Source organism: Papio anubis, chromosome 16, assembly GCF_008728515.1.
Source record: "Papio anubis isolate 15944 chromosome 16, Panubis1.0, whole genome shotgun sequence".
Taxonomy (NCBI): domain Eukaryota; kingdom Metazoa; phylum Chordata; class Mammalia; order Primates; family Cercopithecidae; genus Papio; species Papio anubis.
The window spans coordinates 74393853-74600841 of record NC_044991.1 but is presented as its reverse complement, the minus strand read 5'-3'; the positions used below and the strand labels follow the sequence as shown (position 1 = coordinate 74600841).

General features: G+C 47.0%; 1 protein-coding gene across 35 annotated transcripts; it reads left to right on the top strand.

The window, feature by feature from the left end:
* Positions 1-57181: 57181 nt before the first annotated feature.
* ZMYND8 (zinc finger MYND-type containing 8) lies at positions 57182-206012 on the top strand. 35 transcript variants are annotated; one of them, XM_021920969.2, is made up of 24 exons: positions 57182-57225; positions 57861-58093; positions 66839-66909; positions 104492-104640; positions 115946-116089; positions 120376-120489; positions 123135-123227; positions 125028-125115; positions 128023-128078; positions 131996-132073; positions 133421-133536; positions 138615-139096; positions 153613-153753; positions 166030-166182; positions 168928-169437; positions 176358-176738; positions 179030-179220; positions 185990-186070; positions 188510-188588; positions 191216-191455; positions 193942-194102; positions 195079-195145; positions 202657-202740; positions 204470-206012. In XM_021920969.2, exons 2-24 carry the CDS (start codon positions 58080-58082, stop codon positions 204604-204606), a joined length of 3630 nt encoding a protein of 1209 aa, XP_021776661.1. In that variant the 5' UTR covers positions 57182-57225; positions 57861-58079; the 3' UTR covers positions 204607-206012. The 35 variants fall into 35 exon arrangements, with proteins under 35 accessions (XP_021776661.1, XP_017800241.1, XP_017800229.1 ...); XM_017944752.3 differs by lacking the exon at positions 57182-57225 and adding an exon at positions 129492-129622 and having other exon boundaries at positions 57597-58093; positions 115871-116089; positions 176358-176600; XM_017944740.3 differs by lacking the exon at positions 57182-57225 and adding an exon at positions 59241-59311 and having other exon boundaries at positions 57597-58093.
* Positions 206013-206989: the final 977 nt, after the last annotated feature.

The window sequence follows — 206989 nt, the reverse complement described above, 5'->3', positions numbered from 1 at the left end:
AGTAGCTGGGACCACAGGCGCCCGCCACCTCGCCCAGCTAGTTTTTTTTGTGTGTGTGTTTTATTTATTTTTTATTTATTTTTTTTTTTTTGAGACGGAGTCTCGCTCTGTCGCCCAGGCTGGAGTGCAGTGGCGCGATCTCGGCTCAATGCAAGCTCCGCCTCCCGGGCTTACGCCATTCTCCTGCCTCAGCCTCCCGAGTAGCTGGGACCACAGGCGCCCGCCACCTCGCCCGGCTAGTTTTTTGTATTTTTTAGTAGAGACGGGGTTTCACCGTGTTCGCCAGGATGGTCTCGATCTCCTGACCTCGTGATCCGCCCGTCTCGGCCTCCCAAAGTGCTGGGATTACAGGCTTGAGCCACCGCGCCCGGCCTGTGTGTGTGTTTTAATAGAGACGGGGTTTCACCGTGTTAGCCAGGATGGTCTCGATCTCCTGACCTCGTGATCCACCCGTCTCGGCCTCCCAAAGTGCTGGGATTACAGGCTTGAGCCACCGCGCCTTTCTTTTTTTTTTTTTTTTTTTTTTTTTTTGAGACAGAATCTCACTCTGTCACCCAGGCTGGAGTGAGTGGCACGATCTCCGCTCACTGCAACCTCCACCTCCCGGGTTCAAGGGTTTCTCCCTGCCTCAGCCTCCCGAGTAGCTAGAACTACAGGCACATACCACCATGCCTGGCTAATTTTTGTATTTTTAGTAGAGATGGGGTTTTGCCATGTTGGCCAGGCTGGTCTCGAACTCCTAAGCTCAGGTGATCCGCTTGCCTCGGCCTCCCAAAGCGCTGCGGTGTGAGCCATTGCACCCAGCCTTATCTTTTTACTTAACACCATTTGAGTTGAGCCTACTTGCCCTCTGCTCCATAGAAAAGAGTTAATGCAGGCAAAAAGGACAAAGGCTGGGTCAACATAGACATCTTGGGGCAATTCCTTGGCCAACTTTTGAGGCAATGGTTATGAATTCCCTCCTTTGGAGGCCTCTGTCTAGCCCCTCTATCTAATCAAATAACAAGTCCCTAGAGAACAGTATTTTTCACACTGAAGATTATGACCCACTAGTGAATCATGAAATGAATTTATTGGGTTATAGCCAGCACTTTTTAAACCATGAAATAGAAAAGAATACAAAAAAATAGAAAATATCAGAGGGCATTCCATGTTGCAAGCCTAAGTATTATTAATAAAAATTTTTCTGTTGTGTGCATGTGTGTACTGAGTCACCATGTAAAATGTATTTGTTACTGTGGGATACGGTTGAATAAGCTGGAAAACCTCCACCGAAGAGCAATCTGTGGCAGACCCTGTGGGCTGCCCACCCAATGCCCCTCCCTGCCTTTCTCCTTGCCGAGAGAATTATTATTTTGTTCAGGAATGGAAGCAGCCATGTGTTTAGAGGGAGGTTGAGCTGTGTGGAATTATGGGTGGGGGCTAAGCCTCTTTATAGCCCAGGGAGTGTTGTTGATGATGTTGTTGTTGTTGTTGTTGTTGTTGTTGTTGTTGTTGTTTTGAGACAGGGTCTTGCTCTGTCTCCCAGGCTGGAGTGCAGTGGCGTGATCGTAGATCACTGCAGCCTCCACCTCCTAGGCTCAAATGATCCTCTCACCTCAGCCTCCCAAGCAGCTAGGACTACAGGTACACACCAACATATCCAGGTAATTTTTTTTATTTTTATTTATTTTATTTTTTATTTTTTTGAGAAGGAGTCTCGCACTGTCACCCAGGCTGGAGTGCAGTGGCACAATCTTGGCTCACTGCAACCTCCACCTCCAGGTTCAAGCAATTCTCACGTCTCAGCTCCCAAGTAGCTAGGATTACAGGTGCGTGCCAACACGCCCAGCTAATATTTGTATTTTTAGTAGAGACAGGGTTTCACCATGTTGGCCCGGCTGGTCTCAAACTCCCGACCTCAGGTGATCCACCCGCCTCGGCCTCCCAAAGTGCTGGGATTACAGGCATGAGCCACTGTGCCTGGTCCTGAGACAACCGTTTGCGAACACTGACCTAAGCCACTCATGCTTGCTTCCTTCTACTTGCCAGTGGAAGGAATTAGGAATGTGATGCAATTCTAGTAAATAAGATTTACTAGATGCAATTCTAGTAAATGCAATTCTAGATGCAATTCTAGTAAATTGCATCTAGATTTCTAGATGCAATTCTAGTAAATTGCATCTAGAATTTACTAGATGCAATTCTAGTAAATAAGATTTAAAGTTAGCTGAAGACTTCCGAGGAAGTTTTCCTGCTAGAAAATTTTTAAAAAGAGCAGCATGGGAGAAAATAAGTTCTCTTCTACTCCACTGGGTTAATGTGTGTGTGATGTGCCTCCTGGAGCAGTGGCAGCCATATTACAGCTATGAGGTTACAAGGTTGAGAAAAAAGCCGACACACTGAGGATGGCAGAGTGAAGAGATGGAAAGAATAAGCTTCCTTGAAGACAGTGTTGAGCCTCTGTATCCACCAGTCCAGGACCACCTATCTCTGGATTTCCTGTTCTGTAAGATAATGAATCTCTCCCCGCAGATCGTAAAATCTATAAAGCCAGAGTTTTGCTTGGATTTTCGAGGACGGTGGCGTTGGTCTGTTTTATTCATTGCCATATCCCCAGCACCTAGAACTGTGCCTGGAACATAGTAAGTGATAGGAAAATGTTTGTAGAATGAATGAATGACTCCTTGAAGATATTCCGTGTTGTATTTTGTTATCCTTGTCACTTATAGCCAAAACACCGCGCGCGTGTGTGTGTGTGTGTGTGTGTGTGTGTGTGTGTCAGGATCTTGCTATTTCACCCAGGCTGCAGTGCAGTGGCATGATCATGGCTCACTGCAGCCTTGACCTGCTGGACTCAAGCAATCCTCCTGACTCTGCCTCCCAAAGTGCTGGGATTACAGATGTGAGCCACCACTCACAGCTCAAAACATCTTTAATTGATTCAAACGTCCAACCCTACTCCAATTTCTGCTTGTAAGAATTCTTTTCGGCCATCTTCCTCAGTACGCCTTTCATCAAACAGTGTCTCAGCCCAAGTTGAGCATGGCCTAACTTTTTTTTTTTTTTTTGAGACAGAGTTTCGTTTTTGTTGCCCAGGCTGGAGTGCAATGGCGCGATCTCAGTTCACCACAACCCCTGCCTCCTAGGTTCAAGCGATTCTCCTGCTTCAGTGGAGTAGCTGGGATTACAGGCATGCGTCAACACGCCCAGCTAATTTTGTATTTTTCGTAGAGACTGGGTTTCTCCATGTTGGTCAGGCTGGTCTCGAACTCCTGACCTCAGGTGATCTGCCCGCCTCAGCCTCCCAAAGTGCGTGAGCCACCGCGCCCAGCCAAGCATGCCCTAATTTATAGCCTTACAACACCATGGGGTTATCTCTATTTCAGAACTTGTCACTGTTTTGGGGGAGCGGGGGGCGGAGAGTAGCTGTCTCTTTGGTCTACTTCACTAGAAGTGGAGGTCAGAGGCTTATTAGTTTGAGTAAAATCTAGGCTGCTATAACAAAGAGACCTTAAGTTTAGTGGCTTAAACAAAATCAAGTATACATTTCTCTCACTAACAACCCAAGTTAGGAGGTCCTAGGGTAGCAGGGAGGCAATGACCAGCCTCAACACACAGCTTCAATCTCTGGGTCCGAGGTACCTGCTCTAGGTCCTGCCATCACACCTGCATCCTGGCCAGGGGAAAATGGCAGAAAAAAGGGCAAAGGGAGAACATATCCATTCCTTTTAATAGCATGACCCATTAAGTGATGATAAAGTGTGTCTGAGGAAAAAAATAGCATGACCTGGAAGGAGCATTGATCATTGTTGCTTACATCTCACTGATCAGAACTCGGTCACATGAACACTTAGATCCAAAGCAGGCTCAGAAATGTAGTCATCGGGCCAGGCACAGTGGCTCACGCCTGTAACCCCAGCACTTTGGGAGGCCAAGGCGGGCAGATCACCTGAGGTCAGGAGTTCAAGACCAACCTGGCCAACATGGTGAAAGCCTGTCTCTAGTAAAAACACAAAAATTAGCCGGGCATGGTGGTGCGTGCCTGTAATCCCAGCTACTCAGGAGGCTAAGACAAGAGAATTGCTTGAACCCAGGAGTTGCAGTGAGCCGAGATTACACTGCTGCACTCCAGCCTGGGTGGCAGACCTAGACTCTGTCTCTTAAAAAAAAAAGAAAAAGAAAAAAGAAACGTAGTCATCAGGGGCCGGGCATGGTGGCTGACCCGTGTAATCCCAGCACTTTGGGAGGCCAAGGTGGGCAGATCACCTGAGGTCAGGAGCTGGAGACCCACCTGGCCTACACGGTGAAACCCATCTCTTAAAAATACAAAACTTAGCCGGGCACAGTGGCTGGCACCTGTAGTCCCAGCTACTGGGGAGGCTGAGGCAGGAGAATCACTGACCCGAGGTGGAGGTTGCAGTGAGCCGAGATTGTGCCACTGTACTCCAGCCTGGACAACAGAGTGAGACTCCGTCTCAAAACAAAACAAAAAGAAATATCATCATCAACTGGATAAACATGCACCCAGCTAAAACTAGTAAGTTCTGTTATTAAAGAAAGAAGGGGAAAAAAAGAGACAGTAGTGCTGAAACAGCTATATCTGCATAATACTCAGTTTGATTCATCCTTGTATCCTCAGAGCCTCAGACAGGCTTGGCACATAGCTTTGAGGAAATGTTTAATACAAGAAGAACAAATGAGAAAGAACGGAACCCAAGAATCTTGCTGTTTTTGGAGGGGGCGGGGGGATAAGGTCTTATTCTGTCACCCAGCCTGGAGTGCAGTGGTGCAATCACAGCTTACTGCAGCCTCGACCTCCTGGGCCCAAGCTATCCTCCCACTTCAGTCTTCTGAGTAGCTGGAACCACAGGCATGCACCACCATACCTGACGAATTTTTTTTTTTTTTTGAGACGGAGTCTGGCTGTCGCCCAAGCTGGAGTGCAAAGCCGCGATCTCGGCTCACTGCAACCTCCGCCTCTCGGGTTCAAGCGATTCTCCTGCCTCAGCCTCCCGAGTAGCTGGGATTACAGGCACCTGCCACCACACCCGGCAAATTTTTGTATTTTCAGTAGAGATGGGGTTTTACCATATTGGCCAGGCTGTTCTCGAACTCCTGACCTCAAGTGATCCACCCACCTCAGCCTCCCAAAGTGCTGTGATTACAGGTGTGGGCCACTGCACCTGGCATTTCTTTTTTCTTTTTTCTTTTTTCTTTTTTTGGTGGAGATGGGGTCTCTCTATGTTGCCCAGGACCGTCTCAAACTCCTGGGCTCAAGTGATTCTCCCAATTAGGCTTCCCAAAGTGTTGGGATTACAGGTGTGAGCCACGGCCCCAGGCAAGAATACTACTCTTGATGGATATACCATTAATCTGGAGATCAAACAGAAACCAGATGAGACAACATTATCTCATGAACACAGCCAGTCGTGTTGGCTCACACCTGCAGTCCTAGCACTTCGGGAAGCAGAGAGAGGAAGACCACTTGACCCCAGTAGTTCAAGACCAGCCTGGGCAACATGAGAAAAACTCGTCTCTACAAAAAAATACTAAAATTAGCCGGACGTGGTGGCATGCACCTTTAATCTTAGACACTCAGGAGGCTGAGGCAGGAGAATCTCTTGAAACCAGGTGGCGGAGGTTTCAGTGAGCCAAGATCGCACCATTGCACTCCAGCCTGGGCAACAGAGAGAGACTGTCTCAAAAAAAAAAAATGACATTGTGCGCTTTAAATATATCCAGATCCTAAGATCCTAGCACAGTTGGAGCCAGGTGCTCAAAGATGCCATCAGAATCTTCTAGTCCTTCACACTCTCAGCGTCCTCTGTGAGCCTTCACTCTCAATGTGGTGGGAGCGGCCAGCAGTCTCAAGAAAGGTGTGTCTCTGACAGTTTCAGCAGGAAGTGGTAGAAATTAATCCTCTGATTGGTCCAGTTTGGGTCATGTGCCCAGACTTGACCAATCACATTGGCCAGATGAATGAAGTCCTCCGCCTGGCTAGGTCTGGGTCACATGTTCACACCAAGAGCTGAGAAACCCAGATCTGGAGTAGAAGAACGAAAGTGATTGGCAAGGGCCTGCTCAACAGGAAAAGCTCTACTGATCTACTCCACAGCTCCCTCTGTGCTGTTTCATTCTCCCCATTACAAAAATCCAGGGAAACTATTGGGCAAAGGTAGAGTCTCTTCCAAGGGCCTCGGTTGCTGGGCAGGCAAAGACCGAATGCTCTTTTCTTTAAGGGAGTGGGGTGCTATAAGCACTTATATTAATTATTCAGCCACATAACTTCCGGGACTCTGGATATATTTCGGGGGGAAGATTCTAAATAATTCATATTTGACTCATAATACATAAATATTCTAATACCAGATAATTGGAAAATTATACACCAGAAATACTGTTCATGCAAATATGCGTTGTTACCCTCTGCATAAAGGAGGCATCACAGGCATAATTAATAATGATGATGCCACAGTAAGTTTAATTCTATGTTAAATTCTGTTTGATTATAATGCATTAAAAGTAAGTGTATGATTTAACGGTTTTATACATGTACATGCCTATGCATATAATTTTAAATAAAATCACAAAGGTGATCATATATATATTGGAGGAAAGAACGTTTCTTTTTTTTTTTTTTTTTTTTTGTGAAACGGAGTTTTGCTCTTATCTCCCAGGCTGGAGTGCAATGGCACAATCTCGGCTCACTGCAACCTCTGCCTCCTAGGTTCAAGTGATTCTTCTGCCTCAACCTCCCCAGTAGCTGGGATTACAGGTGCCCACCACCACGCCAGGCTAATTTTTACATTTTTAGTAGAGATGGGGTTTCACCATGTTAGCCAGTCTAGTCTTGAACTCCTGACCTCAGGTGATCCACCCCACCTTGGCCTCCCAAAGTGCTGGGATTACAGGCTTGAGCCAACATGCCCAGCCAGGAAGTTTCTTCTACAGAAATCTTTTTGGTTTTCTCTTTCTTTTTCTCTTGGCTTCTCCTTCCATATTTCTCCTTTTTCTCTCTCGTTCTCACCTCGGATTTGTATACTCCCTTCTTTTTCTCCGTGCCTAGGTAATTTTATACAAATACACATATACGGCCAGGCTCAGGGGCTCATACCTTTAATCCCAGCACCTTGGGAGGCCGAGGCAGGCAGATCACTTGAGGTCAGGAGTTTGAGACCAGTCTGGCCAACGTGGTGAAACCCATCTCTACCAAAAATACAAAAATTAGCCAAGCGTGGTGGTGGGCTCCTGTAATCCCAGCTACTCAGGAGGCTGAGGCAGGAGAATTGCTTGAACCAGGAGGTGGAGTTGCAGTGAGCTGAGATTGAGCCACTGCACTCCAGCCTGGGTGACACAGCAAGACTCTATCTGGGGGGAAAAAAAAGGGGGGCCAGGTGTGGTGGCTCACGCCTGTAATCCCAGCACTTTGGGAGGCCGAGGCGGGCAGATCATGAGGTCAGGAGATCGAAACCATCCTGGCTAACACGGTGAAACCCCGTCTCTACTAAAAAAATACCAAAAAAAAAAAACAAAAAACAAAAAAAACCCACCTCTACTAAAAATACAAAAAATTAGCTGGGCATGGTGGTGGGCGCCTGTAGTCCCAGCTACTCAGGAGGCTGAGCTTGCAGTGAGCCAAGATCGCACCACTACACTCCAGCCAGGGCAACAGAGCGAGACTCCGTCTCAAAAAAAAAAAAAAAAAAAGTACACATATACATACATATTTGGATACACATACCTGTATATGTAAATATAGACATGCAAACATACATATATACGAATTGAATATACGGGGGTTTATATAAATAGCTTCATGTTATACTCATTTTTCTGTATCCTGCTTTTCTCATTTAACACATCACATTGACATCCCTCCAGGCCACCTGGCAAAGAACATTTCAGTGGCTGTGCAATATTCTGTGACGTGGCTATACTGTGATCTCTTCAGAAACTCTGTACGGATGGATATTTACTTTGTTTGCCATTTTTGCCAAGATGAACAATATTGCACAAATCTTCTTGCACACATATTCTTACACATTAGTTCCCAAGAGTGGAACTTACCCCATGGAAATGTTAAAAGGCCTTGCCCAAAGGCTGTAACAATAATGTATTAGGGTTGCCAGGGGCGGTGGCTCACGCCTGTAATCCCAGCACTTTGGGAGGCCAAGGCGGGTGGATCACATGAGGTCAGGAGTTTGAGACCAGCCTGGCCAACATGTTGAAGCCCACTCCGTACTAAAAATACAAAAAATTAGCCGCGTGCGGTGACACATGCCTGTACTCCCAGCTACTCAGGAGTCTGAGGCAGGAGAATCTCTTGAACCTGGAAGGCAGAGGTTACAGTGAGCCGAGATGGCACCATTGCACTCTAGCCTGGGCAACAAGAGCAAAACAATCTCTCAAAACAAAAAAAAAACCACAATAATGTGGAGGCAGGCACAGTGGCTCACACCTGTAATTCCACCACTTTGGGAGGCTGAGGTGAATGGTTTGCCTGAGGTCAGGAGTTCGAGACCAGCCTGGACAACATGGTGAAACCTCACCTCTAGTAAAAATACAAAACATTAGCTGGGCATGGTGGTGGGCGCCTGTAATCCCAGCTACTTGGGAAATTGAGGCAGGAGAATCGCTTGAACGCGGGAGATGGAGGTTGCAATGAATGGAGATGGCGCTATTGCACTCCAGCTTGGGCGACAAGAGCAAAACTCCATCAAAAAAAAAAAGTATTAGGGTTTTTTTTCCATATGGCCACCAGCAATAACTGTTACAGTTCTTTGATTTTCTTTCTCTCCTTCCCTTCCTCTGCCTTCTGCGTCTCCTGTCCCTTTCCCTCTTCCTTTTCCTTCTCCTTCATTTAAATTAAGGTGAAGTTCACATAAGGAAAAATTAACCAAAGTGGTATTTACCACATTCACAATGCTGTGTAACCACCACCTCTATCTAGTTCTAAAACATTTTTAGCACCTCAAAAGGAAACTCCATACCCAATTCAGCTATTTGTGCAAAGGCAAGGTCATTAAGCATTGAATGGCAGCCAGAAGGACTTGGCAGAATACAGGCATGGATAAATTGGCTAATTTTAGTTCACGAATGCTGCATTTTAATAACCCTTAATAACTCACATAGTGAATTACTATTAAGTCGGCTGTGGATGCATATAGACCTGAAATGAGTTCTGGCGGTGTCTGTCATTCAGGGGCAAGAACTGAAAGGAGGACAAGAGATTTCAATATTCTAGAACACTGTGGCTTCTATGATCTTTCTTGTGACAGATACAGCCTCCTAGCTAAGCCAACTACCATCCCTAACCTGTGACTCTTTTCTTCTTCCTATTTTATTTATTTTATTTATTTTTTGAGACGAAGTTTCGTTCTTGTTGCCCAGGCTGGAGTGCAATGGCATGATCTCAGCTCACTGCAACCTCCACCTCCCGGGTTCAAGTGATTCTCCTGCCTCAACTTCCCGAGTAACTGGGATTACAGGCATGCACCACCACGCCTGGCTAATTTTGTATTTTTAGTAGAGACGGGGTTTCACCATGTTGGCCAGGCTGGTCTCAAACTCCTGACCTCAGGTAATCAGCCTGCCTCAGCCTCCCAAAGTGCTGGGATTACAGGCATGAGCCACCATGCCTGGCCATGCTTCTTCCTATTTTAGAAGATGGAAAGCTTCACATTTGTTCTCCCAGGTTCCTTTGCAACTGCAGTTGCCAACTATGCTGTTGGATTTCCAAGAAATGTTTGCTTTCCTGAAAAAAGGGAGAGACACAACTGGCTCCAGCCCTTTTCCTGCCTCTTCCTGCTTTAAATACTCACGTGATGCCTGGAGCTGTAGCAGCCATCTTGTTTACCAAGAGGGAAAGCCAAGATGATCACAGAGTAGCCATTACTGGTATTGTTCCGCCAGCAACAGCAGATACTTACCTCCAGATTTTGGGGGGGAAAAATGTAAGCCACTCTTTTTCTCCTTTCTTCTGTTTTTTGTTTGTTTTGTTTTTGTTTTTGTTTTTATGAGACAAAAGTGAATCACAGATGCAAAGGACGCTAGCCTGTCAAAAATGTCCTGTGTTGGGCTTGAATTGTGTTACTCAGGCTGGAATGCAGTGGTGTGAACATGGCTCACTGTAGCCTCGACCTCCTGGGCTCAAGTGATCCTTCCCACTCAGCCTCTCGATTAGCTAAGACTGCAGGCATGCACCACCACACCCAGCTAATTTATTTTTTGTAGAGTGTGGTCTTGCCATGTTGCCCAGGCTCATCTCAAATTCCTGGGCTCAAGCAGTTCTCCTACCTCAGCTTCCCAAAGTGCTGGGATTACAGGCATGAGCCACTGTGCCTGGCCATGTAAGCCATTCTAAATCATGGTTTCTGCTATTTAAAGCCCGAAGCCCCAAAAGTTCCTAACTGGGCCGGGCGCGGTGGCTCAAGCCTGTAATCCCAGCACTTTGGGAGGCCGAGACGGGCGGATCACGAGGTCAGGAGATCGAGACCATCCTGGCTAACACAATGAAACCCCGTCTCTACTAAAAAATACAAAAAAAAAAAAACTAGCCGGGCGAGGTGGCGGGCGCCTGTAGTCCCAGCTACTCGGGAGGCTGAGGCAGGAGAATGGCGGGAACCCGGGAGGCGGAGCTTGCAGTGAGCTGAGATCCGGCCACTGCACTCCAGCCTGGGTGACAGAGCGAGACTCAGCCTCAAAAAAAAAAAAAAAAAAAAAAAAAAGTTCCTAACTGCTTGAACCTGGGAGGCAGAGGTTGCAGTGAGCCAAGATCGCACCATTGCACTCCAGCCTAAGTGACAAGAGCAAAACTCCATCTCAAAAAAAAAGCAAATCACAGGTAAGAGATGCAAAGGACACAGGCCTGTCACACATGTCCTGTGTTGTGCTTGAACTCTGGTAATTTTATTTACTTTATTTATTTATTTATTTATTTATTTATTTATTTATTTATTTTGAGACAGAGTCTTACTGTGTTGCTTAGGCTGGAGTGCAGTGGTGTGCTCTCCAGCCTGGCCAACATGATGAAACCTCGGCTCTACTAAAATACAATAAGCCAGGTGTGGCCAGGCGTGATGGCGCATGCCTGTAAACCCAGAACTTTGGGAGGCCGAGGCAGGCAGATCACCTGAGGTCGGGAGTTCAAGACCAGCCTGACCAACATGGAGAAACCCCATCTCTACTAAAAATACAAAATTAGCTGGGCATGGTGGTGCATGCCTGTAATCCCAGCTACTCGGGAGGCTGAGGCAGGAGAATCGTTTGAACCCAGGAGGCAGAGGTTGCAGTGAGCTGAGATCACATCATTGTACTCCAGCCTGGGCAACAAGAGTGAAACTCCATCTCAAAAAAACAAAAAAGAAAGGAAGGAAGGAAGGAAGGAAGGAAAGAAGGAGAGAAAGAGAAGAAAGAAAGAAAGGAAGGAAGGAAGAAAGGAAGAAAGGAAAAAAGGAAGGAAGGAAGGGAGAGAAAGAAAAGCCAGCCAGGCATGGTGGCAGGCACCTGTCATGATCTGATTGTCTGAAAGCAAAAGGAACAAAACTGAAGTGCAATGAATGAGCTCACATGTGTCTTGTTTAGCCTTAGAATTTATATTTAGCAAAATAAGCCTGTGTTCCTCACCTGAACTCCTGGATAATTCACTGTCGGTATTTACACATCACTGGGTAGCTGTCTCTCATGTCTCATTTATTCCCACACATGAACTCATTCATTCATGCAACAAACATTTGCAGACAGCCCCTTCTCTGCTGTGCCGCCCATTGCTTTTGTGCAGCGTATCTTCATACTTTCTCTAACAAATATGCCTTTCTTTACCAAAAAAAAATGAAAAACATTTGTCCTGTGACCTACGGTATGCCTAGCACTGGGATGGGTGGGGTTAGTCTGACCTCTTTTGCCTCTGAGTGACCTAAGCCCAACTCAAATTGGTTTATGTAAAAAAGAATTTGGCTGGGCACGGTGGCTCACACCTGTGATCCAGCACTTTGGGAGGCCGAGGCAGGTGGATCACTTGAGGCCAGGAGTTTGAGACCAGCCTGGCCAACATGACAAAACCCCATCTCTACTAAAAATACAAAAATTAGCTGGACCTGGTGGCACGCACCTATAATCCCAGCTACTCGGGAGGCTGAGGTAGGAGAATCACTTGAATCTGGGAGGCAGAGGTTGCAATGAGCTGAGATTGCACCACTGCACTCCAGTGTAAGCGACAGAACGAGACTCTGTCTCAATAAATAAATAAGGAATTTATTGGCTTATGTAACTGAAAGCTCTAGTGCAAGTCACCTTCAGGCATGGTTGGTTCCGGGGCACAAATCACAGTATGAGAATTAGCCTCTCTCTTTGTCTCTCAGCTATGCTTTCTTCTGCAGAGGCCTGCTTCACCATCAAGTAGCTTCTCCTCTGAGATCGTAGCAGTCCTGGCCTCCACCCGCTCCAGCTTAACCACCCACAGAGAAAGGGAAAGCCTTTTTCCCAACAGTTCCAGTAAAAGTCCTGAATTGGCTCTAATTTGATTCAGTTTGAGTCACATGCTTTCACTGGATTGATTGGGAGGTGCTAGATGGTGGTTGGCCAGTGTGTCGTCACACGGTCGCACCAGGAAGTAAGAGATTCAGTCCCATCTGAATCACGTGGATTGAGAATGAGGGAACAGGTAGTTTCCCAAAATAATGCTAGGCCACAGTGACCAAAAAAAGGAAGAATGGATGCTGGCCATGCAAAAAACAACAGATGTCCAACTACAGACATGACAAAAATGAATAAAATACCTTTCATGGGACTATAGAACCCCCACATGCACCTGGCAGGAGTGTGGGCTGGCAGCTGCTATGTGGGAGAGCAACCTGGCAGTGTTTTGCACCCACATAGCCTATGTCCCAGCATCTCTTTCCTGGGGAGAAGAGGCAGTGATGTGTGTGGAGGCGGCCATATGGGGGCCATTGCTAGGAGAGTACTTTGATAAAATATGGTACTGCACAGAAGATGGGGAAGCCGAAGAAATGGACTAGATATTTACAGAGACCTGTGTTGAGATCTTCAAAATAGAGTGAAAAGAGAAACCAAAGGAACTCTGTAACAGGAGGCTATTTGTGTAAATGTAAAACGCATGTCACGGTGAGTAATCAAAATAGCATTGCCCTTGGAGGATGTGACTAAAAGGAAGCACAGAGCTACCCAATTAAATATTACATTTCCCAGCTTTCTTTGCAACTAGGCGTGGCCACATGACAAGGTTCTGGCCAATGGGATGGGAACAGAAGTAATGTAGGCAACTTCCTGGACCAAGACCATGAGTGGAAAAGAGAATGCCCTCCCTCTGTCTTCCTTTCTTTCCTGCAGGAGCTGGAGTGACTCTCTTGGTCCCTAAGGTGGAAGCCATGTGTTGAGGACACTGAGCAACAAGATAGGAGGAGCCTGGGGCCCAACCAAAGAACAGGAAGTCACCCAAATAGCTCTCAATCCCTTATAGATGGACTACTAAATGGGAAATAAAGTAGATTGTTCTCTCTTGATCTTTGTACAGAATCTATGTGCTAACTAATATAGTGTTCATTGGGAGGCCAAGACAGGAGGATAGCTTGAGCCCAGCTTGAGCCCAGGAGTTTGACACCAGCCTGGGCAACATAGCAAGATCTCGTCTCTACTTAAAAAAAAAACAAAAAAAAATTAGCAGGGCTACTCGGGAGGCTGAGGCAAAATGATGGCTTGAGCTCAGGAGCCAGAGGTTGCAGTGAGCTGATGTCACGCCACTGTACTCTAGTCTGGGTGACAGGGACCCCATCTCAACAAAACAAAAAAACCATAGTGCTCAATAGGTTGATATTATCATGACTTTCTCTTCAGTTGTCATTATGATGATGATTATTTTATTGACCTAAAGCATTATGTACAGTTCAGCAAAGTCTTGTGGTGCCTTAACAAACAATGGAGGCAGTAACCCTTAGAGTTCTTGAGTTGCAGGCGTAGGAAATCACTGCTGACTCAAGGAAAAATATTGGTAGAATATGGTGTAGTTTATTGACTCAAAAAAAAGGCTGGAAGCCAGGTGTGGTGGCTCACGCCTGTAATCCCAGCACTTTGGGAGGCCAACATGGGCAGATCACCTGAGGTCAGGAGTTCGAGACCAGCCTGGCCAATATGGCGAAACCCCGTCTCTACTAAAAATACAAAAATTAGCTGGGCATAGCGGCGCACACCTGTAATCCCAGCTACTCGGGAGGCTGAGGCAGGAGGATGGCTTAAACCCAGGAGGCAGAGGCTGCAGAGAGCCGTGATCATGCCCTTGCATTCCAGCCTGGGCAACAGAGTAAAAAAAAAAAAAAGAAAAAGAAAAGGCTGAAACTAGGCTTCTGGAAGGCTCGGATCTGGGGCAAGTTCTGGAATCCAGGTGACAGGAACTCATCAGCATTGGAGTAGTAGAGATCTTCAAAACAGAGGGAAAAGTAAGTATAAATAACAGGAGACTATTTGTGTAAATGTAAAACGCATGTTGTGGTGAGTAATCAAGATAGTACTGCCCTTGGGGAATGTGACTAAAAGGAAGCACAGAGCCGCCCAATTAAATATTACATTTCCCAGCTTTCTTTGCAACTAGGCGTGGCCACATGACAAGGCCACATGTGGATGTGGGGCAGAGCGGGCAGGGAGGTTGTGTTTGCACAAAAGCATCCACCTGTGACGTTTAAGTTGCGATGGATTAAAAGAAAACTGGCCACGTGCAGGTATCGGAAGAGAGAATCCCAAGCAATACGCCGTTGGAAGGGAATCTTAGTTTGAGAAACTCAAGGGTTGCCAGTGGTGGGGGTGGTGTGGGCGTGGCAGGGGATAGAATGTTGGAGAACAAAATGATGAAGAAGGCAGAGAATGTCTGAGATGAAATCAGAGGCCAGGAAAAGATCATGGAGTAACTTGGAGGCCACTGCAAAGAGTTTGTGGCCGGACACAGTGACTCACACCTGTAATCCCAACTCTTTGGGAGGCTGAGGCCAGAGGATTGCTGGAGCTCAGGAGTTCAGGACCAGCGTGGGCAACATGGGGAGAGCCCCATCTCTACAAACAAATTTAAAAATTAAAAAATTGTCCAGGCGCAGTGGCTCACACCTGTAATCCCAGCACTTTGGGAGGCCAAGGAAGATAGATCACGAGGTCAGGAGTTCAAGACCAGCCTGGCCAACATGGTGAAACCCCATCTCTACTAAAAATACAAAAATTAGCCAGGCATGGTGGCAGGTGCCTGTAATCCCAGCTACTCAGGAGGCTGAGGCAGATAATTGCTTAAACCCGGGAGGCAGAGGTTGCAGTGAGCCGAGATCATGCCACTGCACTCCAGCCTGGACGACAGAGCAAGACTCCGTCTCAAAAATAATAATAATGGGCCAGGCGCGGTGGCTCACGGAGCACCAGGACGGGTGGGGTTAGTCTGACTTCTTTTGCCTCTGAGTGACCTAAGCCCAACTCAAATTGGCTATGTAAAAAAGAATTTGGCTGGGTATGGTGGCTCACGCCTATAATCACAGCACTTTGGGAGGCCGAGACGGGCAGATCACCAGGTCAGGAGATTGATACCATCCAGGTTAACATGGTGAAACCTCATCTCTACTAAAAATACAAAAAAATTAGCCGCGCATGGTGGCAGGCGCCTGTAGTCCCAGCTACTTGGGAGGCTGAGGTGGGAGAATGGTGTGAACCTGGGAGGCGGAGCTTTCAGTGAGCCAAGATCACGCCACTGCACTCCAGCCTGGGCAACGGAGCAAGATTCCGTCTCAAAAAAAAAAAAAAATTAGCCATCATGGTGGCACGCACCTGTAATCCCAGCTACTCGGGAGGCTGAGGCAGGAGAACTGCTTAAACCTGGGAGGCGGAGGTTGCAGTGAGCCGCGATCGTGGCATTGCACTCCAGCTCAGCCTGGGCGACAAGCGCAACACTCCCTCTCAAAAAAAAAAAAAAACATCAGGCGTGGTGGCAGACACCTGTGGTCCCAGCTACTTGGGAGGCTGACGCAGGAGGATCCAGGCTGCAGTGAGCTGTGATCACACCACTGCACCTCAGCCTGACTGACAGAGCAAGACCCTATCTAAAAAAAAAAAAAAAAAAAAAAAAAAGAATTTGGTTTTTCATTCTGGTTGTCCTGGATAACAATGTTGAATTTTAAGTAGAAAACTGGCGTGACTTGATTTACTTTTTCAGATCTGCCTGACTGCCGAGTGGAAAAGTGATTCGTGGGCCAAGGGTGGAGACAGAGAGACTAAAAGATGGGAGCAGTAGAGATGGGGGTGAGGGTGGGAGCCCACAATGCTTGCTAATAGCCTGGAAGCCAAGTGGGAGGAAAAAGAGAACAAGGGCCACTCATTACTCTCATGCTTATGAAAGCCATATGGAAGGCAAGCAGGCGAACAAGAGGCAAGTCGGTTCTGCTCTGGACAATTGATGGCTGAATACACCAGCCAGTCTGTAGATTTGGATGTGTGTAGGAGACAGGAGACATGAATGTGTCACCGCATGCAGGAGGCTTAAACCTTTGCACTGGTCAATGCCGGGTGGCTCAAGCCTGTAACCCAGCACTTTGGGAATGGTGCGTGACGCCGGTCAGAGATCGAGACTATCCTGCTGTCATGGTGAAACCCCGCCTCTCTACTAAAATAATAAAATCACTGGCTGGCATGTAGTTTCAAACTCCAGCTACTGAGGCTGAGCTGGCGAATGGCGTGTCCTGGGCGGGAGGCCGCGAGTCGAGATCAAGGCCACTGCACTCCAGCCTGGGAGATACAGGAGACTCCGGCCTCAAACAAAATAAACAAGCACGGGTGCTGTGGCCTGCCCGCAACCTAGAGGCCGACGGGCGATCACTTCAGGTCAGGAGATCGAGACCATCCTGGCTAACACAGTGAAACCCCGCCTCTACTAAAAAATACAAAAAAAAAAAAATAGCCGGCTAGGTATGGGCCTGTAGTCCCGAGGTTGAGGCAGGAGGAATGAAGGTGAAACCTTGGGAGGCGAGCCAGGAAGCTGATCTGGCCACTGCACTCCAGCCTGGGCTTACAGTGCGAGACTCCCTCTCAAAAACAAATAAATAAATAAATAAAAAAATAAAAATAAAAACAACAAAATAAAATAAAATGCACCCTTGGCACTGAACCAGATTATCTAGGAACAAGGTAGGGCACCAGCCCTGCAAATCCTGGGACCACACAAGGTGTCAACATGCACTTAAATTTTTTTTTTTTTTTTTTCCCAAGATCTGAGTCTTGCTCTGGTCACCTGGTGGCTAGGAGTAAAACAGTGGTGCTACTTCTGCCCATCACAACCTCCTGCCTCAAAGCAAATTCTCCTAAGCTTGGGGATTACAAACGTTCCTACCACACCAGCTAATTTGTATTTCAGTAGAGATACTTCACTATAAGTTGCCAGGTTGGTCTTGAACTCCTGACCCCAAGTTATCCACCCACCCTCGCCCCTGTGCCATCACACTTCACCACGCCTCGCAATCTTACTGTCTCATCTAGCTAGATACCTCTAGAGATGTCATCCACCAGAGGTCCATTTCACCTGTTAGTGTAACTTCAGTTGCATGTTTATCACTACCCTCCTCTCCTATTCTCTCCTCAAGGGACTCTATCATGCTGAAATAAGTATTTGAGGTTTTTCTTTTCTTTTCCTTTTTTTTTTTTTTGAGACAGGGTCTGACTCTTCCTCTTAGGCTGGAATGCAGTGGTGCTATCACGGCTGTCTGCAGCCTCCACCTTCCAGACTCAAGCGATCCTCCCGCCTTAGCCTCCCTAGTAGCTGGGACTACAGACGTGTGTTACCACACTGGGCTAATTTTTTAAATTTTTAGTAGAGATGGAAGGTCTCACTTTGTTTCCTAGGCTGGTCTTGAACTCCTGGGCTCAAGTGACCTTCCCATCTCAGCATCCCAAAGTGCTGGGATTTCAGGTGTGAGTCACTGTGCCTGGCCTATTTAGTTTGTCTTTTTTTTTTTTTTTTTTTTTGAGACGCAGTTCCGCTCTTGTTGCCCAGGCTGGAGTGCAATGGCACAGTCTCGGTTCACTGCAACTTCCGCCTCCCAGGTTCAACCAATTTTCCTGCCTCAGCATCCTGTGTAGCTGGGATTACAGGCACTGGCCACCACTCCTGGCTAATTTTTATATTTTTAGTAGAGAGAGGGTTTCACCATGTTGGCCAAGCTGGTCTTGAACTTCTGACCTTAGGAGATCCCCCTGCCTCGGCCTCCCAAAGTGTTGGGATTATAGGCATGAGCCACTGGGGGGATCTCCTGAGGTCAGAAGTTCAAGACCAGCTTGGCCAACATGGTGAAACTCTGTCTCTACTAAAAATACAAAAATTAGTTGGGCATAGTGGTGCACTCCTGTAATCCCAGAGCTACTGGGGAGGCTGAGACAGGAGAATTGCTTGAACCTGGGAAGCAGAGGTTGCAGTGAGCCAAGACCACACCACTGCACTCCAGCCTGGGTGACAGAGCAAAACTCTGTCTCCAAAAAAAGGAAAAAAGTGTGTTTATTTCAGGCCAGGCGTGGGGACTCACACCTGTAATCGTAGCACTTTGGGAGGCCCAGGCAAGAGGATTGCTTGAGCTGGAGAATTCAAGACCAGCCTGGGCAACATAGCAAGACACTGTCTCTATAAATAAAAAAATAAAACAAAATGAGTTGATTTAATAAAAACTGTTGAATTAATAACAGGGTAAGTGGTTCTTGGATATGAAGAGATACATCCCACTCTATCATCAAGAGTCTAGTCTGGGTCAGGTGTGGTGGCTCACACCTGTAATCCTAGCACTTTGGGAGGCAGAGATGGGAGGATCCCTTGAGCCCAGGAGGTCAAGACCAGCCTGGGGAACGTAGAGAGACCCCATCTCTCTCTCTTTTTAGTGGGGAGGGGAATGGAGTCTTGCTCTGTCACCCAGGCTGGGGTGCAGTGGTGTGATCTCGGCTCACTGTAACCTTCCCTTCCTAGGTTGAAGCAATTCTCATGCCTCAGCCTCCCAAGTAGCTGGGATTACAGGCCACCATGCCCCACTAATTTTTGTATTTTTAGTAGAGGGGGGTTTTCACCATGTTGGCCAGGCTGGTCTCCAACTCCTGACCTCTACCTCCCAAAGTGGTGGGATTACAGCATGAGCCACCACGCCCAGCACCATATTTTTTTTTATTTTTTTTCTTTTTTTGAGACAAGAGTTTCATTCTTGTCACCCAGGCTGGAGTGCAATGGCACAGTCTCGGCTTGCTGGAACCTCTGCCTCCCAGGTTCAAGTGATTCTCCTGCCTCAGCCTCCCAAGGAGCTGGGACTACAGGCGCCCACCACCATGCCCAGCAAATTAGTAGAGATGAGGTTTCACCATGTTGGCCAGGCTGGTCTCAAACTCCTGACTTCAGGTAATACACCCCACTAGGCTTCCCAAAGTGATGGGATTACAGGTGTGAGCCACCACGTCTGGCCCTTATTTTTTTAATTTAAAAAAAAAAAAAAAAAAAAAGGCTGGGCTCAGTGGCTCACGCCTGTAATCCCAGCACTTTGGGAGGCCAAGGCGGGCGGATCACAACGTCAGGAGATCGAGACCATCCTGGCTAACACGGTGAAACCCCGTCTCTACTAAAAATACAAAACATTAGCCAGGTGTGGTGGTGGGCGCCTGTAGTCCCAGCTACTCCGGAGGCTGAGGAAGGAGAATGGCGTGCAAACCGGAGCTTGCAGTGAGCCGAGATCGCACCACTGCACTCCAGCCGAGGCCACAGAGCAAAACTACCTCTCAAAAAAAAAAAAAAGAACTCAAACATGTTAGACAAACACACCCACGCCCCGGGGCCTTTGCTCTTACCATTCTCTTTGCCTGGAACACTTCTTCACCAGATATCTGTTCTTTCTCCTCATTCCAGGTTTTTGCTTAAGTGTCATCTCAATGACATCTCTTTATTAAGTGTCATCTATTTTTCTCCATGTGTTCTACCTATTGATTTATTCATACATTCACTGTTCTAGGGCAGGAGGGCATCCGTGAAGGCAGAGATTCTGTCTGTTCTGCTGATTTCTGTGGTCCCAGCACCCAGAATAGTACTGCACGCAAAAGCGTATCTGTTGAATGAATAATGTGTGAACGAATGCACCAGATTATGAATCGGCACCGGCATTCAGGGAGCACAGCGGCCTCTCATCACAACACTATAGCTTTAGTCCTGAAAATTCTTCCGCCAGGAGCGCCAGCTCACGCCTATGTAATCCCAGCACTTTGGGAGGCCGAGGCGGGTGAATCACCCCAGGTCAGGAGTTTGAGACCAGCCTGGCCAACATGGCGAAACCCCGTCTCTACTAAAAATACAAAAATTAACTGGTGCACGCCCGTAATCCCAGCTACTCAGGAGGCTGAGGCAGGACAATCACTTGAACCGGGAGGCAGAGGTTACAGTGAGCCGACATCACGGCATTGCACTCCAGCCTCGGCGACAAAAGCCAAACACCGTCTGAAAGAAAAAAAAAAAAAAAAGAAAATTCCTCAGCAGAAGTCTTTGGGAAGGTCAAAGATGAAAGTCCGGATTGTTCTCAGCTGTGCTTTAGCCATTCCAGCCCCCTGAGGGCCCCAAGGCCCTGTCCGCCGCCCTTCCTTTACATTCCTGAGCTCTGAAGTCCCCACCTCCTTTCAGCACCCTGAGTTCTTTCCTAGGATGGAATGGACTGAATAATATTTTCCATGTTAGTGATGGGCTCCAAGAATGCCCATGACGCATGAGACAAGAGCTCCCAGCCCGGGGAATGGAACGCTGCTCTCTCTGGAGCCACCAGGGGGCGCCATTTCTCCACGGAGTTTCGCAAAGGCCGCGCCGCAAGAAACTGCTTTCCCAGCAGGAGGCGAGGCTCTTTGCTTGCTGCAGAGTTGGGTGGGTCGGAAGGATTTGGATGTGCTCAAGCAGGTGGTGGGAGAGCTTGCTTTGATGCTCCCAGAGAAATTGCCCAGGTTCTTTCCTGCTTGTAATTAGACCAGTGTTCCAACCCAGACTTTGGCTGCAGCTGCGTGACCCTGGACAGTTCACTGTGAATGTTGCAGCCTTGGTAACCTCATCCATAAGAACACTGGGACCCCATGGGATTGTGTGAGGACCCAATGAGATGAAACCTTGCAGGCACCAACCATTGCTCTGAAATGGGAGCCAGTGATGGGATCAGAGATTGTTAATTATACTAGTAATCAACTGAGTCCTGGTTCTCAAAGCCTGTTCCCTGGATCAGCAGCAGCACCTGCTGAGTTCTGATGGAATTTGATAGAAATGCAAATTCTCAGCCCCACTTCCCCCAAGCTCCTTGATTAAGTTTCTTAATCTGACGGGTGTGGTGGCTCACGCCTGTAATCCCAGCACTTTGGGAGGCTGAGGCGGGTGGATCACCTGAGATTAGGAGTTCAAGACTAACCTGGCCCACATAGTGAAACCCTGTCTCTACTAAAAATACAAAAATCAGCTAGGCATGGTGGCAGGCACCTGTAATCTCAGCTACTCAGGAGGCTGAGGCAGAAGAATTACTTGAGCCCGGGAGGTGGAGGCTACCGTGAGCCAAGATGGAGCCACTGCACTCCAGCCTGGGAGACAGAGTGAGACTACGTCTCAAAAAAAAAAAGTTTCGGCAAGGCATGGTGGTTCATGCCTGTAATCCTAGCACTTTGGGAGGCCGAGGTGGGCAGACCACCTGAGGTTGGGAGTTTGAGACCAGCCTGACCAACATGGTGAGACCCTGTCTCTACTAAAAATACAAAAATTAGCTGGGCATGGTGGCAGGCCCCTGTAATCTCAGCTAGTCAGGAGGCTGAGGCAGGAGAATCGCTTGAACCAGGGAGGCGAAAGTTGCAGTGAGCCGAGATCACGGCATTGCACTCCAGTCTGGGCAACAAGAGTGAAACTCCATCTCAAAAAAAAAAAAAAAAGAGAGAGAGTTTCTTAATCAAAAGGCCTGAGAATTTCAAGAAATGCAGATTCTCAAATCTTTCGATTAAGAAACTTGGGGTGGGCCGGGCGCGGTGGCTCAAGCCTGTAATCCCAGCACTTTGGGAGGCCGAGACGGGTGGATCACGAGGTCAGAAGATCGAGACCATCCTGGCGAACACGGTGAAACCCCGTCTCTACTAAAAAAATACAAAAGACTAGCCAGGCGAGATGGCGGGCGCCTGTAGTCCCAGTTACTTGGGAGGCTGAGGCAGAAGAATGGCGTAAACCCGGGAGGCAGAGCTTGCAGTGAGCTGAGATCCAGCCACTGCACTCCAGCCCGGGCGACAGAGTGAGACTCCGTCTCAAAAAAAAAAAAAAAAAAAAAAGAAACTTGGGGTGGGGGTGAGTCATTCAATCAGTGTTTAGCAAGCTCCCCCACGTGCTTCTGATGCCTGCTCAAGTCTGCTTAGAGAAGTAGGGACTTCTCCTGTAGGCGTTCGGAACACAATACCCCAAAATGCGGCACTTTGGCAAACTGAGCATTTGAAGCTGAAGGAATTTGAGGACGCCATAGAAGCAGGAAGGTCACTCTGACTTTCTCCTGCCTTCCTCTTCCGCAGTGGGCCACTCAAGTTTTCTCTGACCTGCCTGTCCTGAAAGTTGGCCCCAGGCCCCTCATTCCAGAGGGAACCAGTCCTGTCCCGAGAGACCATGAAGACTACACACACGGACCTTGCTGAGTTGCCACCGTGTACTACATCACAGGATGAAACCCTTCTGTCCTCCTGTGACGCTGCTGCATGACTGTCCATAAAAACACAGGTGCCCTGGGTCACGGTTCTTCACTTTGGAAGACTCCTGAATCACTCAAAACTTTGGTTAAAGAAATTTGTTATGCTCATCTCTTGTTAATCTGTCTTCAGGGGTGTGTCAGCCATGAAACTTGTGATGGATGAGGAAAAGATACTTTTTCTTCCCTACAACCCTAAATAATAGTTAGGAGAGGAGCTGAAATTGAAAAAAACAAAAAAATTAGACTTACTGCCTGCAAAGCTGCAACCCAGGATATGGTGTGCGTATATATACCATTAGTGATGGATATGCCAAAATGCCACCCCTCCCCCAGCCTTTTTTTTTTTTTTTTTTTTTTGAGATGGAGTCTCGCTCTGTCTCCCAGCTGGAGTACAGTTGTGCGATCTCGGCTCACTGCAACCTCCTCCTCCCGAGTTCAAGCGATTCTGCTGCCTCAGCCTCCCAAGTAGCTGGGATGACAGGCGTTTGCCACTGCGCCCGGCCAAAATGCCTCTTTTTGTTTTAGTTTAAAGCTTGTAGTTTTCTAGAACAGTGGCTCTCAACCGTGGCTAAACATTACAATCAGCTGGGGCTCTTTAAAAACTATATCAAGCAGGGCGTGGTGATCACGCCTATAATCCCAGCATTTTGGGAGGCCGAGGCAGGCGCCTATAATCCCAGCTACTTGGGAAGCTGAGGGAGGAGAATTGCTTGAACCTTCAAGGCGGAGGTTATACTGGGCGGAGATCGCACCATTGCACCCCAGCCCGGGCGACAGAGCGAGACTCCAACTCAAAGAAACAAAACAACAACAACAAAAAAAATCAAATGCTTAGTCCTCTCCCCAGACCAATTAATCCACAATTTCTGGAAGACCCGGTGCTTTTATAAATTCTTTTTTTTTTTTTTTTTTTGAGACGGAGTCTTGCTCTGTCGCCCAGGCTGGAGTGCAGTGGTATGATCTCAGGTCACTGCAACCTCAGCCTCCCAGGTTCAAGTGATTCTTGTGCTTCAGCCTCCTGAGTAGCTGGGATTACAGGCGCTTGAGAGCCAGTGCCTCCTTAAGTGCCTTCCAAGTTACTTGGGTAGTTCTCATTCGCTGAAGGAGGACCAGAAACAGGCAGGCTTGTTAAAAAACCAAAATTGGCCGGGCGGGTGCAGTGACTCACACCTGTAATCCCAGCACTTTGGGAGGCAGAGGCAGGTGGATCACCTGAGGTGAGGAGTTCGAGACCAACCTGGGCAATGTGGTAAAACCTCGTTTCTACTAAAAGTACGAAAATTAGCCAGGCATGATGGAAGGCACCTGTACTCCCAGCTATTTGGGAGACTGAGGCAAGAGAATTGCTTGAACCCGGGAGGCGGAGGTTGCCATGAGCCAAGATCACAGCAATGTATTCCAGCCTGGGCGACAAGAGCAAAACTCCGTCTCAAAAAAAAAAAAAAGCCAATATTGTGTTACAGCAACAGAATTTTCTTTTCTAAGCAGAGAACAAATTAATATATGAAAATAAAAATGCATACCAGGAAGTTAACGATTCATGAACAATTACAGAGGGCTGGTAGTGTGGCCACAGAAAGAAGTTTACATATTGGGGCTTCAAGGCAAACTGTTCAAAGTCTACACCTTGGCTGGCCCGAAGGCAGTTATCTCAATTGATTGTTCACAGCCAGTTACAGATGGACCTTTTTTTTTTGAGACAGAGTCTTGCTCTATTGCCCAGGTTGGAGTGCAGTGGCGCAATTTCGGCTCACTGCAACCTCCACCTCCTTGGTTCAAGCGATTCTCCTGCCCCAGCCTCCCAAGTAGCTGGGATTACAGGTGCCACCATGCCCGTCTAATTTTTGTATTTTTAGTAGAGATGGGGTTTTGCCATATTGGCCAGGCCGGTCTCCAACTCCTGACCACAAGTGATCCACCTGCCTAGGCCTTCCAAAGTGCTGGGATTACAGGCATGAGCCACCACACCTGGCCTGGAGGAGCTATTTTAAACAGAGTAGGCAGGGAGGAAACACTTGAGTGGAGACTTAAATAAAATGAGGGGAAGGGTGCCAAGAAACACAGAAGGAAGTGCATTCCAGGGAGAGCAAATGGCAAGTGTAAAGGCCCTGGGGCCCCGAGTGCTTTGCTGAGAGAACAGAACAGAAGGAAGTGCCTCAAGGTAGTAGTACTGGAGTGAGCTAGGGGAGAATGGAAAGCAAATGAAGTCAGGGGAAAGTGGTTTGGGGGACAGATGTTTGGACCTGGTGGATCACAGTGAAGGGGGTGTCTGTGTCTATTTATTTGTTTTGAAACAGCATCTCCCTCTGTTGCCTAGGCTAGAGTTCAGTAGTGCAATCACAGCTTACTGCAGCCTCAACCTCCTGGGCTCAAGTGATCCTCCTGCCTCAGCCTCCCTACCAGCTTGGGCTACAGGTGTGCCCCACTATGCCTAGCTAATGTTTTTTATTTTGTAGAGATAGGGTCTCCCTATGTTGCCCGGGGTGGTCTGGTACTCCTGGACTCAAGAGATTCTCCTGCCTCAGCCTCCCAAAGTGCTAGGATTACAGGTGGTAACCACTGCGCCTGGCCTAGGATTACGACGAGCCTGAGGCAGAGTTTCATTGCCCAGGCTAAGTGCATGGCACCATCTCAGCCATTGCAACTGCCTCCTGTTCCATACTCAGCTCTCAAGTAGCTGGGATTACAGGTGTGCACCACCATGCCTGGCTACTAGAAGTTTTAGTAGAGATGGGTTTCACCATGTTGGTCAGTCTGGTCTGAACTCTGACCTCAGGTGATCTGCCCGCTTGGCCTCCCAAAGTGCTGGGGATTAGGCGTGAGCCACCGCACCTGGGCCTGTAGGATGCTTTTAAAACAGCAGCAGGCCAGGTGCAGTGGCTCACACAGGAAGCTGAGGCACAGGAATTTCTTGAACCTGGGAGGCAGAGGTGGCAGGATGAGATCGCTAGCCACTCACTCCAGCCTGGCCTCAAATTTAAAAAAAAAATTGTTTTAACAGAGCCCATCATGACCACAGGTCAGGAGATCGGGAGACCATCCTATTAACACGCAGAAATCCCCTGTCTCTATAATTAAAAAATATAAAAAAAAAAAATCCAGTCAAGGATGCAGTCCCAGCTACCTGGAGGCTGAGGAGAATGATGAACTGGGAGGCGGAAAGCCAGGAGCTGAGATCCGCCTGCACCCAGCCCACCACAAAGCTGACCCTGTCCCCAAAATAAAATAAAATAAACGTGGTAATATGTTTGTTGTCCCAGCCACTTGGGAGGCTGAGGTGAAGGATGGCCTGAGCCCAGGAGGCTGGCTGCAATGGAACTGTAGGGATGAACACAAAGAAGCAGGGCAGGGCGCAGTGAAGAGAGAGAGAGACCGAGACTCTGTCTCTAAAAATTAAAAAAACAGTTGTGGTAAAATATACATAGGATGGAATTTTCCATTGTAACCTAAAGTTTACCGTTCAGTGGCATTAAGTACATTTATGTTGTTGTGCCACCCTCACCACCATCCATCTCCAGAATTTTTCATCTTCTCAAACTAAAACTCTGTAGTTTCATCTTCCCAAACTAAAACTTGTACCCATGAAACAGTAACTTCCCGTTATCCGTCACTCCCGCCTCCCAGCAGCCTCCATTTACTTTGTCTCTGCGTTTGCCTATTCAAGGGACCTCATAGGAGTAAAATCATACAGTATTTGTCCTTTTGTGTCTGGCTTATTTCACTTAGCATAATGTTTTCCATTTAATCTGTGTTGTCGCCCGTAGACTCTCAGGCATTTGGCTGAAAAATATGTCCACCCCCTGGAGTCTGAGCACTTGAGTGTTCCCTTCCTGGCAGTGACCTCCTTGTACCTCTGATTTTCTAAGTCTGTTCTGTCCTTCCCAGCTGGAGTCTCACCAGTTCCAGGAACATTTCAGGTGGGCTTTGATATCAGAAGGAACACCACTCACATCCTGATTTGGCTGGGTTTTTTTTGTTTTTTGTTGTTGTTGTTGTTTTCTGAGATGGAATCTCGCTCTGTCGCCCAGGCTGGAGTGCAGGGGTGCGATCTCGGCTCACTGCAAGCTCCGCCTACCGGGTTCACGCCATTCTCCTGCCTCAGCCTCCCGAGTAGCTGGGAGTACAGGCGCCCGCCACCTCGCCCGGCTAATTTTTTGTATTTTTTAGTAGAGAGGGGGTTTCACCGTGTTAGCCAGGATGGTCTCGATCTCCTGACCTCGTGATCCGCCCACCTCGGCCTCCCAAAGTACTGGGATTACAGGCGTGAGCCACTGCCCCCGGCCCTGATTTGGCTGTTTCCTTGCGGGGGACACTGGATGAGCCCCCGTGAGCTTAGGTTTCCTCACCTGTGGATGGAGACAACAATTACTCCAGTCTTGGGGGTTGTTCTGACATTTACATGAGATGACACTACTTTGCTCAGTGCCTGTTACTACCAGAGAGAACAAATGCTACCTATTACTGTTAGCTTGGACATCCAAGCTTATCCACTATCTTGTAAAAAACAAACAAACAAAAAACCCAGGGCCAGGCACGGTGGCTCACGCCTGTAACCCCAGCACTTTGGAAGGCTGAGGCAGGCAGATCATTTGCAGTCAGGAGTTTGAGACCAACCTGGACAACATGGCAAAACCCCATTCCTACTAAAAATACAAAAATAATTTCCAAGGTCAAGTGGCTCATGCCTGTAATCCCAGCACTTGGAGGCCGAGGCGCAGATCACGAGGCCAGGGAGATCACACCATCCGCCAACACGGTGAAACACTGTCTCTCTACTACACAAAACAATTAGCTGGGCGCTGATGGGCGGGCCTGTAGTCCCAGCTACTCGAGGCTGGACGAGGAGAATGGCTGCGAACCCGGGAGGCGAGCTGCGCCAGCCAGACTGCCACTGCACTCCAGCCTGGGCTTACAGAGCGAGGCTGTGTCTCAGAAAAAAAAGAAGAAAATACCTGGGCATGGTGGCAGGTGCCTGTAGTCCCAGCTACTTGGGAGGCTGAGGCAGGAGAATTGCTTGAACCCAGGAGGCGGAGCTTGCAGTGAGCCCAGATCATGCCACTGCACTCCAGCCTGAGCAACAGAATGAGACTTCATCTCAAAACAAACAAACAAATAAATAGTGTTTGGCCAGACATGATGCCTCACTCCTGTAATCCCAGCACTTTGGGAGGCCAAGGTGGGAGGATCATGTGAGTCCACGAGTTTAGGACCAGCCTGGGAAACATAGTGAGACCCTGTCTCTACAAAATAAAAATAAAAATATTGCTAGGCGCAGTGGCTCATGCCTGTAATCCCAACAGTTTAGGAGGCCGAGGTGGGCAGATCATGAGGTCAGGAGTTCGATGCCAGCCTGGCCAACATGGTGAAACCCCATCTCTACTAAAAATACAAAAATTACCTGGGCGTGGTGGCACGAACCTGTAATCCCAGCTACTCAGGAGGCTGAAGCAGGACAATCTCTTGAATATGGAAGGCAGAGGTTGCAGTGAGCCAAGATCACCTCACTGCACTGCACTCCAGCCTGGGCAACAGAGTGAGACTCTGTCTCAATAAATAAATAAATAAATAAATAAAAATACGAGGCTGGGCATGGTGGCTCACACCTGTAATCCCAGCACTTTGGGAGGCCAAGGCGGGTGGCTCACGAGGTCAGGAGATTGAGACCATCCTGGCTAACATGGTGAAACCCCGTCTCTACTAAAAATACAAAAAAAATTAGCTGGGCATGGTGGTGCACGTCTGTAATCGCAGCTACTTGGGAGGCTGAGGCAGGAGAATTGCTGGAACCCGGGAGGCAGAGGTTGCAGTGAGCGAGACTGTGCCGTTGCACTCCAGCCTGGCCAACAGAGTAAAACTCTGTCTCAAAAAAAAAAAAAAAAAATTAAATTAATAAATAAAAATATTAGCTAGGCATGGTAGTGTGTGCCTGTAGGCTCAGTAACTTCGGAGGCTGAATAGGGAGGATGGCTTGATCCCTGGAGGTTGAGGCTAGAGCAAGCTGTGTTTGCACCACTGCACTCCAGCCTGGGTGTGGGAGTGAGACCCTGTTTCAAAAAAACAAAAACAAACAGTATTCTATATCTGTTACCTGTTATTAGTTAGCATAGGGACATTTTTACTGTTCTCTGGCTTGGAATTTTATCTCTCTCTCGCTGTTTTTTTTTTTCTTATTTTTTGAGACGAAGTCTCGCTCTTGTCCCCCATGCTGCAGTGCAATGGCGTGATCTAGGCTCACTGCAACCTCCACCTCCTGGGTTCAAGTGATTCTCCTGCCTCAGCCTCCCGAGTAGCTGAGATTACAGCCACCACGCCTGGCTAATTTTTGTATTTTTTTAGAGACAGGGTTTCACCATGTTGGACCAGGCTGGCTTTTTTTTTTTGTTGAGACAGAGTTCAGCCTATCACCCAGGCTGGAGTGCAGTGGCTGATTCGGCTCACACTGCGGCCCGCCTCCGGAGCCAGCCATTCTCCTGCCTCAGCCTCCAGGTGGTAGTTGAACGAGATGCTCACCACGCCTCGCTGTTTTTTAGATTTTTAGAGGTAGACGGGTTTCCACTGCAGTTAGCCAGGATGGTCTCATCTCTCCCACCTCGGATCCTGGCCCCAAAGTGCTGGGATTACAGGCTTGGAGTTCAATCAAGACCGCCTGCCTGTGGCTGTCTTAACCTGACCAGCATCCACCCTACTTCCCAAAGCTGGATTACAGGTATTTCACCAATGCCCTCAAACGCCTGAGACTGAGATGTGGCTTTGCTCAGGCTGGCCCAGCTGGTCTTGAACTCTTGGATCCTGTTCCTCTGCATTCTCCTGCTGGATTCCAGGTGTGGCTTCACCACGCCCGGCCTGCTGTAATTTTATTTATTTATTTATTTATTTATTTATTTAAGTTGGAGTTTTCGCTCTTGTTGCCCACTCTGGAGTGCTGTGGTGAAATCTCTGCTCACTGCAACCTCCATCTCCCAGGTTCAAGTGATTCTCCTGCTTCATCCTCCAGAGTAGCTGGGATTACAGGCGTGCACCACCACACCCAGCTAAGTTTTTTGTATTTTTAGCAGAGATGGGGTTTCACCATGTTGGTTAGGCTGATCTTGAACTGCTTATCTCAGGTGATCCACCCTCACTGGCCTCCCAAAGTGCTGGGATTACCGGTGTGAACCACCACCCCCGGCCAAATTTAATTCTTTGTAGAGATTTAACTTCATCTCCAGCTTGAGTTTTCTTCTTCCACTGGGCTCTAGGTTTTGTTTTTTTGTGTGTTTGCTTGTTTGTTTTTTTCCCTGTTCTCAGACCTCTCAGGAATGAATGGGCTCTAGGTTTTTGAGGATTATCCTTTTGCATGCTCTAAGGGCTGAGCCCTGAGCCAGAACCGTATGAATGTGATAAATATCTTTTCTGCTAATGAATGATTAAATCCTGTCCTTCCTCCCATCTTCACAGCAGGCTGACCCCAATTCTATCACAGGGAGGGGCACCTATTCCTTGGAATGCCCAGTCCCAGGCTGGAGACTTCCTCCCCAAAGTCTCCCTGAGACGTCAGGTCTGAGGCATTGTTACCCAAAATGTCCCACCTAATACACACGAAATGGAGCTCCTAAAAAATTACATTCACAGCCACGCACAGTGGCTCACACCTGTAATCCCAGCAGTTTGGGAGGCCGAGACAGGCAGATCACTTGAGGTCAGGAGTTCAAGACTAGCCTGGCCAACATGGTGAAACCCTGTCTCTACTAAAAATAGGAAAATTAGCTGGGCGCGGTGGCACATGCCTGTAGTCCCAGCTACTCGGGAGGCAGAGGTGAGAGAATTGCTTGAACCTGGAAGACGGACGTTGCAGGGAGCCAAGATCAGGCCACTGCACTCCATCCTGCGCTACAGAGAGAGACTCCATCTCAGAGAGAAAAAAAAAAAAGTTGCCTTCACATACTTTGTCTCATCCATACATAGTCAAGAAGCCTGCACATGTCATGTGGCCATTCTATAATACTTTAAACACAGAGATACCCTTACATATACTTACAGCAATGCTTTAATATACAGAGACCTATTGACCCAGCAATTCCACTTCTAGGAATTTTTCCTATAGATAATCCTTGCCCAAGACAGATGAATTAGGAGATGTATTGTTGCATTGCTCATAATAGCCAAAGACTGGAAGCAATCCAAATGTCCATCAATAGGAGATGGTTAAATAAATGATGATGCAGCTGCTTGGTGGATAGGACTCTACAGCCACTTAAAAACAATAAAACAGCTCGATGTGAATTGATACCAAGCAGTTCTCCAAGATATACTGACGACTGCAAAAAAGCAAGGAGCAGAACAGTGAGCACGGCATGCCAGTATTTGTGTCAACAAAACCAGGAAAGGCAGGGTACTGTGCTTCTGCATGCACAGGCCATTTCTGCTACCTGGTAATAGTCATTGCTTCTGGGGAAGAGTATCAGAGGATCATGGTGGGAGGCAGATTTTGTTTTTCCATGGATAAATTTCTTTTCTTTTCTTTTCTTTTTTTTTTTTTGAGACGGAGTCTCGCTTTGTTCCCCAGGCTGAATTGCAGTGGCGTGATCTCGGCTCAGTGCAAGCTCTGCCTCCCGGGTTCAAGCCATTCTCCTGCCTCAACCTTCCGAGTAGCTGGGACTACAGGTGCCCGCCACCACGCCCGGCTAATTTTTTTTGTATTTTTAGTAGAGACGGGGTTTCACTGTGTTAGCCAGAATGGTCTCTATCTCCTGACCTCGTGATCCGCCTGCTTCGGCCTCCCAAAGTGCTGGAATTACAGGCTTGAGCCACCGTGGCTGGCCCTTTTTTTTTTTTTTTTTTTTTTCTCTGAGACAGAGTCTCATTCTTGTTGCCCAGGCTAGAGTGCAGTGGCGCGATCTCGGCTCACTGCAACCTCCGCCTCTCAGGTTCAAGTGATTCTCCTGCCTCAGTCTCCCAAGTAGCTGGGATTACAGGTGACCACCACCATGCCCGGCTATTTTTTTTTTTTCCTCGAGACAGAGTCTTGCTCTGTCACCCGGAGTGCAATGGCTTGATCTCAGCTCACTGCAACCTCCACCTCCCAGCTTCAAAAAGTCCTCCTGTCTCAGCCTCCCAATTAGCTGGGATTACAGGTGCCTGCCATCATGCCCGGCTAATTTTTTGTATTTTTAGCAGAGACAGGATTTACCATGTTGGCCGGCTGGTCTTGACCTCCTGACCTCGTGATCTGCCTGCCTCAGCCTCCCAAAGTTCTGGGATTACAGGTGTGAGCCACCGCGCCCAGCCATTTTTTTGTATTTTTAGTAGAGACGGGATTTCACCGTGTTGGCCAGGCTGGTCTCGAACTCCTAACCTCAAGTAATCCACCTGCCTCAGCCTCCCAAAGCACTGGGATTACAGGTGTGAGTCACCACGCCCAGCCCCATGGATATGTTTCTATGCCATTTTAATTCTTTAGTACATGCATGTTTTTTCTTTTTCCTATAATTTTTTTTTCAGATGAATATGCTATACGCATTATGTCTTGGTCAGGAAGTGGTAAGGTCTTGGCCCTCAATCTAACAGGGTGCACAGCTCTTGAAAGGTTGGAAATTCTGCATCTACTCTCTGCTGAATGATGTCAGCAGAAGCTGTGCGACCTTGAGCTTTTATTTCAGTGGTGGTGTTCTTATAGAATTGCTCAGTCGGCAATCACCCCTGATCCTTAGAAGTCACTTCACAGTTTACAAAGCTGAGAGGCTCTTCACTTGTCGTGACCTCATCTATCCTTGACGACAGTGTCATGGGGTAACTGGGGAAGGCAGGAACTTGTCCAAGGTCACACAACTGGAAAATGCCCAAGCTGGGCTTCAACCCACATTTCCTTCTCTGCTCCTGTTATGTGGCTTGAAGGAGCAATTTTCTTTTTTTTCCCTTATTTTATTGTTTGAAACAAAGTCTGGCTCTTTCACCCAGGCTGGAGTGCAGTGGCAAGATCTCAGCTGACTGCAAGCTCCACCTCCCGGATTCAAGCAATTCTCCCTGCCTCAGCATCCCAAGTAGCTGGGATTACAGGTGCCTGCGACCACGCCCAGCTAATTTTTGTATTTTTTAGCAGAGATGGGTTTTTGCCATGTTGGCCAGGCTGGTCTTGAACTCCTGACCTCAGGTGAGCCTCCCACCTCGGCCTCCCAAAGTGCTGGGATTACAGGAGTGAGCCACCGTGGCCGGCTGTCATCTTTGTTGGTTCATTCTCACAGCCAAATGTACAAGCTGTGGAGAGCATCAGGGACTGGCCCTTGGACCCGATTCTTTCCCATCACCCAGAGTTCTAGGTGATCTCAGCCCATATGCGTCATGGCTTTAAATTCCGTCTAGATGTTGCTGCCTCCCACATTTATACTTCCAGCCCAAACTTCCCCTGCACTCCATCATCCAACTGCCTCCGTGATATCTCCACTTGGATGACTAATAGCTCACCCCCGCATTCATCCTCCCAGAGCCTGTTCCTCCCACTGCTGTCCCCATCTCAGCCCACACCAACTCCAGCCCCCCAGCAGCTCAGGTCAGAAGATATTGAAGTCCCAGCACTTTGGAAGGCTAAGGTTGGGGGGAATCACTTGAGCCCAGGAGCTTGAGACCAGCCTAGGAAACATAGAAATAACCCTGTCTCTACAAAAAATTCAAAATATTAGCTGGGCCTAGCGGTGTGTGCTTGTGGTCCTGGCTACTCAGGAGACTGAGATGGGAAGATCACCTGAGCTCAGGTAGAGGCTGCAGTGAGCCGTGATGGCACCATTGCACTCCAGCCTGGAAATAAAACAATCAAGGCCAGTCGCAATGGCTCACGTCTGTAATCCCAACACTTTGGGAGGCAGGTGGATCACTGGAGGTCAGGAGTTTGAGACCAGCCTGGTCAATATGGTGAAATCTCGTCTCCATTAAAAATACAAAGATTAGCCGGGCATGGTGGCACGCACCTGTAATCTCAGCTACTCAGGAGGCTGAGGCAGGGGAATCACTGGAAACCGGGAGGTGGAGGTTGCAGTGAGCTGTGATTGCGCCACTGCACTCCAGCCTGGGCGACAGAGCGAGACCCTGTCTCAAAAGCAAAGAAACAAACAAAACAATAGCAACAACAAAGATCTTGAAGTCATCCATGCCTCCTCTTCCTCCCTCCCACACTCCACAAACCCTGCATACTGGATTTCCCAAGTTGATCCAGAATCCTGCCCTTCTGTCCTCCTTCACCCTGCTCTGAGCCACCTGCATCTCAGGCCTGGAACATTCCAACCATCCCCACTGGTCTCCCTACGTCTGCCATGGCCCCCTTCAGTCGATTTGCAGCCCCACGGCCAGAGTGATCTTTGTGGAACTTGTCAGCCTGTGTCTCTTCTCTACAGAAAGTCTCCAGAAAGTGAAACATCCCAGCAATGATCGCCTTGCTATTCCTCCAACTCTCTTCTCCTCCTCCTCCTCCTTCTTTTTCTTCTTCCTCCTGTTCTTCTTCCTTTTTTTTTTTTTTTTTTTTTTTAGACAGAGTCTTGCTCTGACCAGGCTGGAGTCCAGTGGCACAATCTTGGCTCACTGCAACCACCGCCTCCCAGGTTCAAGCAATTCTCCTGCCTCAGCCTCTTGAGTAGCTGCCGAAACAAAGCAGCACAACTGGGTGGCTTAAAACTATAGAAATATATTATTTCACAGTTCTGGAGGCTGCAAGTCTCAAATCAAGGTGTGGGCAGGGACATGCTTCCTCTGAAACTTGTAGGGGACAGTCCTCCTTACCTCTTCCTATTAGCTTCAGGTGGTTGCTGGCAATTTCCAGCATGTCTTGGCTTGTAGGTGCATTGCTCCAATCCTGTCTTTACATCATCTTCCCTCTGTGTCTGTCTCTGTGTCCAGATTTCCTTTCCCTTCTCCTCCCCTCCTTCTGCCCTGCCCTGCCCTGCCTTGCCCTCCCCTTCCCTTCTTTTTCTTTCATTTTTCATTTTTGAAACAGGATCTTGCCCTTTTACCCAGTCTGGAGTGCAGTGGTGCAACCTCTGCCTCCCGTGTTCAAGCGATTCTTCTACTTCAGCCTCCTAAGTAGCTGGGATTACAGGCACACGCCACCACAGCCTGGCTAATTTTTGTATTTGTAGTAGAGATGGGGTTTTACCATATTGGTCAGGCTGGTCTCAAACTCCCGGCCTCAGGTGATCTGCCCGCCTTGGCCTCCCAAAGTGCTGGGATTACAGGCGTGAGCTACCAATGCCTGGCCATGTGTCCAGATCTTCTTTTTTGTTTTGAAACAAGGTTTCACTCTGTCACCAAGGCTGGATTGCAGCCTCAACTTGCTGGCTCAAGTGGTCCTCCTGCCTCAGCCTCCCAGGTACATAGAACTACAGGCACACACCACCAACCTCTGCCAATTAAAAAAAATTTTTTTCAAGCAGGCAGAGTCCTGCTATGTTGCCCAGGCTAGTCTTGAACTTCTGGGCTGGAGATATCCTCCTACCTCAGCCTCTCAAAGTGCTGGGATTACAGGCATGAACTGCTGTGCCTAGCCCAGATTTCTTCTTCTTTTTTGGCAGCAGGATCTTACTCTGTCACCTAGGCGGGAATGCAATGACACCATCACAGCTCACTGCGGCCTCGACCTCCTGTGCTTAAGTGATCCTCCCGCTTCAGCTCCTGAGGAGCTGTGTGCCACCACACCCGGCTAATTTTTGTAATTTTTGTATTTTTTGTAGAGACAGGATTTCACCATGTTGGCCAGGCTAATCTCAGACTCCAGGGCTCAAGTGATCCACCCACCTCAGTCTCCCAAGTGCTGGGATTACAGGCGTGAGCCACCGCACCCAGCCTCAGATTTCTACTTTTTATAGGAACTTCGGTCATACTGGATTAGGGCCCACCCTAATGGCCCCATTTTAACTTGATTACTTCTGTTAAGATCCTTTTTTTTTTTTTTTTGAGGCAGAGTCTCACTCTGTGACCCAGGCTGGAGTGTGGTGGTGTGATCTCAGTTCACTATAACTTCTGCCTCCCAGATACAAGTGATTCTTGTGCCTCAGCCTCTCAAATAGCTGGGATTACAGGTGTGTACCACCACACTCGGCTAATTTTTGTATTTTTAGTAGAGATGGGGTTTCGCTATGTTGGCCAGGCTGGTCTCAAACTCATGACCTCAGGTGATCCACCTGCTTTGGCCTCCCAAAGTGGTGGGATTACAGGTGTGAACCACCGTACCTGGCCTCAGATTTATTCGTTTTATAAGGACATCAGTCACATTGGATTAGGGCCCACCTTAAGGACCCCACTTTAACTTGATTACTTCTATAAAGATCCTATTTCAGGCCAGACACGGTGGCTCACGCCTGTAATCCCAGCACTTTGGGAGGCCGAGGTGGGTGGATCATGAGGTCAGGAGATCAAGACCATGCTGGCTAACACGGTGAAACCCCATCTTTATTAAAAATACACAAAATTAGCTGGGCGTGGTGGCACATGCTTATAGTCCCAGCTACTCGGGAGGCTAGGCAGGAGAATCCTTCGAACCAGGGAGGTGGAGGTTGCAGTGAGCCAAGATCGCACCACTGCACTCCAGCTTGGGTGACAGAGTGAGACTCCACCTCAAAAAAAAAAAAAAAAAAATCCCATTTCTACATAAAGTCACATCCTGGGGTACTGGGGGGTAAGACTTTAACATATAATTTTAGAAGGGACACAGTGCAATCCTTTTTTTTTTTTTTTGAGACGTGAGTCTCACTGTGTCTCCCAGGCTGGAGTGCAGTGGCGTGATCTCGCTCACTGCAAGCCCAGCCCGGTTCACGCTTCATTCTCCTGCCTCAGCCTCCCAAGTAGCTGGGACTACAGGCGCTCACCACTGCCTCGCTAATTTTTGTATTTTTAGTAGAGATCGGGTTTCACCATGTTAGCCAGGATAGTCTCATCTCCTGACCTCGGATCCACCCGGGCCGCCTCCCAAAGTGCTGGGATTACAGGCTTGGAGCCACCGCCTGCCCACAGTGCAATCCTTAACTGCAGGATATGGATTAGGGAGGATGCTGGGCACTCCCTAGGGAGGGGTCAGGAAAGGCCTCTGGAGTTGGTGATATATTTTTTTTTTTTTTTTTTTTGAGATGGAGTCTGGCTCTGTCACCCAGGTTGGAGGCAGGCTTGATCTCGCTCACTGCAAGTCTGCCTCCGGGTCCACACCATTCTCCTGCCTCAGTCTCCTGCGAAGGCTGGGACTACAGGCGCCTCACACCTCGGGCCTCGGGCTAGTTTTTTTGTATTTTTTATAGAGACGGGGTTTCACTGTGTCAGCGCCAGGATGTCTCATCTCCTGACTCCTGATCCGCCTGCCCTTTGCCTCCCAAAGTGCTGGGATTACAGGCTTGAACCACCGCTACCGCCAGTTGGTGATATTTGAGCAGAGACCTGCATGTAGAGAAAAGTCCTGCAAATACCGGGAAGGAAAATGGAACAGGCAAAGTGAGCAAAAAATCAATGTACCTATGTCACAGTGCTATAAGCATTCAATTACCAAACAGTTAATATAAACCATTATTATTATTCTTGTTCTTCTTCTTTATCCTTTTTGTTGAAGGCTCTGTCTGACTCAGTGGCTCCACGTGGGCCTGGTTGCCTTCTTTAGGCTGGGAATCCACAGTGAAGAAGCCAGACAAGGCCCTGTTGTCATGCTGCTGACAGTCGGATGACATCTGTCATCTTGGTTGCAGAGATCAAGAGACCAACAAGTTAAATATAAAGCAACAGGCCAGGTGTGGTGGCTCACACCTGTGATCCCAGCATTCTGAGAGGCTGAGGCGGGCGGATCACTTGAGGCCAGGAGTTTGAGACCAGCCTGGGCCATCATGGGGAAACCCTGTCTCTACTAAAAATACAAAAATCAGCTGGGCGCAGTGCCACAGGTCTGTAATCCCAGCTATTCAGGAGGCTCAGGCAGAGAACTTGACGGAGGTGGCGGACAGCCAGCTGACATCGTGGCTAATTGCACACCAGCAAGCATCAAATTGAGGCCTCTGCCCCCAAAATGACTGAATGATGGCTCATCCCTGCAGTCCCAGCACTTTTAGAATGAGGTCATGGAACACTGGAGGCCTGTGAGTTCAAGACTGACTACCAAATATGCAGGTCTCACTTTTGTTTGTTAGACAGAGTTCCCACTTGCCTGTGATCGGAGGTGTAGGGTCGGATCTCAAGCCATCAAAGCCCAGCCTCTGGTTTCCTAGTCCCCCTGCCCACCGCCCCTCCTGCCTAGCTCAGGCTTTGCCCACCCCACCAGGATGGTCTCTGACATCTCCTGACCCTGTGATCCGCCTGTCTCAGCCTCCCAAAGTGTTGTATCACAGTTGAGCCACTCCAAGGCTTCAGCCCTGGAAACCCGCATTCCTCACAAAAAGAAAACAGGCACAGGCCTGTGGTCCCAGCTGGTGCAGAGGCTGAGGCAGGAGAATTGAAGGACCCTGGGAGTGGAGGCTGCAGGATTAAGATCACCGCACCTGCTCATGATAGAGTGGCATCACAAACAAAATACATTTAAAATAATAATAATAATAATAAAGTAACAGGGTGTGATAGTTGATAGTCAGGAATCCTCATAGGACAATACAACAGGTAACCTCATAGAAGGTGACTGCTGGGCAGGGCTGGGTGTGAGTGTCCTCTAGATAAGGCAATCAAGGAAGGCCTCTTTGAGGAGGTGACATTGCAGCTGAAGTATCTCTTCAGGCGTTAAGGGAAATTTATGGAGAAAAGTCCGCTGGATCAGGTTGAGATCCATGACTGGGCTGGCATTGACCGTGGGGGAGATGCATCAAAGGTGAGAACCTGATGAGCCTATTAATTCCCAAAATCACTTCCCATTTATAAAGAGTATAGGCCCTGATCAAAATGGTCTCGAAGTCCAAACTTCTCTCACCATCCCCACGGCCACCCTGTTCCTATAACTGAATAAAGAAAACATAAGTAAGAAATGGAAAATAACTCCTCAGTCAGATCCCAGTGTTCATTTCTGACCGTGGGTTCAGGCAGAAGCAATTAAAAACAGATACTGGTGGGCCGGGCGCGGTGGCTCAAGCCTGTAATCCCAGCACTTTGGGAGGCCGAGACGGGCGGATCACGGGGTCAGGAGATCTAGACCATCCTGGCGAACACGGTGAAACCCCGTCTCTACTAAAAAATACAAAAAACTAGCCGGGCGAGGTGGTGGGCGCCTGTGGTCCCAGCTACTCGGGAGGCTGAGGCAGGAGAATGGCGTAAACCCGGGAGGCGGAGCTTGCAGTGAGCCGAGATCGCGCCACTGCACTCCAGCCTGGGTGACAGAGCGAGACTGCGTCTCAAAAAAAACAAAAAACAAAAAACAAAAAACAGATACTGGTGGACGCCCCTGCTCTACCCGCTGGACAACCCTCAAAGAGAGTTAACCAAGTGGCTCCATGTTCTCCGAGGGTTGTTTGGGTTAGAGTCAGCACATCTCTTCAAAGGCCTAGAAAATCCTTTTCTTCGGGGAATTCCTTTATGTCGTAGTTGTTTCGGGGCGATTTGCCAGTAAATGGGAGCTTACGTTAGGTGTTTAAGGAACGCCGAATGCAACTGTGTTGAGTCAGATTCTATGAAGTCTCCTCTGCCTGGCTAGAAAAAAACGTGGCTGTTTTGACATTTCCATGATCATGCTGCTTTCCTTTTGAAGATACATTTGTTATTTTGCTTCATTTGGGGAGAAAAGCCAGAAATCTGCCTTAAGCGTCATCCTCTCCTTCTCCCCACCATGTAGCCATGTAGTTGGGGCTATGGAGACAGCACAGAAAGACAGACCTGGGTTCAAGACCCAGAACATGGGACAGGGTAGACGGGTGCAGGGCAGAGAGATACGGAGAGAGAGAGAGAGAGAGAGAGAGAGAGAGAGAGAGAGAGAGAAAGGGCCTGACCACAAGTGTGTGCTCTATTATCAGGTCGTCGTGGAGACTCTGGTGGATTTGTATTCGTTCTGCAATTATTTCTTTCTTTCTTTCTTTTTTCTTTTTTTGAGACAGAGTTTCACTCTGTCGCCCAGGCTAGAGTGCAGTGGTGTGATCTCGGCTCACAGCAACCTCCGCCTCCCAGGTTCAAGCGATTCTCCTGCCTCAGCCTCCTGAGTAGCTGGGATTACAGGCACCCACCATCACGCACGGCTAACTTTTGTGTTTTTTTTTTTTTTAAATTTGAGATGGAGTCTCACTCTGTCACCCCAGCTGGAGTGCAGTGGCATGATCTTGGCTCACTTCAAGCTCCGCCTCTCAGGTTCACACCATTCTCCTGCCTCAGCCTCCCGAGTAGCTGGGACTACAGGCACCTGCCACCATGCCCATTAATTTTTAAATTTTTTTATTTTTAGTAGAGACGGGATTTCACCACATTAGCCAGGATTGTCTCAATCTCCTGACCTTGTGATCCACCTGCCTCAGCCTCCCAAAGTGATAGAATTATAGGCGTGAGCCACTGCGCCCGGCCAACTTTTGTGTTTTTAGTGGAGACGAGGTTTTGCCATGTTGGCTGGGCTGATCTCGAACTCCTGACCTCAAGTGATCCACTTGTCTCGGCCTCCCAAAGTGCTGGGATTGCAGGTGTGAGCCACCACCCTCAGCTCCTCTGAAATTATTTCCGGAGCACCTAGTAAGCACTAGAGCACTGTGCTGGGATCCAGGAGTCCATCGGTGAAGCCACAATTAACCTGCCCTCATGTGGCTTATAGTTTCCTGCACATTCACATCTGACAGACTCAAGAAGAGCTTTAGCAGCAGAATCCCAAAGAGCAGGACTTTTCTTCTTGGCCCTTCCACCAACTAGCAGGCCCTCAGTTTTCCGCCTCTCTGAAAAGCGTTCAGACATCCATATGTATCCTACAAGACTTCAAGGAGGCCCCCTAGGTGACCATAGAGTAGAAGATGCCAGCCGGGCTGGGTGTCAAGCCTGTAAACTGTTAGAGGCCGGTAGACGGGTGGGATCTCACGAGGTCAGGAGAGATCGAGACCCATCCTGCCAACACAGGGAGACCTCCGCCTCTACTAAAAAATACAAAAAAAAAACTAGCCGGGCGAGGTGGCGTGGCCTGTAGTCCCAGCTACCGGGAGGCTTGAGCAGGAGAATGGCTGTGATACCCGGGAGTAAGCGGAGCTTGCAGGAGCTGAGACCTGGGCCACTGCACTCCAGCCCTTGGCAGCTTTATTCCCAAAAAAAAAAAAAAAAAAAAAAAAAGATACAAAATTAAGTTGTTTTTATGAGAGTAGCCTAGCAAGACCAGAAGTTGCCAGGCGCGGTGGCTCTCAACAGCACTTTGAGAGGCTTGCATGAGATCACAAGGTCAGGAGTTCAAGACCAGCCTGGCCAATACATGGTGAAACCCCATCTCTACTAAAATAATAAAATTAGCTGGCGCTCGGGCGTGGGTTCGCCTGTAATCCCAGCACTTTGGGAGGCCGAGACGGGCGGATCAACAGGTCAGAGATCGAGACCATCCTGGCTAACACGGTGAAACCCGCCTCTACTAAAATACAAAACTAGCCGGGTAGCGGGTGGCTTTTGTAGTCCCAGCTGGAGACAGGAGCGGCGGCAAACCCGGAGGCAGGCGGAGTTTTGCAGTGAGCTGAGACGGGCCACTGCACTCCAGCCCGCAGCAGCGACTGGCTCCAAAAGGGCCGGGCGTGGTTTGGCCTGGTAATCCCAGTGACTTCTTAGAGGTCGACGGTGGATCACGAGGTCAGAAGATCGAGACCATCCCTGGCGGTCACCGTGAAACCCCCGGTTCTACTAAAAATACAAAAACTAGCCGCTGCAGGATGGCGGGCGCTTGTAGTCCCAGTTATTGGGAGGCTGGAGGCGGAGACGGCGAAACCCGGAGGCGAGTTTGCAGTGAGATCCGCCACCGCACTCCAGCAGCCCGGGGCGGCGGAGCAGACTGGCCCCAAAAAAAAACGAATGGGCATGGCGGCACACCGTAACCAGCCACCTGGAAATGAGCAGGAGAATCATTCTTGAACCCAGGAGTCGTGAGGTGCCGCAGGCTTCTAAGACCATGCCACTGTACTCCAGCCTGGCGACAGAGCAAGACTTCTGCCTAAAAAAAAAAAGAAAAGAAAAGAAAGAAAAAGAAAAAATAACTGGGTAGATCATTTATTTTTCCTTTTTTTCTCAGATGGGGTTTTGCTCTGTCACCCAGGCTGGAGTGTAGTGCCATGACCATAGCTTACTGCAGCCTTGAACTCCTGGGCTCAAGCAATCCTCTTTCCTCTGCCTCCTGAGTAGCTGGGACTACAGGTGTGCACCACCAAGCCCAGCCACTCTTAAAATTTTTCGTAGAGAAGACATCGTGCTGTGTTGCTCAGGCTGGTCTGAAACTCCTAGCCTCAAGGATCCTCCCAAGTCAGCCTCCCAAAGCACTGGGATTATGGGCTTTGGCCACTGTACCTGCATTTTTTGTGGGGGTGGCGGTCCTTACCCCACCCCGTTTGGCTGGTGTTGGTTTCTCCCTTACCCAGAGGTCAGAGGGGGCCAGTTTATCTTCCCAGGAGGCTCAAGACTCTGAGCAGCAGAAAGGTAACTGTGAAAGGACATTGCTGGGGAGAGTATGAGGGGACCAGACAGGCAGAGGTGCCAGATTGATACAGGATATACTTACACTAAAAATGATTCCTTGTTTATCTGAAATTCAAACAGAACTGGGCATCCTGTATTTGTATTTGTTAGACTTGGCCACCCTACAGAGTTTCCGACATCAGGCTGGTGGTGGCTTGGGCTGTAGCTGGGACGAGAGGCATTGGAGTGAGTCACTCTGTTCCCAAGGCTGGTGAGCCGAAGGGTTGGGGGCAGGCAATTTGGGTAAGAGAGCAGTGAGCAGGGGCAAGGGTGGGATGGATTCCTAGAATCTGGGCGATTTCTATAGCTGGAAGCCTCCCGCCCCCAGGGTAATCCACCACTTCTGCCTCCAGCTTCGGGCCTTTGGCCTTCAGCTCCCCGTGGAATTCGTCCCTCTCCTCTCTTTGTTTGAGCTGCTTGCTCTGAATACCAAGTAGTCAGCTCTTAGGCTAACCCAGCCCCTGCACTGCAGCTCTCTGGGCCACGCTCCCAGTTTTGCTCTACATTGGAATCACTGCAGCTTCCTTTTGTAACCCAGTTACCCCCAGCGGGCTTCAGTTTTTCTGCACCCTCATTAAAAGCCAATTTTTCTAATTCTTTAACTTGAAAATTGGGGATTTGGGCTTCTCTGCAGCTGATTCATTCAGCTACTCTCTTGTCCAATATTCACCAAATTATTTTTGACCACCTACTATGTGCCAGAGTGACACAGAATTGAACAAAACAGACAGCAAGAACTCGACCATAGGAATTTATATCCGCCCGGCGCGGTGGCTCACATCTGTAATCCCAGCACTTTGAGATAGTTCAAGGCAGGTGGATTGCTTGAGTCCAGGACTTCGAGACCAGCCTGGGCAAGTGGCAAAACCCCATCGCTACAAAAAATACAAAAATTAGTTGGGTATGGTGGCGTGCACCTGCAGTGCCATCCCAGCTACTCAGGAGGCTGAGATGGGAGAATCGCTTGAACCTGGGACGGAGGTTGCAGTGAGCCGAGACGACGCCACTGCACTCCAGCCTGGGAGACCTACCCAAAAAGGAAACAGCTGGGAAGCTCAGCTTGCAACTGTTACCTGGAGGTCATACGAAGCGACCAACAGGTCGGGAGACCACCTGCCGGGCACGTGAAACTCAGCCTCTACTAAAAATACAAAAAAATCCAGCCGGCGAGGGCGGGCTTGTAGTCCCAGCTACTTAAGGCCGAGCGTGAGAAATGGCGGAACCCGGGAGGCGGCGGAGCCAGCGATGAGATCCGCCACCACTCCAGCCTACACATAGAGCTGACCGCCGCATGGCGCCAGAATAGCCATCCGATGGATTTGCGCGGGCGATCAGAGGTTCGATCGAGACCATCTGGAACTGGCCTCGGCCAGCAGTAACGAGCTGGCGTAGGGCGGCCGGTTCGATACCGGAGGGCGAGGCGAGGAATGGTCGAACTGAGGTGAGCTTGGCAGTGAGCTGAACGCGGCGATTGCACCGGTGCCCGGGTGACAGACTGCCTCAAAAAAAAAAAAATTAAATAATAAATAAATAAATAATAGAAACTGTACTGAAAATCAAAGATTAAACATATATTAAATGGACACATGCACCATGGAGGACCAGTTATAACTGAGGACTTTGATTTTTTGTTTGAGTTTTGCCTGTCGCCCAGGCCGAGGCAGCGACCTCCCTCACTGCAACCTCTGCCTCCCTGGTGTAAGCAATTCTCCTGTCTCAGCCTCCAGAGTAGCTGGAATTACAGGCGCCCACCACCACACCCGACTAATTTTTGTATTTTTTAGTAGAGATAGGGTTTCACCATGTTGGCCAGGCTGGTCCCGAACTCCTGACCTCAGTTGATCCACCCACCTCAGCCTCCCAAAGTGCTGGGATTACTGGCGTGAGCCAGCGTGCCCAGACTAGGATCTGATTTTTTTGGGAAATGAGTCTGAGAAGGTTGTCCTGAAGAAATGAATTTTATGTTGGGTTTTGAAGGATGAGCAGGAGTTACCTGATAGCAATAACAATAGCAATAGCTAACTGGGTGCCAGATGCTGTGCTAAGTGAGCACTTTTTACTACATGAATTAATTTAATCCTGACAACACTCTAGGAGGTGCTATTGTCCCCACTTTAGAGGCCCAGAGAGGTTAAGTTATTTATGTGCGGTGGCACAGTGAGTGAAAGGCAGAGACAAGATTTGAACCCAGGCAAACTCGCTTAGTCTTCGAAGCTGGCTGGAGCTCAGACCTGAGCAAAAGCTGGAGAAGAGAAGCCTACAGGCCCCCTAGGGCTCGGTGAAGAATTTGAGACTTTGGCCTGAGAACAATGGGAAACCTGTGAAGGGTTTTAGAGGTGGGGGTTGGGGGATGGGGGTGTGATTTGGTCCAAATTGAAATTTCAAAAGATCCTACCAGCTGCTGAGGGTGGAGGATGGGAGCAGAGTCAGGGTGAGGAGGCTGTTCCCTTCCAGCCCAGATAGCAGATAATGGTGGCTCTGGAGCCGAGCACCTCTGCAGAATGGAGCTACGCCGCCGCAGTCGGCAGTGGAAGGCGCTCAGAAGGTGAAGCCACAGGGCTTGGGATGGGAGATGGGGAAGCGGCGGTCAAGGGTGATGTCCAGATCTGGGGCTTGAGGAACCAGGTGGATGGGAAACACAGGGAGGTTTGGGGGGGCCTCAGAACACGAGATGAGCTGTGATTGAATCGCCCTTTCTGGAATTTCTGTTTGTGTTTGGTCTATTTTTTGCTGCTGTTGTTGGTAAATTGGTTCCTGATCGCCTGTAAGTGTTGGTTCCCTTTCTCCATAGTTTTAGCTTCTTGAAATTTTTGAGGCCAAGTGGGCTGAAGTTTCATTTTTCTTAGGAATGTTTTCCTTTTTTCAGATGTGTAAATTACTTGATCTCTCTGCACCTCAGGTTTCTCACCTGTAAAATGAGGGTTATCCTTGTACCTGCCTCATAGGGTTGTTGGAGAGATTAAATTAATTAATACGTAAACTGTGTTTGGAACAGTGCCTGGCACATGGCACCCCAATAAGTGCAAGCCACTCTTCCAAGGTAAAGATGAGGCAGAGGAAATGTCGTCATGACAACGAGGAGGGCGATGGAGGCAGTGGTGGCAGCAGGAGGAGCTAAAGCCCATAGAAGTCACTCCAGGAACTTAGCAAGGCCACATTAAGCCTATTGTACCCAGTATTAAGCAAATTGTTTTAAAGCATTTGTACTGAGTCCCCAGGAATTGACGTTCCTTCACTCAAATCAACATACTCCCCTGTGCGGGACCTCCTCTAGGCTCTGGAGATGAACAGTCTTATCAAGTGCTTATAAGATTGCTGCCCTGAAAAGCAAATACAACGCATAATTTTTTTAATTTTTATTTTTATTTGTTGAGACGGAGTCTTGCTCTGTCGCCCAGGCTGGAGTGCAGTGGCGCCATCTCGGCTCACTGCAACCTCTGCCTCCCGGGTTCAAGGGTTTCTCTTGCCCCCCTGCCTCAGCCTCCCGAGTAGCTGGGGTTACAGGCATCCGCCACTACGTCCGGCCAATTTTTTGTATTTTTAGTAGAGATGAGGTTTCGCCACGTTGGCCAGGCTGGTCTCAGACTCCTGATCTCAGGTGATTCACCCGCCTCAGCCTCCCCAAATGCTGTGATTACTTGTGTGAGTCACTGCTCACGGCCAAAATATGTTATTTTATTTTATCTTATTGTATTTTATGTCTTCTTTTTTTTTTTTGAGTCTCCCTCTGTCACCCAAGCTGGAGTGCAGTGGCGCGATCTCAGCTTACTGCAACCTCCGCCTCCCGGGTTCAAGTGATTTTCCTGCTTTCCTACCTCAGCCTTCTGAGTAGCTGGAACTACAGGCGCGTCTCACCACGCTCGGCTAATTTTTTTTCTTTTTTTTTTTTTTGAGACGGAGTCTCGCTCTGTCGCCCAGGCTGGAGTGCAGTGGCGCCATCTTGGTTCACTGCAAGCTCTACCTGGGTTCATGACATTCTCTTGCCTCAGCCTCCAGAGTAGCTGGGACTACAGGAGTCTGCCACCACGCCCGGCTAATTTTTTGTAGTTTGTTTAGTAGAGACGGGGTTTCACCGTCTTAGCTAGGACGGCCTCGATCTCCTGACCTTGTGATCCACCCGCCTCGGCCTCCCAAAGTGCTGGGATTACAGGCGTGAGCCACTGCGCCAGGCCCCGGCTAATTTTTGTATTTTTTGTAATGATGGGGTTTTCACCATGTTGGCCAGGCTGGTCTCAAACTCCTGATCTCAAGTGATCCCCCCGCCTTGGCGTGAGCCAACGCGCCTGGCTTTTCCTTTTTTTTTTTTTTTTTTGAGAGGGAGTCTCGCTGTGTCGCCCAGGCTGGAGTGCAGTGGCCGGATCTCAGCTCACTGCAAGTTCCGCCTCCCGGGTTTTTACGCCATTCTCCTGCCTCAGCCTCCCGAGTAGCCGGGACTACAGGCGCCCGCCACCTTGCCCGGCTAGTTTTTTGTATTTTTTAGTAGAGACGGGGTTTCACCGTGTTAGCCAGGATGGTCTCGAACTCCTGACCTCGTGATCCGCCCATCTTGGCTTCCCAAAGTGCTGGGATTACAGGCTTGAGCCACTGCGCCCGGCCTCCTTTTTTTTTTTGAGACGGAATCTCGATGTGTGGCCCAGGCTGGAGTGCAGTGGCGCAATCTCGGCTCACTGCAAGCTCTGCCTCCCGGGTTCACGCCATTCTCCTGCGTCAGCCTCCGGAGTAGCTGGGATTACAGGTGCCCACCACCACGCCTGGCTAATTTTTGTATTTTTAGTAAAGACGGGGTTTTGCCATATTGGCCAGGCTGGTCTTGAACTCCCGACCTCAGGTGATCGCGAGGTATTTTCATATCTATTAATTCATTTACTCTATTTACTATACAACCCTATGAGATAGAGAGTAGTATTCCTATTTCATACGTGGAGGATCAGGTGTAGAGAGTTATGGAAATTATTTGGGGTTCTGGAGCTACACAGTGCAGAGTCACAGTCCATCTTAAGCTTGTGTGTACATGTCTAGCTACCCTTTTATAGGGCTGTCATTTGGGGTGGGTTCAGGGATGGTGTGGATTAGATGTGGAGGAGAGTGGGGATGGGAAGGTAAAGAACGTTGTGGAATATTTTGAGTCTTAGTAATGGAAAGATGGTAGAGGAAATGGTGACCTTGTCTCTGACCTTATCTCCATACTTAGGTCCTCTCGATCTTTTTCTTTTTTTTTCTGAGACGGATAGAGTCTCTGTCGCCCAGGCTGGAATGCAATGGCGGGATCTCAGCTCACTGCAACCTCTGCCTCCTGGGCTCAAGCAATTCTCCTGCCTCAGCCTCCTGAGTAGCTGAGATTACAAGAGCCCACCACGCCTGGCTAATTTTTGATTTTTTTTTTTTTTTATTTGAGAAGGAGACTCGCACTGTTGCCCCGGTTGGAATGCAATGGCGTGATCTTGGCTCACTGCAGCCTCCTCCTCCTGGATTCAATCGATTCTTCTGCCTCAGCCTCCAGAGTAGCTGGGATTATAGGCACTCGCCACCAGGCCCAGCTAATTTTTTGTAGTTTTTTTTTTTTTTTTTTTTTTTTGGAGACGGAGTCTCACTGTGTCGCCCAGGCTGGAGTGCAGTGGCCGGATCTCAGCTCACTGCAAGCTCCGCCTCCCGGGTTCACGCCATTCTCCTGCCTCAGCCTCCCGAGTAGCTGGGACTACAGGCGCCCGCCGCCTCGCCCGGCTAGTTTTTTGTATTTTTTAGTAGAGACGGGGTTTCACCGTGTTAGCCAGGATGGTCTCGATCTCCTGACCTCGTGATCCGCCCGTCTCGGCCTCCCAAAGTGCTGGGATTACAGGCTTGAGCCACCGCGCCCGGCCATTTTTTGTAGTTTTTACTAAAGACGAGGATTCACCATATTGGCCAGGCTGGTCTCCTGATCCACCCGCCTCGGCCTCCCAAAGTGCTGGGATTACAGGTGTGAGCCACAGGGCCCGGCCAATTTTTGTACTTTTAGTAGAGATGGGGTTTCACCATGTTCACCAGGCTGGTCTCTAACTCCTGACCTCACGTGATCTGCCCGCCTCAGCCTCACCTCCTAAAGTGCTGAGATTACAGATGTGAGCCACCGTACCCGGCCTGGTCCTCTGCGTCTTATTATTATTATTATTATTATTATTTTATTATTTATTTATTCTTTTGAGACGGAGTCTTGTTGTGTCGCCCAGGCTGGAGTGCAGTGGTGCAATCTTGGCTCACTGCAACCCCCGCCTCCTGGGCTCAAGAGATTCTCCTGCCTCAGCCTCCCGAGTAGCTGGGACTACAGGTGTATGCCACCACACCCAGCTAATTTTTTGTATTCATATTTGTATTTATTTATTATTATTTTTTATTTTTTAGACTGAGTTTCACTTGTTGCCCAGGCTGGAGTGCAGTGGCACGATCTCGACTCACCACAACCTCTGCCTCCTGGGTTCAAGCGATTCTCCTGCTTCAGCCTTCGTGAGTAGCTGGGATTACAGGCATGTACCACCATGCCTGGCTAATTTTGTATTTTTAGTAGAGACAGGGTTTCTCCATGTTGGTCAGGCTGGTCTTGAACTCCCGACCTCAGATGATCTGCCCGCCTCGGCCTCCCAAAGTGTTGGGATTACAGGCGTGCACCACCGCGCCCGGCCAAACACAACCACCCTTTTGTATTTTTAGTAGAGACGGCGTTTCACTGTATTAGCCAGGATGGTTTTGATCTCCTGACCTCATGATTTGCCCGCCTCAGCCTCCCAAAGTGCTGAGATTACAGGCATGAGCCACCATGCCCGGCCACTTTATTTTATTTTATTTTATTTTTATTATTTTTTTTTGAGACAGAGACTCACTCTGTCGCCCAGGCTGGAGTGCAGTGGCGCGATCTCAGCTCACTGCAAACTCTACCTCCCGGGTTCACGCCATTCTCCAGCCTCAGCCTCCCGAGTAGTTGGGACTATAGGCGCCCGCCACCACGCCCAGTTAATTTTTTGTATTTTTAGTAGAGACGGGGTTTCACCGTGTTAGCCAGGATGGTCTCGATCTCCTGACCTTGTGATCCGCCCTCCTCGGCCTCCCAAAGTGCTGGGATTACAGGCGTGAGCCACCGCGCCCGGCCTATTTTATGTTTTGAGACAGAGTCTCACTCTGTTGCCCAGGCTGGAGTGCAGTGATATGATCACCATTCACTGTAGCCTTGAGTTCCTTGACTCAAGTGATCTTCCTACCTCAACCTGTTGAGTAGCTAGGACTACAAGTTTGCACTACCATGCCTGGCTAATTTCTTCTATTTTTTGTAGAGACGTGGTCTTGCTTTGTTGCCCAGGCTGGTCTCGAACTCCCGGGCTCAAGCAGTCTGCTCACCTCAGCCTCCCAAAGCACTGGGATTACAGGATTGAGCCATGGGACCCAGCCTCTTTGCACCTTATTTGGCGTAGCCATACCTGGCCTTTTTATATTCCTCTGAAACATCAAGCTGCCAAACTCAGCCCAACTTAGAGCCTTCCTACTTCCTGTTCCCTCCACCAGGAAGGTTCTATGTTCTTCAGCTCCAATGTCACAGCCTCCTTGAAGGGTCTCCCCACCTCCTGCCCACACTATCTAAAGCAGATACCTGCAGGCACTGTGGCTCATACCTGTAATTCCAGCACTGTGGGAGGCTGAGGTGGGAGGATCATTTGAGCCCAGGAGTTTGAGACCTGCCCAGACCACATAGCAAGACCCCTGTCTCTTACAAATAAAAAATTAAGTCCGGTGCGGTGGCTCATGCCTATAATCCCAGCACTTTGGGGGGCTGAGGCGGGCGGATCACAGGGTCAAGAGATTGAGACCATCCTGGCCAACACAGTGAAATCCTGTCTCTACTAAAAATACAAAAATTAGCCAGGCGTGGTGGCGTGCGCCTGTAATCCCAGCTTGGGAGGCTGAGGCCGAGGCAGGAAAATTGTTTGAACCCGGGAAGCAGAGGTTGTAATGAGCTGAGATCTCGCCACCACACTCCAGCCTGGCGACAGAGCGAGACTCTGTCTCAAAAACAAACAAGCAAAAAACTAGTAAAAAAAAAAAAAAAAAAAAAAATTAGCTGCGTGTGGTGGCACACACTTGTGACTCCAGATACTCAGGAGGCTGAAGTGGGAGGATTGCTTGAGTCAAGGTGGTTGAGGCTGCAGTAAGCTGTCATCTTGCCATCACACTGCAGTCTGGAAAACAGAGTGAGGACCCCCTCTCTTAAAAAAAAAAAAAAAAAAAAAGCCAGGCTTGATGACTCATACCTGTAATCCAGCACATTGGGAGGCCGAGGAGGGCAGATCACGAGGTCAGGAGTTCGGGTCCAGCCTGACCAACATGGTGAAACTGTCTTTACTAAAAATACAAAAATTAGCCGGGCATGGTGCCATGTGCCTATAATCCTAGCTACTCAGGAGGCTGAGGCAGGAGAATCGCTTGAACCCGGGAGGCAGAGGTTGCAGTGAGCCGAGATCATGCCACTACCCTGGGAGCTAGGGGGTGACTCCATCCTCAATCTCAAAAAAAAAAAAGAAAAAAAGAAAAAAAGAATGGGACTGTTAGTCCCGACCTCAGTTTACTCATCTAGGAGTGGGGTTGATAAGTATAATGGCTCCTGCTTTATAGTTCTGAGGATAAATGGGTTAGTTCATGTAAAGTGTTTAAAAATCATATCTGGGCCGGGCGCGGTGGCTCAAGCCTGTAATCCCAGCACTTTGGGAGGCCGAGACGGGCGGATCACGAGGTCAGGAGATCGAGACCATCTTGGCTAACACGGTGAAACCCAGTCTCTACTAAAAAATACAAAAAAAACTACCCGGTCGAGGTGGCGGGCGCCTGTAGTCCCAGCTACTCGGGAGGCTGAGGCAGGAGAATGGCGTAAACCCGGGAGGCGGAGCTTGCAGTGAGCTGAGATCCGGCCACTGCACTTTGGGAGGCTGAGGCAGGCGGATCACTTGAGGTCAGGAGTTCCAGACCAGCCAGGCCAACATGGTGAAACCCCGCCTCTACTATAAATACAAAAATTAGCACGGCATGGTGGCACGCACCTGTAATCTCAGCTACTCTGGAGGCTGAGGCAGGAGAATCTTTTGAACACAGGAGGTGAAGGTTGCAGTGAACTGAAGTTGTGCTGCTATACTCCAGCCTAGGCGACACAGCGAGACTCCATCTCCAGAAAAAAATAAAATTAAAAAAAAAAAAAAAGAATTAGCCAAGAGTGAAATAGTAACAGCAACTAAATGAGTGCTGACTCTGTGCAGTGTTGCTGCAAGCTCTTGGTAGAGATGATTTATTCAATGATTCCAGGTACTTATTATTATTGTTCCCATTGTACTGATGAGAAAATCAAGGCACAGAGAATTTAGTACTTCAAGCAAGGCTGCACAGCTGGCAAGTGGGGTGGCTGGGATCCACACCCATAGAGTGTGGCAGCAGCAGCCACACACTCAATCACTGCACAGTTGTGCTTCTTGATGTGGGGAAGAGAAAGGAAAAAGGTTACAGGTGCAAGAGAAATGGGGCTAGTTGTTAAGCCAGGGCTCAAATGGGAAGACATCCGATGGAGGGTGCAGCAGGGGAGACGCCTTGTTGGCAGTGGGGAATCCTTTCAGAAGCAGGAGGGAAGATGCAGACATGTTGAGGCCCCGCAGAGGAAATGGCTTGCTGCTGGGTGGTTTGGGGAAGTGGGCAGATCTGTTGATTGTAGGAAGGATCAGAGTAGAAGATCAAGTACCACGGCTCCAAGGAGAAGAGAACAAGTTAGAGAATGGAAGGAACAGGTGGATGATCTGAGTGGCCGGAGCAGAGCGAGCCGCAGGAGGGTGGAGGGAGATGGTCGGAGATCAGAAGGGCACAGCGCCATCCGGGAGGCTGGCGGGTCATTTTCCGGACTTGGGCTGTTACTGAGAAATAGGAGTCATTGATGGATTTTGAGCAGAGGAAGGACAGGAGCTGACTTGTGTTTTGAAAGGATCACTGGCAGGCTGGGCACGGTGGCTTACGCTTGTAATCCCAGCACTTTGAGAGGCCAAGGTGGGCGCGTCGCTTGAGCTCAGGAGTTCCTGACTAGCCTGGCCAATATGGTGAAATTTGAAACCCCATCTCTACTAAAAATACAAAAAAAAAATTAGCCGGGTGTGGTGGTTCGCACCTGTAATCCCAGCTATTCGGGAGGCTGAGGCAGCAGAATCACTTGAACGGAGGAGGTGGATGTTGCAGTGAGCTAAGATGACACCACTGCACTCCAGCCTGGGCGACAGAGTGAGGCTGTGTCTCAGAAAATAAATAAATAAATAAATAAATAAATAAATAAATAAATAAATAAAGTAAGTAAGTAAGTGGCTGGGCACAATGGTTCATGCCTGTAATCCCAGCACTTTGGGAGGCCAAGGCAGGCGGATCATGAGGTCAGGAGATCGAGACCATCCTGGCCAACATGGTGAAACCCCTGTCTCTACTAAAGACACAAAAAAACTAGCTGGTGTGGTGGCATGTGCCTGTAATCCCAGCTACTTAGGAGGCTGAGGCCGGAGAATTGCATAATCATGGGATACGGAGGTTGCAGTGAGCTGAGATTGTGCCACTGCACTCTAGCCTGGGCGACAGAGTAAGACTTTGTCTCAAAAAAAAAAAAAAAGGAGCGAAAAATAAAATAAAATAAAAGGATCATTGGCAGCCTGGGTGGTATGGTGCGCATATGTGTGTGTGAGTGCATGTGTACAAGTGTTTGCAAGGGCAGAAGCAGAGAGCTCAGGTAAGATTCTTGCAACCATCCGGATGAGAGATGGCGTTCTACTGAGCTCTAATATATGTCAAGTGCTGTGTTCGACTCTTGAGGGCATGATGGTGAAGAATTCAGACAAGGTCCTTCCTTGCCTTGTGAAGCGCTCAGCCTGGTGCACAGCTTCTCAGCCTCTGTACTATTGACATTTGAGGCTGGTTAATTCTCTGCTGTGGGGTCTTGTCCTGTGCATTGTAGGATGTTTAGCAGTACTAGATGCCAGTAGCGCTCCCCACTTGCCTGAAAGATCTTATAACCCAAAATGTCCCTAGACATTGCTAAATGTCCCCTTGCAGGGGCAAAACCACTGGTCTAGTGGGAGGGAGAAACACAGCGAATAAATCTATAGTCTTCTGCCCATAAAAGTAATTGCTAGGAAGAAAAAAGAGCAGGGCCTGAATTTTCCTGCTTTTATTTTCCTTGTGCTCCTGCATCCCTTGCTGGGCGCCTCACCCGCGCTGTGGCCATCTGCCTGATGAGGCGCGATCATTCACCGCCTGCCCTTTCCACCAGCCCTTTTTGTTTTCCCTCCCGCCATTTGCCTAATCCTGCCAGTCCCTCCTAGAAAGAGGTAAAAAAACAAAACAAAACAAAACCCCACACCCCTCTCCTCGTAGGCATCTTCAGCAAGGGAGGGAGGCTCCTATCTGCCTCTTTGTGGCTGTAACATGTGTGGCTGTAACATGATGCAATCAGCTCCGGGCTCTGAAGGTGAGCCCTTCTGACATCGTGCCCGAAGTTGGCCTCAGTTCTAATTGGCCAAAAAGGAACAAAATAAAACAAGATATTTAAAACACGTCCCTGCCTCAATCCTGTCCATTTCGTGTAACGGTCAGAGAGGCCTGCTGTAGCTGGAGGCTGATAACTGCAAGTGTGCTTATTTTCGGAGACAGCCGAACAGGCTATCTCGGGATGCAGCTTGTGGGGCCGCTCCTGCCGCTGCTCGCCTGGCTGGAGGCCAGCGGAACGGGCGAGCCATTTCAGGGAGGCCAGGCCTCAGCTCATAAGGTGCTGGGGGAAGGGAGCTGGGGCCAGCCCTTCCTCTCCCTCGAGACCAGCGTTGTTACTGTGACACTCTGCCTGGCTCCCTACAGCCTGATTCTGTACCCCGATCCTCTCTGTACCCTGGGAACATTAAGAGAGACATGTTTTAATCTATTTTTATTAGCTCATTGCTTATTAATATCACCAAGGAACCTGCTTGTTTAGGCCTGTGCTGGCTTTTCTAGCCAGAGGCAGAATGACTGGACTTTTGTCTTCACTTTCCTTAAAGGGCTGAAAGCCAGGGTTTCCCAACCTTGGACATTTTGGATCAGATACTTCCTTGTTGTGGGGGGCTGGTCCTGTGTACCATAGATGTTTTGCATCATCCCCGGCCTCTACCCACTAGATACCAGTAATACAACCTCCCTAGCTGTGACAACCCACATGTCTCCAGGCACTGCCAAATGTCCCCTGGAGGGCAAAACCCCCCATGGTTGAGAACCACTGGTTTCATGGAACATAAAAGCCTAATTTTAGAGATGGCAAAGTGTTCTCCCTTGACATCTTGCATCTTGCTGGAGGTTGGGAGGGCGAGGGTCGCTTCCTCTGGGCCTCAGTCTGTAATGAGGGGCATTTGAATGAGTCTAATCTAAAAGTTCCCTTCAGCGCCATCATTCAGTACTGAAAACCCGCCTCAATAGGGTTGGTCTTCTTCAGGTTGCAGCACTGAGTTGTGATCACGCCACTGCACTCCAGCCTGGGCAATAGAGCGAGACACTGTATCGAAAAACAAACAAAACTGGTCTACCTCCTAAAATAAAACACAGATTATGCAGTTGCTGTTGGTAGATTTTAGCCTCATTGTTTCTGCTGTGCTCGGTTCAGCTTTGCTTTTGCTTCTTTCTTTAGAGGCAGGTGAAAGTACAGAGTTTAGGGATGTGAAGTGCTAACGGGGATGGACGTCTGATCTCTGGCACTTCCCAGCTGTGTGACCTTGGGCAGCTCACTTCACCTCTCTGGGCTTAGTTCCAGGTTTCTAACAATGTCACCTACTTCAGGAATCAGTCTATGTAAAGCACTAATTTAGAAGTAGCTGCTGGGATACTCACTGCAGTGGGGCTTTAAGAGGAGCTGCTGAATGGATTTCTAGATTGAGACCTGCAACATTTGGTTTTATTTCCTGCTTATCAGCCACATTCCATCAAGCCCAGGACCAGCCCTTCATAGGCCTCTGCCCCAGGCTTTCTTTTCAATCTGTGTTCCTCCCAGGATTCCATCTGCCACCATACTTTTGTGTCTGTCCCCAGTCGAATTGCTGTTTTCCAGATAACCTCAGACCTACCCGAATGCCAACAGCATTCCTCAAACAGAGCAGAGCTGCCAGAATAAGCCAGCAGCTTCCTGCTCTTTGCCCCAGAAAACATTTCAAGTGATCAAGTGATCAGAGAGAGGGAGGGAGGCGGGGAGGATGCTGTAGCTGCTTATGCAACAAGCTTTAATCCCAGGTTAAAATCCACCACGCACACCAGCGGCATATTTTATTTCCTCATTGGTTCGTGGAATTAGCCGCATGCCAGATCTGCCACCAACCCCACAGTCCTGTTTGTTCCCCTCAAAGCAGCACCCGCAGAAACAAACAGCATTCCATATGGGATGGTGGTGGAGGGCCGCTGCCCACACAGCTAGGAGGGCGAGCACTGAGCACGCACTGCTTCACTGTGGCCTCCACCTCTCGCCTCCTCCCATTTGGTCTCCCCATGCAGCTTTCTACCTCCAGGAAGAGCAGGCCCCTCCCTTCTGGTGAGGCCCAGGCCTGCTGTCCTGAGCGCTGGAGCTTTGTCAGGTTGGGTGGCCATGGAACTGTCCCTCCCTGCAGCTTGGCCTCAGCAGTCTAAAACAGTAACAACAGCAACATCCTGTCCGTTTTCATAAAGCCTGGGTCCTGCCCTGCAGTAGAGCGAGTTTCAATTCCCAGCTCATTCCTGAGCCTGTTTGATATGAGATTCCCGGCCAGGAAGAATTTATGTACAAGCAGTGGGCATCTGTTGTCCGTGTGGGGGTTGGAAGGGCAGGGAAAGCAAGCCATCAGCTCTTCGTTTTCTTTGTGGGAACCGTGTGGGACAAGAAAGCCCACAAGTCCTAATTTTAGGAGGAGAGGGGAGACTTTATTGCTCCAGAGTTATGCCTCCTGGCATATGGCTGCGTTAACTCTGGAAGCTTTCTCCAGCCTCTAAAGAATGGTGTTTATTTAGCTTCTGTGGTTCCAGCTTGCTGTTTTAAAAAATCCTGTTAATTAAGCACCTTGTCATTTAAAATGCTGAAGAAGGAAAGCAAGCAAGAAAACTTGGACATTTTAAGGTCCTTTTCGATCTCTGGGTACAGACCAACTGCAAAGGCAGCTTTAGGGAGGAGACCGGCAAAGACCTCCTAACGCAATTGAAGTGGGTAGAATGATAAGCAGCTCTGAACAACCAGTTAATATTTTACTGGGGAGTGGTGCCAGAGATGGGGGTGGGGGGGCTGCCAAATGGAGGGCTGTGTGTGAAATCGCTGTTCCATCTGCCTTGGGGGACGAAAAGAAGCCGTTCTCTGTGCAAATAAATGGAAGCAAGAATCCTCAGGAAGCCCAGGGGATTTGTCTGCCCACCGAGGAGGGCCCAACTCCCCCAGGCGCACACATACAGGGATGATTGTGGCAGGAAGGGCTGACCTACGGGGGTAGGCCTGACGCATAATGGGGGCTCTTGTTTCCGGGCTGAGCGTGCCATCTTTCTGTCTCCCTCTGGATTGAAATGGCTTCTCAGCCCGAGAGGCACTGCCTGTGCCCTGGATTCACAAGGTACACGCCTCCCTGGGAAGCAAAGGCTGAGAGACAGCGGCTCTCTCTCTCTCTCTGCATCTGCCGGGAGAGCTGCAGCTGGTATTTTTCCACAGGCCTTTGCTGCGATCTCAAGGCCTAGTTTTTCCCAGCCAGGCCCGGAGTCCGAGAGAGGGTTAACAGGCAGGAAGCCGAAGGCATCGCAGGCTAATACGGAAGTCAGATTTGTGTTTAACTGACAGGTTTAGCAGGCCTCGGCCGTGGGGGAGGGGCCGGGAGGCAAGGGAAGTTTGTAGATCCAGGCATGTGGCCTGCGAGGAGGGCTTTGGGTTTTTCTTAGGGTAAGGACGGAGAGGGGTCCCCCTTGGCATCGTGGCAGGGAGGCAGGAACCCACGTTGATTTTGCACGCAGGACTGGCTAAGCAGGGCGAGAGGCCCACGGCTCTCTGGCCTGCCTTGCAAGGAGGCATGGGGACAATGACTATGCAAACTTGACCACTCTGCTCCCCTCCTCCCCTCAGCAGCTACTTCTCCTCTGAGAAGCCAGGGCTGCTCTCTGCCGATTTTTCGTGGCTCCCCCGGTCTGCCTGCTTCCCCAGCTCCTCAGAGGCCTGCCTCAAGCCCCTTTTTCTGGCCCCCTTGGCTGTTTCCGTGGGACTCCCCACTCCCCAGCTTCCCCTTCCCCTTGGAGAGCCACCCTGCTGGACTGTTCTAGAAAACGGCTGGCCTTCCTCCCTGGACAAGGGCCGTTTCTCTGGGGGCAGGTGAGGGTGAGCCGTTCCAGCCCACTCCAAGAAACTCCCTTCCCAGGGGCCTCCAGTCCTCAGGCTTCCCTGGAGCAGGTCAGGCTGGCTGCCCTGGCCGGCCCGTGCCGGGAAATCTAGCCAGGGTGCACGAGAAGTGCGTGTGGGGGCCCCTTTCCCAAGTTTTTCTTGCTGCAAAAGGCCTAGCTTAGCCTGTCTTTTTCTATGCACAGGATGGCTCTTGCTCACCCGAGCCTCACAAAGATAATCGCTCAGGAAGTGTTTCAGCCAATCCGGGGCGGCTTTACACTCCGATTTGCCAGGGCAGCCAATCGGGGATGAGCTTTTATTAGGCGGCCAGATCATCAGCCGAAGTGCCAAACCCTTTTTCTGTGAGAACTAGGAGCCTGTCCTCCATGTTTTATAAGTATTGACATTACACAGTGTTAACAATGCATCCACAGAGGTAAGCTCGACTTTTTAACCATCTTTTTTCCCCCTCCCTCTGAGACATCCGAATTGTGGGCGAGCAGTGTGATTTCTCTGTGGCTGGCCGTGCCACACTCACCCCCAGAGCACTTATGTTAACTTGGAACTGTTTAGAGAGAATTTTTTTGCTTTCTTGGGTCACATGGCTCAGTAGCCATTAGCCATAGCTTGATTTTGCAAACTGGCAAGGGCCTGGCACACCTTTCCTTCCACCAGGGCATGGTGTTTCTGGAAGAGTTTGAAGCTAGATCCTGGTATGCCAAAAAAGAAGCTTTTTTTTTTTTTTTCTTCTTCTTCTTCTTTTTTCTTTCCCTCTTCCCTCTCTCTTCCCCTCTCTCTCTCTCTCTCTGAGCAGTTCCCCCCCCCCCACCCCTGCACTATTGTCTTCTCTTTTGCCACATGCCCTGCTGGGGGAAGAAAATGGAAGGTAAGCAAACAGGCTCCTCTCCAAGGAGAGCTCATGGCAGACAGCAGAGCAGGCAAGTTTGCCTCTCCAAAGAGGTTCTGGGAAGGCTGGATAAGTTTTGACAAGAGAGGAGCGTGTTTGCAAAAGAATTGAACCCTCAGCAGAGCAGTGCTAAGGAGAGTCTAGCTCCTGGGGCCTAGGTGGGTGGTGGTGTCTGTACACGGTCTTCTCTTATTCTACAGAGCTTCTGCACTTGAAACTACATTGTTCAGCCTGTTTTCCTGACTTAGGTTGCTGCAAGCCAGCCTACAGCCAGCAAATGTTTCTGAAAGTGTTTTCTAGGTTTTGGAGGAAGTTTTTGGAGTAGGGATGGGGACTGGGGGGTGTGGGGAGAGAGATCTTGGACAACATCCTGCAAAAAAAAAAAAAAAAAAAAAAAAAGAAAAAATCTGCAAGGATTCTGAATCCCTTAGTTTTCTACTCTTGCATGATTTTCAAGGAACTAATGTTACCTTTTATCCTTGTTTTCATTTTCCTGTCCCTTTTATACATTGTATCCTCCTCTCTTCTCCTGTGTGATGGAGTGTAGAGGAAATAAAATCATGTCTGTGGCTCATGACAGCATTCCATATTCAGTTGTTGGGTTGTGGTGTTGTTGTTGTTGTGTGTTTTTAATAATACCATGTAACTGTTTAAAAAAATTTCCTTTTTGATCAAGTCCCAAATCTGCCAGCCTGTTCTCTCTTCCTAACTGTGGAAAAATGAGACGGTTGCTTGAACATTTGTTGGGTAAGTAAAGCAATCCATTTCCTCTGTGACCATGTTTGAAGAGTTTTGCGAACATTTGGGGTCTGTTTGTAATAGGGGGTCTTGGCTGCAGGAGTTGGGGGCTTCATTAGCAGGAACAAAATAAGGGCTTTTTAAAGAGTGTCTTGATTTTAGGTGACTGTTTGAATCCACTGTTTTCCCTGATAACCTGCAGCTAGGATTGAAGATTATACTTCCTGTTTACCCTGAGTCAGGGGAGAAGTGTTTAGTTCATTGTGACTTGACTCTAGACCTTTAATGGGGTTTGTTTGGATATTCAAACTGTGAGTAGGTGATGTGCTTGTGAAATGTAATGAAACTGCTTGTTCTTAGAGTTGCAGAGCCCTAAAAACATTGGTGGGGCAGAAGCTGGTGGTGGTGGCGGTGGTGGTGGTATGTGTGTGCTGGGGGGTGGTGGTGTCAGTGTGCTCATGCTTTAGGACTTATGTATAGTGCAAAATCTCATCTGCCACCAGACTGGGTTTGATTCAGGACTCACTGACCAACACATTTTGGCCTTTTTTCAGGTCTCATCCACACATCTGTATGCATGCTGACCCCACATAAGATTTGTCACTTTTTACATTTCCCTTGACCTCTTAAGGCTGCAGCTAGAAGTTAAGTGGGAAAAGTAGAGTCTTGTTTAACATTACCTTTAGAATTTCCCTAGAAGTTCAGTACGTAAATTTTCAGCTTGGAGACCAATCTGACGTGACTGTAAATGCAGGAAATATATTCAATTGCTGTGTTATGTCAACTTTATGGAGTCAGTAATCTTTTTTCTTTCAAATGAGTGTGCAGTAGCCCACTTTCTGACACCAAATTGGAAAAAGGCTCATTTAATCAGGAGAAACGTTTCGTACCACATTCTAAGTTGAAAAAAGTCTGTGCAAGGCAGGCCAGCTTAGCTTCTTAGAGTAAAACTGCAGGCAGTTAATGATGTTACATACTTAAAACTGAACAGTGCCACTGCCCCAAACAAGTAAGTTTAGACACTCAGCTATTTTCTTTGTTCTTATCTCCTTGCTGTAAATGGAAATTACATATTGAGGTTCTTGTGGCCTCCCTAGAAGCAGTGTCTAATCATAAGACTCCTGGTTTGGTGCCTTCAACGTTTGCATAATACTGTGTTTGTTGGGCTGGAAGGGAACTTAAGGGCAAGGCGTTTGTCCTCTAAAAGCTTGCATTAAAATGGCTCCCACAGGTTTGGAGAGCCAAGATCTGTTTTCAGATGTACAGCCCCCAGCAAGTTGCCAACACTGGACCAAGCTAGCCACTTTTCCTCTGGTACTGTGACCCCTACCAAGCATGAGTCTGTAAAAAGTTAATTGCTTTCAAAGTAGCATTATTTTCCAGTTTCAGGAAAGGGGAAAAAAATGTCTGCATTGCAGCAGGACTAGGTAGGGACGGCAGTACTGGCTCCCAGAACAGCCCAATGGGGTTCTTCTCCTCTAGCTTTTAAACCAATAGACTTGGAGGAAAGGTTAAAGATTGACAATTACAGTGGCCGAACTAAGAACAGGCCTTCTGGAAATTTCTACCATCTTTGTTCCTTTTAGGAAAAGCGGATCTGCCAAACAGAAGAGTCTCCTACCTTCCATTCCTAGGTCATCTCCCTTCCCTTCTTCCCCCCCAACCCCCCTTCTTTTTCTCATCAAGGTAGAATGTTCTCTCTGCCACGTTTGTAAATTGCAGAGGGAGGAACAGAATGTTGGGCTGTTTTCCTTTTTCCTTCTGCCTCCTCAGTCCCCAAAGAGGATACACAGCTGCAAGGAGCAAACACAGACACACTGAAGCTTTTGATTCCTCTTCTTTTTTTTCCTTCAAGACCCTCCAGGATGGATTCACTTTCTGCTTTGGGAAATTAAGTGGCATTCACGTGGGGGAGGGGGAGTAACTGCTTTTATTAGCTCCAGAAAATGGTCAGTGTTCAGTCTGTAACTAGGAATTAATTATATATAATCACTCAGTAAACTTTCTACAGAGTTTTTCTAATTGCTGAGCCTGATCATAGTTAGCCCGTTGGCGCCCAGTCCAGTTACTTTTATAATTAACAGCTCAAAGATTTGAGTCAGAAAGAAACAATTGGGGGCCTCTTGGATTATAAATTAGGGATGAAAACAATAGCTTTTTTTCCTTTCTTTCTTGTAACCTCTTTTATTTTAAACAAAACATTCCCCCTTTTCTTTCCCTGGGAGAACCAGTGGGGAGACTGCATCAGGTCTTAAATATGAGGACGGGAGACACTTTTTAGGAAGTGGGGTGACAGTAACCTAGAAAACCCTGAGGCAAAGGTAGGTTTTTAAAAGTCCAGCCACTTCCAATGTGTGATGTCTTTGTTTCTTTTGCCCTCTTTTCCCTTCTCTCTCCTGTGGCAGAGGCAGCAGACATTTGTCAGCCTGGGAACCCTCAATCTGGCTTTGCCTCTGGTTGACTCTGGAAAGAAAGATACATTCAAAGGGGCCTTCGCTACTGAACAGCAGAGATTTAAAAAGGGAATATGTTTCGAAGCCCTTTGGTTACTCTTAAAATGCAAAATCTGAGCAAGGGTTCACCCTTGGCTCAGGTTGCTAAGATTATGGTTGCCCTCCCCCCTACTTCCCACTCTCCTTGCAGACAAACAAGCAGGCAGTGGCCATGCCAGCTCTGCAGCCAGTGTGCTGCCAGCCTGCCCCCCCCATCCCGATTACCTACCTACCGGCCGACGGGGGCCAATGGCCTGTCCTTGCCCTGGCATGGCCTTGGGCACTGTGCCCTCCTTTCTCCCCTGGAGCTAAAAAGCAGTCACCTTGAAACTCCTCACTCCCAGCACCAGAGGAGTTCTGAGGCCAATGCTCAGACCTGTAACAGTAAATGACGTTATCCACTCAGGCTGTTAGTTCGGCCTCTGAAAGCGGGTTTTGCAAAACCCATTGTTAATTCTCAGGCTCTGTTGGGGGTGGTCAGAAATCTAATTTGTGAGTATCCTGTGCATTGGATAAGGGAATGTTTTCCTTGTGTTTCTCCTCTGCAGACTCGGATTGTCTTTCCTTGATGTTAACTGTCTTAGGACTGGCTGCTTCAGAGGGCTGGGTATTTGGTGGCTGTTTGCAAGCTTATAAACAGCCTTTTTATTTTACCTTGGCTGTAGACTGAGGTGCAGCCCTTTAGCTTGGCTTTTCAGATGCCTGCTGTCCTTGAAGCACTTTCATTTTACCTAGCACCTTTTTGGTATGGATGCAAAGCTGGTTTCTAATAGACTGAGAAGAGAAGGGGGACCAGGCTTCCTCCTCGCCTCCCCCCAGCCTGCTTCCTGGGAACATTTTTGTGTTTGCACAGACACCTGTCCGTCTGCAGTCTGTGCCACGGGGCTGCACAATTCCTAACCTTCTACCCACCTAATTCGAGGGCAAGGGGGCCTCATCACAGAGCCTCATGTTGAAAGCTCAGGATCTACAAGAGAAGGCTTTTCCTTAGGAACCTGTGACTTCACAAACTCTCCCTGTCATTGCAGAGTTTTTTTTAAGCTTCTAAACGTTGGGTTGTTGGTGTCCTTTGGTTCAGCTTTTCCTAGTTCTGGTATTTAGGAAGGTGGCTTTGAAACTAGCAGGGCTGCTTAAACAAGAGCTACAGCTATTGAACAAACTGCTACCATTTTAGCTTCAACACAGGAATGAGGCAGTGTTGCCAGACGCCATTTTAAGAATCCTGCATAAATAGCTTAGCTACCGATGACTCTGCCTGTTTTAGGTGAGTGCTTATATAAAGCTGCTCTGCTAACCATTCCCCCCCACCCCAATTTCTTAAAAAATTAATTGCAGATTTATGGAAGCATGGTTTTTAATTTTGATGTTCACTATTTTATAATCTAGAAGAGGAAGATGTTATGCCTTGGGGATTAAATATTTCTTACAGCCTGGACCATTTTGGTATTTTGAATGAAAGTAAAAACCTGGAAAAGTCCTTTCGAATGATGCATGATTCTTGAATTGCTGTGCGATGATCCTCATCTGTAGAACCAGAGTCTTGTGCATGTTGGTTATATATTCTAGATGGCTTAGATATTCTTCTTTAAAAGTCAAATAGTAGGGGCACTTGGGGAAAAGAAATATGTGGGCATTGTGTATCCAGGCATTTTTCTGTCAAAACTAGATGCTTGCTTTTTTCTCTCTCTTGGAAGTGTTGAGGAGATGAGATTCCTGGGAATTACGGACCATCCCTGAGTTCTCAGAATTAATAATCAGAAGGCTTAAAGCATCCTGGAGGTGCAGTAGTTCATCTGCAACTTTTAATTGCTCTTTTTTCAGTGCATGCAGGTTAAGAAGTAAGCATAGGTTTTCTTACTCAGGCATTGGGAAAGAAATCTTTTATTCTTTTTGGGATGGGATGGGGTGGTCTTGGTTATCTTTGCAGGTACTGTTATTTCTTTGAATTGCCTGAAATGTATCAGTTTGTGAAATCTACAGGCAAATGACTTGGGTAAATGTGAGTGTAAGAGGTGGTGGTGTATACAATGTATCTAACTAGTTGATGGTGTGTTTTCCTATTGGAGTGAGAAATTGTTTTTCAGCTAATTTTACCCTTTTTCTTTAGCCGGCCCCCAGTTTCCTCAACAGACCTTTAAAGGGAGAAAAGTAATGTCAGTTTGAAACAAGAGCTTGTTGTCCCATTGTTTTTGATTTAAATCATCAGGGTTGCTGGAAGCTAGCAGATATGGAAGGAAATAAGCTGTCTATGTTCTAAGACTTTAATGTATTAATGACAGAAGTTCAAAGTATTTTCTCCAGATGCAGCTGCCTTTTCTTTTTAACAATTATTTGACTGTTTTTCTTCCCCCAAATGACTGAACAGTTCTTAACCGAAATTGACCAACATCAGTGGGGCAATTCAGACAGGTACAGATCTTTTCTTGCCACTACTTTTGATGTAATATTCATGTTTTTTTTTTTTTTCCTAATAACATACTAGTTCTTAACACTAAACCAAAAAAAAAAAAAAAAAACAACAAAAAACACACACACAAAAACCGAAATCAGTGGCATAGGAAAAAGGAAGTCCCTTTAGATGTGGCTATTCAAAATGACTAATTTTGCATTCTGGTCTTTGCTTTTGTAAATGAAGTTTTTTTTTTTTTTCCTCCCTCCTTTTAATGCATAGACACTGCAGTTTCCTTTAGCCAAATACAAGTTATTGTGTGCGTGCATGTGTGTGCATGGGTTCCTTTTGAAAGGATGGTTTGCTGATCTGTGAAAAAGATGGTTTTCTTAAATTGTTGTGCTTGAAATCTTGTGCTAAAGCTGGTGGTGCTATTGCTAAAGTTGGGTGATTATGGTGCCCACTTGTAATGCTTGGAAAGATAAAACAACTTAACTTTTTTTTCCCTCTCTCTTCTGCTCCAGCATTGATTATCTTAAAACTCAGAAGCAAATACCCACCACATAACTAGTTTGCATTTTCCTTGTCTCTCAGCAGCATTCCTGCCTGAAGTATTCAGCTCCTCTAGGCTGTTACAAGCCAAATAATTGTTCCCTTGAATGCAGCCTTCCTCCATGATCAATACACCTTTGAATGTTTTCATCGCTGCAGAAATCCTTCGAGTGGGTTTTTTGGGCTCAGTTCTGCATAATTGTTTCCCTCACCACTGTGGATTTCAGTTGGATCACAGATTAGCGTTTTCTCTATTACTCAAAATATGGGATCAGTTTCAAGAAGTTTAGAATTTCACATACTTCATGCTAGAGAGGGAAACAGAATTCTAGTTGCTAGAAAAGATCAAGGTTGCTATTTGTTCCTTTGAAGTGAACTGTCTACCCATCTCCGAGGGCTGCATGGGGCTTTTTGTTAAGATGTATTTCCAGTCACCCCAAGCTAGAACCCATCAGCAGCATCCAGTTGGACCACCTGTGTATGTTTCAGGCGGAGTGTGTTTCTGAGTTGAGAATGTTTTCTCCTTAAGTTGGGATAGAAAGCATTAGTGCTGAAATCACCTTCAATAAATCACCGTTGTATTATTGCATATAAGTGATGTGTTTAAATTTAGCAGGCTGCTTTCTCCTGATGAAAACCATTTGTGGCAACATGTCGGTTGTTTCTTTGGTGATTTGTGTCGCAGGCTTTCTTTACAGATGCTGTGTAAATGAAATTGTTAACGGGGCTCAGCATCAGAGTGCTAAATGTGTGAATATTCTCATTTAAAACCAACTACCTTTCTTCATCTCCAAGCTCCTATAATTTAACTCTGAACTATAATCGTTTCCTTTCTATCTAGCTCCCATCCCAAATCCTCTCCTCCTAACATGGAACTCTCCTAAAATCTTCCCCTTATACTAGGGTTCGAGACATGAGGCTGTCTTTTTGGGCCTTTTGCGTTGTCACAGTCCCAGACCACGGAACACAAGCAGGACATTCTCTCTTCCCCAGCCTCCTTCCTGTCCTGGCTTTGAGTCTTCCAAATGGAAAATTCCAGCCATATCAGTTGGTGATGCACCCATTTCTTCCTGTGGAACCACAGTCTGATGGAATTGCTTCTGGAGTAAATCCCTGGCTTCAGTGTCAGCCTGAATGTTTGGAAAGTTCTAGCACCTCAAACCATTTGCATCTATGAAAAGCATAACTCTATTTTTTTTCCTTTGGTTTAGCTTGTGAGTTCTCTGTAGGAGGAAGATCTCATATGGCCGGCTCTCTTTCAACTCCAGTTCCAGCAGAGAGAGAGAGAATGTTCTGGGTGACAGACCCTCCCAGCAAAGGGGCTTGCTTTATTTGCTTCTCTCCCCAACCCTCCACTCTTAGCCTTTGTCTTTTGAATAATCCTTCCTCATTCCACTTTTGTAGTGGGGGATAATTAGTCACAACTCAGTAGTAAGCCGTGCCTGCTGTAGAGAGGAAGCATTCAGGGTGTTGGAAGTGTGGAGACCCCGGTCTGATTCTTGGAATCAGTGCTCCTCGGTTCAGTGTTTTGAGACCAGGTCTTTAGCTTCTAGCTGGGCATATTCTTCTGCTTTGTAATTTAACCTATATCTTTTTTTTTTTTTTTTTTTTCATATTCCTGCCTCATCAGGGAATTGTAAGATTTAGGGGGAGGTGTGGGAAATCTTAATCTTTGCCCTAAAGTATTCAGAGATCAGAATTCTGGATACCCTGCAGAACACCTCCAACCTCCCTGCCTTTGAACCCTGTGTTAACAATGAGAAGCTTGTTTATTTGAAGGCTGGGTTCTCATTGGCCCACAGGGGTAGGTTGTAATTGTGTGTCTAAAAAATTGCCTTTTGCATTCCCCAATAGCATGACAACTGGAATAGTAATTTGACTTAAAAAAAAAAAAAAAACAAACAACCAACCTAGTGTCTTAAAAAACTCCTTTAGGACTCTTCACACTTTGTTGAAATCAGGTGTGGGTTTCCTTCCCCGAGCCCTGGATAAGGATGAGGGAATGTCTTTAAGGTGGGTTTGTCGCTAGAACTTCCCAATAGCTGCCCCCATGGGGCCAGTTCTCAGCCTTCCTAAACATGAACATAATTTGCTCTGTTTCAGCTTGGCTGAAGAGGAAATAAAAACAGAACAGGAGGTGGTAGAGGGCATGGATATCTCTACTCGCTCCAAAGGTGAGTAAAAATCTTGGTTTATCTATTCTAGAGCTAAGGAGGAAATTGGAATTTCTTTTTGTTGTTGTAGAGCAATGAAGTGTGGCTCTCTGAGCCGACGTTGTAACTCTTCTTGGATTTTCAGATATAAGATTTTTTGATGGATGAACCTAATTTATGGAGAACTCTCCTCCTTTTGGTTTTCTTTCCCTGGTGTCTGTGTCAGTGTCCTGACAGTGAATTTTACCTGTGTGTCGTGACGGAGGGTGGCTGGCTACCTCTTCGCAGGGTGACTTTCAGAAGCCATGGTTTAAATAAAGCATGTTCTGGAAGCCACCAGAGCCTCTAGCTGCCGCTTGTTTTCTTTTTTTTTTTTTTTTTTTTTTTTGAGACGGAGTCTCGCTCTGTCACCCAGGCTGGAGTGCAGTGGCCGGATCTCAGCTCACTGCAAGCTCCGCCTCCCGGGTTCACGCCATTCTCCTGCCTCAGCCTCCTGAGTAGCTGGGACTACAGGCGCCCGCCACCTTGCCCGGCTAGTTTTTTGTATTTTTTTAGTGGAGGCGGGGTTTCACCGTGTTAGCCAGGATGGTCTCGATCTCCCGACCTCGTGATCCGCCCGTCTCGGCCTCCCAAAGTGCTGGGATTACAGGCTTGAGCCACCGCGCCCGGCCTATGCCGCTTGTTTTCTGATTTTAACAACAGGCCTCTTTGGAATCCCAGAAGTGGGATGAAGTCAGCCTGCTTCATTGGAAAGTGGTGGTCTTGGGTTAGAGATAAAAAGCAAATGTAGAGCTTGCTGGGATGCCGGGGCCAGTGTTTGCATTTAGTTCAAAATTTAGCAAATTAGGGCAAACACAATTTATGCGTTTATTCACAAGCCTAGAGTAGAGTCCTGAATATCTTCTAATTGAGGGATTGGTGCTTTTCATTTGGTCTGTGTGAAAGAGGTTTTATGAGGCTTCCCAAAAGGAAGCAGTTATTCACTTTTACCTTCAGGGTGCTTTTACAAATGAGCTACTGGAGTGTTTTTTGTATCTTTGGTTGATGAAAAGGCTTATCTCCAAACTTAATGGTTGTACCAAGGTGTTTTCATTCCTTCAACAAGTCACTGTATGCTTGCTTGGAACACACAGCCTTGCACTGGGGGTTATGGGGAGGGAGGAAGAGGCTGGACAGGGTTACTGCAGACTACCGGAAGGAGGTTCTCATATGGCTGCAGAGTGTTGCACAAAGGGACTCCCTAAAGGCGTCTGAAACCAAAAGCATTTTGAGGATTGTTTTAAGACAGCGTGTCGCCGGGCATGGTGGCTCATGCCTGTAATCCCAGCACTTTGGGAGGCCAAGGCGGGCGATCACGAGGTCACGCGTTCGAGACCAGCCTGGCCAACATGGTGAAACCCCCGTCTCTACTAAAATACAAAAATTAGCCGGGCATGGTGGCACACACCTGTAATCCTAGCTACTTAGGAGGTTGAGGCAGGAGAATCACTTGAGCCCGGGAGGCGGAGGTTGCAGTGAGCTGAGATAGTGCCACTGTGCTCCAGCCTGGGCGACAGAGCAAGATGCCATCTCAAAAAAAAAAAAAAAAAAAAAGAAAGCATGTCATTTTGGGGCAAAGTTGGGGGTCCAGTAGTCAAGGCTGGGACCCGGGAAGTGAGAGCTGGCTTCTGGTCTCTGGCAGTGGTCACAGGAGGGGAGGCACCCCAGGTGGGAAGGCCTGGCTTACTGGGTGGGTGCTTTATGCTGGGGAGCAGCAGGAGGAGGCTGGGTGGAGGCAGAGGGCTGCTGCCCCCTCATCACAGCGCGACCCAGCCTGTGCGGGGTGGCAGGAGGTGTCAGATCCATCAATGGTGAAGAGAGCTGAGCCACCAGGGACTTCAGAGCAAGGAAGGTACCTTCTCGCAGAGGTGTTTTTGATGTTGCAGGAGCACGTGCCTCTCAGCCACTTCTCAGCCCCCTTGTTGTGGTCAGAATCAAATGTGGTCCAGCAGGAGACAGGGACTGAAGAGAGGGGGCCAGGAGGTGGAGGTCTTGTCCCTGTTCTGCTGCTTACCTTCCCCAGGGGGCTTGGACACTGGCTCTGTCCCTTCATTTTTGTACTTGTGATGTGGGGTGTTGGATTAGATTCTATCCAAGCATGACCAAGCTGAGTGACCATTGTCTCTTTCTCTCTTCTTTCCTACTCCTATCCTCTCCCCTTAGCAGCCAGAACACGCTTCAAAAACGTGAATTGGGGTCAGGCACAGTGGCACATTCCAATCATCCCATCTACTTCAGAGACTGAGGTGGGAGGATCAGTTGAGGCCAGGAGTTCCAAACCAGCCTGGGCAACTTCATGAGACCCCCCCCCCACAACCCCATCTCTGTTAAAAAAAAAAAAAAAAAAAAAAGTGGGCTGAGTGCGGTGGCTCACACCTGTAATCCTAGCACTTTGGGAGGCTGAGGCGGGTGGATTGCCGGATCTCAGGAGTTCGAGACCAGCCTGGGCAACACGGTGAAACCCTGTCTCTACTAAAATATGAAAAAATTAGCTGGGCGTGGTGGCGTGTGCCTATAATTCCAGTTACTTGGGAGGCTGAAGCAGGAGAATTGCTTGAACCTAGGAGGCGGAGGTTGCAGTGAGCCAAGATCACGCCTGTGCATTCCAGCCTGGGGGACAGAGCGAGACTCCGGCTCAAAAAAAAAAAAAGTGGATCGGGTTCTGTCTTGTTTTGCTAACTCCTTCCGATGACTTTCCAGTACCCTTCCACTCAGGTCTGAAGTCACCGTGACCTGCCTACCTGGGCCAGCCCTGTTTACCTTTGTTTCCTTTGTGACGTTCTGTTCTCTTTGTGCCATTTCTTCACTTGAGCTCCTTAGCCTCCTTCCTCTTGGTTCCTTCCTTGGGGCCCCTGTGTGTCTTTTGCCGGGAGCAGGCTGCCCATTTCTCATTGTGATCTCAGACTTATCTCAGATGGTGGCTCCTCAAGGAGGCTTTTGGTGGCCACCTAGTCTGAAGGAGTCATTTTGTCATTTTCTGTTTTTTATATATACATATATATATATATATATATATTTTTTTTTTCTCTTTAAAGACAACGTCTTATTCCATTGTCCTGGCTAGAGTGCACTGGTATGATCATAGCTCACTGTATCCTTGATCTCCTGGGCTCATAGCTCACTGTAGCCTCAATCTCCTGGGCTCAAGCTATCTTCCCACCTCCGCCTCCTGAGTATCTGGGACTACAGGTGCACGCCACCTCACCTGGCTAATTAAAAAAAATTTTTTTTTGTACAGATGAGGTCGCGGTGGGTTGCCCAGGCTGGTCTGAAACTCTTGGCCTCAAGTGATCCTCTCTCTTTGACTTCCCAAAGTGCTGGGATTATAGGCACGTGCCACCATGTCTGGCCAATTTTCTATGTTTTTAAAATGAACTTTTAATGTGAGAGTAGTATTAGATTTCCAGAGAAATTTTGAGGATAGTGCCAAGAGTTCCCATGTTAGCCCCTGGCTCCACACACACAATTTCTTCTACTATTAACATCATACACTAGTGTGGTGTAATTGTCACAAATAATGCATCAATTTTGATATGTTATTACCAACTAAAGGCTATCCCTTATTCAGATTTCCTTCGGTTTTCCACGAAAGTCCATTTTCTGTTCTAGAATCCCACTCAGGATTCCTTGTTACATTTAGTTGTCTGCCTGGGCTCCTGTTGGCTGTGACAGTTTCTTAGACTTTTCTTGTTTTTGTTGAACTTACCGGTTTTCAGGAATACTGGTCAGGCATTTTGTAGATGTCCTCTCAGTTGGGATTTTTATGATGTGCTTCTCGTGATTAGACTGGTAAACAGTGATTATGGGTTTTGGGGAGGAAGAAGACTACATAGGGTAAAATGCCATTTTCATCATATCACATCAAGGGTATGTGTTATTAATAAGAGCTATCACTGTTGGCCCAGCGCAGTGGCTCACACCTGTAATCCCAGGACTTTGAGAGGCCAAGGCGGGAGGATCATCTGAGGTCAAGAGTTTGAGACCAGCCTGGCCAACATGGTGAAACCCCGCCTCTACTAAAAATGTAAAAATTAGCTGGGTGTGGTGGCAGGCACCTCTCGTCCTAACTACTTGGGAGGCGGAGGCAGGATAATCACTTGAACCCAGGGTGGAGGGTGTGGAGGTGGAGGTTGAAGTGAGCCAAGACCGTGCCACTGCACTCCAGTCTGGGAAATAGAATGAGACTGTCTCAAAAAGAAAGAAAGAAAAAAAAGATTTATCATTGTTGATGTTGACCATGACCATCTGGCTGTGGCAGAGCTTTCTTCTCTTTCCATCCTTTGCTCTTTGGAAGGAAGTCACACGGTGTCACCCACACTTAAAGAGTGAAGAGCTATGCTCCACCTCCTCGAAAGCAGAGGCTTGACATAAATTATTTCGGGGCCGGGCGTGGTGGCTCATGCCTGTAATCCCAGCACTTTGGGAGGCCGAGGTGGGCAGATCACTTGAGGCCAGGAGTTGGAGACCAGCCTGGCCAACATGGCAAAATTCCATCTCTACTAAAAATACAAACATCGTATGCCTATATAATCCCAGCTACTTGGGAGACTGATGCAGAAAAATCACTTGAACCCAAGAGGCGGAGGTTGCAGTGAGCCGAGATTCCACTACTGCACTCCAGCCTGGGTGACAGTGAGACTCTGTCTCAAAAAAAATAAATAAATAAAAAATAAAATAAAATAAAAAAATAAAAATTTAGAATTCTTCTGTATGGGGTATTGGTCTCTTCTCCCTTATGTATTTATTCAGTCATTTATCTCTATCAGTGTGGACTCTGGGATGGTTACTTTATACTGTGGATTGTAATCCAGTACTACTTATTTATTTTATTGCTCAAATAATTCCAGCTTTGGCAGTTGGGAGCTCTTTCTGTTGGCTCTTGTGTCCCCTTGACAGACTCCATCGTTGTGGGGTTTATTTGTTCGTTTGAGACAGCCTCGTTCTGCTGCCCAGGCTAGAGTGCAGTGGTGCAATCACAGCTTATTGCAGCCTTGACCTGCTGGGCTTAAGCAGTCCTCTTGCCTCAGCCTCCCCAGTAGCTGGAACCACAGGCATGCATCACCACAGTTGGCTTTTTTTTGTTCTTTTTATTTGTAGAGATGGAGTCTCGCTGTGTTGCCCAGGCTGGTTTTGAATTTCCCAGGCTCAAGTGATCCTATCACTTTGGCCTCCTATAGGGTTATAGGTGTGAACCACCATGCCAGGCCAGCCTATTTATTTATTGAGCACTTGCTTTTTTCTTTTCTTTTTTTTTTTTGAGACGGAGTCTTGCTCTGTCACCCAGGCTGGAGTGCAATGGCACAATCTCAGCTCACTGCAAGCTCCGCCTCCCAGGTTCACGCCATTCTCCTGCCTAGCCTCCCGAGTAGCTGAGACTACAGGCGCCCGCCACCACGCCCGGCTAATTTTTTGTATTTGTAGTAGAGATGGAGTTTCACCGTGTTAGCCAGGATGGTCTCAATCGCCTGACGTTGTGATCCGCCAGCCTCGGCCTCCCAAAGTGCTGGGATTACAGGCTTGAGCCACCGAGCCCAGCCATTATTGAGCACTTTCTTGCCTTCTGGCACTATAAGATGCTCCAGGCTGGTTTTGTATGTCTTTGCCTCAGCCCTAAAATCATCCATTTCTCTATGGATCCTGCTTTCTTTCTTTCTCTTTACTTCTCTCTTTCTTTCTTGCTTGCTTGCTTGCTTTCTTTCCTTTTTTTTTTTTTTTTTTGAGATGTAGTCTTGCTCTGTCGCGGAGCCTGGAGTACAGTGGTATGATCTCACCTCACTGGAACCTCCACATCCCAGGTTCAAGCAATTCCTCTGCCCCAGCCTCCCGAGTACCTGGGGTTACAGGCGCGTGCCACCATGCCTGGCTAATTTTTTTGTATTTTTAGCACAGAAGGGGTTTCCCCACGTTGGCTAGACTGGTCTCGAACTCCTGACCTCAGGCAATCCACCTGCCTCGGCTTCCCAGAGTGCTGGGATTACAGGTGTGAGCCACCGCACCCGGTGGATCCTGGTTTCTTTTATTGGAGAATAATATTAGAAGCCAGGCCGGGTGCGGTGGCTCAAGCCTGTAATCCCAGCACTTTGGGAGGCCGAGGCGGGTGGATCATGAGGTCAGGAGATCGAGACCATCCTGGCTAACATGGTGAAACCCCGTCTCTACTAAAAATACAAAAAACTAGCCGGGCGTGGTGGCGGGCGACTGTAGTCCCAGCTACTCGGAGGCTGAGGCAGGAGAATGGCGTGAACCTGGGAGGCGGAGCTTGCAGTGAGCCGAGATCGCGCCACTGCACTCCAGCCTGGGTGACACAGCGCGAGACTCCGTCTCAAAAAAAAAAAAAAAAAAAAAAAAAATAATATTAGAAGCCAAGATCTGGGCACTAAGTGTGCTCATTTTTTATTTTGTTTGTTTGTCTTTGAGATGGAGTTTCCCTCTGTTGCCCAGGCTGGAGTGCAGTGGCACACGATCTTGGCTCATTGCAACCTCTGCCTCCTGGTTTCAAATGATTCTCCTGCCTCAGCCTCCTGAGTAGCTGGGACTACAGGTGTGCACCACCACACCTGGCTAATTTTTGTATTTTTAGTAGAGATGGGGTTTCACTCTGTTGGCCAGGCTGGTCTCGAACTCCTGACCTTCTGATTCTCCTGCCTTGGCCTCCCAAAGTGCTGGGATTACAGGCATGAACCACTGCACCTGGCCAGTTGTGCTCATTGCTACTGGAATGTCTTTGTTCTAGATTCTCTCTCTCTCTTTTTTTTTTTTGAGATGGAGTCTCACTGTGTCGCCCAGGCTGGAGTGCAGTGGCATACTCTCAGCTCACTGCAACCCCTGCCTCCCAGGTTCAAGCAATTCTCCTGCCCCAGCCTTCCAAGTAGCTGGGACTATAGGTGTGCACCACCATGCCTGGTTAATTTTTTAATTTTTAGTAGAGATGGGGTTTTGCCATGTTAGCCAGGCTGGTCTCGAACTCCTGACCTTGAGTGATCTGCCTGCCTCGGCCTCCTCCCAAAGTGTTGGGATTATAGCTGTGAGCCACCTTGCTTCTAGATTCTCTCAGTGGACAACAAAGAAGGATATATACACATACTGTGTAAACATTTTTACATGTGTCCATCTGTGTCTATATCAGCTAAACATGAGTTCATTCTCTAGTTCGACCTTTTCCCATTACCGCATGGATCATTCTAGCCTTCTTCCCTGGTTCTCTGTAACGTCCTAATCCAACAGTGAGAAGGCTGGCTTCTACTGTCCACCGTTCGTTTACTATTTTGTGGTACATTTTAACCTGATCTACAGTGTACAGTCTGATGAACTTTAACACACGTTCACGCTCGTGGGACCATGACCCAGATCAAGATAATTAAACATTTCCAGCATCCAGAGGGTTCCTCCGTCACTCTGATTTTGTTTATAGCCTTTGTCCTCACTTTGTATTTTCTTATTTGTTACTCTGCTAGAATGCCGGCCGCTGTATTTTTTTTTTTTACATTAAAAAAATATTTTTTGAGACAGAGTCTTGCTCTGTTGCCTAGGCTGGGGTGCAGTGGCTCGACCTTGGCTCGCTGCAGCCTTCATTTCCTGGGTTCAAGTGATTCTCCTGCCTCAGCCTCCTGAGTAACTGGGGCATGCGCTGCCACGCTCGGCTAATTTTTGTATTTTTAGTAGTGATGGGGTTTCACCATGTTGGCCAGACCGATCTCAAACTCCTGATCTCAGGTGATCCACTCGCCTCAGCCTCCCAAAGTGCTGGGATTACAGATGTGAGCCACCGCGCCCCTGGCCTTTGTTTTTTTTTTTTTTTCCCCAAAATACGTGCAATCTCATTGAGTTGCCCCGGCTGCAGTGCAGTGCTCTTGTCATCATAGTACACTACAGCCTCTAAATCCTGGGCTTGAGCGATTCTGCTGCCTCAGCCTCCCGAGTAGCTGGGACTGTAAGTGCGCACCATGGTTTCAAGTTCCCTCTTTAAGCACACCTGGACCACCTGGACCACCATGCCTTTGATTTGAGAGGCCGGTGCCATTGACATTTAAAACACCTGTCTTCTGACTGGGTGACTTACGCCTGTAATCCCAGCACTTTAGGAGGCCAATGCGGGCGGATCATGAGGTCAGGAGTTTGAGACCAGCCTGGCTGATATGGCGAAACCCCATCTCCACAAAAAATAGAAAATTAGCCGGGCATAGTGGTGGGCACCTGTAATCTCAGCTACTCAGGACGCTGAGGCAGGGGAATCGCTGGAAACCAGGAGGCAGAAGTTGCAGTGAGCTGAGATCATGCCACTGCACTCCAGCCTAGGTGACAGAGTGAGACTCCATCTCACAAAAAAAACAACAAAAAACACCTGGCTTCTAGAGCCAGATTTCCTGGTTCTGTCTTGCCCCCTTTCTAGCTGAGTTATTACTTGTGGCTAAGTTTCCTTTTGTAAATGGAGATGATAAAGATAGAAGGTTATGGCTAAGATGAACTTTTCTTACACAGATAGAGTACTCAGAATGGTTCCTGGGACAGGGTGGCTGCTCAAAAATGTTAGCTGATTTGCATCAACTTAGAGACAGTGAATTTTTATTGCTAGGTCTGTCAGGTGGTGAGAATGACTGTGTTCTGCCGTTTCCCCCACTTGCAGCCTCTAGGAAGAAGGTCTGGAGGCAGATGAGGAAACCATGCCCGGAAGACCCCCTGCTCAGAGGGGGCACAGTGAAGAATTGTGGGCCGGGCGCGGTGGCTCACGCCTGTAATCCCAGCACTTTGGGAGGCCGAGGCGGGCGGATCATGAGGTCAGGAGATCGAGACCATCTTGGCCAACATGGTGAAACCCCGTCTCTACTAAAAATACAAAAAATTAGCCGGGCGTGGTGATGGGCACCTGTAGTCCCAGCTACTCAGGAGGCTGGGGCAGGAGAATAACGTGAACCCGGGAGATGGAACTTGCAGTGAGCCGAGATCGCACCACTGCACTCCAGCCTGGGCGACAGAGCGAGACTCTGTCCCAGAAAAAAAAAAAAAAGGAAAGAATTGTGTAGGGTTGCCCAGCAGGCAGGCTCGGGACCAGATAGGAATTAGCTTCTTTCCATCTAGTCCGGTGCTTTGCACTTCCCTGCAAGCTTCCTGTCCTGTTGGCCTCTGCAACATTTGAAGAAGCTATTCTGCAGGTATTTGGAAGAATTTTCTCAGGTGCTTGGGAATTCTTGCTTTGGTAGGGAATCATTGAGGGGAAGGGGTCACCCTGTTTTGAGGGAGAACTTTCCCCAAAGATTCCCTGGGGTGATTGTCAGTATGTGAAACCGAGCTCTTGTGGCATTTGGTGGTGGTAGCTTCTGTTTCTGGCGCACCTTTGTGTGGAGCCACTTGGCTTAATATGCAAAGGCCTGGGGTTATGATTGGGGTTGCTGAGGTTCCCAGAGCTGAAGTCTACATGGTGAAAATACGATTCTGTGAAGCTGACCGGGATGAAGCCTTATCTTTTGTTCAGTCTCAGTGATCTCATCGTCCACAGTGGGATGATCTCCAGGCTCAGTGAACATGTTTTTTTTCCCCTCCAGCCTGCTTTTCTTGGGAAGTTGAGGGACTCTGTTCCCCCATGACATAGCCCGGGTCAGGGTCCTTCGGTTCTGAGCAGGAAAGGGATGGACTGCAGGTGGTCTGTTGGTGTGAAGCTGCTCCCACGGCATTGGTGGGAAGGCTGGAGGTCCAGGCCGCTCTCAGGAGTAGAGCCAGCCCGGAGCCTCCTCAGGGACAATAGCGCAAAGTCCACGTGCACGTCTCTGCCCTCTGGCCAGGGAAGGGCTAATATCCTGGACCCCTGGACCCACCAACGCTGTCCCCACTGGGAAAGAGTTGGCTCCTCAAAAGGAGATAAGGTGACCCCTCTACCATCTTATGAACCTGGCAACGTGTTTTTCTCTACTTGCAGTTAGAAAACAGGCGCTGAGCCGTCCTCTCCTTGGGAAACTTAGAAACTGACAGTAGGCCGGGCGCGGTGGCTCAAGCCTGTAATCCCAGCACTTTGGGAGGCCGAGACGGGCGGATCACGAGGTCAGGAGATCGAGACCATCCTGGCTAACACGGTGAAACCCCGTCTCTATTAAGAAATACAAAAAAAAACTAGCCGGGCGAGGTGGCGGGCGCCTGTAGTCCCAGCTACTCGGGAGGCTGAGGCCGGAGAATGGCGTGAACCTGGGAGGCGGAGCTTGCAGTGAGCTGAGATCCGGCCACTGCAGTCCAGCCTGGGTGACAGAGCGAGACTCCGTCTCAAAAAAAAAAAAAAAGAAACTGACAGTAATTGGTGCGCAATTCCTCAGTCCTATTCCTACATCTAGTCCCTGTGACCTTTCAGTTTCTCTAACTGAATTTCAATTTTTACGCCCCTCTCCCCTTGACATGTACTCACTTATTAACTGAGTAATTCCCAAGCCAGTCATTGCCATTATGCCAGCCTTGGCATTTAGTAGAGCGTTTTAGCTCTCAGGAGACGAAGTTTTGGAGCTTTCAGGATGTCAGGTTGACATTTGTGTCCGAGGGTAATGATCCTGCTGAAAGATGCTCCTACATGAATGGGAAGTGCCATCTCGATGCCAGGTGTGTTTGCGTGGCTGATATTTTCTGAGTACTTCATGGCATGATATGCAAATTACTTCATTTAATTCTCATACTAATTCCATGATGTGGGTGTGTCATTCCCATTTTACAGTTAAGGAAACTGAGGCTCATATGAATTAAGGAAGTGTCAAAGTAGGGATGGAACTAGGGTCAGGTTTTATCTTTATTTATTAATTATATAGATGGGTTATTGCTGTGTTGCCCAGGCTGGTCTTGAACTCATGGGCTCGAGGGATCTACCTACCTCGGCCTTCCAAAATGCTAGGGTTACAAGCGTGAGCCACCACACCCTGCCCTTTGGTTTTTAAACCTTTTTTTTTTTTTTGATAAGAGTGTTTACGGTCTCTAGATTTTAAACCTTTTTTTTTTTTTGGTAAGAGTGTTTAAGGTCCCTAGATTTCAAACCTTTGTACTTAACCATGACCTGTATTCCAAGGGTTGCAAGTCAAATGCCTGAAGGGGCCCAACAGGTAGATCAGTGATTGTGGCTGGCATCTGGGGATGCAGGGGGAAGGGAAGCTTTGGTGAATGGGAGAGTGTGCCAAAGTGGGGAGGGTGCCTCCATCTGATTGCTGACCAGCAGGAATATCACCCGCTGTGGCTAGCTGGGATTTTCTTTTCCCCTGTAAAACTGCCTGATTTAGAAATGTGGTGTATGTAGACTGGCTTCTCTAAAGATCATGTGTGAACCCAACAAAACACATTTCTGGGTCAGAAGAAGCCGAGGGCTGTCATTTTGCATTCCCTGTGCGACACTGGCCATGGCACAATTCATTGCAGAATTTGGCCTCACCATGTGTGAGTCAGAACAAGCGCCTTGAAGACCAGGGATTTGCAGCCTGAGAAATGATGTACTCTGCGGGTTGAATTCACGTCTCCATACAAAGGCTCCCCTGTTTGGGCTGCTTGCGTCTTGATCCTGCCATGTGTGCGTTTTGTGGTAATGCTTGTGGTGTGTGGATGCCAGCCTGCCAAAGCTGAAACCATTTTTAAAAATGTCTGTGTAATGTCACCGGCACAAGGGAATGAAAGACTTGGAAACACGCACAGATGCAGCGGAAGGAAGCCCAAGATATTAAAATCTTGAACAGTATCATTCTTGCTGAGATTTGCCGGGGTATGGATGTGTTTTCAGAGACAGGATGCTAGAGAATATACAATTATAGCAATTTGCTAACCAGCCCCAGACCTTAATTAGCACAGGATCCTTGTTCTCACTGTTGTATGTAAATTAAGATTTTCACAAAGGGATTGTTTATGAGGACGGCTGTGAGATAGAGACCTTCTGTCATTTTTCAAGGAAACTCTTTCAGAAAATATAACCACAAACACTTTTAAATCACAGCGCGATGCAGAAGTGCTGAGAATTTTTCTTTCAAAAAATGAGCATCAGTATTTTTAACTGTATTTTGGCTCCTCTCTATCTCCGACAGCCCAAGAAGTGCCATCCATGTACTGTGCAGTGGAAAGAATTTATTTGTGAGTTAGATGACTACCAGATTGTTCCTCTCCTAACAAGGTCTAAAATATCCCAGAACTCTGAAGATGTCTGATGATGGTTTTGCAAATGAGAAATCATCTACCTTCTCTTGGCCAGCATCGTCTCTACTGTGCATCTGTTCAAGGAATCCTGTCGGCAGTGTCTGTGCAATTTAGCTTTGTGGTTCACTCATGCAAACCTTGTGTTGGCCCCATTTTTGAAGCATGACCCACGTTATATGTTTATGTGGCTATTATTATTCTAGAAGACTGTGATCTAAAATCGACCGTTTCAAGCTTAGTTTAAAAAGAACCATCTCTTCTTTTTCTTCTCTAAATGCCTGTAGAGTAAGAGTATCAGGGCTGAGGCCTTTGAGAGATCTGGGTACTTTTTATTGCCTGAGAGTTTAAAATAGTCATTCCTTCATTGTTCTCCATTGGTAATGGATCCTTTACCAATGACTTGAGGTTATCAGTTTGGAAAGACCAGGTGTCATGGCGGTGGGGGGGGTGAGTGGAATGATAATAAGCCCCCTTCAGCTTCCTGTGACTTCCCTCACCTATCCTGGGCTTTCCTGGGAACCTAAAGATCCAGCACTTTACAGACTTAAAAAAAAAAACCAAAACCTTTATTGACATATAATTCACATACCATACAATTCTCCTTAATTTTGTTTGTTTGAGACAGGGTCTCTCTCTGTCGCCCAAGCTGGAGTGCAGTGGGGTGATCTTGGCTCACTGCAGCTTTGATTTCCTGGGCTTAAGCGATCCTCCCACCGCAGCCTCCCGAGTAGCTGGGACTACAGGCGTGTACTATCACCCCTGGCTAATTTTTGTTTTTTTGTAGAGATGAGGTTTCACCATGTTGCCCACGCTGGTCTTGAACTCCTGGGCTCAAGCGATCCTCCTGTATTGGCCTCCCAAAGTGCTGGGATTATCATTGTGAGCCACCACCCCTGGCCCAGTTATCCATTTAAAGTGAATAGTTTTATGGTTTTTAATATATTTTCACGGAGGCCGGGTGTGGTGGCTGACGCCTGTAATCCCAGCACTTTTGGAGGCCGAGGCGGGTGGATCACCTGAGGTCAGGACTTCGGATCAGCCTGACCGACATGGTGAAACCCTGTCTCTACTAAAAATACAAAAAATTAGCTGGGTGTGGTGGCGCGCCTGTAATCCCAGCTACTCATGAGGCTGAGGCGGGAGAATTGCTTGAATGCGAACGCGGGAGGTGGAGGTTGCAGTGAGCCAAGATTGCGCCACGGCACTCCAGCCTGGATGACAGAACAAGACTCTGTCTAAAATATATATATGTATGTATTTTTTTTTTGGTTGTTTTTTTCACAGAGTTGTGCAGCCAACATCACAATCAGTTGTAGATTTTCATCACCCCCAGTAAGAAACTTCATACTCATTAGCAGTCACTTCCCATTCCCCGCTTACCCCAGTGCCTGGCAAGTACCAGTCTACTTTCTGTGCCTGTGGATTTGCTTATGCTAGACATTTCATATAAATGGAATCATACAGTATGTGACCTTTTGGTCTGAGTTCTTTCACTTTGAATAATGTTGTCAAGGCTCATCCACATTCTTGTAGCATAGATCATCAGTACAGACTGTCCCTGACTTACAATGGTGCAGAAGTGATACTTTCAGTACAAACAGTACTTGGCATTTTGGATTTTTGATCTTTTCTCTGGCTAGCATCAGTATGAGACTCTTGGGGTGCCAGGCACCTCCCAGTCAGCCACATGATCACAAGGATAAACAAACAATCTATACGACTATTCTGTTTTCACTTTCATTATGGTATTCCATAAATTACATGAGTCAATACTATTATACAGTAGGCTTTGCATTAGATGATTTTGCCCAACTCTTTTTTTTTTTTTTTTTTTTTTGAGACGGAGTCTCGCGCTGTGTCACCCAGGCTGGAGTGCAGTGGCGCGATCTCGGCTCACTGCAAGCTCCGCCTCCCAGGTTCAGGCCATTCTCCTGCCTCAGCCTCCGAGTAGCTGGGACTACAGGCGCCCGCCACCACGCCCGGCTAGTTTTTTGTATTTTTAGTAGAGACGGGGTTTCACCATGTTAGCCAGGATGGTCTCGATCTCCTGACCTCGTGATCCGCCCGCCTCGGCCTCCCAAAGTGCTGGGATTACAGGCTTGAGCCACCACGCCCGGCAGATTTTGCCCAACTCTTAACTGTTCTGAGCACATTTAAAGTAGGCTAGGCTAAGCTATGGTGTTCCCTAGATTAGGTATATTAGATACCTATTTATTTATTTATTCATTCCTCCCTCCCTCCTTCCCATCCTTAATTTCCTTTTTTTTTCTCTTTTTTTTTTTGAGATGGGGGTCTCACTTTTATACCCACACTGGAGTGCAGTGGTGCAATCTCAGCTCACTGCACCCCTCTGCCTCCTGGTTCAAGCGATTCTCCTGCCTCAGCCTCCCGAGTAGCTGGGACTACAGGTGAGCACCATCACGCCCAGCTAATTTTTGTATTTTTCTTTTTTTTGAAACGGAGTCTCACTCTGTCACCAGGCTGGAGTGCAGTGGCACTATCTCGGGTCACTGCGACCTTTGCCTCCCAGGTTCAAGCGATTTCAGTCTCCCGAGGAGCTGGGACTATAGGCACGTGCCACCATGCCCAGCTAATTTTTATATTTTTTTAGTAGAGACGAGGTTTCACCATGTTGGCCTGGATGGTCTCAATCTCTTGATGTGATGCACCCACCTCGGCCTCCCAAAGTGTTGGGGTTACTGGCATAAGCCACCATGCCCTGCCATGTATTTTTAATAGAGACGGAGTTTCACCATGTTGGCCAGGCTGGTCTCAAACTCCTGACCTCAAGTGATCTGCCTCCCTCAGCCTCCCAAAGTGCTGCCCGCCTTACTTTCTGATGGGGTCTCACAGTGTTGCCCAGGCTGGAGTGCAATGGTGGGCTCAAGTGATCCTCCTGCCTTGGCCTGCCAACGTACTGGGATTATAGGTGTGAGCCACCATGCTTGGACTCACAGACTTTTAAAGGCACTTGTCTCCCCTCTCTGCCGTCTTGACCCCCACATCTTTCTTACTATGGCAACTGCCGTATTTCTGTACTCTTTCTTCAAAACCAAACTTTTTTTTTTTGAGATGGAGTCTCACTCTGTTGCTCAGGCTGGAGTGCAGTGGTGCAATCTCAGCTCACTGCAACCTCTGCCTCCTGGGTTCAAGCGATTCTCCTGCCTCAGCCTCCTGAGTAGCTGGGATTATAGGTGCGCGTCACCATGCCCGGCTAGTTTTTGTATTTTTAATAGAGACGGGGTTTCACCATGTTGATCAGGCTGGTCTTGAACTCCTGACCTCATGATCCGCCTGCCTCAGCCTCCCAAAGTGCTGGGATTATAGGTGTGAGCCACTGTGTCCAGCAAGCCAAACTTCTTAGAAGCGTCTGTATTTATGTCTTTGTTCTGCCGGCTCCAATGTGGCTTCCACCCTGACCTTCCACATTCACATCCCCACTGAGCTTCCTGGAGACTCTGTGTTGCCTTTTCCAGGGGAGGTTTTCCATCCTCATCTGCCGCACTGTCTCTGCAGTACCGGAGATGCTGATTATTCTTGTGGACACTCTCTTCCTTTGCCTTCTTTGCCACCACAGTTCTGATTTTCCTTCTATTTCCCTGGCACCTTCTCCTCCTCTCTCCGGCCATTAAATGCTGGAGTCGCTGAAAGCTTGGCACTGTCCTTGTCTCCCCTAGCATATTCCTTCTCTGGGTGATCTTGCCCACATCTGGAGTTTTATGACTCAGACATTTATGTTTCCAACCTAGATTGCTTCTGAGTCATGGTGCAGAGGGCCAGCTGCCTACCTGACCGCCTTGCCTGTTCATGGGCGTCTGTTACTCAAGACGTCCATGAGATATTTCACATCTTCACCCCCAGAGATACGGACTCATTCCCCATTTTTCTGTTCTTTGCCCTTTTGTGTCATTTTCTAAGAATATCGTATCCTACATGTCACTCCACTTCAACCAACCTATCACCATTGAACTACGGTGGCCTTGTAGTTGTTCTCAGTGTCTCCATCTGTCCCACCCTCCCAGTCTTTTGAAAAGAACATCTTCCTGGCTATCCCTTCCTACTTTAAACTCTTAAGTGTTTTCTCCTTGGCTTTTAGATTCACAATCCCAAAACCCTCCTATGCTGGCCTCTGCCCATCTTGCTAGTCTGCGTTCTCTCCGTGTTCCATTCTCTCGGTGTTCCCCTTCTCTCTACTCCAACCACACTGTGCAGATCCATCAGAGAGCCATTTATGGCCTCAGGGCCTTTGCTCATACTTTGAAGGTCCCCTTCTCGCCTTCCTCTCCTTACTCCCCATCAGTTTTAAGGCTCAAAATGAGCTAGAGTTCTGCCTTTCGTTTTTGTTCATCCTGTTTTACTGCCACCTTGCCTGCTGCTGGTAAGCGTATAATAAATATTTTTTTGAATGAACGAATGACTTGGCTCTGTCTATCAGATGGGTAGAACTTCTATCCTAGAGACTGAAGTAAAAGCAGCCTTTCGACTAGAGAGGATGGCTTTGTTTTCCGCATTAATCCAGTGCCTGGAAATAATTACCCAGCTCAAGTGTCTGTTCTCTGCAAAGCCACTGGTGGCCTTTCTATTCCCTCTAGGGATATAGTACTCTTTGAAATGGCCTCTTCCCCCGGTTTCTTTCCTTTCTGAAATATTAGTATAACTTCTAATGGGCGCCTTCTAAAACACAAGTCAGATTGTCCCACTCTCCTTTACATTTGCAGTGGCTCCTTAAGAACACAGCCTTAGGGGCATGGTGTCTCACGCCTGTAATCCCAGCACTTTGGGAGGCCGAGGCAGGAGGATAGCTTAAGCCCAGGAGTTCGAGACCAACCTGGGCAAAGTGGCAAGACCCTGTTCCTAAAAAAAAAAAAAAAAAAAAAAAGCCAGGCACGATGGCTTGTCTCTGCAGACCCAGCTCCTTGGGAGGCTGAGATGGGAGGATAGCTTGAACCCAGAAGGTGGAGGCTGCAGTGAGCTATGATCTTGCCACTGCACTGCAGGGGCCCTGCAGCATCTGTCTCTCCTGGACAGCCTGCCCGGCCCTGTGAGAGTCCTGTGATGTGCACCTTGCTGAGACACACTTGGCACTGCCTTCCAGACTGACCTTCGTGAGGACCAGGACAGCCAGGCCCTCTCTTGGCCTGACCCCTTTATTTACAGTCTCCCACGGAGAAGTTCTTTTAGGTTACAAAGTCAAAAATCACTCTTCAAAGTACCTTGAATTGCCCGTGAAAGTATTCAGCTTTGATCAGAAATTTGTATGCATACTGAAGGGTTAACAACTGCCAAGCTAGACTAAAGGAGGAATGAAAGGCAAATCCATAGTCACATTTCTGTGCATCAGGTGCCTTGAATTCAGCTGCTCAGTCCCTAGAGGCAAATTGGGATGAGTGGATGATTCCGCAGTGTCCTGCTCGCCTGCCAGGCGTGCTTCTTTGTCTTAATATTAAGCTTCTGCAGCTGTGCCAGCCAACACAGTAGCCACTAGCTGTACGTGGCTCTTTAAATTTACGTTAACAAGCCAGGCTCATACCTGTAAACCCCAGCACTTTGGGAGGGCAAGGCGGGTGGATCACCTGAGGTCGGAGTTTGAGACCAGCCTGACCGACATGGAGAAACTCCGTCTCTACTAAAAATACAAAATTAGTTAGGCATGGTGGTGCATGCCTGTAATCCTAGCTACTCAGGAGGATGAGGCTGGAGAATCACTTGAACTCGGGAGGAGAAGGTTGCGGTGAGCCGAGATCATGCCATTGCACTCCAGCCTGGGCATAAGAGTGAAACTCCGTCTCCAAAAAAAAAAAAAATTACATTAACAAAATACAGTTCATTCCTCAGCTGCCCTGGCCACGCGTCAAGTGCCTGACAGCCACAGGTGGTTAGAGGCTGCTGTTATTAGACAGCACTGATAGAGAACAGATCAAGAACATTGCCATCATTTGAGCAAGCTTGATTGGATCACACTGTTCCATAGCCTTAGTAGATTAATGGATTTGTTGTGCGTGCTGTGCTGAATGCTGCAGGTGAAGCTACGTCGCCAGGGGACACAGCACTGAACATGTTCCACGCATGATTATTGAGTTTAAGTTTTGCTTGGTCATTGCCTCCTGAGCTTGCGTATTCTTTGAAAAGTTTTGCAGAGAACGCAGTCCTCTTTCTATCTTTGCAAGTTAGTGTTTTTTATCCAGGCCCTGCTGAACTCCCTTTTTGCCAGGCCCCCTTGGCACCTAGACCTGACGGGGGTAAAGTTCCTCAGGATATGTCAGGGAGCTGGGCAGTCCTCCCTCCACCCTTCAACATGCTTTACCGTAATTCTTCATTTACCTGTGTGTCTCTTCTAGACTGATAGACCAAATAACTCTCACCTCTTTAGACTAACAAGGGACTGGCATTTCATGGTAGTGCCCATTAAATGCTTTGTGAATGAAGGATCTCTTCCAGTAACTGGAAACAAACTTGTCTAGGCGCGGTGGCTCACGCCTGGAATCCCAGCACTTTGGGAGGCCGAGGTGGGTGCATTACCTGAGGTCAGGAGTTCAAGACCAGCCTGGCCAACATGGTGAAAATACAAAAATTAGCTGGGTGTGGTGGCACACGCCTGTAATCCCAGCTACTTGGGAGGCTGAGGCAGGAGAATCGCTTGCACCTGGGAGACAGAGATCCCAGAGAACCTGGGAGACATTGAGCTTAGATCATGCCACTGCACTCCAGCTTGGGCAACAGAGTGAGACTCTGTCTCAAAAAAAAGAAACGAATTAAGTTTTTGCGGGGTGGCAGGGGGCGGGTAGGGGTTAAGGTTTATTGGATTTTCCTTTTAAATGATAAAAATCAGTGTATCTCCTTGACAACAAGCCAAAGTGTACAAAGAAAAAGCTAAAAGTCTTCTCCTGCCCAGGTAACCAGTGATAACAGTTTGATATGTTTTTGTCTATACTACCCTCCCCATGCTTATAAAAATGTCAAAAAACTTATGCAATACCTGTATAACAGGGTTGAACTTTCTAGAACCTGGCCATCCTAGCAAAACATCCCTTGTCTCTGACCCCTCTCTTTACCTTATTATTTTTCTCTGCTTCCCCTGTCCTGTTAGACCCTTTAAGGGCCTTTCAAGGTTAGATTTATTGATCTGGGGTAGGCATGGTAGCTCACGCCTGTAGTCGCAGCATTTTGGGAGGCCAAGGCAGGAGAATCACTTGAGCCCAGGAGTTCAAGACCAGCCTGGGCAACATAGTGAGACCCCATCTCTAAAATAAAAAAAAATTGCTGAGCTTGGTGGCACCCACTTGTAGCCTCAGCTACGTGGGAGGCTGAGGCTGGAGCATCACTTGAGCCCAGGAGGTCAAGGGTGCAGTGAGCCGTGATTGCATCACTGCACTCCAGCCTGGGTGACAGAGCAAGACCTTGTTTCCGGAAAAACAAACAAACAAAAAATCAATAAGTTATAGATTTAATTATCTGAAAGTTAAGAATAATGGAGACCTTGGCAAACAGGGATTCTAGAGTTCTACCCAAAGTGGGCAGGCAGGAGGATTGTTCCATGTGGAAACAGGGGGTCCTATGTGGAGGGATCTTGTGATTTTTCTTTTCTTTCTTTTTTGAGTCTTACTCTGCTACCCAGGCTGGAGTGCAGTGGCACAATCTCCGCTCAATGCAACCTCTGCCTCCTGGATTCTAGCAATTCTCCTGCCTCAGCCGCCCGAGTAGCTGGGACTACAGCTGTGTGCCAACACACCTGGCTAATATTTTTGTATTTTTAGTAGAGACGGGGTTTCCCCATGCTGACCAGGCTGGTCTCAAACCCCTGACTTCAAATGATCTGCCTGCCTTGGCCTCCCAAAGTACTGGGATTACAGGTATGAGCCACTGTGCCCGGCTTATTTTTTCTGTAACCCCTTGTTTCATCTGTGAATGACCTTATTCTAAAGGCAGTGGCTTACGTCTGTAATCCCAGCATTTTGGGAGGCTGAGGCAGGTGGTCAGGAGTTCGAGACCAGCCTGGCCAACATGGTGAAACCCCATCTGTACTAAAAATACAAAATTAGCCAGGCGTGGTGGTACATGCCTGTAATTCCAGCTACTAGGGAGACTGACTGGTTTCCTGGCCACTGATCGCTTCTTTTCCAGATCACCGGTTCATTGCATCAGCTATAAGTAGTGCTGTCTTCTAATAAGGCTGACCTGGGTTTGTGCCCTACCTCCTTAATGACCCTCCCATAACTCCCCATCCTCAGACTTCAAGTTTGGGTACGGTCATTTCAAACCAGGTTGCTGTTTCTTGACTTGGGACCAGATACAGTAGCAGTTGGTAAGAGCCGAGGGACTGTATTGTAAGACAAATATGTATCCTTGAAAATCTAGACCCATCTTATGCCTGGTGAGATGCTAACACTCCAAGAAGCCCGAGGGAACTAGATGGAGACAGGAAGGAGCAGATTGAATTTCTCTTGACTCATGTCCATGGGATGCAGGGAAGATGAACTTGAAAAATAATTTTTTGCTTTTCCCAGTCGAGGCTGAGCCTGTCTGCACATAGATTAGTACCTGTATCTGATCCTTGCTTTTCGTAGCAGGGGCAGGCTTGGAGAACCCAGAGGGAGACTGAGGATCTGTGTAGGTTTTGGAAAAAGAGATCCTCAGACTCAGACGTATAAGAAAAAAGGCCCAGAACCAAGACTGAAGGTTTGGTTAAATGGCCATCTCAGTGGTGGGTCTCCTAGAAGGGAATATGTTTTCCCTGGAGAAAGTCATGCCTCTTTTATTTTTATTTTTTGAACTGTTAAATAATTCTGAAACAATAGCCCTCCTCAAGAGTAACTGGGAGGCTGGGCATGGTGGCTCATGCCTGTAATCCCAGCTGTTTGGGAGGCCAAGGCAGGCGGATCACCTGAGGTGCGGAGTTCGAGACCAGCCTGGGCAACGTGGCGAAACCCCATCTCTACTGAAAAATACAAAAATTAGCCGGGCATGGTAGCGGGCACCCGTAATCCCAGCTACTCAAGAGGCTGAGGCAGGAGAATCGCTTGAACTTGGGAGGCAGAGGTTTCAGTGAGCCGAGACTGCGCCATTACACTCTAGCCTGGGCCACATGCAAGACTTCGTCTCAAATAAATAAATAAATAAATAAATAAAATAAAATACAATTAGCTGGGTGTGGTGGCATGTGCCTGTAATCCCGTACTCAGGAGGCTGAGGCAGGAGAATTGCTTGAACCAGGAGGTGGAGATTGTGCCATTGCACTCCAGCCTGAGCAACAAGAACGAAACTCCGTCTCAGAAAAAAAGCAAAACATAACGAAAAAAGAATTATTGGGAGAACGAGGAAACTGGTTGTCTTAGAAAACCTCCTGAGATATCCCCCTTTGATTTTTTCAGTAATTGCATTTAGCTGAATGGCCCCATCCCATTCAAGTTATACATATTTACTTGCTCCCCTACTTTTCGGGGAAATGGGTTCTTTAGGCAAGAGAATGACTGAGTACCTGTTGAAAGGGGAATGTCCTGTTCTGGGGTCCCTTTCAGAGGCTGACATGACCAGGCTCCCATTTGTGTAATCTTGCCTGTTGACTTTGCCACCCTGCTGCCTTCCTGATTTGCTGGAAGAAATTCTGAGACTGGGGAAGAAAAACTGGAATTTGCTGTGAGTCAGGTTGACTGGCCCACCTTAGGGCTTTGTTAACCCTGTACAGTCACTCAGTTAGTCGGTCCAATATGTACTTTGGGGCACTTCTGAGCCAGGCCATGGGCCTGGCGCTGGGATACAGCAAAGAAGGATGGATAAGCTGAGATTGAGTTTGTCAAGCTGAGACTGGGTTCACACTCTGGAGGAGAGACACAACAGAGCAGTGAACCAGCAAAAGAGGAAAATAATTTTTGATAATTTTCAGCTATGGGCCAGGTGTGGTGGTGGCTCATGCTTTAATCCCAGTACTTTGGGAGGCCGAGGTGGGTGAATCACCTGAGGTGAGGAGTTTGAGACCAGCCTGGCAAACACGGTGAAACCCCATCTCTACCAAAAATACAAAAATTAGCTGGGTGTGGTGGCGCACGCCTGTAGTCCTAGCTACTCGAGACGCTGAGGCAGGAGAATGGCTTGAACCCGGGAGGCAGAGGTTGCAGTGAGCCGAGAACGCACCATTGTACTCCAGCCTGGGCAACAGAGCGAGACTCCTTCTTAAAAAAAAAAAAAAAAAAGTAATTTTCAGCTATGTATGAGTGTAATAAAGGGAAAAAAAACAACTTCAGGATTATATAATAAGGAGCCTGGAGGCTGGAGGCTGGGGTGGTCAGAGAAGGCCTCTCTAGGGCAGTGAGCCAAAAGATGAAGTGGCAACTATGGAGAGGACTGGGCACAGAACATTATAGATGAAGGGACCAGCCACATGCGAAGGAGCTTGGCTTGTCTGAGGAGCGGAAAGGAGGCCATTGGGGTTGGAGCTGAGTGAATGAAGGAGAGAAGGTGGGCAGCACCAGGTCACCAGGGGCACTGTAGGTCTTCAGAAGACATTAGTTGCCTACAGTAAGCTCCTTGGAGGGTTTTAAGCAGGGAGTGCACTGTCTTATTTAGGTTTTATTTATTTTTGTATTTTTTGAGACAGAGTTTCGCTCTTGTTGCCCAGGCTGGAGTGCAGTGGCTCGATTTTGGCTCACTGCAGCCTCCGCCTTCCAGGTTCAAGCGATTCTCCTGCCTCAGCCTCCTGAGTAGCTGGGATTACAGGCACCCACCACCATGCCTGGCTAATTTTTTGTATTTTTTAGTAGAGACGGGGGTTTCACCATGTTGGCCTGTCTGGTCTCGAACTCCTGACTTCAGGTGATCCGCCTGTCTTGGCCTCCCAAAGTGCTGGGATTACAGACGTGAGACACTGCGCCTGGTCAAGGTTTGGCATTCTTTTTTTTTTTTTTTGAGATGGAGTCTTGCTCTGGCGCCCAGGTTGGAGTCCAATGGCTCTATCTCGGCTCATGGCAACCTCCGCCTCCTGGGTTCAAGTGATTCTCCTGCCTCAGCCTCCCGAGTAGCTGGGATTACAGGCGTCCACCACCACGCCCAGCTAATTTTTGTATTTTTAATAGAGACGGGGTTTCACCATGTTGGCCAGGATGGTCTCGATCTCTTGACTTCGTGATCCACCAGCCTCGGTCCCCCAAAGTGTCGGGATTACAGGTGTGAGCCACCATGCCCGGCCAGGTTTGGCATTCTTAATAACACTTGTCAGATGACTAGGAATCTGAGGCTCAGAGAGGTGAAGTAACCTGTTGAAAGACACACAGCCATGTGAGTCCGGACCAGCTCTCTCCCTGGCTTGATGAGCCTCATTTGAGTGGAGAGGGGAGTGCAGTTGGAGGAGCCCTGGGGGAAGGTCAGTGGGGGTGGGTGGGGCTGGGATTGTGGGCCACCTGGAGAATTCTGCGTTGATTTTTAAGGAAGTTCTAAGCCCTAGAGGGATTTTGAGCCTGGCTTCCTTGAATTCCTGACAGCCTGAGGGGGTTTATTGTAAACGTTTGTGTTTCTTATCAGCGAACCCTTTTTGAAAACAGGCTTGGAAGAGGTAGTCTGAAGGTACAGAAAGATTTGGGGGCCAGGTGCAATGGCTCATGCCTGTAATGCTAGCACTTTGAGAGGCTGAGGTGGAAGGATCACTGGAGGCCAGAAGTTTGAGACTAGGAGATCCCATCTCTACAAAAAAAAAAAAAAGAAAAAAAAAAGAAAGAAAAACAAATAGCTGGGTGTGGTATTGCATACCTGTGGTCTTAGCTACTTGGGAGGCTGAGTTGGGAGGATCACTGGAATCTGGGAGGTCGAGGCTGCAGTGAGCCATGATTGTGCCACTGTACTCCAGCCTGGCTGACAGATTGAGACCCTGCCCCCCCGCCACCAAAAAAAAAGAAAAATTGGGGGAAATGAGTTTGAAATTTCTCGGTTATTGCCTTTTTCTGTGCCCTAGCTTCTCCTTTCCCCCAGGAGAATAATGGTAATAAAGTATGGTGCTTTGATGTGCCAGATGCCTTTCACTTTGTATGCATTATTTCATTTAATCCTCACAATCCTTTTGGGAAGAGCCTAATAGTTCCAACTGAATGACTGAGTCACAGAGAGGCTAAGAAACTTGCCCAAAGTCACACAGCTGGCAGGTGCCAGCACTTGGATTCAGACCTAGTAGTCTGACTCCAGAGCCCACACACTGAACGACAATGCTGTGTTGAAATTGGCCAATGCCAAGCATGCCCTTTATGATGGAGAATTACCAGGTGGCACTTACAAGCCTAGGAGAGACAGTTGACCTGTATAGTGAAGGGCTTTGGAGTGATGGCGGTGGGGTGTGCTGCATCGATCTACTTGCCTTGGAGCACATAAATGACTGCCTCTCTGAGCCTCACTGATAAAATGGGTACAGAAATGCCATCCTCGTTGGATGTGGTGGCTCACGCCTGTAATCCCAGCACTTTGGAAGGCCGAGGCAGGGGAATCATGAGGTTAGGAGATAGAGACCATCCTGGCCGACATGGTGAAACAGGTATGGTGGCATGCACCTGTAGTCCCAGCTACTTTGGAGACTGAGGCAGGGGAATCGTTTGAACCTGGGAGGTAGAGGTCACAGTGAGCCAAGATCGCCCCACTGCACTCCAGCCTGGAGACAGAGCGAGACTCTGCCAAAAAAAAGAAAGAAAAAAAAAAAAGAAATGCCATCCCAACCTCTTGGGATTCTTGGGACAGTTCGTAGCTTCTCCATAAACAATAGCTGTGAACTACATGAAACCCTTCTGCAAAGGAAATAGAGGAATATTTCCCTGTCTACCCTCACACCTGCTAGGTGTATTCACAGACTCCTGATATTTTTCCTGTTCAGCGGTTTGTCCATCTGTAATCAGTTTCTCAATCATTCTGTACTTAATAGCCGCTTTACCATGAGCCTGTTTTTCTCTGGGATTTAGTTACCTTATCAATGAAATGGGGAGGCTGGGCGAGGTGGGTTGGTCACACCTGTAATCCCAGCACTTTGGGAGGCTGAGGCAGAAGGATTGCTTGAGCTCTGGAGTTTGAGACCAGTCTGGGCAACATGGCGAGACCCTGTCTCTACAAAAAATACAAAAATTGGCCGGGCATGGTGACCTGTGCCTGTAGTCCTAGCTACTTGGGAGGCTGAGACAGGAGGATCTCCTGAGCCTGGGAGGCTGAGGTTGCAAATGAGCCGAGATTGTGCCGCTGCACTCCAGCCTGGGTGACAGAGTGAGACTCTGTTTCAAAAAGTGCTGGTGAGTTTTTAAATAAATTGATGATATTTGTTTTGTTTTTGGCGGGGCGAGTGCTGCGTCTGTGCGCCAAACTGAAATACGATATTAAATCTCCTTCATGCAGCTCTGCTACTTCGCGCCGCCTCTCCGACCTCAGCCTCACGGTAGCTGAGACCTGGCGCCGCCTCTCGCCCGGCTAGTTTACTGTGTATTCTTAATAGGGCGGGGTTTTCGCGTCGACCCAACCAGGATAGTCTCGATCTGACCTCGTGATCCGCCGATCTCGGCCTCCCAAAAAGTGTAGCAGTTACAGGCTTGAGCCGCCCGGCCTTGATATTTGTATTTATAACAGTGCCTCCCAGATAATAAGTGCTCAATAAAAGGTAGCTGTCACGACTGTATTTCTAGCTGTCCTTCCATCAGGGCAGAGGCCTTCCTGGAACAGTTTTGCTGGTAGCCCAGATGTCTAGTTGTTGCCTAGTGACTATTTGTTAACTGGCTGGTCCCATTGTTTTCTTCTCTTTGAAATCTGAAGTCAGGGCCACCAGGTTAGGAATCATTTTCCTTCTTAAAGAATACATGCGCCTCTGTGGGTGGTGTGTTTACATAAGGTGAGACCTGCCTGGTAGCTCACTGAAGTTTCTTTCTACCAGGATTTCTCAGCCTTGGCACTGTCGACTTTGGGCCTGATCATCCTTTGTCTTGGAGCTGTCCTGTGCATTGTAGGATGTTTGGCAGTATCCCTCACCTCTACCCACTAGATGCCTGTCACAACTCCTCTTCCTGCCCAGTTGTGACAACCAAAAATGTCCCCAGACATTGCCAGATGTCCCCTGGGTGTGCTGATTACTGCTTTCCACTCTTCTAAACACCTGAGCCCTGTAAAAGTGTTTGTTTGATAGTGGGAGCGTGTACTGAGCTCCTGCTGTATGCTGGGTACAAGGGATACAGACGTGATCCCTGGCTGGGCAGTGCCTAGAATGCAGTGAGTGTTCCATAAATATTGTCATTATCACCCAGTTTCCCCAAAGCCATTAATAAATACCTTCGTTAAATACATAAACATGATCAGAAATAATTCAGAGGAGTCCAGCGTTTACTGGGTTTCGTGGTTGTTCCTCCATGTCTCTGCAAACCCAGAAGCCTCAGAGACCAAACTTTTACCCTGGTCCTATTTCTGGTCTCCTTTCACTTGGATTTTGGACCATGCCCGTCTATGCAGACGGGATTCCGTCTTCATTCCATTTTATGGCTGCATCACGATGTTTCGCATATGGGCATCAATGTTGCTTCCTGTCTGGTTTTTCTACAAAACCCTGTTGCAGTGGCTACCCCTGTCTGTCCTTCTGTGCACCCATGAGCCCTGCAGACAATAGGACATGTTCTTAGAATCATCCCACTACTATCTGAGTGATGTTAAGCATCTGTCTTTATTTATTTATTTATTTATTTTTGAGGTGGCATCTCGCTCTGTCGCCTAGGCTGGAGTACAGTGGCGCAATCTCGGCTCACTGCACTTCAGCCTCCTAGGGTCAAGCGATTTTCCTGCCTCAGCCTCCCCAGTAGGAGTAGCTGGTACCAAAGGTGTGTACCACCACACCCGGCTAATTTTTGTATTTTTAATAGAGACAGGATTTCGTCATGTTGGCCAGGCTAGTCTCGAACTCTTGACCTCAGGTGATCCGCCCGCCTTGGCCTCCCAACGTGTTGGGATTCCAGATGTAAGCCACCATGCACAGCCACAGCTTCTTTACGTGATGGTTGGCCAGGGTAATTTGGGTGACATATTGGGTCTGAACTCTTTGCTTCCTCAAAGGAATGTGACAAGGTGACTGTGGAGGGCCTGTTCCTTTATCCCTGGCATTTCAGCAGAGAATTTTGCCTTCTTTTTTTTTTTTTTTTGAGATGGAGTTTCGCTCTGTCACCCAGGCTGGAGTGCAGTGGTGCAATCTCGGCTCACTGCAAGCTCTGCCTCCCGGGTTCCTGCCTTTCTCCTGCCTCAGCCTCCCAAGTAGCTGGGACTACAGGCACCTGCCACCACGCCCGGCTAATTTTTGTATTTGTAGTAGAGATGGGGTTTCACTGTGTTGGCCAGGATGGTCTTGATCTCCTGATCTTGTGATCTGCCCACCTCGGCATCCCAAAGTGCTGGGATTACAGGCATGAGCCACCGCGCCTGGCCGAATTTTCCCCCTTCTTTAGGTGACTTTTAGAGATAGCACCCAGGGCAGGTGGGGACCTTGGTTGGTTTGCAGTGGCGTCTCTTCCTTTATCTGCCCCCCTTTCTGAAGCTAATTTCCCTTTGCTTCTCCCAACCCACTTCTGTGGTTCAACTGCTGCCAGCACAGAACTGTCTTTTTGTTTCTGAATTGCCCTCTGATGCCGTGATTCCCCGTTGCAGTTTGGAAGCCACCATCACTGGAGATTTCTAGAACCCAAGCCAGGCAGGGGCTGGATAAATAGTGCCAATGGGTGCCAGCCACCAGAACCAGCTCCTCAGCCAGCCACAATGTAAAGGCCAAAGGCAACCGGTTTCTCCACATTCTTTGTGGTGTTCTGGTCGAGTTTGAAGGGCCTCATGTACACATGTTGGAGGGAGCCTTTGGGGCCTGGGCCTGCTGAGGGGGTGGGTGGTGGGCAGTGCGTTCTCATAGGGAGTCAGGCCCTGCCTCAGTCTCAGTAAATTGGAAAGAACTTGGCATTCTTGATCCAGGAAATTCCTGTTGCGATGTTGTCGTTTTTCCAGAGGGCCTCATCCCAGCTGGGGAGGAGAAAGGGCCGCGGTTGCAATTGCCTCTAGTTGTTGAGGGCTAAACACTGAATTCATTTGTAAATCAGCCTCTTTTCTGTAGATTGAAGCAATTTCTGTCCTGCCAGGCGAGTTTGGAAGTTCGCCTTTTACATATGAATGTGCCCTTTAATCACCACTTCTGCATTATTGAGAGAGGGTGGAGGAGGCTGTGTCTAGTGGGAAAGGATTATACCTCGAGTATAAAAGATGGGTTTTCTCATTTCTAGGAGAGGGGCATCAGAACTAAAGAGAATCTGAAACAATTACTAAAAATATTAAAAACACCTTCAAAATGCAAACCACAGCTGTTTCCCTCCCCCCAGGCTCCTTTCTGATATTGTCACTTCGGCCAGCAGAACAACTCCAGTTCCTCGTATTTATTCACAATCCCAGGAAATAAATGGCTCTTCGGTGCCCTGCACCGAAGACTTTCAGCTCAGCCGAGCTGCTGTCGAGGGTGATAAATTATAGGCGAAAGCCCGGGGACATGAAGGCAAGTCGCTGGGCTTCAGACTGCCTGATTGCAAAGAGGTGACAGTGTCCTTGCCCCGCCGGGCGACCTAATGTGTACAAGACCGGGGCTGGCCTGGTAAGTGGTGACTCTTAGCCTGTTCTCTTTGCTTCTTCCTCCTCCCCCTGGGAGAGGCCGCTGAGGATCCGGAAGCAGGAATGTCTGCTGTGGGTGAGCCTCTGTTCTCTTTTGAACAAGAGAGGCTAGGCCCTCTGAGCAGCCACACTTTCTCAATGGCAGGTAAGTGCCTCCTCTCGGCGTTCCCTGCCCCTCGCATGTTCTGCCTCCGAGGTGAAATGCCATTTTCCCCAAGTTGAGAGTGACCTTTCATTCCACGGCCTCATTTCCATTCCAGCCCTCCCTGTCCCGGCTCTGGATAAGAAGTTCCTGTTGATTTGGAGAGATTCTTTAGAAGCACAGTTCAGGCCAGTGCAGTCCTCCGGAGAAGCAGGCTCAGCCCGGCAGCTCTGGCAGGGCCAAGTCAGCCAGGGTGCATACCGGTCCTCAAGTTTCTGTGGGTCTAAGAGATGGTCAGTGTTGGAGGAAATAATCATTTGCTTATGCAAGCAGTTTTCATTTACAAGTTCCTCCTGGCTTAGGCATTATCTGCTGCAAGGACAATTTTGCCTCCTCCCCACCCCCCAACCTTTGCTCCTGATTTTTTACTTTTGTTCTCCGCCAGGAGGAAATTCCAGACTTTTGTCTCTTTATGATGTAATTACTGGTTGGGGAGGGCCCCAAAGATTCCTGGGGAAGGGAGGCCTGTTTGGGTACCTGCTCTGTGTCTTTGGGAAACGCTTTGAAGTGATTAACCGTGCTCTGCTTTGCTGCTTCTGGGAGAGCAGCAGTGTGTGGTCATGTTTGAAGTAGGCCAGGGGGAGAGGACTGGTGATTACGAAAAGTGTTGCAGAGCAGGCCTCTGCTTCTGACCCTGCCTTCACAGTTCCTGGAGGAAACCTGGCATTTTCAGTCTGATTGAAATGCAGAAATCATGGCCTGGGCTGATTCTGGTCTCCAGTCGACACAGGCCGGCATTTTCCATAGCTTTGAACTTGTGGAATTGATTTAACATGCTTCTTCCAGAAAGCAAGCTGTGTTTTTGGAGTGGGGTTGGTAGTCGGGGAGGAGGTGGAAGAGAAGCAAGAAAAGGAGGAAGAGTGATTGGTTAAAAAATAGAGTTACCTATTAGTTACCATTGAATGGGTGCTTACTATTTGCCAGGTATTATACTAAGAGCTTTACATGAATTAACTCATTGACTTATTCGCTGACTTTACAAGGTACCATTATTTCCATCTCAAAGAACAGAGCACAGAGAGGTTAAGTCGCCTTTTTAAGGTCACACTGCAGGGGAGAGCACAGCCAGGTTCTGCATGCATTTTGACACCAGAGAGCTGATTCCCCACCACTGTGGCATCCTGCCTCTCTGTCGTTTGCAACCTGGCCCATCAGAGCATATGCCCTTGACCTATGGGTCCTGGTCTGCCCGGGACACAGCTAAGCACATGGTTGGTTGCCCTACTCCTGTGGCCTGTCATGCCTGTCTGGGCCTGTGGACCAAGCTTCTCTTTCTGTTCAGGCCCCAGCAGGCTTGCTGTCGACATCATTAAGGAAATTAAACACCCACAAAAACACAAGAAGCTCCCGGCCTTTCAGCTGTGGCCCTTTCCCTTGAGGGAGGAGACAATTCCTTGTAATGGTGTGTCATTTCCTAGCCCCTGGAGAACAGCATGTGCTGTGACTCAGGCGCCGGATGTGGGGGCAGGAGTGGGGTGGGGGGCGGGTGCCTGACGTGGCCTGCTGGGGAGGCCTAGCCTTGATAGAGGCTGGAGAAGGGGAGGTAAGATGGCCCTGGAGCCTCCAGACTATTTCAGGGACTGATGCCACCATTTGGAAATTGGGAGGTGAATATGCTTTCTGGGGACTGCCTTTGAGAGAACGGTGTCATCAGTGAATGACATGATTTTCCACCTTCTCCCAGTTCCTGGAACTCTTTGTTGGACCTTCCCAACCCCCATACCTCCATCTGCAGTTCAGGGGAAAAAAGGCAAAATGAGAGTGTACTCTTAAATCATAGACCCACCAGGAAGTCTCATACAGAGTTGGAGGATGAGGCCCTCCTGGTGCGAAAGCCTGCAGAGGCAAAGCCATTCCTTTGAGTCCCATTGCCTAGGTTCAAATCCCAGCACTGCTCCTTGGTAGTTTTGTGATCTCAGTCTAGTGACTTAGTGGGAACTACAGGAAGTGCATTTTGAACAGTGCCTAAATGAATGGATAGCAATCAAAGAAACTCTTAGCCCTCTTTGTTTGTTTGTTTTTTTTTTTTTTTTTTGAGACTGAGCTCTGTCACCCAGGCTGAGTGCAGTGGCCGGATCTCAGCTCACTGCAGGGCCTCAGCCCCAGGTTCACGCCTAGTATTCTCCGCCTCAGCCTCTCCCAAGTAGCTGGGACTACAGGTGCCCCACCACCCTCGCCCGCTAGTTTTTTTGTATTTAATAGGAGATCGGGTTTCACCCTGTTGCCAGGAGGTCCTCGGATCTCCTGACTCGATCCTACCGCCTCGCCTCCTCCCAAAGTGCTACAGGCTTGAGCCCACTGCGCTCGCCTTTTGAGACCGAGTCTTGCCTGTCGCCCAGGCTGGAGTGCAGTGGTGTGATCTCGCTCACTGCAACCTTTACCTCCCTGGTTCAAGCAATTTTCCTGCCTCAGCCTCCTGAGTAGCTGGGATTACAGGTGCATGCCACCATGCCCGGCTAATTTTTTTTGTATTTTTAGTAGAAATGGGATTTCACCACGTTGGCCAGACTGGTCTTGAACTCCTGAACTCAGGCAGTCTCCCGGCCTCCCAAAGTGCTGGGATTGCAGGTGTGAGCCACCACGCCCGGCCAAAACTCTTAGCTCATTATACTCTTGGCTCAGAAAAGCTATAAGCCTGAGTTATCTTGAAGGAAGATGCCCCTTAAATCAAAGACATCCAGGAAATGCTGAGCTCCGGGATGATTTCTGGTGGATCACAAGACATAGGCCTGGGAAGGATCTCCTCACATGCTTGGTTCCTTTTTTTTTTTTTTTTTGAGACAAAGTCTCGTTCTGTTGTTCAGGGTGGAGTGCAATGGCATGATCTTGACTCACTGCAACCTCCGCCTCCTGGGTTCAAACAATTTTCCTGCCTCAGCCTCCTGAGTAGCTGGGATTATAGGCTCCCACCATCACACTCAGTTAATTTTTGTATTTTTAGTAGAGATGGGGTTTCACCATGTTGGTCAGGCTGGTTTCGAACTCCTGACCTCGTGATCTGCCCACCTTGGCCTCCCAAAGTGCTGGAATTAGAGGCGTGAGCCACCGTGCCCGGCCTCGTGCCTGGTTCTTAATACCCAGTAGACCTTCCCATATTGTTACAATTTCAGCAAAATGTCACAAGGAGGGGAAAATTCTGCTGCTTTCTGCTCCATGCCAAGCTGTTTTCCTGAGTCACTGCTCTGTCCTCTCCACAAGGCTGCACTCCTCCCTCACCCACATTAACTCATTCAGAACCACTCATTTTTGTTAGAGGATAGGTGGGAGGCAGAGGGTTGTGAGTGAGCCAGCCCAGTGGGGTCGCAGGTCCTATTCCCTCAGAAAGCAGCAGAAAAGTCTTTCAGATCCAGGGTGAACCAGTGATTCAGTCGACAGTGGCTGTTTGTCATTGTTCCAAGTTTATAGATGAAATGTGCTGAGCAATACATCTTGTCAGAATTAAATCATTAAAGAAGAAAAAATTGACTCAGCTTTCTGGAAAGGGTCCTTATGGAGCCTGGTTACCATGGCTACAGTCGGGCGTACACCTACCAGTCCATCATCACCAGAGGCCCAGCCCCCACTGGAGTGGGGGGCAGTTAAGTCATAATGCCACCCTGCTGTCTCATCCCTCCGAAGGATACTGAATCCAGCAGTCATTTCCTAATTCTTCTCCCTATGAGCCTTCATTGAAATCCCCTGCTGTTGACTGATGTGTCTGTTGTTTGGAACCTATCAAATTTCGACCCCTTGGATACAGCCACTGAACTCTCATCAACTCCAGGGGGAATTGGTGTGTTTGTAACAGCGAACAGAATTGGGGTTTTTATGTTTTGCTGAAGCTAGAAGGTTTGGAATACTCTCAGATGTGGGCATCCTTGGGCTAGGACCCACCTCCCCCTACCTCTTGCTGAGCAGAACCTCAGTTTCCCCCTTTGTTTCCTGGTGGGTTTGGGTGATATTCCCTTGCCAACTCTAAATTGCTTACAAGTATATTAATTTCTAGTGATTTTTTTCCTCTTTCTCATTAAATTAAATAATTTTAATGTTCAAGAGGGACTTTTACATCCTATGGGGGCCCTGAAGTTTTTATTCATTGGAGCTGAGGACACCTTTGCAAAGGTGAAGTAAGCTATGGCTCCATGTACCTAGAAGCTGCACTCCTGTATACAATGATGGCCTATTCAAGGGTCCCTGGAGCACTGTCTGGCCAATTAATGAGAACTTCCAGTCTAGTCCCTTTCTCCCCCTCTCTTCCCATTTTGCAGGTGAGGCCCTGAGGCCCTGAGAGGTGGAGACTTGCCTGGGGTTGTTTGCTGTTTAGCCTTATTCTCCAGCCTGGCCCCCTTGCTTGACCTCTATTCCCTGAGTCCTGGACCAACCCCTCACATTGTGTCTGGAAGGTAGAGGCCATTGGCTCTGGCTTGCCAGTGTGGAACAGGATTGTGTAGAGTTGAGAACTCAGACCCAGTCTCCTAAACACATACACATACTCTAGCATTTCTCAAACTAGTGTACCTCCCAGTCTTTGGGAGGACTTGTTAAAACACAGATTGCTGGGCCCTACCCCAGAGTTTCTGATTCTGTAGATCTGGGGTGGGGCCTGAGAATTTGCATTCTTTTTGTTTTGTTTTGTTTTTAAAGATAGAGTCTCTCTCTTTCGCCCAGGCTGGAGTGCAGTGGTGCACTCTCGGCTCACTGCAATCTCTGCCTCTTAGCTTCAAGTGATTCTCCCACTTCAGCCTCCCCAGTAGTTGGGACTACAGGCGTGCACCACCACACCTGGCTGATTTTTGTATTTTTAGTAGAGACAGGGTTTCACCATCTTGGCCAGTCTGATCTCGAACTCCTGACCTCAAGCGATCTGCCTGCCTGAGCCTCCCAAGGTGCTGGGATTACAGGCGTGAGCCACACCGCCTGACCAATTTTCTTTATTTTCCTAACGTCATCCAGGCACATGATAAATACAGTACAAAAGGGTATAGAGTGAAAAATCATCCTTCCCTGGACTCCCTGCTGGCAGTCCTCCCAAGGCAACTAGTAGTCCCCAAGTCGAGCTTTGTTGTAGTTTTGTGTTCATCCGGGAATATTCTAGGTTTGTGCAAACATTGATGTGTATATTAAATCTTTTTTGGGGAGGAATATTGGTCCGTTAATGGTGCTAGATACAGTTTATTTATTATTTATTTTTTTGAGACGGAGTCTTGCTCTGTCGCCCAGACTGGAGTGCAGTCATGCAATCTCGGCTCACTGAAACATCCGCCTCCTGGGCTCAGTCGATTCTCCTGCCTCAGCCTCCCAAGTAACTGGGACTACAGGCAAGTGCCACCACACTCAGCTAGTTTTTTGTATTTTTAATAGAGATGGGGTGTCACCATGTTGGCCAGTCTGGTTTTGAACTCCTGACCTCAGGTGATTCGCTTGCCTCAGCCTTCCAAAGTGCTGGGATTATAGGTGTGAGTCACCACCCCCAGCCTAATTTTTATATTTTTTGTAGATACAGGGTTTCACCATGTTGCCCAGGTGTTTTTTAATCTTTTTAAATAAGTTTTACATTTTTTTAATTAAAAATTTTTTTTTCAGAGACAGTGTCCCTCTTTTTCACCCAGGCTGGAGTGCTCCGACATGATCATAGTTCACAATACCCTCGAACTCCTGGGCTCAAGCAGTCCTTCCTCCTCGGCCTCCCAAAGTGCCGGGATTACAGGTGTGAGCGCCGTGTCCGACCATGTAACTGTAATCTATTCTTAGAGCAGTCCTCTGTTTGCAGACGTTTGTTTCAAGTGCTTTGGGTACAGCCCACAGTGCTGCAGTGCAGTCATCTTGCCTTTGCTCCTTTTCTACTATTTTGTAGAATGTGTTTCTAGAGGAGATTGTTGGGTCAAAGGCCAAGTGGAGAAAAAGTTTTCAGGAACAGTGGTGGAAGTCGGGTGAGGACCCATGTGGGAGGGAGAGGAGGTTTCTCTGGGGGAATGTGCTCACCCTCACCCCGGGCTGCACCTTTCTCTCTCTCTCTTTTTTTTTTTTTTTTTTGAGATGGAGACTCGCTCTGTTGCCCAACTGGAGTGCAGCGACGTGATCTTGGCTCACAGCAACCTCTGACTCCAGGGTTCAAGTGATTATCCTGCCCCGGCCTCCCAAGTAGCTGGGATTATGGGCATGCGCTACCACGCCTTGCTAATTTTTGTATTTTCAGTACAAAAGTACGGGGTTTCGCCATGTTGGCTAGGCTGACCTCTGTGTCTCTTTTTGTGAGTTTTCCCACTAACTAGCTGCTGTGTGCCTTTGGTCCAGTGCTTTGGGCTCTCTGGGCCTCCCTTTTGATGTCTGTGGTTTGATCTCTGGACTCTCAGGTCTGTTCACTCTCAAGGTACCTGTTGTTGGCATTTAATTTCTACTCATGACTGGGTCTCCACACAGCACCCTGAATATTTGTTCAGGATTGTCCAGAAGCTTTCACGGTGAGGCTGGAGAGTTCCATCCCGTGGATTGGGTTTTGGAAAAGAGTTCTCTGTCTTCCTTTGTGAATCTGCTGGAAGATGCTTTGCCTTTTCACCAAAATCAACCACTAGGAGGCCTTGCGTGAACCACATTGGATGCTGTCAGTCTGCCGTCCGCGACTCTGCTGCAGGCAGGGAGACAGGTGCACCATGCAGCCTACATGCTGAGTGATAAAACTGGGGCAGGAGCATCTTTGGTAATTGACATCTTTCCGGATTTCACATCCCATCCCACCCCATCCTCCTGTGGTCTTGGCACAGCTCACCCCTCTTGTGGTATTCGTAGCTTTCGTTCCTCAGGATGTCAGCTGCACCAGGCTGTGTCATTATGTCGTCCCTAAGTTACCAAGACCACCATGCGGCATGGTGGATTCAAGTCCTTGGAGGTGAAGATTGAGTGGATGGTAGTAGAAGTGTACATGTGTTTTTTTTTTTTATTATCATTTTTGAGACAGAGTCTCACTTTTGTCGCCCAGGCTTGAGTTGCAATGGCATGATCTCAGCTCATTGCAACCTCTGCCTCCCGAGTTCAAGGGATTCTCCTGCCTCAATCTCCCAAGTAGCTGGGATTACATGCGTTTGCCACCACACCCAGCTAATTTTTTTTGTAGTTTTAGTAGAGACGGGGTTTTACCATGTTGGCCAGGCCGGTCTTGATCTCCTGACCTCCCGCCATTGTTCATGAAAACTTTTTCTCCACTTGGCCTTTGATCCAACAGTCTCCTCTAGAAACACTTTCTACAAATACAGTGGAAAAGGAGCAAAGGCAAGATGACCGCACTGTGGGCTGTACCCAAAGCACTTGAAACAAACATCTGCAAACAAAGGACTAGTTTTACTATGTTGGCCCAGCTGGTCTTGATCTTGTTACCATGGTTTTACCATGTTGGCCAGGCTGGTCTTGATCTTGTGACCTCAGATGATCCGCCTGCCTCGGCCTCCAAAGGTGCTGGGGTTTACAGGTGTGAGCCAGTGTGCTTGACTGCAGTGTACATGTGTTTAAATGAAATGCTGAAAGATGAAAACAAGGGGTGCATGAACAAGAGTGGGGCTGGCATTTTCCAGGTGAGAATCCACAAGGATGTAATTTGTATTGATCTTTTTGGAGGAGGGTCTCAAACACAAGGCCCAGTGGTGGTGGGGCCACGGAAACTTCCCAGTGGGTGGGGTGTGTTCTTTTCACACAGTTACAGTACATAGCCTATTAAACACAAATAAATGATGTTGTTTTCCACAAAGGAGAATGTGTGCCTTCATTTCCTTGAAGTATGTAGCCTTCCTGATCTATCTTCTTTGGTTTCCTGTTTTTGCAATCAGGCGTGGGCATGGAGAAGTCATGTTTATCTGGGGTAAGAACAACACTGGTGCCTGTGTGACTCTTGGCAGGTTGGCGTCGGTCTCATCAGCAGGGACATAGTGGGGAAGAGTGGTGATTGCGCATGTTTCCATCTAAAAGTGGGGTACTCATCTCTATCTGGTGCTTTGGGGGCCTGCAGGTCCTAATTTGTTTGTTTGTTTGTTTGTTTTCAAGTCGGAGGCTTGCCCTGTTGCCCAGGCTGGAGTGCAGTGGTGTAATCTCGGCTCACTGAAACCTCAGCCTCCCGGGTTCAAGCAGTTCTCCTGCCTCAGCCTCTCGAGTAGCTGGGATTAAAGGCATGTGCCACTACACCCGGCTAATTTTTGTACTCTTGGTAGAGATGGGGGTTTCACCATGTTTGGCCAGGCTGGTCTTGAACTCTTGACCTTGTGATCTGCCCACTTTGGCCTCCCAAAGTGCTGTGATTACAGGCATGAGCCGCTGTGCCCAGCCCTCCTAATCTGCTTTTTTAAGAAAAGCGAAAAATCTAGGTTATTACACGAAGTTTCCTGATTTTTGCATCTTGGCAACAAATTAAGATTTTTACAAAAATGTTATATAGGTTGAAGAAATGCTTGTCTGACTGTTGAGGCAGACAGCCAAGAAGGGGGCACGTATATTCTGGGAGGAGGAACACTGAAGTGGCTTCGGGAGTTGGGGGACAGAATGCACTCTGTTCCCACACTCTGTTCCTCCACACCTCCTCCCTGTGGGGCCCAGGCCTCCCTGACTGCTTTAAAACGTGTGGTCCTATGTCTCTTTCAGATCCTGGCTCTGCAGAGAGAACAGCCCAGAAAAGAAAGTTCCCCAGCCCTCCACATTCTTCCAATGGCCACTCGCCGCAGGACACATCAACAAGCCCCATTAAAAAGAAAAAGAAACCTGGCTTACTGAACAGTAACAATAAGGAGCAGGTAAAGCAGCTGCCTGGAACAGAGTCCTCACTGCCGGGACAGAGGCCAGCCAGTAGCGCTGAACCTCTCTGGGTCCTTGTAAACGCCAGCTTTCTTGGCATTGAGCTAGCTGCCTTGCACTGGCTGTCATTTGCCTTGGATAAAAAAAGGTGGCTCAAAATGGGCCTGTGTAGAAATTTCCAGTGGGTTTTCAGATCTGTTTTGGGGACGGAGCAGGGACCCAGATGTGATGAGGGTATATAATTCTTTAGGGTTTGGGGCATTTCCTTGTATTAGGTTTTTTTTTTTTTTTTTTTTCATGCTTTTAGGACTGTTTCTCCCATGTGGTCTGAGGAGTTTTCCCTTCCTGGGCCATGTCCATAGGACTAGTTCTCAGCTCTATCTGGAAGTGGTTGCTTGGCTGAGGCAAGTTCCCTTCTGGCCTCAGTTTTCTCATCTGTAAAATGAAGGGTTTAGAGGCCGGGCGTGGTGACTCACGCCTGTAACCCCAGCACTTTGGGAGGCTGAGGTGGGTGGATCACGAGGTCAAGAGATGGAGACCATCCTAGCCAACATGGTGAAACCCCGTCTGTACTAAAAATACAAAAAAATTAGCTGGGTGTGGTTGCACGCGCCTATAGTCCCAGCTACTCAGGAGGCTGAGGCAGGAGAATCGCTTGAACCTGGGAGACGGAGGTTGCAGTGAGCCAAGATCGCGCTACTGCACTCCAGCCTGGTGACAGAGCGAGACTCCATCTCAGAAAAAAAAAAAAAAAAAAAAAAAGAAGGGTTTAGGTCTCCGTTAAGAGGCATTGCCAGGGGCAGACTTAGGTAATTGGTCACAGTTCCTTTTCATGGAAGCACACGGGATTCTTTCCAGAACCCACCCTCCCTTGGCAGCTAGCACCAGTCAGCTAGATAGGAAAAATCCGTTCACTGTTTGGATCTTTTCTAAGGGACCTCCTGGCTTTAGAATTCTCTGGGGCAGGCTAGATACTCTTCCGATTACAAAAATGGAGAGGCATTTTAGTGGACTTACTGGTGGATTGTATCTATCCCCCTGGACTATGAAGTCAGATCTCATAGCACTGAAGGAAACAGTGTCCCACTGGTTCTGATGCCACTTGTTCTTCAGCAGTGATTCCTAGGGATGCATTCATCCATTTTGTGCATTATTGAGTAGAGGAGTGGGCCCTGGGGATGGAAAGTTGAATTAAACAAGATTGTTGCTTCCATGGAAGGAGACGTAGCAATGGTTAAATACCCAGGCCTGTGAGAGGTGTGTGTTTCTGAGCATGAATCTATTTTCACTCTCAAAATTACATAGTGAAATGCCAGCCCTGCTTTTGCTGTGTGGCTGTGGGCAAGTTAACCTCTTTTGTGCCTAGTTTTCTCATCTACTGAAATGGGGATAATGATACTACTACCATGAATTTCACAGGGTTGTGAATATTGAGCTAAATGCCATAAATAGCAATATTAAACATGAAACATAAAGTCAGTTTCTCTGCTAAGTAGAATAATCATACAATCTATATATGAAATAAACAATTCCTGTAAAAATGCTCATGTCCAGCCGGGCGCGGTGGCTCATGCCTGTAATTCCAGCACTTTGGGAGGCCGAGGCGAATGGATCGCCTGAGGTCAGGAGTTCGAGACGAGCCTGGCCAATGTGGCAAGAACCTTGTCCCTACTAAAAATACAAAAAATTAGCCAGGCGTGGTAGCGTGCACCTGTAAATTGCTTGAACCTGGGAGGTGGAGCTTGCAGTGAGCTGAGATGGCGCCACTGCACTCCAGCGTGGGTGACAGCGAGACTCCATCTCAAACAAACAAACAAACAAACAAAAAAAACCTCATGTCCAAGATGGTAGCCACAGGTCACATGTGGCTTTTCAGTACTTGAAAATGGCAAGTGACTAAGGAACTGAGTTTTCCAATTTTTTTTTTTTGAGATGGAGTCTTGTTCTGTCACCCAGGCTGGAGTGCAGTGGTATGATCTTGGCTCACTGCAACCTCCACCTCCCAGGTTCAAGCAATTCTCCTCCCTCAACCTCCTGAATAGCTGGGATTATAGGCATCTGCCACTGCACCCAGTTAAATTTTTTATTTTTAGTAGAGATGGGTTTTCTCCATCTTGGCCAGGCTGCTCTCGAACTCCTGACCTTGTGATCCACCTGCCTTAGCCTCCCAAAGTGATGGAATTACAGGCGTGAGCCACCGCGCCTGGCCTTATTTTTTTTTTGAGACGGAGTTTCACTCTTGTTGCTGAGGTTGGAGTGCAATGGCGCGATCTTGGCTTTCTGCAACCTCTGCCTCCCAGGTTCAAGCGATTCTTGTGTCTCAGCCTCTGCGTAGCTGGGATTACAGGCGCCTGCCACCATGCCCAGCTAATTTTTGTATTTTCAGTAGAGATGGGGTTTCACCATGCTGGCCAGGCTGGTCTTGAATTCCTGACCTTAGGCGTAAGCCACTGTGCCTGGCCTACCCTCTTTTAAGAGATGGGGTCTTGCAATATTGCTCAAGTTAGACACTCAAGTTATCCTCCTGCCTCAGCCTCCTGAGTACCTGGGCTCTCCGGGGTTCCTTTATTTATTTGTTTATTTTTTGAGACGGAGTTTCTCTCTCATTGCCCAGGCTGGAGTACAATGGTGCAATCTCAGCTCACTGCAACCTGCGCCTCCTGGGTTCAAGCGATTCTCCTGCCTCAGCCTCCTGAGTAGCTGGGATTACAGGCATGCGCCACCACACCTGGCTAATTTTTTTTTTTTTGTATGTTTAGTAGAGATGGGGTTTCACCATGTTGGCCAGGCTGGTCTCGAACTCCTGACCCTAGGTAATCCACCCTCCTCGGCCTCCCAAAGTGCTGGGATTACAGGCGTGAGCTACTGCGCCTGACCAAGTTCCGAGGTCCCTTTTTTTTTTTTTTTTTTTTTTGAGGCGGAGTCTGGCTCTGTCACCCGGGCTGGAGTGCAGTGGCGGATCTGGCTCACTGGCTCCGCCTCTCCGAGGTTTCGCCCATTCTCTGCCTCCCAGCCTCCCGAGTAGCTGGGACTGCAGAAGCCGCGCCTGCCCGGCTAGTTTTGTATTTTTAGTAGAGGCGGGGGTTTCACTGTGTTCGCCAGGATGGTCTCGATCTCCTGACCTCGTGATCCGCCCGTCTCGGCCTCCCAAAGTGCTGGGATTACAGGCTTGAGCCACCGCGCCCGGCCCCGAGGTCCCTTTTTATAAGGGCACTAATCCCATTCATGAGGGCAGGGCCCTGATCACCTCTCAAGGCCCCACTTCTCTAATGCCATCACCTTGGGGTTAGAATGTCAACATAGAAATTTGGGAGGCACACAAGCATTCAGACCATAGCACTCAGCAAAATCTAGCAACAGCTGGAGCTAAGTCAAGCCTGCCCCTTTAGACACAGGCCTGTGGTTGGTTGATTGCCACACTCCCCACCCTTCCCTGTCGTCTCTGAATTTCTTGCCATGTCCACGTTCTTTTGACTTTGGCATATGTGAAGATTCTCCACTGTCTTCCTCTCTCTCTTCACTTTAGTTTCTCTTCTTCGTTCCATTGTTCTAGAAAGAAAGCCATTCGCACCTTATAAAGAGCAAATAGGCTGGGCGTGGTGGCTCAGGACTATAATCCCAGCTACTTGGGAGGCTGAGGCAGGAGAATCCCTTGAACCTGGAAGGCAGAGGTTGCAGTGAGCTGAGACTGTGTCACTGCACTGCAGCCTGGGCGACAGAGTGAGACTCTGTCTCAAAAAAAAAGAAAAAAAAAAGACAAATAATTCATATTCCATTTGGATAGAGATGTTTTATTACCATGTGGAAATATGGGATGAGTTTTAAGTTTGGTCCCTATTCCACCCATTTATCATATATTAGGAATTCATTTTAGGGAAGTTTATTTTTATTTTTTGAGACAGGTTCTCACTCTGCTGCCCAGGCTGGAGTGCAGTGACATGATCACGGCTCGCTGCAACCTCAACCTCCCCGGCTCTGCAGCCTCGACCTCCCCAGCTCAAGCAGTTCTCTCTTCCCTCAGCCTCCCAAGTAGCTGGGACTTTCAGCCCATTTTGGCACACCGGGTTGGTTTTTTGATTTTGTTATAGAGATGGGGTCTCACTTTCTTGCCCAGGCTGGTCTCGAACTCCTGGGCTGAAGTGATTCTCCTGCTTCAACTTCCCAAAGTGTTGGGATTACAGGCGTGAACCACTGCACCGGGCCAGAAGTTTAAAGAAGAGCTTTAAAACACATTTTATTTTCAGGGTTTAAAAGCATCCTAAGGTTTACCATGCATTTTCTGAAGACCTTTGGTCCAGTGTTTTCACCCTTTGGAGGGTTTGAGAATGTATGGGAAGATGCTCCCGGCGTTTTGTGGAGGAGGGTCAGGTTGCTAAATGGATGTCCTGTAGTATATGGGGCAAGAAATACCTTGCCCAAAATGACGTCAGGGTCTTTACAGATAAATACCACTCTGCTCTTTAGTTCTGACACATTTGAGTTCAAACGTCCTTTTGGGAGGTGTTTTGGTTTTTTCCCCTTGCATTAAAGGATTGAGAAATAACGTGCCAGCAGATTTGTACAGAATGGCCTTAGGTGTGTCTTTGATCAAATACAGCAAAGAAATGAATGATGGGGCACTGCTTCACCTTCTCTGAGTATAGGGTGTCTACATATCATGAATGAGTGGCTAGTACTTATTTTCTTGGGCCCACACATTGTCCTAAAAACTAGGACATTTCACAGAAGTCTTTCTTTTCTTTCTTTCTTTCTTTCTTTTTTTTTTTTAAAGAGACAAGGCTTTGCAGGGCCAGGCTTGGTGGCTCATGCCTGTAATCCCAGCACTTTGGGAGGCTAAGGTAGGCGGATCACCTGAGGCCAGGAGTTCGAGACCAGCCTGAATAACATGGTGAAACCTTGTCTCTACTAAAAATACAAAAATTAGCCAAGCGTGGTGGTGCACACCTGTAATCCCGGCTGCTCGGGAGGCTGAGACACGAGAATCGCTTGAACCTCGGAGGTTGTAGTGAACCAATATCACACCACTGCACTCCAGCCTGGCTGACAGAGTGAGACTCTGTATCGGCGAAAAAAAAAAAAGAGAGACAGGGCTTTGCTCTATTGCCGAGGCTGCTGGAGTACAGTGGTGTCATTGTGGCTCACTGCAGCCTTGACCTCCTGGGCTCAAGCAGTCCTCCCACCTCCGCCTCCCAAGTAGCTGGGTCTACAGGTGTGCCCCACCATGCCTGGCTAATTTTTTTTGTTTTTTTTAACTTTTTGTAGATACAGGGTCTTGTTGCCCAGGCTGGTCTCAAACTCCTGGGCTCAAGCTGTTCTCCCACTTCATTCTCCCAGATTGGTGGGATTACAGGCGTGAACCACTGCACCAAGGCCCACAGAAGTTTTTTGTTTGGCAGAGACAGTGTATTAACAGTTGAGACAGTTCAGGGGAGTGCAGGGATTGCCAGTTTCTCCCCAAGGTCAGGCAACACTAGGAGTGTGTGTGTCTGCCCAACTCGCTGGATCACTGGAGCTGAGTGGGTGCTGCCTCTGTAAGTTGGGTCTGAGCTCTGCCCAGCCCTGCTGTCTTCCCCACTTTGAGGTTGAATGCCAGTGCATCCTCACACTCCAGGGCTAGGTGGTTTTTTCTTACATACTTCACAGTATTCGTGCTTTTACCAGATGTAGGAGAATGAGAGGTGAAGCTATGGTTTTTTTCACTCAGGTATGGCCTCTGTGTGGCCTCTGTAGGAACTGGAGTCTATGGTTCTCATACTCCACACATGGACCTTGTGTTCACACACAGCTAGAGAACCCATACTCTGGTTTATGTAGACCAGGTGTCTGCAACTACAGCCTGTGGGCCAGATGCTGCCTGAAGCCTGTGTTTGTAAAGTTTTATTGGCATACAGCTACAGTCATTCACTTATGTACTATCTGTGCGTGCTTTTGCGCTACAGTGGCCAAATTGAGTATTCGCAATAGAGACCTAATGGCCTGCAAAGCCTCAAGTATTTACTATCCTTATAGAAGCTTTTATAGGAAAAGTTTGCCGTTTCCTGGTATCATTGAAGGTATTCCAGAAGCAAATAGACAGGGCCTTTTCTATTTTCTTGTTAGCCAGCCTGTGGAAGGAGTAGGGAAATAAGAAGATTTTCTCTTCTGCAGTATCCCATAATAACCTGCAAATATTCCACGATAACACAGGTTGCAACCTGTTTCCCTAGTTATCAGACTGGCAACACATACTATACATGTAGGGGAAAAAAATAATAACTCAGAAATGATTTGCTTTCCCTTTATAAAATGTTCCATATTTGTTATCAGATTATTTTTATGGAACAGGAAACACTTATAAGCGGCAGATAAGGAAAATATCTGATTGATAAGGAGATTAACCAGGCATCTAGCTCTCAGCAACTGCTGCTGCTTTGGGAAAGGAGAAAATCTTCTGAAAAGAGTATGGAGCAGCCAGGCTGTCCTCAGGATCCTCCTAGGGGCACCCAGCCCCAGCCAGAGGGTAGTGGGGTTGGGAGGGGAGCACCAGGAGAAACTTAATTCTGAAGGATCAGTACCTCGGCTAATATCAGACAGAGAGGACTTGAGTTGCTGGTTAGGGAGATGAGCAGTCATATTTGATTCTTCCAGCTTCTCTTTTTTTGTAACAGAGTCTCGCTCTGTTGCCCAGGCTAGAGTGCGATGGTGCGATCTTGGCTCACCACAACCTCTGCCTCCCGGGTTCAAGCACTTCTTCCTGCCTCAGCCTCCTGAGTAGCTGGGACCACAGGCGCCCACCTATAGTTTTAGTAGAGATGGGGTTTCACCATGTTGGCCAGGCTGGTCTTGAGCTCCTGACCTCAGGTGATCCACCCGCCTTGGCTTCCCAAAGTGCTGGGATTACAGGCGTAAGCCACTGCGCCTGGCCGATTCTTCTAGCTTCTTAACAACTCTTCCTATCCTATTATTAACTTACTGAAAAGAAGTCAGATACTGAAAATACGGCTTAGTGTTATCTTACAAAAACCACAGTAGCATCCTTGAAGACCCCACTGAGGTTAGAAATAGTTCTGAAAAAAAGAAAAAGAAAAAAAAAGAAAGAAAAAAGGGAAATAGTTCTGCATGCTTGGTATGTATAGTTTATCTTTCAACAGGAATTCCCCGCCCTCTCTTCCCCTTCCTGCTGCTCCTCCCCCATCTCCTCTTCAGCACCCGCATACCCCTACAATAAATTCAAAGCAACCGTTTTCCTAGGCAGATAGCAGACCCTCTACATTAGTGGTTCTCAGCTAGGGACAGTTTTGCCCTCCAAGGGACATTGGGCAAAGTCTGGAGACATTTTTGGTTGTCCTAATTTTATGTGTGTGACAGTGTTAGAGTGTTACTGGAATCTAGCCAGGTATGCTACCTGCCCTGCAATGCATAGGACGTCTCCCACAACAAAGACTTTTCTGGCGTCCAGTGTCACCAGTACCAAGGTTGAGAGCCCGTGCTCTGGATGCTGTTCATGTCCCCTTCTGTCAGGTTTTTAGTAGTCATCTTATATTTCAGATGTTTTTTCCCTCTAGGTTTGTGCATTAAGCTGAACTTAGTTTGCATTACAGATAATGTTCCTGAGGGGGTCTCTAAGTCAACGCAGGCTCTCCTGGGTTCAGCATTGTCTTGTGAGGGCTATAGGGAAGAGAGGGTGTGCTGGGAGACCCAGGTTTGAGTCTTTGCTCTGGGCTCCAAGGTCAGATAAATCTCTTTAACCAAGTAACCAAGTTTTTCTACATGTCAAGTAAGACTAGTACGGGCTGGGTATCCCCTATTCATGCTTGGGACCAGAAGTGTTTTTTAGTTTTTATTTGTTTATTTTTTAATTTGGAATATTTGCATATACATAGTGAGATATCTCAAGATGGGACCCAAGCCTAAACACATAGATATATATTTTTTTGAGATGATGATGTCTCGCCCTGTCACCCAGGCTGGAGTGCAGTGGCATAATCTTGACTCACTGCAACCTCTGCCTCCTGGGTTGAAGCGATTCTCCTGCCTCAGCCTCCTGAGTAGCTGGGATTACAGGCATGTGCCACCATGCCTTAATGCACAGGTTTGTGCATTAATTTTTATATTTTTTGTAGAGATAGAGTTTCACCATGTTGCCTAGGCTGTTCTAGAACTCCTGACCTCAGGTGATCCACCCGTCTCGGCCTCCCAAAGTGCTGATGTTACAGGCGTGAGCCACTGTGCCTGGTCTAAACTTAAAATTCATTTATGTTTCATACATACTATATTAGTTTGTTTGTTCTCATGCTGCTAATAAAGACATACCCGAGACTGGGTAATGTGTATAAAGGAGGGCAGTTTGACTCACAGTTCAGCATGGCTGGGGAGGCCTCAAGAAACTTAAAATCAAGGTGGGGAAGGGAAGCAAACACGTCCTTCACATGGCTGCTTCAAGGAGAAATGCAGAGAGAAGAGGGGGAAAAGCTCCTTATAAAACCATCAGATCCTGTGAGAACTATCACCAGAACATCATGGAGGTAACCACTTCCATGATTCAATTACCTCCCACCGGGTGCCTCCCATGACGTGGGGATTATGGGAATTACAATTCAAGATAAGATTTGGGTGGGGATGCAGCCAAACCATATCACATACCTTATACATATAGCCTGAAGATAAATTTATACAATATTTTAAATAATATATGTGACTCATCACAAGAGGTCAGATGTGGAATTTTCCACTTGTGGCTTCATGTTAGTGCTCAAAAACTTAAGGATTTTGGAGCATTTTTGATTTCTGATTTTCTCATTAGGGAGTACTCTTAGTACCTTTTTGGGTGATTGTCAGGATAAAATGAAGATGGTGTACAACAGCATGCTGAAAATGTAACATGAAAAAATATTGTAGCAGTGATATTGGTATTCCCTGGAAACCAAGTAGAGCTCTATCTTAAAAGTTGATATGACACAGGGAAATAACTGGGCTAAAGAATTATGCGATCTGGAGCAGCGGCTAACGCCTATAATCCCAGCACTCTGGGAGGTAGAGGTGGGCAGATCACCTGAGGCCAGGAGTTGGAGACCATCCTGGCCAACATGGTGAAACCCCGTCTCTACTAAAAATACAAAAAATTACCTGGGTGTGGTGGTGGGTGCCTGTTATCCCAGCTACTCAGGAGGCTGAGGCGGGAGAATCACTTGAACCTGGGAGGCAGAGGTTGCAGTGAGCCGAGATTGCGCCATTGCACATCAGCCTGGGCAACAAGAGCGAAACACCATCTCAAAAAAAAAAAAAGGGCCGGGCGCGGTGGCTCAAGCCTGTAATCCCAGCACTTTGGGAGGCCGAGACGGGCAGATCACGAGGTCAGGAGATCGAGACCATCCTGACTAACACGGTGAAACCCCGTCTCTACTAAAAAATACGAAAAACTAGCCTGGCGAGGTGGTGGGCACCTATAGTCCCAGCTACTCGGGAGGCTGAGGCAGGAGAATGGTGTGAACCCGGGAGGCGGAGCTTGCAGTGAGCCGAGATCGCACCACTGCACTCCAGCCTGGGCGACAGAGCGAGACTCTGTCTCAAAAAAAAAAAAAAGTAACGTTCTAGTTTTAGACAGGAAAAGACAAAACCGGTGTTACTTAGAGTTATATGATTTTCAGTCAATAAACTATTGGAACTGTCTATATATGAGGTCGGTATTAGAAATCTGACAACATTTCTATGTATCAATGATAACCGTTTAGTAAATCCCCATTCATAGTATCATCAAAAAGTATGCAGTATCTCAACAACATAGAAGATATTTATGGAGGACACCATCATGTTTTACTGAAGGACAGAAAAGAAACGTGTTATACAGTGAGAGTTATTTGAGGGTAGGGAATATGGTTGTGGCTAAACTGTTCTCCATGGTTTTATTGCCAGGGAATTGAGGCTCAAAGTGGGTTGAGTTGCTTTCCTAAGACCACACAGCTAGTTACCATGTCGTTTTGACCCTTCCCACTGGACTTACACATGTACTTCCTAAATAGGATTTCGTATTCGTTTCTGATAGACATTTTCATTATGAGTTTCTCCTGAGTGACTTTTTGTGTTCAAGTGTGGCTTTGCTGGATTCCATAATATAACATAATATTCCATAATATACCATAATATACCAGGAAGAGGTCGAGCTCCCATGAGTTGGCCACCCATCTCATCTTTCTGCCATTGCTGATGTCAAATAAGAGATATGGCTCCCTAGCAAAAACAAGGACCTACCATGTTCAAGGATTATGGCTTTAGGAAGCCTCTTGTTGGCTCATAAACACTTTATGTATTGGGGGTAAACTTAAAAATTAGATAACTGGCCGGATGCAGTGACTCACGCCTGTGATCCCAGCACTTTGGGAGGCTGAGGCGGGTGGATCATGAGGTCAGGAGATGGAGACCAGCCTAGCTAACATGGTGAAACCCCATCTCTACTAAAATTATGAAAATTAGCCGGGCGTGGTAGCCACACACCTGTAGTCCCAGCTACTCGGGAGGCTGAGACAGGAGAATGGCTTGAATCTGGGAGGTGGAGGTTGCAGTGAGCTGAGATCACTCCACTGCACTCCAGCCTGGGCGACAGAGCGAGACTCCATCTCTGAAGAAAGAAAAAAAAAAAGATAACCATTTTTTGGTGACTCAAACCCTATTGATCTGTTCTCTAAATGTCTGCCATTTAAAGAATCCCAGGGCAAACTACTGCGCTTTTATTGGCTTTGTAAACTGGGACTTCTGTAAGCTGGGCTTCCAACCACATCAGCACTGTTAGTATGGTGGCATTTTGATCAGTAGGCATAGATTATGTCACCCCATTTAACAGCAACACAGTACCATGAAGTGTTAGGTATTATCATCTCCATTTTACAGATGAGAAAATTGAAGCTGAGAGGTTAAGAGACTTGTCCAGGGTCATGCACCTGGTTAATGGTAGAGTTAAAATCTGAATCTAGGTAGATCTGGGTTGTAGGCAGTGTGCCGTTCTGCTAGGGCTGCCTTGTGACTCTTAGATACCAGCTTTTAATCGTGGCCTCTTAAAATAGAAAAAAGAAAAATCTGCATAATTTTAACAACTTGCTAATGCAGTATTTAGTAACGTAAGATAAGTTAGGCTTTTTAATGAATTTGTGAAATACTGTAATTTTCTTTTGTTGTTATTGATGTACTTGTTCAAATTCCTTTTGAGAATGCACATTTGTTTTGAAACCAAACCTGTCTTTCTTGCCTACATTTCAGTCAGAACTAAGACATGGTCCGTTTTACTATATGAAGCAGCCACTCACCACAGACCCTGTTGATGTTGTACCGCAGGATGGACGAAATGATTTCTACTGCTGGGTTTGTCACCGGGAAGGCCAAGTCCTTTGCTGTGAGCTCTGTCCCCGGGTTTATCACGCTAAGTGTCTGAGACTGACATCGGAACCAGAGGGGGACTGGTTTTGTCCTGAATGTGAGGTTAGTTCCTGATGAATGAATGCATTACCTGCCTCGTTTCCTCTCCTTTCTCTTTCTTCCTTTTATTTTTAAATTTACAAATAATCCAGATAGATGGAAAAGAGAAATTTCTTGCTTTCCACCTGTTCTATCCGGGTCACCCGCTTCTCGACCACCACCGGCAGTGGCTGCAGTACTGCAGCTCTTGGAAAGACAATTGCACGGAATATTATTTCTGGTTTCTCATGAGTCCTTGGATTCCTTGGAGATCTGTAGTCATCATCTCTGCATCTTCTATGAGGAACTTTTTGAACGTTAACTCCTAAATCATGAATGGCTCACACATTTTGAAAAGATCTCGTGCTGTTCTTCTCCATCTTGGATGTTGTTGCCTGCCTCATCATCGAATCATCAGCAGTAACTAAGCTGAGAAGACCACGTTTGGTTGCATGTTCCCTGTGGTGGCCGTCTGATGCTTTCTTTTGTGCAACAAGTATTTCTTGAGTGCCTGTTAGGTGCTGGGGATTCGACAGTGCACAAAAACAGGCATGAATCCTTTTTTTTTTCCCCCAGCAGAAAAGGACAAAAACCAAAATAAATAATGTTTCATATAATGAGTTAAAAGAAAAGTGCTGTGAAGAAAACAAATTCAGGATGGGAATAGGAAGTCCAAAGGGGTGCGAAGTGTTTTCATTTTGAATGTGGTGGTCTGGGAAAGTCTCACTAAAGTTTGAGAAAGACTTGATGAAGGAGAGGAGTGAGCCATGCAGCCATTTGGGGGACACCTTCTAGGCAGACGGCCGGAGGCAGCAGTGCACGGGTGTAGTCGGGCACTGTGTACGCCTCCTATGTAGCAAAGCCCAGGCACCCTTTATTAAGCCAACTATTAGGGTTTCCACCGTTCTGAGGTGGCTCCTGTTCTTGGAGACCCCCAACTCTGATGTTTGTTTTGAATTGCTGAAAATAAAAATGTTGTCTCCACAATTATTTAATGTGGAATGTCTCTTGGATTCAAAGATGCATCGGAGGCTGAGTGTGGTGGCTCATGACTGTAATCCCAGCACTTTGGGAGGCCGAGGCAAGAAGATTGCTTGATCCCAGGAGTTGAAGACCTGTGTGGGCAACATAGGGAGACCCCCGTCTCTACAGAAAGTTTTAAAAAATTAGCCAGGCATGGTGGTATGTGTCTGTAGTCCTGGCTACTTGGGAGGGTGAACTTGGAGGATCACTTAAGCCCAGATGGTTGAGGCTGCAGTGAGCTGTAATCATGCCACTGCATTCTAGCCTGGGCAATAAAGCAAGACCATGTCTCAAAAAAAAAAAGAAAAAAAAGGTACATTGGAGTTTGATCTCAAATGAGGAAGCTTTCTTTTTTTTTTTTTTGAGACGGAGTCTCGCTCTGTCGCCCAGGCTGGAGTGCAGTGGTCGGATCTCAGCTCACTGCAAGCTCCGCCTCCTGGGTTTATGCCACTCTCCTGCCTCAGCCTCCTGAGTAGCTGGGACTACAGGTGCCCGCCACCTCGCCCGGCTAGTTTTTTGTATTTTTTAGTAGAGACGGGGTTTCACCGTGTTAGCCACTAGGATGGTCTCGATCTCCTGACCTCGTGATCCGCCCGTCTTGGCCTCCCAAAGTGCTGGGATTACAGGCTTGAGCCACTGCGTCCGGCCATGAGGAAGCTTTCTATGTGTGAAATGGAAAGATCATCCAGATGCCTTTAGTAGGGAAAAAAGCAAGCTATAGGACAGTGTCTGTCATGTTTTTGTGTAGGGAGAGGGGAAAAATAAGAAATATACAAAAAAAAAAGTAGACATCAAATCAATATGATGACGATGATGCTGTAATGGTGTCCTCTCTAATATGGCAAAAGGTGGCTGCTATTCTCTTTGGGTTACTCTAGATGGAGAAATATGTAGGGTTTGCATCGTACAGCGGCGTTGTCCTCTGCACTCAGAGGCTGACTCCATTCTACTACATTGTCATGGGATCTGGAACCTTCACCGATTTTCTTTGGTCTTGGCCAGCTTTTTCCAGTTGTTTAATGATATTGCAAAGATGACAGCAGCTCTGATAGGATGCTTTTGCTGCAAATAATAGTTCTTTTATTTTTATTTGAGACATGATCTTGTTCTGTTGCCCAGGCTGGAGTGCAGTAATTAGATCATGCTCACTGCAGCCCTGACCACCTGGGCTCAAGTGATCCTCCCACCTGAGCCTCCTGAGTACCTGGGACCATAGGTACACACCACCACACCTAGCTACTTACTAAGTCTTTTGTAGAGACAGAGTCTTGCTGTGTTACCTAGGCTGGTCTTGAACTCCTAGGCTTAAGCGATCCTCCCACCTCGACCTCCCAAATTGTTGGGATTACAGGTGTGAGCCACTGTGCCCCACCAACAAAAAATAGTTATTAATGCAAGCACTAGTTCCTGATGGAAGGGGGCTGAAACAATATGGATTTATTATCGTCAGAACCCAGAGGCAGGGCCAGGCCAGAGTTTATTTAGAGCCAGACGCTTTCCATCTCATTGTTGAGGTGACACGTTCTCTAAGCCATAAGTTGGCTGCTGGGGTTCAGGTATTATGTGTGGATAGACAGAAATTCTCCCAAAAGGAGAGTGTCTCTCCTTACATCTCTTTTTATCCAGCAGAAAGATTTGTCCATCATCCCCCAGCTGATTTGCCCCTGGGCTCATTGGTCAGTATTGCATCACGAGTCCTTGTACAAAAAAGCCTTGAAAATTGCTTATGTGGTGCTTTTTGTGTTGTGGGAACCAGGCACTGCCAGCCAGGAAGAAGGAGTGCGGGGCGAGAGGGAATGAATGATAGTTCGGCAGGCAGCCCAAGTGTTTGCCATGGATAGGTTACCTGGAAACAAACCAGATTCAAACAAACAGGTGCTCTGTGTTTGAGATTCAGGGCCCTGAATTTCTTCCGGGAAGAGTTGTTATGGCAGTCAACTGGGAAGACTGAATGTTGCAGGCTCTGGTAGCTGAGCAAATAGATGCGTGCGTCATGCACTGTTTTCAGCTTCTGAGTGACTCTTGTGTTGGCCTTTTCCTCGACAACCAACGAGACACATCTGAGAGTTCCTTTTGGAGGCCCCAGAGATGTGAAAAATGGAAACTGAATCCAAATTAATTGGAGAAAACTTTTCTCAGCTCTCCCTACACAGATGGTTAAAGAGTGTTTCCTGACATGATCAGAATTTGCTATTTTTGTTGTTGCTGCTACATAAGGATTCTGAAGCCTTAAGATATAGTACCAGATTTACATAGCAGAATCTGGTTTCAGACGTTCCTCTAGGTCTCTTCTTTGATGGGAGTTTCCCTTATGAGCTGATATCTATTGCCCATGGAGATAGACAGTTAGGTTAGGTTGTGCTTCTTTTGTAGATTGACACAGCGCCTTAGGTGGGTTCAAAGTAAGGGAGATGGACAATGAAGTCATAGGTATTATTAGTCTACTGCTTTCCCTTGTAATCTTTCCACAGGGAAGTCTGTCCCTTTCCATCAGTGATGCTATTGAATTAATGCCTTGTCAGTTTCCTGAATGACAGCCCAGAACCTTAAGAGGATCAGGATAAATGGTTGATAAGTGTTAATCCTGTGAAGTAATCACCCTGAAATCATCCATGACCTTTACTTTCTTTTTTTACGCATATATATTTTTGAGACAGGATCTTACTCTGTCACCCAGGCTAGAATGCAGTGGTGCAATCATGGCTCACTGCAGCCTCTGCCTCCCAGGCTCAAGCCATCCTCCCACCTCAGCATCCCAAGTAGTTGGGACTATGGACGCGTGCCACCATGCCTGGCTAATTTTTGTACTTTTTGTAGAGATGGAGTTTCACCATGTTGCCAGGCTGGTCTCCAACACCTGGGCTCCAGCAATCCACCCACCTCAGCCTCCCCAAGTGCTGGGATTACAGGTGTGAGCCACCATGCCCACCTGGCCTTTGCTTTCATATCCCATTCTTGAAACCTAAAGGTTATAATAATGATGATTTTTCAGGCCCCTGTCTACCCCACATCTTTTCTCAGATCATGTCATCTTCCTGAGCTAAAAATGCTTCCTGATAAGGAAATAGATTGATAGGTTTTTTAATAGTTACCCACTGATATGGTACATTTTGTTCCAGTAGATCTGTTACATTTTGTTCCAGGAGGTCTTTGCTAAGTGAAACAACAAGTCTCATTTGGATGAGAATTGCTTTTTGTCTGTGAGTTTGCTGAAAAAATAGAAATCAGTACATGGATGGTAATTTCTTTTTTCTAACCGGACATTTGTGTATGACTTTGACTTGTAGAAAATTACAGTAGCAGAATGCATCGAGACCCAGAGTAAAGCCATGACAATGCTCACCATTGAACAGTTATCCTACCTGCTCAAGTTTGCCATTCAGAAAATGAAACAGCCAGGGGTAAGAAGAAAGTTCCTCTTGGTATAAGCGTAAATGAATGTAATGACATATGTTTTGTTCTGTTAATAGCTTAGCTTTTTAGGCACCTGACATATTCTTTGGGCCTCCTTGTGTCCCCAAATTCAAGTATGTGTAAATCACACATGAGGTATGATGCTATTCAGTTAATTCTCTGTAGTAGTAAGCACTGTATGTCTCAAAGGAGTTTAATTGGTACATTAGTCTCTTTCCACACTATTGTAAAGATATTACCTGAGACTGAGTAATTTATGAAGAAAAAAGGTTTTTTGTTTTTTTGTTGTTTTTGAGACAGAGACTTGCTCTGTCACCCAGGCTGGAGTGCAGTGGTGTGATTGATCTCGGCTCACTGCAACCTCCACCTCCCAGGTTCAAGTGATTCTCAAGTGATTCTCATGCCTCTGCCTCCCCAGGAGCTGGGATTACAGGCTCCCGCCACCACATGGGCTAATTTTTTTTTTGTATTTTTAGTAGAAACGGGGTTTTATCATGTTGGCCAGGCTGGTCTCAAACTCCTGACCTCAGGAGATCCTCCAGCCTCGGCCTCCCAAAGTGCTGGGATTACAGGCATGAGCCCCTGCACCTGGCCAGAAAAGAGGTTTATTTGACTCACAGTTCTGCATGGCTAGGGAGGCCTTAGCAAACTTACAGTGATGGTGGAAGGTGAAGGGGAAGCAAGGCACATCTTACATGGCAGCAAGAGAAGTGGGGTGGGAAGTGCCAGACACTTTTAAACTACAAGATCTTGTGAGAACTCACTCACTATCACGAGAACAGAATGGGAGAAACCACCCCCGTGATCCAGTCACCTCCCACCAGGTTCCTCCCTTGACATGTAGGGATTAAAATTCGAGATGAGGTTGGGTGGGGACACAGAACCAAACCGTATCATTTGGGCAATGACGTAGTAAAACATTGAGGGGGATTGAAAATTCTGATTGGTTGCAAAGTGAAACCTCGTACAGCACCCAGCAAGGGGAGCTTTGTGCTCCTTCCCATGGGAGTTAGGAAAATCCATTTCAGTGAGGAAGCTGAGCACAACACAGTTTATGTATGTCCCAGATCTGATGATGGAACTTTCAAGGAAAACTCAATCAGTGACTTTTCCGTACAGGGTGAGATTTTGGTTAGTTCCTTCAATTTTGAGATGGGATTTGATATACAGCCTTTGCCCCTTGAGGAAAATCTGCATGTGGGGCAGGGCTGGCCAGTTGTGTACCTCACATAGGTGCCCCACCTGTTTTGAATCCCAGGTTATACCATAGCCACTGTGGTTTGTAGATGTATCATAATACTTTTCAGGAAAATGGCAGAAAAATAACTTGTTTTTGAAGATAATATTATTTTGACAATATAATAAGCGTATTATGACATTTTTTCTATAGATGAATATTTTCCCTCCTTCCCTCCCTCCCTTCTTCCTTCTTTTCTTTTTTTGGAAGCAGACTGTTGCTTTGTTGCCTAGGCTGGAGCGCAATCATAGCTTATTGCAGCATCAACCTCCTGGGCTCAGGCAATGCTCCCACCTCAGCCTCTCAAGTAGCTGGAACTATAGATGCACACACCGCCACACCCAGCTAACTTTTTTATTATTGGTTTTTTGTAATGACAGGGTCTCGCTATGTTGCCAGGCTAGTCTTAAACTTCTGGCCTTAAATGATCCTCCTGCCTCAGCCTCCCAAAGTGCTGGGATCACAGGCGTGAGTCACTGCGCCTGGCCCCTACAGACGAATCTAGAGAAACTTGCGGATGTGGCGCCCCGTACCTGATTTGCACAAAGGCACCATAGGGGCTAGTGGTGACCCTTTGTAGAACTCCTGAGAATTTGCTGTCTAAATCCATTACTGTACAAAAGTGTAGATTCTTGGGGCTAAATTTAGATTCTTGGGGCTAGTCACTGTGGTTTTATTTCTTTAATAAAAAAGAAGCTTTTGCTTTGAGATTATATTCTGAAATTTTGATGAGATGATAAAAAAAAATTTAGAGCATGCCAATTGGATACCCTTCAATTGAGAACCTTTAACAAATTAGGCTCTTTTAAATACAATCTCAATCAGTGGAAGCACTAGTTTGCTTAGTTTGGTTTGCACAATTTTTTTTTTTTTTTGCTATGGTATAATTTTTATGTTGAGTGTGGCAAGGAATTACTTTCGATTTTTCATAGGCTAAATTATATGTGCTAATGACTGTTTACAAAAAGAATGAGTCATGTAGACTTGTCAATCCATAGAATTAAAGACCAAGAAGAAAAATTGAAGAAGGCATTAATTTCTCAAATAAATCGTTGAACGTCAAATCAGTCAGGAGAAAGTTGCTGATTTCGTTAAAGCATCTTTTTAACTTACAGTGCATATTGTAATTGTCAATCTTAATGTAAGAAGACAGGATCTGTTTCTTGAGTGTGTATTGAAAACCAAGAATAAAATCGGATCACAGTTGGGCTCATAATTATCAATAACCAGGCAGAATTAGAAGGTAGACAATTTGGAGCTCCCCAAGGTCATCCTTTATGGAAACCTTCAGAACTTTATTATCTGAAAAGTTGTCTCCGTTTTTCAAGCCGTTTGTTAGCATTAATGCTTGGTTCTCCATAGTAATGATGGGTGTGCATATCTTCTCTTTTGTAGACAGATGCATTCCAGAAGCCCGTTCCATTGGAACAGCACCCTGACTATGCGGAATACATCTTCCATCCAATGGACCTTTGTACATTGGAAAAGGTTGGCCTCCATCAAAGAACCTCACCATTGTAGCCCACAGCTGAGACGCCTAAGGCTCTTCCCTCATTGCCCATGCTCTATCTCAAGTTGGACATAACAATCTTAAATTGTTTCTCTGCATTTTCATTGCTCCTTTATTTGGATAGAAGAACTCTTGATTCTCTGATGTCTTTCTTTTGTAACATTCTTCCAAGATTGCAGTGGAATGTTGAAATTCTTTGGTAATACTTTCACGAGTGATTCTAGCTTTTTACCTGCAAAAGCTGTAGCTTCTAAGAGTTAGTGATTTGATTGAGTTGAACGTTACGTCCTCTTTCTTTCGGAGGTGCTAATGAGAGCAGCAGGAAGGAAGAAGAGAAAATTAAGTGTCTGGGAAGCCTCCAGATTAGCAATAAAGATGTGGCTTCTTAGAATTTGACTTACTCTACTGATTAGGATATTTCTTGAATGCCTGAAGGTTTTTTTTTTGAGACGAAGTCTCTCTGTCGCCCAGGCTGGAGTGCAGTGGCCGGATCTCAGCTCACTGCAAGCTCCGCCTCCCGGGTTTACGCCATTCTCCTGCCTCAGCCTCCCAAGTAGCTGGGACTACAGGCGCCCGCCACCTCGCCCGGCTAGTTTTTTGTATTTTTTTGAGTAGGGACAGGGTTTCACCGTGTTAGTCAGGATGGTCTCGATCTCCTGACCTCGTGATCCGCCCATCTTGGCCTCCCAAAGTGCTGGGATTACAGGCTTGAGCCACCGTGCCCGGCCAAATGCCTGAAGGTTTTAAAAGTTGATGCTGAAATTCCACGCTGAAAATTATACTTGGAACACTTTAGATTGTCCACATCAAACTGATGCTGATTTTCAAACTGTTTGCAGCAAAATATGGGCAGTGAAATGCATCCATGAGGAAGAAACATTACTTCATATTGTCTTCCCTGATAACTCCCAAACCATAAATCTAGTCTGTTTTTAGGAAATTGCACATACCTTCATGGTGTGGTGGAAAAAGGAGGCATTCAAAAGAGATGGAGTTGGAAACCTAACTTTATAAGTTCAGAGCTGTGGAATTTTAGATAACGTTCCTTAACATTACTGTACCTCAGTTTGCCTTTCTGTAAAATGGGTATGATAATAAGTACTTCATTAAATTATTGTGAGGTTTGTGTGAGACCATAAGACTAATAATAAATAATGTATAAATATATGAAATGTCCTGTTTGGCCAGGCACGGTGGCTCACGCCTGTAATCCCAGCAGTTTGGGAGGCCAAGGCGGGCAGATCACCTGAGGTCAGGAGTTCAAGACCAGCCTGACCGACGTGGAGAAACCCAGTCTCTACTTAAAATTAGCTGGGCATAGTGGCACATGCCTCTAATCCCAGCTACTCGGGAGGCGGAGGCAAGGGAATCGCCTGAACCCAGGAGGCGGAGGTTGCAGTGAGCCGAGATTGCGCCACTGCACTCCTGCCTGGGCGATAAGAGCAAAACTCCACCTCCAAAAAAAAAAAAAGTAAATAAATAAACTACCCTGTTTATTGGAAGAAGCTACATGATAAATGACAGCTACTATAAGATGAGAAAATTCCAGTTATTGTGATAAATTCAAAGAGTGCATTTTTATAGGGTTATAGATCTAAAAATTAAAAGCATTCTTTAGTCGGTGTGTGGTAGGTTAAAAAGAAGCATCTTGGGAAATGAGTGGAAGAACACTAATTGATTTGGCAAATGACTGCTACAAAAATTATGTGGGGACACAAGAGTCACTGACTGTGGCTTGTCTAGACTCACTGATTATGCTCTATCGCTTTTCTTCCCAGAATGCGAAAAAGAAAATGTATGGCTGCACAGAAGCCTTCCTGGCTGATGCAAAGTGGATTTTGCACAACTGCATCATTTATAATGGGGGTGAGTGGCTTAGATGACTCCTAAGAAAGAGAGTGTGCTGTATATGTGTTGCACAAATTCCTGCCCTTCATCAAAAATCAGGCTCGTAATTCATACTGAGAATACTTGTGTATCGATTGTGCTAATATGTGTGAATAGGAGGCAGTGACCAAGTTCATTTTAAGGTATGAGCTGACATCTAAAGTGGCTCGCGGCTGCATGGTGCTGCTACCTTTTAGTGTTGTTTCTACAAACCTTGTTTTAATGGAAGTATAATTGCATAAAATAAAACACAGATTTTATGTTTATGTTCGTTGAATTTGACAAATGTGTAACCACAAGATCCAGAACATTCCTATCAGCCTGTTGGATTCTCATACATGCCCTTTTCTAGGAAACCCACTCTCAAGGGGAACCCCTCTCAACAGTTCTGCTTTGTGTTAGGATAGATTAGCTTTGCTTCTTGTAGAATTTCATATAATTGGAGTCCAAGGTAGTGCTCTTGTGTGTCTGGCTGCTGTCGTACAGTGTAATATTTTGAGGAGTCACCTGTGTTATGTGTTATTAGTGGTTCCTTTTTTTTTGTTGCTGACTGATTTTTCTTTTCATTCGATCAATATGCCACCATTCATCCATTTACCTAGTTGATGCTGATGGATGTTTGGGTTGTTTTCAGCTTTGGGCTGTTAGGAATAAGCTGCTGTGAACCTGCTTGTGCAAGTCTTTGCATGGACATAGGTTTTTCTTTCTCTTGGGCAAATTCCTAGGAGTGGTGTTGCCATCTCAGGGAGTAGGTTTTTATTTAACTTAATACGTTTCACCAAACTGTTTTTGCAAAGTGGTTCTATCATTTTACATTCTGCCAGCAGGGTACATTAGATTTTTCTTTAGCTCCACACAATATAAGGCAGACACTTGATATTGTCTGCCTTTTAAATTTTACCTGTTCTTGAAGGTGTAAAGTATTATGTCATGATGGTTTTACTTTGCCTTTTCCTAATGATCAGTGTCTTTTCCTGTGCTTACTAGTAACTTGTATGTCTTTGTTTGTAAACATCTATTCAGATATTTTGTTCATTGCAAAAAGAGGATTATTTATTTATTTATTTATTTATTTATTTATTTTGAGACAGAGTCGCACTTAGTCGCCCAGGCTGGAGTGCCGTGGTGTGATCTTGGCTCGCTGAAACCTCCATCTCCTGGGTTGAAGTGATTCTCGTTCCTCAGCCTCCTGAGTAGCTGGGATTACAGGCATGTGCCACCACACCCGGCTAATTTTTTGTATTTTTAGTAGAGATGGGGTTTCACCATGTTGGCCAGGCTGGTGTCGAACTCCTGACCTCAAGTGATTTGCCTGCCTTGACCTCCCAAAGTGTTGGGATTACAGGTGTGAGAGACCATGCCAGCCTGTTTGCTAGTGTTTAAGGAAAGATATATGTATATCTGCTTTACGCACATATACTGCATTATTAACTATAGCAGGGCTGAGAGTGAAAGGAGGGGAAAAAGGTGAGGCACTAAGCATTAAGAATGTGTGGGCCGGGGCAGTGGCTCACGCCTATAATCACAGCACTTTGGGAGTCTGAGGCGGGCGGATCACTTGAGTCGGGTTCAAGACCAGCTTGGCCAACATGGTGAAACCCTGTCTCTACTAAAAATACCAAAATTAGTTGAGTGTGGTGGTGCATGCCTATAATCCCAGCTACTCTGGAGGCTGAGGTGCAAGAATCACTTCAACCTAGGAGGCAGAGGTTGCAGTGAGCTGAGATCTGCGCCCCTGCACTCCAACCTGGGTGACAGAACGAGACTCCATCTCAAGAAAAAAAAAAAATTTATGTAAATATTATATACTCAAATATATAGAAAGGCCCAGCCTATCAGATTATATAAACAAGTGGATGAGGTCAGGTAGAAGAACAAAAACATTAGCACAAGCCAAGAAGGCTGCAGGTCAAGTGATGTGCTGTGGATCATGGAGAACAGAGAACTCCTACCTGGACTGGAAAGGTTGCTGTTGGCAGCTCCAGTGCTCCATTGATTATAGTTATCGGATCTTCTGAGTTTTCAAGGCAAACCAGAAATGTAGGTATATTGTGTGTTTGTGTGTGTGAAATCTTGATGTCAACAAATTTACAACTTCTAAAAATACCATAACGTTGAAAGAAGACATGACTTTTGGACCATCTTGTCCTCTGGTTTAGTGTAGAGTTAGACCTGGGGCTAGATGGTTACTTTTTTAGCTAAGTAATGTAAATTATGACTCCTGAACCTTGGCTTACTCATTCATTAAGTGGGCACATTTTATTCCTGCTTCCTAATTGGCTTCTTGAGAGGAGCTGAGAAGAAAATGTGTGTGTGTGTGTGTGTGGCTTTTTTCTAGAGATGGGGTCTTGCTAAAAAGTTGCCCAGGCTGGTCTTCAACTCCTGGGCTCAAGTGACCTCTCTGCCTTGGCCTCCCAAGGTGTTGGGATTACAGGCATGAGCCACCACATCTGGCCCAAGAAGAAAATGTGTTTTGAAGCACTAGCCACACCAGAGCTATGCAAGAAAATGTCTCTTCTTCTTTCTTTTGGATTCTTCTTGGACTGGCGTCTGGGACAATGGGTAGAATAAGGCCTTTTTTCATTAATTCGAGCCTTTAGAGTGTCAAAGCATTTGAAAAGTATTAATCTATGATCTCTAGGGAAACCCACATAAATTGCTCAGTTGCAGAGAAGATGACATCGAGGTGCCAAAGAGTCATCGACATTGATGGGAAGAATCACATAATGTGAATCACTATTAGAAGCCAGGAACCTCTGGTTTTAGCCTTTAAAAGCTTAATCCTGGGGGAAAAGCAAGTAAACACGTTGTTAGTGCAAGTAAAATCCCCAGGCCTGGTGTTGCAGCATTTCCATTAGAATTAATCCTGTTTTCTTATTCCCTTAGGAAATCACAAATTGACGCAAATAGCGAAAGTAGTCATCAAAATCTGTGAACATGAGGTATGTGTTTCCCACTGTCCTGTTTTAGATGCACCCAGAGGGAGGGGATGGGGCACTGAGGTTTCCATTTGCAGAATCTCCTATTAGGTAGCCAAAGTGATTTTGGAGTTTGTTGAGGCCGTACCCCTACTCTTCAAGGAAAGTAAAAAGAACAAAGAGCGGCCCCAATGTATTATAAAACACCCTTACTGTAGCAGTGATCTAAGGGAGATGGAAAGGATTTTTTGTTTTTTACCCTTGAGTCACCAGGAAGCACTGGGCCTCCTGTCTTTTCCTGATTGCCTAGATAGAACTCGTAATTTCTGACCTTGGCCTCACAGCCTGGTATTGTGTCAGGTCCCTTTTGGTCCTCTTGCAGAAGAGGATTTGATATCTGGGGGCATGGCCTTGACTGCTTCTGGGAGAGTGGCCCAGGTGTCCAGGAGACCCTGTTTTCTTACAAATGCCCATAATTGTGATAGTGTGGATGGAACAGACATCTTAGGCATGTGAGCTGTGAGGCTGTCTGGTGGTTGTGGGACAGGCTCACAGCCAAAGTGGTATGAGGGAGGCTTTCTTTATCAGATCTCATTGTGAGAATAAAAAACTGAGATAGGATGACCTTCAACGTGTCAGTGTGCTCTCATTCATTCATAAAGAAAAACTGTTCAGATAGCATTGGGACCCATCCATGTCTTTTTATATAAGGATATATAGATCTAGATCTAGATATATCCAGATAGATAGATAGATACCTGGCCAGGTGCAGTGGCTCACACCTGTAATCCCAGCACTTTGGGAGGCTGAGGCAGGCAGATCACTTGAGTGTTAGGCAGGCAGATCACTTGAGGAGTTCGAGACCAGCCTGGCCAACATGGCAAAACCCCGTCTCCACTAAAAATACAAAAATTGGCTGGGTGTGGTGGAACATGCCTGTAATCCTAGCTAAACTGGGAGGCTGAGGCAGAAGAATCACTTGAACCTGGGAGGCAGAGGTTGCAGTGAGCTAAGATAGCACCACTACACTCCAGACTGGGTGACAGAGTGAGACTCTGTCTTCGAGAAAAAAAGAAAACAAGTTATCTATCCATATAAATTTATATATAGATATAGTTATCTATGTATTTTTTGAGGCAGGGTCTCAAATTGTACTGAGTACACCATCACACTCAGCTAATTAAAGCCTGGGTAATTTTTTTAAATTTTTAATAATTTTTTTTTTTTTTTTTTTTTGTAGAAATGGGGTTTTGCCATGTTGCCCAGGCTGGTCTCAAACTCCTGGGCTCAAGCAATCCTTCTGCCTCAGCCGCCCAAGACTCTGGGAATATAGGCCTCAGCCACCAAGCCCAGCTTATGTCTGTGTATTTATATATAGAGAGTTTTATAAACTGCTTTTTCACTTAGTTTATTTTATGTATTTTCTCTGTTTCCTAGGTAATTAAACTCGTAGGAAGAACAGAATTTTTCATGGCTGTATAGTATTACGTACAACTCATGGACATTCATTTAATTACTCCTCTTGTCATTAAGTAGTACCCAGTTTTATCAGCATTTTAAGTAACAAGGTGATGAATATCATTGTGCGTTTGATGATTTCCTTAGTTTAATTTTTAGAAATAAAATTACTATGAGGCTATGAACATGTCAGATGTTCCAATTACAATGAGGGTATGTCCTTTCCAATATTGGGAATTGTAATTACAAAACTGTATGTATACATGTGCCCCCTTGCCCCAACGATGTAATTTGTAAAAACAGTAGGCATCTGGCTGGGTGTGGTGGCTCATGCCTGTAATCCTAGCACTTTGGGAGGCCGAGGTGGGCGGATCACGAGGTCAGGAGATCGAGACCATCCTCGCTAACACGGTGAAACTCCGTCTCTACTAAAAATACAAAAAATTAGCCAAGCGTGGTAGCGGGTGCCTGTAGTCCCAGCTACTCGGGAGGCTGAGGCAGGAGAATGGCATCAGCCTGGGAGGTGGAGGTTGCAGTGAGCTGAGATCGTGCCACTGCACTCCAGCCTCGGCGACAGAGTGAGACTCTTATCTCCAAAAAAAAAAAAACAGAAAACAAACAAAAATAGTAGGCATCTTACTGTGATTTTAGTTTTCATTTCCTTGACGACAAGTCATACGGGCTATTTTGGATATGTTCCTTTGGAACAGCCCAGAAGTAAACTAGGCTAGAAGCAGGAGGTATACTTTGCCATCCATGCATTTGTTCGCACATTCATTCACTTACTTATTCACTGACCTGTGAAGTCCGTTAGTCTTATAATTATTGAGCACCTATTACATATATGGCACCTTGCATGATGATAAGAGTTAAAGAGAAGAATAAGGCTGATAATGGTAGAAAGGAATAACAAATATCAGTGCAGTGGTGACCTGCATGGATATTGGAGCCCGACTGCCTGGGTTCAAATTTTGACCGTGCCACTTTGTTGCTGTAAGACCTTGGGCGGGTTACTTAACTTTTTGGGGCCTCATTTTTTTTTTTATCTCATGGGGTGTATGGGATAAATGAGTTAATACTTACAGAATTCTTAGAATGCTGCCAGCACAGTCTTCAATAAGTCTTCAATAAATGTTAATGGGCGAAATTGATTACTCTGTCACTTGAAGCACTTTACATTTATGTCATTTAATTTCTTATAACAGCCCTTTGTGGTGGGTGCTGCTTTTTTTTTCTCTTCAATACATCAACAAGTTGGGGCTCCGAGAAGAGAAGCAGCTTACCCTAAAGTCACAGAGCTAGTAAATGGTGGAGTCTGACTTGAGATCCAAGAAGGGAGCTTCTGGGGTCTTTGGCTCTAAGCCACAATGTTACTCTAGGGGAATGTACTTTCTTATGAGAGAAAAGGACAATAAGTTAATTGAATTTTCAGATTGTTGTCAGTGAAGATGAAATAGGGCAACGTGGTATTAATTAGCTACTGTGGACATAGAATTGAGCTTGGCAAGCAGAGCAGGCCACAGTGGCTGGAAGGGGTTGGGGAACGGAGCTGCTGCAAGGTGAGCCCAGACAGGTGGGCTAAGGCCCGATCACATGTGGCTTTGAAGGAACCTGTCAGGTCATTAGACTTCACTGTTAGTTTCTCAGCTTTGTACTGCTGACACTTAGGGCTAGAGAATTCTTAGTTGCAGGGACTATCGTGTACCTCTTAGATTCCAGTAGTCCCTGCTCCCTCCTTTGGCCCACTTGTGACAATCAAAAATGTCTCCAGACATTGCTGTGTGATCCCTGTGGGTGGGGGGAATGGTTCAAGTGCTCTGACAGAGAACTACTGGGTATAATGGGAAGTCACTGGGGGCTTTTAAGCAGGGGAAGGACAAGATCAGTTTTATTCTATAAAAGGTGGCTCTGGGTTGGGCCCGGTGGCTCACACCTGTAATCCCAGCACTTTGGGAGGCTGAGGTGGGTGGATCACTTGAGGCCAGGCGTTTGAGACTAGCCTGGCCAACATAGTGAAACGCTGTCTCTACTAAAAAATACAAAAATTAGCTGGGCGTGGTGGTGTACACCTGTAATCTCTGCTACTTGGGAGGCTGAGGCACGAGAATCACTTGGACCCGGGAGGCGAAAGTTGCAGTGTGCCCAGATTGGGCCACTGCACTCCAGCCTGGGCAACAGAGTGAAACTCAGGAGGAAAAAAAAAAGATGGCTGTGGCTGCTCTGCAGAGAATGTCTATAATGGGGGTAAAAGTGGAAGCAGGTGACATGGGGAGTTAGCTGTTGCACTGGTCCAGAGAGAAAGGACTATGGTTTGGAGTGGGTGGAAGCACTGGGAGTGATGCATAGCGGTTGGATTCATCTCCAAGGTGTTCCCTCTGTGGAACTTTAAAACATCTTAACCTTCAAAATCATCAAGCATTGATTGAGGTCCACAAAGTATCCACCTCTGGGGTGACACATTCTAATGTATTTTTGCTTTACAGATGAATGAAATCGAAGTATGTCCAGAATGTTATCTAGCTGCTTGCCAAAAACGAGATAACTGGTTTTGTGAGCCTTGTGTAAGTTGGATTTACTTTGCTTGTTTCATTTACGGAACCCTGTGGCTTGGATGACTACCCCGAGACAGCTTTTTCCAGGTGGCTTATTAGATGAAACTTTGGATGGAGTTTTAAGATAATTTTTTGCTGATAAAGATATGGCAGAGGGAAAGCAATCCAGGTAGGATAAACCTCTTAGGCTGAAAGTTCATGTGCCAGAGATAGCATCATGGTTTCCTGGTTTGATTAGCCTGGGCAGACTGCAAGATGCAGCATAAAAGGGAGCTCATCAGAGATGTGGGATGCAGCAAAGCTGTTCAGATAATAAGATGAGCTTAAATCAGTGTGTGATTTACAAATCATGTTGGTTCTATTTTAAGAGGTTTGAAAATACTTCCCTGGATTAACTCCATAGTTCCTCCAAAACATGGTTCCTTGGGGAAATAAAGTCACCCTAGTTTCCCCATGTATCTGCCTTTTCCAGACTAGGGTACTGCAGAGAGAAGTACATTGTTGGGATGCACTGGTGTGTGTGTTAGTGGGGGTGGCGGGTTGGTATGGGTTCGGAGGCAAGATTAGGCAAGGAAAGTTGAGAAAATACACTTTGCATCTCTTCGTGTCTTTGGAGATTAACATGGGAATAGCAAAGGCTCTGCATAGCCTTCAATAAAGAATAAAGGTAGCAAAATACTGCCCCTTATCAGACGCTAGGTATGATGCACATTTAATCCAAATGTAACAGAAGGTACTGGCGTCATTGTCTCTGTGTGTATGTTGCACAGAAAGGTGAAATGTCTTGCTCGTGCCTGCCCAGGTAATAATGGTACAGCTAGGATCCAACCCTGGTTTAGTCATCGTTCTTTTTTTTTTTTTTTTTTGAAGTGGAGTCTCGATCTGTTGCCCTGGCTGGAGTGCAGTGGCGTGATCTTGGCTCACTGCAACCTCCGCCTCCTGGGTTCAAGTGATTCTCCTGCCTCAGCCTCTTGAGTAACTGGAACTAACAGTGCTACCACGTCCGGCTAATGTTTCTGTTTTTAGTAGAGATGGGATTTCACCATGTTGGCCAGGCTGGTCTCGAACTCCTGACCTCAGTGATCCACCGCCTTGGCCTTCCAGAGTGCTGGGATTACAGGCGTGAGCCACCGTGCCTGGACTTCATTCAGCTTTTAATTTCACCATTTAACTCCGTTTGCAGTTTTGTCCAGGTGTCTTGGCCACACACCTTTTAGGGAATACCACATGGGCCGACCCTGCTCGAAACTCTTTTTCCACTTATGGCCTATGTCCCACAATCCTGCTTCATCCTCTTTGGTGGGTATCTTGCTGTCAGATATGTACAAACTCTGGATCTTGTTTTTCTTTTCCTAGAGCAATCCACATCCTTTGGTCTGGGCCAAACTGAAGGGGTTTCCATTCTGGCCTGCAAAAGCTCTGAGGGATAAAGATGGGCAGGTCGATGCCCGATTCTTTGGACAACATGACAGGTGGGAGTTAATAACAGGCTTGGAACATGTAGCTTTCACTGAACTTTGATACTCTTATTAGGTAAGAAAAGAATTGGAGGCTGTAGCTATTATTCTGATTATTGTCATGATACCAACCATTGATCTTGTTGTTGAAATAAATTTCCTGTGGTATGTTAAGCTTGGTAATGGTGTGGACTAGTTTTCTCAGGTGTGTTAGAAAGTCATCTTACTTTACTGGGTCTGTTGATGAAACCAAAATTGGAATGGGTTCTGTGGCTGTTTGAAGTGCTGCTCTTCTTTTTTGTTTTGTTTTGGTTTTTGGGAGGGGGTTTCTGAAGTAAATTAAACCTCCATGGAAACTGCTTTCCAAATCATTTTTTCAAAGATTAGAAGTAGTTTCCTAGATTGCCAGTAAATGAATCTCTTATGATCATGCTGAGTAGTTCTCTCCTGTTCCCTTTTCTCTGAAGCTACAATGGGAAATTATAAGGGGTTGCTGTTTTGACAGGTGTGAGCCCTCCCTCCCAGCCTTCCTGCCCTCCCCTTCCCCTCGGCACGCGGCAGAGTGAATTATTCCAGCTAATAGCAGTTCCCTGTAGAGCAGAGCCCGCTGCGTGCTTGAGAACAACAGGTAGGCAGAGATGAGCAGTGGTTAATATCTTAGTTCTTTTTTATCAAGTTATGATTAAGTAAGGCAAAGACCCTTTTGAAGCCCTACCGATTGGTTTGAGAAAACGTGTTAGTGTGTAGGGGAGACTACTTAAGATACATATACTACAAATTACGTACACACACAGAGTGTCCAGAAGCTGAAATTTGTTTCCCCTGCTAAATTTTGCTAGTCGTCTTGCAGACCAAAAGAGTGAATTCCCAAAGCAAACTCATGTACTAGGAATCCCAACAGTCTACTGTCAGAAGACAAAATGGAAATTATTGAGATGGTGCTGGATTTGGTAGGAAGTATTGCACCTTGACTTTAATTCCTTTATTCTTTCTTTCAAAGAAATACATATTTGATGCCTGCTGCATGCCAGGCTGTGTAGTGGAGGTTGGTGATTCAATATTGCTGCCCATGTGAAGGCTGACATCCTAGCGGGGAAGAAGGATGATACACAAGTGAACTAATAGGCAAGATAATCTCAGATCAGGAGGTAGTGGTGGGGGCCTGGTACGAAGATCTGGGATGAGGGACCAGGAAGAGCAGAGGCTTGGGAGGGGAAGGGCTGAGGCTGAGAGGGTTCAGGAAATGCTGGGAGGATAGTGGAATTTAAACAGGGTCAGGGGAGGAGAGGATGCTTGGAGCTGCAGTTAGAGGGCTAGGCAGGAGTTTCTTTTTTATTTGAAGAGCAGGAGGAATTGGTGACAGGCTGTACATCCCTCCTCTTCATCAGAGCATAACAAATGCGAACCATCTTGATGATGTGGGATTCTTACTCTATAGGTTGATACAGTATGAGTAGATATACTTAGGACACAGGCAGGATGGGAGAAAATAATACCTACCCCCTTGTACCCAGTATTCCCAGACTCTTAGGGTTGATGGCTTTAGTCTCTCAGCTGTGACTGCTCTGCAGGGACCTCTCTCTCTCACCCGTCAGACAGCCACTGAAGGTGGCTTACAGAGCATGAAGAACAGTGTGTGAGTGGGTCAGCTCTGTGTGCAGAAGCTGTTTCCCAAAAGCTTTTGTGTGTTTAGGTCCTGGTTCTGGATGAGAGCTGTCGTGGAAGCTGACCCCCTTCTGTTTGTGAAAAAGAAAGCAGCATGGGTCTGATGGTCGCCAGTTTCCTAGCCCCTCTTAGCACCTGCTTTAAGGGAGTATACCGCATTGTTCGGCTTGTTTTGGGTGAGGGGATCCCCTGTAGGGAGTTGTTCAGGACCTTCCACAGTGGTAGAGAAACAACTTTGGAGGTCTTGGGATGTTTTAGTAGGCTTTGGGCCGGGAGTCTCTGACCACCATTCTTTTTTTTTTGGAACAGAGTCTTGGTTTGTCACCTAGGCTGGTGTATGCAGTGGCGAGATCTCGGCTCACTGCAGCCTCCCCCTCGTGGGTTCAAGCCATTCTCCTGCCTCAGCCTCCTAAGTAGCTGGGTCTACAGGCATGTGCCACTATGCCCAGCTAATTTTTTGTGTTTTCAGTAGAGACGGGGTTGCCATGTTGCCCAGGCTGGTCTTGAACTCCTGGATTCAACCGATCCATTCTGCCTTGGCCTCCCAGAGTGCTGGGATTACAGGTGTAAGCCACTGTGCCTGGCCTAGTTTTGTATTATAGGTGCACAGTTATATAAAAATATAGGAAATATTTTATTAAATGCCTGCAGAGTATAAAAAAAAAAAAAAAAGCGGACACCAACCAATTGCCTACTATGTACTGGGCAGTGTTTTAAGAGCTTTTTTGTGGAAGCTGCTTTTATGTCTGTTTTATCAATAAGAAAACTTAAGGTCAGAGAGTGCCTAGGGTCACATAGCTAGGGAGAATCCATCATGGGGTTAGAACTGAGATAATGTGAAGCTGGATATTGTCCCTTGCAGAGACTCATTTTGTCAAGCAAATCTAATTTCCCTTGAAATACTTCCTGGGCTTGTTTTTATTTATTTATTTATTTGAGAAGGGGGTTTTGCTCTGTCACCAGGCTTGTTTTATTTATTTATTTATTTATTTATTTATTTATTTATTTATTTATTTGAGGCGGGGGCTCGCTTTGTCGCCCAGCATGGAGTGCAGTGACTTGTTCAAGCAGTTCTTCCAGCTCAGCCTCCAGAGTAGTTGGGATTACAGGGGCGTGCCGACACATCCGGCTAATTTTTCCATTTTTAGTAGAGACGGGGTTTCACTGTGTTGGCCAGGCTGGTCTTGAACTCCTGACTTCCACCTCTGCTTCCCAAAGTGCTGGGATTACAGGTGTGAGCCACCATGCCCCCTGGGCTTGTTTTAAAGAAAAGAGACTCTTTTTTCTTCCCTGCCAAGCAATTTCATGGAAAATACTTGCAGGGAGGGAACAGTGAGGGCCTTGGATAGTGGGCAGAAGTGTGTGGGTGAGGTGGGTGTGGAGCAGGTGGGGGGTTCGAGGTTATGATACCAGGACCATCTGGTGATAAGCTCCTGGTGGCCCTGCCTCTTGATTCTCCAGTTAAGGACTCACTCTCCTTTTTCTCAGTGACAGAGCTGAGACTAGCTCAGGAAGGGGGAGTCATTTGCCCTGGGACAGCCCTGGAGACCCCGATGCCTTCTCAGATCTGTCCTGTCTAGTAGTCCTGATATGTGCCCGCTCACTTTGAATGCAGAATCTCACCGTGAGGCAAACTCTTACCTTGAGGGCATCTGGCTTCTGTTCTGCTCTGTCCCTCTTGCTGGAGGTACGGTTTTTCAGGTTTCAGCAGAAAGACAGCAGTCAGAATGGATGAGAAGCTGGTGATTTCCAGCACTCTGATAGAGCAGATCGATATTTTCGGGGTGTTTAGTTTTAGTTTGTGTTGTGATCTGGTATCCCCAAACCTTGCGAACAATCCGCCTGTATTCTGAATTCTGTCCCAGGGATATGCTTTATCTCTCCTGGGTTGTTTTCTCTTAGATGCCAGCTGTTGAAATGGGGGTAAAATGTAACATAAGAAGTCTCTTTTTCCTTCTTCTCTTTAAAATGTTGGAGGACGTGACAGTGTTGGGTCCAGATTCCTATATGGTTGCTTTGGACAGCAGCTGAGTAGTTACCGCTTTCTCCCTTTCCACCAGACGTGAGTTTTCTGCTTCTGTAAAGTCCCCTTTGTTCCCTACTGCTTTCTACCGGGCTTGAGTTCGTGGTCTGTGAAATCTAAAAGGCCACCTTGGAGGTTGGGTGCGGTGGCTCACACCTATGATCCCAGCTCTTGGGGGGGCCAAGGTGGGAGGATTGCTTGAGTTCAGGAGTTCAAGACCATCCTGGGTAATGTAGCAAGACCCCATCTCTACAAAAGTATACAAAAATTAAAAATGATCTGGGTGTGTTGTGGTGTGTGCCTGTACCCCAAGCTACTTGAGAGGCTGATCTGGGAGGATTCCTTGAGTCCAGGAGTTCGAGGCTGTAGTGAGCCTTGATCATGTTTCTGCTTTCCAGCTTGGGTGACAGAGGGAAACCTAGTCTCTTAAAAAAACAAACCAAAAAGGCCAGGCGCGGTGGCTCACACCTGTAATCCCAGCACTTTGGGAGGCTGAGGTGGGTGGATCACGAGGTCAGGAGTTCAAGACCAGCCTGGCTAACATATAGTGAAACACCATCTCTACTAAAAATACAAAGATTAGCTGGGCATGGTGGCACACACCTGTAGTTCCAGCTACTTGGGAAGCTGAGGCAGGAGAATTGCTTGAACCCCAGGAGGCGGAGGTTGTGGTGAGCTGAGATAGTGCCACTGCACTCCAGCCTGGGCGACAGAGCGGGTCTCCGTCTCAAATAAATAAATAAATAATAAACCAAAAAATCCCCCATGAAAGCCCTCCTTGGAAAGCTTATTCTCACCAGTTTTCCCAGCCAGGAACTGTGTTGAGGCCAGTGGGGTATGGACGTTAGGAAGATGGAACTGGCCTGGGATGGGGGGTGGAAAGTATACGCCTGGAGGCTAATGGGCTCCTTTTTCAGTGATTTTCTATGTGAACTATCTCACATTCAAAAACATGTGCCTTCTTTTAGGAACGCAGTATTCCAAAGTTTCCTTCTGGTCCTATTTAGAATGGCAGTGGGAAAAGGAAACTCTTTATGTCTGAGTGCGACCTGAAGAATAAGTCTCTTTTCAGAAGTGTTGTTGGATGCAGTGGCTGATTTATTTTTCTCTACCAAGAGAAAACGAAAGACGATTGTTTCTTTAATGGCTCACAATGACTAAGTCTATTGCACCTTTAAATGTTTTAGCTGAAGTTTTGTTGTTCATGTTCTGTTATGGTAGAACTTGCTTGTTAAATGGATCAGTAATTAATCCTTCAAACCAAGTTTTTTTTTTTTTTTTTTTTTTTTAAATAGAATAAGAATCTTGGCAAACATGCTTGGCTAATTTGGTTCACATCAAGAAAAAAGCAGTCTTCGAAATTACTGAAGTTGACTTAAACTCTCTCTATCTTTTGCCCTCCTAGGGCCTGGGTTCCAATAAATAATTGCTACCTCATGTCTAAAGAAATTCCTTTTTCTGTGAAAAAGACTAAGAGCATCTTCAACAGTGCCATGCAAGAGATGGAGGTTTACGTGGAGAACATCCGCAGGAAGTTTGGGGTTTTTAATTACTCTCCGTTCAGGACACCCTACACACCCAACAGCCAGTACCAAATGCTGCTCGATCCCACCAACCCCAGTGCTGGCACTGCCAAGATAGACAAGCAGGAGAAGGTCAAGCTCAACTTTGACATGACGGCGTCCCCCAAGATCCTGATGAGCAAGCCCGTGCTGAGTGGGGGCACAGGCCGCCGGATTTCCTTGTCGGATATGCCGCGCTCCCCCATGAGCACAAACTCTTCCGTGCACACAGGCTCTGATGTGGAGCAGGATGCCGAGAAGAAGGCCACATCCAGCCACTTCAGCGCGAGTGAGGAGTCCATGGACTTCCTGGATAAGAGCACAGGTCAGCTCCGTGCAGGGAAGTGGGGAGGAGGCCCCTTGGACACGGGGGTTTCCCATGGGTACACACCTGTTGGGCCCAAGCAGGTGAGCATCGAGCAATCGTGGGGAACTGTAGGGGACCACAGAGCAGATTTTCAAGAAGTCACCAGATGGAATTCTTCCTGCTAGGGACCCAGAAATGAGAAAAGTGTCTCCAAAAGGCCACCTGGAGGTTATACCTAGAAGTAGATGGAGATGGCCAGAAATCTTTTGGCGTTCTGTTCAAATGTCACTGCATTTTGGATTATTGACTTTCCATAACACAAATAATTTTTAGTTGAAATTGCATTTTTCTGTCAAAACCCTACAGTCATACTAAATGGCACAAATGTGAGAGAAACACATATTATAAAAAATAATACTTGACCAGGCGCTGTGACTCATGCCTTGTAGTCCCAGCACTTTGGGAGGGCGAGGCAGTCAGATTGCTTTAGCTCGGGAGTTCCAGACCATGCAACAACATGGGCAACATGGCAAAAACCTTGTCTCTACCAAAAATACAAAAATTAGCTGGTCGTGGTGGCGTGTGTCTGTAGTCCTAGCTACTCTGGGACTATAGTTGAGGTGGGAGGATTGCCTGAGCCCGAGAGGTTGAGGCTGCAGTGAGCCATGATTGCGCTACTATATTCCAGCCTGAAGGTGAAGTGTGACCCCTTGTGAGACCCTGTCTCAAAAAACAAACAAACAAAAAAAGGTAAAAAATAATAGTGCTCTGTCTTCCTAGCGTGATCCCATTCCCTTAAAGGTCATATCCTTTAGTAGTTGTGTCATTGTTTTGTTGGTTTTTTTTTGAGACGGAGTCTCGCTCTGTCACCCAGGCTGGAGTACAGTGGCTGGATCTCAGCTCACTGCAAACTCTGTCTCCCAGGTTTATGCCATTCTCCTGCCTCAGCCTCCCGAGTAGCTGGGACTACAGGCGCCCGCCACCTCACCCGGCTAGTTTTTTTGTATTTTTAGTAGAGACGGGGTTTCACCGTGTTAGCCAGGATGGTCTCGATCTCCTGACCTCGTGATCCGCCCGTCTCGGCCTCCCAAAGTGCTGGGATTACAGGCTTGAGCCACCGCGCCCGGCCTTTTTTTTTTGAGATATAGTCTCGTTCTGTTACCCAGACTGGAGTGCAGTGGCACCATGTCAGGTCACTGCAACCTCCACCTCCTGAGTTCAAGTGATTATTGTTCCTCAGCCTCCCGAGTAGCTGGGATTACAGGTGTGCACCATTGAGTCCAGCTAATTTTTGTATTTTTAGTGGAGATGGGGTTTCACCATGTTGGCCTGGCTGGTCTCGAACTCTTGACTTCGAGTAATCCACCCGCCTTGGGCTTCCAAAGTGCTGGGATTACAGGTGTGAGTCACTGTGCTTGGCCCAAAGTCTGAGTTTTTAAGTAAAACCTCTAATTCTTAAATGTCAGGTTTTTAAGTAGAATCTCCAGTTATTAAGTGTCAGGCTAAAATGTCTCAGAAGATTTTCTAGAATGAATAAAGCAGGTTGGAGTACCAGGTTTAGGCTTCTGGCCAAAGACTTAACCTTGGACAGCCTTTCACACTCAACTTCCTTCCTTAGTCTCTCTCTCTCCCTCCCTTTCTCCTTCCCTTCCTTCACACAGGAATTCTTTAAGGAGCAAACATCAGTTCTTTAAGATACCATGAATGTCCCCAAAAGTTAAAATAATAAGGACGGCCGGGCGCGGTGGCTCACGCCTGTAATCCCAGCACTTTGGGAGGCCGAGGCGGGCGGATCACAAGGTCAGGAGATCGAGACCACAGTGAAACCCCGTCTCTACTAAAAATACAAAAAATTAGCCGGGCGCGGTGGTGGGCGCCTGTAGTCCCAGCTACTCAGGAGGCTGAGGCAGGAGAATGGCGTGAACCCGGGAGGCGGAGCTTGCAGTGAGCCGAGATCGCGCCACTGCACTCCAGCCTGGGCGACAGCGCGAGACTCCGTCTCAAAAAAAAAAAAAAAAAAAAAAAAAAAAAAATAATAAGGACTTAGTCAGTTGTGAACTCAAATAATTCTTCTGACTTTGCTTGTGTTGTTTCTTGGGACATTTTTTTTCTTTTTTCTTTTCCTTGGTTTATTTTCAAGAACTGCTTCTAGCTGCTCCCCAGATGGTAGTAGGAGGGGTAGAGAGCCTGTGGCTTTTGGTTCTGTAGAATAAAGGCTGCAGTCTGTCTTTCGCTGATTCATAGCCGTGTGGTCCTAGATACTCATGGTTGAGTCGTAGAGTTTTGTTTTGGAATTGACATAATTTGTGTTGACACAGTTTCAGAAAAGTCTTCCTTTTTACCCCCTTGTTTCTGACCAGAGTCCTTAAAAGCTTACTTTGTTCCATGACACGGTTCCATTTAAGCCAAGTTCACAAAACATGGTAGTTAATTACACAAACCCTTGGGCACATTAGTTCCCATAAAGAGCATGCTTTTCAGGAAATGTTTTAAATTTTAACCTTGGCAGCGACTTTGTGAATTAGTGTTGCCTAAACTTTCATTGCCATGGTTTTCTGCCATATTTTATTACATACTTAAATATTAAAATTGTAATGCAGCTTTGTCCTAAGCTAAACACAATGTATAGGCTCATGTGTTTAAATTGCTTGTTGTGGTTTTTCCTAATGTATGTGAAATTAATACATAACTAGTAAAATGAAATGTGGCATATATACGACCATTGGTTCTCCTGCACCACATTTCAAAAAATTCAGTTTTATAGGAATATAAGAACAGGGATAATGTGTTTAATTTTGCTTTTCTCTTCGCTTGGGAGGTACAAAAGGAGAAAGATAATGACATCAGACTTCCTGGAAAAATACCTCATTCTTTGAGTGGCTTTTTAGGTGAGAAGTTAGTGGAATCCCCCATTTGAGTAGACTTTAAAGTCCCTTTCCTAAAATATAATCTCCTTGCTGGTATGTGCTTAGGTCATTTTAGTAATCATGAATTAGCCAATGTGTAGTGTAGGAAGAGACAGTGATACTGAAAATTATTTTACTCTTACAAATTGCCCCCTTTTCTGTCAGGGGCCAGATAGTATGTATTTTAGGCTTTTTGGGTCTTTTTTCCAACTCTGCAACTATTCAGTCATTGTTGCACTAAAGTAGTCACAAGCTGCTGTAGTCCCAGCTACTAAGGAGGCTGAGCTGGGAGGATCAGTTGAGCCTAGGAGCTTGAGGCCACAATGACCTATGATTGTGCCACTGCACTCCAGCCTGGACAATAGAGTGAGACCCCAGCTCAATAAACAGATAGCTAGCTGGATAGAAGAAAATAGAGCAGCCATAGACAGTGTGTGGCTGAGTTCCATTAAAACTTTTTTAATGGATACTGGAATTTATTTATTTATTTAAATTTTTGTATTTTTTGAGATGAAGTCTTGCTCTGTTGCCCAGGCTGGAGTGCAGTACCATGATCTCGGCTCACTGCAGCCTTCACCTCCTGGGTTCAAGTAATCCTCCCACCTCAGCCTCCCGAGTAGCTGGAATTACAGGCGTGTGCTACCATGCCCAGCTGTTCTTTGTATTTTTAGTAGTGACAGGGTTTCACCATGTTGGCCAGGCTGGTCTCAAATTCCTGACCTCAGGTAATCCGCCTGCCTCGGTCTCCCAAGGTGTCCAGACACTGGAATTTAAATTTCATATAAGTTGCATGTTTCATGAGCTATTAATTCTTTTCCCCCCCAACCATTAAAAAAATGTTAAAATACCTTTCTTCGCTTGCAGGCCAGGCAGGAACAGGTGGTATGCCCAGTTTCACCCCTGAGCTGTAGTTTGCCAACCACTATTACAGACTAAGAGGATTGGAAGAAACTGAGTCAGTCTCCCCATTTTACAGAAGGCAAATTGAGAGCCATGCAGAGTGTAAGGGAGGTGTGAAAGTCCCCACAGCCAGATTCTGTATCCAGACTGGTTTCCTTTCTCTGCACCCTACTGCCCTCTGCTGTTAGCAGTGATAATAGTATTTAGTGGAGGGAGATGGGAAATTTGTATTTAAATGCTTCCACAGTCAGGATAATATAATTGAGATAAAGCAGTAGTTCATCCAAAATCGTGTAAAAAAATTGCAGTGTCATAGAATAGAAAATAATAGAAGTAGCCTCACCAGTGAAAGTTTTGTAACCAGCAACATAAAACTACAAATTGAAATGTTATTACGTAAAACTTTTACAACAGTGTAGAAATCTTGGTTTTGTTTAGAAGATTGGAGAACTCAGAGCTGTGTGCCTATAATCCTTAGAACTGGATATTTAGCTTTCTAAGGAGCACTTTGCTCAGCCAGAAGCCTTTAACTCACAGTGTCTTATAATCTTGCTAGCTAGATGACCTAAGTGGTTAATATTTTCAGTGATTTTTGTAGTTCCCCCTTTATGTAGACCTCCTGGCCAGAATGGTTACCTTCAGTGGTGTTTGCTTGCACGATCTCAATGTAAGTTATTAGTATCTATTACAGTCAGAGTCGGGGGGCCTGACATTCACCACCCTCTGGGCTAATGGTCCTTTGGTCTCGTAGCTACACTGCGGGTTACCATTTAAGAAAGGAAAGAGGGTCTGGGTGCGGTGGCTCACACCTGCAATCCCAGCACTTTGGGAGGCCGAGGCGGGGCGGATCACTTGAGGTCAGGAGATCAAGACCATCCTGGCTAACACATCTCTGCTAAACCCCATCTCTACTAAAAATACAGAAAATTAGCTAGGCATGGTGGCATGCGCCTGTAATCCCAGCTACTCGGGAGGCTGAGGCAGGAGAATTGCTTGAATCCGGGAGGCAGAGCTTGCAGTGAGCTGAGATTGCACCACTGTACTCCAGCCTGGGCAATAGAGTAAAACTCTGTCTTAAAAAAAAAAAAAAAAAAAAAAAAAAAAGGAAAGGTTTCATAAACTCCCTTTTTAAAATAATTATGAAATCAATATGTTTTTCTCGTAAAATAGTTCTTAATTACAGAATTTAAAGTCACTGATGGCCAGGTGCAGTGGCTCATGCCTGTAATTCCAGCACTTTGGGAGGCCAAGGTGGGCGGATCACTTGAGGTCAGGAGTTTGAGACCAGCCTGGCCAACATGGTGAAACCCCATCTCTACTAAAAATACAAAAAATTGGCCAGGTGTGGTGGCACACACCTTTAGTCCCAACTATATACGACACTGAGGCAGGAGAATCACTTGAACCCGGGAGGCGGAGGTTGCAGTGAGCTTGACATGGCGCCACTGCACTCCAGCCTGGGCGACAGAGCAAGACTCCATCTCAATCAATCAATCAGTCAATAAAATAAAGTCACTGATAATCCCACCTCCCACAGCCAGCCCCTAGCTTGTGTTTCCAGAGCTGCTTCTATGTTGGTTTATAAGTCCTACTGTTAAACTGAAAGCTCAAATACAGGGATCAGGCAGATACGGCAGTGAGTGAGGTTGGGGAGTGCTAGGTAGAGACTGGGATGAATGAAAGCAGACATACATTTCTCACCATACCTGGTACACATCCTGTGCTTGTGTGTGCACATGGGTGTATAGCACTTAACTCAAGGGGTAGGGACTCTTCTGATACATAGTGCATGCTAGAGGTACTACAGCAGCTTGTGGCTACTTTAGTGGTACAGTGAGCTCTTTCATAAGGAAATACAGTAGTGCAAATGCTAGCACGCACCATGCATCAGAAGAGTCAGTAGCTCTTGGGTAAGTTTTACACACCCATGTTACCTGTAAGTGTTATACACGGCTAATAGGTCACGAGCTCCCAAGACGTTGAGCTAGAGAGTTGTGCCTTTCTGAAAGGGACCAGAGACCTTTTCCTCCTGCTGGTTCTTGCCACATAGGAGTGTGGGCTCCGTATTGAGAGATTTCTGGTTTTTCTTTTTTTTCTTTTTTTTTTTTTTTAGATAGAGTCTCACTCTGTTGCCCAGATCTCGACTCACTACAAGCTCCACCTCCCAGGTTCATGCCATTCTCCTACCTCAGCCTCCTGAGTAGCTGAGACTAAAGGCGCCCGCCACCATGCCCGGCTAATTTTTTGTATTTTTAATAGAGACAGGGTTTCACCATGTTAGCCCGGATGGTTTCGATCTCCTGACCTCGTGATCCTCCCACCTCCGCCTCCCAAAGTGCTGGGATTACAGGCGTGAGCCACTGTGCCCGGCCGATTTCTGGTTTTTCAAGAGAAGCCTCAAATTAAAAAAAATGGGAACTACTCCAGCTTTTTTTTTTTTTTTTTTTTTAAAGAGACAGGGTCCTCACTATGTTGCCCAGGCTGGCCTCAGACTCTTGGGGTTTAAGCAGTCCTCCTGCCTTAGCCTCCTGAGTAGCTGGGGCTACAGGCACATACCACCACACCCAGCTATCAACTTTTAGGTACTGGCTCACATTTTTAAATAAATAAAAGCTACGTCACATTAAATGCACCTGTGAACTGCTTGGTTCATGGATCACCTGTTTGCAATGTCTGGTGTAGACTGTAGAATTTATTTTTTTAAAGCTTAACCTTGTATTCTTTTTTATTTTTTATTTTTATACATTAAAAAAGCTTTTTTTTTTTTTTTTTTTTTGAGATCGAGTTTCACTCTTGTCTTCCAGGCTGGAGAAAATGGCACTATCTCGACTCACTGTAACCTCCACCACCTGAGTTCAAGCGATTCTCTTGCCTCAGCCTCCCAAGTAACTGGGATTTTTTTTTTTTAAGAGACAGGATCACAGTCTCACTCAGGCTGGAGTTCAGTGGTGTGATCATGGCTCACTGTAGCCTTCAACTCTTGGGCTCAAGCAGTTCCCGCTGCCTCAGCCTCCTACGTAGCTAGGAGTACAAGTGTGCACCACAACACCTTGAGGTCTCCATTTCTCCTCACTACTATGGTTATGATAAGCAATAAACAATGACGAGGCTGGTCGCGGTGAGTCACTACTGGTCCAGCACTTTGGGAGGCGGAGGCAGACGCATCACTTGGGGTCAGGAGTTTGAGACCAGCCTGGCCAACATGGTGAAACCCCATCTCTATTAAAAGTACAAAAATTAGTCGGGCGTGGTGGTGCCCATTGATTTAAAAATCTGGCCAGCGCAGATCCTGCTTTTTCAGGGCAGGGGAAAGGGGAAAAAATTTTTTTTCCCTTGTAGAGATGACGTCTTGCTGTGTTACCCAGGCTAGTCTCAAACTCCTGGGCTCAAATGATGTGCCTGCCTCAGCCTCCCAAAATGTTGGGATAATAGGCATGAGGCACCATGTCTGGTCCATATCCTTGTGTTCTGAATATGTTTCTGTGTTAGTGAATAACCCTTCAAAACAGCATTTTTACCAACACCTCCTGACCCATCCTAGACCATCTGGCCATGCTCTGCTCATCTGTGCATGGCACCATAGGAGTTGTGCAAGGTGCGGCACTTTGAACGTACAGGTTGTTTCTGAGGTTTTATAAGTGGAGGACGTTTAGCAGGAATCATTCACTCCACCTCTCCACCCTGCCCAGAGTGCTGGGGTGCATGGGAGGGAATGGACATTTTTTTCCTAATTCAATTTCAAGGCTCATGTTTCCTACTGTAGTCAGAAAAGCCCTTCACGCAGGCTAGGATTTTATAAATGTAGATAATAAATGATGTGTTTTAGCCCACACTTGTGAATTGTACATCAAAGTATGAAATCTGGTTAAATTATTTGTGACTTCAAAGGCAATTAGTTCTTCCTTTGGGCAAGATGTATGGCTTTATAAAAGGATTGGCATCTGTTTCAAAGTTTAATTGAAAGAAGCATTTCCAAGTCTTTTTGCTTTTGAAATGTCTGGAGTGATTCGAATCAGGTTTTTCTCAACCTCAGGACCATCGACATTTAGGGCCAGGTAATTCTCAATTGTGAGGCTGTTCTGTGCACCTAGGATGCTGAGCACCATCTCTGACCTCCATGCCAGTACCACCCACACCCTCATGTATAATGACTTGGATTTTTTTGTAATCTGCTTAGTCATACCTGTTTTTTTTCCCCCCCGCGAGATGGAATCTCGCTCTGTTGCCCAGGCTGGAGTGCAGTGGCGTGATCTCGGCTCACTGCAACCTCCACCTCCCAGGTTTAAGCAGTCTCTTGCCTCTGCCACCCAAGTAGCTGGGATTACAGGCATGTGCCACCACACCTGGCTGATTTTTGTATATTTAGTAGAGATGGGGTTTTGCCATGTTGGCCAGGCTGGTCTCGAACTCCTGACCTCAGGTGATCTGTCCTCCTTGGCCTCCCAAAGTGCTGGGATTACAGGTGTGAGCCACTGCACCAGCCCTTGTCATATCTCTTCTTCGGATTGTTAATCACTCTTTTAGCAAGCATTTTGTTTTTAGTTGATGTATAACATTGGGGAGCTTGTTTAATTTGATATTTTTGTATGAAAAAGGTTTTATCTGGTTGTCATTGTTTCTGTTTTTTTTTTGTTTTTTTTTTTTTTGAGACGGAGTCTCTGTCACTCAGACTGGAGTGCAGTGGTGCAGTCTCGGCTCAGTGCCACCTCCGCATCCCAGGTTCAGGCGATTCTCCTGTCTCAGCCTCTTGAACAGCTGGGGTTACAGCTGTGCACCACCACGCCCGACTAGTTTTTGTATTTTTAATAGAGATGGGGTTTCACCATGTTGGCTAGGCTGGTCTCAAACTCCTGACCCCAAGTGATGCGTCTGCCTCCGCCTCCCAAAGTGCTGGACCAGTAGTGACTCACCGCGACCGGCCTCGTCATTGTTTGTTTATTGCTTATCATGACCATAGTAGTGAAAAGAGAAATGGACACCTCCTTCTTCAACTATTTTATGCACTGCTCATTCAATAAATGTATTAGGCACCTGATAAGCATCCAGAGGTATCCTGGACACCTGCTGGCCAGCGCAGATCCTGCTCTTTCAGGGCCATTTTATTCTGGGGAATGAGGTGCCTCTGGATGGTTTTAGGTGATGGAGCAATATGCCGTCATTTCAGGGGTTCTGCCCTGGCTGCTGTGTGGAGAGTGCCCTGGGAGAAGGGTGCCATGCACGTGGTGGGGAGACCTGTGGGAAGTGCTTACGGGGTCTCTGTGGGAAATGATGGGCAGGGCAGTGTTGCCTAGTGTTTAAATTGCCGCGCCGGCCCCCCCTCCCCCGCCCCAAACCATTTTAGACATTTTCTTCGTAATTACTCCCCTTGAGATCTTTTAAAAAATTGAGGTCAAATTCACATAACATAAAATTTACCATTTTAAACAGATCAGTGGCATTTAGTGCATTCACAGTGCTGTGCAGCCACCACCTCTATCTAGTTCTAAAACATTTCTGACACTCCAAAATAAAACCCTGTACCCACTAAACAGCCACTCCCCGTCCCCCACAAAATTCCACCGCTACCTCTCACCCCACAGCCTGCCCCTGACAACCACCAATTTTTGTTCTGTTTGAATTAACTTACCTATTCTGGGTATTTTGTTTCAGTGAAATGAAAGAATATGGGCCTTTTGTGTCTGGTTTCCTTGACTTAGCATCATGTTTTTAAGTCAGCCACACTGCAGCACATATCAGAACTTCATTCCTTTTGTGACTCAGTAACATTCAATTGTGTGGCTACCTCAGTTTGTCCATTGATGGACAGTCGGTTGTTTCTGCCTCTTGCCTATTGTGAATAGTGCTCCTGTGCACATTCGTATCCAAGGATTTGTTTGGGTACCTATTTTCAATTTTGGGCAGATACTTACCTAAGAATGGACTCTCATGAAATTTGAAAATATTGTAGATCTGTTTATGTACTGTCTATGCACACACACACACACACACACACACACACACACACACACACACGTGCTTTGTACATAAAAGGAATAGTAAGATTTTTTCACCCCCCCACGAATTATTTTTGCCCCATTGGGGGCCACACGGTCCCTGTTGAGACTGCATGGACTAGGGTGATAGCAGTGGAAGTGGAGAAGAGCGCAGAGATGTAGGATATGTTTAGGAAGAGGAGTGCAAAGACCTTGCTGAAGAGTTGGGTAGTTCAGGCATGAGAGCAAAGGAGGAATTAAGAATGGGCTGGATGTAGTGGCTCACACCTGTAATCCCAAGCACTTTGGGAGGCCGAAGTGGGTAGATCACCTGAGGTCACCAGTTCGAGATCAGCCTGGCCAACATGGTGAAACCCCCATCTCTACTAAAAATACAAAAATTAGCCGGGCATGGTGGCGGGCGCCTGTAATCCCAGCTACTTGTGAGGTTGAGGCAGGAGAATCGTTTGAACCCGGGAGGTGGAGGTTGCTGTGAGCTGAGATCGCAGCATCGCACTGCAGCTTGGGCAACAAGAGTGAAACTCCATCTCTCCCCCCGCCACCCTTCCCGTCCCCCAAAAAAAGAATGATCCAGGTATGCTTGGCCTTGAGCCCCTGGGTGGGTGGCCATGGCATTCATGATATTGGGAGGACAAGGAAGGTGCAGGGTGTTTCACAGACTAGGGAGGTAGGTTTGGTAGCACTAGGAGGTAGACATAGGACACCTGTTTCTCAGGGAGATGCAGAGGAGGGTTGTGCGGTGTGAGGCTTGTGGGTTGCTAGTGATTGTCATGTATGTCCTTTTCCTGACTCCATGAAGCTTTGCAGTTCCAGATGCCTTAGGAGAATGGGCCCTGCCCTTTACTTGCTAGGGAGCATGAACCAGACCCATCTCCATGGGAAGCCAGTGTTTTCCCGCCATGCTTGTTCTTGCCATATCCAAGTGCTATGCTTAAAACCATTTTTTAATATTTAGAACATCCCTCTTAAATCTCAACACTTGTTTATTAACAAAGGAAATATATCTCAAACTAAAGGCTTATTCTAGTTATTATTTTTTTAGCACACATGAATGTATATACAGAATTATAAAAATAGGCTGGGTATGGTGGCTCACACCTGTAATCCTAGCACTTTGGGAGGTCGAGGCAGGTGGATCACCTGAGGTCAGGAGTTTGAGATCAGCTTGGCCAACGTGGCAAAACCCCGTCTCTACTAAAAATACAAAAAGATTAGCTGGGCATGGTGGCACACACCTGTAGCGTCAGCTACTCGGGAGGCTGAGGCAGGAGAATTGCTTGAACCTGGCAGGCAGAGGTTGCAGTGAGCTGAGATCGCCCCACTGCATTCCAGCTTTGGCAACAGAGCAAGACTTGTCTCAAAACAAACAAACAAACAATCAAACTTGACCTGTCGAGCAGGAAAATGTGGATTCACTTGGCTGTGTTCTATGCGCAACGGCATCTTTGCTTGCTTTTGTTTGTTTGTTTGTTCCTGCTACCCTTTAGAGTTTGGCGTCCTTGTCAAAGTTCTCTGCAGTCCCAAGCAGGGTACTCGATAGTATAGGAAGGCCCTTCCTGTTAGACCTTGCTAGTTTGCTTACGGGAATACAATTAGAGAAGCCACGATCTTGAATCCTCAAGGGAAATGTATTACACAGATACTTGAACAGCTGCAAATTGCTTTTGGAATGAGGTAGAACATAAATGAATTGATAATGTTAAAAATTCGAATGCTAAAGATTTTATTGATAATACTTCTCTTAAAATGCCTTTATTTTCATATATTCTCTTTTTTTTTTTTTTTTTGGAGACAGGATCTCCCTCTCTGTCCCAGGCTGGAGTGCAGTGGCATGATCACAGCTCACTGCGGTCTTGACCTCCCAGGCTCAATGGATCCTCCCATCTCAGTCTCCCAAGTAGCTGGGTCTCCCAAGTAGCTGGGACTACAGGCATGTGCCACCATGCCCGGCTAAATTTTTTGTATTTTTAGTAGAGACGAGGTTTCGCCATGTTACCCAGGCTGGTTTCGAACTTCCGAGCTCAAGTGATCCTCCCACCTCAGCCTCCCAAGGTGCTGGGATTACAGGGGTGAACCACCACAGCTGGCCTTTTCTTGTTTCTTTGTGTAACAAACACTTCAGTTCTACTTCTTACAGTACCAGTGATAGGACTAGTAATAATAATAGCAACCCCCCAGTGAAGGAATGTGGCATGCCATGTGCTAGGCCAATTCTATTAATTCTTGCAGTAAAACAGATTTATTGTTTTAAAAACTTAATTCTAGGCTGGGCACAGTGGCTCATGCCTGTAATCCCTGCACTTTGGGAGGCTGAGGTGGGCGCATGGTTTGAGGCCAGGAATTCCAGACCAGCCTGGCCAACATGGTGAAACCCTGTCACTACTAAAAATACAAAAAATAGCTGGGTGTGGTAGCAGGAGCCTGAAATTCTAGCTATTCAGGAGGCTGAGGCAGAAGAATCACTTGAATCCAGGAGGCAGAGGTTTCAGTGAGCCGAGCTGGCACAACTGCACTCCAGTCTGGGTGACAGAGTGAGACTCCATCTCAAAAAAAACAAAAACAAAGAAAACCTATTTCTTAAAACAATTTCTCATATTTCTTGAGCACTTGCTGGGCACCAATTGACATAGATTGAAGACATTGATCCTCACTCCCTTCTCATTTCCGGATGAGGAAGAGGATTCCCAGCTGCATGCCTACTTCATCCCTATGTGGTGTGTCAGTTTCAGCACTGTTGATGTTCGGGGCCAGATAACTCTTTCTTGTGGGGGGCCGCTCTGTGCATTGTAGAAGATTTAGCACCTTTTTAGTCTCTAGCTCCTAGATGCCAGTAGCAACCCCCCACTCTCTTAAAATGTCTGGATGCAATGCCCAGTGTGCCCTGGAGAGAAGAACTGCTCATAGCTGAGAATCAGTAGTTCAGAGGATGACCCCAAAGCCCTGGAGGTTAATGGGGAAATAGAAAATAAAACCACTTTAATAGCAAGTAACAGAGTACTTACTGGATGCCAGGCACTGTTCAGATGATTGATTTAATCCTCACAGCAGCCTGATGAGATGTAGCTACTGTTATTGTCCCTTTGTATCATATTATTAGTGTCTCTCTTTGCTGTTGCCAGGAAGAGAGAGGCAGAGGTGCCAGTAACTGGCCCAGGGTTACACAGCAGGGCAACAGCTGAGCCAGGGCTTGAATCCACGGTGTCTGGCTTCTGATCCGTGCTTGAATCCAGGCCTCTTTACGTCTGGAGTCTTTCCCACTATATTACATTAACAGTAATGCAGGCAGGTCCTGGCACCAGAGCTGCCTAGCTCACTTGGATTCACCAGCCGAGTGGTGTGTGAGTTTTAACACACTGAAGCCTTGTTCTTCTAATTTGTCAGGTGAGGAAGCTGAGGCAAGTGCCCACACAAGTGTCCCAGCATTTTCGAAGCCCCTGGGAGGTCTCAGTTCCTAGCTCCAATTTGCCATCCAGAAATTTCTTTCAAGCACCAGATCACTTCAGAATGTTTCTTGCTCTTCTTGGAAGAGTTGGCTGTCATTGTTGTCAGTGATGCCTTTAGTCCCAGCTGTTTTTATTTATTTATTTATTTATTATTATTATTTTTTTTTGAGACGGAGTCTCGCTCTGTCGCCCAGGCTGGAGTGTAGTGGCCTGATCTCAGCTCACTGCAAGCTCCGCCTCCCGGGTTTGCGCCATTCTCCTGCCTCAGCCTCCTGAGTAGCTGGGACTACAGGCGCCCGCCACCTCGCCCGGCTATTTTTTTGTATTTTTTTAGTAGAGACGGGGTTTCACTGTGTTAGCCAGGATGGTCTCGATCTCCTGACCTCGTGATCTGCCCGTCTCGGCCTCCCAAAGTGCTGGGATTACAGGCTTGAGCCACCGCGCCCGGCCAGTCCCAGCTGTTTTTAAATGGACCTAAGAGGCATTAACAGGACAGTCCCACTACCATGGAGGGGCAAGGGCAAAGGGGCAGGATTTGAAGGATCTTTGGGACGCTCGTTGGCCCCTATGAATGCTTGCTTTTTTAAACATAAGTGGTTTCTTGTCCTAGCCCTGTGACATAAGGCAGAGGAGAAGCAGGTTGTAGGTCATTTTAAGGTATTTTTAAAAGCCTTAGGCATAGGTACAGTTCTCTCTCCTCCTGTAAAAGTTTGAAATACGGTAAAGAAGGACATAATTTACCAACGTCTCCCTCACTCCATCTGGTACTGGGTTTGGCTTTACACAGCCTCAAGAACTTTTGAAATGGGAGCTGGAGATTTCCCAAGGGACCAAGTTGGTCCCTGGCAGGTGCAGCGGCTGCGTGCGAGCTGGCCATGGTTTCTTTCCACAAACGGATGACACGCATTTGTAAGGCTGGCTCCCGTTTTCTGCATCTGGACCATGTGGGGGTTGGTTTAATCGCTATTTATGTTGAGATTTATACCCGTGAATGGGCCAAACCAATTTCAGTGGCAGCTTAGCCGATTTGTCTTAGAGCTTTGTGCTTAATAGAGTAACTGAGGAGACCGTCTTCATTTGTGGCTTTAACGGTTTCACGTCGGGTTAAAGCCCTTTGCTGAAAATGAATGGCCAACCTGCCACGCCCCACCCCACCCCATCCTTGATGCTGTAGCGGCCTTGTTGAAATCAAACACAATTTCATAATCTCTCCATTCTCTCCTTACGCCACACCTACGCGTTTTACTTGCTTATTTGTAAACCTGTCTTTTAACAATGCCATACTTTTTCAGCTTCACCAGCCTCCACCAAGACGGGACAAGCAGGGAGTTTATCCGGCAGCCCAAAGCCCTTCTCTCCTCAACTGTCAACTCCTATCACGACGAAAACGGACAAAACCTCCACCACTGGCAGCATCCTGAATCTGAACCTGGGTCAGTTGGAATTTTTGCCAGTATCTTTCTGTGGATATTTTTGCAAATGACGTATCCTCTTTTGTATGTGGTTCTTGAACCTTCAACTCTTTTCTGTATGCAAAAAATGCAAAAGTTTCAGTGGATGAAGGTGATAAAAGATCTGTGAAAAGAACAAGGACGGACTTTCCTGGGGCTTATTGACATACAAATTACTTTTGTTTTTTGAGAAGGAGTTTCGCTCTTGTTGCCCAGGCTAGAGTGCAATGGTGCGTGCGATCTCTGCTCCCTGCAATGTATGCCTCCTGGGTTGAAGCAATTCTCCTGCCTCAGCCTCCTGAGTAGCTAAGATTACAGGAATGTGCCACCCCACCTGCCTAAGTTTTGTATTTTTAGCGGAGACAGAGTTTTACCATGTTGGCCAGGCTGGTCTCAAACCCCTGACCTCAGGTGATCCACCCACCTCTGCCTCCAAAAGTAATGGGATGACGGGCGTAAACCACCATGCCCGGCCCAAAGTGCTTTTATCCAGGCCAGTGTTTCCACCTCATTTGCCCTTGACCACATTAACCCTGTTCTATTTGTAAATTATACCTATGGCACAGAAGCAAGTAGGAGGAATCAGTACTTACCTTTCCTACGTGCAGCATACTCTGATATTCCTTAATTCTCTTCTTCTAATTCTTACACTCTGGTCTTTATTCCCTGGATGATGATGATGATGATGATGATGATGGTGATAATAATAACTCTTTTTTTAGAGATGGAATCTCACTCTGTCACCCAGGCTGGAGTGCAGTGGTGTAATCATAGTTCAGTGCAACCTTGAACTCCTGGGCTCAAGCTATTTCCTGCCTCACCCTCCCTGAGTAGCTAGGACTACAGGCCTAGCTAGGTTTTAGCTACATACTCAGCTAATGTTTTCTAGTGGTTGGGTCTTGCTGTGTTGCCTAGGCTGGTCTTGAACTCTTGGCCTCAAGCAGTCCTCCCACCTTAGCCTCCCAAAGTGCTGAGATGACAGGCATGAGTCACGGCACCTGGCCCATTATTGATTCCTCCTTCTTCTTCTTATTTTTTTGGAGATGGAATTTCGCTCTTGTTGCCCAGGCTGGAGTGCAATGGTGTGATCTCAGCTCACCACAGCTTCCACCTCCCAGGTTTAAGCGATTCTCCTGCCTGAGCCTTCCGAGTAGCTGGGATTACAGGCATGCGCCACCATGCCAGGCTAATTTTGTATTTTTAGTAGAGACGGGGTTTCTCCATGTTGGTCAGGCTGGCCTCGAACTCCTGACCTCAGGTGATCCACATGCCTCAGCCTCCCAAAGTGCTGGGATTACAGGCATGAGCCACTGTACCCAGCTGCTATTGATTCGTTATTGATTGATTCATTGCATCCTCAGTGCTGATTTTTCTTGAACATCTATTATGTGCTGTGCACTATTCTAGGCATGGAGATAGAGTGGAAAGCAAGTCAGCTAAGGACCTGCTCTTATAGAGGTTGGGTTTTTAGAAAGATAGAGAAAATAATAAAGACAAATAACAAGGCAGTTCACAGCATGAGAGACAGTTCACACCAAGATAGACAGTTCACACCATGATGGATGTCTGGAAGGTAATGTGGTGAGGTGAGAGATGGGCAAGTTGCGAGGCAGATGTCACAGTTCCTTAGGTGGAGGGGTTAAACAGGGCCTCTTTGAGAGGTGATATTTGAGCTGAAGTTTACATGACAAGAAAAATCAGCCATGCCAGTATCAGCAGGAAAAAGATTGTAGAAGGCATAAGAGATTTTAAAGACTCTAGGGTAAGGATTAAGTTGGTGTGCTTATAGGAGTAACTGGGTGTGTTGTAGGATTAGCAAGGAGGCCAGGGTGGCTGCATCGCAGTGAGTGAGGGTGAGGCCAGTCCATGGAGTCAGAGACAGTACAGACCTTACAGACCCTGGTGTGGAGGGTTCAGCACAGGAGGGATGTGAATGGACTTCACATCTCAGAGGAAGCCGTCGGAGCTGTGTTTCAAATAGTCCACATCAGTCAGCCATTCTCATCTGGGGATAATTCTGTAATACTTCCCCACCCCCTGGCAATGTTTGGAGACATTTTTGGTTGTCACATCTGGGGTTGGGGTGCTCCTGGCACCTAGTGGAGAGAGGCCAGGGATACCACCGAACATCCTACAACATGTAGAACAGGCCCCACAACAGAGAATTTCTAGATTGTGTCAGTAATTGTGCTGACAGATCTGGGTATGGCAGGATAAGTCAAGGATCCAGTTTAGATTCTGTAAATTTGAGCTGCTGTTACACCCCTAGGTGGAGAGGTCAGTAGGGCAGCTGGAGGCAGGAATTAGGGTGCCCTGTGGCCGGGTTCAGGCAGGAGGTATAATTCTGGGAATCTCGATGTGTACGTGGGATTGGGTTAGAGTGGTAGTTCTCATGACTTTGAGGGGGTGATGGGGACGCTGCTGGCATCTAATGATTGGTGGCCAGAGTTTCTGCTAATTATCCCCCAGTGCATAGGACAGCCTCACTCAGCAAAGACTCCAGCCCCATTGGCTTACTGAGGTTGCGAGTCAGGAGTAGAGCAATGAGCAGCAGTGAGGCCCTGAATTCTGGTTGAGGAGGAGAAGCAAGGGGTGGAGGAGCCACACCAGGGGAGTGTGTTGCCCTGAAGCTCCAGTATGGGGGTTTCAGAAAGAAAGGGCGGCCACCTGTGCCCAGTAACGCTCATGTGAATTCCACGCCTTTGGTGGTTGGTGCCCTCCAGGTCCATCTTGTCCTACAGTGCCATTTTCAGATGGAGAAACTGAGGGAGGTCTGGAGAGGAGGCATGGGGTGCCCAGGATCCCAGAGGCAGCAGGGCCGGAACACAGCCTGGCTCCAATCCTGGCTCATCTGTGAGTACAGCCCAGATGTAATAGAATAGTCAGGGCAGTTGCTTTCAGGGCTCCAATTCAGATCAACCGGTTGGTTCCTCACTTGAGTGAAAAGGGACCCATGTGCTTCCTTGGGAACATTCATTGTTCCCAAGTATGTGGTTTGCTTTCTTACACCCTCCTTCCACCTCCACACCCCGAAAAGAAATGCTGTTTGGAGGCGTTCTCACAGTGACATTTCCTCTCTGCCAGTCATGCTTGTCAAGAATAGCTCTTTCCTGAAACCGGGTGGTCATTGGGCTTCCTCGTGACACTGTGGGTCTTTCAGTTTGGCTTGATCTGTTGTGAGAGTGAAAGTTTTCTTCCTGTCATGTGTCTTGGTGGGCAGGCATGGTGGTGTGTGGGCACCAGGGGAACCGAGGCCCTCTTGTGTCTCCCCTGGAAGCTCTTCCGGTCCCAGGACGCACTTCTTATCTTTGTCAGCAAGAACAAGAGCATTGGGAATGTGGGCGCTTTGTGGGCTGCGATTGCAATGACCTAACGGGAAGAGGATCAGCCAGGGACCGATGGAAGTGCTGTGGGTGGGGAGGAGATCAGAACAAAGAGGGCAATGTTAAGGAATTCTCAGTGACTGCCCAGCTTTATGGGCAAATGCTATGGGCAAATGACTGAGCAAATGCTTTATGGGGCTTGATTCTGTCTGTCAGCCATGGAACTACTTTCCACAGACAGGGAGAATGAAAGGGAGCACCCTGGATAATGATGAAATTATTGTAGCTAACAAAACAGGATTTAAAAAAAATATATATCAGAAAAGGCAGAATTACAGAGATAGGGAACAGATCAGTGATAGCCGGGGGTTGGAGTGGAGAAGGGTTTGCCTACACATTGGGAGGGGATTCTTTGGGAGATGGACTTGCTCTGTGTTTTGGTGTGGTGGTGGTTACAGGAATCTATGCAGGTGTTATGACTCATAGAACTTTATTCCCCCAAAAGTGAATTTTACTGTCTGTAAATTAAAACTATTTTTTTAAAAAAAATTACAACAACCTTTTAAAGTAGGTGATATCTCTGCTTCACAGAAGTGTAAACTGGGGCACAGAGAAGCAAGTTACCTACCCAAGGATCAACCATGGTTTGTGGTAGAGTTCGGCCTTTGGGCCCAGGCCTGTCTGCTGCAAAGCTTGAGCTCTTAGCTGAGATACCTAAATGTCTCCTGTGCCTATTGGATACGTCAGCTTTTTTTGGGGCCAGGGAATAGGGTGAAGTTTTGGAATTTGTAAAGGATATGGCTTTTGCCAGCTTAACCCTCATTGCCAGACTGAATTGTCAAGAAAAACAGGACTCTAGATTATTACAGGAACTCTCCTAGTTTTTAAAAGCTGGCAGTCAATTTCATTAGAAACAAAAACTGGCTAGGCTTGGTGGCTCATGTCTGTAATTCCTGCACGTTGGGAGGCTGAGGCAGGATTGCTTGAGCCCAGGAGTTCAGGGTTGCAGTGAGCTATGACTGCATCACTGCATTCCAGCCTGGGTGACAGAGTGAGACCCTGTGGTACAAAAACAAAAACAAAACCCCAAAACTCTATCTGGGCCAGACAAACACATACAACCAACAATACAAAAACAATCCATAGGTTGTTAGTTTTTTATTTATACTATACTATAATTATATTATGCTGTTATACTGTAATTAAGAATATACGTATATAGGTATATGGTATTTTAGTATATGTATGTGTGTATATGGTATATGTATGTATATTGGCTATATGGTATGAGCATATGTATGTGTGTATATGGTATGAGAGTATATGGTATATGGGTATATTGGGTATATTTGTTTGAGTATATGTATGTATGTGTATGGTATATAATGAGTATATGGTATATGGGTGTGTGTATATACTGGGTATATGTGTTTGAGTATTATACGTATGTGTGTGTATGGTATATGAGTATATATGTATGTGTGTATTGTATTTGCATGTGTGTATATGGTGAGCATATGGTATATGGGTATATATATGTGTATATGGTATATGAGTATATGGTAAGTGTGTATATGGTATGTGAATATATGGTATTTGTATGTGTGTGTGTATATGGTGAGCATATGTATGTATTTGTGTATATGGCATATGAGTATATATATGTGTGGTATATAGTATATGGTATTTGTGTGTGTGTATGGTATATGACTATATGGTACAAGATGGAAAGGTTTGTACAGAGACCTGGTTCTTGCCCTGGTTGCTAATTCACTGTTTCCCCTCATTTGCTCTCTGGGGCCTCTCCTTTCCTCACTAAAAAACAAGGAGCTGAGCCCAGTGTATTATTACGAGCACCCTGTATGACTCAGCAGTGATTATAAATAAGCCATAAATAGAAATGAGTTTCTGAGACTAGAAGAGAAGAGGTGGGCCCGGTCCTTTTCTTCTTCCAGACTCCTGTTTGCTTTCTCTGCTGATCCCATCTCCTCTTAATTCACAGAGGGTGTTTACTTTGAACTGAACAAACTCAGCAGTCAGTAGTCCTGTTAGTGAGAGAAATGCACCTTGATGCTCTGTTGAAGATGCAGGCAGGGCCAGGGAACATCGTCACACCCCAAGCCTTTCTGTTTATTTCTCCACTGTTACTGACAGGAGGCCTCCTTTCTTTTTGTGCACAAAGCGGCATCTTGGAAGTCGGGCCTTCTTTGAGAGCATACATGGAGTGCCTGGGCCCAGATTTTTCAGATGTTGTCTTGATTTTCTTTAGAGTGAATGAAGTGGGGAAGATCTCTGTTTGGCTTTGCCTGAAAGATAGTGTCTGCCAGGGTCTCTCTCTCTCTCTCTCTCTCTCTTTAATAATATAGAGACAGGGTCTCGCTCTGTTTCCCAGGCTGGTCTCAAATTCCTGTCCTCAAGCAATCCTCCTGCCTCAGCCTCCCAAAGTGCTGGGATTACAGGCGTGAACCACCACGCATGGCCAGCTAGGGTCTCTTGTCTAAATGATATTGCTCCCTTGAAGGAGCTGCCATTTTGTAGTTCCTGGAAGTCCATCCGTTGTAGTTTGTGTTCAGCTTTAGAACAAAGATCTGTCTTTTTTTTTTTTTGAGACAGAGCTTTGCTCTTGTTGCCCAGGCTAGAGTGCAGTGGTACAATCTCAGCTCACTGCAACCTCCACCTCCTGGGTTCAGGTGATTCTCCTACCTCAGCCTCCCAAGCAGCTGAGATTACAGGCATGCGCCAGCAGGCCCAGCTAATTTTTTGTATTTAGTACACCATGTGGGCCAGGATGGTCTTGAACTCCTGACCTCAGTATATGGTATATATATGCTGAGTATATGTATATGGTATATATATACTGAGTATATGGTGTATATATATATATATACCCGCCTCGGCTTCCCAAAGTGTTGGGGTGTGAGCTACCACGCCCGGCCCTGTCTCTTTTTTTTTTTTAAATGGAAAAAGAAGTGCTTAAATTTTTCTTTTATAGAGTTTGTTTTTATAAGTTATGAGTACATATGGTAACAAAAATTTCAAAGCATAGAAGGACATTTCATGAAAGGCCAGTGTGTCTATAACCTCTGACCACCTGTCTCTATACCCCTCTTCCCACATGTCACCACTGTTGCAAGTTTTTAGTTTCTAGAGCCCTTCTAGATATACAGCATGAGTTCTGAGTGATTTTTATCTACCAGGTGACATTTGGCAGTGTCTGGAGATATTTTTATTTTTCTTTTATTTATTTTTTTGAGATGGACCATTGGTCTGTTTGCCCAAGCTGCTGTGCAGTGGCACGATCTTGGCTCCCCACAACCTTTGCCTGATTCTGCCTCCTGAGTAGCTGGGATTACAGGCACATGCCACTACGCCCAGCTAATGTTTGTATTTTTAGTAGAGATGGGGTTTCACAATGTTGGCCAGGCTTGTCTCAAGCTCTTGACCTCAAGTGATCTGCCCACCTTGGCCTCCCAAGATGCTGGGATTACAGGCGTGAGCCACTGTACTCGGCCTGCAGATATTTTTATTGTCACAACTGGTACGTAGGTGCTAGTAGCATCGGGGGTAGAGGCCAGGATGCTGCTGAACATCCTACAACACACGGGACAGCCTTTCAACCCCACCCCACCCCCACCACAAAGACTTATCTAGGACCCAAATATCAATAGTGCCACTGTTGAGAAACCCTGAGAATGTATAGTATTCCCAGCTATGTTCCATTTCCTTCTTGGCTCCCCTACAGCAGTGCTAAGGTGCTCCACCAGTTGTTGCTTTTTCATGAAACAGGTTGGCTTTTCATATCAACACACAGAAATCAGCCTTCGTTTCATTTTAGCAGCTGTATTTAATTCCATTTAAAGGTAAACTGTAACATTTATTCAGGCGCCTTACTTACTGACGCTACGCTTCTTTCCATTTTTGCTATTGAAGACAACTGCAATGAAGAACCCTTTTGCCCACGTGGGAGGGTAATCCATAGGATAAATTCCTAGAAGTGGAATTGAGCATCAGAGGCCACATGCGGCGACATTTTGAGAGGTATCGCCCAACTGCCCTCTAAAGAGGTGGTTCTGATTTATGTTCCCTCCAGAAATATAAGATCGTGCCTTTTTCTCTAGCGTGAGTATTTTTCATCCCTGGTTTCCATTTATAGCCTAAGCTGTCTTCATATCAGCTGAAAAGTTCAAAATGTTGGCAGCAAGGGTGGATTCTGAAGATATTCCCGATATAGAAGGGCAGGGGTGGAAGAAGTCGCGATAAGCTACATGAGCTAAATGAGAAAGTGAAGCTCTTCTTTTCTCTCCGCGGAGGAGAGGAGCGTCAAATGCAGCTGCAGGTTTGGAGAAAGACTATTACATTTGGTTAAACTCCTGAAGGTCAGCTTCCAGGGCCTGGGCCGCCCAGCCATTTGGTGGTTTATTCTAACAAGAATAAACATAACAGCAGCTTATTGACCAGAGAAACCTTAGTTTGTAAAATGAGGTAATTTACCTTTTTTGCATTCTTCTTGATTATGAACATTCCAGTGCTCAATCTTTTTAGGCTAAAGTTAATGGGTCGCATTTACTGTAGGCATACGTGTAGACGTGCAGGTGCACACACACACAGAGCTCAGTTATTCAGGTGAAGTCTTAGGTCTCTTTATGGACCCTAAGGTTTAGAAAGGTGGTCCTGTTAACACAGACACACAGGAGTTAAGGCAAATGGTGAGTTTTCTGTACTCACATAGAAGATTGGTCTGATACAGGGGTTCTCAGCCTTAGCTGCCAATTAGGATCACCTGGCAAGTTTATTGTTGGTGTTTTTTTGTTTTGTTTTGTTTTGTTTTGTTTGAGATGGAGTCTCACTCTATTGCCCAGGCTGGAGTGTCATGGTGTGATCTCGGCTCACTGCAGCCTCCTCCTCCTGGGTTCAAGTGATTCTCCTGCCTCAGCCTCCCAAGTAGCTGGGATTACAGGCATGTGCCATCACGCCTGGCTAATTTTTGTATATTTAGTAGAGACGGAGTTTCACCATGTTGGCCAGGTTGGTCTTGAACTCCTGACCTCAGGTGATCCACCCTCTTTGGCCTCCTAAAGTGCTGGGGTTACAGGCATGAGCCACTGCGCCTGACCTCCTGGCAAGGTTGTCAAAGGCATCATGATGCCCAGGCCTTTCCCCCAGCCTGTTGAGTCAGAGTCTCTGAGGATGGGGCTCAGGCCTCAGGAATTTCTAAAACTTCACAGGCAATTTTGGTGTGCAGCCAGGGTTGGCAGTCACTTGACTAGTATAGAAGATGGCAGATTTTACAGCTTTCAGGCCAAATCTGGCCCCCACCTGTGTTTGCAAATAAAGTTTTACTGGAACACATCCACACCCATCTGTTTATGTAGTGTTCATGGCTGCTTTTGCAACAGAGCCTGTATGGCCTGCAAAGCCTGAAATATTTACTCTCTGGGCTTTTATTTTATTTTTTTGAGATAAGGTCTGGCTCTTTTGCCCAGTCTGGAGTGCGGTGGCGTGATCTCAGCTCACTGCAACCTCTGCCTCTTGGGCTCAAGCTATCCTCCCACCTTAGCATCCTGAGTAGCTGAAATTACAGGCATGTGCCACCATGCCCGGCTAATTTTCATATTTTTAGTAGAGACAGAGTTTCACCATGTTGCTCAGGCTGGTCTCAAATGTGAGCTCAAGGGAACTGCCCACCTCAGCCTCTCAATTGCAGGGATTACAAGTGTGAGCCACTGTTCCCGGCCCTCTCCAGGCTTTTACAGAGAAAGTTCTCTTTTGTAAATTTTTTCAGTAACTGTGTAATCTAGTAGTATATAGGAATATTGAGGACACTGATGAACGTGTCACTTGGGTAGCCATGGAAAGTATTTTTGTGAGATACATTTCCATCTTTATTCTTGAAAAGGCTGGCTTTTCCCTTTGGAATCTAGCACGCTTCTTCATTTCTGAAAGTGGAAATTCTGAGGGAGGCCTCAAATCCCTCCCGCTTTGCTGTCACATTTGCATGCAAGTCAGCTGTTAAGTCCTTGATTCCTGCCTACTGGAACTCTTTAATCTGGGCTTTCTCTTTTTTTTTTTTTTTTTTTGAGACAGAGTCTTGCTCTGTGGCCCAGGCTGGAGTGCAGTGGTGCGGTCTCGGCTCACTGCAGCCTTCGCCTCCTGGGTTCAAGTGTTCTCCTGCCTCAGCCTCCTGAGTACCTGGGATTACAGGCACCCACCACCATGCCTGACTAATTTTTAAATTTTTAGTAGAGACGGGATTTCATCATGTTAGCCAGGCTAGTCTTGAACTCCTGACCTCAAGTGATCCTCCCACCTTGGCCTCCCACAGTGCTGGATTACAGGCGCAAGCCCTCATACCCGGCATTTTTCTTTTCTTTTTTGTTTTTTTAAAATCAACTTTTAATTTAAAAGTAAACTTTAATGTCGAAAATGCGGACTTGGGGAGGGCAGAAAGATCACACACAAGGCTGCCACTTCACACCTGGAGGGTTGCACAGCGGCCAGACAGAGGCACTCCTCACTTCCCAGATGTTGCGGGGGCCAGGCAGGGGTGCTCCTCACTTCCCAGATGGTGCAGCGGCCGGGCAGAGACGCGCTCCTGGCTTCCTAGATGGTGGGGCGACTGGGCAGAGGTGCTCCTCCTTTTTCTTTTAATGTTCCTCATTCCTTGTTCTTTTTTAAAATTATTTTACTCCATAATTTCTCTTTGTTAAGCTACTTCAGATCTCTTGCCAGATAGAGACAGGTATAAAGAGTTTTCTAGTTCTTTCTCCAGTAAATTTTTTTTTTGGAGACAGGATCTTGCTGTTACCCAGTCTGGAGTGCAGTGATGCAGTCATGGCTCACTGCAGCCTCAAACTCCTGGGCTCAAGCAATCCTCCTACCTTGGCCTCCCAAGTAGCTAGGATTACAGGCATGCACCACCAAGCCCAGCTACTTTTTGTAGTTTTTGTAGACATGGGGTCTTGCTATGTTGCCCAGCCTGGTCTCGAACTCCTGGCCTCAAGCAGTCCTCCTGCCTCTGCCTCCCAAAGTGCTGGAAGAGGTGTGAATCACTGTGCCCGGCCCCACTGCAGTAAAGTTGCACGTTCTTCTCCCTCTCAGAGGTGGCTGTGTGAATGTCTGCAGTCCTGTCTCTAGTAGCCTCTCTTTATAGCCATGATCAGTGCACATGTACATACATATGCACACGCGTGCACACACACATGCATGCACACACAGATACTGTTTTTGGTATTTTTCTTGAATTACAGGGATAGTGTCTCTGCTTGCTTTGAGCACTCACCTTCTGGAATCTCCCTGGGTCTGGGAGGGGCAGTCTATAAGTGTGATTTGGGAAAAGACCAGTCTTTTCCCTCCTTTAAAAAAAAAATATAACTCTTGCTCTGTTGCCCAGTCTAGAGTGCAGTGGCGTGATCATAGCTCAGTGTAGCCACTAACTCCTGACTCAAGCTATTCTCCCGCCTCAGCCTCCTGAGTAGCTGGGACAACAGGTGCATTCCACCACAACTGGCTGAGAAAAGACCCCTTTCTAATCTTATCCTGGGGGCTGATAAAATTAAGTTGGAGCAATTTATTGCTTCTGGTCACCTGTGAGTGGATTGGGTGGGGCTTTTGGGAGGCTGCTTCTGGTCACTTTGAAGGAGCTAATTTCTGGGTATGCAGTGTTTGAGAACTCCCCTTACTGCGTGAACAGGAAAGTGGTTGGGTCAGGCCAAAGGAAAAAGGTAGGAGAGAGTGATGGCTTTAAACAGCACTTCCAGCCCAGCTCTCACACTAGATTCCGGGGCCTCTTTCATAGTCTAGTGACCGGAGGTGGCCTGAGGTGTGGAGGGAGCAGGGAGATGAAGCGCGAAGTCCGGGGAGCAAGCTGATGGCTGTTGGGAACAGGCTCAGAGGTGGCTTCTCCTCTTTGTGGGTTGATTGGATGCCACCTGCTTTCTGACTTATTTTCTGGGATCGGCTGGGGTAGGACAGATGCCCCACACTTTGCTTTGGTTGGGTTGGAGGGGATGCCAGAGGGTAGCAGGCACAGTGGAGGACAGTAGGCCCCACCTGCAGAGTCGCTTGTTGCTTTTGGGACCTTTGCAGCCACTAAAACTCTTAATAGGGGGCGCTGGAGTAGGTGGGAAAGGAATCCAAGAAATGTAAGCTCTCTGACTCTTTGGAATCTGTCCTGCTGGTCCTACAAAGAGCCCTCACAGAAGTGAGGGGACAGGACCTCCGGCCTGAGTCACCCCCCAGAGACCTCTGCCTGTGACTAGGCTGAGGACCTTAGAGCGAGACCTGTTAGAGAAAGGTTGAGTATCCAGGGCTAATCTGTTCCCCTTACCTCACGTAGATGCTGTGAGCCACAGCACACTGGCTGGAAGGTCTGCCTATCTTATATTCCCCACTCTTTCTAGTTTCCACCCCAGACTAGGTCCACTGAGAATGAAAACTGAAGCCTCCGTGGCAAATAGGCATCTAGGGCCCCCAATTGTTAGGGTGTTTTCGAGGGGGTCGCCATCTCTCTTGGATACAAGTCCTCTTCAATCTGGACCTGAAGTTATAAGTGCACCCTGACCAGGCTCGGCATTGCTTTGTTCACTGAAATTGAGATTGAATATCTGCCCGTAACCTTTGTCTTTGGAGGGTCCCTACTGGTGTTGACTTCCACACACTGAGCCATCTGGCTGGGATTGTCCATTTTAAATATTGAAAGTCACCCAGACGATTGTTCAGTGGACTGTTGAAACCTGCCAAACATGTTCACGCGGGCCATTATCTTCATGTCACTCCATGTGGTTGAGCAGATGATATTGTTGGGACGAATGACAAAAAAAGTATCCCCCTTCCCCATGTTCTAAAATGTGTGTTTTGCTCTGACTTTGCAAGGACAAAGCTCCGTGATGAGCATGGTGTGTGCCTGGTCTTACGAGGGTGTGATGGTCTCTTTCAGATCGAAGCAAAGCCGAAATGGATTTGAAGGAGCTGAGCGAGTCGGTGCAGCAACAGTCCACCCCTGTTCCTCTCATCTCTCCCAAGCGCCAGATTCGTAGCAGGTTCCAGCTGAATCTTGACAAGACCATAGAGAGTTGCAAAGCACAATTAGGTATATCTTTGGTTTTGTTTTTTTTTCCCAGCAGTATCATTGTTATCATTACTGGTAGGGATACTACCCTGATGAAATCAAGGTTGAATCCTGGCTGCTTTTAGCAGCTGCTTTAACTTTGAACGATTTGCTCAGCTAAAATATATTTCCACTCATGGCAAAAGACTTCAGACTTGATAGTTAATTCGGGGCTCTTTGAACTCATCAGTTTATTCTTTGGTGAAAGCAGCCTGGAAACTCGAGATACAGGTTTGAAGCATCAAGGTTTACGAGCAGAATGAGGATCTTCTGAGTTTGCCTCTGCTCTCCTTCTCAGTACACATCAGTGTCTCCACACGAGTAGTCAGTGTGTTCTGCAGGTGTCCGACACGAAACCCTTTCCCTCCAGACTGGTCTCCTCCCTACCTGGTAAACCCTGCTTCTGTAGCTGTTGCTTTCCTTCCTCTTCCCTGTGCTGCCTGCCTTCATACTGCCTACCTGAATCCTGCCTTCTGTGAGGCTGAGCTCAGATCTCACCTCCTCCAGGAAGTCTTCCCTGACTGCCCTCCCCATCTGCCCTCCTCCTTTGGTACTTTATTGCTCAGAAGTAGCAATGTTCCCTTTGTGTGGAGGTGTCCCCCCCAATCTAGACTGGAAGCTCCTTGAGGGCAGGGAGGCTGTTTTATGAGGATTTGCCTTCTCTATGGTACTTGGTCTGTGCACATGGTAGATGCTCTGGAATGTTTGTTGAATAAGTAAGTAAAGCTAGGAGGGCATTTGTAAAGAAGTTAGGGATGGCTGGGCCCCTGGAGAGCAAGTTTCTCTGAGCATCTTCAGGTGAGAAAGCAGCTAGAGTTAGGGACCATCTGGGGCTGTCCAGAGGACACCACTTCCCATTGGGTTGCCTGTTTGGTGAGGACATTGGGTGGCATGGGTGAAATTTGGCATGCCATTTAAATTATCCTCTTGGGTCCTTCCATGCAGCTGGTCCAGCTCTTGATTTATTTTTATTGCTAATAAGAATTGTATTATTTCTATTTACTGAGTGTTTCCTTTGACACTATGCTAAGCACTGCATATAGATCGTCTTGGGAGGTTGATACTTTATCAGTCCCATTTTGCAGATACAGAAACTGAGGCTCAGAGAGATAAATAACTTGTTCAGGGTCAACCAGTAATAAAAACAGAAGAGCAGGATTTGAATTCATATCCTTTGGACTCCAGTACCCAAGCTTTTCCTATCATATATGTGGTTACACTTTTCGTTCTTGTTTCCAATCATTAGCTACCAGTAGCACAAGCCTAGGATCCCAGACTTATACCAGATCTGGGTGTTTATATTTTGGCTTGTGTTCTTCCCATGTTGCCCTGGCTAGCCTTGAACTCTTGGGTTCAAGCAGTTCTTCTGCTTCAGCCTCCTGAATATCTGGGACCACAGGTGCGCACCATTGTGCCTGGCTGGACTTGTGTTTTTGATTGAACCCTGGTGGAGGCAGATATATTCCCCAATGATCCTGCTGATCCCCCATGCCCTGGGCTGTTCATGGCTCTGATACTTTTGCAGGTTTCTTTTTGGTATGTCTGGGTCGGACGGTGGCACCATTCACAGTGGCCATTGCTCTAGAATGAAGAGATTGCACACACTTGATTGGGTTTTCTTTCCTCTTTCCAAAAGTTTAGGATACAGTATTATCTCCTACAGTATGATGGCATAACATATGGTTGGGAGCAGGAGCCATAAATGGGTTAAATGGAACTATTGTTAGAAATGTGCTTTTGCCCATTTTGTTTGTGAAATACCTGCTAGTTTGTGCTTCTCCCTTTTGAAAGAAACAGAAGTATGTGACTTTTCTCCTGACTCCTTTACCAGTGGAAGAGCAGTGCACACCGAGTGGCAGTTGACTTTCCACATGAGTGCAGGGAACAAGAGAGAGGGCCGGGCACCCGGGTCACCTGGAGACAAGTGTGTCCCCTGCGTAGTGGAGCGATTGGCTTTCCTGTCCCAGCCAATGCCTGGCAGGCCGGTGACCCAGAGCAGCTAGATTTTCCGCTCTTTCATCAGAAGCCCCTGCTTTGATTTCTATGTGAAATTTCCTGATTTGTGAATTGGACAACACATTTATAAATTAAAAGCAGACAAGATACCCTGTGGAGCAAACCAGTGCCTCTCCCATGAAACATGTCTGCAAGCTGGATGTGGCTTGTGGGCTGTTTGCAACCTCTGCTTTAAGGCTTTGGCTTATTTTCTTTGGCCTAGACACAAAGGATCAAGAACTTTAACGCTTTGGAAACCCAAGGGAAGAGTGTTGGTGGGGAGCCAGGAACGCAGGGTACTGGCCTGGCCTCTGTCTTGTGTCCTAGGGCAGGTGATATCCCTGGGCCTCTGTTTTCTAATCTGTAAACTGGATCAGTTTGAACAGCTTATCCCTGCTGTTCCCTTCCAGCCCTCTCATTCTCAGTAATCCCAATTAGTTATCAACGTTGCAAAAATTTGGCACCACATATTTAGCGCCATATAAATTTAAAATTTCTGTTGGTAGGTCCTGTGTCTCCTTTGAATGTTAACACCCAAAACCCTCTCCAAAGGCAAGTGCAGCCATAGCCAGTTGCCACTTGGGTTTATTACTGGCCCCATTCAGGCCAATGTGATGTGATTTGAAATGTGCTTTTCTTATTCCAGCATTTGCTGTGGAAAGTGTTTGCATTTTTCGTCCTGCTCTTTATTTTGTGACTACGCCACATGCTGGGTTTTCTTTTTGAATTTAGGCATAAATGAAATCTCGGAAGATGTTTATACGGCCGTAGAGCACAGCGATTCGGAGGATTCTGAGAAGTCAGATAGTAGCGATAGTGAGTATATCAGTGATGATGAGCAGAAGTCCAAGAACGAGCCGGAAGACACAGAGGACAAAGAGGGTTGTCGGATGGACAAAGAGCCATCTGCTGTTAAAAAAAAGCCCAAGCCTACAAACCCAGTGGAGATTAAAGAGGAGCTGAAAAGCACATCACCAGCCAGCGAGAAGACAGACCCTGGAGCAGTCAAGGACAAGGCCAGCCCTGAGCCTGAGAAGGACTTTTCTGAAAAGGCAAAACCTTCACCTCACCCCACAAAGGATAAACTGAAGGGAAAAGATGAGACGGATTCCCCAACAGTCCATTTGGGCCTGGACTCCGATTCAGAGAGTGAACTTGTCATAGATTTAGGAGAAGACCATTCTGGGCGGGAGGGTCGAAAAAATAAGAAGGAACCCAAAGAGCCGTCTCCCAAACAGGATGGTAAGTGATTGTATCCATTTCCAGTTTTCTTAATTTGGTTTAGAATCCTACCTCGTACACTTACTATCAAAACTTATATGACCCTTAAACAAACAAACCAAAAGTTATGTGACCCGCTAACACACTGAGAGAGAGGCACAGTGAAGCTGTGTTTGGTTTAAGGTTACCTAGCTAGTCACAGAACAGGACCTGGACTCGAACACGGGCCTACCTACCTTTAACCTGCTCGGTATCCAATATGATTGACTTTGAGTACAGAAAGAGAAGTCTCTTAGAAAATGGTGGTTACTTTTAGTGACCAAGTCATTTTTAGTCTGAGCAGCTTCTCCAATATGCTCATTTATTTCCTCAAAGTGTTTGGTAACATTTGGATCTTGTCAAATGATCCTTCATTGCTCCATTCCACAGACATCCCATTCTCTTTTGACAAGTCTTAAATGGTTAGAAGTGTTCATTTCAAACTGGGCATGGTGGCTCACGCCCGTAATCCCAGTACTTTGGGAGGCCAAGGTGGGTGGATCATTTGAGGTCAGGAGTTCAAAACCAGCTTGACCTACATAGTGAAACCCCGTCTCTACTAAAATACAAAAATTAGCCAGGCGTGGTGGCAGGTGCCTGTAATCCCAGCTACTAATGAGGCTGAGGCAGGAGAATCACTTGAACCCAGGAGGCGGAGGTTGCAGTGAGCCGAGATTGCGCCACTGCACTCCAGTCTGGGTGACAGAGCAAGACTCCTCTCCAAAAAAAAAAAAAAAAAAAAAAAAAAGAAGTGTTCATTTCAAAGGTTTTGATGATTGCAGCATATCTTTCCTCCCCTCATGCCACCTAGGCATCTCCAAGTATATTTTCTTACAATAGTAGGACACTATTTGGGTGGGGTGCCAGAATACTGAGTGCTTCTTAGGGCACTAGAAAATGAAGTATGGTAGATATGTGTATTGGCTTTTTTGGGGGGACAGACAGAGTTTGGCTCTTGTCACCTAGGCTGGAGTGCAATGGCCCAATCTCAGCTCACTGCAACCTCTGTCTCCCGGGTTCAAGTGATTCTCCTGCCTCAGCCTCCCAAGTAGCTGGGAGTAGCCTCCCACCACCACGCCTCGCTAATTTTTGTATTTTTAGTAGAAACAGGGTTTCACCATGTTGGCCAGGCTGTTCTCGAACTCCTGACCTCAGGTGAGCCACCCAGCTCGGCCTCCCAAAGTGCTGGGATTACAGGCATTAGCTACTGCGTCTGGCCATATTGGCTGTTAATCTTTTAATCTTACTGCATCTACCTTAACTGAGTCCAGAGTTTCACAACCTTGCACTCTGACAGTTTGCCCTGGATAATTCTTAGTCCTGTGTATTGGAGGATATTTTCCTGTATCCCTGGCCTCTACCAGCCAGATGGCAGCCTTACCTGCCCAGTTGTGGCAATCACAAATGTGGCAATCAGTTATTGTCAAATATCCCCTGAGTCTCAGAGGCTGCTGTTATATTCTGAACCAGCAGTGACTACCCCACAGCGTAGTGCAGCCTGGGCATGTTAACAAGCCCTCAAAAGGGGTGTGTGAATGATCGGAAGGATGTCCTTGCCACTGACAAAGTATTCACATTTTTCGGTTGGCTTGGCAGGTAGGTTAGAGGATTCAACATGCTCAGTAAAGACACTGAAGAATTAACTGAGGGCCTAGAAGAAACATTGCCCAAGGACAGATGACAGGTTGTAGCCATAAAACCTTATGTATGTGGCGAGTAACTTAAGGGATAGCCAGGTTTACCAGGTTTAAATCTTGACTGTGCCTAACTTCTATCAGGAGCTAACCTGTCAATCAAACCCTTGAATAAGACGTAACTCCATGTCCTTTGGGATTTCCGTAGTCTGGTGGCTTAAAGCAAGTCAGGGATGGGCCTTGAGAATCTTTCTGCTGTGGTTATGGTCAACCTGGAATTGACCATCCATGGTCAATTCTGGAACCTCAACTGTCAGAGTGAGAGAGGATTCCTGCATTTCAGCTAAAGAGAATGTCTGTGAGAGATGCAGTGGAGGAAGAGAGAGATGTAGTTACATAAGGGAGGGAGGATAGGCCATCAAACCATCCTGACCCATCTGTTAGATTTATAGATGACCTCTGAAAAATTATGAGTATGTCGTGGATTGGGGTTTGAGAGACTGTCTCTGTTGTTGCAGAGAACAATAGGAGTAGGAGTAGTATTTATTTCATGAGGATTGTAGGAATATTTGGGTGCAGATGGCAGTGCTCCTACGAATGACATATTTATACTGATCTTTCTTTCTGGAACTGATCTTTTGATTGATTGGTTTTATGCGTCCTACCTCTTCCAGAAAGAATTTGCAACAGATTGACAAGGATACATAACCATATGAAACAAGATGAAAATAAAGACATCCATGTAAAAGGAAAGTGAAAGTAGAATAGCAAGTGGTCTGGGGAAAGGTTTTATACAGAAATCTGTACTATTTCAACCTTCAGAGTTAGGGAAGTTGGCTCTGAAAGCAGAATGGGAAACACAGTACCTTAGAAGATCTCATACTTTCTGAAAAATAAAAAACCATTCTAGTTGATTAAAAGAAGTAGAGCTCTTCCTCACACTGATGTCTGAAGGGAATTTCTCCAGGAAGCTTTAGTAGACAGTGGACAATTAAGCTGAAGATGATTCTAAAACACAGTTCAGTTAGAGCAGCTTCCTAAGGCTTGGGGCAAAACCAATTGATCTTAAATTCAGAGCTGATGGTGGTTTGGGTCTTGAAAATTTTTCATGTCGGGCTCTGCTAGAGAGCATCTTTTCAATGATGTGTTTTCACTTAAGAGTTCAGTAAGTGAAGGGCATTTTGGATTGCGCTGTTGTGACCTCCAGCTCACCTTCCACTAGGGATGCAGTTATGGGTAGAATATGAATCTTCAGATGGCAAAACAGCTTTTATAGCTAGTAACCTCAGAACAGAAGCAAAGAGAGTACACTGAAAGACTCTTTGCTGTGCTTTCACTGGCACATTAGTAATTTCCATCCTTCTACAAAGGGGATGCTAATTTTTCTCTTAAAAAGTCGTTGCTTTATAAATGAAAAACAGTGACCAGTGACAGATTCAGGAATAAGTAGGTTAATTTGATAGGGCAGCTTCTCAGGTGCTGACCCTTTAAAAAAATTTGCCCTTTTTTTTCGCTACAGGTGATTGATTATGTACTCCAAATTTCTGGGACAAATGAAATTTCCTATAGCCTCATTTTATCTCCATAAACCATCAGGATTCCTAGAAATTTAGATATTTTGGTATCTAAATAACTCCATACAATTTTGAGCCTGGAATCTTATCAGATTGTATACGCCAGTTCTTTATTTGGCAGAGAGCCAGCTGTGATCACTGCAGAGCAGTAACCCCTCTGCCCTGCTGGCTGTTTCAGGAGAACAAATCAGGAGAGAGAAAAACGACCATTTTGAGGTTGCCCTTACAGTGGGGAGACAGGCTAGCTAATCAACAATAACAGTATATTTTTTGGTGATGTGGCAGGAAAAAAAGGCATTGAAGGCACTTATGCAGGTTAGAAGCTCTGCTAAGGCACTGCCCCCGTGCCCTCCTCTTAGAAGGGCCCAGTTCAACACCTCATCTGCACCTGGAAGAGGCGGGGACAGTGCCCCATATCTGGCAGGTGGCCCTGGAAGCACCGGAGTTCTTCACTGCAGGAAGCCCTCCTTCTGGACCCACCCTGGGCTCTTGTCGACCAGCTTGGCTGGATTCTCCTCTCTGGGGAAGTAGGAGGGCCAGCAACAAGTGATAACCATCGAGAACTCCCCCTGAAGTCAGAATAGTCAGCTTGTCTCTTCTCCTTGGCTTCTTAAAACCCACAGCTTACTGAATGAAAATCCTTGGAGTAATTAAGCTCATGTCTTTTTCTGGGTAATACTGATCTTAAAAAGACAGACATAGGCCAGGCACAGTGACTCACGCCTGTAATCCCAGCACTTCGGGAGGCTGAGGCAGGCGGATCACGAGGTCAGGAGATCAAGACCATCCTGGCTAACACAGTGAAACCCCGCCTCTACTGAGAATACAAAAAATTAGCCGGGTGTGGTGGCGGGCACCTGTAGTCCCAGCTACTCTGGAGGCTGAGGCAGGAGAGTGGTGTGAACCAGGGAGGCAGAGCTTGCAGTGAGCCGAGATCGCGCCACTGCACTCCAGCCTGGGCAACAGAGTGAGACTCCGTCTCAAAAAAAAAAAATAAAAAAAAATAAAAAAGACAGACATAATCCTTATTTAAAGGAGTTTGATGTCAGGGAGCATAGTCCAAGATCAGGGGTGCTAGCTTGTACCTGGGTGTGGTGTGTGTTCCCCAGATATCCTCTCTGGGGCACAGGCTCACCTAACCGGGGGCTGAGGCCTATGCATCCATAACTGAGCCACCTTTACAAATAAGCACCCATGTGGTCATCCCCTCTACCTGCTGCTCAGTGCTTCTGGCTCTAACCTGCCTTCCAGCCCCTCCTCCTTGCCTGCCCTCACTTACCCAAATGCTTTCTGTTCCTACACATATCTTGGCTGATGCTGTTCCCTCTAGATTCTCACTTTCCGCCTGTTGAAATCCTACCCTTTATTCCTTACCAGCCCAGCTCTTCCAAGATGACATACTCCATATGGCAGTATTTTTCAAACTTGAGTCATTCACATTCATTGTCTTTCCCGTTCTCAAGTCCTGCTTGTATAATTTTTGACTTAATATTTTTATTTAAAGAATCTGTGTTTTTTTTTTTTTTTGAGACGGAGTCTCGCCCTGTCACCGAGGCTGGAGTGCAATGGGGCGGTTTCGGCTCACTGCAACCTCTGCCTCCCGGGTTCAAGCGATTCTCCTGCGTCAGCCTCCCGAGTAGCTGGGATTATAGGCACACACCACCACACCCGGCTAATTTTTTGTATCTTTAATAGAGATGGGGTATCACCATGTTGGCCAGGCTGGTCTCAAACTCCTGACCTCGTGATCTGCCCGCTTCGGCCTCCCAAAGTGCTGGGATTACAGGTGTGAGCCACTGCACCAGGCCAAGAATCTCATTCTTTAAACATATAATTAAGCACATTTAAAACGGGACACGGTAGCACGTCCCATATAGTCCCAGCTACTCGGGAGGCTGAAGTGGCTCACTTGAGCCCAGCCTGGGTGATATAGCAAAACTCTCTCTCTTTAAAAAATAAAATAAAATAGGCCGGGCATGGTGGCTCACGCCTGTAATTCCAGCACTTTGGGAGGCCAAAGTGGGTGGTCATGAGGTCAGGAGTTCAAGACCAGCCTGGCCAAGATGGTGAAACCCCGTCTCTACTAAAAATAAAAAAAATTAGCTGGGCGCAGCGGCAGGCGCCTGTATCCCAGGTACTCAGGAGGCTGAGGCAGGAGAATCGCTTGAACTCAGAGGGCGGAGGTTGCAGTGAGCCAAGATAGTGCCACTGTACTTCAGCCTGGGCAACAGAGTGAGATTCCATCTCAATAAATAAAATAAAATAAACTCTTTATTTATTTTTCATTTATTATTATTTTGAGACAGTCTCACCTTGTCACCCAGGCTGGAGTGCAATGGCATGGTCTTGGCTCCCTGCAACCTCCGCGTCCCGGGTTCAAGCAATTCTTCTGCCTCAGCCTCCCGAGTAGCTGGGATTACAGGCATGTGCCATCATACCCGGCTAATTTTTGTATTTTCAGTAGAGACGGGGTTTCACTATGTTGGCCAGGCTGGTCTCGAACTCCTGACCTTGTGATCCACCCACCTCAGCCTCCCAAAGTGTTGGTATTACAGGCATGAGCCACTGGGCCCAGCCTATTAGTGATGTTTTTTGAGAAGGAGTTTCATTCACTCTGCCTCACAGGCTGGAGTGCAGTGGCGCGATCTCGGCTCACTGCAACTTCCGCCTCCCGGGTTCAAGCAGTTCTCCTGCCTCAGTTTCCCAAGTGCACCACCACGTCTGGCTAAGTTTTTTGTATTTTTAGTAGAGACGGGATTTTGCCATGTTGGTCAGGCTGGTCTCAAAATCCTGACCTCAGGTGATCCGCCCGCCTCAGCCTCCCGAAGTGCTGGGATTACAGGCGTGAGCCACCATGCTTGGCCTCAATTTATTTTTTTATTAAAAAAATTCCCCCTGAAAAAACCATCTGCAAGTATAAAACTCATTTTAGACTTGAACACCACCCAATAAGAACAGTAGCGCACAGTATACATAAAAGCTGGTGACAGGAGTAAATCCAATCAAAACCAAAGCAATGCTACTCAATCCTAGATCAGTACCATTACGTTGGGGGAAGGTTCTGGCCTTGGGGCAGAATTTGTGTTCCTGGTATTGTCATGGCTATCAGTACCGCCTTCAGACTTTGTCCTGGAGGGAATCAGAAGAGATAAAAAGAATGCTTTTCTTTCTGGGTGATTGAGTGTTACTTACTTCTTTGACCATTCGGAGGCCATCTGGTTCTTTGGAGTATTGCTTTCTACCTTCTCTAGCCAAAGAATTTCTCTTCATCTCTCGATTCACTTCCGCTGGGCCTCTCTCAAGGTGCCAACTAGATTTTAACTTTGCGAAAAGGGCGTGAACATAGATTGAATCTGTTCGCTCACTGCGTTGTCCACTAGGTGTAGGGGAGCTTGAGCATAGGAGCCGGGTCTTGTTTGCCTCATTGGCCCCCAGAGGTGTTGACTTGTATCTCAGATGTGAGCCGGCGCTCAGTAAAGGAGGCCGGTGCTCGTGGAGATGGAAGACGCAGCAGAAGTGGCCTCAGCGTTAGGTGAGAATGTACTCCTCCAGCGCGGTGTGCCTGGCACGTCGAATTGGTTCGGCTTTCCTGGCTTTCGTAGGTTTTACCCAGAACTTGCTGGCGTCAAGACCCTGCAGGCGAACCTGAGTGAAATCGCGGTTTTTGTTTGTTTTTTCTTCATGCATTGGCTAGTTGTAGGTAAAGCTCCACCATCCACGACGGCGGGCAGCCAGTCTCCCCCGGAAACGCCGGTGCTCACCCGCTCTTCCGCCCAAACTCCCGCGGCTGGCGCCACAGCTACCACCAGCACGTCCTCCACGGTCACCGTCACGGCCCCGGCCCCCGCCGCCACAGGAAGCCCGGTGAAAAAGCAGAGGCCGCTTTTACCGAAGGAGACTGCCCCGGCCGTGCAGCGGGTCGTGTGGAACTCATCAAGTAAGTTTCAAACGTCCTCCCAAAAGTGGCACATGCAGAAGATGCAGCGTCAGCAGCAGCAGCAGCAGCAGCAAAACCAGCAGCAGCAGCCTCAGTCTTCCCAGGGGACGAGATATCAGACCAGACAGGCTGTGAAAGGTACCGAGCCTCCCCTTCTGTTCTCCGTGGCGCCCGCTCCCATTTTGCCACATCGACAGGAGAAAGTCATTACTCTTTTGTTTTTTTTTTTTTAGTTCTCGTTTGTTTCCTGGCCATTGTATCTTGAAGGCCTTGCACATTTCATTTGGCATTATTTTTAAAAAGTGTTTTGCTACTTGCTTTTTTACTTTCAAAAAGTTTTTTTGTTCATTTTATAAATTATACATGCATATATTCTCCTTAAAAGGGGGGCAGAAAGTTTTACATAAAAGTTTATTGTCCCGTTTACCTTCCATTTCATTCTCTCCCTTCCACAGTGACCAGTATCAACCGTTGTAAAGGCTTTTCTATGCATGTATGCATGTATATGTATATATACATATCTGTATGTATATATGTGCGCGTCATGTATATGATGCCATAAAATTAGTCCTTTTTCCCCCTTTTTTTTCTTTTTTAAAACGTAAAAATGGTACCATACTTGCTTTTTTTTTTTCCCCCACCCATTAGCATGTTTTGGAGGTCCATCCATGTCAGCACATACAGCCCTGCCTTGTTCTTTCGGACTGCTGCGTAGTATTCCATAGTTTATTTAAAGCATTCCCCTCCTGATGGGTATTTAGGTTGCTTTCAGTTTTTTTTCTACTGTGAGCAGTGCTGCAGTGAATATCTTTGTATAAATTTCCTTGTGCACATGAGGGAACCTCTTGGAATTATTTTGGAAAAAGTACAGTGCGAGAAGTTGATAGCGAAGGTTACCTTAGTAACTGGAAATTCGTCACGCACAAAAGATGAGCCAGCCTCGAGAACCACTTGCTGAAGTTGCAGAATCAGAACTCCCACCAGCCCTACAGGAGGCTCCATCTGGAGCTGAAATTAGGCCAAACACAGTGCTGATCTGACTGGTTGATACCAGTTTGTCTGGCTTTTGTGAGCATTGATGTAGATCTCTTTCTATCAGGAAACCTGCATCTAGATCCTCAAAGGCTGGGTTCTTCAGCGGAAGCTCATAGTGAGTGCGCCCCTGTGAGTGGGGTTCGTGAGCAGCAGGATGTGAGGTTGAAAGGTGGCCAGGTCTTGAATTGGCCCCCAGTGAAACACTTCAAAGATGGCAAGGGAGTGGGTCCTGAAAAATTGGCCAGGCAAAATTGAGAGTACAGTTGGAGTAATCTTGCTGTTTAAAAAGTTGGTGGGGCAAAGCCAAGTCTAGGATATTTGAGATTGGGATTGCTGCTTCCTGTCTTCTGTCTTCGTATCTCGTAAGCAGGAGGCTTCCCCAGGGGAGTTTAATTGCTACCAAGAAGAGGGTTGGGCGCGGTGGCTCATGTCTCTAATCCCAGCACTTTGGGAGGCCAAGACAGGCAGATCACTTGAGGCCAGAAGTTCAAGACCAGCCCGGCCAACATGGTGAAACCCCATCTCTACTAAAATGGAAAAGAAAACATAAAACTAGCTGGGCACATGCCTGTAACTCCAGCTACTCAGGAGGCTGAGGTGTGAGAATCCCTTGAATCTTGGAGGTGGAGGTCGCGGTGAGCTAAGATTGCGCCATTGCATTCCAGTCTGGGCAACAGAGTGAGACTGTCTCAAAAAAAAAAAAACAAAAAAAACCAGAGAAACAAACAAACAAAAAAAACAAAAAAGAGTGCTGCCAAAAAGAGGCTCATTGCTTCAGATAGTCTTACACCAAAGTAGGGCCTAGTTAAAGGGGTAAAGACAGATTTAAATCGGTAATACACTACTGTAATGGGGCAAGAGTCTAACATAAACTGAAATTAACTTTGATTTGTACAGAGGTGACTGGGCATTTTAAAGAGAGAATGAGGGAGTAGGGATGGGAGCAAGTCGTTGAAGTTAAACATCACAGAAGCAAGATGAGGGGTTGGTCTTTGTGAAACCCATCTCGATTTGCTAACGGGCACTTCATGAAGTTGGGCCCCTACTCTCCCATAGAGACTGGGATGCTGAAGTCCTGTCTTCAGGTGTTGGCTGGAAGAAAACTTTTGCCAGCACTGAGTTTTCCCAGGCAGGTGCTTTAAGTGGGGGTTGGGGTCATCCTAGCATGCACTCTTGAGCTCTTAGAAACTGTCAGTGTTTGCTCAAGTCTTTCCAGGCCAAGGTTAGGGCCTAGTCGAGAAACCTGGATAGAGTTTGGTCAAGGGGAGCATCTTTGTCATTTAAAAGTAGAAAAGTTCTCAGGACGTATATTAGGGGCTTTGCTTCTACACCACAGCTCTATGCTGGGACGGGTCCTTCCCACGTGGGATAATCAGGATGCTTTGCCTTCCTAGCTGTCCAGCAGAAGGAGATCACACAGAGCCCGTCCACGTCCACCATCACCCTGGTGACCAGCACACAGTCATCGCCCCTGGTCACCAGCTCGGGGTCCACAAGCACCCTTGTGTCCTCAGTGAACGCTGACCTGCCCATCGCCACCGCCTCAGCCGATGTCGCCGCTGATATTGCCAAGTACACTAGCAAAGTGAGTGGATGGGAGAGCTGCCGCAGAGACGGCAGGCATCTGGCAGGTTGCCAGAACCTTGGCCTTGGAAGGGGAAGCATGAGCGTCTTAACCTCTTAGGCTTTAGGGAGTGTTTAGGAAGGAAGACCCTTTTTATTTTTTAAACAGAATCTCCAAGACCACATTCTTTCATTTGGGTCTAACAGAGAAACATTGGAATGGACTGAATCTTAATCCAAGTGGGCTTAGATTCTAAAGTCAGTTTATGAAGTGCAAATGACATATAATCAGAATTACCTTCGAGAATTCAAGTCACTTATTAAGGCACTGGAACACATGACTGATCCTTCAGTGAACAACTGACCAGGGGTTTGGTTTGCATTTAGAGCTTTGCATGTGGAGCAGAAGTGACAGAGTCTTAAACATGAGACTGGCAAGGTGAAATGCACACACTTTAATTTTTCCAGGAATCAAGATGGATGAGGAGGGGGACCGAGGGGACCCCCTCTCCCTCTTCTCCTGCCCTCTGGGGCACAGTCCCTATTAAGTGGCCTGGTGGGCAGGATTGCCTGTTGTGGGCAAACTCATGGTCACTGTCTCAGCACAGGCCCCTTCTTTTTTTCTCTTAATTTACCAAGTGCTTTTTTTTTTTTTTTTTGAGATGGAATCTCACTCTGTTGCCCAGGCTGGAGTGCAGTGGCACGATCTTGTCTCACTGCAACCTCCGCCTCCTGGGTTCAAGCAATTCTCCTACCTCAGCCTCCCAAGTAGCTGGGACTACAGGCATGTGCCACCATGCCTGGCTAATCTTTGTATTTTTAAAGTACAGATGGGGTTTCGCCATATTGGCCAGGCTGGTCTCCTGACCTCGGGTGATCCACCCACCTCGGCCTCTCAAAGTGCTGGGATTATAAGTGTGAGCCACCACGGCCGGCCTGCCAAGTGCTTTTATGGTCATTGTTGAATTCAGGTAGATACCATCTGCGGTTCTCAGCGTCATGTGAGAGTGCCCTGGACTGATGTACTGTGTACCTTGTCATTAGACCACATTAGTAATAATAACCATCAGAATGTCAGCTCCGCAAAGGCAGGGATTTTGATCTGTTTTGCTTACTGCCAAGGCCTAGAACAGTGCCTGGCATGCAGTAAGTGCTTAACACATAGTTGGGCTTTCTTTTTATTGGCCTCAGTTATTATCAATAACTTAACAATAGCTATTGATTTATAATCTAGTGAGATTTTTTTTTTTTGAGAGGGAGTCTCGCACTGTCGCCCAGGCTGGAGTGCAGTGGCCGGATCTCAGCTCACTGCAAGCTCCGCCTCCCGGGTTTGCGGCATTCTCCTGCCTCAGCCTCCCTATAGCTGGGACTACAGGCGCCCGCCACCTCGCCCGGCTATTTTTTTGTATTTTTTAGTAGAGACGGGGTTTCACTGTGTTAGCCAGGATGGTCTCGATCTCCTGACCTCGTGATCCGCCCGTCTCGGCCTCCCAAAGTGCTGGGATTACAGGCTTGAGCCACCGCGCCCGGCCAAGAGATTATTTAGTAAATTACTAAGTAGGTAATAATTTACTCTTTACTGATGAGTAGATTATTAATACTGATGAGTAAACAGTTCTAGTTTTCAGAGAGAATGGATGAAAATAATTGAGGATGGTTGTTTCTAGAATTCTTTCTCTTTTAAAAATGCAAACAGGGTCTCATTTTGTTGCCCAGGCTGGTCTCAAACTCCTGGCCTCAAACTCCTGATCTTCCTTCCTAGGCCTCCCAAAGCGTTGGGATTACAGGTGTGAGCCACCACACCCAGCCTATTTCTAAAATTCTTATAGTCTTACTGATAAAGAATTAGCTTTATTATATTGAGTTAAGGGAAGAGGAATCTTTTTAAATTCTCAATGGTGAGAGAAATATATACGGATTTTTTTTTTTACCCAAATGAGTTTTCATTGGTCATGTTTCTTTTTATTGCTTCTATGTAGGTGTAATTGTTATCTATTGCTACAGAACAAATTGCCACAAAACTTAGCAACTTTAAACAGCACACACCTTTATTATCCTACAGTGTTTGTGGGTCAAGAATCTGGGCCCGGCTCCACAGGGCTCTCCGCTTCAGGATCTCTTGCAGTTGCAGTCGTGGTGTCTGCAAGGGTTTGGGACTCACACAAAGGCTCAACTGGGATCCACTCTCCAGGTCATTTAGGTGGTGACTGGCAAGATTCACTTCCTTGAGGGCTGGTGGTCTCGGCCACCCTCAGTTCCCTGCCATGTGGGCCTCCCCAGCATGGCAACTTGCTTCATCGAAACCAGCAATGGAGACTGGGCACGGTGGCTCACACCTATAATCCCAGCACTTTTGGAGGCCGAGGTGGGTGGATTGCATGAGCTCAGGAGTACAAGACCAGCGTGGGTAACATGGTGAAACCCCGTCTCTACTAAAATACAAAAAATCAGCCTGGCATGATGGTGTGCGCCTATGGTTCCAGCTACTCAGGAGGCTGGTACACAAGACTTGCTTGAACCTGGGAGGTGGAGATTGCAGTGAGCCGAGATTGTGCCACTGCACTGCTGCCAGGGCGACAAAGCGAAACTCTGTCTCAAAAGCCAGCAATGGAGAGAGCCTGCCGGCAAGACAGAAGTCACAGGCTTACTTAGGCCAATCACAGAAGTGACACCCCATTACCTTTGCTGTATTCCATTGATTAGAAGCAAGTTGCTAGGTCAGAGGGAGGGGATTACAGATGGGCACAAAATAGTACTAGGTTGGGATCATCGGCAGCCTTCCCACCACATAAGGTAGCAATATGTCTGCATAGTATTTACTCTGGACTAGATGCTGTCCTAAGCACTTTTTTATGTTACTTACTCAGTCTTCTTGACAAATTGATGAAGTGTAGGTACTGTTATCACCCCAATTTTATAGATGAGAAAACTGAAGCCCAGTGATGCTACACAGTGTGTCTAGGGTCACAGACTAGTGAACGGCCAAGCTGGACTTTGAATGATAGCAGCCAGGCCCTAGACAGCATGCACTTAACCTGGCTTTGAGTTGCTTTATGCATTTCAAACAAGCCTGCTGATCACACATGTTCATGCCACAAACTGTTGCCACATGACTTTTATAAGCAACTGCTCTTAGGATTCAGTGTGGCTGTTTGAGCCAGTGGCTGTAACCACAGCACTTTGGAAGGCTCAAGTGGGAGGATCGTTTGAGGCCAGGAGTTTAAGACCAACCTGAGCAAGACATGGAGATCATGTCTTGAAGTTTGAAGCTGCAGTGAGCTCCGATTGCACCATTGCACTCCAGCCTGGGTGGACAGAGCGGGACTGTGTCTCAAAAAAAAAAAAAAGGCCTGGTACAGTGGCTCACACCTGGAATCCTAGCACTTTGGAAGGCCCAAGCGGGTGGATCACCTAAGGTCAGGAGTTCAAGACTAGCCTGGCCAACATGGCGAAACCCTATCTCTACTAAAAAATACAAAAATTGGCCTGGCGTGGTGGCAGGCACCTATAAACCCAGCTACTCAGGAGGCTGAAGCAGGAGAATTGCTTGAACCCAAGGGGTGGAGGTTGCAGTGAGCCGAGATTGCGCCACTTCACTCCAGCCTGGGCAACAGAGCGAGACTCTGTCTCAAAACAAAACAAAACAAAACAAAACACGGGGGAGGTTGTCATGAAAGTGTTCAAGGCCTAACAGTACCAAACTGAGACTTCTTGCTAAAGCGATCTGTAGGATTCTGTAGGATTATTAGAGAATTGAAAGGGGGTAATTTTCTCGTTAGTGATTTAAGTAGGTGTCTGGTTTTGCCTGAATGATCTCTTGTTCTACCTTAAGTTGTCCTTACATCACCTTCCTTTGATTTGGTCCCAGCTGTTGCTCATGAATGGGAAAGCTGAGGTCTGCTGAGTGGATCTGATTAGTGGTTTGCAGGAAGGCTGTTTTCTCAGCTCCTGCAACCATTTTAATTCTGTTACCTTCTGCATCCCCTTTGTTCTTTAAAAAATTGTTAAAAAAAATTTTTTTTTAAGAGATGGCGTCTTACCCAGCTAATTTTGTATTTTTAGTAGAGATGGGGTTTCACCATGTTGGCCGGGCTGATCTTGAACTCCTGACCTCAGGTGATTCGCCTGCCTTGGCCTCCCAAAAGTGCTGGGATTATAGGCATGAGCCACCGTGCCTGTCCAGGAATGATTTTTTTGATAGGTGTTTTCTTTGAAGTTAAAAAAAATGAACACAGTGACATTTTTTGGGAGCCGATAAACTTTTCCTGTCTCTGAGGTGACCTGGAGTGGAAGACGCAGTTCTGTGTGTTTTGGCAGAGTGGTGTTCTTTACTGATGTTGAAGTCTTTGCTATATTTGGAAGTTTAGAGTAAAAGGCAGTCCACGAATGCATGATATCTTTGAAATGGAATGTGACCATTGCATTAGCAATGTATTGAATTTCGCCCACTTTCTAAAGTTTTCTTGTAAAGCCATTTAGTTGTAATTTTTAAAATGGACACAGTGGGTGCAACAGAGCAAGGAGGCAAGTGCAGGAGGCTGCAAAGCTGTGGAAAGTGCACAGTGTTTTCGCTGACAGTGGCCTGGTGTGGACTCCACAGCAAGCTGAGCGTGGAAATCTCAACAGAGATTTTATTCATTTTACTCCATTTTGCGGCGAATTTGGGCCTACTATTTTGGGGCTTGGCAGCAATTACGCAATTGCATACTTGTATGAATATCTTTTTCTTTAAAAATAAGATGAATAGGTATTTCTTTACGAACACCTGCTCCATGGCAGGTAACGAGACACAGTCCTTGCGTGGTTTTTTTCATTTAATCTTCGTGCACACCCTACCGGGGGGCATGCAGTTCTTGTTTTTTTGTGGGGAAACCGAGGCTTAGAGGCTGTGGATAGTGAGGCATCAGATACGAGGTTGCTCTTTGTCCCGCCTTCTCCCTGAATTGGGGCATCTAGAAGGCGCTGGAGAGAGTTCATACCAGTCAAGCTGGGCCTGAGACAGAGCCTGATCTCTTGTCCCCTCCTCTTTCTGCTGTGATGGGGGAAGGGTCAGCTGGCAGGTGGGAGGTAGAAGAGAAATTCATCCTACGAACATAGTCAGAAAATCCCTGGGTGCCTGCTGCATGGACCTTAGCTGATGTCACCAACTGGCTGATGGCCTTCAAGGGTCAGATAGTTAAAGAAAAAGAATATGGGAAATGAACTGCAAAGACAATGTCTTGACTGAAGGCATTAAAATGACAAACCAGCCATATCTATAAAATGAACTATAAAAAGGAATGAAGTTCTGCTGCCTGCTGCAGCACGGATGCGTGAATCACAGAGGACCTTGAGTTGTGTGATTCCATTTATATGAAATGTGCAGACTGAGCAAATGTGGAGAGACAGAAGGCAGATCAGTGGTTGTCAGTGGCTGGGGGAGGGGGGATGGGATACCGGGAAGTGAAGACTAAGGCTGGGGGGAATGGGATTTTCTTTCTTTTTTTTGTTTTTGAGACGGAGTCTCGCTCTGTCGCCCAGGCTGGAGTGCAGTGGCCGGATCTCAGCTCACGGCAAGCTCCGCCTCCCGGGTTTACGCCATTCTCCTGACTCAGCCTCCCGAGTAGCTGGGACTGCAGGCGCCCGCCACCTCGCCCGGCTATTTTTTTGTATTTTTTAGTAGAGACGGGGTTTCACCGTGTTAGCCAGGATGGTCTCTATCTCCTGACCTGGTGATCTGCCCATCTCGGCCTCCCAAAGTGCTGGGATTACAGGCTTGAGCCACTGCGCCTGGCCAGTGGGATTTTCTTTACGGGATAATGAAAATGTTGTGAAATGATTGTGGTGATAGATACACAACTCTGAGGTACTAAAAGCCATTGAATTGTATACTTTAAATGAATGAATGGTGTAGTATATGCATATACCTCAGTAAAACGGTGCTGGTTTTTTAAGGGGAAATAATGAAAACTAAAACAGTAATCCCTCTCTTGAACCTACCGTGCTGGCCAAATAAAAGACATCTAGGGGTTGGGCACGGTGGCTTCAGCACTTTGGGAGGCCGAGGTGGGTGGATTACTTGAGGGTCAGGTGTTCAAGACCAGCCTGACCAAATGGTGAAACCCCGTCTCTACTAAAAATAAAAAAAAAAAATTCGCTGGGCGTGGTGGTGTGCGCCTGTAATCCCAGCTACTTGGGAGGCTGAGGCAGGAGAATCGCTTGAACCAGGAGGCGGAGGTAGCAGTGAGCCAAAATCGCGCCACTGCACTCCAGCCTGGGCGACAGAGTGAGACTTCCCTTAAAAACAAAAAAACCAAAAACAAACGAAAAAAAAACCACCACACATCTGGGGGCCAAATTTGGCCTCTCCAGTTTCAGCCAAACTGTGGTATAGAAACTAGCTTTATGTGGGTATGGAAACTAGCTTTATGGTTATGAAGTGGCACCACAATGCAATACATGAAATTTGTTGGAAATTTTTACCCTGTTAATATTGGGGTTTCTTAACCTCAGTGCTGGTGATTTTGGACTCAAAGGTTTTTGTTTTTTGTGCGGGGTCCTTGTGTGCATTTAGCATGGTTTAGGTAGGAAGTTTAGCAGCGTCCCTGCCTCCACCCTCCAGATGCCAGTAGCAGCCCCTTCTCCTCGCTCCTGCACCTGTCACGACAACCAGAAATGCCCAGTGTCTCATGTGGGACAAAATTGCTCTGAGTTGAGAACCTCTGCTTTATACAGATAGATTTTAGGTATTTGTCTCCAGGAAAAGCCTCCAAGAAGTGATCAGCTGAATTGTTTCTGTTTTTATCTTTCAGATGATGGACGCAATAAAAGGAACAATGACAGAAATATACAACGATCTTTCTAAAAACACTACTGGAAGCACAATAGCTGAGGTCAGAGGTGACACATGAATTCCTTATTTGCTAAGAGTGTTTTATGGGCTGCTTTAAAGGTGATACCCTGAAGAAGCTTCTCTGGAAACCCCTCTTGGATCCTGACTTGGTCACTAAGCTGGCTCTACTGATTGTGATTGTCGATGAGGGTATTTTTTCCTTTAGCCAGTCAGCTGGGGCTGTGGAGACATGCCCTGCTTTGTGTGATCAATTCATTTCTAATAAAACAGCCAAAACCAGAGCTTCAGTTAACCTACTGGTGAAACTGGACACCAGTTCTTTTTGCTTCATGTAAAACTGGCTCCTGAATCTTCTCTGTAAGTTTGGACTTTTTAATATAAGTGCTTCTTGTTGTTCAATACTTTGTGTACTGGAGTCTCCATAATTATGTAATTGCGTAGAGAAGAACGTGGTTAAGACATTTCATTGGCTGGGTGTGGTGGCTGTAATCCCAGCGCTTTGGGAAGTTGTGGTAATCCCAGCACTTTGGGAATCCTGAGGATTGCTTGAGGCTAGGAGTTTGAGACCAGCCTGCACAACATAGTGAAACCCATTTCTACAAAAATTTAAAAAAAAACAAGCAGGAGATGGTGGTGTGTTCTGTAGGAAGCTGAGGCAGGAGGATTGCCTGAGCCCAGGAGTTTGAGGCTACAGTAAGTTGTGATTGTGCCGCTATACTCCAGCTGGGGAGACAGAATGAGACCCTGTCTCTTAAGGAGAAAAAAAAAAAAAATTAAGCTATCCACTTATAAAGTGTCCACTTATAAAAATATACCTCCCTGAACTTCCCCTTTAGGCTAATTCCCTATCAGGGCTTGGAGAGTGGGCCACTTCCCGGTCTGTGGATGGTACAGTGTGGACCAGATACAAACAGGTTATCAGGTGAAATGACAAGTGGCAGGACTTATAGAGGTCATCTAAGGTGATGTTGGAGAACTGTGGGAATCCTTTGCAGAGCTATTGACCTTTTAGGACTTGGCAGCATTAGGCTGGTGCTCAGATGAAGAGGAGAAAATCTTCAGGAAGGCAACCTTGTGGTTCCTTAAACAGAAAACATTGTGAATACAAAGATTTAAGAGAGGACCCAAGAAAAATCAATGAATCCCCTTAATAGTTTTGCAAATATGACCTTTATGATTATGCTTCGGACATCAAAGAAGAAGGGAAAAAATAATGCTTTAGAAACAACTTCATTCTTGTTTGTATACATTGTAAGAATTGGTGTGTGGTTGAAAATACGGGTTCATAGTATCTCACCTGAAACCTTGGGTCTGGATGTATGCCAGAAGTTTTTTGGATTTTAGAGAGGTAATATGCAACCCCCCACAATTAGAGACACCATTTCTGCAATGAAATGTGATTGTGCACACTACGTGAATAAATCAGATTTTCTCAGCCTTAGCTATACTGACGTTTGCACCAGGTACTTTTCTGTTGTGGGGCTGTCCTGTGCATTGTAGGATGTTGAGCAGCATCCCTGGCCTCTACACACAGATGCCAGCAACACTGCTCAACTGTGACAACCACAAATGACTCCAGATGTTCTCATGACAGGGGAGAGTACTCGAAATTGCCCCGGTTGAGAACTACTGTGATAATTAAACACTGTTTATTATTATTTTTTAAATTAATTTTTTTTTTTTTTTGAGACAGAGTCACCCAGGTTGCAGCGCAGTGGCATGATCTTGGCTCACTGCAACCTCTGCCTCCCGGGTTCAAATGATTCTCGTGCCTCAGCCTCCCAAGAGCTGGGATTACAGGCGTGCGATGCCATGCCCGGCTAATTTTTGTATTTTTAGTAGAGATAGGGTTTCTCCATGTTGGCCAGGCTTGCCTTGAACTCCTGACCTCTGGTGATCTGCCTACCTTGGCCTCCCAAAGTACTAGCATTACAGGTGTGAGCCACCGCACCTGGCCGAAACACCGTTTAGTTAGTTTCCTATCAGATCAGGTCGAGTTTATTTTCCCTTCAAAATGAGTTTGGCCCCAAAGCCACACCTCCCCTGCCCAGAAATACCCTTTGGTTTTCAGAGATGTCAGGCTTTGGAATTTCAGGTGAATAAGTGTGGATCGCACCACCTAAATGTTATGTAAGAGCGAAAATCCAGCTATCTTTGTATTTGTTTCATATTTATAGACCAAAATCCTAATCAAACCCTTAATATATTATTTATATGAAAGTCTGGTCCTTGTCACTTTAAGTGGCTTTCCCTCGTGCCAGTATTTCTTGGAATCAATGGCCTGTTTATACTTGGTTTTCTGAACCAGTGTTTCTGGTAAATTTGGGTTCACTCACTAGTACTCACCTCTCTGAACTATAGTTGTGGGAAGGTTAGCATGATTCCCGTACCCTTCACAGCCAGCCGTGGTTGAGCTTCTGAAACCTGCTGGTGAACTGCATGAGACAGCTTTTGAAGATGCTCACTCTCCCTCTTCCAGATTCGCAGACTGAGGATCGAGATAGAGAAGCTCCAGTGGCTGCACCAGCAAGAGCTCTCCGAAATGAAACACAACTTGGGTAAGGCCGGACACGTTGGTCTGGACTGAGGAGGGTTTTGTGTGTGAACTTGTTTGTACCTCTGGAGTCAAGCCCAGATGTGAGTGCAGTTAAAACTAGGCTAGGATTGTATGACTTGTAGGAGACCACAGAATCCTGAGAGTCTGGCCTGGAGAGACCAGGTATAAGAGCGGGTGTTGGTGGGAGCCCCCCTTTCCTCTGTTCAGAACACCAGCCTCAACAATAAAATAATGAGGGTTGGTCAGCTCACACTGTAATTCTAGCCCTTTGGGAGGCCCAAATGGGAGGATCACCTGAGCCCAGAAGTTCAAGGCCAGCCTGGGTAATCTGGCGAAACCCCATCTCTACACAAAATTTTAAGCCATTAGCTGGGCCTGGTGGTATGCTCCTGTGGTCCCAGCTGCTTGGGCGGCTGAGGAAGGAGGATCACTTGAACCTGAGAAAAGTTGAGGCTGCAGTGAACTTAACTAATTTCATCACACAAACTGTTGTGATAAAGAGATCTGTTATATCCCTGGTTTTCCTTTTCTTTTTTTCACACTCTGCATGCTGTGGATATATCCCCAGTTTTCAAGGGAGGAGACTGCCGTGTTGAGGAAGTTATTCAAAGTGACATGGCCACAGTTCAAGTCTGGTCACTCTTCACCCTGTTCATCATTGAATGCCGGGCCCTTTAACAATATCTGGATGCTTCCCGTGCACTGCTCAGTGTGGAGAAAAATACTTTATTGGTCCCTGGATTAGATTGACAGATGTTTTAGCCCATCATTCTGTATAGATAAGCTTTTCCCCAAAGGTAGGAGTGATTGCTTCAGATCCTCACATAGCATCAGATGGGCTGCTGGCAGCAGCAGAACTCTTAGGTTGAGGACCCATGCCCAGATGCGCCTACCTGCTCACCTGTGATCTGCATCGAAGTCACAGACATGAATCCTTTCAGAGCCCCCTGGAGAGGAGCCCTTGGTTCATTCTTTCTGGACGCATATTTGGGTGTTGTTGCTTCTTCTCGTTTTCCTTTTTTTTTTTTTTTTTTTTTTAAAGACAGAGTCTCACTCTTGTTTCCCGTGCTGGAGTAGAGTGATGTAATCTCAGCTCACTGCAGCCTCTGCCTCCCAGGTTCAAGTGATTCTCCTGCCTCAGCCTCCCAAGTGTCTGGAATTACAAGTGTGCGCCACCATGCCTGGCTAAGTTTTGTACTTTTAGTAGAGACGGGGTTTCAGCATGTTGGCCAGGCTGGTCTCAAACTCCTGGCCTCAAGTGATCCACCCACCTTGGCCTCCCAAAGTGCTGGGATTATGGATGTGATCCACCGCCCCTGCCACCGCTTCTTGTTTTTCTAATAAAATCAGGGAATCTTACTTTCATAAAATCCTTTTCTTTTTATATGTTGACTATACATTTGAAAAAATTACCTGTGTGCTGGCCAAAAGTTAGCTATGGTTTGCAGGCCCATAGTTAAAGGTAGTTTGATTGACTCAAAGGTTCTGTCTGGCCACAAGTAGTTAACTTCTTTATGAGGGGTTAATTTTCTTTTATAAAGTTCAGGAAGAGTATTTGAAGGAATTGAGGGACCATTTCCCTTCCCTCCTCTCCCATCCCCTCCCCTTCTGTCCCTTTCCCTCTCTTGTCAATGGAGTTTCATTCTTGTTGCCTAGGCTGGAGTGCAGTGGCATGATCTCAGCTCACTGCAACCTCCGCCTCCTGGGTTCAAGCAATTCTCCTGCCTCAGCCTCCCAAGTAGCTGGGATTATAGGCACTCACCACTGCGCCCAGCTAATTTTTGTATTTTTAGCAGAGACAGCGTTTCACCATGTTGGCCAGGCTGGTCTCGAACTCTTGACCTCAGATGATCCATCCGCCTTGCCCTCCCAAAGTGCTGGGATTATAGGCATGAGCCACCGCACCCGGCCTATTTTTCTTTTAATACAGCCTGCAGGTCACTCCTAAATGAATTACCAGTGGACTTACTGAAGTAAAATTAGAGAAATCTTGGTAGACTGAGTAGGTTCATAGTTGTCCTGTTAGTATAATCTTCAACCACAGTCCCATCTGGATCCAATGCCACAAGAGATGCCTACAAGAAAGCATGCCTGAGTTCTAGGCCCAGCTAGCTGTGTGCCTCAGTTTCCTCATCTGTGAAAGAGGTACAATAGTAGTACTTACCCTGTAGGATTATTAGGATGAGGGTTACTTGAGTTAATATTTATGAAGTTCTTAGAACAGTGCCTCCATGTAGTGGGTGCTATATAGGTATAGATTGATAGGGGGGAAACGGTTTATGTTAATGAATAATAGGATGGAAAGTGAGTTTTGGTGGCAGTTGTTTCAAGGGTTACTTTGAGGAATTCCCAGAATGTAGTCTGGTGTTGAAAATCCTCTGGGGCTGCAGTTATCTCCACGCTGGGCGCCTCATGTCCACTCTCAACAGGCAGCACCATCTGGTCGCTATGATGAATGCCCTATTTACAGATGAAGACTCGGGCTAGGTTATTGCCCATGGGCACACAGCCAGGGCTTCTCCCAGCCAGGTCTTGCACCCACGTCTGCCTGAATCTGGGGGCAGGAATAGCCCCACAGCCTGGGCTGGGGTCAGGTGATGAACAGTGTTCCTTCCCCTCCTCCACCAGAGCTGACCATGGCGGAGATGCGGCAGAGCCTGGAGCAGGAGCGGGACCGGCTCATTGCCGAGGTGAAGAAGCAGCTGGAGCTGGAGAAGCAGCAGGCGGTAGATGAGACCAAGAAGAAGCAGTGGTGTGCCAACTGCAAGAAGGAGGCCATCTTTTACTGCTGTTGGAATACCAGCTACTGTGACTACCCCTGCCAGCAAGCCCACTGGCCTGAGCACATGAAGTCCTGCACCCAGTCAGGTAATGCACTGTGGGACTGCCTCCCATCCTGGGCTGCAGTGGCTGGGCATTGGTCTCCCTTGTGGACCTCAGGGTCTCAGGGCTAATTGACAAGGGAGGTTGCCTGGTTTCTGGTCACTTTCACTCAAAAACAACTGTGTCTCTTACACATAGGTGAGCTGCATGCAGGCACATAGCTAAGACTTGAGCCAGGGACATTTTGAACCTTTGATTTTTGCAGAACCCTTGATCTCTTCTCAGGCCTAAAATGTCAGTAGTACTGAAGTTGAGACACTGTGGGTTTTTTTGGCAGTAATGGACTTGTGGCTTTAGATAATATGGATTCCCAATTTCTTTGTTAAGTAAAAAGTGTTGGTATGGAACTAACCTGTCTTTGACACTGCTGTAATATTTGTAATTACCCTTTCCAACATAGAACAAGCAGTCCCTAGGCCTACAGCTTCCATGAGGAAGCACTATCTAGTTAGAATTTGTCAATTCTTTTTTTTTTTGGAGACCAAGTTTCACTCTTGTTGCCCAGGCTGGAGTGCAGTGGCGTGATCTTGGCTCACTGCAACCTCCGCCTCCTGGGTTCAAGTGATTCTCCTGCCTCAGCCTCCTGAGTAGCTGGGATTATAGGAATAAGCCACCACGCCCGGCTAATTTTTTGTATTTTTAGTAGAGACGGGATTTCTCCATGTTGGTCAGGCTGGTCTTGAACTCCTGACCTCAGGTGATCCATCCACCTCGGCGTCCCAAAGTGTTGGGATTACAGGCGTGAGCCATTGCGCCCGGCATCAATAATATTTTTATAAATTATTATTATTTTGAGACAGAGTTTTGCTCTTGTCCCCCAAGCTGGAATGCAATGGTATGATCTCGGCTCCCTGCAACCCCGCCTCTTGGGTTCAAGTAATTCTTCTGCCTCCGCCTCCCGAGTGGCTGGTATTACAGGCACACGTCACCATGCCCAGCTAATTTTTGTATTTTTAGTAGAGACGGGATTTCGCCATGTTGGCCGGGCTGGGTCTTGAACTCCTGACCTCAAGTGATCTGCCCGCGTTTACCTCCCAAAGTATTGGGATTATAGGCATGAGCCACCATTCCCAGCCTATAGGTGATTTTTTACAATTAGCTTTAATTTGTGGCAAATGATACTAGCTTTGTATGGTTGGAATTAAACGCTTCCATTTTAAAGAATTTCAAGTGTCACATAAATGATACAATAAGGTAGTATGTCTACAGATTGGCAAAATTTGCAAGATGGTACGTAAATGACTCAAGGGTGAGCTTGACCAGGGGTTAGTAAACCTTTTCTGTGAAGGGCGAGAGTGAATATTTTAGGCTTTGTACACCATGTGGTTTCTGTTGCTACTACTTAACTCTGCTGTTGCAGTGCAGAAGCAGTCTTAGATGATATGTAAATGGATGGACGTAGATGATATGTAAATGGATGGATGTGGCTGTCTGCCAATAAAACAGGCAGCACTAGCTTGCCAGCTCTTGCTCTAGACAAATCTGTCTGTTTTTTTATTATTTTTTAAAAGGCATTATTGGAGCATACCTTGCCCTGTTCTTTAGTCTTTAGGGAGACGTCTTCTTTGTAGAGACTTTTGGTCTCTCACTGGAGTAAAGTCTCTGTGGTTTCCCTACGTTCTGGAATGTGTCCGATAAGCCTTTTGCTGTTTTGCCAAGATGGCCAAAATGTCCTTCGGCTTTCCTTTTTTTGTGATATAATTACATCTGTTCTTCCTAAATTCCTCCCCAATGCCCTGTTTTTCTATGTGTCCAAGTTTCTGCCATCTCCAGATGCTCTGGGCCTCTGACAGCGTGTCGCCTTTCATGTGGTTTTCCTGTCCCACCTTAGAAGGAAGCAAGCCCCTGGGGCTAAAAATACAGGTCTCCACCTAGAAATTACTAAATAGAGTAACCCTAAATTGGCAGTTACAGGTTGGCTCTTGTTGATGGGCTTTGTTTGTTCCCAGAATGATTTAATAAAACTTGAATTGCTAACCATTAAAAATCAACGTGTTGGCTAGGCGCGGTGGCTCAAACCTGTAATCCCAGCACTTTGGGAGGCTGAGGTAGGTGGATCACCTGAGGTCAGGAGTTCAAGACCATCTTGACCAACATGGTGTAACCCCATCTCTACTAAAAATACAAAAATTAGCCGGACGTGGTGGTGTGCACCTGAGTCCTAGCTACTTGGGAGGCTGAGACAGGAGAATCACTTGAACCCGGGAGACAGAGATTGCTGTGAGCCGAGATCATGCCTCTGCACTCCAGCCTGGGTGACAGAGCGAGACTCCGTTTCAGCATGTTTATGTTAAAATTTGGAATTCCAGCTTCTGGAAAACTCTGGCAATCCGGCCCCCTTGAGCCTACACTTTTATGCCCTGGGTGGGGCTGAGCCTTGGGTGCCACTGGGTGCAGGGCGGGGCTCCATGCATGTTTCAAAATCATCATACTCTGTGTATATGTGGCATCTCTTTCTCCTTTGTCCCCAGCTACTGCTCCTCAGCAGGAAGCGGATGCTGAGGTGAACACAGAAACACTAAATAAGTCGTCCCAGGGGAGCTCCTCAAGCACACAGTCAGCACCTTCAGAAACGGCCAGCGCCTCCAAAGAGAAGGAGACATCCACTGAGAAAAGCAAGGACAGTGGCTCGGTGAGGATCCCCCTGTGCCTTTGGCTAGTGACATCTACCCTTTGTGCCAAGTGGACTTAGGACCCCCTGTCTGCCGCCCTGAAAGTTGCATGTTTTGGGAAGCTTGTCGTAACAGTATGCCAGAATTTCCAGTGGATGTGTGGGAACATGGAGCCTGAGCTGGTGTGTGTAGGACCTGGCAACTGCTCCCTAGTACTTTCCCCTGGGGCCCTCAAAGTGTAGAGTAGTGTCGCCCAGGAAGACTTTCTGCGATGATGGAAATGTCCTATACCTCCCACCCAGAATGGTAGCAGCTAGCCACGTGCAGCTTTTGAGCACTTGAAATGCAGCCAGTGTGACCCAGGACCGTATTTTCCAATTTTATTTAATTTTAACTAATTGAGATTTCAGTAGCCACATGTGGCTAGTGGCCGCCACATTGGGCCATGAAGGTTTCACCTCCTTGTTTGCCAGGGTGTGATGTATGTGACATCGATGGTATGTGAAGACTATTTTCATGAGTATATAGTTTTTTACATTTTTAGTCATTGTTCGTCTATTTCAGTGCATGTTAGGAAAAAGATAAATCGTTAGACTGTCAGTTAAAACACATTGGTTTAACTGATAGTATTAGCTAGTCAGAGGCTAGCATGAATTAAAAGCAGACTGATAGAAGTTTGAACTCTCTTCTTGGATATGGCAAAAATCTGGAGGGGAGTCTGTTAGTGAGTGGACTTTAGGAAACAGTGGATGTTCTAGGGTAGAATGAGGGGCCACCCTGGTGCTGTGTTCCAGCCTGTTCAGTGTGGGAAATGGCACCCGGGGTTTGGCCACCTGGCCGCCCTGTGCCCATCACTCCCACCTGACCGTGCCAGGCAGAGGGCACTGAGATGCTTTGGGGGCAGCGATGAGCACCCCCATGACTCCCTGGATTTCCCTGTGGGGGCGACATTAGCCTCAGTGCCTTGAGTCCATCTTTTTCTTTTTGTATTTCTAGACCCTTGACCTTTCTGGCTCCAGAGAGACGCCCTCCTCCATTCTCTTAGGCTCCAACCAAGGCTCTGGTATGTTGCCCCCTGGTGGGCGAACGGTGCTTTCACATTTCAGATGGGCAGATGGGGAGCCATTTTGTCAGGGAGAATTTGAAGAGTTTATTCCAATGGTTTCCAAATGATCATGGATCCTTAGAGGTGCCTGGGGTGGGTCAGTGCGGGTGAGTGGGTAGCTGAGCATGTTAACTTTCAGGTACCTCTTCAAACTGATTGGTATTACCTGTTGTATTTACTGGGGATCCACATAAAACTCCATTTGGACAGAGGCCTCAGTTGCTGACCTGGGGTAGGGTAGAAGAAGTGCATTTGAATTGGGGAGTTTTTTTTTCTCTCAGGGAAATGAGCATGGTAAATGACACTGTGTAAGATTTTATTCTGAGGTTCTAACACTTGCATATGGTGGATGAAGGTGCTCAAACCTTTGAGAATTGAAGGCAGTACTCAGGTGGATGATCTTTCTGTAAAATCCTTTCCTTTTGGAAAATAACCTGACAGGCAGATTTGGGGAAATTTTCTGAGACTTGACATCTAGGGTTTTTCTTCTGTGGAGTTTGAGCTGTCTTCCTTCCCTAGCCCAAAGAATCTTTTTCTTGCACTTTCTTAAAGCAGTTTTGGGTCATTCCAGAAGGGTTCAGAGAAGGTGCCTTCCTGGTGGAAGACAGTTTTATTTCATTCAAGGTTTTTGCCTGGCACCACAGCTCCAGTACCTTTCTGCTTGCTGATTGATTGATTGATTGATTGATTGATGTTTTGAGACAGAGTCTCGCTCTGTCGCCCAGGCTGGAGCGCAGTAGCGTGATCTCAGCTCAGTGCAACCTCCGCCTCCCATGCTCAAGTGATTCTCCTGCCTCAGCCTCCCATGTAGCTGGGACTATAGGCACACACCTCCACGTCAGGCTAATTTTAAAAAAAATTTTTTGTAGGCTGGGCGCAGTGGCTCATACCTGTAATCCCAGCACTTTGGGAGGCTGAGGTGGGCAGATCACAAGGTCAAGAGTTTGAGACCAGCCTGACCAACATGGTGAAACCCTGTCTCTATTAAAAATACAAAAATTAGGCAGGCGTGGTGACGTGCACCTGTAATCCCAGCTACTTGGGAGACTGAAGCAGGAGAACCCGGGAGGTGGAGGTTGCAGTGAGCCGAGATCGTGCCACTGCACTCTAACCTGGGAGACAGAGTAAAAAAAAAAAACTGTATAGATGGTGTTTTGCCATGTTGGCCAGGTTGGTCTTGATCTGTTGACCTCAGGTGATCCTCCCGCCTCAGCCTCCGGAAGTGCTGGGATTACTGGCATGAGCCACTGATGATTCTCTTGAGCTGAAAAGCAAACATTTCATTTCACTTCTGCATATTGAGTGCATGGAGGAAGAAGTGATGTCCATTGTTAGGGAGTTGGGAACGCTTTCCTGAAGGGGCTAGGCCTTGAAAGTTGGGTGGGATTTGGGGGCACAGTCAGAGGGAGTAATACGAGCTTGCTTTAGGGAGGGAGGATATGAACTTGGCATTAAATATGACTGAATCACCTATTGAAAAAGCAGCTCCCTCTTCACTTCCCTTTGTAACAGGCTCAGTTTAGTGCTAAGATGTCTTTAGCATCTCTCACATTTCCTGATTCTCTTTTTAACAAAGACTGAGAAGACTCTAGATTTTAGCAGCATGCTCCCCACCCTAGAACTTTTAATTTAAGGTTTTCATTACATTCATTTTTGGAGTTGCCTTTGACAGCAGATTTTATTGGTTTTGTGTTTTTTATTGGTTAACAATAAAAGTTTATTTATTGACCTAAGTTATAGAAGTTTAAAATAAAAACATGAACTAAGCAATATGTAAGAGGACTATGGATGTGTCGGAATGGCACAGGTGGTGTGAGGAAGCTCCAAGTTAGGGAAACACTGTTTCAGACAGAGGGGTGCTGTTAAGGGTTTGGAGCCTCAAAGTGGCTTGATCGATATGGCATCCGAGAAGATGAATGATGCTGTGGTGGGATGAATCTGGCAGGAGTCCATTGGCCTCAGGAGGGTGGCGTACAGGAAGGTAGTTGGGAGAGGCATTGTATTCCATTCCGGGCTGGAGGAGTATTACCTAGACCAGGGTCAAGAAATTTTTTCTGTAGAGGGCTATTTAGTAAGTATTTTAGGCTTTGCAGGCCACATGGTCCCTGTCCTAGCTGCTCACCCTGCCATTGTAGTGTGAAAGTAGACATAGATAATATGTAAACAAACGTATGCCCTGTGCCAGTGAAACCTGAATTGCAAAAACAGGCATTGAGCTGGCCGTAGTTTGCTGACTTCTGACCTGAGGCACACTATCCCAGGGAGTGGAAAGGAGAGGAGGCAAGAAGCCCCAGTAAATGGTGGGAGGAAGAGGGGGGCGAGCAGGGGGCAGGAAGGGGCAGTTTTTCTGAATAAGGCAGATAAATCCCTGTCTCCGTGGAGTTTCAGAGGAAGTCAGAAGAGCAGCTATTGGTGCTACTGAACAGCACGAAGCACTTACACACCTTATCATGTTTCTTCCCAATGTCCGTGAGAACATAGTTAGTATTTCCATTATACAGATGAGCAAGTTGAGGTCCAGATGTGTTAACTCAGATGCCCAAGTACCTCAATGAGTAATTGTGAGAGCCAAGACTTAAGTTCAGATCTCGCCAGACTCATGCTTTGAAAGGTGAGTGGGATTTGGGGGCACAGCCAGAGGGAGTAACATGAGCTGACTTTAGGGAGATATGAACTTGGCTTTAAATATGACAGAACCATCTATTGATAAAGCAATTCCCTCTTCACTTCCCCTTCTAACAGGCTCAGTTTGATGCTGAGATGTCTTTAGCATCTCTCATATTTCTTGATTCTCTTTTTAACAAGGACTGAGCTTTGCAACCATATACAACTAACTGAGCTTTGCAATCCAGACTCGTGCTTGCAACCATATGTCAGGTATACTTAGGTGGACCCCTATAAAATTGCTTTTGTAACTCAAAAATGGCTGAGTAATGGCACTTGTGTCTGGCTCTACTAATAAGGCACTGATCTCTGGGAAACGTCAGGGTGCAGATGTGGCCTTTTTTTCCTCATCCAAATCTACTAACTCTTTTGTTTCTATACCTCCCTCCTTCCCACCTCCTTACCCAGCTCCTACCCAGCTTAATTGCCATGCAGTACCCTTGCTAATACAACCCAGTCTCCCAGGCCCAGAATGTTTTCCTAACACGTCCATCTGGCAGAACCCCAGCTTTCCACTTTTGATTTACCTGCACCTGAGCCTCAGTGCTTAACAGGAGAATGTTATACAAGAACACAAACTCATCTCATCACACATGCAAATCTGGGTCACTGGCCTCAGAAGCAAAGATTCTCTTCTGCCTGGTCATCTTTCCAATATCTGTTTTTCTTTTATCAATACTTTTTGTCCTGAGAGACCTGTGTTCTTTTTTTATTTTATTTTTTTGAGACAGAGTCTTCACTCTTGTTGCCGAGGCTGGAGTGCAGTGGCATGATCTCGGCTCACTGCAGCCTCCACCTCCTGGGTTCAAATGATTCTCCTGCCTCAGCCTCCCGAGTAGCTGGGATTATAGATGTGCACCACCGTGCCCGGCTAATTTTGTATTTTTAGTAGAGATGGGGTTTCACCATGTTGGCCAGTCTGGTCTTGAACTGCTGACCTCAGGTGATCCACGTGTCTTGGCCTCCCAAAGTGCTGGGATTACAAGCTTGAGCCATTGCGCCCAGCCCTGTGTTCCTTTTTTTTTTTTTTGGAGACGGAGACTTTGCTCTGTTGCCCAGGCTGGAGTGGAGTGGCATGATCTCGGCTCACCTCAACCTCTGCCTCCTCAATTCCAGCGATCCCCTGCCTCAGCCTCCTGAGTAGCGGGGATTACAGGTGTCCATCACCATGCCCACCTAATTTTTTGTATTTTTAATAGAGACAAGGTTTCACTGTGTTGGCGAGGCTGGTCTTGAACTCCTGACCTCAAGTGATTCACCCACCTTGGCTTCCCAAAGTGCTGGGATTACAGGCGTGAGCCACCGAGCCTGGCCAGAGGCCTGTGTTGTAATCCAAGTTTTTTTTTTTTTTTTCATCAGGATTTTCCATCATCCATAATGGCCATTTCTGAAATTCTCTGCTCTGTTTTGGACCTCCCTGCATCTCTCCCTGCATCACCATCCCTGGGTGCTCAGGGCTGCTCCTCTGCCCTCTGCAAGGTGTGCTGTGTCCTTCTCTCCTGCCATTCAAAGGCATCTGCATCCTTTGTTGTAGCCAGATTTCTCACTCTGTACTGCTTTTCTTCCTAGGCACTTAAATATCCTCATCTATCTCCAAGTGCCTTCCTTGACACCTTGCATCTCCAATAGAACGTTCTGTGACGATGGCCATATTTGCACTGTCCACTATGGTAGCCACTAGCCACGTGTCGCTGCTGAAGCCTTGAACTGTGGCTAGTGTGACTGAGGAATGGAATTCAACGTTTTATCTTACTGTAGTGGTTACCATATTGAATGGCACAGCGTAAGACCTGTCCTGTCTCCGTCCTCAACCCAGTTAGATGTCTCTTCTAGAGCTGTTATTCTAGAGGGAGGGTGCACCTGTAGTCCCAGCTGCTTGGAGAGGCTGAGGCAGAGGGTCACTTGAGCCTAGGAGTTTTGAGGCTGCAGTGAGTGCCTGTGAATAGCCACTGCACTCCAGCTGGGCGACAGAATGATACCTCATATTTAAAAAAAAAAAAAAAAGTCATTTCATTTTGTCTCCATTTCCCTTTCTTTACACACTCTGCCGCTGATATGATACAGTTTCTATTCTGATACTCCACCATCCCCCTAAGCCATTAACAGTCATGGACATTTTAAATTATTATTATTATTATTATTATTATTATTATTATTACTTTTTGAGACGAAGTCTTGCACTGTTGCCCAGGCTGGAGTGCAGTGGTGCAGCCTTGGCTCACTGCAACCTCCGCCTCGCAGGTTCAAGTGATTCTCCTGCCTCAGCCTCTCGAGTTGCTGGGATTACAGGTGCACACTGCCACACCTGGCTAAGTTTTTGTATTTTAGTAGAGATGGAGTTTCACTGTGTTGCCCAGGTTGGTCTCTCCTGAGCTCAGGCAATCCACCCACCTCGGCCTCCCAGCGTGCTTGGATTACAGGCGTGAGCCACCACGCCCAGCTGACATTTTAAATTCTAAATGTTGCTTTGAAACCTAAGAGACAGGATCTTGCATTGTTGCCAAGGCTGGCCTTGAACTTGGCCTGAGCTCAAGCGATTCTCCCACCGCAGCCTCTTGAGTAGCTGGGATCACAGGCCTGTGCCCCCGTGGTCAGCAGCAGAGGCTTTCTTCTTAAAAGACGACCAGATTGGCTAGAATCATGGTATCTTCATGTCAGAAAGGGCCTCCTCTCCAGGGTTTGGATAAAGATTGAGGTACACCCAGGGATACACTAAAAGAGATTTAGCCCCACATTTAGGTCAGGTGTGGTGGCTCATGCCTATAATCCCAGCACTTTGAGAGGCCAAGGTGGGCGGATCATTGGAGGTCAGGAGTTCAAGACCAGCCTCACCAACATGGTGAAACCCTGTCTCTACTAAAAGTATAAAAAGTTAGCTAGGCGTGGTGATGCACCCTTGTAATCCCAGCTACTCAGGAGGCTGAAGCAGGAGAATTGCTTGAACCCAGGAGGCGGCGGTTATAGTGAGTTGAGATCACGCCACTGCATTCCACTCTGGGCGACAGAGTGAGACTGTGTCTCAAAAACAAGAGATTTAGTCCCACATTTAGGACTTGGAAAGAGGCTGGGCACAGTGAGAGCACCATGGAGCCCATGGTCAGAAACTGGCAGGAAAAGTGCGTTTTGCAGTCAGTGCCGCAGTGATTCTGAGAGCGTGAGTGAGAAGCTGCAGGGAGGCCACAGGGGTCTGTGCGGGAATGCAGCCTTCGGTCTTCTCAGTCTTCCCGATTTTCTTACCAAAGCAGTTTGTGTTGACAGGTCACGTCAAAGCAGAAAGACGTCCTCAATTTTGATCCCCTTCTAATTAATTCCTCATCCGTCTCACTTTACTTCTGCCAGCACTTGCTTTCTGGTGATGGCGCACGTGACATATCTAGAAGGAGCATGGGTTTTAAAAACATCAAGGCTCCTGTGCTATTTATGTGCATCAGGTACTAGGACAGTACATCTAAGTTTAGTTGGAAAGGAGAGAATTTTAGTAGGGGTATGAGCTCCCTCAGTATGTGGGCATGGGCCTCTCCTGTTCGTCTTTTCATTTTAAGCTTTTAGTTAAAGATATATATGCACAGAGTTGCAGAGAATAAAATAGTGCAGGGAAAAACTCTTCCTAGTTCCAGTTTGCACTGCTCATTCTGGTCCTCCTGCTGCCTCCTTACTAACAAATAATGTACTTGCCTATACCTCTATTTCTTGACTTTATCTTTAGATATTACTTGTTGACTTCCAGCTTTAAAAGGTGAGAGTTACTCTTCCTCTTCCCACACTACTGAGGTTACTATTTTATGTGCTACCTTGCTCCAATGAAACACCTGCCTCCTTAGCTCTTTTGTTTCGTCTGCTACAGACAGTATCTCTTGACCCCTCTTTTGGCAGCCCATCTTCTCCTCACCTCTCCCACCCCTGTCGTAGCCAGCCTTCCCACCTGCCCTGTGACTTTCCCATTGTCAAGGTTGAGAACATGTGCATTCTGTTCTATAACTGCAGTTAAGCCTCACTCTTGTCTGTTGGCTTAGTCTAGAAAGTTGCAGTGTGACAATTCTTACTTACATGATTATGACCATATCGTTCATGGCAGAGTCACATAGTGTACTATGATTATACTTCCATTCTTTTATAGCCTTACTTTTTCCTGGAGTTTCTGTTTTTTCTCTTGATCTTACTTTCAACTGTTTTCCTATGAAACTTCTCACCATATCAGTTATTTATGGAGACTCCTTTCATATCACTGTTTTTTGACTCTTTGATTTCAGAGGTGATTTGTTGGTGTGCTACCATCATAGCTGAGAATTTAGCTTACTTGCCACCTCATCTGGAGCCCCTTCCTCAGTCCTCCTCATCATGTGTGCCTTCTCCATCCTCTCCTCCCTATTCTGTTATCACTGTGGGCAGTTGATGTTATTACTTGCCTTAAGTTGTCTGGATTTCTGGGATGGTGCCTTCAACCTTAGCATGTTTCTAGTGCCCACCTCTGTTTCCCATGGTTGAATTAGGCTATTGGCAGAGCTAGTGGTTCTGAGAATTTGTGGCTTACAAAATGCTGAGTTGCTTTTATGTCATTGTATACCTTATTTCCTACCTGTAATGCTGTGCTGTGTCCAGTGATCCTGTTTGTGGTTTGATATGCATTTTTAAAGAGCCTTAGTCTCCTGTGCTTGCATTAAAGTTGGACAATGGTGACATGAATGAAGGTGCCAACTGGTTCTAATAACAGTAGCCTGTTGATGAACAAAAATAGTAAGCACTCGGGGTTGTGCGGAATTCCAGCTCTCTGACAGACTCTGAGGCTACCTGTGCTATCTCTTCAGTTAGCAAAAGGTGTGACAAGCAACCTGCCTATGCCCCAACCACCACAGACCACCAGCCGCACCCCAACTACCCCGCCCAGAAGTGTAAGTATGACCCTGTCTCACGGAAGCTGCCGGGGCTTCTTCCTGGCATGCAGAAGGCTCGTTCTGTGTGTGTCCGTGTGTGTTTTTTCTTTGTGGGTGTGTCTTCTCCTGTTCTTTTGAGTGGTGGGTCTTCCTTTGCAATGTTTCTTCTTTGCTGTGCCTCTGGTCGCCATCACAAACTGCATTAGGAAATGAGAGCGAGCATGTGGCCTGGCTTCTTGATGGAGATCGTCCTCGCTCTGTTCATAAAGGGTCCTAGATGAACACTGATTCCCTCCTGTGGTGATTGGCTATGGCAGCCAGTGTCCCGTGTCCTCTCCATATGAGGAGTGAGGGCCTGCAGATCCCTCCATTGGCCAGCCTGGTTCTGGGAGAGAGAGACTGAACTCAGCTTGGCCCTGGTCCCATTTCTTCTAGTACCCGCTGGTGGTCTCTGCCCTCACCAGAGCTGGAAGGACTTGATGTGGTTTGACCACATCACTGTAGGATATTCTCACGGATCGGGATGACCAACTGGATCACTCCCCAGAGTCCTTCCGAAGAACTAAAAGCATAAGCTTGGCGGCTAAGGGAAGAAGGCATAAGAAGGCAGATTGAGGATTGTTAAGAAGACTCTGCCTTTGCCCCCAGCTCTGCCTGCCATAGTATTGCTCCCTTTTGGTCACTGATGCAAGTGACTAAGAAGAGTTCTCTCCTGAGTAACTACATGACTTTGGAGATCTTTGTCATTCTCTTCACTGCTTATCTTCCAGAACTCATGATTACCCACACACGCCTTTTTACCAGGCAGCAAGAAATGGCAGCCCCCCTAGGTAGTAGCGTGGTCCCCTCCTTGGCCCACTCCACTCATTCCCTCAACCTCTTTCAAGCAAACATTATCACCCACCTTAAGAAATTGAAAAATAATTCTGTCCCAGTCTGTCTGAACTTAGTAAATGATCCAGGATGTGATGGGATCTTAGGGCTTGGCTGGAAGTTTCTCCCAGTCAGCCGTCCAGCGGAGCCTGCAGACCTGGGCTGTTGGCTAAAGTGCTCTTCACAGACACCTCATTCGGCTCTTCCTTCAGCTTCTTCATTTATTTCTTACTTAGTCACTACTCAGCTCCTTGTCCATGTGTCCTTGAAGCCATCCTAGGTCTTACTCTGGTTCTGAATCCTTCAGTCACCCATAAGCTTGTCCTTACCGGGAGTCAGTGGGTCTGTGTTCCCAGGTGGACTTACCCATTCTTCTCCTTCATGATCCTCTCCCTTGGGTGGACAAGTGTGATTTGGTTGTAAGTCCATTTTCAAGTAGCCTATACATGGATAAAAGAAATCCCACTGACGGAAGTAGACTGCATGCCAAATTTCGGTATCTTTCTCCAGGAGCCAAGGTTGGACCCAGAAGTGCATGGGGTGCTTGTGTCGTTCAGTGATGTAGTAAGGGTACACGGTTCCAGACACGGCACAAGAAATGCCTTCCTTGGCAGTTCACAAATCTTTATTCTCTGTGAGCATGACACCCTACTGTTTTTTCCAACTGACTGTTGTTAAATCCTAAAAAATAAGTTGTGCTGCCTTTCTGTTCTCCAGACCCACAGATGTAGGGCAGTCAGTGGTGGCAGTGTTTGAACCATCAGTGGGGAGGGGAAGGTGGTTTCCTATGCAGGAAGGGCAGGTCAGACTGCAGGATAGTTATGCTCAGGCACAGGTGGGCAGGCATGCTAAACACATTGGTTTTCCTCCTCAGACCATTCCCGGAGTAGTAAATCCAGTTGGAGCAGCAGCGATGAGAAGAGGGGATCGACACGTGCCGAGCACAACAGCAGTACCAGCACGAAGAGCCTCCTCCCGAAAGAGTCTCGGCTGGACACCTTCTGGGACTAGCAGCGAGTCGGGACACAAACCACCCACCCCACTGGAGAAAAACCCAGACGCCAGGAAAAGAAGAAACAACAAAGGGAGGAGAACAGCCACTTTCAGACTTGAGAATGACAAAACCCTCAGTTGAGCCTGAGCCCCCGGCGCAGGGGCTGCTACACTACAGGACACCCGGCATCGGCTTTGACTGCGAACTGTTCACCCATACGAGCCCTGTGCTTTAGGTGTAAATAATGTATAATTTGTGGATGTCATTGAAACCTAGAGGACCTTTCCCTTTTTATATTTGTATTAACTTTAACTTATAAAAAAAAAAAAAGAAAAAGAAAAACAATTAAAACCAACCAACCCCAACAACAAAAAGAATGTTTTGGTATTGGAGAAGGGATGGTCAGTTAGCCTGTCAGTCACACAATGGAATGGATACTGGGCCCGGGGACCACTTTCACACTCACGTCCTCATCCTTGGATACCCAGGGGAGGGCGAGCCGTCTTTCACTCATGTGTCTACACAGCATGTTGGGATCGGGAGTTTCGGCACAGACTCTATCCTGTCAAGCCGTTAGCTCCTTTCAGCTACTACGTTACGACGTTCCTAAAACGCAAGCTCTCCGGACCAGACGGACACAGGGAGAAGCTAGTTTCTTTCACGTGATTGAAATGATGACTCTACTCCTAAAAGGGAAAAAACCATGTCCTTGTTTACAGAAGATAAACTGAAACAAGCCCCACTCAGCTCAGTCACAGAAGAGGAGAACATAGAAAGTGTTAGGATCATGAACTCTGAAAAAAAGAAATCTTTGCTTTGTGGTTCCTTTAAACACACTCATACACACTTGGTCAGAGATGCTGCACTTCTTGGAAGCAAGGACTCAAAGGCAAGGTGCACGCAGAGGACGTTTGAGTCTGGGATGAAGCATGTACGTATTATTTATATGATGGAATTTCACGTTTTTATGTAAGCATGAAACACAGGCAGTATGAGAGAAAGCAAGGCCCCATCATGCTGTCCGTACACTACGTATGCTGTAGAGCCATTTTGTATGTTGTGTAAAACAAAAAGCATTGATCAAAAAGCAAAAGGTGATGTATGTATATGAGAAAATTAATTGTACGATATCATTCCAGTACGTTTTGTTGTACATTTTAGTCTTGTTTACTTTCTCTTCATTGTTGATAAGAGGATGCGAACTGTACAGTTTCCAGCTAGTTACCCATATTAGAGAAGAAATAAGAAGAGAGTATTAGAAGAAAACAGGAGAGAAAGAACATTTGTGAATTGCAGTTGTCAAAAAAACAAAAAAATAGCCTAGCTGGCCTTATTTGTGAAGCATAATTGCTTTTAGCATATGGAAGTATTTTTTCACATTTTCTTTGTATAAAATTTGTATTAAACTTAAATATCTTTTTGATGGTGGTGTTTCTTTGTCACTGAGCCAGTAGACTCACACGGTATGCTTTTTTGGGTTTTCCCATTCCTTCCCCCACCCCCCGATTTTTTCAGATTTCTTTACCTTTTTTTAATTAAACTGTTTTGGAAAAACGCCGTGGTCGTCCTCGAATTTGCAGTTTTCCATTTGGTCGGGATGGCTGTGTCAGGTTTGCACGACCAAACCCAGAAGGGGCCGTGAGAGGTCACGAACACCCCCCACAGCCAGGTGGTGGGCACACTGGAGAGAATGGTCCCTAGTGGGTGCTTCCCACGCCAGTCCTCGTCAGACAGTTGGGAGAGGAGGGAGTTGTCTTCCTGAGGCCAGCAGGGAGGCCGAGCTAACAGGCCTCCCGTGGGTAGCAAGGATCCCGGCCCCTCGCAGGTGCCCTGGTCCATGGCTGTGAGGCTGGCTAGAGGTGCACAGGGTATGAGTAGAATGAAGCCGGCTTGCAAGGCTGAGGTTTGGTTTCCTGGGCAGCAGTGTTCCTTCTCTGGAATCCAGTAGCTCCCCAGGAAAGACCTCCACAAACCCCTTCCTGTGCCCAGGGCCAAGATGTGACATGGCCAGCAGGGGAGGGTGACCCTCATGGGTATAAATGCATTTGTGCCAATCAGCAAACGCGCATGGCGTCAGGCACTGCCCAGGCACTGAGGATCCCATGGTTCTGTCAAGGAGTCCGGTCCCTGCCTTCATCAAACTTGCATCCTAATGGGGACAACGATCGCTCAGTTACTCAAGTAGTATAGGAGACCTGTCTTGAGCCATGCACCATTTCAGTTACTGGGGACAGACGGTGAGCAGGGCGTAGGAGCCCTGTCAGGGTGGGCCTCTCATTCTTCACAGGAAGACAAGACTGTCTACAAATTTATTTTTATTTTTTATTTTTTGAGACGGAGTCTTGCTCTGTCGCCCAGGCTGGAGTGCAGTGGTGCAATCTCAGCTCAGTGCAACCTCTG

Coding starts and splice junctions, on each gene's coding strand:
- ZMYND8 (XM_031656810.1), top strand. CDS start 58,336: ATGGTGTTTCTGGAAGAGTTTGAAGCTAGATCCTG. Junction 128,079..131,995: donor TCAAAATCTGTGAACATGAG/GTATGTGTTTCC, acceptor TTTGCTTTACAG/ATGAATGAAATCGAAGTATG. Junction 176,739..179,029: donor GACCAGACAGGCTGTGAAAG/GTACCGAGCCTC, acceptor TTGCCTTCCTAG/CTGTCCAGCAGAAGGAGATC.